This window comes from Dipodomys spectabilis, unplaced genomic scaffold (genome assembly GCF_019054845.1).
Source record: "Dipodomys spectabilis isolate Male_0828 unplaced genomic scaffold, ASM1905484v1 ptg000002l, whole genome shotgun sequence".
NCBI classification, from domain to species: domain Eukaryota; kingdom Metazoa; phylum Chordata; class Mammalia; order Rodentia; family Heteromyidae; genus Dipodomys; species Dipodomys spectabilis.
Window position 1 is genome coordinate 1,380,936 of NW_024870679.1, and position 239,965 is coordinate 1,620,900.

The 239,965-nt window shown below is 45.6% G+C and overlaps 1 protein-coding gene across 3 annotated transcripts; it reads left to right on the forward strand.

Moving 5' to 3' along the window:
* The first annotated feature begins 9,444 nt into the window (after positions 1-9,444).
* Kcnd3 (potassium voltage-gated channel subfamily D member 3) lies at positions 9,445-230,856 on the forward strand. 3 transcript variants are annotated; one of them, XM_042681438.1, is made up of 7 exons: positions 9,445-10,550; positions 219,451-219,613; positions 226,048-226,149; positions 226,459-226,548; positions 228,000-228,056; positions 229,502-229,749; positions 230,509-230,856. In XM_042681438.1, the coding sequence occupies exons 1-7, from the start codon at positions 9,445-9,447 to the stop codon at positions 230,708-230,710; spliced, it is 1,968 nt and encodes a 655-aa protein (XP_042537372.1). In that variant the 3' UTR covers positions 230,711-230,856. The 3 variants fall into 3 exon arrangements, with proteins under 3 accessions (XP_042537372.1, XP_042537387.1, XP_042537380.1); XM_042681453.1 differs by lacking the exon at positions 228,000-228,056 and having other exon boundaries at positions 226,048-226,156; positions 226,469-226,548; XM_042681446.1 differs by lacking the exon at positions 228,000-228,056.
* Positions 230,857-239,965: the final 9,109 nt, after the last annotated feature.

The following is a 239,965-nucleotide window of genomic DNA, read 5'->3' on the forward strand; positions in this document are numbered from 1 at the left end:
ATCTTTTCCTCTAGACTTTGTAGATTAAAAACAAAACAAAACAAAAAACTATTTCACTTAGACCCTGAGATGTGAGTCTGGAAAGAATGGAAGTGAGAAGGAGCAGGAATACCTGAATATCTGAATAAGTGTCCCCCCCCTCCACTTGAAAATAGAGATGACAAGGTCTACGATGTAACCACTGCCCCACTAGTTGACCACTCCACGGCGAATGGATATCCTCAGCTAACTGTCCCCTGAAACATCTGAGCTTTGGGGCAGACCCAGTCCCTGAGGTACTTCCAAACTCTCAAAGCAGTGGTAGGGATGTACAGGCGTTCAAACTTGGTAAGAAATAAAATACTGAGTTTCAACTGTTCCAAGATAGAGTGGAAGAGCAAAGAGGAGTATTCCTCCTGGGACCTGTCCACCCACAGAGAGAGAGGTACCTTCTGCAAAAGGTCAGATAAGCTAAGTAGCCCTTCCCCAGAAGGAAGGAGAAAGGGAGGATCAGTGCCTAGGCCTTCCCAGAATTCTTCCTTGGTCTGCCAGGGAGTGGCAGTGTTGTTGATCATTATTACTATATGCAAATCAGTATGCAAATGCTATATCGCTTTGGGACGCTTGGCAAATGCTAATAGGACCCACACCCACCTCCTGAAGGGCCAATTGTGCACCTTGCAGGCTGGTACTAACACTGAAGGGGGCTTTAAGCAGTGTGGGAGAGTGGGCTCCAAGCTACAGTCACCGAAGGCCCACAAGGAATCAGCAACCCTTACTCCTTAATCTGGACCGGGACTAGGGGCTGTCCGAAGCCAAGTGCCCCATTCTAGATTCAGAAAAGCCTTTTTCCAGAGGCGGGTCTAGACCTCCCTTTGGCTAGCCCACCCTCAGCCTTGTTGCACACTTTGCGTTTCTCTTCCTCAAAGTCTCTCACACCGCAGAACTGGGATCGTCCAAGCCAAGCATTCCTGTCCCTGCCAAGGCATGGAGCCGTCCGCCTTCTGAGCTCCAGGCCGAGGTCCAGGGGTTCCCAGCGCCGAGGCCAGAGACACTGGGAGAGCCGGCTGTGGTCAGCTCCTCAGCCAGGGCTGCGTCCTCTGCGTGCCATCGCCCTGAGGGTGGGCACCTGGGCTGGACACTCCTCCCGGGGAGGCATGCCAGCCTCTCGCACTCCCCATCCTGGGCTGTGGCACTAAGAGGCGGGGATCTGAGATCTTTGGGGATGGGGAGCCACGATGTAGGCTGGCTGGGGTGGACGGGGACCGGCTCTGCTGTGAGACTTCAGGTTCCCAAGTCCAGCTTCTTGATTCTGGGTACTGGGTAGTAGTGGTGCAGGGGAGAAGAGCTCACCCTGACCTTCCGATCGTGCCCTTCGGGCTCCAGTAGCGGAGCGTCTCTGTGAGTCGGGGTAAGGACAATCCGTCCCTTCGGGGACCTCTCCAGCCTCCCCAACGCAGGTGACAGTCCGGGGTCAGCCAACAAGCTTGCGCGGTGATCGGCTCCACCTCGCCAGGTGGTCGCTTAGCCTCAAGCAGGTGCTGCTGCCCGCGTGGACCGCGAGTGAGAAAAAAAAAGACTCTGAGCTCGGTGGCAGACGCCCCACGCGTGCACACGCCGGCGCTCCCGGCCACCTCTCCCGGGTCTCCCGTCACATGCGCCCCCGAACTCACGCTCACGCCGTACTCTCGGCTCCTCCCCCACCCCACGCCAAGCTCACCTTGCCACGCTCACCACCGTGCCCACCCTCGCCGGCACACGCGCTCACACCCGCGTCGGCACACTCCTCCACCCCCAGGCACACCCTAGGATTCCTCCACTCGTCCAGGAGACGCACCAGGCTGCCTCCCCGCCCCCCCCCAGCACCCCTCCCGTTCACGCGCGCGCCCCTCACACACACACACAGTCACACTCACACACACACACACACCCTCGCGCGCGGAGTCACTCCCCCTCGCACGCCCTCGCCCCGGGCACCCTCCCGCGGCGAGGCTCTGGGTCCTCCTCCTCTCTCCCTCCTCTGCCAGGAAGCTCGGCGCGCTCCGGCCCGACCTGGGGCCGCTTGGCCGGCGGGGATCGGCAGGGAGCCGAGGGCGCAGCCTCGCCGCCTCCCTCGGACTCCCCTCTCCGCCCCGCCCGCGCCGCGCCCCCGCCGCCTCCCCGGGAGAGGGACCTCGGAGAGGCAACCCGCGGCCGGCCCGGCTCCGCCAACAGCGGGGGCAGCGATCGAGCCGGCGAGGGAGCCCGCGAGCGGAGCGGCGAGGCGGGGAAGGGACGCGCAGCCGAGCCGGGGCTGGAGCCACGGCGGCAGCGGCAGTGGCGGCGGGGGAGGGTGGGCCCCGAGGACCGACGGACGCACGAACCGACCGAGCGAGGGAGGGAGCGAGCGAGACTTCGCCGGCGAGAAGGAGCCGCCCGAGCGGCGGCGGCTAGGCGCTTCCCCGCGCCGCTGGGCGCTCGGTGCCTCGGCGGGCCCCCCGGCTCCCCGCCGGCCGCAGCCTCCTCGCGCGCGCGCGGGGCGCGGGGCGCGGGGCCTGGGGCTTGCTTCGCCGCAGGTAAGAGGGACGCGACCGAAGCCTTCTGGAGCTAGCAAGTGCGAGGAGCGCGGCTCCCACGCCTGTTGCTCCAGCTGCCCACGCGGCACCCTCCCACTCCCGCACCCGGGTGGGTGGGCGCTGGGGCGCCGGAAGGATTGGGGGTGGGGCCGGTGCCTTGGGGGAGCAGGCAGCCTGCCTGGGGGCGTTGGTTCCCTGGGCTGTTAGAGCCACCTTCGGGCAGTGTGGAGCTGTGAGGTTTGGGGGTGGGGGTGTGAACCTCTGCCCTCTTTCCATTGGCCTATCTTCCATCAGGGGTGCTAGAAGCGGCGCCCCGGAATCTGGCTGCAGGTGGCGAAGGCTTGCTGGGTCTGTGCTCTTTGTGAGTGGAGAAGGAGAGAAATGGCTGAGAGTGAAAGCTGAAAGCGGTTTGGGGCGCTTCTCAAAGTTCTCCGGCCCGCGAGCCTGCGGTGTGCCTCCCAGGGGTTGGGGGGCCCGTCTATTCTGTCTGCCAGCTCTGGGCAAGGTCTCTCAGTGACCGAGGGGTGGCAGCCCTGGGGAAAAGGTTCCAAAGACCCGCTTTAGGAGGTGCTTACACTGGGGATGGGGAACTGATGGGTCTGGGCAATAAAGTTACCTGGAATCAACTCTATTCCTGTACTTGTTTAATACAGGCATTTGAGTCAGGACCAGAATGTTCTGCTTTTATCCCCAGCAGCCCGATAAGTCAGCAACAGGCTGAGGTTCCAGACCTCGAATCTTAAACCAAAGAGAAGGCTTGGTGTGTTTCTTAGGAGACAGCGCCTGAACTTTCTTGGGGTCTTAGGTTTGTAAGATCTGTTTGTAGCACTGGATATGTGTGGCTGTAGTTTGCATGGGTGTAGGTGATGCTTACATTCCTAACTCGTTTACTGTTACTCCAAGAGAGCCTGGATGTTTAATCGCTGTAGATGGGACACGCACGGATTCAAATCAATTCAATGTGTACATTCCCCATACGGACACATGTGGGCAAATGGAAAGGAATTGATGTGTTTACTTTTCCTTGTCTCTACTTGAATGCAACAAGATGCAAATATACAAAGGACCCCCAAAGGAAGAAAGATCAGTGGCGTGTGTGTGTGGGAGTGTGTGCATGCGTGCATGTGTAGAGGAGGCTGGAGGGAAAAAAAGGAGCAAGAGAAAGAGAGAGTTCAGGAAAGTGCTCTGTTCCAACCTAAGAGTGGCACTGTAGAGAGGATGTCTGTCCCAAGCATGTGCCCCCAAAATCACCAGCTTGCTTCACCCTGTCATACCTTCTTATCCAAGTCCTCTGGACATGGGGAAAACATCCTCCACACACATCTTGCACACTTTCCCTTGTCCCCTCACTCTGAGCCAAGGTATTGATTTAAGATTATGAAAAATAAGTTTCTAGGAACTCTCCACTGAGGTCATTGAAGGGCAGACCTTGATGATGTGACAGTTTTGTAGCTTTGAAGATTAGGTGTCAAATCCCAGGACAGACTGTCTGTCTGTTCACTCTGCCCAATCCATTCTTTCCATTTTTTGGTCTTCTACTTCCAAAACAGAAGCTATTCAATGGGGCAGCTGAGGTGTTTGTTGTTGTTGTTGTTGTTGTTAAGCAAGATGAACATGGTCCCCTTCCCAAGATTTTTCACTTTTGTCATTTTCTGAATTTACCTGTTTTAAACATCTCTTCCCCAGCCCTCCCCCAACCCCCAAATCTTTCTTACTATCATACACTTCTGCCAAAAAACAAAAATAGCTTCAGATTTTTCATTTGTAAAGCGTCCACGTCCTAATAAAACCTTGGCATTTGAGGCATGTGCAGTGCCATTGGCTGGAAATGGGGCCGCCAGGAAGTGTTGGTGCTATCAGAGTGAGCACTGCAGTGTGAGCCATGGAGAAGCCCTGCTTAAGCAAGGACATGCCTGGGAGTTGTGTAGTGGGTATAGCTGGCTTAGCCTTGGGTATGGTATGGTGTGGGGTACTTGTCAACCTTTTCTAACATATGTGTACACATTCACACATTTATGCACGTGTATGTACACATGCATAAACATGTACCCAGAAAGTCATTGCTGTAAATGTACAAAGAAGTAATTGCTTCCCTATTGGTAACTGTTACCAGGAGGATAGATTCGGAGCATGTCCGAGCTGTAGCAAGAGCCTTGTACTTGCTTGTCCTTCTTTAGGAAGGTTATCCTGAATTAATTAATGGAGTAAATGTTTGGCCTTAGGACCACAGACTTAAGATAGAGTCGTGATTATGCCTTCTCCTGAACTCTCAACTATTCATCTGAAAGTAGTTTGTAAGATACCTGTGGCCCTTGGAAAAGAGGACATGGTAAGGGGTGGGGCTCAGCCTGGCCAGTGCCTCACATTGAGGCTGTGCAATCAGGTGGACCCACACTATGAAAATGGCAAGGGAATGAGATTGTCCTAACAGGGTGCAGAGCCATGGGTCTGGCCAGGCAGAGTTCCACAGGATGCCTCTTGTATATTCCTGACTCTTTGCCACTTGACCACCTCCCCCCTACACACACACACACACACACACACACACACACACACACACACACACACACACACACACTTCTATGTCTCTGAGCTCTATGATAGGATAAAGCCAGGAAAGGTCAAAAGCCCGGGGCCCAGGGTGTGTGTCCTGTCTCCCTTTACTGTCTTGGAGGCCAACCAGGGGTTTGGTGAGTAGACCAAGCCTCAGATTGCTTTGGGTTCCAAGTGACGCAGGTTGTGTGCCCTGTTCTGGGCACCCGCCTCATCAGGAATTCCCAGAACTCCCTCTGCTGAGATGAGGCTCAGGCTAATTGCATCCCCACAGCAACAAGCCCAGATGCTCTACTTCCCGCTTTACATGGGCAGCTGTCATGCAGCAGTATCTGTGAGTCCTGAGCTATTGCTTCAATGTCTTGGAGCCAGTGGAATTGGGGATTATTTGAACTAAAGGGGCCTCTCGTCCCATTCTTTCATTTTGCAGATGAGAATACTGTCGCCTAGACAGCCAATCGCTTCTTTTCCAAGTTCAGGATACAACTGAAACTGAAAGGGAAGGCTTGTCAAACCCTTGCTCTCTGCTGCTTGGGGAAGTTGGAGACAGAGTCTCTGTACCCCACCTCTTGTGTGGGGAATGTCAGCATTTGGCTGCACCTAGGTCAAGAAAGCCATTTGGCCATGAGCTGATCAATGACTCTTTGAAAATTGTCAACATGTATATCCATGGGACTTAGCCAGTTGGAGAAAACTTTCTGATTTTCAGTCTGTAACCTATAACCTATAAGAAGAAAAGTCATAGGATTTTTTGTGGAAATGAATTAAACATTATATGTAAAAGTGCCTAAGAGAGTGCCCAGAACATTATCAGGCTCATTAACTGAGTCAGAGTTAGAGTCACGTGTGACCAGTGTGTAGCTCATGAGCTTGGTCACAATCCTCTTCACCCTTTGGCAAGCTAGCCACATATTGTTGCGACTGGAAAGAAAGCCTCCTGGTCCAAAGAGAGCCTGATTTGTGAGAGTGAATTTCTTGCAGGATGACACAATATGCAAGAGAGGCTTCTGCTTCTTCCTGTCAGTGATGTGTGGGTTACCCATTGTCATGGATGAGCGACCCCACTCTTTTTCTAGTTCTCTCAGTTCCTGTAATCAAGAGCTCATCAGGCCCGTGCTGTTTTTCTATTCTCTGAGTGGGGACACTGATAGGAAATCCCATTGTCATTCCTAGTGTCATCTGTATATCTGAATCAGCCTTCCTTTACTAGAGAGTAGAGGAACTTGTAAAAATTCCCTTTAGTGTGCAGGTTGAGAAACTAAGGCAGAAAGCTCCTTGAAGACACTTGACTGAAGCTTTGGATTCATCTCTGTCTTAAGAGTTCACTGTCTGTTTGTAGAGAGAATGCTCAATGACATCCCCTGAGATGTATTAGCAGAGGATAGAGTAGAATCAATGGAACACACATAACATCAGTAAAATAGGGTTTCTAGCTTGAATACCTACTCATACACTGCACTATGCTACCCATTTGAGGACCATGGCCATTTTACTTAAAGAGCTTAGTGAGGAATGGGCAGCGGCGGAGAGTAACCTGGCTGTACTCGACTCCACGTTAAGACTGCCTGGGTTTAAATCTCCCTGCCTACTTATTAATTCTTTCTACAATCATTAAAACACTTTATCTTTCATCTTCCTCATCTGCAAAATGAGGACCCATAATGGCATCTACCTTGTAAGGATTTGGGTGAGGCAAGTTGGATGGAAATGGTCATGGAAGCATGTCATGTCATGACCAATATCATCACTCTGTAAACCACTTGGAGTGGAATCCCTGCTGTACAATTTAAAGCTTAGAGATTCATAGGCCGCAATGCCGCCTTAAACCTAGAGTTTTCTTTCTTTTCCTTTTCTTTTCTCTTCTTTTCTTCTTTTTTCTTTCTTTCTTTCTTCTTTCGTTCTTTTTTTTTTTTTTGCCAGTCCTGGGGCTTGGACTCAGAGCCTGGGCACTGTCCCTGAGCCTTCTGTGCTCAAGGCTAGTACTCTACCACTTGAGCCACAGTGCCACTTTTGGGCTTTTTCTGAGTGCTTTATTGGAGATTCAAGTCTCATGGACTTTTCTGCCCGGGCTGGCTTCAAACTGTGATCCTTAGATCTCAGCCTCCTGAGTAGCTAGGATTCGAGACATGAGTCAGTGGTTCCCAGCTTAGCCTAGGGTTTTCTTATCCATGAAATTGGAGACATAATAAATTATTCTTCCTATAATTGCTATGAGGATCGAGTAGTATAGATTGTAGAGATCTTGAGTGAATAGAGTTAATTATTGTCAGCCATGATTGTTACAGAGACAAGTATAAAGTGTCTGGAATCTTGTCTAGAGTGTAGTGGTTGCTAGAGCAGAGAGATAAACAAGATGCTGAGAGCCCAAAGGAAGAAGAGAGGGGACTGGGAAGGTGGCTCAGTGGTAGAGCGCTTGCCTTGCATGCCTGAGGCCCTGGGTTCGATTCCTCAGCACCACATAAGCAAAAAGAAAAAAAGCCAGAAGTGGCGTTGTGGCTCAAGTGGTAGAGCACTAGCCTTGAGCTGAAGAGCTGAGGGACAGCGCCCAGGCCCAGAGTTCAGGCCCCATGACCAGACCCCCCCACAAAAAAGGAAGAAGCGAGTCTCACAGTGGGAGAGGAGATATCTCACAGAGGGGATGAACAGGTAAGATTCAATAGGCAGAGTAAGAGGGTCAACAGAGGGGAATGACCCAAAGACAGACAAGCAGGGTCTGTTCATGAGCCAGTCTATGCTCTTGTTGCTGGAGGTTAGGTTGGGCCCATGGACTCTCAATCTAGAATGTTAAGCCAGGATCTATTTTTGGAGATGCTGTGATTTGGGGCCAAGAAATTTGGATTTTATTTTATAGGCTATGGGGTAAAACACAAGTCCAGTGGCAGCTGAGAAGCAAGAGAAACCAGAGGCGCTGGAAACAGGAACAGGTGAAGCAGTGTTCCAAGACTTTGTATAACAGGCAGAGGAAAAAAAAGGAAAACAACTCCAAGACTCTCCTCTGCCTCATTTATTTAAACACAGAGTCAAACCAAGTGAATGCCAACAGGATCCAAATAATTCTGAGTTAGGAGTTGTTCTGCGTGATGAGTTTAGGATTATGGAGACGAGTGTGCCAACCCCAAACAATTTCCCATCGCTGTTACGCGTGTTTCTGTGTCACCACATGTCTTCCCACAGATGGTATACATTTGGGGATTGCAGAGTCATTTCACTATCGTCTTGAAAAAGCCAGATTTGGGGAGGTAAATCTGTTTCCCAAAGCCAAATATAGTTCTCCACACCACTGTCCTTTCCATCCAGGCAGGTGATGGAGAAATGTGGTTTTCAGAGCTGTGGATGAAGGGACAGGGTGACCCAGCTTGGGAGGGATTTCAAAGGGTACGGGAGGGGTCAGGTGAGAGAGGCTGGCATGGGAAGGAATACTGTTATATAACTAGAGGGAACTCTGGGTGCTGGGCAGATGGAGAAAAGAGGCGAGAATCAAGGGAAGGCAATGAATGTGGATCAAATTTCTCTGGGGAGAGGAAGGGACAATGTATGGAACGTATGTGGACCCAAGAATTCAAAAAGTCCTTGTGAGTAAGAGACCCAACCCAGCCTCCCATCCTTCCCCATGTATTTCCATCATGGCTGAGAAGGGCTGATTGGATATTGGGTTGTTAGGGCCAAGGATGAAGTATCCCAAAGAGTAGCATTCTGCCAAAGAAAGCCTTCTCCATGGGAATTGGGGTCAATGGTCACTCTAGCTGGAGGGGATTCCAGAAAAGGGGCAGCCCCACAATCCTTCTTTAGGGGAGGACTCCAGTGGATGTATTTACCCGATCTCCCTCATCTACACCCCCATCCCTGATTACCCTGGTGGATGAAGAGTGAAATAAAAATTAGCATGTTTATCCCACTTTTAAATTCATTTAATGAGAACTCATTTACCCTCTCCCAATTTAAATTCGTAATAAACGCCATAACCTTTCAGAGCTGATTATCACCCTCGTCTTCCCACATCTTCCTGTTCGAGAGACTTTCCCTCCAAATGCTCTGGAGCCCTCTTGGAACCTGACAGTTTGTCAGGCCGTCAGCAACAGCTGGTGATCCCGCCTTGCTGCTCCAGCCCCCTGCTAAGTGCTCTCCCTACGCAGAAGGAGAGGTATCCAGCTCTCAGCTGTGTGGCGGTTTGGGCTCTCTTACTTTCCCTGGGAGACTTGCTGGGCCACTCATCAGTGACCCCTTCCTGAGGTCCCTGCTGACTCCAAGCCAGAACTTAGCCCTTTTTCTGCTCTCTCCCGTCCAACAGGGGGCTGCCTAACAAACTCCAAGCTGGTGTCCCAAGTGAGCAGTCGCGCGCCCAAGAACTGGAGTCACCATGGCCGCAGGAGTTGCAGCCTGGCTGCCCTTTGCCAGGGCTGCAGCCATCGGATGGATGCCCGTAGCCAACTGCCCCATGCCCTTAGCCCCGGCAGATAAGAACAAGCGGCAGGATGAGCTGATCGTGCTCAACGTGAGCGGACGACGGTTCCAGACGTGGAGGACCACGCTGGAGCGCTATCCGGACACGCTGCTGGGCAGCACGGAGAAGGAGTTCTTCTTCAACGAGGACACCAAAGAATACTTCTTTGACCGGGACCCAGAAGTGTTCCGCTGCGTACTCAACTTCTACCGCACCGGGAAGCTGCATTACCCGCGCTACGAGTGCATCTCGGCCTACGACGACGAGCTGGCCTTCTACGGCATCCTCCCCGAGATCATCGGAGACTGCTGCTACGAGGAGTACAAAGACCGCAAGCGGGAGAACGCTGAGCGCCTCATGGACGACAACGACTCTGAGAACAACCAGGAGTCCATGCCCTCGCTCAGCTTCCGCCAGACCATGTGGCGGGCCTTCGAGAACCCGCACACCAGCACCCTGGCGCTGGTCTTCTATTACGTGACCGGCTTCTTCATCGCCGTCTCGGTCATCACCAACGTGGTGGAGACGGTGCCCTGTGGCACGGTCCCGGGGAGCAAGGAGCTGCCCTGCGGAGAGCGCTACTCCGTGGCGTTCTTCTGCCTGGACACGGCCTGCGTCATGATCTTCACCGTGGAGTACCTGCTCCGGCTCTTCGCGGCGCCCAGCCGCTACCGCTTCATCCGCAGCGTCATGAGCATCATCGACGTGGTGGCCATCATGCCCTATTACATCGGCCTGGTCATGGCCAACAACGAGGATGTGTCCGGGGCCTTCGTCACGCTCCGGGTCTTCCGCGTCTTCAGGATCTTCAAGTTCTCGCGCCACTCCCAGGGCCTGCGCATCCTGGGCTACACCTTGAAGAGCTGCGCCTCGGAACTTGGCTTCCTCCTCTTCTCCCTCACCATGGCCATCATCATCTTCGCCACTGTGATGTTTTATGCCGAGAAGGGTTCCTCTGCCAGCAAGTTCACGAGCATCCCAGCTTCTTTTTGGTACACCATTGTCACCATGACCACCCTGGGGTAAGTGAGTACCGGTGCGCACTGGACAGGGTGGAGGTGGGTGGAGGAACCATGAAACACTGGATGGCGACATGAATGAGGATCACTTTGGCAAGAAGAGTTCCTCCTCCAAGAGTGACAGCATCAGGAGCAGAAAGCACTTGCATGATTTGTTTGGTGGGGGGCAGGGGGGTGGTTTGCTCTGAGTTGATTCTAGGATGGGCATATATTTTATAAAGAGTAGGAAATGAAGCCACCATTTCTTTTCCCAGCCATGCACTCTGTGTGTTTGTGTGTGTGTGTGCATGTGTGTGTGTGTGTGTGTGATGGTGACTGCATTCTTTTGTGCATCTGTCAAGGAGATAATGGTGCAGTGGGTGTGGAGGAAGAGGTCTGTGAGAAGCTTGGTGAATGGTGTAAGGAAACATCGAGATCACTCTTCCTGTAGCATATGTGTATATATGTAGGCTGTTTCCTCTTTTGCCTAACTTTTCTCCTCTGCTGCCGTAGATGCTCATGGTTCAGTGGTTCTGATTAGACTTTCTCTAAGTGACACTGGCTGAACTCAGATTTTCTTCAAATTGAGGCATCTCTTTTCTTCTTTTTTCCCCCTCAGTTAAAAAAAAAAAGCAGCAGTTTTGATTTCTCAGATTGAGTCGGTGATGGAATGACCCGACCCACCTGCATGTCTATGAGATGGTCTGAATGAATGGATTGTGTGGTCAAACAGAAGCAGCAATATCATCCGGAGAGGGACAGGTGCTGAGGAGGTCTTGGGGACTCTGCCTCCTCCAGCTCTCTGAGTTATCTTCTTCATTGAGGTCACAAAATGTATTCATGGTGACGGGCTGTGCAGCTTTCCATCAGGGGAAGGGGCTCAGAAAGGAGATTGTGGTCTTCACCCTAACAGGATTAGAGCCAATAAAAAAAGCAAGTTTATAGAGACATAGATTTCATAGGGGTTTCTGCTTTAGCCGTTGGAAGCCACTGAGGCTAATGCAAAATCCCTCCACAATTCATATGCCGACTCTATATTTGCTTAGGCCAGGAAGCATTATATTGCTGATGGAGAATTCATGAAGCTTTTTATTTGGTCTTTGACAATTCAGGTGGTGGTATCCTGGTGATTTGATTTTTCCTGGCTGAAACCCTGTGGTGATGGTGGTGTCCGTTTTTCCATAGCTCTATGTGTGTGCTTATTGGAAATGACTGAGCAGGTGAGGGGGGCCTTTCAAGCTGATTACATTTGTCATTCTACCATGGGAGGGAAAGGGAACAGCAAGAGAAAGAGCAGGAAGGGTGTCACTGTCCATTTGAGAAGACCACATTTGATCGATTTGAGCATTTCTTTTATCTCTGACTGGGTGATGGAAGCTGTCTTTCCTTTTCCTCCTACACACATGCACACACACACACATACATGCACACAAACATCTGTGCACACACGTATACTTCTTCAAATAGCTGCTCTCCCAGAGAAGATAAGAATAGCTATTTGACTTTGTTCTCAAGTGATAGGTGTGAGCTTTATCCATAGTGGGATATTTAGAAATAAAATGGGTTAAGGAGTTGACTGGACCTTTGTCCCTTTGACCCTTCTGAAGGGGACTTCATTCATGACCAGAAACCCCATCCCAGTAACCAGCACACTTCTGAGGTGGGTGACTATCCAGGTGCCTCTTAGGGCATTCAGGATAGCAGAGGGAGAGACATGGATGGGAATAAACACAGGGCAGATTGATGGGTGTCAGAGTTAAAACGAGATTGTTCCAGCGGAGATCAATGGAAACTTCATTGGCCCGCTGCCTATTACTTTTTATTATTAGTATAACAGCATATGGGTGTCTACTATGTGTCAGCAGTGTCTAAGTACTTTGCATATATTATCTCTAGGTCTTCACAGCAACCTAGTAGGTAGGAAAAGTTTTATAGCCTTAGATAGATACGGAAGGTGAGGCTAGAGAGGTTAAGTAAGTTTCCCATTGACTTAGAGCTGAGTTTGAAACACCACACTGGCTGTTCTCAGGGCCTTTCCTCCTTTCATTCCATTGCTCCCTACTCCATCAGGGCGCCTAGGTAGAAATCAGAACTTCAGCGTTATTACTTTTTTAGACATCCTCAGAATGTTACATTCTATTCTAGTCATATTACTCATCTAGAATATAACTACCCAGTGACTTCTGTATGCCAGGCACTGTACTAGGCACACAGAGACTCTGTAAATCAAGCTTTCTTCTAGGCGGTTTATTGGGCTGCCTTAGAAATTAATGGTTGCTTCAGTAGAAACATCCAGAATTTTACTGCTTCAAAGGAGACTGATCTCCTTTGGCATGCATCCTGTAGACCAAGGAATAAATGAAATATCGGGGAGGGGGAGAATAGGTTTGGCCTCACATCTCCTTTTGGCAAGGGGGTGAGGAAACAGGAAGACTGCCAAGGTGTGAAGGCAAAGAGGAAGAGGAGGATGCTTGTGTTGGGGAGAATGTGGTTCCTCTGACTTTAGGCCCTGTGGACTTCTCAGCCCACACCTGATGATGGAATTTGTTTCTTCTTTCCCATGCATGATGAAAAATGTCTGACTTCTGGGAGGAGAACCAAATGCACAAGAACGGACCTTGAGTCATATCATCCTTAAACTCAGATAAATTATGAGAAAGAAGGCTCCAACCTGGCTGCTATAGCTCAGGGCTGGTTCAGGCTGCTTTGACTGGAGTCAAAAGTTGGCACCATTTCCAGGCTCACTTACTTGACTATACATAGCAGGTGCTTGGCAAAATTCTTTTTAATGGATGGGTCAGTGAAGATAGGGCACCATCTCCATTTGCCTGACCTGATACTCTTCCCAGTCCCTTCTAGACCTACCTGTGATCTCTTGGGGGAAGAGGGGGTAGAGTCAAAGTTTGGGCCTATAGGGCCTGCATCACCACCCTAACCCTGTTGCTCTGTCCCAGCCCTGGTCCTTCTTTACTGGCATCTTCTTACCCCTTCTGGAGACCCTCACTGGCTCCGCTCTGGAAAACCTCTCCTCTTTCCAGCCTGGTTCTGTCCTAACCACCACAAGCCGATCTTTTCCTTATTCTACACCAACATCTGAGTCCCAAATGTCCGTGGAATACCAAGAACCAACACCCACCCATAGTCCGATTGCTTCCTAACAGACACCTCCTTCTTCCATCTCTGACCCTTCCTGCCTCACTCCTTATCCAAGCTCTCATTCTTCAATCTGGAGAAACCCAGTCTTCAGCTCCTTTGCAGAAGCTGACAGTCTGAGAAGAGGCCCCGTGTGAGAAAAGGCATTTGCTCCTCCTGACTCTAGTTGCCATCTCTGTCCGTTTTCCCAGTACCTCACTCATGAGTTACTAGGTGACCTCTAGGGAAGGATCTGTTGAAGCCAAATATCACCATTTATTTCATTTATCAAAATACCTTAACAACGACCACTCAAACTTCCACCAAGGCTTGAAGACAGGGTTTCTTCCAGCCTCTTATGCTTGTGGGGAAGACCCCCTAAGCTGTACCCAGGCTTCCCTTGTGCTCCCTGGACAGTTGAGTTCCCAAATGCACCATTCCGGGATTAATTTCGGTGCTCATAATTGATGCTATAAATAAAATAAATCCCCAATTATCTCAGTTAATGGAAGGAAAGGATAACATAGAACAATATTAAATAAGACCAACATAACTGGTTTGGGAATGTATTATATGATATAAACTTTTTTTGAAGCAGATTCCAGTTCTTAAATTTTCTTGGCTTTGCTTGACATCACAAAGGATCTGATGCAGACCTTGGGGTAGCTCAGTGAGGACTAAGGATAGGGGGAGTATGGGAAAGGAAAGCCTTGTGAGCAAGCATCCATGAGGGCTGCAGGCCTGCATGGGATGAGATGCTCTTGGATGCCTCAGGGACAAGGAATTGGGCTTGGGAGAGAAGCCGATCTGCTTTTGTCCTGATCAGGTGGCCTGCTGCCACTGGTTGGCTCAGTTATGTAATTGAGATCGGCAGCCTATCTGTCACCCCATGCTCAGAGATGAGAGAGCTTTTGACAGTGTCCAAAAATCACTTTAACGAAAACAGAATCGATTTTTACTTCTTCCAAGCACGAAGCAGCCTCCAGGTGATTTGCATTTCCCTTTAAAACACAGTCCTGGAAGGGGGCCTGCCTGGGGCTCCAGGAGACTGAGAGAGTCAGCTTGGGAGGTGGGGATAGGAAGATTATGGATTGGGGATCCTTGATCAGCCCTGGAGAGGAGCCTCTCTCAGATCTGTTTTTGTTAACCCTTGAAGTTCCAGAGTTTGGTGTGCACCCTCATCTACTGCTACCAGGGCCCACCAGCCCTCCTCCCATTGCTCAGTGACTCAGCCTGGACATTAGCTAATCATACCAGTTAAGTGAGGGTAGGACCCTGCACAGGGGACTGATTGCAAGATGCTCCCTAAAAACAGATTTCAAAGTCTTTTCTTTGTTAACATTTCTTAACTGACCATTCTCCGGTGCTGAAATTCCCAAGAGAAAGTGCAGGTTTGCATCCTCAGCATTTATTGAGTGCTTACTGTGTGCCAGGCATGAAACATAAACACAATGGATGTCTAGCAGTCCAGTATATGATGAATCAAATGGGACTCATTTCCCTTCCTGTGAACTTGAATACTTCTTGTTAGAGATGACCCCTCTTTTCTGCTGGGTCTTACTGACTCGAATCATTGTCCCAGCTTAACCCACATCATCTGTTCCCAGAGACTTCCCTGACCTTCCAGGAGCTGGGGGCCCTCTTCTTGCTTCCCATAAGAGTTGTGTATTCTTTCATCTTGTCTTTGCCACATTTTATTCATTCCAGCTGCTTGTATATCTTTCCTGCTGGGATGTGAGGTCATCAAGGGCAGGCCCTTTGTAAGATATGTGTCTAGCACAGAGCCCAATACATAGTGGGCCTCAGGACCTATTTGTTCAACCAAATTGTTTTGTGTCACGGTTTGTCTTGCTCCAACTTTCCCACTTGACAGTTATCTTCTGACCATGTGACAGTGCTATCCAGATGTTAGCTCTGCTGGTGAGCAGGGCGGAGGTGGGAAGGACAAGCCAAATAATATGTGATGACTCAGATTTACAAAGGGCTTTTTGCCAGAGATATTTGCATCAGACTTTTGCACTGTTTGAGGCTGCATGACCATACTCTCCTCCAGACTCCAGGATGGAGCAAAAAAAGGGAGCCATGGGTAAACTTCATACTCAATGATCTATTTCATAAATGTTTATTGAGTGTCCATTATGCACTGGGGATATAGCAGTGAGAGAATGGTCTGTGTATGGTCTTGCCATTTTTAGCAAGCAGGAATAGTAAATAGATAAACAAATAGATAATATCAGGTATCAAACAAAATATGATGTGACAGGGAATAGGGAGTTTGGGGGGGGGGGACAGGTATGGCAAGGGGGAATTTGTTTTATGTTAGGAGATCAAGAAGGGCCTCCCAAATAAGTTGATACTGAGCAGAGACCTGGAGGGAGATGAATAGCATGGAGAACAAGCATTTTAGTCAGAGGGAACAGCAAATGCAAAGGTCATCCATCAGGCAGGAAGGGCCTTTGTGCTGTTCTTGGACAAGAGAGAAGGTCCTAATGGTTGAGCTATACAAGAAAGTGAAATAAAGTACCAGGAACAAGGCCAGCAGGGTAGGTAATGGGAAAACAGTTTATGCAGGTGCTTCATGACCATGATATGGACTTTGCCTTTTACTTTACCTGGTGTGAGAAGCCACTGGAGGGTTTTGAGCTGCTACCTTATTTTTCAAAGCATCCCGAGTAGTAGAGGAATGGGTGCAGGTTAGTGCTACATTGCTGGGGAGAAGCCATCATGAGAATCTGGAGGAAATGATGGTGGCTAGGATGGAAGGTAGGGGCAGTAGAGATTGGAGAAATCAGGAGTTCTACATATATTTTGAGGTAGAGGCTATATTTGGAAGTAGGAAGCTTTCTCAGCAAGCATCTCAGAGTAAGCATGCTGCTGGCTGTGAGCAGGAAGCAACCACACCTGTATAGAACTTTCCTCTCAACCCAGGCTATAGTTTCAGAGCACATGGCAAGATGCTGGGGCTATGCCCACAGCCTTGAGAACCATCTTGGCTCAAACAGAGGTTATGAGAGCCACTTCAACAAGGGTGGGACATCGGGCTTCAGAGGTGCACAAAAGGGAAAAGTTAGTTCATACCAATGGGTGTTTCAGGCTGGAGACGTCACATTGGATTAGTCTTCTCAACAGGAGATTCAAATCACTGAAATATTTGGAAAGGAATTTCCAGGGTAGTGGCTCCTTCCACAGCTGTCTTCTAGAATGTCTCCAAATCAATCTCCACCTCTCCGCTCGAGGTTTTGTTTGTGTTTCCCTCTTTAAACACACCACAAATACAAACATGACTCTTCCTGAGGAGCAGCAATTATTCTGCCTCAAAATAGTGTAAATAAAAAACAGCAGGCCCTCCCTCTCCCTAGCAGGGGGAAGAGCCCCTCAGTCACTGTGCAAGTGTTTTTATTTCCCTCATCCAAGAAGAAGTGGCTTTCTGGGGGCATGCAGGAATCTGGTCTAATCTCTGTCAGAGCTGGTAGTCAGGAAGGGCACAGTACCCCTCGTGGCTCTGGCCTTGGTAAGGCAGAGTAACTCTCCTGCCTTGTCCTTGGGCAGGTGACCCTGCACGTAGCCAACCATTACCAGAAAGCTATCACTCTCCTGAAGACTCATCTTACATGAACATATACATGTCCATCTCCAGGTAATGTCCAAGTCTTGGCATTTCTTTTCTGGAAAGTAGAGACTTTCCCCTAGCAATCCATTTTGGAAGATATGCAGAGTACTAACTTCAGACAAACTTCTAAGGAGGACTTCATTGGGGCAAGAAGGAAGGGGGTATCACTTACTTTTAGGCGTCTCAAGTTTATGCCAAAAGGCACAACTTTCCTGGCTCCAACTCCAGGAACTCAGCCCCCTGCTCATCCAGCCAGCTTTTCTCAAGCTAGACATTGGCTTCTCTCTCCCCTCAGCCTAGATCCATGCAGAATGGATGGGTGTGTGGGAAGATAGCACTGAGAAGGCAAAAAAGATCAGCCTTTGCTGACCATGACTGGATAGGGGAAGATTACATTTAGCTTGTGTAATCATATTCTGGGTGTCAGGACTCGAATGAGTGTCATTAAACTGAATCAGAAAAAATCGTTTTAATATAAGTGCCACCTCGCACACAAGCTAGTTGATGGAGAGATGGATGAGGTTGGGTACGCCTCCTTTGTAATGCGACACTGTAAAATCCCGTCACCTTCATTATTTCCCACCAAGCCAACGCATCATAATACCCGTGAGCGGCAGAACAGCTTGAATTTAATATACAGAAAGTCCAATCAAACAATAAATGGATAGAACTATATAAAGAAACCATTTTCTGGGAGGCTGGCTCTATTCTCTGGGATTCAGCTCCCTGACACATGAAATGCGCATCAATTTTCCCCAACTAATGCAGCTGCCGAATCACCACATGTGATATTTGTTTGCCTCAGAAGTGGCAAAGGGGAACTCTTTCCCCCTCCCCCCGCTACATTATCTGGCTACCATTGCAAAATTACAAATCTCATTTTCCTTGATTTGCATGCAGGAGTTCCCAGGGCCACAGCAAGACATCTTCCGATGCCAACAAGCCTAGAAGCACAGCCCTGCCTCCATCCCAGAACTCATCACTCCCAGTGCTAATTCTGTCATCTTCCTTAAACAAAAACTCATACTGAAGCCAGGTGCTAGAGGCTCATGCTCATAATCCTAGCAACTCAGGAGATTGACATCAGAGGATCATGGTTCAAAGCCAGCCCAGGCAGGAGAGTTTATGAGAGTCTTATCTCCAATTAACCATCAAAAAGCTGTAAGTGAAAGTGTGGCTCCAGTGGTAGAGTAAGCAGCCTTGGGCAGAAAAAGCTAAGGGACAGTGCCCAGGCCCTGAGTTCAAGTACTGGCACAAAACCAAAAACACATTCTGCACCCTGTAGTGGGATGTTCAGGGGGCTGGGAATCTCTACTGTTGGCAGTTATCCTAGAGAAGACATCGTACCTTGGAGCACCATGCCACACTCTGAATGTCTGTGCCATGTGCTCACCCAGAGTCCTGCCTTTGAAGTTGTATGGCACAAGAGTTTAATTTCTTAATGGATTCTTCCTAAGAGCATAGTTCACCTCACCTGTGTCCCTAGCAGTTCTTCATAGTCTGACTGTAAACACAAAATACTAACAGATCAGCCAAACAGAGGCAAAAACAAACAACAAAAACAAAAACCCATTCACTTAAAAGTCACACAATACTGTCAAAGATGGGTGAAAATGATGTGCTATTTGTTTGTTTTGCTTTGCTTCCCCCCCTCCCCCCCCTGCTGTAAATTTCTTTCTGGTGCTGGTTTTTCCAATGACATGGATAACCGAGAGTTAACTATAATTATAGGCTTATAGCTGCTGAAAAGTATCATTAGTTTATTTTTACTTCTTTCTGGACATGCATACTTAAGCAGAAAACAACCCTAGGAGAATTAAACTAACCAAAATCAAAACAGTGGACAGCATACATCTTTATTCGATTCAACAAACATTATTGAACTCCCAATATTTACAAGAGACATTATTAGGCAGTGTTGATGATATAAAAATAAATAAGATATCGGTCCTAAGAAGTTTACAATATAGCAGGGGATTCTGAGTATGTTCACAAGAATGTTCAAGAGAGGAGGAGGAGGATATGTGGAAATAATCAGGATGTTTCTTACCGAATAAGTGCTAAATAAATATTTGCTGATGAATGAATGATTAGCTTTATGGAAAAGGTGACATTTTATCTAGGCCAATGACTGCAAGCAGGATTTTAATGCATGGAAATAGGAAATCCGAGTAAATTGCAAAAGGACAGGATGTTTGGGAAGCTTAACTAATCTTTAGCTAGTTTGCTACTGTTAGGGTATATGGAGAGGGAAATGGATTAAGGCAAGCTGGAACAAAAGAATTGCTAAAGATGAAGAGGACCTAAAATATCAAGTGAAGGAATTCATTACAAACTGCTAAAGGTGTTGCATGGCACATTGATTGGGGAGATTAATTGGACAGCTATCTTCATATTAGTAAGAATCCTTTGAACAGAAGACAGTCAACTAGAAGATGGATCCAGGTAAGAGGTAAAAAAGACCTGGCCTGGGACAGTTGCTGTGGGATAGGAAAGAAAAGAATAAAATAAAGTGGAAAGATGTCCAGGAGAAATGAAAGGGAATTCTGGCATCACAAGGTTGGCTGATGACAGATATAGAGGAGGAATGTGTTGGAGGAGGTCAGTGAGCTTGGCTTTGGACTTACATTGTTTGTAGTTAACCCCGGGTGTCCTCCAAATAGCCAGTAGACAGATGGAAGGATGGCTCTGTGGCTCAGCAGGGAAAACAGGGCTTAAGAGGCAGTTTCCAAAATCAGTTGAAGGGGGAAATGGATGAGATGGTTCAAGGGAAAAATGAAGGTAGGGCAGAGACCCTTGGGTAATGTCTCCTGCCCCTTGTGAGTTGGTTCTACCTACTAATAGCTTTGCTGATGCTTCCATTTCCTCTCACCTCCATTTATGAAAGTTCTCTTCCTTCCTTCCTTCCTTCCTTCCTTCCTTCCTTCCTTCCTTCTCTTCCTCTTCCTCTCAGTCTCCTTTCCTTCTTTTAATGGGTGCTAGTACTGAGTCTTGAACTCAGGACCTGAGTTTTTTCACTTGGGGCTGGCACTTTACCACTTGAACCACAGCTCCACTTTCATTTTTTGGTGGTGCATTGGCAATAACCACCAAAGGACTTTTTTTTGGCCTGGGCTTGCTTCAAACAAAGATCCTCAGATCTCAGTCTTCTGAGTAGCTAGGATTACGAGCATAAGCCACTGACACCAGGCTGGAAGTTGCCTTTCACATGGTGTTTCTGCTGGGAAGATTGTTTTTGTGAATAAAACAAGGTTTTGTTTTTAGTCTCTTGATAATTAAACAGCATCCACTCAAGAAAACAGAGTTTTCTTGTGGGTTTTGTAGAAAAATCAATAATAAAAGGACCCTTAGATCTGTAAGTAGATAGGAGATAGGGTATAACCAGTCATAGATCAAGTACTGTGATACTGATTCTTTGTGGCCCAGATTCTGTGGGTGGCTCTGTCTCTGTCTTTGCAGTACCTGATTCTCGGGCAGAACTTCCAGGGACTTAAGACACTGCTGATCCTACTTGCTCCCTTCTCCTATGAGACAAAGGCCATTTGCATTCCCTGTTATTGCTGGTGCATCGTCTAACCTACTCTCTCCAGGGTACTCCTGTCTTAGCCCTTGGCAAAGAGCTAGGGAAAGTAGTAGCTCAGTAATTCAGCAAACATGCATCGCGGGGAACAACACACAGTCCTAGGTGACATGAAGAGCTGCAGAGAAAGAACAGAGATGTGGACCAGGGCTTAGCTCTGGTAGGTTGGTATTAGTTTCCCATTCTGCATATAAGAATCTGAGACCTTGTGCTCAAGCTCCCGCACTGTGGTAGCATTGCTAGATTGGTGCTGTTAGAGTTTACTGGAACTTAAGTCCAGTAACAGAGATGACTGGGTTCATAAGGGAAGAGGCATGTGTGAGGGTAGGAGAATAAGAAGAGAAGGTGGAGGTAGTTATGATTAGGAAAGGCTCCATGGAAGAGGTAGCATTTCAACTGACCCTTGAAAGACATGGTGAAAAATTGAAGTGCATTTCACTCATTCTATCATTTACTCAACAAGTATTGGAGGACTGCTGTACACTACACATCGTGCTGGGGTCTAAGGACGAATCTGTGGCCAGAATGAATTCTTTGGAGCTACATACAATAAGTACTTGTATAAAAGGGGACTGCATATTTGAAGAAAAAGCTATGAAAAAAGGATTGAAGCCAACAAGGAGGAAGCGAGTGGAGGCCCTTAGCCTGATGATGCCTGGGGAAGGAGCTATCATATAGCACCAAGGAACAAAGGGACCACAGCCGCTCTAGCTCTCCCAAGGGAGAACACCCTCTTCAGTTGGTTAGGAGTCAGCCAGTGGCTGTCTCTGGGACAGAGGTGATAACTTAATAACTGTTTAAGTCCCTTTAGGCTTGTCATCTATCTGTGGATAAGCAGGCTCTGCCATTTCTGATGAAGACTGAATGAGTAGAAGCAGGTTCACCCTGACCCTGAGAAATTTCTCATTATCCTAACCAATAACAATAGTTGCTAAGGTTTATAAGCCTCAACAAATAGACCAGGTAGACACTTAGTATTGAAAGTGTATAAGGATTTACTCCCCCCAGTAACTATATGAGGGTACTATTGCCATGATTTTAGCTCAGAAAAGGAAGCCTGCTCAACACTGACCCTTGATCCATGGAGAGGCTGACATTCCCACTGGCACAGATCTGAGCAGTGTCCATTTTTGTCCTGTCACTCACCACCCAATTTCTATACAAGGGAATTTGGGAGGCTGGCTGACAATCTCAGTTGTGGGCAGAAGATGCAATCACTCTTGCCCCCTAATGTGGCTGATTATGAAGAGAAAAGGTAGATCACAAATGTGATGAAGCAAAAGTCCGAATCTGGGAGTCAGGACTAATGGATTCATAATGTGGGAACAGAGGCTTGTCTGGACCCATAGAGACCAGGATGCAGGAGATGGGCAAGAGAGGGGCTCACCAATGGGCAAAGAACACACTGGTGAGAAGGAAGGAGGTGGGAACTTTAATGCAGTATGAGTTAGTAGAGTTTGTGTCCCTACCCCCAAAAAATGTATAGGAGAAAGGAAATGCATACTATGTAAATACCTTTTAAAATAACTTTTTCAAATTTTGAGTGTCTAATTGCAGATAGGGAGTTAGAGGTATTCCTACCACACTCCCATCCATGTGGTCCTTGGAAATCATTTTGCCTTTTAGCCACCTCCTCCCTCAACCAGCCCATAAAAGAGACCAAAGCTCAGCCAGCAGAGAACTGGCAGGCCAGTCCTTATGGCTTGAGAGTTACAGAGGAGCAGCCCTGGTTGTGAGGGGGACGGGGGGAATGGTAGGTTGTGTTCTCTCTTATGGGATTCTGACCAACTTCTGTCCTTCACACCACTTAGCAACAGGCCCTTTGCAATGAGCTGTGACCACTTTTGTTTCTGGAAAACAGTGGGAGAGCCTTGGGGTGGGGGGGAATGCCACCCATGGTAGGTGGAGGGGGTCACAGCCCTACCATGCACCCTGCTTAAATCCCAGTAGCCAAGAGCGATCCCTCTTCCCCAAGCCCCTCCACTGGCTTTTCTAAAGCTGTGACTGTAAGAGACACTCCACTGTATGTGCCACTTCTGGTCAGAAGGGCACACACCAAGTGTGACCCTGGAGGGTTTCTCTTTCCCTTTTCCTCATCCCATTTCTCTTTTGCCATCAGAGGCTACTAGGGGTTCTTCCATGATGTCCCTGTCTTCCTACACCAGCAGAAACATGTCTGATGAGAGCAAAGGGTGTTGTGTTGATTAATGAAACATTATTTGCAGCCAGGCTGGCATGCTTAGTTTGGACAGGGCTTAGAGGGAGATTAGGAAGTTCCATGCCCACTCCCCTCCTCCCCACCACAACACTGTGTTAGACTTTGCGAATATTTCCATGTAAGGTCAGCTTTGCAACTGAGGAGCAGAGCAGTGAGTCCACACTCAGAGTTCAGTGCTTTATGCCAAGCTGGCTCCTGTAGACTGGCCACTCCTGCAGCTGTAGTGAGGTTTTGTGTGAAACTGGAGAGGCTGTAGGATAGACCAGGATGAGGGTATGGGGCCAGCTTTGGTAGACTGTGTGACCTTGAGGGGGGTGAGTTTCCACCTTCCAGCCAGATACATATGAGTGTAGAGTTGAGACTCAGTTGAAAGAGACATGGATGCAGGAGGCAGGCAATGCGAAGTCTTTCCCTCATCAAGGAAAGCAGGTCATCAGCCTAGTAGCCTGGATAAGCCACAGCCTAGAGGACTAGCCCGTAAATGAGTAGGACACTGGCAACCTTCCCATTTCCATTTCTTCTGCAAAGTGGCAGAAGAGTCCTTGACCAGAGTGTCCATCAGAAATGTGGGTATGCAGAAACACCTAGAGTTTCTGGAGTATTTAGAGATCTCCAGAAGCCTCCAGGTATTCAATGGCACATCACCAGGATACAATCAAGGGCTATGACTCAGGGCATAAGGTGTTGCTTGGAGAAAGCAAGGAAATGTGATTCCAGCTACCTGGGCGTTTCTGTTAGCCTGGTGAGGAAAAAGTATCAGACTTTAACCCTGGGACCAAGAGGCTCCTAAAAGATGAGATCGGACAGACACTTAAGCCCCACAAGCTTCCCTATTGGATGCAGTCCATTGTACTGTTAAAAAGAATCAGCAGTGATCACAGACCCCTGCCCCCCCCTCCCCGCCTCTTACCTGTCTTTTTGTTCCAGTCTTAGGGCTTAAACTCAGGGCTTGGGTGTTGTCCCTGAACTTCATTTTGCTCAAAGCTAGCACTCTGATATTTGAGCCACAGCTCAACTTCTGGCTCTTTTGGTGGTCAATTAGAAATAAGAGTCTCACAGACTTTCCTACCTGGGCTGGCGTCGAACCATGATCCTCAGATCTTAGCTTCCTGAGTAGCCACCGGTGCCTGACTCTGGACTTTCTCTTTGTATAGAATTGAAATCTACTTCTTCTACACTCCCTGACAAGGGCTTTCAGGACCCCAACTGCTCTCTTAAGAAAGAGTCCTGGAAGGCAGGGATAAGTATGACCAGGATTTGGGACCAGGAGCACCTGAGGATATCTGTCCTGTCTCAGATTTACAGCAACTGGGTCTATAGGTGAGCAGACGTCTTCCAGGTGAGCTGTCTTTCCATGTTCTCACCAGGCCCTTTGAGATAATCAGACACTGACTTGTGCAACACAAAGAGTTAGGTACTGGGGTGAGGGGAGAGTCTTCCTTCCAACGTCCCCAACCAACCCACTTCTGTGGGCATGTCCACCTCCTACATGCCTCACCATTACCCCAACTTATTTTTCTTCCACTATTGTCCTGATGGTCTGCAAATGGCCCTTCCCTTCTCTGCCTGCATTATTTTATTACATGAGTTCCCCACAGGAGTGCAGGGAATCTATAGGTTGCTATTAGCATCCATGTGGGCAGCATGGCTTTCATTACCTTGAGTTATTTGAATGAAACCAAGCATTAAATGATCAGAGAGTACTGGGGAGAGGGAGAGCGTGTGGGCTCCCTCTGGGCTGTGAGCATCTCACTGGCTTTCTTCCCGATGAACGGAGGAGATGAGAACTAAAGACCAGGTGGCAGGGTGGGTGACAGGGAAAAAAGGGAGCTGTGGTAAAAAAAATAAAACAATCAGGTTAGTGACTCCTGGGGGGCTGGCTTCTCTCCATGCTGACCTCTGTTCAAAAGCTCCATCCTGCACAGGAAGCCCTTGCTCCTCAACATTAGAGGCTCTGATCCTGAACCCCAGCTCCCTGAAGAGTGTCTGGCCTATGGAAGGGGCTAAGAGTCAGAGGACATGTCTTGTCCTGGCCACTCCCTCCCTCCGTCATCATGGTAAGAATGAGAAGCACCCACAAGTGTGACCAAACACATTGAAAGGTAAAACTTCACACAGCAGGATGGGGCAGTGTGGCAAGTTCAAGGTGGTGCATTTTGTGGCACAAAGTAAGGGAAGACCTGCTCAGATTTGAACAGTTCTCATCTAGATAAGTGCATGCATGTGTGCACCTGCACCTGTGAAAATCTGCTGGCCCGAAGGTGGTGGATGGGGTAGAAGCTGAGAGGTGACCCTTCTTCTCACACTGGAGGCATCGTCCTAATTCTGGTCTGAGCCTTCTTTTTCTTAGCTAAACCTTCACTCACCCCTGCTGTTTTCTCTGCCAGTGACTCTACCAAGAAAACACAAACAGAATTGCCAAAGACCTCTCCTAACTGGAGAGAACCATCACACTCCTTGGACTTACCATCTTGTTAACAAAAAAAAATTAGTAATGGGGTTAGGGGGAGCAGCAGGACCTCCAGCTTGAGGTACCAGTTTTAGTCTTCTGCTGCCCATTTTCTTTATTCATGTAACAAACATTCTTGTCACGCTAACCATGTGTTCATCCCCTATAGAATGATGAACAGGCAGCCAAGTAGGTTGCCATCTATAGAAAATGACACAGGTGTATTAGGCTTCTTGGGAGGGAAAGGAAGTTGGAGGAGCAAGGGATGCAACCCAACCTGGTGTCACAGTACCACAGGACTTGTGATGGTTAGCTCACCTCAGTGGACAATATCAATTTTTTTTCTGACTTTGTGAGAGACAATCCTATCTTCATGCTATCCCAGTGTCTACCTCCTAGTAACAGCAGGAACTTCAGAAGGATTACTGTCAATTCTGTTCCAAGGAGAACCCCCTCTTCATTTGGGCCACCTTTCCTGCTCAGTTTTGATGACCTTCCCCTTTAGAACTGTGTTCCCCAGAGCACTCACCTGATTCTGCCTTTGACTTTGCTTTTTGACCTGGGACTGACCAGGTAGCTTGAGGCAAGAGATGACTTACCTAGTCACCTGAGGAACTGGGGGCATCTGTGTCTGTCTCCGTGCCCATAACCCATCCTTGCTTACTTATATACCACAGCCCTCTGATTTCCTACCCTAGGTTTCAGCTGTCCTGGGTATCACCCCACACACCTGCAGCTCAGGGTCCCAGCTGGGCCATCTGCTGTGAAAATCTGTTTTGGCCCAGCACTGTGTGCCAAGCTAGGAAGATAGTCAGGGCCTAGAACCTAGTCCTGTAGCCCAGGAGGAGTTTGGCCCTTCTCCCCTCCCTGCTGGGTCCTGGCAGTGAGCCCAGGCAGCCATATTGGTCTATAAGTGCCTGTTTCCGTCCTTCTGCTGAACGGCAATAGAGTTATAACCAGAGGACAACTAAGATTCCGTGACTAGTGGGCAGGGTTAGAGATAAGGGATGAATCCTATGTCCTATTTCTTTTTGAAACAAGGTCTCAGTATTTAGCCCAGACTGGCCTCTGAACTCGCAGGTCTTCTGCCTCAGCCTCCTGAGTACTGGGGTAATAGGAATATGCTACCACACCCAGATTATCCTCTTCCTTCTGTGGATGATAAATTCCCTCTGAACACCTTTACCTTGAGGAAAATAACAAGATGGTTTTAGGAGGAGCTGAGGCTCTGCTTTGGTGGAAAATCATTCAAAAAATAAGAAGCCTTTGCGTAGGCATTGTTGCAGTGATAGAAGAGTGGTAGTTACCTGCCTGGGCTCCCATCAGCCCCAGGAGGCTATCCAAAAGCACCATAGGACCTTCTTTGTATCCAACAAAGCTGCCTGCAGGACAGCTCTTCTGAGCTCCATATCTCTGAGGTCATATCTTTGCCTCAGGCCAGAGCTGAAGATCTGATGGACCTCACCTGTCCTCCATAAAAGAATTCTTGGACATTTAGGGCTTTGCTAGGGCTGCTTGCTTAAAGAGCAGGGATAGGAAAACAGTCATATGGGAGACAAGGCAATGTTCTCAGTGCTCTGTATTTATGAACTCATTTCACAACAGCCCTATCCTGTAGGCATCATTAATCATCTCTGCAGATGAGAAAATTGAAACACAGAGATATTCAGGAACTTGTCAAAAGTCACACAGCTACTTGTGGTAGAGAAGGATTTCCTACTCAAGCATTCTGCTTCCACTGCCCCTACATTAGGCTGCACTCTTATAGCCACAAGATTCTCCATTAGGACCTACTTTCTAGTACCTTCCTCAGTTGCTTCGTGTGGTCTGGATCAGTTAGCTTTCATTGTGCAACAAACCACACCCAGTATCTAATGGCTTAGGCATACACATTTATTCTCATGATTCTGTGGGTTGAGTGGACTGGGCAGCTGTATCAGTCCAGTGGCTCAGCTGTTCTCCTGGGTCATCTGTGGCTTAGCTGGGGCTCGATGGTTTGGGATGGCCTTACTCGTATATCTGGCAGCTGTCTCAAGACCACCCAGGGCAACCTAGATAGATAGATGACTTGGCTCTGGACTCATTATCTGGCAGGAGAGCCCAGGTCCTTCAAACAATGGTGGTCACAGGGCTTTTACTGGTCACTCAAAGCCCCATTAGTAATACATAAACTCTTTTCAAGTCTCTGCTTGCAAATATTCAAGTGTTCAAAGGGAGTCAAACAGCCCAGTCCAGATCCAAAGGGCAGAAAAAGAAATTCCACCTTGTGTAAGCCCCACATTACACAGTGTGTGAATGCAAAAGCATGGGTAGAAGTGCCAGTTTACCACGAGGTCTTTACCATGAGTTGTGTGGACTGAAGTACACAGTGGGAAATACCAGGGAGTCATGGGCAGGGTCCGGATTCACATGGAATTCAGCCTTGTCAAAAGTCCAGGTTGTTTGTACTCAGGGACAAGAGCCAACACAAAGTCTTCTGAGCGTGGCCATTTTAGGATTAGAAACAGTGAATAAGCAGAGAAAGCAGTCTCTCTGATACAACAATTTCAACTTGTCCCAAGCTAAAGAGAAGGTACCGTGTGATTTTCTTTTTCACTTCTGAGATTGTGATTCTGAGATTGCCCTGCATCACAGCCCACATCCCTAGCTGGGCTGGGCCTCTGACTGCTCTCATAAGGTCACCCTGGTGAGGATGGGTTGGTAAGAGGAAAGACATGCCTGGGTGCTGCCCACAGCTCCGCCACTTTCTTACCATGTGGCCAAGCAGAAGTCCACCTGGGCACTTCTGTTTCTTCTTTGGGCAAATGAGGATTCAAAATAATGACATTTATTAAGTGCCTAGGCCAGGGTCTGGCATCACTGGGTTTGGCTGCCCCTACACATGGGTAGCGGTGGCCAGATGAACAGAGCTGTTACTGGTAAATAACTCTTGGCTCACCCAGGAATACCAGATGGTGTGCCAGCAACATGGGCCAGGGAAACGTAGGGCAGAAGCTGTGGGGAGAACAGAAGTGGGACCGGAGCCACTCAAGGGCTGGGTTCTGTGAGTATTACTCACAGTCTGGTGGGATCTTGTTGTGCCCCTTGTGTATATAACAAAGCTGAGATGACAACTCCAGAACCCGCCAGGTAGCAATCTCAGTGGGACTGGGTCCCACACTACTGAAAAGTAAGGTATTAAATCTTCAGATGCTTTCTTCTGGCTTTTCTTAAAATACTCATTTCCTAGCTGGGCACCAGTGGCTCACACTTAAAACCCTACCTACTCAGGAGGCTGAGATCTGATGATTGCAGTTTGAAGTCAGCCCAGGGAAGGAACATCCATGAGATCATCTTCAATAAACCACCAAAAAGCCAGAAGTGAAGCTGTGGCCTCAAGGCTGGTCCAGCTTGGAGCAAAAAAGCTAAGGGACAGCACCCAGGCCCTGAGTGCAAGCCCTAATACTGGACACACATACACACAATACCAGTTTCCTTCCAACATTACTGGATCCTCATCCCATTCTCATCCCACAATGCACATGGTCAGCACAGGGGAGAGAAGTCATTTAGAAAGTAGATGGGGAAGAGAGACAGAAAAGGAAGGACCTTGGTAAACATTAGCAGCTGCCAGGGATAGGTGGACCTTTGCAGAGCAGCCTGTACCCTTACATGAAGCAGAGGTCAACCCTGGCCTTCAAAGGCCAGGGAACAATGAAAAGGACTGTCCCTATCACACCAGCCTCCACCTTTCCCTTAGCTTGGAGCTTCCTGGACTAAATGAGGAAATAATTATTTATTGGGAATGAGTTGGTTAGGAAACTGGACAGAGTCAAAAAAAAGACCAGGAAACATTTTGCCAACCAGGTCTGATGGAAGGGGATGGGGCTGCTTCAAGCGCAATGGCCTCGTTGGTACCCATGTTTGCTTTCAGAGGGAAAGCTGAGCACTCCCACTGCATTTCTGATGAGCACAGGTGGACAGGCCCTCTGTGTCCAGCCAGAATCCTGGCCTCCGGCCCCTCATGGCTGAGCCAGGGAAAACCAAAGTAGGCCGATCTGCAGCTCAGGTCGCTGGGCAGAGAGCTTTGCACCTCCTCCCAGGGCATGAATGTAGTCAACACTGCCCCTGAGGAGCTGGCAGGGAGAGGGCAAGGTACTGCTTTCCTAAAATGGTAGACTGGTATTTGGGTGGGCTTCCTTCATCACTCTCTAACCTCATCCCCCACACACAAGGCCCCCAGGCTCCCTTTGAGCTTCTCATTAAGAACGAGAAAGATGAGAGATGTGGAAAGCTCTCAGGAAACAGTCTGTTCTGTTCTTTCTCTCCATCCCAAGGGACTTATACTCATTCCCATCTTAATAGGAGAGGAGATTTAAGAGAATGTGTCTCCCAGAGTTGAAGCACTTTCTAACGTCAACCAAGTCTTTCTTCCCATGCAGCTTGGGTGGTCCTTTGGGGGCCCCACCCCCACCCCATGGCTTCACCTGTGTCTTGAGTTTAGGGCTCAGGAGGGCTGCACAGGCCAGGCTCTTAGGAACCTTTTGGTCTGAACTCTGATGTGGGGAAGAGAGCACAAGGGGTGCCCAACCTCTGCTGGTCTTTGGTTGATATAGTGACCCCTACCCCAGCGTGAACCCATCTGTCTATTTTGAAAGGGCCGCAGGCTGTCCTCACAACTGCTAAGAGGGGCTTTATCAAGCACTCCGATGTTCAGTCTTAATAGGAAAGGATCTTTGTCTCTGAAATACTTTCTCAGTGCACGGATTTCATGCTGTAACACCTGACAGGGCCCTTGTTTAGGATCGGCTGTGAAGCCAGCTCACTTAGGGAGACAGGCACCAATACTGGGCCGTGATAGAGAAAGCCAGTCCACATTGGGAAAGGGAGACACTGATGGGGCTTCCTAACCATTTGTGAAGCATTCCTTGTATGCGCCTGCAGACCCAGCATTCACCATGGTACCTGCTCGGAATCAACATTGACTCAGATGAAACATCTGATGTGAGGGTACAGTTATCAGACCCTAGCAAAGGCATGATACTAGCTCAGGCATCCCCTGCCTCTGGAGATTCCAACCCATGTGACCCCTGAGAGAAACCCATTGAAGTGGTGCCTGAGGCAAGAGAAACATCTGGAAGACCAGGTGGTGGGATTAGGGGGTAACGGTTGCTTCTGCTTTACGGTGCTTGAAGAAGAGCATTTAAACACTAGGGAATAACTCTAAGTTCTGCTTCTGTGTTTATGGTTGCTTTTTCATTCCTGGAAGGAAATCTTCATCCTTGAGTAATTACAGCAGAGAAGGCTGAGGGGTTTGTGGAGAGTTTAGCAGGAGCCCGTGAGCGTGGGAAAGTGCTTTTTGGAAGCATGGGCCATCCACTTTGATAGGCAGAGGCAATAATCGCGGATGTAACACATCCTCTATTCAAGCAAGTGGACAGAGTCCAGCTCTTAGAATTTCAAAACAATTACTCTGCTTAACCATTCTGCAGTCTGGCTTGCCCTATGAGTGTGCGTGTGATGTGTTTCCCTTCTCTTGTATGGATCTGTCATTGGGTGATAAAATAGAACATGATAAGTGTCATTCTAAAGCAATTACAAGCAAGATGCATAATGGCAGAGCTGGAGAATATGGCATATGGCCTCCAGCACTCTCAACGTAATAACTAATCTAAGGTTTTATTTTCCCATTGCCACCCTCCCTTCCTGTCCCCCCCTCCCCCAAAAAAACAGATCAGCTTCAGGAAACTGAGAAAGAACCAAAGCGCCCCCCGACCACATATCTGCCAGGTGGATGCTAGGGGCTCCTGGCTGAAGATGGAGGGGTGTTGTGCTATGCTGTCTGCCAGGGCAGATGCCAAATGGAAAGACATACCAGTTCTAGAGGGGAGAATAATGGAAAGCAACAGGAGCACTCAGGGAGAGCCAAAGCTGAGAAGCCCAAGTCTGAGGAGGTTGGTGGAGCTTTGGGAACCACAGAGAGCCACGGCTAAACACTTTTGGTTTCATTCCATCAATTCTGATTCTTCTTAATGTCTGTTCCTCCCTGGGGCTCCAGTGGCTTCCTGCTCCCCAGTCCTCTGGCAGCTCCTCTGCTCAGTTCATGCATCAGACCGCTAAGTGAAGCTCACAGGGCCTCGATCTGCTTTGTCTGTCAGTGACAAACTTTCCCTACTCTTCCTGGGGCCTAGATGTTTTTGAGCACTGTGGGTTGGACCCAAGTGCTCTGGGGTGGCGGACAGATTAACTATGAGATCAAGCAAGGATGAGTCAGTCGATGAAGACCTTCACTCTGGCACAGTTCTTCTTGTCCGAAAAATGCCTTCTTTTCCTGCCCCACCTCGTGTGTGTGTGTGTGTGTGTGTGTGTGTGTGTGTGTGTGTGTGTGTGTGTGTGTGTGTGTGTGTGTGTTTGAGGATACTTCATAGTTTGAGGATGGCTTATTTCTAAACTGCCAAGTCACTGGGTAGAGGCCTTAGAGGCTAAAGGGACTTTACCCATGTCTCCCAGAAATACCATTAACTGGGTGGAGATCAGCAGTCTGCTCTGTGTAGGAGCTCCCTAAGATCCTAAGATCTGACCTCAACTGGGAAGTTCTTTCCCACTCTTCCCATCTATAGACATACCCTAGAAGGAATTAGCAAAAGTATTTTGTGACGTGCAAGAGAGAAAATCATTTATTAGACTATACGGTAGAAAATTCTGTTACAAATACTCCATTCTGCCATTGTAGTACAAAAAGAGCCAGACACTGGGTGGATAAGAGCCTGGGTCTCTTCCAATTTTATTTACAAAAGCAGAAGATAGACCAGATTTGGCACAAGGGCCATGATTTGCCATGTAGAGTGGAGGACAAGAGCCTGGCTCCAGAACCTGTCCCTGTTAACACTCTCCTTTGGGACCCCAAACAATATCTTCCCTTAAACTAAGAATATTAGCATAGTTCTTCCATGGCATGTATATATTCTTATGGTCTTCTACTGCAGACCCATCTTTTTAGTTTAGATTTGTTTTATTAGCAGGATATTGTTAAAGAATCTTAAAGGTTATTTCATTTTGACTCTGTGTGTGTGTGTGTGTGTGTGTGAGAGAGAGAGAGAGAGAGAGAGAGAGAGTGTGTGTGTGTGTGTGTGTGTGTGTGTGTGTGTGTGTGCTGGTACTAGGGCTTGAACTCAGGGCCTAGGCACTATCCCTTAGCTTTTTCATTCAAGACTGTCACTCTCTACTTCAGCCACACTTTCATTTCTGCTTTTTGCTGGTTAAAATGTCTCACAGACTTATCTGCCTGGGCTGGTTTCAAACTGTGATTCTCAGAACACAGCCTCCTGAGTAGCTAGAATAGGCATTAGCACCTGTGCCCAGCTCTCCCATTTATTTTATTTTTATTTATTTATTTATTTTTACCGGTCGTGGGGCCTGAACTCTGGGCCTGGGCGCTGTCCCTCAGCTCTTCAGCTCAAGGCTAGCGCTCTACCACTTGAGCCACAGCACCACTTCCGGTTTTTTTCTTTTTGCTTATGTGGTGCTGAGGAATCGAACCCAGAGCCTCAGGCATGCAAGGCAAGCGCTCTACCACTGAGTCACCTTCCCAGCCCCTCCCATTTATTTTATAGATGGGATAAATTAATATTAAGCTACCTGTGCCCAAGACTGTACCCATGCATTTTCTGGTACTAGGGCTTGAACTGAGAGCTAGGCACTGAGCAGGATTGGTATAAAGCCTGATAGCTTCAGAGCAGGCTCTTCCTCTCAACCATTCCACATACTTTGCTCCTACCACCTCCATAGGGGACACCAGGAGAAATAGAACCAAGCATCAAGAAATCACAGTATGGGTTGAGTTGTGTATGTTTAATAGTTATTGGGGGGGTCTTGAGAATTGAAGAGTAGTTTTAGAAAAAGAACCATGTTGCTTTTTATAGTATACAAATGTTAGTGACAGGCACGGGTGATTCACACTGGTGATTCCTTGCTATTCAAGAGGGTGAGATCTGAGAATTGGAGTTTAAAGCCAATGCGGAGACTCTTTTCTTCAATTAATCAACAAAAAAGCTGGAAGAGGAGGTGTGGCTCAAGTGATAGAACACCAGACTTGAGCAAAAACACTAAAGGACAATGTGAGTTTCTGAGTTCAAGCAATGCACACACACACACACACACACACACACACACACACACACACACTGCCTTGGGTAAAGTAGATGGTTCTCCCACTCTTTGTGGTGACCCTACGACTTACAGGTACTTGACTTTCCTCTCTTCCTCTAGTAGAAATAACACTGAGTACAACAAAACATTATTGGCAATATTTTATTTCAAGAAGAGGAAAAAATAAAAGAAGGAACAACCATAATTGTGAGTTAGTTTCTTCTCCAGAGACTTTTAAACAAGATCTCAACTTGTTTGGGCCTCAGATTCCCTTATTGATAAAACAGTAGACACCATTAGGAGGGAAAGGATGTTTGAGGAGAAGGAGAAAGGCCAGTGTGCTAGTTTTCCCTGGGGAAGCCATGTACCCTAATAAGAGAACCCTAGAATGGGTGGGTATGGGAAAAGGAGCTGACCCTCAGCCTGGAGTTCAGCGGCACCTGCCCTTGAAATCAGGGATGCTGCTAGTCAGGAAGAGAAAAGTGGAACTCAAGAGCCTGGGCCAGGCCTGGAAAGGCTCCCGGAGGGTGCTGAGCTCACAGCCCAGACCCTCCAATCAATAGGGCATGGCTATTTATAGCATCAGCCTGAGAGAAACTTAATTATGATCAAAAGGAGCTATTTAATACCGTGCTTGCCGAAGACGCAACCTCTTGTCAGTGGAAATTAATCAGCAGCTGCCGTGGGCTCCTACCCCCTCGGGCTCCGGAACTGGGGAGGCGCCTGGCGGGAGCATTTATGACGTCTGGGCCCTGGCAAAGTCATCTACCATGCAGTGGTCTCTCCAGGGCTCCAGACGCCCAGGGGGTGAGGGAGAAGAAGTGAGGGCTGGAAATCATGGCTCATTTCCCATCTTACCTCTCCCTGAAGGCCATCTGACCAGTCCAGCCCACATCTCTTTCCTGTCTCCACTCCTGCAACATTTTGCAAATTGTCCTGCATGTTTGATGCTCTGGCAGGGACTTGATGAGCCATTTCCCAGGTAGATTCTTGTAAGCTGAGTTTCCTTAGGTGCACATTAGAGACAACTTCTTCTTCATAGGGTGGTGGGAAGTTACCCCATGCTCACTCACTTAGAATGGTTTCTGACACAAAATAAACAAGATATCAATAAATGCAGGTTGTTGCAACTACCAGTTACCTTTGTCTTCCCAGCTTGACATCATGGGGGCAGGAGTGGTCCCCTTATATTTGGGGGTCTGGAACTGGCCCAGTGCTGGCCCTGCAGAGTGTGCTGGCTGTTGGGGTCATTTGATTACAAAGTTAAAGGAATTGGTTATCTCCTTGACTCATTTATTAATTTATTCTAAAAATCCTTATTGAGCCCTCAAGGTTCAGACTAGACCCTGACGATATGAAAATCATTAAATACAGGTGATTCCAGTGCTGTGCAGTCTGCTGCCTTGTGAACGAGATGTGTGTACGCCGATTGTTAGGATGCAGTGTGAAAGCAGTAATGGAAGTGTAGTCAAGAGGAGCAGAAACACGGAGGAAGGGGTAATTCACTGGAGGATACAACAGGAGGCCATGGAGACGATGGTCCTTACGGTAGACCTGAAAAAGAGGATGAGAGTGTAGAGACAGAAGGACAAGGGTGTACTGATAAAGGTCTGGCGTTGTGAAAGCTAGTGTTTAGATCACTTGTGACATCTTGGCCAGAACCTAAGGACAACAGGGGACTTGCACCAGACCCTTGCATCTAAGTTCTCATTAAAGGCAAAAGTGGCGCCATTAAGTAGTGAGAGAAGAGGAGAGATCATGGTACAAATATTCTACACACGTGCACTGACTCTAAGCACATGGACTAATGTCTTCCCTAGGGAAGCTAAGGCATTGTCCCCAGATGATAGACTTCAATAAGAAACCTAGAGAAGAAGGCTGGACTTCTGAATGAAGTCTGCTGAAGAAGTTTGGAGTCACTTGGGCATGGACACTGGTAGTGAAAAAGACCTATTCTATAATGGCCAGCCCCACAGGAAACAGAACACTCACTTGGAGGCAGATGCCTAAGCCAGGATCCTGATGCTGTCCCCAGAAAATGAGCAAGTAGGACTCCATGGCATCATCACAGTGCAGCTTCAGAAGAACCAATTCTGCCGTGGACAAAATCTGGGCCAAGTCTCAGGGCTCTGCAGGCCACTTCAAGGGAACATGCTCAGTCTTAGTTCTGCATGTCCAATTCAGTCCCCCAAGGTTGAACCCACTTCCGTGCAAGCTACCTCCCGTCCCCCCACCAATGGGAATGGGGTAGAGGGACCTGGTGCCTCGTCTTCTCCTTCCCTTTACATCAGCTGCAGTCCCAACAGTAAGCCGGTAGCTCACAAAGGCTGGACTCTAAAAGGAGATTCATAAAAGGTCCATTTGCAAATGTGAGACCCCAGGATCTAGATATAAGGAAAGAAGAAAGTAATAGAACCAAGAGAAGGGAGCTTGATGGATGGCTACCCGAAGGGGATACTATCTTTTCGGGGAGAGACACAACCACCATGGTGAGCCAGCAGGGAGAGAGCAGAGGAATTCTCGCTCCCTGGCTGCTTAGTCCACTATGCCTATGGCAGGAGAGGAAGTCTGCGGGTGAGGTGCACCAAGCAAGTGGTCCCTATTGGTAGGGTGGGAAGGATAGAGAGCTAGAGAACAGATCCTCCTCTTCTCCCAAGTTGCTAGCCATGGTCTCCTGGGGAGGAGAGGAGAGCAAGACACAGGATATGGACATTCTCACTTTGTATAACAATGTTGTGAGTACTGTCAAGCTTTCTTGACTTGGTAGGTATGTGATGCTGGCTCCTTCTCCCCTATGGAGCCCTTTGAGGAGTTCTTTGGTAAGCTCCTTCCCCTACACTCCCTAAGAAACAACTTAAAGCATGAGCACTTGACTCCTTTCTTAATCCTAAGCATTGGATAAGGCACTCTACCTATGGAGCTGGCTACCCTCCAGGCAGCCTTGTAGACCGACTGTCTCCCAGGACCTGTCTCCCAGGTCCCACTCTGCTTCACAAGAATTTCTCTTTGCCGGAAACCTGGAAATCCACATTCCTTTGCTGACTGAACTGCCTGCGTGCACATCGCTTGTCTTTTATATTGCTGGAGTGCAAATCAGATACCCATTTTCTGGGTCCCCCATGTAAAGCTCTGCAAAGACTTTTCACTCCTGACTTGACTCCCAGTACCCCACTAATCCTCTTTCATAGTACTCTTCCAATCTCTGACCGCCTTTTTTCTGTTCTTCTTTCCCTCATTTGATGGACTGGGCAGGAGCAAAAAACCTGCCATCTGTATGACGCCTTTCCCCTTCCAGGAGTAGTTATTGATGTACAACCAGCTTTATGACATTAAATAAGTTACTAAACCTCTCTGTATATAATGATACCACATTAGATTTTATAAAGATTTAGTGAGTTGGTTCATAAGAAGATAGCAAATGCTCAATAAAATGTTCTTGGTAGTAATATTTTCCTTTGCTTCTGCCTGCTAAGCAGTTTGGTGGGAGGATCTTCTGTAAGAGTAATAGCTGTGAGAGAAAGCAGAGACTCTCAGTCTTTCTGGCTTTTCAAATCTGGTGAGAGTGGCTAGGGAGCATTGGGTTCCTGTGTCAGGACTGAAAGCAAATGTGGAAGTTGCCCGATTCTTTCATATTTAACACTTGGTTTCTTTGTGTTTGGTCATGTGACTAGGAGAAGCCAAGGGTAAAGGTCCTGCTTCTGCCTGCTGCCTAGAAATGAGCGGAGAAGAGAGGCAGGAAAATGGCAGCTGAGCCCCAGAAGCTATCTCCCTTGGAGATGCCAGAAATTACCAACTCTGGCTCAAGATGGAAATCTGAACAGTGCAAGATAGACCATTATTAGAGCTCCCAGCCCGCAGCCCTGTGCCAGCCTTTGGGTTCTTGCAGGGAAGGCCCAAATGTACTCCAGTGGAAGAGGCCTCCAGGTCAGCCCCGTCCTGTTGCTTCAGGGCTGGGCAGTGAGGCCTCTTAAGATCAGAGACTCCAGCACATGGCCAGAGCTGTTTCTAAGAACTGCAGAGCGGTGTTTCTCTAGTCAAAGCAAAGAAAAGCTCTTCCTCCACCCCAAACCTGACTCTAGAGGCTTTCTAAAGTGGTCGTGTCCTATGAATGGGCCAAACTATACCCCCAGGTATACCTCACTGACTGCAGCCTCTGCCCTACTTGTATTTTGTCAGTGATTTCAGCAAGACCTTTCCTACCTGGCTTTCATGCTGTTCATGGGCCCTGATCTATGGTCTCTCTGATAGGCTCTGCTCCCTAACTATATTTCTTTGACACTTAGGCTGTAGCTCCTTCATCCTCCCAGCCTGTAAAGTTAGTGGCCTTTTGAAGCTTTCCTCTAGCCTCTGTTCAGATGTCACCTTCCAGAGAAATCTCCCCTGTGATTACAGGAGCCCAAGCCCAGCCTGCTCGGGTTTCCTTGTCAAAACTTGCTGTTTCCTGGAAGGTTGTATATTTGACATTGTCTGTTCCCTCCTTCCCCCTGCAGGTGAACCTCTTGTGCACTCTATTTAATGTCTTCAGCACCTTGGCCAGTACCTGGCAAGAGAAGATGCTTCACATACGCCTGTTGAATGAATGAATAAATGAATGAATGAAAAGTGCCCTCACCCTTAGGGGTGGTGGAAGTTCAATATAGGAGCAGATCTTCCCAATGCAGCACGCGCGCGCGCGCACACACACACACACACAGTGCTAGGAGTTATTCTAAAGAAATCAGGGGCTTATGGACTGCTGTATCCACAAACAGATGCCAGGAGGAGACAGTGAGAGCTAACAAGCTGGCAAGGTGGCACAGGGGCTGCCTGTGGAGTGTAGACTCAGACCGTCTGACTCTGGTGCTGGCTGGGCCGCTCACCAGCTGTGACCGCAAGCCTGTGGCGGCAAACAACGCATGTATGCATTATGCCTGTGCACAGTAGGTGTTCACTGAATGCAAGCTGTTCTTGTTGCTGGTCTTTAAGCTGGGACTAAACTGGGACAATCAGCAGAGCAAATGTCACTGGACATCCTGGTGACTTAAGGTGACTCTCCCCCGCCACACACACACACACACACACACACACACACACATACACACACACATCTAAGCTCTGCATAAAGCATCCACCCTCCTACCTTCTTGGTGGCCTCTGTAATCAGCTCCCAGGGCCAGGTCTCCACCCCCCACAAAGGATGTCTGTCCTTCTGCCCTCACATCACCTGCGTAAGGCCTTCCAATCTTGTCCCATTCTTATTTTGTACCCCTCTGCCCCAGCCAGATGGCCCCGACTCAATAATGTTAACCCATTCAATGCTTTTTAATTTATTGATTTTATCTCAGTACTAGGACCCAAACTCAGGGCTTCCTGTTCTCCCTTAACTTTCTTTTGTTCCAGTTTGGTACTCTACTGCTTGAGCCCCATGTCAGCTTCAGCCTTTTTGCTAGTTAATTGGAAATAAGAGTCTCTTGGATTTTTCTGCTCGGGCTGGCTTGGAATCTTGATCGTTGGATCTCAGCCTCTTGAGTAGCTACCAGCACTCCAGTCTATGCACCACGTTCATAGAACCTGCTGAACAACAGTGGGGGTGGGGGTGGGGATGGGTCAGGAAGGAACCAGGTGAGACCATGAACTCAGAAGAGTTCGCCATCCAGTGGGGACACAGAAAGACGCCTGTGCTTGCCCGGCTGTCCAAGGCAGGGAGTAAATGTGACAGCAGGGTGGGCAGAGGCATTGGTGTCAAGCAATGGGTCACCAGCACATTAGTGGGTCATGAAATTAACTTAGTGGGTCACAACCAGCATTTACAAAACAAAATTAAGTAGAGCAGAATAGAAGGCTCGCAGGAGGTATCCTCTCCATAAGAAGAGAAAAATGTGGTTTCCAACAAATTGTTGTTTCCATTTTATAAATTGATTGATTGGTACAAAAAAGAGAGACATGTAAAATGTGAAATGTGTTTCCTATTTTTGGTCACAGTAAAACTATTTGGAAAACACTGACATGAGGTTTCTGGGAACATCCGTTCCTGGGAATGAGGCAAAGCTTCTCAGAAGGGGGGAATGTGAAAAGCAGACATGGTACATTAGTAAAACAGAAGGGTAGGGGACACAGGAGCCTAGCCTAAGGAAGGGAGACTTACCTAGATATGCCAGGAGTGGGGAGAGAAGGAAATGAGGATAGCAAAAAATAAAAAAGGGAATTGTATGTTTAATTGTCCCACAAATAGAAAAGAGTTTTCATTGCTACCTCCATCCTCCTGGGTGTGTGTGTGTGTGTGTGTGTGTGTGTGTTAGTTATTGTATTATCTGCCTTCCTTAGAAGGGAAACTGAGGCTTCAAGAGGCCCAGACTTAACCCTGATGTGAATGAAAGCAATCACCTTTTCCACTCCCACTAAGTGTTAGATTTACATCCCTTTGAAACCTGCCAGATAAAGGCAGGACTCTTCACAAGGCTATATATCCAAAGGAAACCCAAATGCTTGTTGTGATGTTCTGTTCACACGGAAGATGACATTAGACCCTGTAGACAGGATCTTGTAATAGCAAGCCTTTTTACTTTTTTGCATTCTTCTCCGTTTATATGTTCTCTTTTCTCTGTTCCTTTCTTTTCTTCCTCTTCTCTTTTCCTTTCCCTTCCATTTCTCTACCATTCCCTTGTCTCTCTGTGTGCTGTTGTGCCCAGTCAGCTGTGAGGAGACCTCAGCCCAGCCTACCAGCCACCCACCAGAGGATGGGGACAGGCACAGCTCCCCCAGGGTTGTAGAGACTATGCTGCTAAGGAGAGAATGCAGGAAGGGACACACACCTTCAGTTAGCAAAGATATTTAAGCCTCTCTGGGGAAATGTCCTACACAGCTAGGATAAAAATCTCTCTAGCCTGAGTAGGGGGCATGGAAGAATGAAACAAATTACCTGGACCAGCTGTGAGAAAGGGAAGAAATAAATCCTGCCTTTAAGTGTGGTCCAGCATCCAGGGCACCTCCTCAGCACAGCACCTCCTGGGGCTGCTGCCTCCCTGCGCCTGCCACCTCCCCTCGGGAGGCTGGCTTTCTACCCTGTGAATCACAGGCTCTGTGGGGAGTGATCTATTTGCTGCTAAGCACTCGTCTGTGGCTGCTTTTCCAGGAGCTGGAGCCATTTACAGATGGGAACAACACTCATCTCTGCCAGGGGAGCCCCATGCCCAGCACTTCGAAATAGAGCTTCCTGTAGAGACTGAACAAACAAGGAGCTCAGACAAGGCCATTCATGGGACAGAGGCATGGCCAGTCCTGTCTTCATTCCAGAGCAGACAGGGCTTCCTTGGTTACCCTTGTAACCCAAGGCACAGTGAAAATGCACCGGGCAACTACTGAAGGAATGAGAGGTGGCTGAACAAGGATTCCTTGGAGATCAAGCCTCCTGTCATCTCCACTTTTTGGCCCCTCATACACATATGATTCCCACCAGAGATGTGTCATTGTACCCAAGATAAAGGTTACAAAACAAAACAATATAAGCAAATAAACAACCAAAAAACAGAATCAAATAATAGTTATTATCCCTATGCAAGATTTTATAGTCCCTTTAATTCTTAGACATCTGTTCTACCATATGGTCTAGTCATTATGAGAATAACCAGAGTTCCTCCAACCTCAGCATCCTCTTGGCGGCCCCATAGAAGATGGAAATACCCCACAATGAGGGCTCCCCTATTGGCTCTTCTGATTGGCCACAGTCCTGGCAGGGCCTTATCTCAAGAACATATGAGATCAGGTGTCAGCAAACTGGGGATTTGAGTCCTGGTCTCTCTGAGTACTAGTTGTATGACTTAGGGCAAGTCACTTAACAAATCTGTGTCTGAATTTCTTCATCTATGACATGGAAATAACAAATATATAGTTGTCACAGGATTAAAGTGAAAATTGACATAATGTGTGAACAAGTAGGTTTTGAACTTTTACAGTGTTGTATAAATGCCTGATTTATATGTTACTTGTCTCTCTGCTGGCAGATAAGCTCCAGGAGGGCAGAATCCATAGTTTTATTCACTGCTATGCTCCTAACACTTAGAATTGTGCTTGACACTTAGTAATCACTTTGAGTGGTTATCCAGAAAACAGAAATTGAACAACTAACCTTACTTTCCTACAACATAGACTAATCATCCTCCAGAGAGAAAGGAATCTATCTGTCCTCAACCAGAAAACAGGAAATGGCAGCAGAAAGCCCTTACCTACCAGAAAGCATCGTAAATAGCTGGAGAAAAGCCTGGTGAGGTGGCTCATACCTGTGACCCCTCCCGCCACCAGCTGCTTGGGAGGCAGAGATTGGAAAGATTGAAGTTTGAGGCTAATCCCAGGTAAAATGTTATTAGCAAGACTCCACCTCAATCAATAAATTGGGTGTGGCGGTGCTCATCTATCATTTCAGCTATCATAAAGGCACAGATAGAAAGATTGTGGTCCAGGTTTGCCTAGGCAAGAAAATCATGACCCTATCTCCAAAATAACTAAAGCAAAAAGGGCTAGGGGTGTGGCCCAAGTAGTAGAGTGCCTGTCTAGTAAGCTTGGGGCCTTAAGTTTAAACCTTAAGATCTTTAAAAAAAAAACAAAAGCTGTAGAGTAGATAAATGGATTTATTTTGCCCGTCCTGCGGCTTGAACTCCGTCCCTAAGCTGCTCCTGAGCTCCTTTTGCTTGGAGCTAGTGCTCTACCACTTGAGCCATAGCTCCACTTCCAGCTTTTTCTGAGTTGTATATTGGAGATAAGAGACTCACAGACTTTTCTGCCTGAGCTGACTTGGAACCATGATCCTCAGATCTCAACCTCCTGAGTAGCTAGGATTACAGGCATGAGCCACCAGCACCCAGCTTTAGATAAATGGATTTTTAAAAAGTATGTATAGAGTATATGCTGCCTAAAAGACTCAATTCCTCTTAAAGGACACTCATAAAGAGAAGGGTTGAAAAAGAACATTCAATGCAACTGGAAACAAAAAGACAGAGCTCTTGACCGTCCTCTTTCTTCTACCCATTTGTTAGGACTGGTGAGTTGGGTGAGGGTATGCATGAATCCACAGAAAGCAAATAGTTGTCTCCTTGGCACGCTCATCCAGCAGGGCCTGTGCAGGGTGGGGGGCAAGAACAAGGCAAAGCTCCAGCAGGATGTGAACAAGCCCTCTGCAAACACAAGGAGCAACATAACCTTCAGAGTTCTCACTTCTTGGTATTTATTAATAATCCGACTGTCTCTTGAGGAGTACTGCAAGGAAGACATGTGGGCTTATTCCACTGAGGTTAAAAAGAAAACAGTCATAGAGAGGTCTGGAAGTTTGGCAGGGATATGGAAGGCTCAGGGGCTGGCGCCCTAGAGTTTTGTCCCCAAAAGCTTGGCTACTTGTTCCTAGTGAAAACATAGAGGGCTCATACCACATCTCTCCCATCATCAAGTACTCCTCTGAGGCCCAGCTCTGCTCCTGGCCTTTCCCTCAGTACAGGCTCTCTGCTATATTCAGTTTCTAACTTGAATCCTTTCTCCCTTCTTCCCACCTGAGCACCATCCATGGACTTTTTCTGACAACCTGAAGCTCCCCTCACACATATATATAAACATATCTGAGCACATTTGATCCTTATAAACCCCAGTGAGCGAGTAGCATGTTCCCTTCTTTCCTGAGAAAGCCAAAGCTATCCAAGGTCACAGAACTAGCAAGCAATATGGTGCAGCCAGGGCCAACCAGAGCTCAGTTCATCTGGAGCCAAAGCCCATGCTCCTTGTGTCACTTGTACAGTGTAGAAAGAGGCTGGCTGCAGGTGATGCACCAGCACCTGGGAGGATCCACCTTGGTGCAGCTATCAGAGTGGACCAAGGTGATTTCTTAGCAGGCATAGTTGCCCCACACTGGTCATGGCTCAGGACTTCATTCAAGGTTCTTCCCTGGCAGATATGGCTGACTCAAGTTCAGAAACTAATACATGGCCCATAGAAGCTCAGATCTCTGCAAAGTGGGAAGGACTAAGACTGAGACCTGGCCAAGATGTGAGTGAATCATTCCTATTCAAATGGTCACCATGAGTCAGAGTAGCTGCCAAGCTAGTCTTTGAGCCTCAATGAGCTCATCTGTGAAATAGGTACTGAGAATTCAGACCTTCTGAGACTGTTTTGAGGAGTGATAGGTAGATCATACATGCACATTTGTGTGATGTGTAGAACTGGCAGTGTTCTATCCGTGGGAAAAAATCGTAGAAGGGTGCGTGCACGATGCCCTTGAAAGTTGATCCATACAAATTTGCTGCAATCATCCAGTATTAGTCCGCCTTCTATCCTTCTGTGGACTCCCCTAGAATCACCTCTTGGGCCAGGTGGACTGCACTAAGCTGCCACATGTACACAGGGCATTGAGAAATGGGTGAAGCTTATAATGCTACCTAGCTGTTTAGGAAGCTGAGATCTGAGGATTACAGTCTAGAGCCAGTCCCAGCAGGAAAGTTCACAAGACTCTTTTCTCCAATTAATCACCCCCAAAAAGCTGAAAGTGGGGCTGTGGCTCAAGTGGTAGAGTACTAGCCTTGAGGGAAAAGCCAAGAGACAGCACCCAGACCCTAAGTTAAAGCTCCAGTACCAGCACACACACACACACACACACACACACACACACACACACACACACACACAAAACACCTGCCAACTCATCTTCCCAAGGGGTAGAAGATGCCCTGTAGGTAGGTATTGCCATGTTACTCCTCCTGAGCTAGATGAGTGGGTGGGCAGGTGTGGATCAGTACTTAGCCACCCACCTGACTTTCTTCCATCAGTACCTATGGAGGACCTACTTTATGTGGGGCAAAACTCTGGCACCAGGAACTCAGGCTGGCATCTTGGACCCATGGTGGGTTAAGTGGCAGAGGCAGGCACACAGATCAGTGACAGCAAGGCATGCTGGGTGCTGATGGAGGGTCATGTTGGCTGCTAACTGCACTGCCAGAGTCTGGCTCACCCGGGTTCCCTGGAAGGGTAATGGCTGAAATACCCATATTTGTTTTCTTTTCCCTCTCCCCTGGGTATAATCACCTCCAGGAAATGAGTTTACATGTTCAAGAAGGAACATTTACTGAGTTCCTGGTATGTGCTGGGCACCGCAGGGTATGCACAAAGACCAAGGCACTCACGTTGTGGCATCAGAGAGCTGGAGGGACACGTGAGCAGGTCCATGATTAGGCAGCCATGTGCATGCCCTCAGAGGCCACCCAAGTGGCAGGGTGGGGTGCCTGGAAGGGGATGCTGGAGGATCCTGTGCCTAGAGCAGAACTATCTCTATCCCCAACAGGATCTACTGCCAGAACAGAAGGAGTCTCAGCTTTTAGGAGGGGACTCCTCAGGGGCCCTACTAACCTCCTCCCCAGCATTACAATCAAGAGCACCATATGCTTTTTGAATTGCATCCTAACCTTTCATTAACTTGGAGTGGAATGACAATGGCAGATTTGTAGGTTGAACGTCCCTAGCTGGCTTAGTAGGCTCTGGTGGTCTTTTGTCTTCTGCTCCTCTCCAGGCTCCCACTCATTCCAGCCTTCCTTCCCCAGGTAGGTCTCAAAAGACAGAGAGACCCAGCTTCCCTCCACCTCCCACCTCCCCTTTGGAGCTACTACCCCCACCTCCAGCCTGCTTGATTGGATTTTTTAATGTAGCTTTCCCCTCCTCTTTTGTATTTACATAATAATAAGTCTAATAAATAGTTGTCGAGAAGATGGATGAGGGCCCTGTCTCTGTTTTCCTGACAGATTTAGCCCTTTATGAAACTCGCCAAAGCAGAGGCTTTTCAACAGCTAATGAAAGGTAATCACTGTGAGGCTGGGTTTAGCTTGGAGTAATTGCAAAAAAGTACAAAACATGGAATCAGAGCTTCTAGATTTGGGTCCTAGACATGCCATTCCTGACTGAGTGACCTTCCTGAGCCTTCAGTTTCTTCCCCTGTAAATTGAGGTGAAAAAGGCCTGCCATGCCCACTTCACTGGGTACAGGAGATAGAGAGAAAACGGAATGCATCTCCGCATCTTCCATCCAGTTCCTGAACTACTCTGGAGGCACATGAAGAGTACAGACTATAAAATGAATGACCTCCTTGTTTTGATTTGCATTTCCTTTATGACCAGAGATGTTGAGCATTTCTCCATGTGTCTCTTGGCCATTTTTACTTCTTCTGAGAAAACTCTCTTTAGCTCATTAGCCCATTTATTAATTGGGTTATTGGTTCTTTGGGAGTTTAATTTTTTAGGCTCTCTGTATATTCTGAATATGAGGCCATTGTCTGATATATAGCTGGCAGAAATCTCCCGTTCTGTAGGCTCTTTTTAGCCTGCATGGCCTGTTGCCATGCAGAAACTTTTTAGTTTGATACAATCCCATTTAATATATCTGGCCATAAAGGAACTGTAAATCAAAACCACTTTGAAATTTCACCTAACTCTAGTTAGAATGGCCATTATCAAGAAAACAAACAATAACAGATGCTGGTGAGAATGTGACCAGATGAGAAACCTAACACTTTGCTGATTATACCACTCTGGAAAGTGGTATAAAGCTTCCTCAGAAAACTAAACATAGAACTTCCCTGTGATCCAGAAGTTCCACTCCTGGGTATATTTATCCAATAGATCACAAATCAGTAAAGCCACCAGCACAACTGTGTTCATTGCAGCACTATTTACCATGCCCAAGATATAGAATCAGCACAGATGCCCCTCAGTGGATCAAGGAAATGTAGTGTACATATACAATGCAATTTTACTCATCTGTTAGAAAAATAATATTGTATCATTTGTAAAGAAATGGAAAGACCTGGAAAAAATTATGTTAAATGAAGTAAGTCAGGTTAAGAGAGACAAAGGTTGAATGTTTTCTCTCATATGTGGAAGCTTATAAACTAAGTAAATATTAGATGGTATGCAAGTATATAGAAATGTATTAACTGAAATATGGTAGATTCAAGGGAGAACTCAAATAGTGTAATTTTTTAGAAAGGCAAAATCAAGCTTCAACAAATGAACACCAGAAAATGGGTACTTGGAAGGAGTGATGGGGTCATGAGGAGAGGGGCAGATGAATGAAGAAGGGGGAGAATGCAGTAAAAAAAAATTCAATGCATATCATACAAAACTAAGAAAAGTGAGGGAAGGGTGGATTGAGAGGGATGGGTGAGAATATTGAAGAGGTGTCATTGATCAAGATACATTGTATTCATAAACTGCTTTGTTAAATGGCAACTGCTAAAAATAATAATATATTTTAAAGGAGAGGTAGACGTTAAACAACCACCCCAACTCCTGAGGAAACATTACAAGATCTGGGTTCTGCCGTCATTAGTTCTGTACCTCTTGTACAGTGTGACTTAGATTAAACCACTTGTCTTTTCTGGGCCAAAGTATCCTCCCCTGCAAAATGAGGATATTTCATGAGCCACTGTCTAGGAACCATCCCCAGCCTGATGGAGAGAGAACCAGTGCTCCATAATGGAGAAGGTTTGGGGGATGTACCTGTAGGTCAGGTGAGGCTGGGCAGCACAACTGTACCCTGTTTGCGGTCTATTCTTATTGGCCAGAACTCAGCCAGCATTCCCTGGTTGCTTTTGAGCTCAAGTCAGGCTGTCAGTTTTCCCCTCATTCCACTCTCCATCTAGCCTGAATGAAGTGCACCCTTGCTTAACACTCATTTGCATTCCTGAGCATTCCAGTATCCATCCTTCCCAGCAGCACACACCTGCCCCTCCCACCACCATGATCTTAGCATGGGTTCTTCAGCTGGGTCCCAGGCAAAAAGATCATGGCTTAAGAGCCTTTACCACTGGAGTGTTATAAACAGGCAAGCCCAAGTTCTGTAACTCACTAGAGGACTCTAACGAAAGTCTTAAACAAGGCAGCCCTTCAGTTCCCTGCCTAGAGAATGGAAACACTATGGTTCAAAATGGAACCCTACTTTCTTGCTTCCTTTCCCCCTAACACATCTTACCCTGTGTTTTAGTTTGAAATCTCCTAAAACTAGAGTGAAGGCCAGGGCTTGGATGATTCTAAGCCTCAAATGTAGGAAGGAGTGGTGGTGGAGGCATGGAGGGCTCAGCCTGTGGGTACTTCTAAGAAACTGTGTTGCATACCCCAGAATCATACCCCCAAAGGACACCAAGCCCAAAACCCCTGAACTCCTGCCGCCCACTGGCTGTGCTGCCAGCTTTGAAGGTAAACTGGAGAGAGCAAAGTCCTTCCTATGTGGACGCAGAGTAGGCACGATGTGCCATGGTGGGAGCTCTGGAATGGTCCCCACAGTCAGACACAGCATTTCATTCTCTGCTAGATATGCTTTGGATTTGTTGGGAAGGGGAGTGTGGATGGATGCTAGGGCTTGAACTCAGGAACTGGGCACCGTCCGTAAGGCTTTTCACTCAAGAATGAAGATATACCACTTGAGCCACCATTCTACTTATGACTTTTTCCTGGTTAATTAGAGATAAGAGTTTCATGGACTTTGCTGTCCAGGCTGGCTTGTATCTATGAACCTCAGATCTCAGCCTCCTGAGTAGCTATCATTACAAGCATGCACCACAAGTGACCAGCTTTGTGTTTCGTACTTACTCATTTCCTCATGGTCTGCTTCTTTCACCACATACAAACATCAGCCCCTCTGAGGCAGGAATTTATATCTAGAAGCATGCTTGGTGTCTAATAGACAATACATGAGTGAATGACTACATGATTCAAAGGGGAAAAAATGTTGTTAGTACAGGACGTGGCATAGTGCACACGCTGTTATCATGGGCTCCTGCCCATGGGGATAGGAGGTAAGGGGGCAGAGATCTTTCCTTATCATACCTCAAGCCTCCATGCCAGGATAAACTGGCAGATTGCAAGGACTGTTAAAGGCATCAACTATACTGCCAAAGGTGATCTGATCTGATGGTTTTGGCAGCTAGTCAAGACTGTGTTTGGCATGCTCCTGATAGGCTGGCTGATGGATAGTGCCTCTTGGGTCCCGCCCTGAGGAACACTTGTCCTTGCTAATTGTATAGCAGAGGAAAGCTGTTTCTTATGTCAAAGGCAGTTTCTACCCTTCTGTCAGAACTTCAAAGACTGTATTCCAGCCACAGGCAGGGAGACAGGGAGCTTTGAGATCCCCTTTCTGGAGCCTGGTCCCAGGGCTCTGGGCTGTTTGGAGCAGGCCTGCCCCCTGGCTGCCTATCATCCATTGGGGATTACGGTGCCATTTGTTCTAATTCTTGTTGACATTTCATTTCACACGCTATTAAATGAACCTCTCCAGAAGGGATGGGAGAGAAGTTTGCTTTGGTGAGCAAGGAAAAGTAATGTGTACTCTGGGGTAAAACAAGGCCCTGATTTATTGCTGTGATAAAAACCAGAGTATATGTGGAGCCGGCCCCACACCCCCACACCCCGAATTCCCTGGGGAGCCGGTTGGGGGCTTTGAGGCTGGACTCTCCCAGGTTATATTTCCCAGAGGACCCACTCAACCCCCACTGCTAGGAGGCAAAGAGCAAGGCAAGCACTGGAATCTGGAAGTGGGTGGGGGTCCCAGACCCTCCTGCACTGCACTAGAAGTTAACCACTCGCTCTGGGGAGCCTGAGCCCCAAACCCCTGCTGGGCCAGGCCATTGGCTTTCCTGGGCGGAGTCAGTGAGAAAAAGCAAAAACACTTGTCAGGTTTTATGTGTGAAGTTGGGCAGCAGTTGTACTCCACAGAGCCCTGCTCTGCTTTTTAACCCCCGAAGGAGCAGGGACTAGGGCTGGAGACAGATAGACCATTGCTGGGCAGAGCAGGACTTCCTGCCTCCTCCTTCCCTTCCTGCCTTCCTGCTTGCTTTGGGGGAGTCTACTGAGCACTGGCCTGTGGTGCACGGTGCCAGGAACAGCAGCAGCAAGCAAGGCAAACACAGCCCCTTCTCTTGGGGGAATTTATATGCAGAGGGGAGGTGGGGTGCATTAGTCAAGAGTTGGAACATCTGGGTGCATAGGTAGAGTGGGCCACTGACAAAATACGATGCAAATACCTGAGCCTCAACCCCAGCAGTCCTGATGTCACTCTGCTGGGGTGCATTGGCATGTCAGTACCTCCTCAGATGATTTTCATGGATGACAGGCTAGAAAACCACAGTAATTCACTGCTATGAAGTAGGGTTCAAAACCACTCAGAAAGAAATAATCATGGTTGTGACTTTATGGCAGGTAGAGGGTCAGAGAAGGACCTTGAGGATGCTTTGCCTGAGATCAAGAATAAGAATTTGAACAGGTACTACGTGGCTCACACCTGTAACCCTAGCCACTCAGGAAGCTGAGCTCTGAAGATCATGGTTCAAAGATAACCCAGGGGAAAAAGTCTGTGAGACTTTTATCTCCAACTAACCACCCAAAAGCCAGAAGTGGAGCTATGGCTCAAGTGGCAGAGCACCAGTCTTGAGCAAAAAAAGCCAAGGGACAAAGCCCATACTCTGAGTTCAAGCCTCAGTACTGGCAAAGAAGAAGAAGATGAATAAGAAGTAGAAGCCGGGCACTGGTGGCTCACACCTGAAATCCTAGCTACTCAAGAGACTCAGATCATGGTCCGAAGCCAGCCTGAGCAGAAAGTCCATGAAACTCTTATTGCCACTTACAGAAAAAGCTGGAAGTGGTGCAGTGGCTCAAGTGGTAGAGTGCTAGTCTTGAGCAAAAAGAGCTTAGGGACAGCATCCAGGCCCAGAGTTCAAGGCCCAGGACCAGAATTAAAAATAAATAAAAGGAAGAAGAAGAGGAGAAGGGGAAGGAGAAGAAAAAGAAGAGGAAGAAGTGTCCATGTGGTCTATAGTGTATCTCCTCAGGGCCTGGACAAAGGCAGATTCTGATTCATTTAGTAGGTCTGAGTCCACCCGTCCAGCTCCCTGGACACACACTTGAGTCCACACACCTACAGGACATCAATATAATGACTAAGGCAATCTGAGTGGGAGAAGCATTGCAGCTTACAGGGGGCTGGCAGCCTGCTCTCAGGCTCTGGGCCCTTCCTTTTCCTTCTCACCCAGTGCTTCTGACCTCCTCCAGCTATGCATTCTTAACACAGCAACACGCTTCAGAAAGGGGAAATGCCAGCCCCTCTGTGCAACCTTAGGTACAGGGAGTCACATAATCCCTCTGGGCCTCAACCTCTTCCTTTTATAAAGTGGGAGAATGGCATATTAAATGACTTACTACCTACAGAGTAAATAGCACCGTTCCTGGAATGTACCACGTTTTCAGTAAAGGTTACGTGGTACTCTTAAACTACTGTTCTCTTCCTTCTTTCTTCCTATTAAATAAATACAACACACATAGCTGGATGCCAGTGGCTTATGCCTGTAATTCTCGCTACTCAGGAGGCTGAGATTTGAGCATTGTGGTTTAAAGCCAGCCTGGGCAAGAAAGTCTGTGAGACTCTTATCTCCAGTTAACCACCAGAAAAGCCAAAAGTGGAGCTGTGGCTCAAGTGCTAGATTGACAGCCTTGAGTGAAAAAGCCAAAGGACAGTGTCAAGGCCTGAGTTCAGAATGAGCCCCAGTATCAGCATCCACACGCGCACGCGCACACACACACACACACACACACACACACACACATTCATGCACACACATCCATGCACACACACATCCATGCACACACACACATTCATGCACATACACACACACACACACACACACACACACACACGCACGCACACATTCATGCACACACACTTCTCTACCTGGACACATGCCCATCCTGCTGTGGGAACTTAATTAGAGAAACTTCCCTGATCTCACTCATTGTACATGTTACCGTGTCCGGTATCCTGCCTTATCCTATCCTTATCCTCTGTCTTGTCTTCCTTACACCTGCTATGGATGTCAGCTTGGATCCCTTTTTTGATCAGGACACAATTGTGCTTCATCTTCCTTAGAGCTAAAGCCGAAAGTCCCTTTGAAGCTGGAGACACTCCGTCTCCAGTCCCAGTGGCTTTCTCTTATTCCTCTAACCTACTAAGCATGCTCCTGACACAAGACCTCTGCAACGGCTGCTTCTTATAATTTCCACTTAGAAACATACTAAAGAGGTCTTAGCAGCCTAGACAAAACTTGCCTCTTCACCATTACTCACTCTCTCTCTCTCTGTGTACCCTTCTTGCATTATCCTCCACAGTACTGATCTCTATATGACTTTTCTGGCTTTGTTTCTTTGTGCATTGTGTGGTGCTAGAATTTGAACTCGGGGAATTGTGCTTGCTACACAGGTGCTCTACTATTTGAGCCAGACCCTTAACCTTTTTTGCTTATTTGTTAGATAGTGTCTCAAATGTTTTGCCCAGGATTGACCTCTGATGGAGATCTGTATACCTATGCCTCCTGCGTAGTTGGGATTATAAACCAAAGCAACTTCTTTATTCTTCAGTACTGGGCTTTTAATGCTGTGGCCCATGCATGCTAAACTGTTTCTCTACCACTTGAGCCACACTGCTAGCTCTGTTTTTTGTTCGTTTGTTGGTGTATTGTTTGGGGGTAGGAGGAGAGTTGCTGGTTATTTTTTACATAGAGTCTTTAGAATTTTTCTGCCCAGGCTGACCTTGAACTCATCTTTCCATTCTCAGACTGTCTAGTAGCTAGGATTATAGGCATGAGGCACTGGCACCCAGATCAGCTTGGGTTTTGAGATAGAGTCTTGTTAAGTTTTGTTTTGTTTTGTTGGCCTAAGATGGCCTTGAACTGCTATCCTCCCATCTCTGCCTCTCACACGTCTGGGATTATAGGCATGAGCCATAAGGCTTAGACTTGGCATATATAGATTTCCTAATGGTAATCTAGCTTCTCACCTCTCCAAGAATGCAAGGACTTGTTTTGTTCCTATTGAATCCTGACTTCCAATCATGTACATCAGAAGTATGTAATATATATTTGTTAAATACATGACTGACAGCAGGACCCATGTTCTCCTATGAACTGGGATTGTGACTGGCAGGAAGTAAGTACTTAATACAAGTTGAATGAATGAATGGATGGAGAAATAGATGGAGGAACTTGTTCCACATTCAGCTCAAACACTGACCTCAGGCAAGTCTCTTACCTTCCCCAGTCTTCATGTCCTTATACATAAAGTGAAGGACGGGCTTGATGATTGGCCAGATGCCTTCTGTCATCAACAATCAGTAATTTTGTGTTTTTATGAGGACTTGGGACAGGGAGGAAACCTGTTTGGCTGAATGGGAGCTTGAAATCTTGAGAGGCTAAGCTGGGTCAGACTGGTGGGGGCTCTGAATGTTGTGCTTTGAACTCCAGCTTCATTCCAAAAGCAACCAGAAGCCACTTCAGGCCTGATCAGTGTGTACTTTAGGAAGACTGTCTCAGCCAAGCAGGCTGGGAGGAGGGGAAGGTGCTAAGCCCCTGTCCAGCCATCCTCTTAGCAACTTTGCCAGAGTGCATGCAGGCCCACTCATGGTACAGAGGAAAGGCTGGTGAGTCATTTCTCAGCTGGAGCTGACCCGGGTAGAAGCCTGGTTCCTTCTCCTTAAACATTCCCAGAAATGGAGACCCAGGGGCCAAGAAGCCTGGCCCTGGTGGTATCTCTTGATAGCCACACTGCCAGGTCTGGCTATAGCCTCAAGGCACAGGCTGCTAGTTGAGTGAGTCAGGAGGGCTCTGAGAACACAAATACCCAAGACTGTATGGTAGTTTGGATTCTTTTATTTTTTGTGGTGGGGGCGGGTCCGGTCGTGGGGCCTGACCTCTGGGCCTGGGCGCTGTCCCTCAGCTCTTCAGCTCAAGGCTAGCGCTCTACCACTTGAGCCACAGCGCCACTTCTGGCTTTTTTTTCCTGCTTATCTGGTGCTGAGGAATCAAACCCAGGGCCTCAAGCATGCAAGACAAGTGCTCTACCACTGAGCCACCTTCCCAGCTTGTAGTTTGGATTCTATTTGCATGACAGGCAGCCTTTCTCCTAGTAGAAGCAGCAATCTCTGTGGCCAGGCCTCCACTTCCCATCTCCCAGGCAGTCTGATGACCCAGCATGGCCAGCAAATGGAAAAGCACTGGGGCTGGTCACTGCAGGAGAGACATTGTGAATGCTGATCAGTGCAAGGAGGGGATGCCTGGATGGCTAGAGCCATTGTGTCTGCTTCCAGGAAGGGAATGTCCTGAGCCTCTGGGAACTCAGACTCAAGCTCATCATGTTTATGATGTCCTCATTCTACCCTACCCTTTCTGTCCCCTCCCTTCCTTGCCCTCCTCACCCTGAAATCTGTTTCTTCCCCCTTTTTCCTCATCTCAGCAAATGACTGATCTAGACGATGTCACCATCTCCCCACGCAAGATCCATTGCCATCTGCCTGCTGACTGTACCTTCTAAATATGCTTGCATTCACTCTTGCCTTCTAATTCAGACCCTTTTCTTCTTTCTGGCATAGTCGTTCACTAGCCTTCTAGCTGGTCTTCCAGTCTCTGGTCTCACCCATCCAACCATCTCACAATGAATGATTGCAAAAATCATTCATCAGCCATTTATTCGTTTAAGGTGTGCTGAGTGACTCGTATGTGCCAGGAGCTATTGTAGGCTCTGGAGAGGTAGTGATAGGTAGGGACAACAGTGCCACAAAGCTCTTAAAGAGCTTTTGTGGTTCCTCTGGATTTGCTGATTACACATGTGCACGTGTGCGTGTACACACACACAGGGAAAAGGAAAGGCAGGAGGTTGGCAAGTGCTTGGCAGAGCCATGTCTACTTCAATAAGTGATGGTCCTCAAGGTTAATAGGACTTCTGGGGACCCCTCTCTCACCCAGAGAAGTCAAGATCCTGAATGGGAAGGCAAAGGCCTTCCTTTCTTTTTTTGGCCTCAACTTTCCCTGCCCCATTGTGTGCCTTGATGATACCCAAAGACGCTGTCCATTTTCCATTATCTTGCAGACAATACCTCTTGCTGCTCCCTGTATCTAGAATACTATTCTTCCCTTTCTTCCTTGGGCACTAACCTTATACTTTAAGACAGCCTCCTCCTCCAGGAAGCCCACCTGGCCCTCTGTTTAGCATCATGATCACCCTTGTATGCTCAGAGTCCACTTGTTTACTGAACCTTGTTTTCATCTGGGAACCTTCTGCTCCCCTGTGCTGGCACATCTTTGGGACTTAGTAAATATTAATAAGCTGGGTAAGGCCTCCCCACCCCATCTCAGCCATGAGGCAAATGCTCCCTAAGGACCTACTATTTGTCAGCTAGGGCTCTCCCATTCCCATTTTCTTGCCAAAATATAAGCAGTGTTACTGAAACATATACAGGGCAATCTGTGAGTGTGAGTGTAAATGTGTGTGTGTGTGTGTGTGTGTGTGTAATCAGCAAATCCACAAAAAGCACAATTTATCAGGATAAGATATTTCCATGTTTTCTGCATGAATTATACTGAGTAGGCCTGTGCTGTGCATCTTGCTATTTTTATAAGTCAGTCTTGCGGAGTTTATTTTCCTCTAACACATTTATTGAGATGATGACACGGGGGTATGTGGATGTGGATAATTGAAAAGTAGATTGGGAATTTTGTATCCTCCATGTAGATGTGAGGAGGGTGCTGACACACCTTGGGTCCGCAGTGAGGGTTATGGGCCTTCCATTTCTTGCCCACAAACCCCAACAAGGAAGGGCTTGTCTATCAATTTACCACAAAGAAAAGACTGTTCCAGGTTCATACCAAAACTGAGTTAGCTGGTGCCCATAAGGACTTAGCACAGCTCATGGCACACATACATGTTCTAACAAAGATAGAGTCTGCCACCATCTTCATCATTATTCTCATTGCCATGTCATTTTGATTATTTAATATCTCACTATTATTATGATCACTAACTATATCACCAAAATACTGAAGATTTGCATCTCCCAAGGGAAAGGGACATGTTTTTTTCCCTCTCTTGGAGCAATTACAACCAAATAAGAATAAGATATTTAAATAATTTCATTTATGTAGCTATCTCTCTACATTAATGAGTACAAACAAGCAATTCAATTATCTGGGAGTGAGGAAAGGAAGTGACTGCACAAATAATCCAAAAGCTACAAGAGCAGGCTCCAACGTGAATTCCGCAAGCTTCCTGCAATCATGTTGGAGAATATGAGGTGGTCTGGCTAGGCCAGTTTAAGAAGTTTGGTCGGTTGAAGTGTTTGAAGAACCTTGTGGTAAAAACAGCTCAATGAATAAAAGGGCGCCTCAATGGCAGGAGCTCTGTTGATGGCATTTCTATAAGTCATTCTCATGAATTTGAGCAGCTAAAGTCAGGAGATTTTTTTTTGTCAGTTATTATAAGGTTTGAATTGAGGACCTGGGAGCTGTCCCTCAGCTTCTTTTGCTCAAGGCTAGCAGTTTACCACTTTGATCCAGAGTTTCACTTCCAGTTTTCTGGTGGTTAATTGGTTAGTTGGTCATGAAGTTTCCTATCCAAGCTGGCTTTGAACCAAGATCCTTAGATCTCAGCGTCCTGAGAAGCTAGGATTACAGCTGTGAGCCACGAGTGCCCAGCCATGAGATCTTTGCGGGGGTTGAAAGTATAGGTTTGAGGTGTCCATGCATACTTTTGTGATCATGAATGGACAGATGAACAGACAGATAGATGGAGAGACGGTTAAATTAGGCTGTAATCTGACAACCTCCATTGGACCCTTCATGCCTCCTTTTAGAGTCAAGAAGAGAAGTCATTCATCTGCCAATTGACCTGCATAAACAAACAAGTAGCTAAGTATAGATAGCCGTGCTTGAGCACAAGTGCCCTGTAGTGTCACTTGGAATGGGGATACTTTTTAAGAACTAGAGTGCATGCATATATATATATACACATATATATATATATATTATCTTCTCCTATATATAAATATGTATGATAAAGCTTAATTTATAGGTTAGCCATAGAAAGAGACAGACAACTATAACTAATAATAAAGTAGAATAACTACAATAATATACCATGGTAAAACTTATATGAATGTGGTCTTTCTCTCTTTCTCTTTCTCTCTCTCAAAATATTTTACATGTTCTCCCCTTCTTCCTGTGATAATGTGAAATCATTCCATTGCCTATTTAATGGCATGAAGGTAAGCAAATAATTCAGGTGTTACCATGCAGTGTTAGGCTACTGCTTGAGCACTGCAGAAACACAGCCCGGCTGTACTTCAACAGCAGCTCTGATCACTGAGATGCCTTCTGAGTAACTATAGGGCTGGTAGCATCTAGTTTAGACACCCTGGACAAAGGGATGATTCCCATCCAAGGATGGCACAGATATTTTATCATGATACTCCAGAATGGCAAGCAATTTAAAACTTATGAATTAGAGCTGGAATTCCCCATTTAATATTTTTGCATCATGGCTGACCACAGGTAACTGGAACCTCGGAAAGCAAAATCTGAGGAAAGGCAAGACCACTGTGTGTGTATTGACTTGTTTCATAATCACTGCAGTCACATGAATGTAGATACTATTAGCTTCTCCATTTTAGGCATGAAGAAACTGAAGCCTAGAGGGTTGAAACACTTGCCTAAATTCACCCAAGCTGGTAGATGCCTGAGACAGGACGAAGACTCCAACTCCAGAGGCTATGCACATCATCAGTTCCATACCTGCATCATCTCCATCTTTATTATACACACATACAATAGATTTACATCTTCCTTTTCCTTTCTAAGAATAACACCGGCCTTTCTACAACATATAGAAGTCAGGATGGTAGTCTGGGGTTCATTTATAAACACCAGTGGTGACTTTTGATAGTCATGTTAACCTGGGCTGCCCAAGCCTTCTTGACTGAGGCTGAAGCACCTCGTGGTGGCCAGAATGCCCTTACTGTGGTTTTCCTCATCTTCCTTCCCTGATAGCTTGGAAGGGCTTTGTATGACTTGACACCTGAACTTGGGCTAAGCCCCCTGATCAGCCCATGCTCTTGATTTTTGCCTCTTCAAACCAGAGAAAGAACTAGTTGGGGAAGTGGAAATGGGTGGAGTGGAGGTCATCTTCCCTTGGTGGGCCCTGCTATTGGAGCCTGTACTCCATGCTGAGAGAGCTAAGCCACGAAAACAGCCTCCTAGGCCCCAGCCTTGCTTCCAAACTGTCCTTCTCTTCAGCAGGGGCCAATTATACGCTAAGAAACTCTAGTTCCTGGGGATGGCAGCTGTTTATAGCTCTCACCAAGACAAAGACAATGTCCACCTGGAGAGAGAAGAGTCTACTTGGGCCAGAAACACTAGCCTGATGTCATCACAGCTGTACAACCCTCCCTGCCTCTTTGGGACGCCTGGAGTGGATGTGGGGTCATGCAGAGGTTCTCATCCTGATCTCCATCCCCGTCCACACAGGCCAACTCTGAGAACTCACTTCCTTACTCACCCCCATCCCCGGCCCCCCAGGGCAGCCTTGACCTCTCTTCCCAGCCTGGTCTCCCTCCCACTCAGCCTTTTGACATTGACATTGCTGGCTCTCTATTGCCCTGATAGGCTGTTTCTTGACTTACTGAATCCTTGCCAGCTCCCCCACAAACCCAGAGGCATGTGGGCATAGAGAATTAGAATCCATCTTAGTAGCTGCCTTCAGAAATATATAATCAAGGGGTAAATCTGCCTCTAAAAACCATAAAATGCATCATAAACATCAGAGAAAAACAGAAAGGAATTTGGATGAATTTCATCACTCCAGTGACAAAGATAAATGAGAATCGACTATGTTTCCAGGGTTGAACTCCTTAGCCTTGGGGGGCCAAGGCAGCTGCCTCTTGTCATAGGAGGGAAAAATAATGTAAAACCCCCCAAGCCCTATTACTTGCCCTCGTTCTACTGACCAACACCAAGCACGTAGTGTATTCTTCTATGACTTAGTTTCCTCACCTGTGTTGTAGGAACAGCCTGATCGCATTGTGGTGGTAAACGGAATAAAAAGGAGTGGTGGCTGCAAAATGTCTAATACGCAGTCAGCACTTACCAAATCTTCCTCCTATCCCTTCTCTAAGAATAGTACCATGCACAAATGTGTGTGCCTGTGCTTAAACACAGGCGAGCCACTGCGAGTAGGGAAAGAAGGGAAAGAAAGAGGCCTCTCAGTTAGGTAGATAGGAATAACAATTGGCGGACATAGCACATGACAGCACATGGCCCATCAAGACACTTCCCATAATGCCCTGGATTCCCACTCAACCAATGAAAAAAGCACACACACACAAGCTGTCAAGCAATCCCCACAAAACCCCAGGGAGCAGATATGGGAGGACCCCTTCCCCTACAACTATTCTTCTATCTATAGAGAGACAGACAGACAGGTAGGTAGGTACATAGATAGATAGATATGAGGAAACTGAAGTCCAGAGACGTTAAGCCACTTGTTCACAGTCACACAGCCTGTGAATGGTATAGCTAGCATTTGAAGCCAGGCTCCTGAATCTGCACTTTCAGCCCACATGAGGAAAACAATGGGCTTTCCTTTCTCTTCCCTAAGGACAAGAACATCTGCTCTCAGGAGGAGTTGAAGGGCTTTCTTTTCTTGAAGCAGAGGTAGAGGCTTCCTCCATATCCCTGGGTTTGTGCTTTTTACTCTGGGTGATATTAAGGCTATGTAAAACATGATGAAGGCTCTGAGAGTCAAAGCCAAACCAAAAGGGATTCTCAGAGAAGCCCCTAGCTTCTCTGTGTCCCTCCTCTGTTTCCAATCTTCCTTACTTCCCATCTCTTTCCCATTCACCCCTGCAGACAGCCAGTTTCCAATCTATCCTTGCTGTAACCCTTCTCTGCACATGAGCAAGGTTCTCTGCATATGAGCATGGTACCTGACTAATTTCTTAAATCCCTCTTTCTTACAGACAGGGTGGGGACTGGATAAAAGCCCCCACGAGCTCGCTCACACATTGGTTCAAAACAGCACACACGTGCAGTGTCAGACTCTTTCTCGGCCCCAGAGCTGAGCTGCCTGCTGTATGGACCCTGCCATAGCCTACTAGCCTCTTGCTGCTCCAGAAAGCCTACACTGAGTCTTGCCATGTTCTTCCTGTCCTTATCATGAAAGAAGGGACCAGCATCCCCAGGCTGTAGGGGTAGAAATTGAGGCTCAGAGAGGCTTTTAAGTCATGAGGTCAAGTACATGACAACGCAGCTGACTGAAAACCAGGGCTTCCATTTTCTGTACAGCTGGGGTACAGAAAGGAATTGGGGAAGTGCTCAGCCAGAGCTGAAAACTAGGGATAGGCAAGTGCTCAGGGACAAGAAAGGCAGCAGATGGAAACTCTTGCCCACAACCCAGGGAAGGGTTGTTCATTGCTTCACTGGGACAGCCATTAACCCTGTCACCCAGCCAGCCAGCATTCAGTGGACACTACTGTGCCTTTCTGCAGCGCACCTGTGGGAGTGCTCCAGCTTCAGGGAAAACCTGCTGCTCCAGACCCCCTGTGCTGTAGCGACTTAGGGCAATAAACTGTGAGGCCAGGTGTGCGGAGGGAGGTGGATGAGTCCATCTTTCTGGGTCCCAGAGTTCACTGACAACCAAATGGAGCTTTCCTGTGTATTAACACCTGTTTTCTTGTTCTTTCTCTCCTTTCCTTCCTTGTTTTTTTCTTTCTTTCTTCTTTCATTTCGTATGCGTGTTTGTGTATGTGTGTGCGTGCATGCACACACGTGAACATGTACATGCAGGTGTATGCCAGTACTGGGGCTTGAACTCAGGGCCTCATGCTTGGCTTTTTCTGTCAAGGCTGGCAGTTTACCACTGGAGCCATAACTCCACTTCCAGCTTTTTGTGGTTAACTGGAGATAAGTGTCTCAGAGACGTTTCTGTCCAGGCTAGCTTCAAACTGCGATCAGATCATCTATCTCAGCCACCTGAGTACCATCCTGGGGCTTCCATTTTCAAGTCACTTTGCTATAAGTCCAAAACTGAAGCCCAACATAACTTAACTGCTTTGGAGGAGAGAAAAAAAAAAAAAACCAAAACAGTGAATTACATCAAATCATCCTGCTTTGTCCCTCATCCCAGCAGCCTTTCTATCTCTGCCTACCTAATTAGCTTCTTCTCCAAACCCAAAATATGATTAAATCTGTATTAAAAATATCTGTGCTCAGACACACCTGAGCATTTTCTAAATTTAGCAGAAGGACAATAGGCCTTGGGTTACTTTAATTGGGTGCACGGTTTCTGCAGGACTACATTTTAATTTGGATTTCCAGAGCATTTCTGTCTCCTGGCATTTAAATCGTGTTGCAGAGCAAGGGGAAGCAAGCAGTCGTTCATAACTGCCCTCCCCACTTGCCTTGTAGCTGAATGAACAATGTAATTCCCTCTGGTGGGGGGAGGGGACAGGTAGCTAAGTGCTTCTCTCCCCTCTCCCCAACCCTCCCCACCTCCACCTTACCACCACTATTGGCTTCCAGAGCTCAGCTTTGGGAGGTTGGGAGGCCCAGGCAGGATGGGAGTCTTCGTTTTGGAGTCCCTGCGGGGGTCACCTGTCACCTGCTTTCCCTGCCAGTCCCCTAGCTCCTGCTGCCTGGGAGGAGCACCTTCTTGGTGAGGAACCACACCTCCAAGGCTCTGGCTGTTTCCTTGCAAAAAGATGAAGCAGCCCACTAACAATAATGATGCCCCCCTCCTCCTCCGTGGGCTTCTGACAAAGGGCTTGAATGGCTTCCTTGATTGTACCTGTCACCTCCATCCAGGAGGAAGGATGATGATGAGATTCACAAGTGGGAACCACTGGGGTGCAGACAGCCTGGCATTCTCCATGGAGAGCAGTTTATTGAGGGGGGAGGGACCCAAAGGTGGTAGTCAGGCCTCTCCCCTGGGAGTTACCTCCCAAAGGTAGGACAGGGTGGGCGAACTCAGTGGGGCAGGGGGCTGGTGTGAGAATCCTTGGTTTCCCCTAAGGGTTCTCAGCTCTCTGCTGGAATTATTGCACCAGGTGCTTGCAACTGATTTCCAATTTGCAAAGCAAAACAAATTTGCATTAATCAGAAAAATCCACAGGAAAAGGCTGTTTAGATTTTACTGCAGCTGCCAGAGCCATTCAGATTCCAAGTTTATGGGAGGCTCTGTTAACCCTGATGCCATCACAGGCTGCTTATCTCTTGCTTGAAGCAATCACATCTTTGGAACAGAGGTTTCCTCCCTGGCATCAGGCGGTGTGGCTTTTTCTTTTTCTTTACCTCACAGGGCAGGAGGTAGGTACCAGGGCTTGTCCTAGCCTTCTGCGACTCTGCTCCCAGGAAGGGCTGTGTATGGAGTGATGTGAGGTCTGTTCCAGGTTTTCCTGTGGTACAGGTCACCTTTGATTTATACTTCTGAGCATTCACTCTCCCAGGAAGTTTCTTCATTCAGGAGGGTCTCTCTGGCTCAAAGGGAGACTCAGAAGATGGAAACGCTTAGCCTTAGCTTATGCAAATACAGTCCAAGTGGGCCATTGTCTCCAAACCAATCAGAATGCATTTGAAGCCACACAGGAGTGTGGCTCAGGACCTGGCTCAGTGACGCAGGTCCTGCCTTAGCCAGGCTTCATTATTGCTTCTCTCTACGAGGCTGGACAGCATCCCGGACTGCACTCCGTGTTCCTGGAGCACAGGTGAGGCATGCTTTGGAGAGGGGTCTTCTTGGAGAGCTTTAACATTAGGGTATTCCCATCTACCTTAAGCTCTGAGAGACTGAGCTTCACAGGGAGTACATGAGCCTTGTCCTCTTTACTATATGATGGCCTCTTTCCTGCTATACCACTCGTTCATTTCACAGATACCTGTTGAGCTCCTCCATGGTAAGCATGACCTGATAATAATTTCGTGCAGAGAGAAATGAAGCCCTTACCCTCAGGGAGACTGCCTCTCAGTGGGGGTGATAACCAAGAGATATGCAAGCAGGAAAAATGCAATAGGGTAGTAGAGCTAGGTAAAGAAGACTAAAGGAAGCTTAGGAACATAGCTCAGGTGACAGAGCACTTGCCTGGCAAGCATGAGGCCCTGAGTTCAACCATGGCTCAGCTACTTCACAACACACACACACACACACACACACACACACACACACACACACACTAAAAGAGTGGGTGGAAGCGGTCAAGGCAGGTTGGGTTTGGGGGTAGTATGCAGGGAAGGCCCTAATAAAAGATGAACAGCAAGCTGGATGCTGGTGGCTCATACCTGCAATTCTAGCTACTCAGGAGGCTGAGATCTGAGAAGCATAGTTCAAAGCCAACCCACGGGGGAAAGTCTGTGAGACTCTTATCTCCAATTAACTACCCAATAGCAATGAGGCTAAAGTGGCCAAGTGCCACTTTGAGAGAAAAAGTTACCCAGGCCCCAGAATCAACACAGAGAGAGAGAGAGAAAGAGAGAGAGAGAGAGAGAGAGAGAGAGAGAGAGAGAGAGAGAGAGAGAGAACAACAATCTCAAAGCAGAGAGTGAGCTATTCATGTACTGGAAAGAAGAAACTTCCAGACAGAGGGAGCAGGCTCAGGACATCCTGGAGGTGAGGTCAGAAAAGAGAATAAGGCCCATACCCTGGGGCTTAAAGACCACCATATGCCAGAGCTAGTGTTTGGCTTCAACCTTCCTGTTCTAGTGTTTCCAACTCCATAATGATTTCTGGCTCACTTTCTTTCCCATGAGCTCATGACCCACAGACAGGGGTATCTGTTGTAGCATGAAAGGAGACAAGAAGGGAAGAGATAGATGCAGGGAGAAAAAGGAAATCTAGAAGCCAATGTAAGCTCTGCCATTCACCTTTCATCCTTGGGAGTCTACCCTAGAACTCTCTCTTCTGCCTCTAGGGACTTAAGGCCCTGCCCTTTCATCTGTGATGGTGTCAGAGACTAGGACGCTGGCTGCTAGTCATATTTCTGACCCTGCTCTTATGGACTGAATGGCTATAACTGAAAGAAGGGAGTATGTCCATTCAGGGAAGGATTGTCCAGTGTGGATGTCAAGCGATGGCCTCTTGGCTCAGGGTTGTGAGTGCCAGGGCCTTATGTGAGAATAGTCAGCAGTTTCAAGGGTTTGAATAGAGCCCTGTGCAGCTGCTCAGCCTGTGGGCCTCCATAGCCATGTGGAGGGCACCCCATTCTTTTAGTCCTTGGGAAGTGTTGGTAATTACTGATGGGAGGAAACAAGAAAAGCCCATTGGTAGGCCTGGTCTCACACCTAGAAGACAGAAGAGGAGGGGAAGAAAGGGGAGGAAAGGGAGTAGGAAAGGAAGGGGAAGAGAGAAGAGAAGAGAAATGGGCTGGCTCCCAGCTCTAAGTGAAGTAGCCTGGTCTGCTCATCTTCCCTGCCTGTTGCTAAGTCTAATAATAAACAAGCATAGGAGGACACTTGTGGCCGGCGAAGTCCATTATCAGGTTCACAGATGCGAAATCAGAGCCTACCGGCTCTGCCTAGACACTCCTTAGAATCTAGCCTAGTCCCTACAGTCTCCATATTGTTGGAAGCACCAAAACTTTAGTGAGCTCTGGAGCCACTTTGATTCTTTGGGGTTCAAAAGCCCTGGGTGCTTGTTTTTGGCTGCTTCTCAAAGAGGAAGACATTCAAGGTTGCACTGGCCAGTGGGTGACACAGAGATCTGTCAAGAAGATCATGCTGAGAGCTCTGAGATCAAGTGACCTGAGCCCTGGATCGCATTGTCACATCACTGGTTCTGTGACTTTGGGTACATCCTTTAGCCACACTGGGTCTGAGTCCTCAGCTACAAAATGGGTTTTAGCTGGGAAAGAAATGATCATTTCTGTCTCATAGAGCTATAATGAAAAATAAGTGGGAAAATACACAGCATAATAATCAGCAAGTACTCAACAAATGCTGAAGAAAAAAGTTGAAGAAGTATAGGGAAATGCAAGGTTTTTTGTTTAAAAAAAAAACAGGACAGTTGAATGCAGATGGTTCATGCCTATAACCCTAGCTACTCAGGAAGCTGAGAGTTGGAATTCCCAGTTCAAAGCCAGCCCCAGCAGAAAAGTCTATGACTCCAGTATCTCCAATTAATCACCAAAAAGCTGGAGGTGGAACTGTGGCTTAAGTGGTAGAGCTCCAGCCTTGAGTAAAAAGGCTAAAGAATAGTGCCTAACCCCGAGTTCAAGCCCCATCACACACACACACACACACACACACACACACACCAGAAGAGAAAGAGACCAGTCATCCTCCAGAAGGAGGCATCCCAAAGCAAGTCAGCATAAAGAAGTAGAACAAATCACTGTTCTTGGCCATCATGTGCTGACTGATGACCCAGCACAGGTGTGTGTTGCCTGCATCCCTCACAGGTGCTGAGCAGGAATCCAGAAGCCCTGCGCACATCCTGGAGCAACCTCAAATCTGGGCAGCAGATGAGGCTTTGCATAGGTCTGTTTAAGCCTGGCTAGGGGAATCACATCCTTCCAGAGTGATTTTCTTCTCTGCGGAATGAAAAGAGTGAACCAGATGGCCCTCCAGGTTTCTCCAGGCTCAAGTGCCCTCAATGGGACAGAACCCTGTGATATACTAGGAGGTTAGCACTCACCTACTTAGATTTGAACCCTTGACCTAGCAATCACCAGCTGGATAACCTTGAATATGTTACTTAACCATTGTGTTTCATATGCTTCATGTGTGTGCACCTATGCTATCAGGACTGGAGCTTTTACTCAGGACCTGGGCACTGTATCTTAGTTCCATTCAAGGCTGGTGCTCTACCACTTGACCCACGCCTCCACTTCCAACTGTTTGCTGGTTCATTGGAAGCAAGAGTCTCATGGATTTTCTTGCCCACGCTGCTTCAAACTGCATTTCTCAGATGTTAACCTCCTGAGAAGCTAGAATTACAGGCTCCCTACCTTATAAGCCTCATTTTTAATGATAGGACAGTCAGAAGGTTCAAATAATACAATGTACACAAATGCATAACAATGTGAAACATAATAATTGCTCGATAAATTGTAGTTATTACTACTACTGCTGCCTCTCTTCTTATTGTTCTTATGAAAAATTACAGAGCAGGAAAAGGGTGACGTGGCGAGGTCCCTTACAACTCGACTGAGTGAACTGTTATACCATGGGAGCCATGAAGTGTGTTGATGAATCATACTCGAATCATTTGGTCTAGAAGTTAAATAAAATTCACTGCATAGTTACCCCGATACATTCTTAATGCTATGCATAATTGTTTCAGAGCTGCACAACAATTAGGAATAAATGGTAAGCTAGGCATGTAAATGAAAATAATTAGTATATATAATAATTAGGCAAAGAAGGCATTTTGTGATCAGTGGGAAGGAAGGAGGAAAGGAGGAAGGAGAACTGGGAAAGAAGATGGCATAGGGGGAAGGATGCCTAATAAAATATCTCTGGAAGTTGGATGCTGGTGGCTCATATCTGTAATCTTTTTTTTTTTTAATTTAATTTTATTTGTGAACATACTGTACAGAGGAGTTACAGTTACATGGGCAGGATAATGTGTACATTTCTTACCAAGCATTGCAGCCTCCTCCTTTGTTTACCCTTCACATCCCTTCCCAGCCTCCCCCCTCCCCCCCTAATCCCAATCCTTCTCCTTCCTCCCCCCCCCCCAGCCACCCCCCCCCCCCCCGCACCAACGTTGTAAAGTTCGTTTTGGACATGACAACTTGTACTTCTCATTGTTGCAACAGGTCCACCTGTATCCTTAAACAACTGGTTTTTCCCCATCTCCTCCACAAGTTATACTGACATCAAATATAGTGAAAGCAAGGGTTATACTGTGGGGGAGGGACATACAAAGCAACAAAGAGATAATCTTATAAATGTGTTAGAAACACATGCATGAAAGAAAAAAACATTAAAATACACATCTAAGGGTTCATTTTCCTGACATCACATTATCTGACCTTTTCCGCTTGACTCATACATATACTAGATATTACAAATAAGTGAAACCATGGGACCTACTTTTCTTTGGGCCTGGCTTACTTCACTTAATATAATTTTTTCCAAATCTTTCCATTTCCTAACAAATGGGGCAATGTCATTCTTTCTGATGGAGGCATAGAATTCCATTGTGTATATATACCACATTTTCTTGATCCATTCATCTACTGAGGGGCATCTGGGTTGGTTCCATATCTTAGCTATGGTAAATAATGCTGCAATAAACATAGTTGTGCTGGTAGCTTTAGTGTGGTCTTGTTTGTAAACATTAGGGTAAATGCCCAAAAGTGGGATTGCTGGGTCATAGGGGAGCTCTATGTGGAGTCTTTTGAGGAACTTCCATACTGCTTTCCAAAGTGGTTGAACAAGTTTACATTCCCACCAACAATGAAGTAAGGTTCCTTTCTGTCCACATCCCCTCCAGCATCTGTTGTTGTTAGAGTTCTTGATTTTTGCCGTTCTAACTGGAGTGAGGTGATATCTCAATGTTGTTTTGATTTGCATTTCTTTTATGGCTAGGGATGTTGAACATTTCTTCATGTGTCTATTGGCCATCCTTCTTTCTTCTTCAGAGAAGTTTCTCTTTAAGTCTTTCGCCCACTTATTTATTGGGCAGTTGTTTCTTTGAGGATTTGTTGTTGGGGGGTTTAATTTTTTGAGTTCCAAGTATATTTTAGATATGAGACCCTTGTCCGTTGTATGGCTAGTAAAGATCTTCTCCCAATCCGTGGGCTTTCTATTGATCTTGCTAGCTATGTCATTTGCCCTGCAGAAGCTCTGCAACTTTATGCAATCCCATCTGTCCAACCTTTCTTTGATTTGTTGTGTTTCCGGGCATATCTGTAATCTTAGCTACTCAGGAAGCTCTGAGAGCTGAGGACCATGGTTCAAAGCCAGCCTGGGCAGAAAAGTCCATGAGACTCTTGTCTTTAATTAAGCAGCAGCAAACCAGAGCTTGGAGCTGTGGCTCAAAGTGGTAGAGCACTAGTTTTGAGTGAGTGAGTTCAGAGACAGCACCCAGGCCCTGAGTTCAAGCCCTACAATGGATAGAAAAAAAAATTCTGGAAGCCTCACCTTTATCCCACATGGAGATATGATCTATGGTCCCCTTTCCAAGTGATCCTGAGGCCAGACCCTACTCCAGCTCCAGTACTAGGGCCTAAAGCTATATAAGCAGAATGCTTCATATTGTGACCCCTTGCCCCAAAGAAGGAAGGATTAGAACAAACTCCCTATGGGAGTATCCATGTGCCAGTCACCATCCTACAGTGCCTGGCCCATTTGAAGCCCTCCATACATATCTGTTGAATTGATACATAGGATAAGTAAGGGTGCCTTTGGGCTAGGAGCTGGTGGCTCATGCCTGTAATCCTAGCTACTCAGAAGGCTCAGTTCCGAGGACCACAATTCAAAGTGAACCCTGGGCAGGAAAGTCCATGAGACTTGTACCTCCAACTAACCACCAAGAAGCCAGATGTGGAGCTATATTTCAAGTGGTAGAGTGCCAGCTTTGAAAAAAAATAAGCTGAGCAACAGTACCTAGGTCCTGAGTTCAAGCCCAAGTACTAGCATGTGAGAGACAGACAGACAGACAGAATGTCTTTGCTGAGGTGCCTATAACCAAGAAGCAATGGGAAGATAGAAGAGTTGGAGAAAGAAAAGAAGCTTCTGGAGAGTAAAGCCAACATCTGAACATCTGGGAGGCTATAGAGCAAAGTGGTTAGAGGTGTGGGTTCTGAAACCTGGCTGCCAGGCTGCTTGGACTTGAACCCTGTGAGATTAGCTGCTCTGAGCCTCAGTTTTCTGCCTGGCAAATTGTCAATAATTACATTATGTTGGGAACCAAGTGAATATGATTAAGTCACATGCTTAGTCCAGTACACAGGTGATGCTAAATAAAGCCATTTCCTAGCCTCATTTGTAGTCGATACTTTTTCTCCTTCTCCTTCTCCTTTTCCTCCTTTGTACCAGTACAGGATTTGAACTCAGAGCCAGGGAACTCTCCCGTAGCTTTTTCACTCAAAGCTGGTGCTCTACTACTTGAGCTTCAGTTCCACTTCCAGTTTATTGCTGGTTAATTGGCTATAAGAACCTCACACCCCTTTCTGCCTGGGCTGGCTTCAAACCGTGATCCCCAGTTTTCATCATCCTTAGTAGCTAGGATTAAAGGCATGAACTACAGGTACCAGGCTTGTGTCTTTTTCTGTAAACATTTGGAACTTTATGCTGCCTGATTATACTGTTTTTCTGTGACTTATCATCAGAGAAGTGGGAAGATGGGAGAGGGCAGAAAGCAGATGTGGAAATCCTGGGTATAGAAGTAGGATAGGAGGTTTGATGCCTCTCACTCATTTCTTCACTCATCTGTTCATTCACTCAGCAAACACTTATATTTACTTTCTCCTATTCTAGGAAGGAAGACTTAGGTCCTGCCTTCTTGAAACTTATAATATAGTGGGGGAGATGGTTTATAAGCATAAATAAAATGTGTAGGTGGTGAGGGCTAGAGAGAAAAACTAACTAGGAAGAGGAAATAAAGAGAGATGAGGGTGAGTGGAGAGAAGCAAATGTCTCACCCAAAAGGAGCTAACAGGGTGCCGTCTTTACTTCTGCATGTGTGTGCATGCTTGCTTAATGTTTCTGTGATGAAGTTTTAAATCCCAGACCAGACAGCATCCAACTTCTCCTCAATATCCACCTGAGTTTGCTACGGAAATATGTTAGATCATGTTCCCACTGTTAACAGAGATGACTATGGCCAAGGCCAAGTAAATAGGACCCAGGTATTGTCCCTCCCACCTGATAAATGGCCATTGCTAATTGGTTTTGGGGAGGAGGGGGTGTTTGTCAATGAAAGACACCATGCTAAATATATTACTATATCTTTTTTTACTTCTTTTCAGGCAGATGTTCTGTGTGTGTGTTTGTGTGTGTGTGTGTCTGTCTGTCTGTCTGTCTGTCTGTCTGTCTGTCTGTCTATACTGGGGCTTGAACTCAGAGCTCTCACTCAGCTAATGATGCTCTTGGCTAGCTATTACTTGAACCACACCTCCAATTCTACCAACAGTGGCTCATGCCTGTAATCCTTGCTACATAGAAGGTTGGAATCCAGATAAAATTTTTCAAGAATCCATCTCCACAATAACCAACAACATTTGGGCTGGAGACGTGCCTCAGGAGGTAGAGTACTAGCCATGAGCAAGCAAGCCAAGCAAATTCAAGGTCATGAGTTCCAAGCTCAGTACCAGAACACACACACAACACACACACACACACACAGAGACAAAGATAGAGAGACAGAGACAGAGAGAAGGAAAGAGGGAGGGAGGGAAAGAGAAGACAGAGGAAAGAAGGGAAAGAAAGAGGGGGAGGGTGAAGAAGGAAGAAGGCAAATCAGGCATGCTCCCACCTATAGTCCCAGCTTCTTGGAGAGTTTGAAATCAATCAGAACAAAGTTAGCAAGGCCATATCTGTAAAACAAAATAAAAACAAAAGTGCTGTGAGAATAGTTCCAGTGGTAGAGCACGTGCTAGGTGAGGCTCTAGATTCAAACTCTGGTACCATAAGAAGGAAGGAAGAAAAGAGAGAAGGAAGGAAGGAAGGAGAAAATAAGGGAGGAGGAAGGAAGGAAGGAAGGAAGGAAGGAAGGAAGGAAGGAAGGAAGGAAGGAAGGAAGGAAGGAAGGAAGGAAGGAAGGAAGGAAGGAAGGAAGGAAGAGAGGGAGGGAGGGAAGGAGGGAGGGAGGGAGGGAGGAAGAAAGGAAGGCATTGTCCCCAGCACCTAGGACCTCCCTCTGGAACTCTAGCCTGCTGAACACTTAGAGAGCAGTGCCGGCAGGGAACTGCCCTGCCTGGGATTTCTGGACTCTGCCCTCCCCTAAGTAGCCATCTCCTCTCTGAGTCAAGTGGGGCTCTCCTGCCTCCCTCCTCTCAGCAACCAGAACATGACTCAGCTGCCTGGTCCAAAGGTGACCTCATCCTCCAGAGAACCTTGTCAGTGATGCCAGCAAATGACCTTGTTTGCCACTGCTCTTGATCAGCACATTTCACAGTACCTGACATGTGGGTACCCACTCCTGGGATGGGGGGAGGGTTCTGAATGCTGAGGCAGCCTGTGCCATAAACAAAGGCATGGTCAATAGCCCTGGGGGAAGAGAGGAGCCTGGCCAGCTCTGTCCTTGCTACACCTGAACACCTGCAGGTCACCTGACCACAGAGGTCAAGGGGGCATTTGAGGAGGGGCTGAAGCATCACCTGACCTCTAACACTGGGCCCTGAAATGTGAAGCTGACAAAGATATGGAGCCACTGGCCGAGCTCAGCAGATTAGTTTCAGAAGTGTCCTCTGCAGACGCACAGGGAGCACATAACAAGAGTCACAAAGAAAATGCTCTTGTCCCCCGCACCCCTCCCCCCATCCTACAGTCATGGCTACAGGCAGAACATTTTCTCTTCCAGGGACATTAAAGAATCAAAGAGCCCAGGTTTAAAGGGAAGACAAGTTAGGTCCGGTCAGGCTGTCATATTTTTTTCTTGCTTTTCTTCTTCTTCTTCTTCTTCTTCTTCTTCTTCTTCTTCTTCCTCTTCCTCTTCTTCTTCTTCTTCTTCTTCTTCTTCTTCTTCTTCTTCTTCTTCTTCTTCTTCTTCTTCTTCTTCTTCTTCTTCTTCTTCTTCTTCTTCTTCTTCTTCTTCTTCTTCTTCTTCTTCTTCTTCTTCTCTCTCTCTCTCTCTCTCTCTCTCTCTCTCTCTCTCTCTCTCTCTCTCTCTCTCTCTCTCTCTCTCTCCTCCCCCCCCTCTCTCTTGTGCTGGTACTGGGGCTAAAACTCAGGGCCTGCACACTGTCCCTTAGCAATTTTGCTCAAAGATAGCCCTCTGCCACTTGACCCATACTTCCTCTTCCCGCCTTTTGGTAGTTCACTGGAGATAAAAATCTCATGGACTGGCTTCAAACCTGGATCCTCACATCTCAGCCTCCTGAATAGTTAGAATTAAAGGTGTGATCCAGCAAAACTCATGCTCAGGTTGTCATTTCTTAAGTGCATTGTGTCCTTAGTAGCTTAAAGCAGAAGACATCCAGCCTCTGCCACTCCCAGACCAAGCCATCTAAGCCTGTGGGCTAACAAAGTCCTTCTGAAATGGAGGAATTTTCCAAGCACAAAGGGCTTTTCTCCACTCAATTTGGTGGCTTTTCCCCACTGTGTCCCTAGATAGTCTCTGAGCTAAAGCTTCCAGCCTGTAGCTTGACCTTTTGTGTACATATTAACATCCACAAAAGAAAACTCCATTGCTCATGAGAAGTGCTCTTGGACAATCTATCCAGTCCCAGCCTCTGCTGGGCACATTTGACATCTGCCAGTGCTCAGAACCCATGCACTCTGCCCAGGGTCCTCAAAGCAGTGTTTATTGCCAGGCACCAGTGGCTCATATCTGTAATCCTAGCTACTCAGGTTGCTGAGATCTGAGGACTGCAAGTTGAAGAGAGCCCAGGCAGGAAAGTCTGTGGGATTCTTATCTCCAATTAAGCACCCAAAAAGCCAGAAGTGGAACTATGACTCAAGTGGTAGAGTGTTGGCCCTGAGTACAAATGCTCAGGGACAGTGCCTAGGCTCTGAGTTCAAGCCCCATGATTGGCGCATGCATGTGTGCATGCACGCACATGTGCACATAGCACACACACACACATACCTCCTAGTATGGGGGTCCCCACATGCCTGTGTCCCAACCCTTCTCTTCTCTCCATTGAAAGATCTCCTGAGGCTAACTGAGATCCCTGCTGACTTTATCATTGGCACAGAACACACAGGGCAGCCTCTGGAGTACAGAAGTGAACTGCCAAAATTTTAAGGGATGGGTGAGGTTGGGAGAGGGAGGGGGGGAAGGATAGAAGATAATCAAGATGCATTGTATTCACAACCTGTTAGACTGAAACCAACTGCTTAAAGATAGTTTTTTAAAAAATTAAGAATTCTCAAGAAGTTTCTCATGAGTTCTAGGGCCAGAGCTCACAGTCCTAGAGACAGACATGCAAGGTCGCAGACCACTCTTCCTGGTATCCTGGGACAGATTCCTGTCTAAACTCCTGGATAGGTACCTCTGAGGAACAAGCAAGATCTAAAGTCCAGGGTCAGAGAGGGACAATGCTCGAAGCCAGCCAGAGAAGCAGAGGACATCACTGTGGGCAGATGGGGTACAGAGCAAACTAAGAATGTGACTGTAGGCAGTGTCTCAGCCCTCTGGCTGCAGCTCCACCAGCGATGGTGTCAATACCAGTGGGGCAAAAGGGGCCACATGCCTGGGACTCACCTGAGTCTCCCCTGCTCTGGTGAACTGTGACTGCTCTACTGCATGCCAGAGGTCCAGAGAGGCTTGAGTTGAGATGGCTCAACCGCATGGGATCTCAGGGGATGTGTTGAGAGGTGGTCACACACTAAGAAGGACAGAGCTAGGACAGGATCAGGCCTCTTCCGGAGCCTGGCTCATCCCCAGACATTAGCCTGAAGGACAAAGCCGTTTCAGAAAAACAAAGAAGCATCTATTGGATATCTTATGTTGCTATCTCATTGAATCCTGACAACTACCATATAAAACAGGGGATGCTTTTCTTCTGAAGGCAAAGACACCATGATTCAGAGAAGTCAAACAGCTTACCTAGAGCTACCCAGCTACTAATCAGTAGATATAGAAATCAAATTCAGATCTCTGATTTTAAAGCCAAACCAAATCTAGCAAGGTCTCAGTATGCTTTCTCTGGTCAAGGTATTTTTCCCAAGACCTTACATATATTTATTTAATTCTAACTGCCTATAAGATAAATGTGATTAATACACTTAAAGGGAGATATTGGGCACAGAGAAGTTAAGTGTCTCTTCCAAAGTTCCACAGCCAGTAAAAGGCAGCAGTGAAATTTGAACATAAAGTCTCTGATACAGAAGTACTCAATCTTTTTTTTCCTCAAGGCTGGTACTCCAGCACTTAAGTCACACTTCCACTTCTGGGCTTTTTGCTAGTTAATGGAGATACGAATGTCAGGAACTTCTCTGTCTGGGCTGCATTCAAACTGTAATCCTCAGATCTCAGCCTCCTGAGTAGTTACAATTACAGACATGAGCCACTAACATCTGGCTAACTGGCTAGAAGCACTCAATCAATCAATAATGGAGTACACTTAGCATTTACTGGATGGATGAATGATTGAATGAATGAATGAACAGGAATGACCACTGGTATGCCTTCAACAATGCTCTCAGCAAACAATGGTCTCGTGGGAAGGACAAATCCTTCTGCTTCTCACTACACTGTATCTACTCTCTTAACACACTAATCTGCCCAGGATCTGGCTTGAATCTCAATTTTACTTTAAGTTTAAGGCAAAGATTCCAGACAGCTACTCTTAATGCCTCCTGCCACCGCTGCCCTACTCATGAATTAGAGATGGTTCTGTGGTGTAGGTTCATCAAGGCAGCACTTTCCAAGTTATCGTCTTAGACAAATTAGGACAGCCTGGATGAACCCTTGGGCTTCCAGGCAGCAAATAGGTGGAGACAGGAAAGTCTCCGAGTGAGTTTTTCAGCTACCTGCAGAAGAGAACAGTTCCTGCTGTGACAGGAACTACATTTTTCTTCAAATCATTGCTTGGCCAGAGGCTTTTCCCTGCTATCACCACTACCACCAAGCCTCCTGTAAGACATTCAGATGCTCTCCCTAAGAGCTAGGAGCCCCATCTATCCTCCTGATCTCCCTAACCACTCTGGAAAGGAAAGGAAAGGCCAGGATGCTTCTTTCTGCTCCAAGACAAAAGGGGAAAGTTAGTGGTGAAAATTAGAAGGGATTTCTACCAAAAGCCAGGGAGAGGGGACTGGGCACGTAGCTTGATGGTAGAGTGCTTGCCTAGCATATTCAGGGCCCTGGGTTCCAAATCCAGTATACATACACACACACACACACACGCACACACACGCACACACGCACGCACATACACACCAGGGAGCAATCAGCAAAATGCTTGTACAAAAAGGAAAAGTATCACTACAACAGTTGGACAGTTGGGCTTATACAATGAGCCATTTACTGAATAGCCTTCAGTGCATCATTTATCCTCTCAAGACTTTGGTAAAATGAGAAGTTGGGACCTTGGTAATATCTAACTTGAGATGCAGCAGATAAAAGTGGTTAAGAGTACTTACTTAGCTCTGACTCTGTCATGTACTACCAGTAGAGGCCTGGACAATGATCTGTATACGGCTGTATTGAAATCCAAGTCTGAGGAAAATAGTGGTCTCTTTTGTGTTTCTGTTTTTATTGTTGTTGTTTTGGTTTGGTTTGGATATTTATTTTTGTTTTTGATTTCTTTTTTTGTCAGTCATGGGGCTTGAATTCAGCACCTGGGAGCTGTCCCTGAGCTCTTTTGCTCAAGGCTAGCACTCTACCACTTTGAGCCACAGCACCACTTCTGATTTTGTGGTGGTTAATTGGAGATAAGAGTCTCATGGACTTTCCTGCCTGGGCTGGCTTCAAATTGCAAGCCTCAGATCTCAGCCTCCTGAGTAGCTAAGATGAAAGGTATGAGCTACCAGCGCCCTGCTCAGTAGTGCCGTGAATTGGTGACCAGGTGATGGAAGGGTGAGAAGCCAGATTGGAGGTGGGTTGAGCTCCTGGAGATTAGCAAGAAGTGGGAAGGCTGAGTTAACAGGATCAGCATCCCCCAGAGAAACCTGAAGTATAGGAGCCTGTCTGGAGGCAGGAGGAGGAGAGAAATATCGTGGTCTCTCCTCTCCTCCTGCCTTCTAGTCTTCTGCTTATGCCTCCCAAGCTGGATTTAATTGGAAATCGGATGAGGCAGGATGAGAGGCAGGCCCAGCACTCTCTGCCTGCCTCCATTTCCCCATGTGTAGGATGAGAATGGTTGCATGGTCTGTCCCATTGTGCCGATCTGGGCACTAACAGAGCACCTGTGAGGTTCTGGCATGGTGTATGTGTCTCATGGATTGCAGATCACTCCTCATTGGTAAGTTCCTGGGGTTCCTGCCTCTGCAGTAGATTTGTTTTGCAGTAGATTTGTGTTTGGATCACTGCTTCTGCTGTGAACAGAGGTTGATATTCTCAGAACCAACTGGAAGGAAAAGGGTAGAAAAGATATTTCTCTCAACTACAGCTGATGCATGTCACCAAAGAACAGGTTCTGTGCTCAGCCCAGGGGGCACAGACATATAAAGATACGATCAGACATAGACAGCAGATGGAACAGGGCTTCAAGCTTTCACTTGGCTTTTTCACTCAAGGCTGGTGCTGTACCACTTGAGCCATGGTGCCATTTCCACTTTGGGGTGGTTAATTGGAGAAAGGCTCACAAACTCTTCTGCCCTGGCTGACTTCAAACTGAGATCCTCAAATCTCAACCTCCTGAGTAGCTAGGATTACAAGTGTGAGCCACCAACAGCTGGCTAGTTTAGCACTAAGTAGTTTGATGACTTAGAAATTAATTTTGAAACAATATGCAAGACTAAAGGATTCCTTCAGCGAGATCCAGACTAAGCTCCCGGTCCCTCTCCTCATTCTCTTCCTTGCCATCTCTAACTGCCCTCACTTACTCAATTAATAAGCTCTGAGTATCAAGGATTAGTTTGTTCTGATCAGTCTGCCTATCTTCCTTGGCCATTCTGTTGTTCCTTGGTCATTCTGTTTGTTCCTCTGGTCTCTTCTCTCCCAAACCCACTCCATGTCCTTGGCAGCTTCTTCCGTGCTCCTTTGCCACTTGGCACTGGCAAGAGAAAGAGGCCGGGCCTACTTGCCCCACTGACTCTTGGTTCTAGACATGGCTGTCTGATTGGCTCTCCTTCCTGTGCCTGCACAGGCAGGGGCAGGCCCAGCTTCCTGCTACTGTTTTCACCTCTGTAAATGGTCATCCCCAACATATTCCCTAACTCCATGGCATGGGAGTCAGTAACTGCCTGACCTGGAACTCCAGCTATATTAAAGAGGAAGCAGTTGGAAGGGTACTGTGGTTTAGTGGAAGGGTTCAGGGTCTTCATGCTCCACGCTGTGAAAACAGAGTTCACCTCTTCCCCCACACACACACCTTTTTTTTGCTGGTATTAGAGCTTGACTCTAGGCATCTTGCTTTTACATGGATTTTCACTCAAGGATAGCACTCTCTCACTTTAGCCACACAGTTAGATCCACTTCCATCCTTTCCCAGGTTAACTGGAGATGAGTCTCACAGATTTTTCTGCCCGGGTTGGCTTTGCACCACACATCTCAGATCTCAGCCTCCTGAGTAACTAGACTTATAGGCGTGAGCCACCAGTGCCAGGCCAACCCTATATTTCTCAGTTGCAACCATGTGTAACTTACTCAGCACCTCTGAGCTGCTTGCCTCAATTGGTTTGCAGAACTAACAGATAGTAAGAGTAACAGAACAAGATGTTAAGAGATAAGAATCTCTACTTTGTGGGGCCATGATAGAGGTTGACTGAGAAATAAATGAGACAGCTTGCGAGTATCACTTAGCAGAGTGCCTGGCATGCAGCAGGAGCTTTAAGCATGTCAATCATCCCTCCACCCCTTTTTCAGGCCAAGGGCCTGTGAGCACATGGAAGTATGCAGGGTGTAGAGAATGGAAGAAGTAAGACAGGCCATGTCTCAAAGTCTCCCTTCTGGAGTGAGCTTGGGTCAAAATTAGGGTATCGTTGAAAGCATCCATGGAGAGGAGTCAGAGAATGGCAAAGTCAAGGCAGTCCCACTGTGGTGAGAAATGGGAAAGGAGTTCAATGCTTGGGCCTATTGGGTTGCAGAGCCTTTGGGTGGCTTGACTTGGTGTTGATATTCACATGAGCTTGGGATGGCAGAGGATGTGGTGGGTAGGTAAGGGCTTTGGCCCAGTAGATTGCCCCAGCTCTAGACAGCCCACCTTGGGTTCTGGCTGCCCCTGCAGCTCACTCCTGGCCTGGAGTGTTTAGTAATAAGAGATGGTTTGAGAAACAAGGAGGGAAGAGGAGGCAGAGCCCAGCACTAGGAGGCTCGAGCCTGCCAAGCAAGCTGGTACTGGAATTATTTGCAGTCCATATGCCAATTTGCTTTGTCATTGCCTGGCTATTTTTAGAAACCTCTGGCGTATCTAGGAAACCAGACTCTGTTGACTGTGTTTCTTCCGTGCGGGGAGTGTGATTATTTCCCAGAGATGCTTTAGGAATGTGTGAGGTCCGGCTGTATGAAGACAACCTCTTCTCCCTGGGTCAGGATTTGAATGCACATCGTGTCCACGGGGCTGCTGTCCTGCCCTCCGAGAGGGTCCCCTTTCTTCCCTGTCAGCTGTGAATCCAGGGCCTGAGTGACATTTCCAGCCTGAACATAAGCAGAAAGTGAAGGCTCTATTCTGGCAACCAGCTGATGGTTCAGGTAGAATAAACCACCACACTCCCTCCCCCTCCCTCCAGCTTCCTGTTCCCAAGGCATCAAATGGGTGTTGGTCCTGTGGCCTTGGAAGCTGAGCTGTCCTTCCCCCTCTGCTAATCAGGAAAAGTTGGTAGCAGACAAGGGAGATCATAGTGGGAACCTAGCATAGCCCTCATTATTCTCTATCCACCAGCTCCTTCAAGACTGGCACTCATGCCCACATTGAGCCCAGATACCTGTAGGGCCTGTTTCAAATCCATTCAGGCCCTACCAGCCTGATACCACCTCAGCAGGGAAATGGTGTTGGGCTCTGTTGGGTTAATCCTTGGGTAAGACTGTTGGTGAAGGGACTCCAGCACAGGTTTGACTAAAACTCTAACTTGGTGGGTTTATATTTGATAATGTGTAAATTTGCCCAGATTGCTTAGTGACACCATCTAATCTAGACGAGAGACAAAAATGAAGCACTTACAATAAAATCCCAACTCTTCACAACAAATTTCCAGGCCCTGCCTTCTAACCTATCTCTCACCATAGACCTGAGATCGCAGCGCAGGAGTCTTTTGTTTCTTGCCAGTCCTTTGAGAGGTCATTCTACCTGTGATGTCCTTTCCCAAGGTCATTGAAAGGATTCCAGGTTTTGTGTTACAAAGAGCTCTTACTTATTTTTGTTTTGTTTTTGGTAGTGGTTCTGAGAGCATTTGAACTCAGAGCCTTCTACTTGCTAGACAATTGTTCTACCACTTGAACCACACATCCAGCTCTGCCAAATTTCCAACCTACGTGCTTTTCATTTTCTTGCCTTATTGTACTGGCTAAGATTTTAGGTACATGTTTAAATGAATTGGTGGATAGAAATGGTGAAAGGAGATATTACTGGTTAGTTTTTAAGTATGATGCCTTTTGTTGCCAGTTGAGAACATGTCCTAACAGTTATTTGTGGAGGACTTTTTTAGTTATAAATGGATATTATATTTTGTTAAAACTTTGATATACATCTATTGATCTTCTTTTTTAGTACATTAATATGGTGAATCACTTTGAAGAATTTGTATGGAATTTATATTATTTCCTGCCTAAATTTCTGGTACAGTTTATTAGTGAAGTCATTTATACCTGATATTTCATTGGTGAATATGTTTTTTTTTGGGGGGGGGTGTCCAGCCGTGGGGCCTGAACTCTGGCCGTGGGCGCTGTCCCTCAGCTCTTCAGCTCAAGGCTAGTGCTCTACCACTTGAGCCACAGTGCCACTTCCAGCTTTTTTCTTTTTACTTACGTGGTGCTGAGGAATCGAACCTAGGGCCTCAGGCATGCAAGGCAAGTGTTCTACCATTGAGCCACCTTCCCAGCCCCCGCTGGTGAATATGTTTTTAAGTAGCAATATGATTTATTGTTTGACTATAAAGCTGTTCTGTTTATCTGAGTTGTGGTAGTTTGGAATTTGATATCTTTCCAGAAATCTCTCCATTTCATCTGAATTTTCCAATTTGTTGGCATGAAGTTGTGTTTAATATATGCTTATCTTTTTGAAGTGTGTAGAAACTATAGTGAAGTTCAGTCTTCCATGTCTAATATGAATGATTTTGTCTTCATCAGTCTAGCAGCTTTTTAATTTATTCACCTTTTCTAAGAAAAGCTTTTGAGTTTATTGAATTTTTCTGATTTCTGGGTTTTTTATCTTTCTTATTTGTCTCCTGTTTACTTTGGTTTTAATTCTTTTAATCTAATATAACTTCTTTTTAATAGAATTTTAAAACTATATTGATATAGTTATTGATATACTGTATCTTAGGTTGCTCTCATTTGTTTATCTTCTAATGATCCCATGTATATTTTATTTCTATCTTCCTCTTTGCTTTATTTTGTATTAAGTATTCCACTTAACCTTTTTGCCAGTATAATAGCCATATCTCTTTGTTTTATATTTTAGTGGTTGCTCCGTGGTTTAACATGTATGTAAACAATACATCAAAGTCTACCTTCAAGTAATATTACATTACTTCTTGTATATCTTAAACTATGTATTCTGTTTTCTATCTCCTTTACTTTGTGATAATTAATATATTTTTAGAATAAAATCTAATCCTTTTTCTTTGGACTCCCAGGACCTATTCAATGAAATCTTTTCCATCTCTGAACATGTCCTGATGACTTCAAGACTTTAGTACTGCTGGCCTTCTTTCCATTCTTTTCAGAGATAATTCTACCTTCCCTGTCCTTCCCTATGCTTAAAAAGTTTCTATAAGATTTTAGGTCCTGAAGGCCCTATAAGGAGAAATAGAAATGTGAAGGCTTATTTTTCCTCACAGAATATAGTGATTTTTTTTTTGCTCTAAGAAGTAACTTTTAAAAAGAAATTTCAGGCTGGGCACTGGTGGCTCATGCCTGTAATCCTAGCTACTCAGGAGGCTGAGATCTGAGAATTGTGGTTTGAAGCCAGCCCAGGCAGGAAAGTCCGTAAGACTCTTATTGCAAATAAGCTACTCAGAAAGGGCTGGAAGTGAAGCTGTGGCTCAAATGGTAGAATGCTAGCCTTAAGCCAAAGACAGTACCCAGGTCAGGGACAGTACCCAGGCCCTGAATTCAAGCCCAGGACCAGCACACATACACATACACACACACACACACACACACACACACACACACACACACACTAATGTGTTTTGGTTTATCCATGTATCTACTGTTCACACTGCTTTTCTGTCCATTTTCTGTTCATTGTGCAGATCCAAATTTCCATCCTAGTAGCATTTCTTTTATCATGGAAGAACTTCTTTAAACATTTCTCTTAGGCTGGTTTGGTGATGACAAATTATCTCAACTTTAATCTTAGAAAGTATTTATTCTACTTTCATTTTTGAATGGTTTTTTTTCTGGATATAGAACTCTAAGTTGACAGTATTTCCTTTGGTGCTTGCAAGCTTCATTGTCTTCTGGTTTGCATAATTTATGACATGAAGTCTGCCACCTTGCCTTTGTTCCTTTCTATATAATGTCCTTTTTCCACTGGCTGCTCTCAAGATTTTCTCTTTTATTACTGGTTTCCAGTAATTGGTTACCCTACTGAGAATTCAATTAGTTTCTTGAATCTGTAGGCTTCTAGCTTTCTTATCATTTTAAACCACTTTTTCAAATATTTATTTTCTGTCCCTGTCTCTTAAGAGGGGATTGCAATGACATTTATTTTAGATTACTTGTATTGTCTACAAGGCTCTGATACAATACTGGCAATACTGAGGATTGAATTTAGGGCCTTGTGCTTGCAAGGTAGGAGCTCTACCACTTTAGCCATACCTCCAGCCCCTTTTTGCCTTGATGATTTTTAAGGCGGGGTCTTGTTTTATGTCTGGGCACACTTAGGCTGTGATTCTGCTATGTGTGCTAAGCCATACTTTGCTGAAGAATTCAGGAAAATGCCACTGGGCATAACCATTATACTTCCCATGTAGCCAGAACAACAGATGAGGGCTACCTTATCCAGTCATTGGTTGAGAAGGAGTCTCATGAATGTTTGTGCTCAGGCTAGCTTCCAACTTTGACTCCTCCAATCTCTGCCTTCAAAATGGCTAGGATTAAATGCTTAAGACACCACACCAGCTTATTTGGGGTATTCCTTATTACTATTTTTTATTTTCTTTTCCAATTTACGGATCCTTTCTTCAAATATGTCCTATCTGCTATTAATCTCATTGATTGTATTTTTCCATTTCAGTTACCATATTGTTTTTCATTTCTGGATGCTTTATTTGAGCTCATTTCTCAACATTCCATGTCTACCTCTTCATATTTTCTTCTACATCATTAAGCATTATATTATGTTTGTTATAGTAGTTTTAACATTCTTGTATGATAATCCTATCATTTCCATCCTTCCTGGGTCATTTCCTATGAATTAATTTTTCTCCTAGTAATTGGTCATGTTATTTTTCTTTTTTGCATAAGTTGTTATTTTTTTCTATTAGATGTACTGGGCAGTGGATTTTTCTTTATTGAATATTAGTTTATTATGTTTTTAAAGGATACTGGACTTTGTTCTGGCATACGTAAGTGGGTTCAGTTTAGTAATCAGTTTTGTTTAGTGCTGACTTAGTCCTATTACTAAGCTGGCAAAGTTAAGAACCCTACCTGATACTTTGAATACTTATTGTATACAGAAACATGAACTTTCCAGCCCTAGTTAAGCTCTGGAAATTGGCCCGCTCCCTTGTAGCGTTTTTTTACCCTCCAGATTCATGGATGTTCATTCCTCATATATACAAGTCAGTAGTTAGCCCAAGATGTAAGGAGACCTTTTAAGAACTCCGGAATACTTTCTGGTATTCTTCCCAGATAATTCTAGCTACCTCAGTCTTCTTGAACTCAAAAAATTCTGGGCTTTGTTTGGGTTTCCTTTCCCAGTGCTGAGTGAGCCTGGAAATTGGGTCAAAGCAGTAAGATTGGAAAATTATAAGGCCTATTCCTTGTTTGATTCTCTACACCCAGGGATCACAATACTACATTGCCTGTTATCCAATGCTTGAAAATATTTCTTTCATGAAATATTTTTATGCCATAAATGTCAGAGTCCGTATTTGAGCCCCACTAAACTATCCGCATCTTGAGATCAAGGATCTTGCCTGTCTTGTTTTCCCATATTTGGAACATAAATGGAATTTGGTGCTTAACAAATGTTGAATGAATGAATGAATGAATGACCAATCTGGGCCTTAAAGGATTTACCTTAGAAGGAAAGGGGGAATACTCAGCCTTTCTTATCCAGCACACAGATTGTGTTTAGGTTTATATAATCCCACCTAAATGGTCTATGCTGACTAGAAAAATCCTGGGTCTCTGGGCCCCAGCAAAGACTCCATTACCTACTCCTCCAAGCACCTTGCAGACACTTCTGTGCGTAAGCAGCAGCTGCTGCTTTCTAATACCAAATCTGCTGTCTGGCTCCCACATTGAAACATATCATTTTAATCATGTACTTTCAAGCCAGGAAGCCAATTTGCATTACAAAAGTCAAATTTCTTTCCCTGGCGGCAGCCATGCAAAAGACTTGGCTTCCTCTTCACTTTTGTCCAGGGTGGAAATTCTGGACAAGTGGGAGTCTATCCTGGTCTGAGCCAGGGCTACATAGAAAGAGGGAAAAAAAGGTCATCTGGCACACCTTACCTCCCTCCCAGCCTTCCTGCTCCCTATCCTACAATCTTTGGAATGGAAAGACAGCCAGAATTCTCTCCCAGTGGTCCCTTTATCCAGAACCATAGGTCTGTTTCACATGATGCAGGAGCAATTGATTGAAAATTATATGCCCATTTCCATATCTGCATAACTTTGCATATTTATTTAATGACCAAATAAACTCATTTGGAGTCTCCCATTGCTTTCCTTTTCCTCCTGCTTTTGCTATATCATCCAGGTCTGGCTCAGCCAGGAAAAAATGACCAGTTCTTCTGGTCTCTGTTCCTACAGGGGAAGCAGACTTTTCTCTGGAGGCCTCAAAAGCCATCATGGCCCAGCCTTCCCAAGTTCATTCCTTTGTCCTGTGAGCTGAGTAATGGTCTGGTGGGCTGCGGTCTGAGCTTGGCCAGGGCACTGGGAGAGGTTGACAGTGGGGGTTACTTGTCAGTAAGGTTTTGAGTGGACAGGTTATCAGGCCACGCTGCAGATGAGTGTCTCCTGGGAACTAAGATGCTGTCACTGTGGGTAATTGGATTCCTACTCCCCAGCAGGAGAGACACTGGTAACCTTTAGGATTAATTACTCTCGTCGACCTCAGCCGCCTCTTGGTTGGCTAACTTCCCCACTCCTGATCAGAAAGCTCCAGGGGCTCAGCGTCAGGCACTAGGTGTGTTGAGACAGGAACAGGCTGGAAACTTCAGAATCTGAGCCTGAGATATGTCTACTTTTGCTTGGAAGACATCTAAGGATGAGGCTATGTTGTAGTTCGAAGCCAACCCAGGCAAAATGTCCGTAAGACTGATCTCCAACTAACCAGCGAAACGAATGGAGCTGTGATTCAAGTGGTAGAGCACTATTCTGGAGTGAAAAAAGCTAAGGAACAGCACTTAGGCCCTAAGTTCAAGCCACAGTATCAGCCAATAAATTAAATCAATAAATAATACATAAAGATGTGCCAACCTGTCAACTTCCTCTTTTCCAGAGAAGGCTACAGTGGTGACTGGCTAGGGAGATAAACCTAACACTGGAATTGTCAGACCCTAGGTCTACATGTCGGGTAGAGCCACTCACTCATATATGCCAAATAGACATATTGAAGGGAGAAAAGAAGATGTATCATGGGGCAGCCATGGGAAGGTGGCACCTTAGCCATTTTTAGCTGCCATAGGGTGGGGGGAGGGGCAGCAGGAGGTTAAATAGGGAGAATTTAAGACATGGGTGAGGAACACATGGTTTAAATAGTCCCAAGTCACAGGCAGATTCAAAGGTGGTCAGAGGTGGCATCAAAGGTGGTCTAACAGTCCACTGTCTCCAATGGGGCCTTGTTACGGTAGGTCGTATGTGCTTGTCTATGGTCTGGTCCTTCTGAGCTTCTAAGATGCCCACAGAGTGACTACTACAGAAGAGAATGGCTCAGGACAAAGGACATAGGTACAAAATGGAGGAGTCTGTGATGCCTAACTCTTATCCTGTTCTCAGTTCTTTTGTGGGCCACACTAAGGAGTCAGTGGTTCTCAGCAAAAAGCAGCTTTTCTGTAACTTTTAGAAACAAGAGTTGGGAAATGTCTTACAACAAAGAGCTGCTACATCTGACTCCCAGGCTGCTGAACATTTACTCCTGCCATTTCTTCCCCAGAGCATAGACTTGGAGATAAGAAGATGGGGACCTGTACAATGGTACCACCTGGCAGTAAGGAGGATCGATGGCTAGGTGTCACAAGCCTGTGAGGGATATGCCGTAATGAACCCCCATATACTAAAGGAGTGAGCAGACAGAGAGTTGTTTCTAGCCAAGGGTCCACACAGCTGTTCATGACAAAACCTAGTATGCCTAAGGTGTCTCTCACAAGAGCCAAACCTTCCTGATTGTTGTCCTTAGAGATCTTGACAATAAAACCTTTCCATTTCAAGCCTGGGGGCGTGAGAGGGACCTGATGCCGTTCTAGGTTCTCTAATCCTTGGCTTATCTTGACATAGAAAAGAATTAGCCCCATGTATCATTCATATGAATCATGTGACTGTCAGTGAGTGGCCGTGGACTATGTTTATCTTCCTTCTCACAGTGACCAACTATCTATCAGTCAGCAAGTTCATGTTAACACTGGCAAAATGTCTTGGTCAGTTGGAGATGGGGGCTATCACTGTGCCTCCATAAACAGAGTCCTCCTACAACTAATCTTTGTACATAGTGCTGGCAGTTGACAGTGAGCAGTGTGTCACGATTGAGACTTTCCTGGAAAGCCTGATTGGCCACTCATTTGTTTCCGCTGCCACCTCCCCACCCTCCAGACTGCAATGGGTGTTGCCATGACAACGTAATGGGAAGCAATCACACCTATTGTGGGGCAGGAATGTTGACTTGCATCAAAGAGCATGTGTGGGGCTGGGGAGGAGAGGAGAGAAACATAGACCTTCTTGTGCCCACAGAAGAAAGGAAGTTAATTCAGGATTGAGGAGCTTGCCTTCTGAATCTTAAATTCCCACCTGATGCCTCATTTCTTGCCAGCTCACATTACCCAGCTGTCAAAAAAAGGCATAGGCTGGGGTTTTAGACTCATTTTAACCCCAAACTTAAGCCTGTGATGAGAAACTCCTTGTTGCTATTTTTATCATCATTATTTTAATCTTTGCTCCTTTTCTTTATACATATCTCCCTATTAAAAGGACCTGCAAACGATGAAGAAAGGCAATGAGTGTACTTCTGTGAGATCCTAGGAGAGCGCTGATGTCTTCACTTTTGAGGCCAAAAAAAGGGAGGAAGTTGAATTAAGTTAAAAAAAAAAAAAGACTGGAGAAATTGGAGTCATATAGGAAGGCACTTGCACATGGAGAAGAACTGAATTGAGTGGGTAAGGATAGCAGGAGGTGGAAAAGATCAGCCTGAGATTGTCACATTGTTACAAACCATGGTGTCTGTTAGATTCCCAGGTTTGTTTCTGGCTCTGCCACTTCCTGGCTTGTAATGGTATACTTGGATGGGTTATCTAATATTTATTTGTCTTAGCTCCTGGAAGAGAAGGATTTGGTGAGCTGATTCATAATATTCTACCAGTGTTAGCTGTTATTTTGATTCTGCAACTCAAACAAGTTCTCTCTCTGAGCCTTGATTTGCTAACTAGTAAAATGGGAACTTTATTTGCCTCCCAAACAAATATTTGTGAAGATGAAATTAGCTGTGTGGAGAAATTGCCTACCTTCTCTCCAGACAAATACTAGGTAATAAATAAGTGTCATTTAAAAAAATGTCAGCCACTCATTCTTCAGTCACTTTCCATATTAGTAAACTGCCTCTGATAAGCAATTGTCCATTTTCTCTTCCGACATTCTCAAGTCTTTGCAGAATCTGACTTGGGCTGGGTGTTGTGGGGAGCCCTACAGTGCAGAAATGGTAAATCAGAGTAGCTGAGGGGATAAATATCTTTCTACATATGTAATGAAGAACTCTCTGTCCTACGAGCAGTCCTAGGTCTATATGAGGAGCTCTCTGATGCAATCTACAGATATGGATTTGTTTTCTCTGCCCATTAACAAAGTAAAAGGCAAAAAAGTGTTTAAAGCAGACAGTAAGTTTATTTGAAAGAGAAGGAGAGTTGTGAAAGTAGAGGGACTCAGAAGAATAAGGCTCCAAGGCATCCAATAAAGTCATTTTGAGTGAAGTTATTACAGTACAAGGCTCCTCCTACATCTCATCCCCTGGGCTTTGCACTTGATGGTTTGTGTATGTGCCTCCCTGGCTCTTATTGGTTGAGCAGGAACCCAGGGCATTATGGGAAGAAGAATGTGTGAACAAGAGCCTGAGGTACTGTGAGAACAAGAATCACCATGATAGGTAACGTTATCTGATACATGTTATGTCCGACACCACATTTGTGTGTGTGTGTGTGTGTGTGTGTGTGTGTGTGTAAGAGAGAGACAGAGAGTGTGTGCCTGTCCGGGGGCTTGAACTCAGGACCTAGACCCTGTCCCTAAGCTTTTGTACTCAAGACTAGTGTTCTGCCACTTGAGCCATATTTCCACTTCCAACATTTGGGGGACAGGAGAGGTTCTTGATTGGAGATCAGAGTTTTATGGACTTTTTCTGCCTGGGCTGGTTTCAAATCAAAATCCCCCAATTCAATCCTCCTGGGTAGTGAGGATTATAAACATGAATTACTGGCACCCAGCTTGTCCACCACTTTTTATTCCTGTCTACCTAACAGTTCCCCTTTTGTTCCTCATCTCCAAGTATTAGTGGAAGAAATAAATGAATTTCAAGATACTAAGACAAGTGATATATTTGGGAGAATTATAGAGATGGGATCCACAAAAGGTGAGTAGAGAAGCTGGGATTGGAGTAGGCTTTAATGGGGACAGACCACCTATGAGCTTCTTGTTTTCACCAGGACTCTGCTTCTTAGCAAGTCTTTAAAGGGCAGCACTTCCACTTAATCTACAGACCTGTCCTAAGGCCCCCTGGGTAGCACCTACCCTTGGTTCTGCCCATAGCACATGTGAACCAATCAGCACTGTATACCAATCAGCCATCTATTGTTGCACAACAAGGTACCTCCAAAACTTGGCTGAAAACGTTAAACACCCTGCAGTTTCTGTGGGTCAAGGATGCATTCAGATAGGGCTTATTTGGATGCCTCTGGCTCAAGAACTCTCATGTGGCAGCAGTCAAAATGTCAGCCAGGGCTATCGTCATCTGAAGGTTTGACTCACATGATTGTTGGCTAGTCTCAGTCCCTCCCCATGTGGCCTGCCTCTAGCAGCTGATCCCAGGGCAATGGATCCAAGAGAGAAGGGCAGGGGGAGGGGGGGTTAGGGGAGGGAGGGGGGGAAGGAGAGAGAACTCCAACCCAAGATGGATGACACAGCCTTTTTTTTTAACCTTAGAAGTGAGATCCCAACATTTCTGCCTATATTCAGCTTATTAGAAGCAAGTCAACAAGTCTAGTGCCAACACCTCTGGTGACACACGGATGTAAAGACCAGGGCACCAGAGTGCCCCGGCTGGGAGTCCTTTCCCCATTGTCATTCGGCATGCATGGAGAGAAGACACAGTGTTTTCCATCTTCTGAATACAGTATCTAGGACTCCCTGAGCACCTCCCACCATGCTGTCTCAGGGAGATGGCTTCATCAGTCTTTATTGAGCACTTGTGTTCCATGAAGTGTGGCACTGCCCCGATAGATGACTACATCCCATAGATGACAAGAGCCCAGTGTGGAGTATGGGAGAGGGCAGAGGGCAGGAGGCTAGAGATGTCAACTACAATGCTGAGAGCCAGCAGTGGGAGGGAGTGTTTCCATCAATGAGGACAGCAAAGGCAGGACTTTAGGAGAAGAAAGGTATTACGGAGAGGAGACATAAGTGCTCTGACTGATTGGAAGCAGGAGCGAGAAGCCCAGCTACCTGATGGTTAACTGGGTAAGCTGATTCTCTCATTCCCTTTGTGTCTTTACAAATAGCCTCAGTCACTCTGGATCCAGGAAGATTCCCTATGCATGGATGAATTCTTTCTATCTCTATGCAGAGAACCTAGAATCAAGAAGGAATGAATGATGAGCACAATCTGATCCCCAGCCCCCAAGTACTGGAGTGGTAGGACATCTTTGAATCCAAGTTAGAAAGGAAAAGGAAAGTATAAATTAACAAATCTTCAGTGCCTTGAGGAAGGTCAAAACCAGGTCAAAAGCTAATGAACTGGTATGGGTTGATGTGTGTGTGTGTGTGTGTGTGTGTGTGTGTGTGTGTGTGTGTGGTGTGTGTGTGTTTAAATAATACAGTGATAGGCTAGGTGTCACCTGCCACAAGTGAATGTCCAAGCGCCAACAATTGATGCTGACGCAAAATGGCAGGAGAGCTGACAGGATGAAAGTCTTCCGTCTGACATGGTCTAGACGTTGTGCTAGTTTAAATGGCATCCAATATAGATCTGTGTTGCAGAATGTGCTGCTTCCCAGCAAGAAGAGCAGCACAAATCTTCAGGCGTGTTCATGGCCAGGGGTATTGATCCCAGAAACTCAGGACCGAGGAGACTGATAGGAGTCTTTATGGACTCCACATGCACTCCAGAACAAGGATCCCTTGTGTCTGCCTGCACCTCCTAGAGTGCATAACCTAGGGACTAGGAAAGGAAAATGACTACACTCCCTTAAAACCCTGGGATACTAGTTGAGTATAGGACCCTGTAGCTCCTCCTGGAATCACAGCCCCAAGAACACAGTGGAAAGAGCTTTGAGTGAAAGGTGAAACAATGGATTCTCCTCCTGTTTTTCCCATAAGTAGTGACTGCTGACAGCCATCCTGCTGCTCAAACTGTGGGTCCTCTCCTGTAAAATATAGAGCCAGGCACCAGTGGCGAATGCCTGTAATCCCAGCTACCCAGGAAGCTGAGATCTGAGGATCTCAGTTTGAAGCCAGTCCACAAGACTCTTATCTCCGATAAAAATTACCTCCCCTTTTTTTTTTTTCTTTTGTAGGTCATGGGGATTGAACTCTGGGCCTGGGCGCTGTCCCTCAGCTCTTCAGCTCAAGGCGAGCGCTCTACCATTTGAGCTACAGCGCCACTTCCGGTTTTCTAGTGGTTTATTGGAGATAGGAGTCTCACGGTCTTTCCTGCCCGGGCTGGCTTTGAACCGCGATTCTCAGATCTCAGCCTCCTGAGTAGCTAGGATTACAGGCATGAGCCACTGGTGCCTGGCAAAATTACCTCCCTTAATTGCCCACCTCCCCATTCCTCTTCCCTCCCTCCCCCCCAGCTTCTCAAGGACAGTGCCCAGGCACGCACACACACTCTCTCTCTCTCTCTCTCTCTCTCTCTCTCTCTCTCTCTCTCTCTCTCTCTCTCTCACACACACACACACACACACACACACACACACACACACACACAAACCCACAGGGCCTAAAAGGTGCCCTCCCTCACTCTAGCAACACATTATAGTTACAGAAGAAATTTTCTTTCTCTTCACATAGGTATAGCCCTATAGTCCAGGGCTAGGTAGTCTCCTACAGCTCTCTAACTCAGCCTCTTGAGTGCTAGGATTACAGATGTGCTCTACCATACTTGGCTATATAAGGAACTTACCAGAGTCCAGCATGAGGGCTACTGTTTTACAGGGCCTACTGGAGGGAGCATTAGTGTTCCTTAGAACTGACCAGGTGGCTCAGGCCTGCTAGGTTTGCAAACCACTAGACCACCAGCTTGCCAAGACTGCTAGAGTATTGACAATTTCATGAATGACTCTTACGATCTGCCCAGTATAGTCACCTAAGGACTGATATAGATCAAAGAGACGCTCAGGAATCAGCATTGAAGAATGTCCACCACACTCCAGTAGCTCACACCTGTAATCCTAGCTACTTCAGAGGCTGAGATCCAGAGGACCATGGTTGGAAAGCAGCCCATATGGAAAAAAAAAAGTCTGTGATACTCCATCTCCAAAAATAACCAGAAAAGGCAAGTCTGGAAATTTGGCGCAAGTGGTAGTAGAGCATCAGCTGAATAAACAAGGCACCCTTAGTTCAAACTCTGGTATTGGCAGAAGAATAAAACATGTCCCCCACTGATTCTGATGCCACAGGTGTATGGCCAAGTGTTTAGGAAATACTAGCTAGAAAGCTTGTGTGTGTCCAGCCATCATGGAGATCCTTGGGAAAGGCATTGCACCCCTCTGCTCTCAGATTTCAGTTTGAGAATCATAGCACTTACTTACAGGATTGTGCTGATCTTCTACAATGTTGGTACAAATGGTTTCACTGTTTTGATTCTTTCCCCACTGTCTGACTGTTGTGGGGCTGCATCTCGTTCCCAGCGCATCCTGCTCTGTTCCTCTTGGGGTAGAGCACCCCACACACACAGCTCTGTGTGGTCACAGAGGCTTAATCAAAGGGTGTGTGTGTGTGTGTGTGTGTGTGTGTGTGTGTGTGTAGATAATGAAGACCTGGGTCTGCTCTGGAGTGTGTCTCAGAAATCCACTCAAAGAACAAGACCACGCAGTTTCTAAATCAGTCATTTGGGCTGGTTTAGCATGAAAGGCTCTGATGAGCCGGGACTGATTCATCCATTCTTGGTGTTCTGGGGAGGCACACAGAAGAGCTCCCTGAGAATGCCATGGGCTTCCGGCATGAATAACACAGCCTTCCTCCCCCACCATCATCATCCCTCCCCCCCCCCCCACCTCCCACATGTGGCCTGGAATGACCAAGGCCAAGGGACAAGACCTCCAGGGGGCCCTATGAGAGAGATGGCTCATGCAGGTCCTGAGATCCCCTCACACAGCCATCCTTCTGTCCCCTCCTGCTCTCTCCCCTGCTCAAGGTCGCCATGGTGACTTCCTGTCCTCGGTGTGTCAGGGCTCTATCAGAGCCAATCGTGGCAGGTGCAGATAAGGGTCTCTAAGCAGGGTGTCATGCAGCCTGCTGCCGCCAAGCACTGCATTGATTCTTGCCGGTGCCTATGCCCACAGAGGACAAGGGAGGCTGGGGGAGGAGGGAGCCCTTTCTATATTTAGCTTCCACACCGGGCTCATCCTGGCGGATGGCTTTGCTTAGAAAAAAGCTGACTTCCAGCCTGGTGTGGAGAAGTTTAACATTCCTCAATTAGACACACCCTCCATGGAGCTATGTTTTTTTGCCCATTAAGGGGGTTAAAAGAAAATAGGTACAAAGAAAGCAAGAGGGAAGAGAACAGCAAAGCTGATTTATAGCAACTAGAGAAATTGCCCCTAGACAGCTCCTCCACCCACCCATAAGTCTGCACTTTCCGGTCTGTGGAAGTGGGTGGCAGACAGACATTGGAAAGGGCACAGAGCATCAGTGTGGATACCCAGTGGATTGCGGGAGAGTTAATCTGGTCCCTGAAGCATTGCTCCAGCAGTGCAGAGCTAGTGGCAATTGAGCATTTGGCCCAGAGACCTAGAGCAATGGCTCTGTGGAGAGCTTCCACATTTGGGAGAACACAACCCAACAGGAGCTGGGTACCTGGGAAATTAAGGTTAATGGCCAGACGGTCTGAGGATTTGCTCAGAGTGCTCCCACTCCCCCTCAGCCTTCCAAAGACACACAAAACCATCCAGCACATCAAGCCAATAAATTGTGTGTTTGCCTGAATTCACCAGAAGATTGCCTGTCCTGCTGCTGATTTCTGTTGCCCAGGCTGACACTTGCATTGAGTTCCCTCCATCTGGAGCACTATAGAGAGATAAGCAAAGGAGAAATGGAGGTTCTAGCTGACTGATGTTCCTAAGCTCCCCACAATACAGCATGAAAAGGGGATCAAAGGACCAAGACAGAGGCTCATGCAAATAAGCAGGATGTGTGAGCCAGAGGAGCTGTGGCAAGAGCATCATCATCTGGTGAGTCTGGGGACCTCATGGTCCTTCTTTCTTATCAGTGGGGAGTAGGCCCAGCTGGCCTGGCAGTGATATTGGCAAACCAAGTGAACAGTTCAGCCCAAGATAATTCTTAACATTCATTCAAATTTGAACCAAATATGACAGTAGTTGGAAGTGGCCTGTTGCTTCTTTCCTTCCTCCCTTCCTCCCTTCCATCCTTTTTATCTTTCTTCCTTCTTGCCTTCTTCTTCCTTCCTACCTTTTCTTTCTTCCTTTCTTATGTGTGTGTTAGTATTGGGGCTTGAACTCAAGGCTTCATGATCTCCCTTTAGTTTTTTCACTCAAGGCTGACATTCTACCACTTGACCCACACCAGCCTTTTGCTGGTTAATTGGTGATAAAAGTTTCACAGACTTTTCCGTCTGGGCTGGCTTTTAACTGGGATCCTCAGTCTCCTATGTAGCTAAGATTATAAACATAAGGCAACCACCCAGTTTGGGTCTGATTTTTGAGTTCCTACAGTTTGTATTTATGTGTAGGAAGTTACATGTATACATATATATGTATGTTACATATGTATGTTGATTGTTTAGCCATGTGTTTGCATATCAATAAATAGGTGATATATAGGTAATACTTCCTGAGCACCTATATGGGCAAAGCACCATGATTCTCTCCAGTATGCTGAGAATGGGCAGAAGAGTATATGAAGATAATGATCCTATTGTGTCCTGAACACCTAGTATATCCCAGCTCTGTATTAGTTGCTGGACACCCATTCATACTTCACAAGGAGCTACTGGCACCTGTTGTTTTCATCCTTTTAATCCCCAAGCACTAGATGATAATCTGACTTTCAGTATTCCAAGACCTGGGCCTACTTCTGGATTGGCTACTCCCACTATTAATGTGAGCCCTGTTTTGGGCTCACTGAGTAGGTACTGAGAGCAGTAACCACTTCTCCTCACTCACCTGCTATACCCTCATGATACCTGGGAGGCTCTGGAGGAATCTGAATCCTCTTGCATTTCTGTGCTTTAGTAACTACAGCGCTTGGCAGGCAGGGAGCCTATGGGTCATACTTGGTTTGGCCACTGCCCGATGGATTCATTCAGGGTTCTTAATTTCTCTTTACCTCCATCTTTCCTGTAAAATGAGGCTCTGGTCCTTGAAGTTTCCTTTCTGATCAGTCTTGATGCTCTGGGATTGTTTAAAGGCCCACAATGCTCAGGGACCATCGTGAGAACTGTTGCCTTCCAGACTAGTCACAGTGGTTGATCTGATAGACTGCTGGTCCCCAGCTTTTGGAAAGAGGGGGTGGGCACGGCTTGGGAGGTCTCACATCCCCTGAAAGAGGAAGATCTTCCTCAGTCCTTTCCTTGGAGGTACTGGGAATGAACCTCCCAGGCCCTTGGAGAGACAGTGCTCTGAGCTCAGTGCTCTGTTTTCCTGTTTCTTGTCCTGACCCATTTTCGTAAGATTTCAGTCATGACATTCATTGCAGCTATCTCAGAGTCCCCAGTGCCTAGCTAGGGACCTGCTATGCATGGCAAGTGCACCAGGAATATTCGTTGAAGAAATAAATGGAAGTTTTACCCTGGCCTTAGAATGCAGGTCAGCCAGAAGGCACTTATGCTAATAAGAGTTGATGTTGCCTCTCTAACTAGAAAGTAACTCCTCTAGGAGGGTAGCCAGCGAAAACCTCTGAACCTTGCATAGAATCTCACACATAAGTCGTGCTCAATAGAAGCTTGTTAGAATAAATGAGAACAGAATGAAACATATCATCCTTTGGACTCCATAGGCAACTGACTGGATTCTTTGGGGTCTGTCACTATTTAGCCTTAATTACTGGATGTTATACTAGCTCAAGGAGTCGGTCTGACGGCATGATAAAATTTTTACTCCTGGATAATATTGAACAATAATAACTACCTTACATTGTAAGTTTAATATGTGACATCGCTGTAATAAATACTTCTGCCATCTCATTTAATCTCAGTAACAATCCTACATTCACTTATTCATCCATTCAGCCAGTATCATTGGAACACTCACTGTTTTCACAGGAAAATAGAAACATAGTTTTATTTCTCCCATTTATCAGATGATGAGGAAATTAGCCCAGGCAAGTAACTGAGATTTCCTGAGTTGATAACTTTCCTACACTCACTAAGATCATAAGTAGCAAAATTACATCTATGGTGAGGTGCAGTGACACATGCCTATAGTCCCAGCTACTTAGGAAGATGAGGCTGGAGGATTGCTTGAACTTAGGAGTTTGATCATGGTCAGCCTGGACAGCATAAGAAGACCCATTTAAAAAGAAAATCTAGAAACAAATCAAACTGCGTCTATATGAACTTTCACTTGTTATGGTGCCAAGTTGGTGGCTCATTAGGCCCCATTGGTTCTTTCAGACTCAACAGTGCCAGGTGTGGTGGACATTTAGCAAGGAAACACATTTGTCAGAGTCCTTAAAGTGCTCCCTCTGTGGGGAAGGAAGTGCTGCTGCACCCTAGTGTCAGATACAGCTTCATGGGGCCTCCAAGGAGAACAGAGAGGCTCCTTTCTACCAGAGGAAACACAGGGGTATGGGATATGAGAGGGACAAAAGTCATGGGCATAGATCTTGGGAGAGACAAAGAGGTGACCAGTAGCATGGCAATGGCCTGATCTTTTCCTATTCTGGGCCACAGAGGTAGAGTCTCCTTGAGGCACAGTGTCCTCAGGGACTCAGGTGGAGCCTGGGGGGGAACCACAGCCCAGAGCCACACGTACACATGTAGCCAGGGAGTCAGGCAGCTCTCCTGGGTTCTTACCACAGCCTAGACCTTGGGCACTGCAGAGAGAGTCCTCACAGAAATTACCCGAGAGAATGGCATTCCTGTGCCACTCTACAATGGAGGTGCTCGGGGCTCCACAGAGTCTCTTGCTGAAACAGACATAAGTAAACAATTAGACTAAATAAAAAGTGCAGGAGCCGAGTGCCAGTAACTCACACTTATAATCCTAGCTACTCTGAGAGCTAGAGGAACCTGGTTTGAGGTCAACTGGGACAGAAAAGTCCCTGAGACTCCATCTCCAGAATAACCAACAGCAACAACAAAACAACACAGGCTTAAAGCATGGCTTTTCCAGTTGCACAATGTTTGCAGAGCAAACATTCAGGGCTCAGGGATCCCAGGGCCCTAGGTTCAAACTCTAAACTACTGTGACTAAAGCCTTTCCCAATGAGCAATTGGCTAGAAGTCCTTTGGGTTAAGAATGGAGTTCTGGACCCTAATCCTGGGAGGTCTGTGGAACACTCCTGCCACAGCTACTAGAGGACAGGATAGGATTGTGCCATCTTGTCCCTGGCACAAGTATGACCCAGGAAAAGAATCATTGAACTAGGGCTGAACCTAAGCACAGATTGGTCCCTAAAGAGTGGAGTAAAGGGGCACCATACAAGGCTGGGCTGCAGTCCTGTTGTTGAGGGCTAGGGGCAGCTGTAATGGTAGGAGGGTGTCTCTGCCCCTACCTGTGTGTGCTCCCTGCCTTCTGCTGACAGTGGCCTGAGCTTCTTCTTCAAAGCTGCCCACACCCTGTGGTCTCTGCTGTTTCCCCTTTGCCCATGCCATCACCGGTCCCTAGGACTCAGCCTCTTTAGGGCAAAGCCTGTATTTTGTCTTTAGTGAAGGCTCCATACAGTGAGAAACACTGTCCACAGAGGTTGGGTTTTTTTCCTTTGGGGACAGGGGTGCAGTACTAGGGTTTAAACTCAGAACCTCTTGCTGCCTAAGCAGGCACTCTACTGCTGAGCCACATCTCCAACCCTTTTTGGCACTTGTTATTTTGAGATAGGGTCTCACTTTTTTGCCAGGACCTGTGTCTGGACCATACATTTCGTGACATAACTGGGATGTTGCCATACTGTTTTGTTTTTTTTCCTGAAGAGATGGAGTCTTATGAACTTTTTTGCCCAGACTGGCCTACAACTACATTCCTCCCAAATTCAGTCTCCCTCATAACTAAGATAACAGTTGAGCGCCACCGTGACCAGCTACTGGTTGAGAAGGGGTCTTGCAAACTTTTGCCTGAGCTGGCCTCAAACTGTGATCCTCCTGGTCTCAGCTTCACAATTAGTTATGGTTATAGGTGTGAGCCAGCATGTTTAGCTGGGGGTTGGGCTTTTCAAAATTCCTACCCATGGATGTAATGAAGGTAAGCAAGGATTAAGGTGACAAGAAATAGAAAGAATAGAGCTCATGCCTGTAATCCTAGCTATTCATGGGGCTGAGATTTGGGATCAAGTCTGAAGCCAGCCAGGGAAGGAGAGTCTTATCTCCAATTAACCACCAAAAAGCTAGAAGTGTAGCTGTGGCTCAGGTGGTAGAGTGCTAGCCTTGAGCAAAATAGCTCAGAGACAGTACCCAGGCCCTGAGTTCAAGCCCCAGAACTGGCACCAAAAAAAAAGAAAAGAAAAGAAAAAGAAGGGAGGGGGGAATGACGGAAGGAAGGAAGGAAAGAGAGAAAGAAAAGAAAGAAGAGAAAGAATAGAGCCCTTCATTTCCAATCAAGGGGATAGCATAGATAACTTGGGTTAATCTCACATATATTAATTTATCCTCTCCCCATCCCTAAGGAATATCATCATGGTCCCTTTTGGGCAGGTGATGAAGCTGAGGGTTATGGTAAAAAGAAGCTAGGTTACAAACCCAGGCCTTCCAGTGTCACTAGCTGCTCTGGTGAGAATACCCATAGACCAGTGAGGAATTATCAAGAGATTGGATGTCAAGGAAGGAGGGTTATATCTGAAAATGGAGGATCACTGATGTCCTGAAGTACTTGGTAACCTAAGGCATATTTGAAAATACAAAATATTTTCTCCTTCATGGCTGATCTGTTCAGATTCTTTATGGAAATCAGAACATTGATACATTTCTATGTCTTGTGACCCCACACATAATCTAGCCTTTTCCTCCACTTTGACCACTGCTACCTGTGGGTCTGTCTACCTTTGATTTGTCTCAGTCCTCCTCCCGGTCCCATATGCATAGCTCTGTCTGGTTCCACATAGGCAACACTCATGTACCAAGCCACACACATTCCCTCCATTCTCCCATAAGCACCCCACACCCTCTCACCCCATCTACACAAACAGCACCTGAGTGAGTGCCTGACTATCTCATAGTGAAGCATCAGCACCCAGGACGGCAGAAGGAAACTTCCAAACCACGTAGAAAATATGAGGGAACATTTGGGACCACGGTCCAAGAGTCCTGCCAAGTCAGCAGTCTCTAGGGTGAGGAAACAGACAGAGCAAAACACGAAGGGTAAAGAGAAAATCCTCCTCACCTCTCTGGGCCAAGAGGACCACCAGGGCTCAGGCAGGACCAGGCCGGGTGAGTGGGGGGGCTACAATGTGGCAGAGCTGTTGAAATGTCATGCAACTTCAAGAAATACCAGCCTGGTCAGGAAAGTCCTTGAGACTCTTATCTCCAATGAATCATCAAAAACTGGAAGTGGAGGTATGGCTCAAAGGGTAGAGCACCAGCCTTGATCAAAAAAAGCTAAGGGAGAACACAAGTCCCTGAGTTCAAGCCCCAAGGAGGGAAAAGAGGAAGGTAGTGAAGGGAGAGAAGGGAGGGAAGGGAGGGAGGGAAGAGAGAAATGGAGGGAGGGAAGGAGAGAGAAAGGCAGGCAGGCAGGCAAGCAGGAAGGAAGGAAGGAAGGAAGGAAGGAAGGAAGGAAGGAAGGAAGGAAGGAAGGAAGGAAGGAAGGAAGGAGACTCTGTCTTCTGAGTGAAGGACTGGAGTAGAATAGGTTACCCCCTAGTTTTCCCCACCTCCAGATCAGTACACAGCTACTCTCCACCACCACCACCACCACCACCACCACCACACACACACACACACACACACACACACCAGAATTGCAGGTGACTGAAAGCTGGCGGGCCTGGGTTCCAATTCCTGTTGTGTACCCATCACATTTTTTGGAGGAGATTCCCATACTTCTGAGCCACTTTGTCCCTTACTACCTCAGGGCTGGCTACATTTGTTTCCCAGAGTTGTTGTGAAAAGAAATGGACTACCCTGTGTGCATGGAGTGTGTCCCACGATGAGCACTGTCATTTAAAATCATCCTCATGGTTTTGCTTTATTTTTATTTTATTTTACTTTGTGGCAGTACTGAGGCTTGAACTCAAGGATGGCCTGGATGTCATCCCTTTCCTCAAGATGGGTGCTCTACCACTTGAGCCACACCTCCACTTGCAGCTTTTGACTCGCTAATTGGAGATAAGAGACTCACAAACCTTTCTGCCCTAAGTGGCTTCCAACTGTGATCCTCAGATCTGTCTCCTGAGTAGTTTGGTGAGCCACTGGCAACCGACTTCATCCTCATTATTTTTAGCCCTAGTCCTGGAAGTGCTTTCCCTTGAGGGCGGGGCAGAAGAGCTGCTTCCTGTGCTGCTGCTTCCTTGGCATTTGGCCACGCTTTCTTCGAAGAAATCTTTTTTCTCCATTCAATGTGGCCCCAGATCTGGACTTGTCATCTCCTCATCCCTAGGAGTTTGCAGGAGGTGTGGACACATCAGCCCTGCAGGGAGCCTGGGGAGGCACTGGCACAGTTCTACTGAGCTTCCTGTCCCCCCCCCCCCCCCCCGCACTCCCCAAGGGTCTGTCCCATGGGAACGAGGACATCCTGAGCATAAGGAAGAGGGTTACTCCACAGCCCCTTGACTCATCAGGCTGAATAACCCAAGAAGGCCATGCTTTAGGGAACATGCCAGTTTGATATCAAGGCCTGATCACTGGAACGCAGCTCCCCGGGGAAGAGAAAATGAAAAATATGACTAAACTCTCCTCCCACACGGCTGTCATTAAAACACTGCTCGGTATGTCACAGATATTTTTGCTTCGTCTCCAAATAATTTGTTCTTCCAACTTAAAAATTCTTTTTAATTTAATTTTTATTACTCCTTCCTCCACCTCCTATTTGGTTGCTTTTTGGTTCCATAAGGCCAAGGGCACTGTCCCCCGAGAGCTGTGGCTTAGGGGCCTTTTGAGTCAAAGTAGATAAGCCCCCAGGGAAGTCTGGTCTACAGCCCGGCCCCTAGAGCACAATCTTCCCTCCTCCTTCTCCCTGCCCCTCCTCTCCTCCTCACCTTTTCTCTTTCTCTTCCTTCCACACACGTTTTCTCCCTTCCCCTTTCTTCTTCTTTCTCCCTGCTTTTCTCCTTGCTCCTGATTTTCCTCTTTCCCTGCCTTTTCTTTTATCCTGTCCCCCTCCATCCTCACCCCTTTTCCTTCTTTCCCTTCCTCTTCTTCCTTCTCTTTGTTCTCATCCTCCTTTTCCTCCTCCTTCCTCTTCTTCCTCTTCCTCTTTCTTTTTCCCTTTCGCTGCTCTAACTTGAGCTAAGGAAGAGTCTCTTTGGGAAAAGAAAACCTTCAGAAAGGTCAGACAGGACCAAGGCTGGAGCCCTGTCCAACAACATCCTCATAGCCAGCGTTGCTTCTCCGACTCCACCCTCAAGGCTGGGTGTCCTTGTGTCTGCCCTTTTCCCCGGGCCGCTTCAGGGATCCCAGTGTGAAGTTGCCCTAGGCCCTACTCACAGCTAGTCTAGCAATTGCCCTTTAGTCTATTATCAAGATCTATAAAGAGTCCATCCATGTTTAATTACTAAGTGCCAGGTGCTGTTTCTGTCATAAATCAGAGTTCCTAATTTGGGGGTGGAGGAGGCACATAAACACACACACACACACACACACACACACACACACACACAATCAAATGACTGAGACAACTTTGAGTAAAGTGATACAAAAGAGATGGTCCAGGGTAGGATGCAGCCAGACGTTAGGGTGGGGCCATGAGGACGGAGGACAGGATATATAGAAGGTAGCTATGCAGAGATCCAGAAAGAGAACATTCCAGGTAGAAATGGAAGCACAGAGCCCAGCAAGATCCCCAAGATGGAATGAGATGAGCTAATATGCTCAAGACAGGAGTGAGGACTTAGGCTATGGCAGAATGAGCAAGTAGGATAGAAAGATAGGCCCTGGAGTTGAGAGGAACCAATGACCAGACCACAGACAAGCCACAGAAAGATCTGGAATGTATGCGAGGTATCACAAAAAGCCACTGGAGGGCTCAAACAGTGGGGTTATTGACTTGGTTTATGTTTGAAAAGCTCCAGCTAGAGTGTAAAGGATGGCTTGTGGGGATGGAGCCTAGCAAGAAGACTGCTTGCCTTCCACTATGGCTTCTTCCCGAGCTACACGATCCTCAACCCAGTATGTCCAAAGTAGAACTGCTCATTCTCATCCAGCGCATACAGCACACTCTCTACACCTACCTAGTCATACCATTGACCCAGTGGTGTCCTCTCCCCTACAGACTGGAATTCAGAGAAACTGGGCCTGGCCCACCTCATTCTCAGCTACTTCCCTTGTGCCCAGAATAGAGCCCTGGTCTATGGAGACCTTCAGGATTGTGAGCAGATAAATCCTGAGCTCTTTGTTGGTGTTGGTGGTAGTCATGCGGCTGGAACTCAGGACCTGGGTGCTGTCCCTGAACTCTTTCCTTCCAGGCTAACACTGTACCACTTTGAGCCACAGCACCATTCCCACTTTTCTGGCAGTTAATTGGAGATAGGACTCTCGCAGACTTTCCTGCCTGAGCTGGCTTGGAACCACGATCCTCAGATCTCAGCCTTCTAAGTAGCTAGGATTACAGGTGTGGGCCACTAGCACCTGCCTCTGCACTCTCCTAAGTATGAATTGCTGCCAGAGGCATCCACTAGCTGTCTCAGGACTGACTTCTTGGATAGAGGCACACAGTCCAGGAAAAAGCCTGCTAGGTAGTACAATAGGAGCTGCTGGGATCTGAAATCCTGCCATCCCTTTCTTCGGTGCACATACACATTCCCACTCCTGCCATGCTGGTGTGAGCCGCTGTGACCTCTGCATTACTAGAAGTCTTAACTAGTTTCCCTCCTGCATCCGTAACCCCCTCCCTGCTACCCTCTGCTGCCCACATGGTCCCCGGCAACTTAAATTAGAGCCCCATAATTGCTGATTTCATCCAGAGACAATGCCTTTAAGTCCTCACCCATCAGTGTGTCCTAATGATATGATTTCCATTGCCTATAACTCTTCCTCATGATGCCAGCCACTCCCAGGACAGCAGGTGTGTCCTCAGACACCCCACCTCAGCCTTATTCTTGGTGATCTTCCCATTGTCTGAAATGCTCACCCCCAAATATCATCATTACCAGTTCCCTTAGCTGTCCCTGCCTCCATGAAGCTCACCCTGATCTAAGCCTTTTCTCTCCCCTCTTTTCTCTTTGTCTCCCCCTTATCCCCTTCAACTTTAGGTAGGGGTGCCTGGCCCAAGTGATAGAGCACCAGCCTACTATTACCTATGACAGACCTGGCACAGAGCCTGTGGCTCATGAACACCTGTGGATAGCTCCCTAGGCATGGTAGGCCAGCAGTGGGTCAGTGGGTGCCTGAGACTGTCCTGTCTACCTCCTTACTTGAGCAGGGGCTAGGACCCATCCATCCATTCAGCTATAGGGCTGACCTGCTAGCAAGTCTAGGAAGTCTGCCCAGCCTTTCCAAGCAGGCCCTTCCCCCCACCCCCCACCCCCACCCCTGATTCATCCATTCATGGAGGTGATCAGTATGCTTTTGTGTTTGGTCCAGGGAAGGGCAGAAGTGTACCGAGTGTGGTATTTAAAGCCCCTCCCAGCAACCATTTTGCCTCCTTTCCCCCAGGTAGACTCATCATTTCCAAATCAACACATGGCCCTGGCCTGAAGGGGGTCTCAGTGAAAAGCTGACCTCCATCTGCCCCCGACTCTCCTCACAGATACCACCAGAGTCCTGTATCAGCCACACGAGTGACAGCACAGCACCTGCCTTCAGATGACTGAGGGGATCCTGCCCACTCCTGCAGCTCCTCCCTCCCCAGACCCAGGTCTCTTCTTTAGTCTGCCTGTGTTCCTGCCCTTCTTTCCTTTGCTCCTCCTCCATCCTCCTTGCACTGTAGCCCTTCTAGAGGTTCCTATCTCCCCATCTTTGGTTTCTCTTGGATCCAGTCCTCCTTCTTGATGTCTGTATTTTTCCCCAGCTGCCTCCCTATGTCCATGTGCCCGTCATCTCTGCCCTTCCACACCTTTTTCTTTCACAGCCTCTCTCTATCCACTTTCTTTTCCCTCTTACTTCTCTCCTCCTTTTCTTTACTTACCAGGTCCATTCAGGTTTCTCCTCTCGGCTTCTGGTTTTGGGAAGCAATTCTCTAGCAATTTCCTTTGCTAAGTTGTCACTCTGGCACTTACCCTCTTCGCTCCGACCCCACAGATGAGTCTCCATTCATGACCCTTGCCTCTGCTCTGAGTACCACCTGCTGTTATTCCTTGCCCTGATGTTCCTCTGCCTCCCTTCAAAGAGTTCTGGAAATAATTCTGGCCCATCAGCTGGGGTGTTCTTCCCTTCAGCTCACTGTGTCACTGTGTTGGCTTTTCTGGTGAGCCACAGCCTTGATCATATCAAGGACTTTTCCTCCTTCCTCCAAGGCTGATCTTAGAGCTGAGGTTACTCTTGAAAACTTAGTGTCAGGCTGGGTACTGGTGGGTGACTCATGCCTATAACCCTAGCTACTCAGGAGGCTGATATCTGAGAATTGTGGTTCAAAGCCATCTCAGGCAGGAAAGTCTGTGAGACTCTTATCTACAGTTATTTCACCAGAAAACCGGAAGTGGCACTGTGGCTCAAAGAGGTAGAGTGCTAGCCTTAAGCAAAAGAGCTCAGAAACAGTGCCCAGGCCCCAAATTCAAGTCCCATGACCCAAAGGAAAAAAAAAAGAATTCATGCCAACTTTCCAGTCTCCTGTGTAAGAGGTCCCCTGGGTGTGCATCCAAATTATAGTGCTTCTCCCCGGCTCCTTCCACTGAGCGTGAGTTTTCCTGGATGATCCAGAACAATTCCTTCTCGTACTTATATCCTGCTCATCTTTCTCTTTTACAGCCAGCCTGTCAGACAACTTTATAAAACTTACTTTATCTGCTTCCATTCAGCCAGCTGTAAATCTTCCCTGCTAGCTCTTCTTTTTACCAACCACCAAATGTTGATTCTAACTAAACTAAAATAGAAAAATCAAGGGCTACTCCACTGAAACTCTGGCTTTTGGAAGTTATCATTATTGTGTTGATGAAACTCCATTTCCCTAGTTTAGAAATATCCCATTAGCCCTGAGCAGGGGCAGGGGAGAACAATCAAAACAAAAACTACAGGAACAGCTCCCAGGCCCCCAAGACCAGCACTCATGCACGCACGCATGTGCGTGCATGCACACACACACACACACACACACACACAGATTCTAATTACTTGAATGACACTATGTCATGAAGAGGATTTGTGAACTAGAAAGCATAATACAACAGGGAATATCTTCCAAAGTCCCCCAGAGATTTTTGGATGCTAACCATGGATATATGCACCAAATCCTATAGATCTTGTTTTTTGTTTCTTTCCTATATGTAACATATACAAATGCAATACGTTTCCATCATCATGAAGCACAATGGCTGTAATTCTTGCAGTTTTTTAGATGAGACAGCAAAACTAACATAAATATATTTTTTCCATTTTTATAATTTCACAGAAATTTTGTTCTCATCATTGATCTTAGCAACCTCAGCAGACAGATTTTTATTCCTTTCTTTATTAGAGAACTTCTACCTTTTTTACTCTTCAATGATGCACTTTAAAGCTATTCTTTGACATGTCTGAATTACCAGTATTACTACTTTTGCACTCTAAGGTAAGTGTCAAGTTCCTGTAATACAAACACTGTGATACCAAATGAATCTGCTAACAGAAATGGCTGTGAGTGACTAATGGGTTAGTAGTCTATACAAAATGGATACTGGAGTCTAGAATGGTTCACATTGTAGATAGGATGAAATACAATAACGTGTGATTTCATCACCTGATTCAGAAAGATGTTCAGTTGTTATTTGTGGAATTTTTCATTTAATGTTTTCAGACTGTGATCTGACTCTGGGTAACTGAAACTATAGAAAGCAAAATTACTATACCCAAAGCTAGGAATATGGCTTAGTGGTAGAGTGATCACCTGGCCTGCATGAAGCCCTGATTTCGATTCCTCAGTACCACATAAACAGAGAGGCTGGAAGTGGCGCTGTGGCTCAAGTGGTAGAGTGCTAGCCTTGAGCAAAAGAAGCTCAGGGACAGTGCCCAGGCCCTGAGTTCAAGCCCCAGGACTGGCAAAAAAAAATTACTATACCCAATTGTTCCTTGAATATGCTGTCACAAGCCAATTTGAACAGAAGAGCCATCTTTCTAGAGCTGGATAATGTTTTCATTAGCTCTCTCCTCTTTGAGTGTTTACCGATTCCCCTGTCCGCCCCCCAAACCCCCAAACCTACCTATTTTATTCCCAAATAATTATGATCAGGAGACTTTTTGCTTCCCTATCCCTGACACTCTCTCACACACAAAGCTTATCTTCAGGAGTCTTGTGTGTACATGAAGCAAGCACCTTCTCCTTGCTATAGGAATTTTCTCATAGCACTGTGACCAGGCAATGTTTCCATTGCTCTTAAATGCTGTTCATGGTAGAGAACTCACTACCATGATGAAGCAGGCTTAGTGAAAGAGAACATGATGTGTGTTGGGGTCACAGCAGTCCCCCATCTTCTGGTTGTGTTTACTTGCCTCTCTAAGGCTCAGTTTTCCCTTTTGTTAAAATGACAGTGAAGAAAGTACTGTTATCAGGGTGTTGTGAAAAGTCAGGGGGATAATAGGAGGAGAGCACTTATCACCTGGCCTGATGCTTTGGAAATGCTTAGTAAGTGTGACCATTTTATGATTATCTCACAAGGAAGCCTTTGCATGGTTCTGAACTGAAATTGGCCTCCCAATAAAGTGAAGAGAGCCTGTGCCTGAAGCCACACAAAAGCCCCTAATCCTTCTTTCATAGCACATCACTGCTTCAACTGTTTAAAAAACAGCCTTCATGCTTCTTCTAAGTCTTCTCCTCTCCAATTTAAGTATCCCCAGCTTCATCACCTATTTCTCCTATTTGTTCATTGTTTCCAATCCCTGTACCATCACTATTCCTTACACACATTTTTAATGGCTTTCCAAAAATATAACAGACAGAAGTAAGTCAACACTGCAAATTTGGTCTGACCTGCCTACAGGAAAGGCAGTGGGACATTACCTTGATCTGGACCCCATGAATAGTCTAAGCATTCACATGTATACATTGCTCTGTCTCTTTTCTAAGTGGTTGCTTAGTGGATAGCCTGTGGTTGTGAACAACTAAAAACTCCTACCTGATTTTTCACATGAACCACTTAAGCCTAACCTTAACTTCCTGGCCAATTTAATTTTTAATGCAGATTTGGCATGCATCTGTTCAATTTCACTGTATTTATTTTGGTTTCAGGTTGAGACTTGTTTTTCTGTGTGTTGATTGGTTTCCGGTGCTGGCGATGGAACACAGGGCCTTACACAGGCAAAGCCAGTGTTCTACCTAGATACATCTTCATCTCTGAGATGTTTGGTGCTGTTGTTTGAACTTAGAGTCTTAGGCACTCTACCACTTAAGCCACTCCCTGTGAGGTCTGTTTTTTATTTCATTATTGTAATGAAGCACTTGTAGATTTTTTAAGCTTCAGCATAAACTGTAAGAACTTTACACATCCACCCTTCTTTCTTTTCTATTCAGCCTTCTCCTCCTGCCACTCCCATACCATATATGCATACGTGCTGATAGGGCCTCATTTGTTCTGGAATCGATGAAGCAAGGATCCAGAAGTAGTCTGGGTAGTGGGAAAAGCATGAATTTGAAAGAGGTTGACATCAGAATCCCACAGAGATATTAAGGCTACATTTACCAGATCGAATTTCTTAATGTCTTGTAAAATTAGCTTCTCATATATAAGGATGGACAGAGCAATGCCTATCTTATGGTTGTAAAATCCAAGAGGGTGTCTGCAATGTCTTATGTTTATAGTAAGAGGTCCTCTTACAGATATTAGACATGCAGAGTCTGATAAACCTAAGAAGGCTCTGACAGAAGACTATGTGTACATAAAGGAAGGAAGCGTTTATGTGTGTGTATATATATATATATATATATATATGCATATACATATATATGTGTATATATATATGTATATATATACACATATACATGTACATACACACACACATACACACACACACACACACACACACACACACACACACACACACATATATGGCTGTGTTTTGAAGAACACTGGATTTGGGGGCATTAGAGTATCCAGCTTTGGGACTCTTCTCTCGCTTAGTAGCTGTGTGACTATAGATACTTTGTTTCATTTCTCTAAGGCTCTGTTTTCTTGTTTAGCAGATGGAAATAATAAGACTCATTGAAACAGTAGTAAAGATTTAAAACACATGTTTGCTGAAACTATAGTTGAATTCTAAATTGGGAAACTTCCTAATAAATGGTATCTGATCTGAGCCCTGGAAAAGAATAGGTTGTCTGTAAGGACAAAAAGGAAAGAGAGAGGACTTGTGTGGTGAAAAAGCAGGGAATTGTGAAAACATGGGAATTCTCCAGGAGGTTCAGAGAATACTCTAGGTATCAAGACAGAGCTTGAGAAAGTTGTCTAACATCTCTGGGTTTCAGTTTCTTTATCTGCAAAATGGTTGTAAATAATCAGTGAAATCTGTATGAAAACATTAGCTTAGTGCCTGGCAGAGTTAAGGGTTGGCGATGTTGCTCAGTGGAAAAATATTTACCTAGCATATATAACATCAAGGGTTCAAACTCTAGCATCTACCAAAAAAAGAATCACAATCACTGTTAGACAACAGTTTGGTGTTACAGTGTGGTGAACTGTAAAGTTCACATGAACCAGCTCTACATGAGGCTAGGGAAAAGCCCAGGGTTTTTTTTGTTTTGGGGTTTTTTTTGGTGGTGGGGAGAGGCAGTGGGAATCCATTATTAGCCCTTGAGAAAAGACACATGATCCAAACTATTTTTCAATTTATTCTTGGCACTGGTGAAAGGTAAGCTATCCAGGAAGAGTGCTGGATGGCATAAAGACCAGTTGGCCCAAAAAACTGGGACCATAGTTTGGATTTTCTTCGCTCTCAGTTCTGAGCCAACCACAGAGACTCAGCAACAGCCCCAGGCTCACAGCTGGGCTGTGCTAATGCCCGGAGGGGAAGTGCAGCGTTCCAGGGCCCTCCCTGCTGGACTCTCTTTCACCACCCTCACCCAGCCTCCCTGTGACAGCTGCAGCGCCCACCCCCAGTCCCTGTTTGGAGCAGTGATTAATACAGGTTTAAAATAATCTTTGTCTTCTCCCTTTGTCCGCCCCCACCACAGCCGCTGCTCTCCTCCCATCCCCCATCCCCTGGCCCTCTGCCGAGCTGGCCACACCTTAGGAACCCTACTTACTTCCCTCCCAGTGCACTCAGGTCAGGAGCAGACCACAGAGAGCCTTTCTGGCCTTCTTGGCCCTCAGCTCTCTGCAAGGGCTCTCTTCCTCAGGGGTTCTGGGCAAGAAGAAACAGCAGTATATCATCTCCCTCTCTGCTGACACTGACTTTGAGATATGCTAGGACTTGGGTGGACATCCTAAGTGGACACAGGAACCCTTCCACCAGGGTAGAGTGGTAATCAATATTCCTTGACTTATTCAGAGCAGCACCTCCATTGGTGCTGCCCTTTTTCTGCCAGAGATCATTGTTGGCACTTCCTCACTGGTCCTCCGAAGCCAAGGGCATGGAAAGTATTATTTCATGAAGGAGGTTAGGAAAGCCAGAGCTGAGAGGGGTTAAGGGACTTCCTCAAAGAACAGAGCCAGAAACTAAGTGCAGGGGGCCAGGCGGTCTGGAGAGACACATTCCAACCTTCTTCCACAGCTTCTTCAATATGCTAAAGCACCCTAGCATTCCTCATTCTTCCTCTTCCAGTAATAAACTTGATCAGTCAGCCAGGTGCTGGTGGCTCAAGCTGTAATCTTAGCTTCTCAGGAGGCTGAAAAATGAGGATTATAGTTCAAAGTCAGCCTGGGAAGTCTGTCAGCTATCCACCTCCAATTAACCAGCAAAAAACAAAAACAAAAAACAAAGGTAGAGGTGTGCCTCAATCAGATGAGTGTTAGCCTTGAGGGGAAAAGTTAAGGGACAGCACCTAGGCCCTGAGTTCAAGACCTAGTACTGACACCATCAGTCAATAAACAGGATGAAATAAGATGCACCTGATAACTCAGAGCCTCCCTTCAGAGCAGGTGACTGAGCCAAGCACAGAACTTTTGCCTGGGTCCCACCGTCTGTGTTTATACCCAGAGAAGGACATGTGGGTATGGGCAAGACAAAAGATAATAGATTGAAGTGGGTATTACTGAAATTTCAAGCTAGGAAGGGGATGATATTATGACAGTGAGGTAAGCTCTCTAGCCCACTTGCCTTTTTAGAAGAGAGGGAAACAGGCACAAAGGGAAGAAAGCATCCAGAGTTGCAGAAGGATCCACTGATCAGCAAGGCACTGCTTTTTTCTCTGCCCCAAATGGTCTGTGTGACATGTGACATAGACTGTGGTCATGGCTTCTCCCTCCCTCTGGTGACATCAGAGATGGCATCACAGGAAGACAATTGGTCTCCTTATACAAGGTAGCCAGAGGCAGCAGGGCTTAGAGAAAAAAAAGAAATATGTCAGGTGACAGGAGACTTGAGAAATCAGATGTGAGAGCAAAGCAAGCTAGAGGCAGCTGGTGAGGACCCATGCCCACCTGGCACAGGACTTGTGCCCACTTGACTCTGCGCAGGTGCTCACTTGGCTGCCAGACTGCACTGTGGACTCAAGAACAAAAACCATACTTCTCTGCTAGTAGGAGAGACTCGTGTTTGTGGCTCAGACAGAGCTGATAAACACTGACTTAATCCTGAATGGCTTGCTAGGGTTTATAAAAAAAAAAAAAAATGGAGGTGGGGAAAGGTGTCATTTTGGGATGGAAAGGGAGACTGAGTGTGTTTGATGGCCTGGTTGGAGTCAGGCTAAATATTTAATGTTCTTGACACAAACCTGAAGGAGGCTGTCCCTTTCTCTAAACAGTGAACACAAGGCTCCCGGACTGGGAGACAGTGAAGCTAGCAGCTGAGCCCTGAGAGCTGCTTCCAGCTGCTTTTTGGAGGAAAGGCAGGAACAGGAGGTCGTGTTAGGGAATGTGACAGGGGATGTGGGAACAAAAGGCTAACCCAGATTGAGGCTGGGGTGAAGAGGACTGAGACCCACCAAGAACTTCCTTTATTAAAAAAAAAAATCCAGTTCATTCTTTACATTTGGAATAAAAAAAAAAAAACCTGTTGTAATTACCTAGCAGTGGGAAAGCAATTTCCAAGCCCCTTTATTGTTCTGCTCCTCCACTAAATGTGCAAGAAAGTATCCACCAGGGAATAGCAGGAGTGAAGGCACTCCGCAGTAACTATGATATTTAAATGTTTCCACAGTAGAAATTTCAATAAGGTTTAAATGAACCATAAGTTGATTTCTCTCCGGATTATTTTTTTTCCTCTTTCTCCTTTATTACTGAAGACATTGTGCTCCTAAACCATACTTCTATGGCCCTAGCAAAGGAGTCCCAGCAGGAAACTTCAAAATGTTCTTTGTTGTCATTCAGAATTCCTCCCTTTTAGTCCATGCCCCAGAGGAGACCAACACCTCCCATCCACCTCAGATACCAGCTGAGTGTGTGAGAGGAAACAGCTCTGATCCCACCCAAAGACATCGTGATAGGTCTGCCCCGGCTGGCGACAGTTCCCTTTAGACTCTATGTTCTCAGTTGTACTTGCCTTAGTTGTTGCTGGCTTCCACCACTGTGAGAGTCAGTGGGCCTCCATAATTTAATTTCTGAGTTCTCAGCCACCAAGACCAGGTCTCAAAGATCTCCAGCTGGTTCTAGGTTATACTTGGGATCCTGCCAGGGAGATAAGTCTGAAATCAGAATGCTTAGCATCCCCCTAAATTATATTTATTTCTGTATTATTATCATATGCATAATGGCTAGAATAGCAGGTACGTTCTAGCCTTTGTTGGCAGCATAAACCAGATAAAGATGGGTAGACTATTCCATTGACCTATAAACAGCAAATAACAGCTAAATGTATAGTGCTACTATGGACTGACCACTTTCTCTCTACAGATAGATGATAGATGATAGAAACACAGACAAACAAGACGGTATTGCTAGGGATTGAACCAAACACTTTGTACATGCTAAGCAAGTACTGTACCACCAAGCTGCATTCTCAATCCATGAAATTTCATTTAACACTTCAACAACCCCACAGGGAGATTGCCATCACAATCTTTCCATTTCTCAGAGAAAGAAACTGAGATTCAAGCAGCTGAATCACTTGCTCAAACTTTCAAAGGCAGTGTTAAAGCTGGGAATGATGCTAGATCCCATTGCCAGCCTTCCCCAACACCTTCCTCACTACCCTTCCCCAGATTCACTTGGCCTTGTCTGCATCACAGAAACACTGGCTCCTTAGAATTCAAGGTTGTGATATTTTGGGATGAGCCAACACTGCAACAGGTTCATTTAGAGGCTTGTAGAGGTGTCTTCCTTGGAGACCCTGAAAAACTATAGAAACTCCATGCTAGGATGAGAGCAGGAAATTGGTCAAGAGGGTCCTGCTAAATTCAGCCATTGTCTTCCCATAAACCCTTGCCTGTGGACACTGAAGTGAGTGCTTGTCTGCATGGACAAAATCAGACATGTTCAACTTTTCACACCATGTAGCTCTCCCTCAACCCTGTAGTCCAGGCAGGGCTGGAAAAGAATGAAGAGCTCTGAGCACGGATTTTTCATTTCAAGCTTTGAAAAACAGGCCATATCTAGAAATATTATCCCTAAGAAATGCCTTTGTGCTGAGTTTCCTGCTCAAGGCTGTATTTCAAGGGTCATTTTAAAAGTAATCCCTGAGAGCTGGGAGGCAAGCATGTAAATGCATTGACTTGGAACCTTCATCTACATGCAGAAGTCCAGCTCACCAAGCTCCAGGCGAGTCCCCATCAGTGAACATTTGTGGTACTTGTTCAGAGCACTCCAGAGAAACCAAATCAATAAGAGAAGAGGAGAGAACGGGGAGAGGGGAGAGGGGAGAAGGGAATGGGGAGGGGAAAGAATTTTATTCTTAGAAATCTCACTCTTACTTGCAGGGGTGGGGAATAAGCTCACGTGAGTATGGAGGCTGGGAAATCCCATTTGCAAACAGCAAGCTGAGACTTGGATGAGCTATTGTGCAGTTCCAGTCCTGAAGCAGCCAACAGGCTCAAGACCCAAGAAGAGCTAAGGTTTCAGGTAGAGTCCAAAGGCTGGAAAAGACCAATGACCCAGCACAAAGCATTCAAGCAGGCCTATTTGGACCATTAACTGAACAGATGAGGACCACATGCATTAGAGAAGGCTATCTGCTTTACTCAATCTGCTGATTCAAATACTAACCCTATCCAGAAATGTCCTCAAAGATATATCCAGAGTAATATTTGACCAGATATCTGGATACCCCATAGTCCGGTCAAGTTGACACAGAAAAATGAACCACCACATTGCCCTTACATGGTAAAGCTGGCTCTGTACTCTCTCCCCCTTACCTCAACTTCTGCTCTAGGAGGCAGGAATGTAGGGAGAGTGTTTACAGTATCCCATTAGTTGTACTAATGAGGTTGCCCTTTCCCTTGGCCTCCCACATCTGTCAGCTTCAGCAGTGGGCTGTGCAGGGTAGAATATAGAACACAACAGTGGGAGTGCTTCACTGTATCATTTACCTTCTTCTTTTCCTCCCCAGACCACCACCCTACCAGAGCAAAGACAGCAGAGAAGCCAGGGATGGGGGAACAGTGTCCACATGTGAGCCTGCTCTAGCCTGTGTGCTGAGACCTAGCCCCAGGAGCTCGCCCAAATGGAAAGAGGCTGGGGTGGGAGCGGAGTCCCCATGTCTCCCCTTTGCTCAGCAGTAGCTGTGTTTGTGCTGACTAGAAACCCGTGTCTTATTAGGCATAATAAGGCCATATTGTGGCTGGCAGGAGGGAAGTGCATGTCACACTCTGGGAAATGGGATTCAGCAATGAGACAGGAAGAGGTTCACATCCATGCTTCTCTGCCTGCTCGTCTGAAAGTTGGCAGTGGCAACGAGCCAATGGAAATCAGTACCTACTTCCCTTTCCAGTAAGCCAGAGGCAAGACAACAGTGAGACTCAGACAATGGCTGGGATCCCAGGTGCCCCTCAGCCTCCTTCTCCCAGCCATGTATGTGTGTGACCTGTGGCAGGTCGCCAAACCTTTCTATACTTCAGTTTCCTGATTTAGAAACATGAAAATAATAGCACACTAGCCAGGCGCCAGTGGCTCACACCTGTCATCCTAGCTACTCAAGAGGCTGAGATCTGAGGATCATGGTTCAAAGCCAGCCCAGGCAGGAAAGTCCGTGAGACTCTTATCTCCAATAAACCACTAGAAAACCAGAAGTGGCACTGTGGCTCAAGTGGTAAAGCGTTAGCCTTGAGCTAAAGAGCTGAGGGACAGCACCCAAGCCCAGAGTTCAAGCCCCACAACGGAAAAAAGAAAGAAAGAAAGAAGGAAAGGAAGAAAAAGGAAAGAATGAAAGAAAGGGAGGAAGGAAAGAAGGAAGGAAGGAAGAAAGGAAGGAAAGAAGGAAAGAAAGGGAGGAAGGAAAGAAGGAAGGAAGGAAGGAAGGAAGGAAGGAAGGAAGGGGAAAGAAAGAAAGAAGGAAAGAAAGGAAGGAAGGAAGGAAAGAAAGAAAAGAAAATAATAGCATACTGCCTCCACAGGATGTTTTGTGCAAAGATTAGATGAATTCATACATATGAAGTGTATACGTGTGTAAGGAATGTGTGGTGCTACATAGGGCCCTTGATATACACCAGTGGCTATTTTGCTTATCAATGGTCCTTTCTTTTGCTTCCTGAGGCTTGTTAATGGAATCCCACAGCAAATATAAAGTCTGATGCTGGCTTCACCAGCTGCCAGGCAATGTGTGCTCTGAGATGAACTTCCTTCAACAGAAAGGACTCTCTCTGTCTCTCTCTCCCTCTGCTTCCACTACATGTGAGAGGCTGGTGAGCAACCACCGTGGGCTTATCAGTTTGGGGAATAAAATATAAGATTCTCCATTATCACACCAATCTCCTGGCACACAGCAATGGCTGTGGATTATTGACACACAAGATAGTGTTGTACAGTAACTCAGTGGCAAGAAACAGAGAAGCCACATTTTGAGAGGTGGAATCTTTATTGGAAAGCTGGTGACTGTAGGTGGACTCGTCACAAAGACCTGTAGCCCCTTGAGTACACTTAACACTATCAGAAAACTGAGCCATGAAAGCAGGAGAGGAAGGAAAGAGCAGACAAACAATACTAACCAACCAGATCAACCCCAATGGTAAGCTGAAGTGGGACACCATGGTGATTGGAGGAGAGCCCGGAGATGGGAGAGGTGGGAACATGAAGCATGGCATAATGGCCTGAGCTGGTCTGTGCCTAAATAGGGTCAGGTCAAGGAGCAAGGTCACAGAGAGCTTGAGAGTTCATGACCCAAGATTGGCAGGTCCAGTAACCTATTGTCCAAGCCCCCGCCCCTGCCTCTAGGAATTCAAGCACACCCATCCCCTGGGAGATGATGGCTTCACCATGAAGACAAGATGGCGCTAGTTAAATCCAATGCCCTATCATCCACCATGTATTCAAGCTGGCACCAGCTAGATTCACTGTTCCTATTTCAATAGAAACCAGATCTGTCCCTGCCTCATGCACCTCACTCCCTACGTGCCCCTTCTGCCCAGTAAGCCCTGTACAGTCCCCTTGGGCTTAGGATAATATCAGAAGCAAATAGTCCTTCTGTGCCTACCTCCAAGCAACTCAATCCATCCCTTCCTTGCTTTCCTATCCCTAGACCCCACACTCTTTCTTAAGAACTGAGAGTGTTGTAGAAAGGAGCTTGATGGAGTATCAATCATTTTGGGGATTTTAGAATTAAAAAGTTAAGCCAGGCACCGGTGGCCCACACCTATAATCCTCGCTACTCAGAAAGCTGAGATCTGAGGATTCAAAGCAAACTGAGGCAGTCTATGAGACCCTTCTCTCCAATTAACTACCAGAAAATCAGAAGTAGAGCTGTGGCTCAAAGCAGTAGAATGCTAGCCTTGAGCAAAAAAGCACTGGGATGGCACCCAGGCCCAGAGTTCAAGCCCCATGACTGACAAAAGGAAAAAAAAAAAAAGAATTGAAGACGTAGAGGGGGGTTTTTTTTTGGCAGTGTGTGGAGGGGTGGCCTTTTTTTTTTTCTTTTTTGTGCTGGTCCAGGGGCTTGAACTAAAAGTCCTGGGCACTGTCCTTGAACTTCTTCTGCTCAGGGCTCAAAGTTGTGGGTAGCTAGGATTACAGGTGTGAACCATGGGTAACTGGCTAAATGAGTCTGGTTTTTTTTAATTGTCAAAGATACCTCTTTCTGTGGAATAGACAGTGTCTCTAAGACATGAGTTGCTTGAGGACAGACTTTATCTTACATGCCTTTGCATCCCCTCCACCAGAGGACTTAACACAGCAGCTCGTACATAATAAGTTCTTTTCTGATTTATGAATGAATGTATGAACTAATATTGATGGAGTTCTGAGACAGAATCACAGTCAGTCCTACTGGTGGGACTACATAGGCATGCTGCCTGTTTAGAGACAGAAAGATGGTTCCAGGGAATTGATTTTGATATCTTTATGGAACTCCCAGTCTACTCCTCACTTCTGGGTAGGGGCTCCAGCACTAGTGTCAGCAGCTCCAGCTCAGCCTTCCCTCTTCTTCCTGGAAGTTTCCTTTTGGTCTTCTCTCTCCCCTCCTGTCTTCTTTGCCTTGGGCAGAAAGGAAAGAACAGAACCAGTCTCTTCTACCTTCTAGGTGGTCCGAAGAGAATCATTTAAAAGCTACTTTTCTTTGGCCTCAGCATAGGTTTAGTGAGTGTTCTAAAGGAGATTGAGCCTGCTTCATCTTACGTTGCTTGGGCTGGAATTAAAATCCACTCACAATTGCTGGGTTCCCACCCACCAATGTCAAGACAGGCAGCTTGGGAGCAGAGGTGTTTGTGAGGGCTGCTTCACAAGAATGAAAATTTGTTTAAAGAAGACCTAGGAAGTGAACCAGCCTCATAAGAGCCAGGTCCAGAACAGCTACCTAGCAGTATTGAATATTTTATAAGCACTCAGGAAATCTGTGCCATTTGGTTGCTTTGGGCCTCTGCCCACCAAAACTCATGGGCTTATCTTGTTGCAATTCCAGGCAGTATTTGAAATTATAGGATGTGCTGTGTTGAAAAAGATCATTTTACAGGTGAGGCAGACAGGTGAAGGGACTTTCCCAGGGGCACATACATTAGAGGAAGAGATCCAACCACCTACTTCATTCTGAAATTCCAGCTCAGTGGATTTTGCCCACGAATTTATAAACTTACTCTAAGGAGGAAAATGGACATTTGGTTGCTAGCTTCCTGATCAGTATAATCATGGATTTCCTAAGTCTGTGTTTTAAGTCTCACCACCATCTCTGGCTCCCACTTCCTAAGCAGAGAAGGCCAATAGCAGACAATCTCATTGGCCCTGGTTTTTCTGCTGCCTCCAAGTACATCCATCAGCCACAATTTCATGTTGAATGGGGCTGTGAGGAACTTCAAGGCCGAGATTATTACATTTTGTACATTACACTTCTGCCAGAGAGCTAAAAATACCCTCCTGGTGGTTGCTAAGTGCAGGTCTAATGGCTTTCCTTAGAGGAAAGAATGGAATTCTAGTTTCTCTGAATCTAGAGACCCTGTGTCCAGGGAAATGAACACAATGAAATTGTCAGAGCTGGTTAGAGAGCATCCCTGGGGGAGAAAAAGCTAAGAGACAATCCCAGAATTCTCTTCTCCCTGGTGTCAGAGAAAATCTCTAGAGACCACAGTCCTGCAAGGTTTTGGCTCTCTGGAAGGAAGATGGAAGGGGCTGTGGTTGCTAGGGAGAATTTCCCCTGATCTTCAGCCCCATCCACCAGGGATCTGGCTGACTGAACTTCCTTAGAAATCTTATTCTTCCATTTGCATAGAAGGACCAACCCCAGAGTAGCACTACAAGTCAGATATTTTAAGAGAAAGAGGATGATTTATGGAAATGTTGGAGGGTCTTGAGGAGATCTCACCTGCATTCTTCAAGATCTGAAATGCATAGAGGCTGTTTCTTACTTGGTACGTTCACAGACTTACTAAGCATGTAGCTCTTAGGACTCTGTCTGCTTCCTTTTACCTGACAGCCCTCCCTCTGACTACAAATAAAAGCATTTGATTTATTATTTATCTGACACATTGACCTTTCAGATCCAAGTAGAAGGCTGATCTCCTCTAGAAGGTGCTCTTGGACATGCACTCATTCTAGCCATCTTCAGCTCCATGAACAGCATCCTACCCTTCCATGGAAAAATGTCCAGCACCAGATCACTGCAGCCCACATTGCCCCTCTGGAACCAGAATGTCTCACTGGGATATTTAATTCATTTGCTAAAGGCTGTTGCTATGGTTTCAAACTCCCAATTACCTTGGACATTGACATTCATGTGAATGTGCCTTTCCTGGCATGAGCCAATCCATGGCTCTGGGAGCAGGTGAGGATTGGTTTGGTGGCAGGTAATGCTAGCCCGGGTTGAGGTCTGTGATGCTATATTTTAGCTTCTCCACAAAGAAAAGGTCCTGGGAGATTGGGGGTCGAGTTGTACCCTCGAAACTGTCGGTGAAAACCAGGCTGACAGCTGTGTATTTAGTGAAAGACTATTGGGGTAGGGCTGTCTTGTTCATTTTGTTCAGAGGCTGATTAATTCACCCACTTCCTAGGCAATACTCACAGATACAAAGTTCATCCCGAACTACTTCTTAGGGGAAAAATACAAGATGGTGGGAAAACAAAAGTAAGAACAAAAACATCACACTTGGCTCCAAAATGCTTTGTGCTGTCATGAAATCAACCCTTGGCCCAGATGGAGATGTACCCCCTCTGTAAGACCACAGACACTTCAAAAAAATGAACAGAAAGATCCGAATACCCAGAGAACTTCCAGAAATGTCTCCACCAAGGCAGCAGCACAGTCCCAAGGTGGCTATTTTGGTTTTTGTTTTGTACTGGGGCTTGAACTCAGGGCCTGGGAACTGTCCCTTATCTTGTTCATTTAAGTTAGCACTCTACCACTTGAGCTACAGATCCAGTTCCAGCTTTCTGCGGGTTAGTTGGAAGTAAGAGTGTCACAGTCTTCCTTACCTGGGTTGGCTTGGAACCAAGATCATCAGATTCCAAGCCTCTCAAGTACTTTGGTTGCAAGCGTGAGCCACCACCGGTGCCAAGCTTGTCCAAGGTGGCTATTTTAAAAGATGGACAATTTGAATGTACACATTCACCTGTTTATTAGAACAGTCTCCTAAGCGAGGGTTACTTCTCATTGGCTTCTGCTAACAAGGGACAGCAGTGGGGTGATAAATTCAAAATGGTAGATAATCAGAAAGCCAGTGTTGTTTGACTTCAAATGTGTGATAGGAAATACAGATATTGTACATATCTCATGGCATGTGTGCCTTCTTAATTATGTTTTGCTTCAACCAGTATGCAAACGAGCTGCCCATCTGTGAATGCACACCAATTAATGGCTGGGTCAAGTACTTGGAAGCTTTTCTAGTGTGTGAAGCAGTAGGAGAAATCTCCCAGGATTTAACATTTTCTACAGGCAGCTCACCCAGTATGTAATCCACCTGGGTATAATCGAACGTTGGCTACAATCAGATTCATTAGCAGCCCCAAATTAAACCTACCTTCCCTCCCTACCCCTGCCTGGTCATTCTGTATTCCCCTCTGCTTGTACCACATATTTCTTGAGTCTTGAGTACCAGAGGCTGCCAAGCAGGCAGCTCTGCTCTGGTGGCAAGGGGGACTGGCTAATCTATATTCCCATATTAACCATGCTTCCCAGTGAATTTCAATAACTTGGAAATGGGCATTTAGCAGCTGGGAAAGGGAAGGCATGGTAAGTGCTCTGAACAAATCTATAATAAGCATCTGCTTGAAAGAGACCCTCTCCAGCCAGATGCCCAGAGCCTGAGCAAGGGCCCTGGGCTGGGGCTGCAGCTGTCCATTCAAATACACTTAGCCAGTCTTCCCACATGGCTTGAGCGCTCTTCTAACCTCATGCAATATCTATGGCAAAAGCAAGCACCGTCTTAGTCATAAAGCAGAATTTCTAAGTCAGACTTCCTTCTGTCCATAATCCCCTGACCCCAGGTGGAACTATTTGGTTTAAGATTCTCTCCTTCAGAAGTCCTCAGCCAGGATTCCTGTCATCTGTCATTCTGCATGTACACCATGCCACCTGTCACACTACGTGCCTTGTATATTTGCTGCCAGACAGGCAGTCTTAAAGACAGCATTGCTGCTACTGTCCTGCCCAGCACTATGCCTTCAGGGCAGGCAAGATCACCTCTTGTCTGAGCACCTTTAGCTTTTGAGTGAGTGTGTGTGTGCACTCACACATACACACACACACACTTTACACATTTTTTTGATGGTGGTGACACTGGTTTGAACTCAGGGTATTGCACTTCATTAGCACTTGAACCACATCTCTAGGTCTTTCCTGTTTTAGTTATCTTTCAGTAGGGTCTCATGATTTTTGATCAGGATTGACTTCGGACAGTGATCCTCATAACTATGCTAGGATCATAGGCACATATCATCACACTCAGCTTTTGTGGTGTTGTTGCTGAACTGTAGTCTCACTAACTTTCTTCCCCTAGTTTACCCTCAAAACATAATCTTCCCTATCACTGTATTCCAAGTCACTGGGATTAAAGGCATGACCCTCTGCACTTGGCCCTGCTTCAAAGTTCTAACCTGAGGCTTCACAGGGGCATGAGACAAAAGTAGACATCAGCCAGAGGCTAGTGAGATAGCTGATCCTGAGACTCTAGGAAACACAAGCAACCACATGACATCCAGGAGACCAGAAGCAAAAAACAAACTCCAGGCTACAGAACCAAAAGTGGCAATGCCAGACACTATACTTGGCTCAGAGTGAGTGTCCAATTAGAATATATTGAATGAATAAATTTGTGACTGGAAAGGAAACTTCAAGCTAACCAAGATTTCTCCCAGGGCTTCTGCCCTGGTAAGTCTTCTTTCTGGGTACCTAGGAGTGGACAGGCTGGCATAAAGAGCCTGGAGAAAGCTGCTAGTCATTTTCTGTCTTGTGATCTTTTCTTCCCCTAAGAACCCTAGCATAAAACTCTTAGAATATGTTGCTAATTTATTATCTGGAACTCAGATCCCTTATTTCTCATAAAGACTCACTATCGCTTTCGTTAGTGTACCCTGCTATTTCCTCCACTACCATAAAATCAATCTCTCTTTCTCCCCCTAAAAGAAGCAGCAGTGTCCCATGATCTCCCATGTTTCTGTCCCAGGTTCCTGTCCTGTGGAAACTTTTCATACCACCACTTCCCAGGCTGCCGTGGAGAAACCGTCCCATAAAAGAAGAATGATAAGGTTCACAGGTCACAGAAATTTAGAAAACATTGCATTTAGCAAAAGTAAACAAATTTCTTCTGTGTAGGGCTTTTCCTTCTTTAATAAGCTAATTTGCATTCCTAGAAGAGGAAATGACAAATTGACTTAACCTCACAGCCTTTTTCTTGGCTCTTGCACCTCTCACAGGACTTCTGCTGGGCACACTTTGGAGATCTATAGCCTTTTTCTTTCTTCTTGTCTTTTTGTTTGTTCTGCTTTTTGTTTTCTTTCTTTCTTTTTTTTTTTTTTTACTTTTGTACTGGTACCAGAGCTTAAACTCAAGACCAGAGCATTCGTCCTTAGCTTTTGCATTCAAGGCTGGCACTCTACCACTTAAGCCACAGCTCCATTTCTGGCTCTCTTTTTTAGTTAATTGGAGATAAGAGTCTCACAGACCCTTCTTGAACCACAATCCTCATAGCTCAGCGTCCTCAGTAGCTAGATTACAGGCATGAACCACCAGCACATGGCCCAATTGGCTTGTATTTGACTCTAAAATCCTCATCCTTGTCTTCATTTCTCTGTATCTTCTATCACTCTCTCCTTTACTATTCTTCCATGGCCTTGACCATCATCACGTGTTAATGCCATCCCTGTGACAGTATGTTTGACACTATGCTTCTAGAACACTCTTCTAACAGATAATTCTCATAATTTCATATCCTGCATGAAAACATTCAGTTACTTCCAACTACCTACAGAGCAAAATTGCAACTCAAGGCTGTTCTCAATATAGGCTCAGCTCTCTTTCCTATCACACCTCCCATTACTTCTCTTCACAAACCCTTCACTTCAGCCCACTGAATTTCTCAATGTGCCCCACATACGCCTTACAAGTCCCTCACCATTTCAATTTCTGCTTCAATCATAAAGTCACAAAATTGTTCCAGCTAAAGGTTGCCTTTACCTCTTCTTATCTCCCACTGCGCTTGCAGATATGTATCCCTGTGGGACACTCCCCTGTGGCAGGTTAGATTCCTCTGGGACAGGACCATGTCTGACTAATCATTGCCTCCCATCCCACAAGGATTTTTCCCAGGAGAATAGCTTGATAGAGTCTCCCTAAATGAATGAATAATTTTACAATGATTGGATGGAGAAATGAGTGGTTGGATGAAAGCCACTTTTCTCATCTTTGTATGTCTTTCTTTCACTAACTACAATTCCATTTCCTCTCCTAGATAAGAGGCACAACTAGCACATCATATTCATAAGTGTTTACCTCTGCCACTCTGAATCTTGTACCTGCTGCTCACCCAGGTACACTTTGATTAGTACTCTAGCAATTGCTTTCTAAGCAGTGTCCCTTTTGAATTGTCATGGTCATGTCTTCAAAAGGTAGGGACATGCCAGGCCCCAGGGGTTCATGCCTGTAAGACTAACTACTTAAGTTGTCATCTGAGGATCACAGTTTGAAGCCAGCTGAGACAGGAAAGTCCAGGAGACTCTTATCTACTATTAACCATCAAAAATCCAGAAGTGAAGCTGTGGCTTAAGTGGTAAAGTGCCAGACTTGAGTTTAAAAGCTAAAGGACAGTGCCTAGGCCTTAAGTTCAAGCCCCATACATCCTTAAAAATGGTATAGGTATCAGCAGACCCTCTCATTAAAGCCATAAGCCTTGATCTTCCCCTATAATATCCTTCAATGTCAGAGTGATTCTCTGACCTCCTGATTTAGCTCAGTTGTTTCTGAGGGTTAAGTCTGGAGCTGAGCATCATGGGAGTTGAAGTCGGACTGGGAGCTCAGTGTTCAACAAGCCCAGGGCCCCTCAGTCAGGATTTCAGATCTGGGCATCTTCACAGCAAAACCCAAAATCTACTAGGAAATTGCAAGTGTCTGTTTATGAAAAGCTCATTTACTAATTAAAATTGACTTCTGTGATCTCTCCTGCTGGGGTTGAAAATTCCTACAGCTACTGAAAACTGAAATACTAGTAGTTAGAGAACATGCTCTGCAAAGAAGCTAAATACTCTAATAGGGTGGAAGAAGTCAGAGCAAACAAAACCACCCTAGGTAATTCAAATAGAGGAGATTTAATACAGGGAGTTGGTTCTACAACTGTGGAAAGACTGGAAGAGCAAAACAGGAGCACTGAAGTCACCCAGAGAGAATAAATGCAGGAGCAAACTATCATTTCTATGACTGGGAGAAGGGAAAAAAAAGAGAAGAAGGAAGAAAGAAGAATGAGGAGGAGGAGGAGGAAGAGGAGGAGGAGGAAGAGGAGGAGGAGGAAGAGGAGGAGGAGGAGAAAGGGGAGGAGGAGGAGGGGGAGGAAGAGGAGAAGGGGGAGGAGGAGGAGGAAGAGGAGGAGGAGGAGAAGGGGGAGGAGGAGGAGAAGGAGCAGGGAGGGGGAGAAGGAAAAGAAAACTCAGAGGGGCTGATGCTCAGACCCCAGGGGGGGAGGGCGTGGGTACCTGGCTGCTGCTGGCACCTCAAGGGAACACAGAGACTTATTCTGGAATGTCCTACTTCTGTGGCTAGAGCCAAGAGTTAATGTGAGAGCCACCCAGACACGAACAGGAAACAATAGGGGAAAGTCCTCTCCCTTCCTTCTGGTTTGCAATCTCCTGATGCCTGCTGTTAGCCAGGCTGATAAAAGCCACTCATCAAGAGAATCCAGAGTGCTGGCTTAGGAAAGAAAAGTGGCTGGAGCTGCAGCTGTAGGTAAATAACTAGCACAATCATTTACTAGGTGAGTTGTTTATCTTCTCTGTGCATTAATTTTCTCGTCTTTAAAATAGGAAAGACAGATATACTTGCTTTATGGGACCACTGCGAGTTATAGATGAGCTAATGGATGGAAAATACTTAAGAAGAATGCTTGCTACAAAGAAAGCACTCCGTACATTTTACCGATTGTTGTTCTGCCAGTATGTATCCCAATTAGTCCCTTTGCTTCCCATCCCACTCCCTCAAAATGCACAAGAAGCAGTTATCTTTGACATTCATTTGATGCAAATACTTCATTTAAGTCACTGGCTCTGTGTGTGTGTGTGTGTGTGTGTTCATTCTTTTGGAAGAAACACACATATACATATTACAGACTATGTTTGTGAATCCCAATGTAGACCCATCACTAGTTGGCTGAATGTTAACCTTTATAGGTTCCATTGTTCTCATCTATAAAATCAGACCAATGGCGATTTGATTATTAACTGTGGTATTATTAGCTGAGGAGACAATGTACATGAGCTTGCCTGGCTCAGGGTTTGGGACATGGTGGCTTCACTCTTCTCTTTCTTCTTGACTAAGTACATAGAAAAACTGGCTGTTTGGAGCCTTAATCTCTGAGTCTTCCAGGATTCTCTATCTATCATCCAGCTAGGCCGATGTTATCTGAAAACAGACTTTCACAAGGGCCATCACTTTCACTATGGACAGGAACAAGAGAGATCTGGGAGTCCAAGACAAGATGTGATTTGCACAATTGCAGCTCTACTCCCAGATCTACTGCTCACTACTCACTGGTCCTTGTCACCTGTTGGTGTTGGCTCTTATTTCTGTTTCCAATCTATAATCAGGGACCATAAGATCTCTGGAAGAACATATGAGTTAGAATATGTAATGGTGTCACCCCCATTTCCAGTACCATTGTGGGTATGGAAGTGGGTGGGGTGACACTGTGACAAAGGAGAGAGTTCAAGCTAGTGAACAAATGTGGACGCCCATCAGGAAGCCTATAGGTAGGATTCCTGGGGATCTCAGAGGCTGAGGGATAGAGCTCAGAAGTTCTTTTACTATGTGTGTGTGTGTGTGTGTGTGTGTGTGTGTGTGTGCCAGAACTAGAATTTGAACTCAGGGCTGGGGTGCTGTCTATTAGGATATTTGTTCAAAGATGGTGCTCTAGTTCTTGAGCCACAGCTTCACGTCCCACTATTTGGTGGGAATTGAAGATAAAGAATCTCATGGGCTTTCCTACCTAGACTGTCTCTGAACGGAGATCCTCATATTTCAGTCTAAATAGCTAGGATTACAGGCATGAGGCCACCAGTGCCTGACTTCTCCCATACAAGTATTAACCAGGCCCTACACTGCTTAGCTTCCGAGATCAGACAAGATCAGGCACGTTCAAGGTGGTATGGCCATAGACTGCCTGACTTCTATCTGGTGATTTTAAGAGCTGGTAGATTTCTATTTCTCATGGGCATACTTTCTAAGACTTGAAATCTATAAAGGAAACTTGTTGAGAGAAAAATGATAAGGAGGAGGAGAGATGCTGTGACTTCAGCCAGGTGGTACTGGTATGCTCTCAGAGAGCAGGTGTTGTGTGGGGTTGGGTAGCATAGGCAGGAGGTACAACACAAAGCCTGAGAGCACAGGATTTGATAACAAGGCTTCCCTGGTTCAAATCCCAACTTGCCACTTTCTATTTGTATGACTCAGAAAAAAATTGAACTTGTCAAATTGAAATCCCTCTGTATAATTACTCAAAATAAAAAATTTTTAAAGGAAAGAGTTTGCTTTTGCTGGCCTCAATCTCTTCGACTATAAAATGGGGATGATGCTTCAAAGGGCTTTTGTGGAGTTCAAATAAAATCTATGCATAAATATACTTAAGCAGTGTTTGGCAAATAGTAAGTGCTTAATAAATGGTAGCTATTGTAGACAGCTGCTTAAAATAATAATAACAACCACTCATAGAGTGTTTCATGTGCCAGGCACTCTGCTAAGTGCTTCATGGGCTTTATTTCATTGAAATCAGAGAACAGCTCAATGAAGTAGCATCACCTCTGCTTCCTAGAGACTGTGGCTTTCAATACCTTCCTCAAGGTCACACAGTTGGTGTGGCTGGAGTTAGACTGAGATCTGTCAGACACCATAGGTTATGTTCTTGCCTAAGCAAACACCCTGTGCTATACAGTACTAGGGTTCCGACTGTGTTCAGAGGAGTTTCTCAAAGGACTCAAAAGTCTTCTAATCAAGGTGTCTGCCATGGTTTCTCTGGAAAAACTGTTCTTCAGGTTTTTAAAGACTTTCAATCACAGAAGGGCAAATCATCCTAGGAGAGGAGGAATACATCTCATAGAGAAACAGTTAAGCTGCCCAGCACTAGTGGCTCACACCTGTAATCTTAGCTCACTGGAAGGGTGAGTTCCTACAGAAAGTCTACCAAATCTCTTCTCAACCCATAGTTGGGCATGGTGGTGCATGCTTGTTATCCCAAGCTACATGGGAGGCTGAGATTGGGAAGGTCAAGGTTCCAAGCCACCCGTGACAAAAAAAAAATCTATGAAACTCCATCTCATAGAGGGAAGTTTGACATGGTGCTATGCAGCTATGATCCCAGAAAGAAACAAAACGTAGGGGACAGATCGTAGCTAAGATACACATCCAGGCAGGAAGCAAAATCATATTTCAAAATAACAACTGAAAACTGGTTTGGAGGTATAATGTAAGTGGTAGAGTGCCAGCTTGGCAAACATGAGACCCTGAGCTCTAACCCCAGTAACACCAACAAGAAAAAAAAAATCTCCTTTTTATTTAGAGCGGAGAAGCTCCTGTTGAGGTGACTTATGCCATTCCCAGTCCTCAGCCACCCTTACTGCATGAGAACATCAGTGAGAAGTGTTCTCCTGGGGGAAAGGGATGCTCCAAAAAGATCCTGGCCCACTTTCCCATCCAACTTCATTGTCTCACCCTAGTTATGATCCAGGATTAGGGTACTCCACACATTCACAAAATATCAAAACATCTTGATCTTAGAATCTTATCCAGGATTGTTGTATGTTTTCAGTAAATCCTAGTGGAAGCCATTCAGCTCCTAAATTGGTCTATTAAGATACTTATTAAAGCCAGATACCAATGGCTCATACCTGTAATCCTAGCTTACTCAGGAGGCTGCAGTTCAAAGCCAGCCTAGGCAGAAAAGTCTGTGAGACTCTGATCTCCAATTAACCACCAGAAAGCTGGAAGCGATGTTGTGGCTCAAAGTAGTATAGCACTAACCTTGAGCAAAAAAGCTCAGGGACAGCACCTAGGCCCTGAGTTAAAGCCCCACAATCAACAACAACAACAACAACAAGTTGCATATTAAGCCAATTATTGGTAGTTCATTCCTGTACTTCTAGCTTCTTGGGGTGCTGAGATCTGAGGAACATTGTTTGAAGCCAGCCTAGGCAAGAAAGTCTATGAGACTCTTATCTCCAATTAACCATCAAAAAGCTGTAAGTAGAGCTGCGGCTCAAGTGATACAGTGCTAGCCTTGATGGGAAAAGCTAAGGGGGCTTTACTTGATGGCAGAAATGGGACCAAGTCACTACCATACCTTAAATCACTGGATTTTCCACCCAGGAAATGGTTTCCATGTTAGAGCGATTAAAAATGACCTATGATCAACCAAGGGCTTTCTGTGGAACAGCCATTGTTCTGAGTATGTTTTACCTGCAGCAACTCACTAAGCAAGTCTTGTTATCTATAGATGAAAGAGCAAAAGCACAGAGAAGCTGGATAACTTAGTCAAGGTTGCGCTTGTGACTAAGTGGCTTAAAGGCAGTCTTTTAAATTAGCACACATAGGATTCCTTCCTACGTGTGTGTGTGTGTGTGTGTGTGTGTGTGTGTGGTTAAAAAGTTGCAGTGCCTTTCAAAGGCCCTTCGTGGCAGGCTGCATTTGTTTTCCATGGCTGGGCCATGCTGTTTGCATGTGCAATACCTCTCCAGAAACAGCCAGCAGATCTGAATTAAAAATCAGCGAGGAAAGTCAGCCTTCCCACACCTTGTTTTTTGTTTCACTGTGGTGCCGGTTACTGGCTCTCGCTTGACTTCTTTGTTCAAGGCTGGCACTCTACCACGTAAAGCCAGCTTTTTGCTGGTTAATTGGAGATAAGAGTCTCACAGTTTTCTGCCCAGCTAGCATCAAATCCCAACCCTCAGATCACAACCTCCTGAATAGTTAGGAGTACAGGCAGGAGCCACCAACACCTGGCTTCATTCCTTGTTTTTGACCACAAATAACACTGTTCATCTTCTTAGCCATAATGTGTGTGTGTGTGTGTGTGTGTGTGTGTGTTTAAACAAATAAAATCAGAGAGAAAAAAAACAAATAAAATAAAATCTTAATTTTACTGTGAATCTCAAACCTAAAAAATAAGCTCTACTAAGAAATTTAAAGCTAAAAACATGGTCAAAAAGATTTTGTTTAAAACATAAGTTGCACCCAAAAAGTGAAGAATTTTCACAACTGAATACATATAAGTAAACGTATTTAAGGAAACACCAAAAAAGGACTCTGGAACTGTTTTTAACAAGAGCAACATAATTGGATGGATTAAACTTGCTGGAATCTCTACTATGAAGGGTTCTCTTTGCTCATACATCATTTTTATGTTGTTTTATTAAAGACGCCAATTTATAACAGCACGTAAAACTACTCAGAATATTGTCTCCTGTTAGCATAGACTTGCAGTTTTCCAGTGCGACAAGCCACTGATAAGATTCACTTCAGCAGTACTACCTGTAATCCCAGCACTCAGGAGCCTGAAAGATGGGGATCCTGAGTTCATATCAGCCTTGGATACATACAAGACCCTGTCTTAAAAATAAGTGAATAAAAATAGAGTGGGAACTATTTGGGAAGAAGAAATGGACAGGTGGAGGACAGGAACATAGCGAGAGCAATGGGAGTGTGAATATCACATGTATGGAAATGTCATCATGAAATCCAGGCATTTGTATAATTAACATACACTACTTGCAAAAAAGAATGATTTTGTTGGGCACCAGTGGTTTAGGCTTATAATCCTATTTAGGAGGCTGAGATCTATGGATCATGAATCAAAACAATCCCAGGCACAAGAGTCCGAAAACCTTTATCTCTAAAATAACTAGCAAAAAGCCAGGATGAAAGAATGGCTTAAGTGCTAGAGCACTAGCCAAGCAAACAAAGCCCTACTGAGTACAAGACAAAAACCAAAGTGTAAAAGAACATTTAAATTTAAAACTCCATATTGTCTCTCTCCCTCCCTTTGGCCGTTGAAAGTCATGCTGAGATCAGCTCTCTCCCCTCTTCCCTTGCCTTTTTTTAAGTTTCTCATAAAGTTAAAATACTTTCAGGCAGTACCTGTCCATTTGTATCGTTCAGTTTGAATGAACGCAAGACCTGTGACCGCTCTTTGAATTATTGTATTGTGTAGTTAAATAAGCTTTTATGTGGTTAAATAAGATGTGTGAAAGCAAGCAGCAGAGTAGCCAAGCACAATGGCTCTCCATAATGCTAATAAGGAACCTGGCGAAGCCACAGCTCGAGTCATAGAAGGTTTCTCCCACCTCTACCTGATAGCAGAGAAGCAGGCCTTGGCCAAAAACACTTCCTGCCCAAGAGCATTGAGCTGTTCCTATTTTGTCTGTTCCTGTTCTGGCTCCCCAGCACCATCACCTGATACTTGTCTTCCATTTTTTTGCCTTTTACTTGTGCCTCTCTTGTGTGTGAACATTCCATGTTGCTCTCTGACCATATTTATCTCTATGTCTTTCTCTCTTCCCACATATACACACATGCAAATAGACAGACACATACAGAGAGAGAGAGAGAGAGAGAGAGAGAGAGAGTTCTAATGCCCCTTGGAGAATCTTGTCCTTTCCTTATGATGTGCCTTTCTGTAAGGTCAAGGCTGGGGACTGAAGTGAGCCAATCAGAAAGCCAATCAGAGACTTTAACCTCATTGAATCAGGATTTCCTCCTGAGATACTTTTTCTGCAATCCCAGGAAGTATGTGTTGGAGGCAAAGATGCATTAGCTACAGCAGCAGCAAGGGAAGGGCCAGGGCTGTAGGGGAGAGGCAGAGTCTGGCAGATATTTTCACTACATTTGAAAGGAAAGCTGGCCATTGGCTTGTCTTTGTTAAGGGTGCATCCTTTAGCCCTTAAAAAGCCAGACAACTGGGGCTGGGAAGGTGACTCAGTGGTAGAGCGCTTGCCTTGCATGCATGAGGCCCTGGGTTCGATTCCTCAGCACCACATAAGCAGGAAAAAAAGCCAGAAGTGGCGCTGTGGCTCAAGTGGTAGAGTGCTAGCCTTGAGCTGAAGAGCTGAGGGACAGCGCCCAGACCCAGAGTTCAGGCCCATGACTGGACCCCCTCCAAAAAAAAAAGCCAGACAACTGGATCACATGTAATTATTAGAGTTTACATTTTATTGGAAAGAAAAGAGGAGGGGAGGAGGGAAAAGGAGAGAAGGGGAGGAGAGGAGAAAGAAGAGAGGAGAGAGAAGAGAGAGGAGGGGAGGGGAAGAGAATGGAGTAGAGGAGAGGACTAGAGAGGAGAGAACAAGAGATGACAGAAGACAGGAGAGGAGAGAGCAAGGGAAAGGAGGGAGAGTTGGGAGGGGAAAGGAAGAAAGGAGAAGACAGGCAGGATAAATGGGAAGGGAGGGAAGGGGAGAAGAGAAAGGGGAGAGGAGGAAGGAAAGGAAGGAAAGAGGAAAGAAGGAAGGGAGAGAAGGAGAAAGGAAGGGAGGGAGGGAGGAAGGAAGGAAGGAAGGAAGGAAGGAAGGAAGGAAGGAAGGAAGGAAGGAAGGAAGGAAGGAAGGAAGGAAGGAAGGAGAGATTTGAATGTTTTTACACTAATTTAGGTTTTTTTTGAAATTTTATTTTATTGTAAACATGCTGTACAAAGGGGTTACAGTTACATGAGAGTAAGGTAATGAGTACATTTCTTGTTGAACATTGTTACCCCCTCCTTTGTTTTTCTCCTAATATCCCTTTCTTCTCCCATCCCCTCCACTCCTCCCACCTCCCTGAAGTTGTGTAGATCATTTCCAACATAGTGTCTTGTGGATATCATTGTTGCAATGGGTCATCCTGTGTCCTTGTTTCAGCATTTTGTTATTCCCCTTCCCCTCCCCAAATTAGATAAATGTATATACACGATGCAGGGTACCAAAATCAAATACAGTGACAACAGGGAATATACCATAGGGGGAAGAACATATAAAAGAAACAGGAGGGGCTGGGAAGGTGGCTCAGTGGTAGAGCGCTTGCCTTGCAAGCCTGAGGCCCTGGGTTCGATTCCTCAGCACCACATAAGCAAAAAGAAAAAAGCCAGAAGTGGCACTGTGGCTCAAGTGGTAGAGCGCTAGCCTTGAGCTGAAGAGCTGAGGGACAGCGCCCAGACCCAGAGTTCAGGCCCCACTACCGGACCCAAAAATAAAAAATAAAATAAAATAAAGAAAGAAACAGGAAAAAAATCACATAGTACATTAAAAAAAAAAACAGCAACAAAGAAAAACCTCTTGTGTCCATATCTTGGGGTTCATTTCATTACCGTCTTAGGTTCTTAAGGAAAGGAGCCATTCATCTGTGGTCTCCCATCCAAATCTCTCCCTCAGAGCCATGTAGAGGCTAGTCCACAGAAGGCAACCTCAGAAGCTTCCTTTCCAATACAAAAGATGGTTCTTTGGGTCTGAGTGATGTGCCATTTCCAGCTCTTCTCAGTGAGGACTGTGTGAGACATCTGCTCTTCATCACATCTACTCTTCCATACATACACACTAGCCATCCTCAGTGTGACCAATTGGAACTCACCCTCATTGCGTTATAAACGCATTCCTCTCTCATCTCCATCAGAGCTTCCCTGGACATCTCATTGCCTCTTGTCAACAAGTCCTAAACTCCATGCTTTCCTCCTCATCTCACCCCTCATTTCTGTCTTCACCAAGTCTAGCTAACTCCCTCAGTCTCTCTTGAATTCATCTCCCCTTTCTATGTTCACTGCCACTTTTTTTTTTCCAGTTCTGGGGCTTGAACACAGGGCCTGGATACTATCCTTGAGCTTCTTTGTGCTCAAGGCCAATGCTCTACTATTTGAGCCACAGTGCCACTTCTGGCTTTTTCTGAGTTATTGGAGATAAGAGTCTTACAGTAGACTTTCCTGCCCAGCTGGCTTTGAACCAAGATCCCTAGATCTCAGTCTCCTGAGTAGCTAGGATGACAGAGGCGTGAGCCACCGGTGCCCGGCTCACTGCCAGTTTTTAAGGGGACCTCCTTGTCCTTTCTCCTTTCAACCACTTTTCATATGCTCTTCTTGCATCTGGCCTCATTCACCTTCTCGTTCAATCCCCATTGTTTATTGCTGAAACACAGTTCTTGCACTGCATGCAGGTTCAAGTCCAAACTCTCTCTCCATCCTGACCTCCCTGAGAGTCTCAAGCAACCTGCCTCTCCAATCTCATGGCTCTCCACTTGTCTTTGCCGCCCTGACAAAGTCAATGAACACCTACTTAGGAAAGGACAATGCAAACTTAATGCCTCTGTATGCCTGCGTGTGATAGTACCTCTCCTTGGAATTAGCCTCCCCCACCTGTCCCCTCATGAGACCCATTCATCCTTCAAGACTCAGAATAAAAGTCTCCCACTTGGTGGAGCCTTCCTGATTCTCCCAAACTTCCCTCTTTAATTCTATTTTAATTATTAATGCGAATTCACATCTCTCCTTATCTAGACCATGAGCTCAAGCAAATGAGCTTCCAAACAAATAGAGTACTCAGCGTCTGACAGAAATTGGTGAAAAAGAAATATTTAATGGAAGAATGAACTTGTAATTAGGCAAGCTTAGTGACCTTGAACACCTCATGTATTCTCTCTGAAATGTAATGTCTTTAACTATAAAGTGAGGATAATAATGCCTGCATTGCATGGTGGGTTTGTAGGATTTATGAAATAGAATATGCAGACCATAGAAAGCATCTAGCTCAGCCCAGCTCATTGCAACAACACAACTTGTGTATTTTCCTTGTCTTCTCTCTTGCTTCTCGCTGCTGTAACTAGTATAGTTCCTATTCTAAACAAAATGAGCAAAGGGAAAAGAGAAATCCAAAATGCCAAAGAGATGTAGATGGAAACAATCATCTGTTGCCCATCTGGTAGGCACAAATGCCCTTTCATCATCCCTCAAGGTCAACCACACCCTGGCCAGAGTTTACTGAAGTCTATTTAGCCATAGTCGGGTGAAAGGACTGACCATGTACCAAGCACTTTTCCAAATGCTGTCCCTTGGAACTGGAGGTAGGGCTCAAGTAGTAGACTGACAAGCCTTGAGTGAAAAAAAGCCAAGTGAGAGCATGAAACCCTCAGTTCAAGCCCCCAAGTGAGATTCTGAGTTTAAGTCCCAGTGCGCACACACACACACACACACACACACACACACACACACACACACACGATTTGGTAACCTCATTCATCCAAATACTGTCCCTATAATATAGTTCATCAGGTTCACAGAAGCCTGGTACTTTTCCCATTTGACAGAGGAAGAAACTGAGGCAAACATAGTGAAGACCACACAGCTAGAAGTTAGTAGATCAAAGGCCTGAACTTAAGTAATAAAACTTCAGAGCCTATGTTTGACTCCTGCACAGTTCTGTCCAATGGTGATTAGGGACCTTTCCAGGTCTAGTCACCTCAGGTCCCTAGATGAGCCTGTCTCTTCGTTCCTAAGACTTGGAAGCATAATGTACATGTTCACCATGTTAGAATTTAAGGTAAATTCCAATGGCTGTGTTGCTTAGAGTTTTTCCATTGCAAAATTTACCGTTAATTCACTGAGAGATCTTGTGGAGAGGGTAAGAACTCCAAGTTCCCAAGAGATTTGGGCCTTGGCAGTCAGCCCAGGGGCCCCCCGTTTATATAACATTTTGTTGGAACATGGCTATGCTCACACCTATGTAGACTGTGGATGGTGCCTTTGCCTCTCCAGTGACACAGCTGAGTTAGTGTGACAATGGCCTTACAGTCTGGAAGCCCTGACTATACTGCTAACCCTTCCACTGATAGTTGACATTTTACTTTCAGTCAATGCATTGTTGTCAGAGCAGGCTGGGAGAATCCCTTTGGTCTCTGGTGTCTGGGCATCCTAGCTACTGCCCACAAGCCATGGCAGAGCTCAGGTTAAAGCCCTCACTCTGTCCTGAAGCCATACGAAAGGGAAGGCTTGGTCTCCTCCAAGGAGTCCTATAGTCCCCGGCTGCTGAAGTGGCTCCATCTCATGAGGTACCAACCCTCTGGATGATCTCTGGCTTGTTTCTTCTCCTGGTTTGGGGGGTCCTTTGGCAGACTCATGTCACAGGGGCTCAAATAAAGTGGCAGAGTAGTGCCGTCAAGACAAATTTCCTAAGCCCACAGAGGCTGCTGGAGGCAGCCCACTGATGGATAGTAGGAGGAAGAAATTCTCAGTTGCCGTCTAATCTGCACTTGGGAAATAAATTGCTCTTGTCACTGGTGTCTGCCCTGGCCCTGCAGGCCCCTCTTCCCTGCAGAGCCTGCCCTACACCCCAGCCAGTTCTGCCAGCCTGGAAATGCTGCCTTAAGACAGGAGGAAGGAGAGACTAAGGGAGAGAGAGAAGACACTGTGTTCTGTTTTGCTCTCCACCCCACTGTGGTACTGGCTCCCCTCCACGAGCACTAAGGAGGTCCTGCCGTGCACCTAAGACTAGTCTTAGGACTCCACTTTCTTTTTTTTTTGGGGGGGGGGTCTAGTCGTGGGGCCTGAACTGTGGGCCTGGGCGCTGTCCCTCAGCTCTTCAGCTCAAGCCCAGTGCTCTACCACTTGAGCCATAGCACCACTTCCGGCTTTTTCCTTTTTGCTTATGTGGTGCTGAGGAATCGAACCCAGGGCCTCATGCATGCAAGGCAAGCGCTCTACCACTGAGCCACCTTTCCAGCCCCAGGACTCCATTTTCTATCTACAAAATGCTTTAAAATGTGCACTAGTGGCTCATACCTGTAATCCTAGAAACTTAGGAGGCTGAGATCTGAGGATCACAGTTCAATGCCATCCAAGGGAATGAAAGTTCATGACTCTTATCTCCAAATCAAAAAGCAGAAGTACAGATGTGGCTCAAGCAGGACAGCACCAACCTGGGGCAAAAAAAGGCTAAGAGACAGTACTCAGGCCTTGAGTTCAAGCCCAGGACCAGCACAAAACATCCACACTTACATACATACATACATTCATACATACATATATACATACATACATATATACATACATACATATATACGTGTCTTTTAAAGAGATCTCAGAAACCATATTGCTCCAAGTTTTTGAGACAAAACTGAGGGAGTAAAAGGCAAAAGATCACTGGATACTGGTGGTACACACCTATAATCTGAGTTACTCAGGAAGCTGAGATCTAAGGATTGAATTTCAAGGCCATCCAGGGCAGGAAAGTCTGTGAGACTTTTATTTCCAATAAAACACTCAGAAAAGGCCAAAAGTGACACTGTGGCTCAAGTGTAGAGCACTAGCCTTGAGCAAACGAAGACTAAGGACAGGACCCAGGCAGAGGTTCAAGCCTCAGGACCAGCAAAAAGAAAAACAACCCCCCACCCCCACCCCCAATACAAACACAAAAGGCAAAGGGTCTTATGACTAAAATCAGAGAGAACTCGAAGTCTGTAGGTGAAGTATCTCCATATGCCCTCATCTCTGACCTGAAGCTGGAGCACAGCTGCACTGAAAATCGGGTATAGACTCTGTCAGTAAGTCTGCCACCTCCCCCCCCCCCCCCACATTAGCTCTGTCATTCATTGTACTTTTCAAAAGCCACCTCAACTAGCCACCATCAAAGAACTGGTGAGTCTGTTCCATGACACTCTAAGGCAGGGAGATGGGGTCCAGCAAGTAGTGGGGCTCACAGATGAACTTCTTCCCAGACACTAAACTTCACAGAGATGCCCCTTTCAAACCCAGTAGGCTGTGTTTTAGTGGCTCATGCTGTAATCCTAGCTATTTAGGAGGTTGAGATCTGAAGATCACAGTTCAAAGCCAGCCCGGGCAGGAAAGTCTATGAGATTCTTACCTCCAATTAATCATCAAGAAGCTAGAAGTGCAGGTGTGGCTCAAGTGGTAAAGCACCAGCCTTAGATGAAAAAGCTAAAGGACAGCACCTAGGCTTTGAGTTCAAGACACAGTACTGGCATCAAAATAAAATAAAATAATCCAGTAGAACAGGAAAGAGATACTGGCTAACGTGTAGGTTTAATGCTTTCTTTCTCTGGACTGAAGGACCTGTTATCAAATGACAGCTGACACACTTCATGCAGGAAGGCTCAATGGATGAGGTGGCTTTTCAGCAACTACCCAAATGAGAGAGGAGAGCTCTCTTGTCATGGGACAAGGACAGAATAAGAGTCACCCCTGCTGAGCCAGACATACTCACAAGCTCATCCTGAGAACTAAACTGGATCTGTCATTACAATTTCACAGCTGCAGCTCAGAGGCACATAGGACTGCAGAGAGAGCTCCGGAGCGTGGGCCATGCATTAACAGCATGCATAGGGCCAAATCCCAAGCGAGGAATGTGAGAGGGAAGATGGGAAGCTATAGATGTGCTCTAAATTTCTCTCCTGCTCTCAGGACACCCCCTCCCCAAGGGACTTGGGTACACAATTTGGGTAATTCTATTTCCAGGGAGAGCTATCCTCAGTCCAACTTCCATTCACAAGCAGACAACTATTAGCCACACACCTACGCCTTGAGAAGCAAGTCAGACAAACCGGGGGACAAATCTCAGCTTTTATTGGTTGTGTGGAATTGGTCGCAGTGATTTGTTGTGTGGCCTTGGTTTAAACCACTTACTCTCCTAGTCTCTGTTTCTTTATCTGTGGAAAAGAAATTGACAATCATTATTTCTTAGGACTTCTTTGTGGCTTAAATGAAACAGCGAGTGAAAATTATCTTTTAGAGCAGTGGCTAAATAAATTTATTTTTGCACAAATACTTGGAAGTGCTACCCTATGCCAGTTACTGTTCTGATAACCACTGTGGGTGGTGCCTGAGACAGTGGGACATGTGGCCCTTCCAGCTTTAGCCACACCAAAGTAGCGCAGGTGAAGTCATCTCCTTGAAGTTGCTCTCATCTGGCAAGTGCAAAGCATACCCCCCCGCCAGGCATTGGGATGGGGACAACAGTTCCCTCATGTTGCCAACCCCAACTTCATCAACAGGCAATGGTCTGTATTACCACAGTTCTTATGTGATTTGAGTTCACACAAAGGGCTCAGGGCAGTCAGAGAAAGAGGATAAGTTCAACAGTAGCTGTAGAAGTCATTCTAAAGAAGGAGAGCATGCCTTGGAGTGTTCTGGGCACCCCAACAAGAACAACATCAAGAGGCTTGTAATCCTAGCTACTTAAGAGGTAGAGATCTAAGATCATGGCTCAAAGACAGCCAGGCAAGAAAGTAAGTTCATGAGACTCGTATCTCCAATTAAGTACCAAAAGGCCAGAAACAGAATTATGACTCAAGTGATAGGGCACCAGTCTTGAATAGAAAAACTAAAGAACAGTGTCCAGACCTTGCATTTAAGCCCAGTTAGGGGCACAAAAAGAACAAGAAGAGCAAAAAGAAGGCAATTTGCAGACCCTGGGGCCATGGGCCAAACAGATGCCATAGGCATTAAGATGTGCTGAGGGAAAAAAAATTAAAAATATATGAAAGGGGAGAAAGAAAAGGATCAGAAAGACCAAGGGTTGTAGCAGCCTACTCCACCCAACAATGATGGGTGTTCACTTCTCTCTGTTCTACTTGCAAAAAAGGCCCCAGAGCTCAGCCAGAAGAGGAAGAAGATGACAGCTCCCCCCAGAGAAACCCCTCCATCAGCCCACAAGAACACTTTCCCTGCTGTTCCCACCATAGTGGTCAGAAAAACCCAAACCTTGTACACAGGCCCAGTGAAGAGAATACTGAAAAGTACACCCTGCCCTCAGCCAGGGCCACTCACCCTCTGGGACTCCACCCAGGGCTGAGTGTGTGCACTTACCCCCTTCTCCCAAGGGGCATGGTGCCCAGAACATCTGTAAAACAGGATGATGATTGCAGACATCATACACGGCTGCTGGGAGGCTTCCCCACAGTAACAGATAGGGAAAGTGCTTTGTAAACTGTAAGCCATTATACAGATGTTCATTTACCATTTGAAGATGAGTCGATGCCAGCAGGCGCCAAAGCTCAAGCTCGACCAAAACCTGGGTGGAAACAGGGAACGTTAAAGGAGGAGAGACAGGCACAAAGTATGCCCCCAGGGAGTGTGGCCAGCAGAGAAAGCCAGTGTATCACCATAGAATGAATAAACATGAGATGTCCTGACTCACAACTGCCTTGCTTATACTCTGATTAACAAGGTGGACAGGCAGCTGTTGCTTTCCTCGGGCTCCATGGGCCTCCTCTCTCTTTCTGCCCTGCCCTGCTGCCTTCTTGGGGTGTAGGCAACAGAATTCTGCAGGGCAGGGCTCCTCTTCCCCCAACCCCTTCCATATTATCTTGGCACCCAGCAGCACTGTCTCTTGAGGCACAGAGCCAGCTACTCAGAGCAAACTTGCAAGAAGCTGAGATGAGACTGGCTGAGTGCTAGAGGTGCTGCCATTGCAAGTGGGGCTGGCAGCCTGCTTCCTGGAATCAACCTCGGGGGTGGCATCCATCGTGTGTGAGGGGCTGAGAGGCTGAGGAAGACAGAATCAGCAAGGCCAGGTCACCAGGTACCATCCAGCTGCCATGTGAGCGTTTTCTTATTGCACACTTCTGTGTGCCCTGTACTGTGTGTTATTCTCACCAGAGCCCTGTGCAGTCAGCATCAACCATGCTACTTTAGAGATGTGAACACCCACCCAAGAAGAAGGATGTGTGACTTGACCCCTGCTCACCCAGGGTGAGGTCCCAACGAGTCTCTGGAACCTCTGAAAACATCTGTGCATGCAACATCAGTGCCCTTGCAGTGGCTGACATTTGGAATGGAAGCACCTGCGCCATCGTCCCTCTCACTTGTCACTGCAGGCAGATACACAGTGCGAACCCATCCTTTAGCTATTCGTGAAGAAAGACTTCCAGAAAGGTGGCAGAGGGGCCCCCTCCAACCCACCACTACCACACTCTCCACCTTGCTCTTAGCTGGGGTTAGCCAATGGGGATACCTGACCAGAGCTTAGAGGGCCTAGGACAGGGTGGTGGGGTAGGGGTATTCCCTCTGCTGCCCCCCTGCAGGTCACCCCAGGCTAGCTCTGTTCACAGCCAAAGGCCCAGTTCCCTTCAAAGTCCTTTTTCACTGATTTAGGTATTGTTACCATTCCCTGTCCTGGCCCTGAGCTCCTCTAGCTGTCATTGTCCACATTCCTACAAACAGCCCCTCTCAAAGCCTCTCCTTAACCCTGAGGTGCCATCTTCTGAGAAAAGGGGGGCAGCAAGGAATTATAGGAAGGTAGCTGGGTGCTGGTGGCTCACTCCTGTGATCCTAGCTACCTAGGAAGCTGATATCTGAGAAGCCAACCCAGGCAAGAAAGTCCATGAGGCTCTTTACCTTCAATTAACCACAAGAAGTGGAACTCCACCAGAAGTGGAATTGTGGCTCAAAGCAGTAGAAAGCTAGCCTTGAGCAAAAAAGCTCAGGGACAGTGCCCAGACCCTGAGTTCAAGCCCCACAACCAGCAAAAGAAAAAGAAAGGAAAAGGGTTAAGGCAAAGAAAATAGGTTAAGCCCTATATGGACAGAAAGATACCAACTCTTTGGAGGAAGGTCCCAGAAGCTCCTTGCTAAGGAAGACCCTATCTTAGCCTCTCCCTCCCCAGCCCAGGACTAGATCATTAGCATAAGATACACACTCAGTTCTAAAAGGACCATCAAGTTATAACCAAGGTGTGAAAAGTAATTACAAGCTGGTGATTAACAGCACCCCTGGGTCTCACTTGCTGGAACAGCCTGCCCGGCCCCTCCTACAGGGATGAGATTAGTCAGCATTTGGTTAATAGGCACCAAGATCTCAAATTTGCAGGAAGGAGACAGGAGGGCTTGGGCCAATATGGAGAATGGGGAGAAGGACTGGGGGCTACCCAGTGAACTGCTATAAACTTGAGAAGCCCGAGCCTTGGCACTCTGGGAGGAAGGGTTGCATTCTGAGATTTCAGTCCAGCTTTGGGCTGGCCTAACATCGCCCATTAATTAAGGGTATCACCAGTGAACCCCAGGCTGATGAAAACAGCCAACCCTGAATGGAGACTGGGCACAAATGGATACGCAAACAGTCTGTAGGACTCACCAGGGCACAGAGCCACAAGAACCTAAATGTGCCCACAACACAATGCTAGGGGGGAAAAAACGCCCCCTAGAAAGGTTTGTGTACCCTCCAGGTGTTTCACTAACAGTTCAGGTTAGGCAGAACAGCTGTATTCCAGCATATTTGAACAAGAGGCTCACAAGGGGTTGGTTGAGCCCCAGTTCTGCAGCAAACCAGCTGGGTAACACAGGAAGTACTCCTGGTAAATCCACGACTTAGACCCTTCACCTATCAAGGAATGGGGATACCACTCAGAGCAATAATGGTATATGCAAATGTGGGAGAGTTTGGGAGATTTTGTTTGTTTCATGAGATAGAGCTTTGTTATGTAGCCCTGGCTGGCCTGGACTCTATGTGGGAGATTTTTTTTAATAATAACTAAGAACAAGGCTATCTCTGTCAGAGCCCCATCTTATTATCCATCTTTGGCACCCCTTCCCCAAACCTCCAGCTCTTGCCCATTACAGCCAGTGCCTGCCTTTCCACACCGCACAGGCCCCCCTCTGGACCACCAACACATCCCATTTTACTTCTCCTGGTTCTTACACTGCCTTGGAACTCACCAACATCTAAGCACACCTGGCCACCACAGGTAGCTGAGCCCAAGAGCTCTTCTCAATCCCTCTGGCTTCTTAGGGTATCCTAAGATATATACCACCACCACCACCCAACCACAATGTTAGATTTAGTAGCTAAAAATACAGAACATTAAGTATTTTTAGTGTTTAAATATGTCCCAAATCTTGTGGAGAACATACTTAAACTAAAAAAAAAAAAAATTGAACCTGGCACTGATGGCTCCTGCCTGTAATCTCAGCTACTTAGGAAAACGAGATCTAAGGATCATCTTTCCAAGCCACCCTGAGCAGGAAAGCCCTTGAGACTTATCTCCAATTAACAGCTAATAGGCTGGAAGTAGAGCTGTGGCTCAAGTGGTAGATTATCAGCTTGGAAGAGAAAAGCTAAAGGACAGGGCCCCAGCTCTGAGTTCAAGCTCCAGTACAGGCAATACACACACACAAATAAATAACTAGATAAAACTAATAATAATAAAATATAAAATAAGAAATTTTTTAAATTGTGTTTATGTGAAATTCCAATTTAATAGGGCACTGCATGTCTCTAGGTTCCCACAGCCTGGTGCTCCTGCCTGGCTGATTGACAAAGCTATCAGCATCAATACACTATGCTATATGTCCCTTTGTGAGAGCCATAAACCAATCTTTGGTGGAGGAATCTCAGGGCCTCGGGGTTGAACAGATTTGTACTTTTTGACATTCAAAGAACCTTTGAACAAAACTCTACTTAACAGATAATTAGCAAGTTTCCACAACCATGATTGTCCTGACCCTTGACATTACAATGGTGAAAGAAAAATGAAGTTTTGTCTCCTAATCATCATGTACGGAGCAAATACCAAGTATCACAGACTGTGTTAAGCACTTTAGAAGTCATCTTTGTAATTCCCCCCAAAAAAGGAAGGAAGAGAGGGAGGGAGGGAGGGAAGGAGGGAGGGAGGGAGGAAGGGAGGGAGGGAGGGAAGGGAGGGAGGGAGGAAGGGAAGGAGGGAAACACTCTACCACTTGAACAACAGCTCCACTTCTGGATTTTTTCTGATTAATTGGAGATAAGAATCTCACAGACTGTCCTGCACAGACTGGCTTTAAATGATGATCCTCAGATCTCAACTTCCTGAGTAGGATTACAGGTGTGAGCCAGAGGTGCCTGGCTAGGAAATGGTATCTTACAGAAGAAGAAACAGACTTGGTGAGATTAATTATTCACTCATTCCCTCATAAGTATTTATTGGGTACCTACTAAATGCTAGTCACTGTCTTTGGTGAGAAGAATACAGTGGTAAGGCAGATAACCATCTTTTTTGGCATGCAGCCTCCCTCTGGTGGGGAGCATCAGGGAATAAACAAAAGAACTGCAATGCATACTAATGTGAACAGGTGAGGTTTTAGAAAGAAATTATTTCAAGGCTAAAAAGTTTATTTGGCGCCTGGTTTCAGAGGTTTGAGTTCATGGTCACTGAATCGATTGTTTCTGAGCCTGTGGTGAGGTAGAACATCGAGGTAGGACAGGGCTGTTCATCTCATGACAGCCAGGAAGCAAAGAAAGTAACAGGAAGGGGCTGGATTCAAAGTACATCTCCCAGAAACCCAGTTCCTCCAACCAGGCTCCACCTTCCACAGTGCTACCACCTCCCAAGAGTCTATTCATATTCTTAACTCATTAATGGATTAAGCCATTGCAAGGTCCAAGCCCTCATAATCTAATCATTTCAGACACACTACAGGTGTGCTCTACAAATGTCTTAGGCATCTCTCAATCCAATCAAATTGATCAAAGTTAATCATCTTTACCACAAAATAAATTTAAATTTAAAAAATTAATCCTCATCGTAAGTGGCAAGTATTCAGAGAAATAGAAAGCAAAAATGAGCTGAGTGCCAGGGCGAGGTGTTATAATTCAAATGAGGTTGTCAGGGCATGCCCTTCACAGGTGTTGACTGGAGAAGAGAGGGAAGGTTTGATCAGAAAGCAAGAAGGGTTTCATCCCCAAATGGTTCTGGTTCCAGGGTTGGATTTCTGCTTGCTATGCATTTCTGCTATTAGACCTTGCCAGAGGGTCTGCTCCCTGCCTGTCCCTTTCACATACAAGATTTTACTTAATCCTTATGTCAGAACAACCCTGAAGGGAAGTTTTGTTATCACACTTTTCCAGAGAGGGAAGATGAAATGACTTGCCCAAAGTGCTAATTGTACACATTTGAGCCTCAAGTTCCATTTCCATCTCTGCAAAGCATGATGGGAACCATGTTGATCTTACTGTCTGGAAAGCCTTGTATAACTTGCTAAATTCCCTAAGCCTTATTTTCCCCACCTAAAGAGTGGGATTCATGTTATTACCTACCTCATATCATTACTATGACACTTCCAACGTAATGCAAGTAATGCGCCAAGGCCCACCATCGTGTTATTCTAAGAACAATGCTCTGCTCATCAGAGGACCCTGGAGGACCTAGTTAAGCAACATACAACTCAACACTTGGGTTAGGGAGAGGATAACATAGGAGAGCATGGAGGAAACTACCAGCAGTGTGAAGCTGAAAATTAAGGCACTAAGCGATAAGCCCACCTGTAGGACAGGGGATGAGTAAATGTTGCTTAAACCAAGCAGCAAGACTCAGTGATTGTAATTACTCTGGGCTGAGGTTATAACTTCAGCAATTTTATTTTTCTTTTGGAGGCACTGGCTCATTTTTTATGCATGCAGAGGGACTAATTGCATCCAGACAACACACCCTGCCTGTTGGTCTGGGGGTGCACCACCATATGCTTGGTGTGTGCATGATTAACCCAGTACAGCTGCGCTCCCCTCTGTCTGAATTGTGGATTTGATTTCAGTTTTCCTTTCAGGCAAGAGTCCTACAGTCTCTATACTATTAAAATGATTGCCCCTAACTGAGGTGTTGGAGACAGAGTCTAACAGCAGACTGGAAGCTTTCTGATACAGGCACATGCAGATAACACCCATTCTTGAGCATGTACAGCTTGGACTTGGGCTCTCCGGATTTCCAGAAAGGACACCCAGACACCCCACCTACAGGCAGGATCCTGAACAGGCCTCTGCAGGGGTTGAGGCTGTTTCCCTGGCATCCGCAATTTACTGTTCCTGGACTTTCCCTTCCCGGATTGTCCAGCCCCTGTCTTCTCCCTACCAGCCTTCTTCCAAATCATGACAATCACTAATCACTCAGGCTCTTCTGCCAGAAAATTGTTTTGTACCTGGAATAGGGTCTCCGACATCATAAGCACCTGATTGGCATGGAGCAAGGGGTGGTTAGAATGAGGAGACAAAGGAACACTTCATTGGACTTTCTAATAGACACCTGAGTTTGGAGCCCACCTATTCTGTGACCTCCACAAATGTTCACTCGTCCAGAGAGGGGCATCTGTGGAGACTGATTGAACCCTTAAGCTTAAGGGAAGAGACAGAAAGTGGTCATAGGAAGCCAACCAGAAAGGTGGTGCTCTGTTAGCTTTCTACTCACTTTGCTTCCCTCTACAAGAGGGAAGCTGTGGTCCATAACCACAGCTCCTGGGATGTTGGTGATTCGCTGGGCATATAGGCCTTGAGCACCCACACTGTGCCAGATACCCTGCTAGGTGCTGGTGTAAAGAGTACACGGAAGAAGGAAGAGCAGGCTTGGTCCCCAGGGCGGGCACGTTTAGTGTTGGAGACAGATATGTAAACAAATGGCTGCAATAACAATAGGCTAAGTGCCATCATGTGGGCGTGTTTACAGAGGCTTCCATGCAGAGGCGGGAATGACTAAATCTACCAGGAGGAGTCGCTGATGAGACAGCTGGGGTTGTCATTGAACTCAGATGAGTTTAGAGGCAGAATGGGAATGATGACAGCTTGTATTCTACGGGGGGGGGGGGGGGGGGGGGGGGGGAGTGAGTACTTCTGAGCTGAGCATTAGATGGTACTGGATTTCAGAAGATAACATGGTCCTTAAACTTAAAAATCCTTCATTCTAGCCAGAAAGAATGCTATTGTGCTCATTTACTCAATAAGCACTTAGTGAACACCTACTTAATGCCAGGTGCTGTAAAAAATAAGAAGATACAAATATGGCTAGCAGCCTGGGGAACATTTCTGCAAAATGTGTTTTTTGTTTGTTTGTGTATTTGTTATTTTTTGGGGGGTATGCATTACTGAGACTTTGAACCCAAAGTCCTGGTTTATGCTAAGCAAGCACTCTACCACTTGAGCTCTGTTCCTGACCCTCTGAGATAAGTTTTGAAGGATGATTATGGATGGTAGGATGGGGGCTACAAGGTCAGTGGGAATGATTATAAATACATAAACAATTAGACAGTACAGAGACTTAACAGTAATGTAAATAAGAGATCTATAAGTCATCCCAGGTTGAAGCTGAACCTCCTACATGCCAAATCACCATCATGGAGAATCCATTCTGCCCAGTGTTTCTCTGCCTGTGAGAAGCTACCCAGATCCATCTTAGCAATTGTGGCTGCACCTTAGCTGACTGGCTTTGGGACATTGGATGTGATCTGCCTCCTTCTGTCCCCAATAATGTCACCAGTCACTGTCCCAACCCCTGGATCGCTCCCTGGGATTCCTGTTAATAGAGGACGAATATAAGACTTGGTGGCAGCAATGACTGAACCAGTCACATGAGCATCACTTGAGGATCCTCTTAGCTCTGGTATCTCCCAGAGTCTCATTGTGCCCAGGCTGTGACTTGGGGTCTGTAGTTTGAGGCTTCCAGGAGTAACTGTGATAACAGCACCTTGATCAACGGCAAACCTCCATTGGTTATCTTTTCTTTCATAAAGAAAAGAGGGTCGACTGCAGCCGTGGTCCAATGGAAGATGCCCATGTGATGACTGTGCTATAGACTCCAATGATTCCAGAGGGAACAGAGGCGTAAGAGATGTGTCTCAGGCAGGCTGAGGCCAGGAGTGAGGGCTTGGGTGCTGCCTGTCAAGTTGTTTAGTCATTGATGCTGCTGCTATTCTTAGCACTTAGGCAATTTGGGATTCTCTAATCAGGGAGCAGGGAACAGGTGAACCACGAGTACCAGGAGATTTGAAATCTATATAGGTACAGCTAGTTTGGACTAGGTCTGGAATGATGAAATTCTTGGACAGAGTTTGTTCGAGGAGAGTCAGGTATCTCCCAGCTCTGCAGAGCAGAGGACAAGAGTTAAAGGTGACCCACGAAACAGGAAAGAGCGACAATGAGATGACTGAAGGATTCCTAGGCAAGAAGGTAGATTCTCCTTTGCCATGATAAAATCAAGAACTGACCTGGCAAGAAGGTAGGGCGGTTCCTGCAAGGTATGAGAGGTTCATGATGAGGATCAGGGATCCCACCATAAACAAGAGACTGGAACATAAGGGAAGAAATTGGATCCCTACAAGAATGGATAGGAAAGGTCATAGTCACAGAAGAAACTGTACAAACAGGGAACCAGGCCACCAAGCTTTAGAGACAATCAACAAGCAGAAGAACTCTAGGCCTTGTCAGGCTAAAAGCATCTTCTTGTGAATTAGAAAAGGTACTTCCCCAACTTCCCCAGTGAAGCCATGAAGATTTCAGAGCCTTCTTATCCAGGAAGTGCATGGTGGGACACAGTGGGCTTGAGGCTGAACTTCTAAGAAGTGGACCTTGAACTCCTCTCCCTCTCTTCCTAGAAGTAGGACTGTTCCCTGAGCTTGGCTTGGATTCACACAGATGGCCACCCACATAGTGGAGACACTTGACTGAGCCTGGAGACACAGGCGGTCCTATCAAAGAGATGAAGTTCCATGAGACTCACACCAGCCTGGTGGGCCCTGAGCCTGGCTCTGGGAGGCTAGGCACTGATGCTCTGGCTACAGCAGAGATGTGGCTTGGCAGGTTGTAGCTTCTGTCCTCTGCTTCCCAGCAGAATGGGAGGCAAGGACCAAGAGACATTGGGGACATTTTGATGATATTGTGACAAGCACCTACTTCAGAAGGATTGCCATATCCGGACAGTGTGCAGCCTAATCAATACCCTCCAGTCTCCAGGGTGTCTCATCCCAACCTGGGCAGAGAAAACAAGCAGCAGAAGCAGATGCTGGCTGGCCCTTCCTGTGATCCCTGGAGGAGGAGGAGGGAGCTGCAGAGAGTGCTTCATGTCAGAGGCAGAGGTGGAGAAGGGGCAGAGCAGGAAGAATTGGAGGATGGGAGGTGGAGGCCTGCCTGGAGATGGGAAAAGGGGAAAGGAGATGAAGAGGAACTCCAGCAGCAACTTTGGAGAGAGCAGCTAGCACTCCCTATAGACTGGGGGTCCCGTGTTTCTGATATCCTTCTATGACTGACCTCTGCCTGCCTTGCTCACTCCTCACACTCACCCTGCAGGGTTGGAACTCTAACCATCCATGTTCTACAGACAGAGATAGACATATAGACAAGTGACATCATTTACCAAGGCCTTGATGCTAAGAAGGGGCAGAGTCAGGATTTCTGGAGGACAGAGGCCCTGCAGTGCCTGAGGAGTATAACCCAGAGTTGCTAGGCTTTGGGCTTTAGTTTCAGCATACACACACACACACACACACACACACACACACACACACACACACACACGTCAGCCAATTTTTTTGTTGGTCTTGGGGCTTGAACTAAGAGCCTAGGAGCTGTCCCCGAGCCTCTTGTGCTCAAGGCTAGTGTGAGCTGATTTTTTTTGCAACTCAGTAAATACCTAAGAGCCATCTCAGGGCAGAAATCAGCACCCAATGAGAAGAGAGCAGGATTAGCCCACCTAGCCCCACTATGTACATGGAACTTTTGAGAATATACTCGAGGGTTTATCACTAGATTCTCACCCATAGCCACACTCCTCAAAAGATACTTGGAGCCTGGCGCTGATGGCTCACTCCTGTAATCTTAGCTATTCAAGAGGCTGAAATTTGAGGATTGCTCTCAGGAAAGTCTGTGAGACATTGATCTGCAATTAACCACCAACAAACCAGAAGTAGAGCTGTGGCTCGAGTGGTAGAGCACCATGCTTGAGCAAAAACAACTAAGGAAGAGTGCCTGGGCCCAGAGTTTAAGCCCCAGCACTGACACAATTTTTTAAAAAGATATTTAGGGGCCTGGGACAAAAGCTGGGCACCTCAGAGCAGACTGAACAACCTAAGATGTGATCTCATATGTAGAATCTCAGAAAGTAGTTCTTCAGCAGCTGCTGAAGACCCACACAATGCTGCCTTCCCCTGTCCTCTCCCTACCTTCTCCCTGCCTTCCCCTTGCCCTCTCCATGCCCTTCCCTTGCCCTCTTTCTACCCTCTCCTCCCCTCCCTTGGCCTTGCCCATACCCTTCCCATATATCAGAGAAATCTCTCCGCAAGGCTGTGGGGCACTATGGAAGAGCAAGGCTCCAGCTTCAATCTGTCTCCTGCTCCCCTCCTGCCTCTCGGGCACAGCAGGGACTCATGACCATTAGGCAGGAACCATAAGAGGGTGCAGAGAAGCTACAAGACCCCTGTGTTTCTCTCACCTGTGGCCTACAGAGGGACCTGTGACACTCAAAAGGCCTGGGCTGGACCTTGTCAGCCATGTGATTCCAGCAACGTATCCATCAATCTGGGGCAAGTTTCATGAGTTTCTCCTTGCTTCCATCTTTCCCTTTCACTAACCCTGGGATCCTACCAGCTGTGGACTCCCTGCCCTGCAAGAAAGAAGCTGGAGTGTTCTGTTCCTGCACCCTCCCTCCCTAACTGCTGCCAACAATTAAGAGTCCAGGACAGCCATTAGCTAGTGCTGAAGGGCCTGTATTGATTAAGGATAATTATATTTACTCTTCAGCACTGTGAGGCCTGGTTGGAATATTTTTTGTTAATTTGCCGCTATTTAGCCTTAGGAATGGGGGTTGATAAGCCAACCCCACCTGGATCATCACGCACATGAGCAGACATACGAGCACACATGCATTATCGCTCGTTACTGAGAATACTTAGCTAAGACCCTGGGCATCCAGGGCTGCCCTTCCTGCTCTTCCAGAAAATAACATGGAACCGGTTGGAGGGAGTTTCTTTTCCTTTCACCATCTTTATCTTGAAAACGAGGCACAGAAAAGCCCAAATTGCTACAAAACACAAGTGTACATGTACCCAGGTCCACTTTCTTTTCTTCTATCCACTAGGGTTTGGGGTTTTTTTTGGTCTGGTTGGTTTTGGTTGTTTGATAGTAGTGAGGTTTGAACTTAAGACCTTGTGCTAGCAAGGCAAGTACCCTACTGCTTAAGCCATACCTCCACTTCTGGCTTTTGGCGGTTCATGGGTGATAAGAATCTCTCCACTTTGGCTCCCTAGGCTGGCTTCAAACTGCAGTCCTCAGATCTTAGCTCCCTGAGTAGCTATGATTATAGGCACGAGCCACAAGCATCTGGCTGCCAATGGACTAAATTGTAGGAGGAAGGGTGACATGGAAGTGTCACTTCTCTCTATCCCTGTGGCATAAAACCCTCAGTTCTGTGGGAGAGGCCCTGAGGCCCTCCCTCACCTGTTGTAGTGTACCATCCCCACTTCAGATCTCAGCCCCAGAACTTGCCTCTCAATAACACCTCTTCCCATGGCATTTTGTTTGAGTCAGGTATGAATGAGCACACTTTCTCCAGTTACCAATTCGTGAGCATCTTCCTTCATTCTACACGCAGGTACCAGAACTAGGCCAGATATAGCACTTGAACTGAAGATGGCAAAAGATGCCCTATTGGCTTGCACTCAAGCCATCACAATCTAAGGAGAAAAACCAATGTTGCAGCTCCAACACGTGCTCTGCCTTAGCTCCCTGTCATTCTTTACAGTCCAGACCCAAGCCTGAAGCCAGCACCAACTCCTTAAGACATGCAGCTTCTCTGAGACTCAATTTCCCCAATGGTAAAATGTAAATTACAGTAATGCCTCAGGACTGCTATGACACAGCACATGGGTTTTGTGTAGGAGGTGCTCAACAGGCCTGGTATGGAGCAAATAAATGTTCAAAAAAAACACCACTAATGAGTACTAATAGATAATGATTCCATGCCTGAATGGGTTCTCTGTTCTCCATGAGAAACAAAGGGAGATATAAACAGGCTTAGTAACTTGATACGGATGGAAAGTAAGCTGAGATTCCCCTCATGGAGGAATGCATTATGGCTCCAGTGCATTACACTTACCCTTTGTTGTTCTGTCCCCATGGCACTCGACCACAAAGTGAGGTGGACTGCTGTTCCTCTATCAGCAGTGACATCAGAGAGGTTCTTGGGTGTAAAAAGAAAAGGCATCTTCTGTAATGTGAGGGACCTGACCAAGAAAGAACCCTTGAAGAGGATGCGGTGGCTTTTTCTAGCAGACAACACTGTGTTCAGAGGCCCAAGGGTAAAAGACCATAATGTGTTTGGAGGACAGTGAATATTTGAATGTGAAGGTGGCAGTTAGACTAACTATGTCTCCTAGCTTACCTAAAACTGTCCTTGTTTATATTCATTGGCTCAGCTCGATTATAAATTGACCCTTGTTTGTGCTTAGACAATCTCAGTTAGAATGACAAATTATGTGGTCACCATAACTCTAGTGTCCTTATAGGTAAGAAGCAAGAGTGAGGCAAGAGACCTAAAGTAGTGGTCCTCGCTCACCCACTGAAGTTTGATATTTCCTGAAGGAATTCGGGACTCATGGAGGAATGAGTTATAGGGAGGCAAGGCATCCCATCACGGGGATGGTGATGCTGGAGGTGGTATTAAGGAGATGGAATCCATAGGCTTTGTTACTTCTAAGCATTGGGGTCAGGACAAGCACAAACTCTAGTGCTAGACTCTCTAGGTTCAAGTCCCAGGTCAACATTCTGTCACTGTAATAAGAATGACTGAGATGGTTATGCACTGCCGGAGTCACTCATGAGACTGAGATCTGGGAAGTGTGGTTCAAAGCCAGGCCAGACAAAAAAAAACTCCACGAGACTCTTATTTCCAATTAACTAGCAAAATGCTAGAAGTAGATCTATGGCTCAAGAGGTAAAGCACCATCCTTGAGTAAAGAAGCCAAGCAAGAGTTCCCTGAGCTCATTACTAGCACAAAAAAGGAAAGAAGGAAGGAAGGAAGGAAGAGAGGGAGGGAGGGAGGGAGGGAGGGAAGGAGAGAGAGAGGGAAAGAATACCTGAGATAAACAACACAGAGAAAAAGTTTTTTTTTTGCCTTGTGGCTTTGGAGGCCTCAGTCCATGCATGGTTGGTTGGCCCGTTGTTTTGGGACCTATGGCAAAATAGAACATCATAGTGGGGTATGCATGGCAAAATAAAGCTTTTTACACCCAGGATACAAAGAGAAAAGGAAGGGCCAAGGTTCCGATATCCCTTTCAAGGATGTGTCCCCAGTGATCTAACTTCCTTCCACTAGTCTCTGTACACACAACACACACACACACACACACACACACACACACAGGGCCAGGGGAGTTCTCAAAAGTATCAGGCACTGCTGAGAGCCCAGGCAAACACTTTGCTCCTCAAAGGCTGTGAAGCACCTGCTGAGTTCAGCAGCAGAGGCCATTGGCGACCCTGCTGGATAGATGGTGGGGATACCACTGTGATTGGAAAGTGGTGAATGCACGTGGACTGTGTTTAAGAAGCCTGACTCCAAAGGAAAGGGAGACCACAGCAATGGCAGCAGAAGGCACAGACAAAAGAAGAGTATTTGTCTTCAAGGCCTGGGAGAGAGCCATAGAGATGGAGAGTGTTCAGAAGAAGTCAGATAACCACATTATTGATGAGCAGTCCTTGAGGAGATCGGAGGTAGTGTGGGGCTTGGCATTTGAGCAGCATTAGCTCCGGCAACAGGAAGGCCAGCTTCTACAGGGAGATGGAGAGGCCTGTGGGATGAGCACAAGAGATGGATGGCCACTACTTTCTCTGGAACATCAGAGGCAAAGCTTTCACTTGGAGTGAAGGCTGACAGAGAGAAGGCCTGAGAGGTAGAGCTCACACTTCAAAAAGCTGGATGGAGAATAGTGTTTCTTTCCTTCTTTCCCCAGGACAGGTAAAAGATAATGAAGGACTTGGGCGAAGCTGCTGTTAAGCTGGTCCACTTGGGTGCTGTGATTACCCGGGGTGATGGCAAGGCTTGCAACAGAATGAGATTAAATGCCATTGCTTTCAGTGACCAGAAACTTGATAAACGATGGAGGCTGAGAAAAAGATAGGAGAACTGTGTATCTGGCCTCAGAGAAGCAAGACACTTCCTTAAAATTTGATGACAGAGGGATGATTTTGAGGCAGCATTAGTTATGGAGAAAAAGGAAGCCAGACACCAGTGGCTCACTCCTATAATCCTAGCTACACAGTAAGCTGAGATCTAAGGATTCAGGTTCAAAGCCAGCCCAGGCAGGAAAGCTCATGAGACTCTATTTCTAATTAACTACCAAAAGATCCAGAAGTGGAGCTGTGGCTCAAGTGGTCGAGGGCTAAATAGCTCAGGGATAGTGCCCAGGCCCTTAGTACAAGCCCCAGGACTGGCACAAAGAAGGAGGAGGGGCAGGAGCAGGAGGAGGAACAGGAGGAGGAAGAGGAAAGTGAGGCAGAAGAGACCTCCACCTGCTAAAAAAGTGAGCACCCCTCCTGGAAAGGTCTTCAGGAAAATGGGAAAGCCAAGGGCAGGGTCTGTGTCCTGCTTGCCATTGCCTGTCTTTCTTACCAACCTTTGACGTGCCTGACATATGTATTAGGTTATTTTAACACATTGAGTGGTTACGTGAGTCGATAGTGAGTGAATACATGAATAAACAAAGCCCTTGCTGCCCTTAGGGAGGCCCATCCATCCCGGACCTGTGCTCCTGCTCTTCACCCTGCCCCTGCCTATCCCTACAACATACTCACCGAGCCTCTCAGGTGGGATAGGTGAACTGCAAAGGGAAAGAAGTGAAGAAGCCATATTCTCTGTCATAGTCCCAGATAGAACGCAGAACACATATCCCCAACACTCAGCTCCATCCCTAGACACTTTTTATGCCAATATAAATGCTGCATTGTCTGAAAGACCTTGGGTCTCCCTTACCCGAGGTTTTACTTCCTGTGATTTTAATTATAGTCACCCTTGGTCTAAATCTATTAAGTGAAAACTTCCAGAAATAAATGACTGTAGGCCATCTGAGTAGCATGGTGACATCTCATGCTATCCTACTTGCTATCATTCGAGTCAGAATCGTTCTTGATGTCATTCAGACCGTACATCATCCAACATGTACCACTCAGGGGCTCAAAGCTGTCCCTTAACTATGGTGAATGAAATAGATCCCTTCCGGATTTTTGGTGGTTAATTAGAGGTAAGAGGCTCACGGACCTTCTGCTGGCTTCAAACTGTGATCTCCCCATCTCAGCCTTCTGAGTAGCTAGGAATATAGGTGTGAGTTACCAGCACTGAGCTTGAATTCAACTAATCTGTACTTTACTTAATAATTGCCCCTCCAAAACTCAGGAGCAATGCTGCAAAAGAACCACTGGGCATATAACACGGAAGGACAGATTAATTCTAGTGCATTGCTGAGAGACCATTGGGACCATAGTAGCTATAAGGTCTCTACTGCCTGCAGTTCCAGGCCTCTGGTCTTAAATAAGGAGGACTAGCTTATCTCTGAACAATAACATAATATGTAGCTAGAGGGGTGGTGGTGACCTAATGAACACAAGATTCAAGTTTAAGAGGCCTGGGCTTTGGCACACTGTTCTAGTTTCTTCAGCAGCTTCGTTTGGGCCCTTCCACTGTCTTTGTCCTTGATCAGAGAACCCTGAAATGCAGGGCAGAGGTGTCTTATTGGCTCCCAGGCCACAACAAGGCAAGATGTCCACCCAGGCACGGAAGACCACGGCTCCTCTGTTCCCAGCGGCCACCCAAGCTCCCAAAGGGGAGCAGAAACAGATGGGCTTTATTTTTAGTTTCCCCTGTGGGCCCCTGTGTCTGCCCCACTTTCTTTCTACACACAGTCATTGGGGCCCAAACCATCTGGCCCTAGTGGAAGGCTTCTCTCCCTACTCATGAAGAAAAGCCCTTTTCACATCCACATTTTCCAGGCCAGGCAATCCATGTGGTGGGATCTCCGGTGGGACTGCAGTTTATTGGAATCATTCTGGCCATCTATGCGGTGCCCAGATTCCCTGGCAGGAGCTGTGGGACCCCAGACTCCAGGGGCTGTTCTGACTCCACAGCGCCCTCTGCAGCCCTCAGCTAGTATTTTTTTTTAATTTACATATGTTTTTTGTGGTTATCTTTAAGTAGTTGTACAAAGGGATTTCAATTCCACATGTCAATTTAGGAGCCCAATGCATGTTCTTTAAAAGTATTTATTTTTAATTGTCTTTCAGTGATTTTACCAAGAGCTTTCATTTCTGAGGAGAATGAATCTTGATCCATGTCACCATTTCCATGGTGTCCCTCCATCTTTCCCAATCCCCTCAAGTAACTTGGTTCCATTTTCACATATGTACATTGAGTATTATGACTATATTTACTCACTCTCTCTTTCCTCTCCCTCCTCTTTACTTCCCCCATTCCAGACATTTCAGCTTCCTGGCAAGTTTCTGTTAAGTTGAAAGGGGCTAAAATTTAAATTTGCAATTAAAGTTGAACTGTAAGTGTAAAGGGGTTACACCATTGCAATCCTCTCCTGCAATACACCATCTTTTTAGTCAATATGTCTGTGTCCACTAGCATTTTTCTGGGCTTAGCTCAAGCTTCTCCATAGAACTGTGAACAAATCCATAACTCAGAAGTTAAGGGACAATGAAAGAAATGAAGAGGCTCATAAAAGAAATGCAAATCAAAACAACATTGAGATACCACCTCACCCCAGTTAGTATGGCTATAATCAAGAACTCTAACAACAACAGATGCTGGAGGGGATGTGGAAAGAAGGGAACCTTACTGCATTGTTGGTGGGAGTGTAAACTTGTTCAACCACTTTGGAAAGCAGTATGGAGGTTCCTCAAAAGACTCCACATAGAGCTCCCCTATGACCCAGCAATCCCACTTTTGGGCATTTACCCAAATGATCACAAACAAGACCATACTAAAGCTACCAGCACAACTATGTTTCTCAAAGCATTATTTACCATAGCTAAGATATGGAACCAACCCAGATGCCCCTCAGTAGGTGAATGGATCAAGAAAATGTGGTATATATACACAATGGATTTCTATGCCTCCATCAGAAAGAATGACATTGCCCCATTTGTTAGGAAATGGAAAGACTTGGAAAAAATTATATTAAGTGAAGTAAGCCAGGCCCAAAGAAACATAGGTCCCATGGTTTCCCTTATTTACAATTACTAGTATATGTCTGAGTCAAGCATAAACGGTCAGATAAGTTGATGTTAGGCGAAATGAACCCCAAGATAAGGACTCAAATTTTTTTTTCTTTCTTGTGATTGTTTCTAACATATTTATAAGATGATTTCTTGTTGCTTTGTATGTCCCTCCCCCACAGTATAACCCCTGTTTTTTGATGTTGGTATAATTTGTAGAGGGGAATTGTTTAAAGAGGGATACAGGTGGACCCATTGCAACAATGAGATGTACAAGACGTTATGTCGAAAAATGAACTTTACAACTTTATGTACAAGACGTTATGTAGAAAAATGAACTTTACAACTTTGGCCAGGGGGTGGGAGGAAAGGGGAAGGGAGATGGGAAGGGAGGGGAAGAGGAAACAAAGGAGGAGGCAACAATGCTTGATAAGAAATGTACTCATTACCTTGCCCATGTAATCGTAACCCCTCTGTGTGGCATTTTCACAATAAAAAAAAAAAGAAATGAAGAGGCTCCCAGTTGAGTTTAACCTAGCCAATTCACTCCACAAAGGATGGACCTCATGCCTTGGAAGATGCTAAGGATGCCCCAGAGGAACATAACCACATCTCTGCTGCCAAGATACTGTGCATACTACTGTTCTCTGCTTTATGACTGAGCCCAGGGACCATCACAAACCAAGAACCAAAAGCAGACGAGGTGGAGAGTGGGCTGGGAGAACTGGGCTTTCTTCACGTTGATCAGAATCTCTGGGCTTGTCATTTCTGTCACATTTTCTCCTCTCCGTCAGGGCCCTTGGCTCCTCCTGTTCTTACTGCACATATGCAGCGGAGGTGCGCCTGCTACAAGATATCATCCTGCAGATGGGGGGTGGGAGCAACTCACCTTGGTAGAGGGCTGTGTTGTTGACTGATTGCTCCTTGGAGCCCCAGTGAAGTCCATTGGCTGCTGTGCAGAGTGAAAAACCTCCTGGTATTTATTTTCTGCTCTCACTCATTAGTAGCCTGGGTTTACACTGAAATCCTTTTCCAGTCCTTCCAGACTGTTAGATCTTTTGCAGTACAGAAGCCGCTAATGACATTGACTCCCTGGTCAGGATCCACCTAGACCCTCCCAAGGCAGTGGCACCATTTTCCATTCTTGGGCTCCAGCATCTATCAAGAGACCCTCTTGCATCCGTGAGTCTTCACCGTGACACTAAAATGGAGCAGCTGGAGGCAAGGGCAGACCTTCATTTAGACAGCAAGGATCCCCAAGACTAGACAGAAACTTGGACAGCTGAGGCCGATTTGGAACCCAGAACTGATTCACCCTCTCCACTTGCACTAATGCCAGGTACTCTGGGAGCACCGTGTGCCATGGGAATGCCAGTTTCTCAAGAACAATCCTGAATCCAGAACACCTGGATGCCTTCCTGGCTGGCATTTGGGACCCAGTCTGATGCCATGTGGCCTCTTGGGTGCTTTGCTTCCCAGCTGCAGGGTATAACTCCATTTGGCAAAACCCCAGCTTTCCCTGGCCCAGAGGCAGGGACTGAGAATCAGCAAATATGGGAAGGGCATATCTGGGTGAAGATTTCCCTTCTGGCCACGAGTCTAAACTTTCAGAGCAACTGAGCAAAGCCTCCTGCCATCTTGATCATTTTAGGATATGTTCCTAAATTCTATCTTTTCTCCTAAGGATACCTAAACAAGCAGATTGTAAATAAGATTTCAGTGGGAATGTAAGCAGAGTGGGTAAAAATGCTCAGAAAAGGCTGGAGGGCCATGGAGGAAAACAGGTATAAGAGCAGAATGAGCGGAGATGCTTTATAAGGGGGGGCTCACTTTAGCTTCTTATCATGGATCAACCAACACCACTCAATAAGTATTATTATCCCTGCTATCTAAAGGAAAACACCCGTAATCACTAACTTGCCCAGAGCTGCATGGAAATGAAGTTGAAGAAACTTCCAGGAAGGCTCAGGAAGCTGCAGGCCAAAAGTCAGGAACAGATACAGTCTTGATATTAGCCTAGTAACAAAAAGAGGGGAAAACAAGTGAACTGGCAATGTTGTGCTACCATTTGCCTGCTGGCATGAAGAATAAGAAAGTGCCACCTGCCAGAAAGAGAAACCTATATTCTAGAAAGCTACACACACATGTGTGAACCTGTGAACCAAAGAGGTAGCCCAGTAAGGGGGTTTGAGGGAGAATATGCTACAAATTATCATCAGAAGGGACTTGGAGGGCTGGGAAGGTGGCTTAGTGGTAGAGCGCTGGCCTTGCATGCATGAGGCCCTGGGTTTGATTCCTCAGCACCACATAAGCAGGAAAAAAAAAAAGCCAGAAATGGCGCTGTGGCTCAAGTGGTAGAGCACTCGCCTTGAGCTGAAGAGCTGAGGGACAGCACCCAGGCCCAGAGTTCAGGCCCCAGGATCGGACCCCCCTTCCCCCCCCCAAAAAAATATACTTCTCCAGAAGGGACTTGGAAATTATGGCCTGATAGCACAGGACAGAAAGGAGTGGGAATGAGGCCTCTGCCTAATTAGAAGGCTGCAGATATTATTCTGCTAAAAGCAGAAGAGCTGATAAATTTTTTACTTCCCCCACGAATAATTTTCTCCTTTCTGAGGCAGCATGGACAAATAAGGGAACTGAGTCTAGACTTCAGTATGATCCACCAAAAAAGAAAGAAAGCACGACTTGTTGATACAAAGAATACTGGGTCCCTCGGGGCAAGGATGTTGTCATTGTGTTCCCTGCGCTGTCACCTCTGCCTGGAACAGCGCTTGGCTGTTTTCACTGATGGATTCTTTGTGCCATGAGCAAAAAGCACACAACAGAGAACCTGGAGGAGCAGGGGCCATGCCATCTTGGCATTCCTGACAGCCAGAGCAGGAGCCAGCTGGCATCTTCAGACATAAGCCTGAGGCCTTATGAAGGGAAAATCTAGAGGATACAGCAGAGTATGCGACCCAGGTCATATGAAGAGCTCAAGAGAACATGGCTAAGGTGGGCAGAATGGTAAAGAAATGAAATGCCTGCGTCCCGGTCGCAAGCCATCCTTATTGGCGAAAGAAAGAGAGAAAATGAAAGAAGTGACATAAATTATTATCTGGAGGGGGGCCATGAATAATAAACCTCTGTGAGATGCTAACGAGCACATAGACCTGTCTCCCAGAAGTGCGGCTGCTATAGCACTTGCCTAGCATACATGAGTCCCTAGGTTTGGTGTCTAACACTAAAAGCATTTCTAAAAGAAAAAGTGTCTCATACAAAAGAATCCATGAAAGGTGTAAAGCATGTTTCCGGGAGTTCCTGCTTGGAAAGAGCACAGAGCATGTCAGGTGTCAGGTGTCAGGAGGCGTGCACAGCACGTCCAGAAGAGGAGAGCCAGGCCAGAGAACAGACATCACATTCTGCAAGAATTCTCCGGAGACCTAAGCCCAGTATTGGTGCTCTTCTGAAATGTATATGCTAAAACATCATCTCTAAAGCTATAATATTAAGAAGCAGGAGTTTGGCACAGCGCTGAGGAGGCTGAAACCTGAAGATGAGAAAAATCAGAACCTGCCTGGGCTACCTAGCAAGACTCTGTCTCCAAAAGAAAAACCAAAGGGGAAGCCCTACCAGGTACTTAGGTGATGAGGGAGGCCCTCTTCTAAAAGAGGTCTTGTGGCTCTCCCACTGCATCAAGACACTACAGCAAGACATCAGCAAGAGCCATGACGTATGCGGAGTGGGTGCTCACCAAGGACTCAATCTTCCAGCACCTCTATCTTGGATTTCCCAGCCTCCCTGACTGAAAAAAGTAAATATTCATCATTTATATGGCATTTTGTTTTAGCGGCCCAAGTAGACTTTAGGCATCTAAAATAAGCCATTAAAAAATAACTTTCCTAAATAACAACCACAAAGTCACTTTTAGTATGTTTGTAGTTGTTATTGCTAAGTGATCCACTTGATCTGAATCTCAGCTTTGTAACTTGGGCTAGCTCTGTGATGTCACCAAGCCTCAGTTGCTTGCCATCTGTAAAGTAAGGATCATGCATATTAGGTAGTGCATGTTAAGTGTTTGGCCCCTAGTGCCTAGCACATTTATTTTAATCTGTATTCGCCAGCATTATTTTCTTTATTGTTTGCTTGTATATTGCCCTGCTCTCTTCTTTTGACTGCCAAACCCTTTAAAAAAAAAATTGGTTAGCTTTAGGTGTTCTGTTACTTTTAAGTAATGCCTGAAGCAGGGAAATATAAAAGGTAAAAGATTGCCTCTTGGGGAAGATGATGTAATGTTAGCTTTCTTCAAAAACATGCTGAACAAAAGGGGAGTCAGGATAGTGCTGGAGGTTAGCGGGGGGAACACCACACACACCTGCAAGAAGAATTCGGCCTCCAGAGAGGAGGGGAAAAACAGAAGCACCTGTTGTAGCTTTGTCTTTGCCTTCTTCACCAAAGGAAACACATTTTGAACTGCCATCACAGGAACTGCAGACCTCTCGTTCAGAAATGAGGTCAAGACTCCAGACCCAGACACTCTGATGTCTCGGGACTGAATTTATAGGAACAGTCAATCCTTTCTAACCGGGATATTCTGAGATCTGAAGATTGCAGTTCGAAGCCAGCCAAGGCAGAAAAGTCTATGAGACTCTTCCCTCCAATTAACCAGCAAAAAGCTGAAAGTGAAGATGTGACTCAAATGGTAAGAGTACCAGCCTTTAGTTTAAAAATAAAAAACAGCAAATCCTTGCCCCGAGTGACCCAGTAGTCTTTGTATCAACAAGTCATGCGATCCTCTTTTTTTGTGGATCATACTGAAGTCTAGACTCAGTACCCTTATTTGTCTATTCTGCCTTAGAAGGGAGAAAATTATTCATGGGGAAGTAAAAAATTTATCAGCTCTTCTGCGTTTGACACAAAGGGTGAGGTCTTGGGTTCAAGCCCTACTGCCCTCTCTCTCTCTCTCTCTCTTTCTCACACACACACACATACACACACACACACACACACACACACACACACATTTGCACTACCAATGGCTGAAATATTACTGGTCATTGTTAGAAGCCACAAGAACAGAGGAGATGCCCAAATCCAGGAAATGTCTTTCTTTTTCAAAAATGTAAATTTCTAGAAGTTCTGGACTAGTGAGACAGATATCAAACTGATAAGATTCCTAAAAAAATAGAATAGTAAATAGATTGTGACTCCACAAAGAAGGAAAATAGATGCCCGGGAGCTGGCGGGAATACTAAAAATAAATGCTGCAAAGTTGAAATGATTCCTCTGTGTTTTTTAAAGAAGGATGTATTTTCTAGAATGTCCAGGAAATGTGGTTGGCACAGAGTTTAAATTTTTTTAAGTTAATAAAGTCATTCCATATCACATGGTAGGAAAAATGGAGAAATGCAATCTGGACCAAAATTGTGACTTCAGTCCTGCTTTCCAAAAGAGCCAGGTGCCAAGCATCTTGGAACAGTGGTCTGTGCTCTACCCTCATTGGTTGACTTTGTCTAGCACGTTTGTGTGTGACATAAAGACAGAAGCCATGATTATACCTCATACTTTGAATTGGTGAGTTACCAGGCTGGTACAGCACCGGATGCAGACAAGCCCCCACTGGCAAAATGGTAGAAATGTAATGAAAATGGTGAAATGTAATGGAAACATAGAAATGTCCAGGTAAATTATGTCAATATTCCCTTAAGGAACAGAGACAATTCCTCCACCTTAGATGTGAGCTGAACCTAGAAAGTGGAAGAAGAAGAACAAGTCTAACTTTATAGTGGGGAGCCTATAAACATTGCCTTAGCCATATTAGGTCATGTCCACAGTGACAGGCGTGGTGATAGTGCGTAACTTTGAAATGACATGCTGAGGATGGCCCCTCCACGGTCTTCCTTCCCTGAACCCAGTCTCATTATGAGAAAAATATCCCACAAGCCCCCATCAAGGGACATTCTACAAACTATTTGGCCAATGCTTGTCAAAACTATCCAGGTGCTAAAAAACAAGGAAAAATCTAAGAAACTCTCCCAAGACAGAGAAGCAGACACATGACAACTAATACAACAGGCTCCTAGATAACATTCTAGATTAAAACCTAAGGAGCCAGGCATCAGTGACTCTTGCCTATAATCCTAGCTACTTGGGAAACTAAGGTCTGAGGATTATGTTGGGGTTTTGTTTTGTTTTGTTTTGAGGGGTGTTTTTGTCTTTGTTTTGGTCAGTTGTGGGGCTTGAACTCTGGGCCTAGGTTCTGTCCCTGAGCTCTTCAGCTCAAGGTGAACACTACCACTTCTGCCACAGTGCCGCTTCCAGTTTTCTGGTAGTTAACTGGAGATAAGAGTCTCACGGACTTTCGTTGCCCAGGCTGGCTTTGAACTGCAATCCTCAGATTTCAGCCTCCTGAGTATCTAGGATTACAGGTGTGAGCCACTGGCTCCCAGCCTAAGGATTATGTTTTGAAGCCAGCCCAGGCAGACAAACCTGAGATATTCTTATCTCTAATTACCCACCAAAAAAAAAACTGGAAGTGGAGGTATGACTCAAGGGATAGAGCATCAGCCTTTTCAGCAAAAAGCTAAGTGGAAGTGAGAGGCCCTGAGTTCAAGCCCTGGTACCTAAGCAATAAATTAATTATTTAAAATTTTTCAATCTAAGGAAATCTGAATACAACCTGCACTTAGATAATTAAATGTCAATATTAACCATTAACAATGAAAATGCACTACTCTATAAATATAAGATGTTATGATAGGGAAAATGTGCGCTCTCTTCACAGTTCTATAAACACAAAACTATTCAAAAGTAGTTTTCTTTTGAATACATTTTTATTGTAAAAATTCTGTACAGAGGGGTTACAGTTACATGAGCAAGGTAATGAGTACATTTCCTATCAAGCATTGTTACCTCCTCCTTTGTTTTTCCCCTACCTTCCCTTCCCTCCCACCTCCACAACTATACTCTCCCCCCACCTCCCCACTCCCCCCTAAATTGTAAAGGTCATTTTTCAACATAGTGTCTTGTGCATCTCATTGTTACAGTGGGTCAACCTGTATCCCTATTTAAGCATTTTGTTTTTTACTTTCCCCTCCCCAAGCTAGAGAAGTGTATATACAAGATGTAGGGCATCAACATCAAATACAGTGAAAGCAGGGGTTATACCGTGGGGGAAGAACATACAAAGAAACAAAAAAATCACATGGTATATTATAAATACATTAGGAACAATAGCAAGAAAGAAAAAAACCACTTGTGTCCCTATCTTGGGGTTCCTTTCGCTTAACATCATCTTATCTGGTCATATGTGCATAACTTTTCACTTTTTCTGCTTGTCCCAGACACATACTAGTTGTTGCAAATAAGGGGAAACATAGGACCTATGTTTCTTTAGGCCTTGCTTACTTCACTTAATATAATTTTTCCAAGTCTTTCCATTTCCTAACAAATGGGGCAATGCCATTCTTTCTGATGGAGGCATAGAATTCCATTGTGTGCATATATATATATATATATATATATATATATATATATATATATCACATTTTCTTGATCCATTCATCTACTGAGGGGCTTCTGGGTTGGTTCCATACCTTAGCTATGGTAAATAGTGCTAGACTCAGACGGCTCAGGCCTGTAATCCTCGCTACTGAAGAAGCTAATAGCTGAGATCACAATTTGAAGCCAGCCTGTGCAGGCAAGAATGTGAGTCTCTTATCTCCAATTAACCAGGATTTTTTTAAAAAGCCAGAAATGGAGCAGTGGCTCAAGTGGTAGAATGCTAGCCTTGAGCTAAAAGCTACAGGCAACACTCAGGCCTGAGCTCAAACCCCAGTACCAGCACCAAAAAAAACCCGGTAAGTTTGTTTGTTTGTTTTATAAAACACACTGGATCTAAATATAGAACTTTACACTTAAGTGTAAGAATGACTTATTTTGTATTTCTTGGGAGACATCTAAATTGAGTGTAATTGCTAAGGGCATCTAGGGTTTTTCCTTGGCATTCTCAACACATGGTACTAGAGACACAGTTGTAACAGATCCACAGGGTCCTATGATGCATCAGCATACCTCAAAGTCCTAACCAGGCCTGTGGCTTAGACCATTGGAGCCTCAACTGGGAGTCAAACTCCCAGATCCAAACGCAGCTCTGTTGTATCAACCTTGTCAAGCCACTGAACTTCTCTGGTGCTCAGTCCCCTCACCTGCAAACGAGGCTGCTACTAAGTACTTCATACAACCTTCATCCAGTTCTTCATATAGTATGAAGTACTTATCAGTGGATCTCTCAGTAACTGGCAGCAGAGATTTAACAGGGGTAAAGCAGTCCCTGCACCTTACTTTTATTCAAGCATTAGTTTCCTTTTATGCCAGAGCAAAGGGTGCAGGAACAAGACAAGGAACTGTCATTTAAAGTGTGTGTGTGTGTGTGTGTGTGTGTGTGTGTGTGTGTGTACATGAGTGCTGAGTACATGTGCATGCAATCCAGTACTGGAACTTGAACATAGGGCCTGGGCACTATCTCTTAGCTTTACTCACTCAAAGCTGGTGTGTCATCTTTAACTGCAAAGTCATCAAGGGCAAGTCAAGGGCACAAGCTACTCTGTGGGAATAAAGTCTAATGTCATAAGCTCAAAGAGAAGTAAGGGCCCGACTGCAGCGAATGTACAGGTCTTAGAATCAGGGTTCGGAAGGCAAGGTACAGTGCTCACACCTGTAACCCCAGCTCCTTGGAAGATAGAGATGAGGAGAATAGACTTTGGAGGCTAGTCTGGGCAAAAAGTGGTAAAGAACCCATTTCAACAAATTTGTTGGGAGCAATGGTGTATGTCTGTGGTCCCAGCTATGCAGGAAGACTTAAGGAGGAGGATCTCTGTCTGAGGGTAGCTTGTGCAAAAATTCACCTAAAATTTCACCTAAAAAATAACTAAAGGCGAAAGAGAGCTGGAGGCATGACTCATGTAGTAAGGTATTTGTCTAGCAAGTGCAAAGCCCTGAGTTCAAACACCAGTACTGACAGATAGATAGATAGATAGATAGATAGATAGATAGATAGATAGATAGATAGATAGATAGACCAATCACAGGTGATTTCTTGGGAAATTTACCCAATCTCTATGAGCCTCAGTTTTCCCATGTGTTAGCACAACCCCTCAAAGCTGCTGGGGATCTTGTGCATGAACAATCCTATACACAGAAGGCATTTCATTTTGGTCACTGCTGTGTCAAAAGGAAAATGATGGAGCACTGAGTGTGCCTATCCATGGGGCCTGTCACATGACATGATCTGTGCCCTTGAAGTATTTTAAGGGTCAGAGGAGAAAAATCCCATCCTTCACAGGTGACAAACCCAGAAGGCTTGGGGAAACAGCACAAAGCTGGAGACTTGAGTCCACAGAATACAGACTGGAAATGGCAATCCACGCAGGACACTTCCAAAGATAATTTTTGTTGAGCTCTTACCTGTTGAAAAAAAGCTCTGAGTTAGAATCAAAGCCCAGTGAGCAACCAATTAGCAATAAGGAAGAACACTGGACTAGTAAGAGATGAGGAATCATTACAAAAACCATCCAGCAGTCACTAGGGTAGAGGAAGAAATGGAGTGAGCTCCAAGAAGGCTGGGACACAAGTTAGCAGTGCCAGCCCAGAGGCAGCACAGCGACTGGGAGATAGCAGAGGCTGTGGGGGGGAGCTGGTCCCTCAGGACTTGTAATGACTTGTCATATCTCTCAGATGACCCAGTCTCTTGTCCAACACCCAGCCACCTAAACCTCAACAGCATTCAGAGCCTAAAGCCACACAATTTTGCCAACATTTCCATAGCCCAGACATCTCTAAAGATGATACAGCATGCTTTTGGAGAAAAAAAGAAACCGCAACAGCAATGTATTCAAAGAAGATTTTGCAGAGTCTGGAGGTGCAATAGACAGTGACAGATGGATCTGGATTTACATAAAATGACACAGACACTGATTTTCTGAATATTTGTTGGTAAGATCAACAACAACTGAAATGGCTCCCTCTCTGGCCCACACAACCAATGCCAAGCAGCAGAGGTTCCCAGCAGGAGTCAGCACAAAGACGTGATGCCCTTTCTAAAGGTCAGGAGTCAAACCCTCATTAGGTATGGCCAACTCCTTCCCAGATCTCCTCTCAACACAGCTTCCATCCCTCAGGTCACTCTGAAGATGATCAACTGGAGTTTCTCAGAGAATCGGCTCTTAGCTTAACTTGTATTCGAAGGATCCTGGGGTTAGAACTCTGGGCCTGATAAGTGCCTATGTTCTATCACTGAATCATGCCTTCATCCCTGAACTTAAAATTTTTATGGACTGAACACCCTTCAAGCCAAAGTAAAATGGGGTGTCACTGGCCCCTCCATGTTGGTCTCAGTGCAGTGGCTGCAGTTGAGTAGGAACTCAATTGTCCTCAGGGTGGGGCCCTATGTTATTTTAAGAAGGATGTTTATGTGTGCGTGTGTGTGTGTGTGTGTGTGTGTGTGTGTGTGTGTGTGTGTGTGCGCACGCGCGTGGGCACATGTGCACGCACATGCTCGTGCCAGTACTAAGGCTTGAATTCAGGGCCTGAGTCCTGTCCCTTTCCACTCAAGGCTACCAATTCTACCACTGGACCTATAGCTTCCTTTCTGGCTTTATTACTGGTAAATTGAAGATAAGTGTCCCATGGACTTTCCTGCCTGGGCTGACTTTGAATCAAGAGCCTCAACTCTCAGCCTCCTATGTAGCTATGATTACAGGCATGAGCTACTAATGCCTAGCTTAAGAATGATATTTACAGACTGAAGAATGGCCACAGTGACCATGTCTTGCCGGAGAATTTGAGGAATGACCTCTATTGTCTTCTGCTATCTGTAGAATTGTCATATAAAACACACAATAAACCTCTGTATTCTCAGAGGACCCAGGTGTATAAGCTAGAGGAAGGCCAATTTGGGTTCCATTCTGACTTTCCCACATTGGTGTCTTTGACAGTCTGATCACATAGAAAAGTAATTGCAATAGTTTTTATTATTGCAAGGTTCAAAGATCAGGTGAGCTGCTGGTATTGATGTAGAGGAGTTCCACTTGGGATGAAAGGTTGATCTCTGACTTTCTTTCCAAGTCTGATATTATATGTTTCTGGGTTCCGGTAAATAGAGAGAGCAGAGTCAGAGGATTATAATTTAGGCAGAAAGGACTTAAATGAGTATGCATAACTGGAGAGGATCCATAAGTCTAGAATGTCTTGGGTTTTAATTTTTTTTCAAGCTCTTTTTTTTCACAAGAAGTGCCAATAAATATGTTTGAGCCCCAACTAGACTTGGCTTTGTTCTGTTATTTAAAGACACCCTCGTTTTGCAAGAAAATTCTTCTCAAAGTCCAGTGGGCACTAGAAGCTACTTTCATTCCCTGGACCTTGTCCTCTTTCCCAACTTGAAGGTGATCACAGGCACAGGGTAAAAAAAAAAAGATGGATGAGATAAGTCTCTTCGAGTCAAGCCCTTGACTTGATCCCATCTGAAATGGCACCATAGATAAATGGAATTGAACTCGGCTGAATGATCCTCTCATCTGACTCGGAGCCCTTCATCCCAGCCCATCCCCACCTATGCACTTTGCACACTCTCTCCAGACCCTGGACTTCCCTCCTCAAATTAGTCTTACGTGGTACTACTTCTTTTTTTCATTTATTTGTTTGTACCAGAACTGGTTCTTGAACTCAGGGTGTGGGGGCTGTCTCTTCACTTTTTCCCTCAAGGCTTGCACTCTACCCTGTGAGCCATAGCTCCACCTTCTGGCTTTGTGCTAGTTAATTGGAGATCCCTTCTGCCTGGGCTAGCTTCTAACTGCAGTCCTCAATCTCAGCCTCCTGAGTAACTAGGATTACAGGCATGAGCCACTTGTACCCAGCAATGCTCCCATGTCTTATTGGGCTCTCTCTAGTCCTTTTTTTCAGCTTCTTCTGTTAGATTAGTTTATTCTTTTTAAGGGTTTTCAGCCACCACCAACTTCCATCTTCCCTGTGTACCAACCTAAACTTAACAACCTCATATTTTCAAAGATACTCCCAGAAAAAGAAATTGGTAAAAGAAATTATATTGGTCTGGGAATGTGGCTCAGTGGTAGAGTGCTTGCCTAGCATGCATGAAGCCCTGGGTTTGATTCCTCAGTACCACATAAACAGAAAAAGCTAGAAGTGGCACTGTGGCTCAAGTAGTAGAGTGCTACCTTGAGCAAAAGAACTCAGGGACAGTGCCCAGGTCCTGAGTTCAAGCCCCAGGACTGACAAAAAAAGAGGAAATGATATTAATGGCCAAAAAAAATACATATCTTTAAAAATTAAGGAAAGTAAGGGAAGGGATGGGTTGGGAGGCGTGAGTGAGAATATTGAAAGTGGTGACATTGATCAAGATGCACTATATTCATAAACTGGTGAATGGCAAGTCCTTTGAACAATTACCTAAAAGTAATAAAAATATTTAGGAGAGAGAAGGAGAGGGAGAGAGAAAGAGAGTGAGAGAGAGAGAGAGAGAGAGAGAGAGAGAGAGAGAATGATGAGAGGAGAGAGAGAGAGAGAGAGAGAGAGACCCTATTTTAGACTTCCTGGCCTTTCATGTACCAGAATTCAGCACTACCATGATTTGGACAGCATTTCCTTTAATTTGTTCTCCTCATCCAACAAAATCAGACTAGTTCACTGCTCTTGCACTGACTTGCCTGTATTTCCTTTTTAAATCCTGATTACTAAGTAACCAAAGCCTTGCTAACAGCTTGAAGTATGATTTCAAGCAAGTCACTTTACCTTCCTGGGCCTCAGGCTCCTTGTCATTGAGCTTTTGACTGCCCCTGTGGGCCATGTTGAGAAAGGTCATTCATTAAGGATACATTGGATGCTGACAAAACAAGCACAAGAGTTCCAGGCTGCTTGCAAGCAAAGGAAAGGTCTGCACTAATCATCCCAGAGTCTTAAAGGTTTCCAGCATCTGTCAAGATCCAAGTGTAAACTGGGCACTATAATTGGGCCCTTAGTATCTCCTGCAAGTTTTCTTGACACCTCTGCAGAGCAGTGGATGGATTAGACATGGTGTCAAGCCATGAGTTTGTTAACGTGCAAAGCAGAGAGTCAAAACTGGCAAAAAGTAAAGCCTCCAGCTCTTCTCGACCTCCATAAAAACAAGTGGATACAGATGCTCAGCCATCACCAGGAACTGGGGACCAAGGCCAGTTTGGCATTCCTGCTTAACGTATGGCTCTACTATCTCTTTCCTAGCTGTCTTCCCCTCTTGCCTCTCACCTGTCCCCTGAAACATTCCTGCTGGACCCAGTAGGATGTTAGTGGTGAGCTGGATGCAGGAAGAGATAGCTCCATTGAAATATGAAAGCCCATCAGCCTACAAAGCGACCATGGAGAACTGAGTGTCTTGTTTCTAGTTATAAGGATCTTGGTGAGGAAGATTTACCAAAGATATATTTATTGCATTAGAACTATGCCTCTCTTTAGCTTCATTATCTCCAGTGCCATCTTTGTCACTCTGCCACTGCATTGGGGCGGGGGGGGGGGGGGGCAATCGATGGGACTTAGACACTCCATCCAAAATGAAACTCTGCAGTGTCAGGTGAAACAGTGGTGAGTCTTGCACAAGAACAGGATCTGCCTGCAGTCCCCTCCGCGGTCATCTTTGTCCTGCCCTGGTCTTGGAAACAGTGCCAGCTGCTATACACTTTAGGGAAGGGCAGTGGAATGGAAGGATTCCAGGGAGAGAAGGGACAGAATGGAGACATACATGGGTAAAAGGCATAGAAGCGATGAGTGAAGAATTTCATTCATGTGTGTTAAAGAGATTTTCGTTGACAAATTCCTCCTTGCACACTTTTCTAAGTCTTAGAAAAATCTCCAGGAAAATGTTTTTTTTAAAAAAAGAACAGATGAAAAATTGTAGTCTTTAACTCCTATTTCCTGCATAAGGAGCAGGAAATGTTTCTATCTCTTTTTCTATTTCTTCCTACTTAAACCCTCTTATACTAAAATAATTCTTGCTAAAACTTTTTTTAAAAAAAGAAAGGAAAGAAAAAGAAAGGGCAGGTAGGGAGCAGAAGGAAAAGGAGGGGGAGGGGAGAAGGAAAGGTAAGGGAGAGGAAGAGAGGAAGGAGGAGGGGAGAGGGAGATGGAGAGGAAAAGGGAGATGATAGGAAAAGGGAGAGGAGAGGAGTGGAGAGGAAAGGGAAAAGGAGAGGAAAGGAGAGATTGTCAGATAGAGGCCACTCACTAGGGGCCATCCCAGACTTTTCTCAGAGTTCAAAGCAATGGGCTCTGCCTCTTCACATCGCATGCTTGCGCAGGTACAAGCCTGAGACTGTATACACGTGTCTGTGAAAAAGGTCTTGTCATAGCTTCTTAACCCAGCATGGTGAATATGTAACTTGCAGAGAGTATGCCTTTAGTTCTCTGGATGCTTCTTGGAAAGAGGAAGCCTGAGATGGGGGATCAGGATGAGAGGTGAGTGGAGAGACCAGGCCGGTTAGAATTGTGGTTAGAAAACCAGAGTGTGTGGCAGTCTGGTGCTTCCCTGGCATGACTAAGACACCAGTTCTGACTCCTAGCACTTCTGAATACACATGTGTTAGAGGAATACGTTTCCAGTTCTGCAGCACTCCATCCCTGGAGCCCTATGCACAGCCCCATGCCCATTGTTCCAGGTCTATAAAGGGAGAAGACTTTCTAACTGCTGTGCTCTACCACATTACAGCTTGTTGGAGGAAAAAGTCTACCTGATGCTTTCCCCTGGCTTCAGATGTTTCCCAGAGGAAGTTTTAAAGACACAATCTGTGGATTCTGTAAATCAACATATTTGGTGAGGGGGTTAGTTTGCAAAACCTATCCATTTTGTAATCCGAGTTTGAACTCAGGGCTTTGTGCTTACTAGACAGGTGCTTTACCACTTGAGCCGTGCCTCCCCCAGCCCTCCTTTGCTCTCTTTTAAAGGGCTCACACCCATGAATGGAAAACTCCATTTAAAATCCAAGAACAGCCCTCATTTCTGGGGTGGTTCCTGAATAAATGCTAAGACCTCAACCAAATGATTTAATGATGAAAAAGAGAGAGATCCAGGATCAGGACTAAGAAAGTGGTTGTGCCTATTTAGTCTATGTAGCATCAGGATCAAAAAGGATCTAAGTTAGAGGTGATCAAGACACAGAAGGCTGCTTACATCTTGAAATGCAAAGACAAGAGGAAGGAATGCCTGGGTTCTAAGCCTACATAGAACAGGAGCCCAGTGGTGGCTAGTATGACAAATGTGTCTCACTCTGCAGTAAATGCACAGAGCAAAGGCACACGTCTAAACTGCTTAAGAGGGTCTAGTGGTTTCTCTCCATACCCCATGTTCCAGATGCACAGAAGCTTATATGTTAGAAACTTAACCCCAAAATTCTTATGCTGCTGGTATTGAAGGTAGAACTTTCGGCAGATAAATTGGGTTAGAAAAAGTCATGAGGTTGAGACCCCCTGATGGTATTTGTGGTTTTATAAAAAGAGGAAGAAAAAGCTGATTTTTAATTTCTGGGGAAAAAAAAATAAGAAGCCAGGCACCAGTGGCTCACACCTGTAATCCTAGCTATTCAAGAGGCTAAGATCTGAGGATCATTGTTCAAATCCAGCCCGGGCAGAAAGGTCTGTGAGAATCTTATCACCAATAAATGACCAAAAAAGCTGAAAGCAAAACTGTGACTCAAGTGGAAGAGTGCTAGCCTTGAACAAAAGAAGCTCAGGGGCAGCATCTGGGCCCTGAGTTCAAGCCCCAGGATCAGCAAAGGAGGAAGAGAAGGAGGAGGAGAAGGAGGAGGAGGAGGAGGAGGAGGAGGAGGAAGAAAGAATCTCTAGAATTCTGTTGCCGTAATGCTAGATAGATTAAGATACTAGCTTGTACTCAAAGCAGATCCCCGAGCTTTGCCATGGTATAAGAAGGCAGGTCTGCTCAATGTGACCTCACTGGCTCTGGGGCCTCCTGGACCTTCTCAAGAGAAATACCCCCAGAGCCAGAGAGGCCTGTGACACAGCAGTCAATAGCACTCAAGGTTCACTGATGGCATGTGTAGTTGAGAGGGGCTGCTCAGGGGACTAGGCTATCTGTGGCAGAAGTTTCATACCAATGACTCTTAGAGACAGAGTTGAGTAGTATGAGTGCACACTTTGTCTGTTCAAACAATAGAATTGGCAAGCCAAAAATGGAGGCAGAAACCCATCAAATGAAACAATTATGAGAGACGGCCACGGGCAGGCAGAAGTAAAGACTGGTCCTGTCTTTGTTCACAAAGCCATGTGGGAAATTGTGTGGATGCCAAGCACTGGGAGAGAAGGACAAAGGCTTTGTCAGATCTCACCAGCTTGTAAGGCCAGCAAATGTAGATGGAACCATGGTCTCTGAGGGAGATGCTTCTGTTCCCAGACACTGGAGGTGGGAGGCAGCTACAGGTGCTGAGATGCTGTTCCCAGGAGCCCCTGAGCTGGAGGCAACTGCTCACCCCCTCCTCTAGAAATCCACAAGCGTCAGGTTTCATCAGTGGGGAAAAGATTCAAACAAATTTGAACCTGCAGTCTCTTTTATTATCCTCTATTTCAGGATGGCAAGGTCCCCTGTTAGACCCCATTTCTTCTTTTCCACCATTCTGGCCAAACTTCAGGATTTTCCAGAGTAGAAAGACAGACAGACAGAAAGCGACAGAGAAAGAGAGGAATTGGAGAGAACCAAACTTCCTCACCTAGGAACAGCAGAGGGAAGTGAAGACAATGTACAGACTGCCCTCACCAGACTCAGGATTGCTTAACTTGCAATGTTGGACAGACATGGTGTGCGCAGTATCCTGGGATCCCTGACAACAGCTCCAATTGCTGTGCAAGATGAGTTCGGCTAAATGAACTCACCACAGTCAAGGGATCAAGTAGGGGGCTCACTTGCGCTCAGCACCTAGGCCAGCACCTGCTGCCTTCCCACTCCTGTTGGGCACATCCCATTCTCTGCCTCAGTTTAACTCCAAATTGCAGTTATCATCTACCTATGTATCTGTTCTCTTAGTAACATACCCATCTATGGATGCCTCCGAGCTCTGCTCTGAACCACTCTACACTTTAGTTTCCCCATCTGAAAACCCATTCTAGGACCAGCCTGATAGGATTGTTAAAAATGAAGCCAGGTATGTAAGGAAATAGCATCTTTTAAGGGGATCATTGAGTGTTCATTATTATTAGTTCGCCATTATGGTCTTTCTAAAAAGTCCAATCTGTTTCCCATCCGTAGGGAGATGCCCACTATTCTAAACCCTAAATGAATTCTTCAGCCTTGGGAACCTTCCAGAAACTACAAACTCTCTGAAATAATAAACCACATGTGAGTGACCTTCTGACTCAAGAAATAGCAATAGAAAAAGGGAAGCCCTGGGCCTAACCTGAAGGCCAGGTGCTGTATGTTCCTGTGAGCCAGGCAGGCGATGATAGCAGGTGGGAGAAGGAAAGGCCCTTCAGCAAGTGGATCAGAGCAGATGTGCACCTGGACCTGAAGTCTGGAAGAAGCGTTAAGATGGTCTCATGGCTGCACACTCACAAAGAAAACAAGGCTCATGAGGAATGAGAGCCTCTAAAAATGAAATTATAGCAATAAAAAAATCACCTCTAATTTCAACACGAAAGAAAATGGAGCATGTAAAAAAATCAATGTGGCTACCTAGGAAACCTCTAATGAACCTAGATTCTAAAAACCAACTGGGGAAAATATTTTTTTTCAGCAAATATTGAGAAAATGGTTAATATCTTTAACATACAAAGAGCTGGTACAAATCAATAATAAAACCTCTAAGGCACAATAGAAGTGTGAACTCAGGATATAATAGACAATTCACTGAAGAAAAAAAAAATAAAGCTGGCATCCCAGAGGATAGACAATCATCAGTCTTCTGAGCAAGCCAAATGAAAATCCAAACAACTACAACGCTGTTTATTCTGTGAATTAGCCAAGATTTCAGTTTTGATTTTGATGAATATCTGATGTTGCCATTGCATAGATATGACACCAAGGAGAATCATTTATTGGGTCTCTTCTGAGAAAACAGTGCTGGTGCACCAATAGTATTAGTAATTCTATTATTGGTAAAAGCAAAAATTTAGAAGGAATAAAACTACAAACAAGTAGAATAAGGTTTATGGTGATTTCACTTTGCTGTGTGGAAGAGCAGAAAACAAAAGCTTACAGATAATCTGTGCTCTGAGTTTAATAAAGCAAGAAGAGGCTGGACAGCAGTGGCTCACACCTGTAGTCCTAGCTACTCAGAGACTGAGGTTTGAAGATCAAGGCAGGTAGGAAAGTTCATGAGACTTTTCTATCCAATTAACTGCCACAAAAAGAGCTAGAAGTGAAGCTAGGGTTCAAGTAGCAGAGTACCAGCCCGGAGCAAGGCAGTGCTGTCTGCAAAGCATGTCAAAGTTGAACATGACTGGACAATGTGCTGGAAATTGAGAAAAATCATGGACTCCAGCCCTAGGAGGGCAAACCTTAGGTCTAGACCTAAGGATCCAAAAATACCACAGTATTTGAGACTCTAGTAGCCACTAGCATGGTCCACTGCTTCCCAAAGTGCGGGCCCTGGACCACCAATAGGCCTCAAAATGATTCAAATGGTACTAAAAGCAATTTGAGTGGTATGGCAATGTAACTAGGCATGAAATTATCTTAAGTTTTATTTCCTTGAATGTCCTTCTAACTTTTTGATGATACCAAAGATGGAGTCTTAATTTGATGCTAGAATATCATTTTTGTTTTTGTTCTTTTTTGACAGTACTGGGGCTTCAACACCATATCTCAAGTCTGCCAATGTGGATTATAAGTGTGTGCTACTATGCCTGGCCCCGATGCTAGAATGTCTTTAATACCTTTGTGACCCTTACAAATCTCTCTTTCCCATCAAACAGGAGCCAGCCCCAAACTCAGTGCCTCAGGCATACAACAGCATCTGGCAAGAATCTTATAATGCAGATGCTATGAGGATCTCATAAAACCATCAGAGGAAGAAAAGAATGGAGCAAGTTAATAAACACTAAGTTAATCCAAAACCTTAGGCACCTAGAACACGAAGGGAAGGGAGGCAGGTTCCTGTCTCGGGAACCTGACTAACACATGACTCCAAGTTTGCTACCATGCTTCAGACAAGGGCTTCTTTCCCCAGCTAGCCTGCCTCCTGAACCTCTCCTCCAGTCAGGAGGCTGTACCTTCCTCCTAGCTGCAGACTTAGCCTGTCTTGTTCTTGCACTTTTTGTTGTTGGGCTTGAACTCCAAGCCTGGGCACTTTCCCTAAGCTTTTTTGCTCAAGGCTAGTGCTCGACCACTTTGAGCCACAGCTCCACTTCTAGTTTCTGGTGGTTAATTGGAGATAAGAGTCTCCTGCCCAGCCTGGCTTTGGACCTTGATCTTTGGATCCCAGCCTCCTGAGGATTACAGGTGTGAATCACCAGCACCAGGTCTTGCTGTCTATTAATTCTCCTTGAGTGTGTTATTTATTATTGTCTCGACTTCTTTACCTCCTCCCTCTCCCCTTCCCTTCATCCCTTCTTCCCTTCATCCCTGTTTCCCTCCATCCCTTTACTCCCTTTCTCTCTTCTTCCTTCCTCTTTCCCTTCTTCCCTTCTTCCCTTTTTTCCCTGGCCTTAGAAAGGGCATAGGAGCACACGATCAACATAACTAAAAAATGCTTTTAGTTTCCCTCTGCATTTGTCCCAAGCCTTTTCTTTTCCTAAAAAGCCAACATCTTTCACATTCTTCCCTGGGGACCTTTCCAGTCTGGGCTTTGTCTATTTACAAGAGCAGCCTTTTTTTTAAGAGTTTGCTTTTCAGATATGAACTTGTTGGGGGTCCCTGGAGCAACCCTATTCCTGTCTGTAGGTGCCTCCCGATTGCGGTTGCTTGTGCTGGTATAGTCAGAATTTCCCCCTTAGGATCTCCATCCTGGACTCCTCTCTCAACTTTGCCTGAGCCACTAACTAGCCAGGGGAGCATGTATAAATCACTTGACCTTGCTGGGCTGCACCAGCACTGCCCTACTTAGCTCTCAGGGCTGCAGGGAGGACCATGCTAGCAGGTCATCACAAAAATGCTTTGCAGACACAGTGCACCCCACAATAAAATGTGTGGTTCAGCCCTTGTTTTTCCTTTGCTCTTCGCATCAAGGAGAATGCTCTTCAGATTGGGAGAGGTAAAGCCAGCAGCATATTAAAGAGAAGCAGGACTTAAAATAGGAGAAAAGAGACAGACACAGTCATCTGCTCTTTAAAAACAGCTCAACCCCTAGGTGCTTTAGAACCACGGACAGATCTGCAAAGCTGTGATGCATTCAGGCTACATTCTGTTAAGGACCAGAGTGGTTCAGTGGAGGGAGAAGAGGAGGGACAAGAAGGACTTTAACTAGTGCCACACATTTTTAAAAACTGAGAAATCTTTTGTTGTTGTTTTACTATGTTTCTTGTCAGTACTGGTTTTGAACTCAGGGCTTCTTGCTCATTAGGTTTTCTTGTTGGTTCATCTGGTACAATGTCACTTGAACCATACCTCCAGTCCAGCTTTTTGCTCATTAATTGGAGAATCTCATGGTCTTTCATGTCCAGGCTGGCTTCAAATCAGGATCTTAGCCTCCTAGTAGCTAGTATAACAGGTATGAGCCACTGCACCCAGAAAGAAAATGAGTTTAGATAAGACTCAAAAGGTGACAGAATTCTAGATTCTTCCAAGACCCTCACAAGTGAGAACCCCTCAGACACTCCACAGGAGCTTTTTTTTGCCAGTTCTGGGACTTGAACTCAGAGCCTGTACACTGTCCTTGAGCTTTTTACTCAAGGCTAGCACTCTACCACTTGAGCCACAGGCACCACTTCCAGCTTTTCCGTTTGAGTAGTACTGAGGTATCGAACCCAGGGCTTCGTGCATGCCACGCAAGCACTCTACCACCAAGTCTCATTCCCAGCCCCCACAGGAGCTTTTAAGGAAGGTGACCATTGTTCTAGCAACCCCCTTGGGCAGTAATGGGAAAGAAGCAGAGAGATCACCTAGCAGCAAAGCCCCCCTCCCCCACTCCTGTGATTTCACCCATAGTTCGGGCACCTATTCCATCGATGCCTGGACCTCATCACCACCTGGCTTGCCTGGTTCAGAATTTGCCTTCACATAGACCACATGGCCTTGGGCCAGGGACTGTGTCTCAGTCCTTTCATCCATAACAAAATAATGATGTCTTGCTCATGGGCTTGTTGTGATGCGTAGTTATGTGACATAAATTCTTAGCCACAGAGATGTGTTCAAAGGATGTTAATTTTCTTTTCCTTTGTCTTACTTACTACATCCCTATTTCTAATTATAAAAACAAGGCTAATCCACAAAATATTAAACAGAGATTTCCCACAGGATACAGCAGTTCTACTTCAGGTCTATACCTATTAGGGGAATGAACAGCTGTTTATTCACCTGTGTTCATGGTGGCATTACTCACAACAGTCGAAACGTAGGAGCAGCCCGAGTGCCCTGGATGATGAGTGGATGAGCGAAATGTAGTATATTCTTAGGATGGAATATGACTCAGCCTTAAAGGAGAAAGAGCTTCTGACGCATGCTAGCACATAGATGAACCTTGAAGACATTATACTACATGAAAAAAAACTAGTCACAAAGGGCAAAACGTGATGTGATTCCCCTGATATGAGGTACCTAGAGTGATCAAATTCTTTAAAAAAAAAAAAAAAAAAGGTAGAATGGTGAGTGTGAATACCAGAGGCTAGAATAAAAGAGGGAAAAAAGGGCAGGTAGGTATAATTAAGTGACTACAGAGATTCAGTTGGAGAAAAAGAAAAAAAAAGTCAAGAGATGGTGGTGTGATGGCTATATCACCGTGTAAATAATGCCACAGACCAGTGATCATACATTTCAGAAATGATAAATTTCCTCTCATATGTACTTTATATAATTTTTAATTGCTTACATGACAAAAAGTACACTTTAATTTTAGGTTATGATAGGTTTTCAGAAATATCAAAATGTGAAAATCTTTAGAATAAAGAGGATGTAGTGTTCAGCACACCACACACACACACACACACACACACACACACACACACATGCACGCGCACATATACGCACACATTACTTGAGTCTCCACAGCAAGAGGAGAGTAGGAAATAATCCACAGCTCCTTGTCAAAAGCCAGAGAGACGAGGCCTTAATTAGGGTGAGGTCTCAGAGCTCCATCACAGCTGGGAGAGTGGGGTTAAGAGTGCAGGAGTTTAAAAAAAAAAAAAAAAAAAAGGAGCCGGGCGCTGGTGGCTCACGCCTGTAATCCTAGCTACGCAGGAGGCTGAGATCTGAGGATGGCGGTTCAAAGCCAGCCCGGGCAGGAGAGACCGTGAGACTCCTATCTCCAGTAAACCACCAGAAAACCGGAAGTGGCGCTGTAGCTCAAGTGGTAGAGCGCTCGCCTTGAGCTGAAGAGCTGAGGGACAGCGCCCAGGCCCAGAGTTCAAGCCCCACAACCGACAAAAAAAAAAAAAAGAGTGCAGGAGTTGAACCCCACTTGCTGAATTCTCCTGACACACACTCCTTCCTGGTACTACCCATCCATACCAGCAGGGGGCGACAGGAGAGCCTCTATCCCTGGACTGCAAGCAGGCCTCACTCAGGAGTCCTGTGTGCCACCGCCTTCAGCCCACCTCCTAGAAAATGCAAATCCCACGGGAAAAGCAAATCCACAGATTCACTGTGGTCCAAGACTAGAGTCTACTCTGACCTTGGGCACAAGATCAGCATTGGGTTTTCCTGAGCACACAGTTAAGCGCGCATTCCTGAGGTCTCTCTACAGCACCATCATAGACCCAGAGCAGTTGATGATGCCAGAAAGCCTCCCTGGTACCATCAAGGCCTCTGGACTGTACTCACTTCACTCCTGCAAACAACACATCAGCTACCTTTTGCAGGTACCTAGCTATCAAGACCCAGGCCTCCTGTCCAGGGGCTCCACTCTCCTGCCGGCTATCTGTAGAGAACCTCTCTGGGCTATTTGCTGTCCCTGAGACCTCTTCAGGCAGAAAATGAATGTTCCATCCTGTAGGCATTGACTGAGCACCTACTATGCATAAACAATTTGTCAATCTCTGAAAAAAGTGACTAGACAGGTAAAACCAGGTTCTAGATTTGCAAGTGTATTCATTTCCTAGGGTCCTGTTACAAAGTACTGCAAATCTGAGGGACCTAGAACACCAGCGATGAATCTTCTCACAGTCAGGGAAAGGGGACTGAAACTCCAAGGTGTTGTCAGAATTTTGTCTTTGTTTTTGTTTTGCCCATCCTAAGGTTTGAACTCAGAGCCTGGGAGCTGTCCCTGGGCTTTTCTGCTCAAGGCTAGAGCTCTGCCACTTTGAGCCACAGCTCTACTTTTGGTTTTCTGGTTGTTAAGTGGAGATAAGAATCTCACACACGGGGCTGGGAAGGTGGCTCAGTGGTAGAGCGCTTGCCTTGCATGCCTGATGCCCTGGGTTCGATTCCTCAGCACCACATAAAGAAAAAAGCCGGAAGTGGCACTGGGGCTCAAGTGGTAGAGTGTTGGCCTTGAGCTGAAGAGCTGAGGGACAGCACCCAGGCCCAGAGTTCAGGCCCCACGACCGGACCAAAAAAAAAAAAAAAAAAAAGAATCTCACACACTTTCTTGCCCCAACTGGCTTCAAACCATGATCCTCAAGTCTCAGCCTCCTGAATAGTTAGAATTACAGGCATGAGTCATAGTGCCCAGCCAGAGTTGTTCTCTTTTAGGAGACTCAAGGAGATTCTGCCTCTCGTACCTACATTACTCACATCTCTGCCCATGTCTTCACCTGGCCATTCCTCTCTCTGTGTGTCTGTGTCCACCTTTTTCTTTTCTTTCTTACTTTTAGCGCTTTTAGTAGCTTATGTTAACTATTTCATTAGCTATACAGGGAGAGGGAATTTCCACTTTCAGGATGCCAGTCATTGGGTTCATGTCCACTGTCTTGTGATATGTCCTTTTCCTCACTTAATTCTATCCACAAGACTCTCCTCCAAATAAAATCACATCTATGAGAAGTAAAGACTTTTTATATACCTTTGAGAGACCATAGTTCAACCCAGGAAACTGGGTTTTAAAATGAAGAATAAAAACAATCTTCCAAAGTAGAAAAAAAAAACAACTTTAGAATCAGCTGGGTGTTTAACCTTTCAGAACATCAATGTACAAACTGTGAAATGGGATAATAGTATCTACCTTTCAAGATATAACATACCCAATGGCAACAGGCACTTAAGCCAGTTATTAAGCCAGGTGCCAGAGGCTCACACCTTGTAATCCCAGCTACTTAGGAGACTAAGATCTGAGGATTGTAATTCAGAGCCAGCTCAAGCAGGAAAACCTGAGACTCTTATCACAAAGTAACCAGCAAACAAGACAAAAGTGAAGCTGTGGCTCAAGTGATAGAGCAACAGTCTTGAGCACAAAAGTTAAGGGACAGGGCCAAGGCCCTGAGTTCAAGCCTCAGTACCAGCATGCACATACACACAAAACTTGGTCATTAAATGGTAACTGCTACCATAATGAATACTGTTATTAGCTGAATACCAAGGCATAAGAAAACTGTAGCATCGGAAACATTTGAACTAAATACTCAAGCAGGAGATTGTATCAGGTTGTGGGAAATGGGATTAGCTTAGTGGAAGACAGGATATTTGGAACAGGCCTGGAAAAGACGGACAGAATTTTGACAGGTAGAGCGGGCAGAGAAAGGAATTCCAGGAAGTAAGAGTTGTAAGAACAAACCTTGCTTGGCGGCAAGTAAAGTATAGCACATGCTTGAAAGAGCTGTGCATTCCATTTGGCTGGAACTTTGGGAAATGAATAAAGAGTAATGGTAATTGAGGTTGTAAAGGAGGATTTGGGCCACAGAGCATGAGGACTGTGCATCTAATTCACAGGCAATGGGGAGCCAATGGATGTTTTTTTGGAGGGAGTGACACAATTAAACCTGCATTTACGGAAATGGATCTGGCTGCAGTAAGCAGGATCAGAGAGCTCTGCAGCCTTCAGCACAGAACTAGATAGGAGCCAAAGCCCGAGGAAGAACTATGGGAGACAAGAGTTCTCCTGGAGCTGGCCAAAGATGCTTGAAAGTGGGTGGCAGAAAGCACCCAGACGGAGGCATAGCTGGGCTGGTCACCTTGGACAAATGATGCACCCCCTCTGGTGATGATCCCCTCGTGATCATATAAGATGATGGACAGTGCTGGGCAATAAGATGGGATAAGATTGTTGGAGATCTTCAGTACCAGCCCAGCCTAAGGAGTTAAACCTGGGCCCATCGGCTGCTCTCACTGGACATTTCAGCGCAAAGTGGGGCAAAGTCTTTTGCCCCCTGCAACACTCTTTTGGGAGAACAGCAGCATTCCAGATCTCTGGGCTTTGGGGAGATGAGAGCCCAGTCAGGCTGCTGAGCAGTCTTAATTGTTCCACATTAACTTAACTTTCACCTCGATCTTACTTTAGAATTCCGTGAATATTTATGAGTGAGCTCTTCCTTAATGAGGAGGGGAGCAGAGTCATTAATGAGCTTTCTTTCCCTGTTGGGTTTTTTTTTTCCTTTTCTGTCTTCCTTTTTTTTTCTTTCTCATGTACCTAATCTGAATTCCAGCTACACTATACCTTTATTCCTCACTCTTCCTCTGAGGTGACAACTGGCATTGTAAATTCTTCCTGCTATGGCCAGACAGAAATCTGAGCAAATAATACATGACCTGAAGCAGTTCACAGTCATGGCTTGGGAGGGATGCACGCATCCCTCTTGGAGGGTGTGTATGTGTGTGCACACACACGCATGCACAAGTGTGGGAGAGGCTGTATGGGCATACATATGACCACATATAGGGAATCTGTGAGCATTCCTCAAAGCAAGAAGGCCTGGCCATGCTCAAATGCAAAAGGAGAACTCTTGTTCTCTTAGAAGCATCAGAGAAGCTATGGTCAGGTCCCCTTCCTTGCGTGGACAAGTGTGCAATGTGAATTGGGCCTCCTCTAGGCCTTGTGCCTCAGGTTACCCCCCAGAACAGGACAGAGCCTAAAGCTTATGCTCCTGTTGGTGTGAGCCAAGGTGAGTTTTGGGGAATGAGGCCCAGCTTGACTCTCTGGCCTTGGAGAGAAGGTGAGGAGGCTCCTGGAGGCTGCTTTTGGGCTGGCACATAGCAACAGCTAGGAGAACGGTAGCCAGCAGTCCCCTCATTCACCTCTGGATTGCCCTGCAACCCATAAGGACTACTGACAAATCCGGCAATTGCATAAGTGATCAACTGATAAAGGAAAAAAAGCCAGGGAGAGACTCGGGGAAATCTTCCTCCTTGGCAAAACTCTAGGCTGCTTTTCAACAGCCTCCGCCCAGCCTTCAATCATGGGGCCTCTCCAGCCCTCTCCATCTGGTGTCCAACTGCTTCTTAGCCTCTGATCTGGTGTTGGCCACATTTCACTTCAGTGGACATTTGGCTAAAGCCAGTGGGAATTTGTTCTCAAGGACACCTGCTCCCTCAAGGAGGGGGAGAGAGAAGCCGAGGCCTGTCCTCCCAGCCATGGTCTGCTTCCTCTTCCACACAGAGTCTAACCTCCCCCAACTCTTCTCCTATCACAGCAGCTTCTCAATCCAGAACCCACCAGCTCAAAAGAGAGGTTGGAGAAGCCCAGCCCCAAACACAGGCTGGCAAGACAGTGTCTCATAATTATGTGTGCGGTGTGTGTGTCTTGTGTGTCTTGTGTGTGTGTAAGTGTATGCACAAGAGCAACGTGGCTGTAGGAACAGCTCACACCTGGCAATAGGCAAAACAGGCTCAACAGGCATAGCAGATGCCGAAGGACTATCAACAGAGAAAAGCTTAAAAAAAAACAGGTTTGTGGTATAAAAGTCAGACTAATTACAGCTCTTTATGAGCATTCTTCACTATTTATGTCCAATCGCATATGTGAAGTAGGTTTTTGCATATCGTTGATGAGGTAGATACTAGCTGTTGTAGATTTTGCTCCCTCGTGGCACAAAATTCTGTGTCTAAGTTCATGGCTTCTTGTCACTTGTGCCATGCTGTGAACTGCTCCATACTCTTGTTATAAAGGTGAGTTTCATTACACTTGAAGGCATGCTGTTCTTGTATGCATATCTACAGAAGATGCAGAGTGCTGGTGGCTCATGCCTATAATCCTAGCTACTCAAGACGTTGAGATCTGAGAATTACAGCCTGAGCAGGAAAGGTCCACGAGACTCATCTCCAATTAACCAGAAAAAAGCTAGAAGTAGAGCTGTGGTTTAAGTGGTAGAGTGCCAGCCTTGAGCAAGCAAGCTAAGTGGTAGTGCCTAGGCTCTGAATTCAAGTTCCAGTATAAAGAAGAGGAAGAGGAGGAGGAGGAGGGGAGGGAGATAGGAAGAAAGTCATTAACCATAGTCCACTCCAGATCCAGTCAGTTAACATGATTTTTGTTTGTCATGGTTTTACCTTTACATCATTTGTCTGTGTGTATATATGTGAGAGAGAGTGAGTTCTGGGGTTTAAACTCAAGGCCTGAGTGCTGTCTCAGAGCTTTCATACTCAAGGCTAGAGCTTGAGCCACAGTTCCACTTGCAGCTTTTTTGGTAGTTAATTGGAGATGAGTCTCATATACTTTCCTTTCCAGACTGGCTTTGAACCATGATTCTCAGATCTCAACCTCCTGAGTAGATAGGATTACAAGTGTGATCCACCAGCACCGGCCTCCTTTGCATAATTTAATTAGCCACCTCCCTAGTGAAAGTCATTTGGGTTGGGATCAAGTTTGAGTTACAATAAACAAAGCTGAGATGAACACTTTTATTCATTTTCTTCTGAACGACACTTGGGTGAAATTATTAGGCCATTTGGTTTTTGGGTACTTTCAACCTCTTAATAAATATTGCCAAGTTGCCTTTCTAAAAAAAGCTGTGCCAATTGGCAGTATGTGAAGAGGCCTATTTCAATGCTTTCTTACCAACACTATGTTCTCATTTTCCCCTAATTTTTGTTAACTTGATTAACTAAAATGATAGCGTGAACTTGCTTCATTCATTCACATTTTTTCAACACATAGTAAGGCTGGATATCTTCCCATGTGTTTATTGACTATTTCTAATGTTCACAGCCTTCAAAAGTTAGAAAAGGGCTTCTCTGTGCATGTCTGTAGGTGTAAGTGCTTGTTGATGTGATGTGTGGATCTTTTCACTTTCTTGTAGAAGATAGATAGGTGAGGAGGGAGGAAGCCAAGCTCTGCAATCATTCACTTGGATTCCATGTTTCCACACCAGCAGTCCTATGAATTGGAGCAAGTAACTTGCCTTTCACTTCTAGTCTCTGTTTCTGCAGCTGTGCAATGGCTGATGGTAATATTTAGAACATTACATCGGAAAGACTAGCACATGGATGGTCAGGGAGAATTTCCCTGTTGTTGCCCAGCTTGAGGCAGGAAAGGAGGTGGGTCTTAATGCTGGTGAAGTCCCACTCACCAACATCCCTAAGAGCAACACCAGTCCACACACACACACACACACACACACACACACACACACACACACCCATCCTCTAGCCACTACTAATGAAGGCAAGTGAGCTTCACGTTATCATCTGTTTCACCCCAGGTAGCTCAGACTATTCCAGGCCTGCAATTCCCCTTTGCAACTGGACACTTCTGCTCCTTTAATGAATGAGACAGGGACTCTGAGAGAGAAGGAGGCCAGGAGTGTGGAGGGTGTCTGGAGATCTCAGGGGGAAAGGGACTCTGCACCCTTCCCAGGGAAGCTGGTGGTGGTCAGGCTGTGCAGACAGCGGTGTCACTTCACCTCCTAATCCCACCTTGAGATTACATGGTGAGCATTTAACTTAAACTCTTGGGGCCTCGGCTACCTTGTCTATGAAACAGGAGTGTGGGTCACACCTGCCTCCTGATGCTGTGAGGTCAGTCCTCACAGAAAAGAGAGAAAAGCTTGCAATCGCTGGCACAAGGCTCAACCCTACTACTCCCATGATGGCCCCAGACATCTCAAATCATCCCCATACTCCTCCACCAGAGTCCTGGGGGTAGCTTCTGTGGGAGAGATTGGATTGGGCAGCTTCCTAAGGAGGAAGTTTTTTATGGGGGAATGTCCAGGAAAACCCAAAGATTTGTTCCTCTCTTCTATTCTTGTCTCCTCTAAAGAATGGCATTTATGAATGATAGGAAGAGAAAGCAGAGCTGGACCACAGTTGAGCCCAGATTTTATTCTCCATTGGGGTAAGAGGAGGACTTTGGTATAGAACTTGGCTCAACTAGAATGTAAGAGGACAGAAATGATGACCCAAGAGCAAGGTAGACACAGATGAAAAAATCTGAAGAAGAAACCAGAGTGACAGGAACATTCTGGATAAACCAACCTAACAAGATTCTTACTAAAGAAGGCCAAGCTGGTCTACCAGCATCTGGAGGGGAGGAGGAGGATGGGGTGTGGGACCCATCTGACACTGAGGGTGATCTGAGTAAAATCGGGCCATGTAGAGGCGGACTTGGAAGTTCAAAGTGGACCTAGATGGGAAGAGGATTTGAAGTTGCCATTCTGAAGTTTGGTTAAGAAGAGATTGTCCCGGGGCTGGGAAGGTGGCTCAGTGGCAGAGCGCTTGCTTTGCATCCATAAGGCCCTGGGTTCGATTCCTCAGCACCACATAAGCAAAAAGAAAAAAAAGCCAGAAGTGGCACTGTGGCTCAAGTGGTAGAGCGCTAGCCTTGAGCTGAAGAGCTGAGGGACAGCGCCCAGGCCCAGAGTTCAGGACCTTCGACCGGACCCCCTCCCCAAAAAAAAAGAAGAGGTTGTTCCATGGAGGGAAATGGCTGGACACAAACAGGAAGTAGAAGGAACAGGAAGGTGGGAAGAGAGGAAAGGAGAGGAAAGAGAGGGAAGAGGGGAATGTTGCGATGCTGTTTGAAATTAAACTTACAAAGAGTCAGAGATGGCAAGAGGCAATGGTGTGGCCTGCCCTGTTCCTCACAGGTTGACATCTAGACTCCATCACCAAGGACTTGGAAATTTAGACACACCCTCTGCTTCCTCAAGTCTCACTGCCCCTTGTACCAAAGAATGAAAGCTAATTGTTCCTCTCTGGGGAAGGAAGAGGTTGAACCGACCATGTCTGTCCATCACTTTGTGTTCTGGTCACAAAGTGAGCTCACAGTAGTTATGGTACAAACTTAAGTAGGTACAGAGATATAGCTTGGACCTAATGATACTGGGGCACTGAGCCTCCCTTGTATACCTGAGCAGACACACCCTAGCAGCTCAGGCAGAGAAGATGAATAAGAATATACCCTACACACGAAAAGCCAAAGGTTATGGGGATAGGGGAATGTCGGTCGCCAGCTTGGTAGCAGGACATCAAAAGAGACAGGGGATGTGATGTTAGCATTAGTTCTTTGGCAATAACTTGCAGGCTCATAAAGCAGATCTTTACCTCAGCAATTGGAGTTTCTGCAGTAATAAGGTCTCTACTTTGAACATTTGTTAAAACCAGATTAATCTGAAGGATAAGAAAATAAGACGATAACAGAGGCACCTCAATTACTCATTGCTCAACTAATCCCTCAGACAACATATGTCTAGCAAGCACCTGCTGTATGCAGAGCTTCTACCGGGTCAGGTCAGACAGCTCAGATCCTCAAGACTACCTGGGCCTTATTCCCCTCACTTTCATAGAAGATGCTGCTTTCTCCTCTCTCTCTTTCTCTCTCTCTCTCTCTCACTCTCTCTCTCTCTAATCTCTCTCTCCTCCCTCTCTCCCCCCTCCCTCTCCCTTCTCTCTCTCCCCTCTCTCCCTCTCCCTCTCCCTCCCTCTCTCTCTCTCTAATCTCTCTCCTCCCTCTCTCCCCCCTCCCCTCTCCCCCCTCCCTCTCCCTTCTCTCTCTCCCCCCTCTCTCTCCCCTCTCCCCCCCCCCTCTCTCTCTGTGCAGATCACACCAGTACTGTGGTACTGTGGCTTGAAGGCCTGGACCCTATCCCTTTGCTTTTTTGCTCAAGACTGACATACTACTACTTGAGCCACACCTCCACCTCTGGCTTGTTTTGGTGATTAATTAGATTCATTAGAGACTCACAGACTTTCTGCCCAGGCGAGTTTTGAACTTTAATTCTCGGCCTTCAGAATAGCTGGAGTTACAAGCATGAACCACAGGTGCTCAGCTCATGCTTTTCCCTGTTCTTAACATAGAGTGAAGTCTTCGGGGCTTTCCTAAGCAGCCTCAGCAAAGTTAAAGAGCAATTCCTTTAGGCCCCAGTCTGTTGCTACCTCTATTATAAGCACAGTCCTGGGATAAACACTAGTTCTTATCCATCCATCCCTTGGTACCCCTGACCCAGTGTCTAACACAATGCCTGGCATGTGGCCCTGTGCATAGGTATCTACTCATGTCAGAAAGCTACATGTCTGTTGGGGAGTAGAGGCTAAGAGCAGGACCATTTCCATTCCTTGCCTGGGTACCTGGAGACCTGTACTCACTGCATCATAACTGCTCTTCATGTGAATAGGGGCAGGTGCCTTCAGCATACGGTGTAAAAACTCTGAAAGCTCATGTTATATGTTGGTGGGAAAGGGCCTCCCAACAGCCAGAGATGCAGAGATGCATGTATAAAGCACTGGGCACAGCACCTGACAAAGAGTGAACACTCACTGAATACGACAGTTACTTCAGGCAAGTGTCTGAATGCCACTGAGCTTCTGTTGCCTAGTCTAGATATGGGAGAGGAATTAGGGCAGTCCAGGATGGGTCCTGATTGGCAGCTTGAAGGTTCCAATCAGGGTCCTCTGAGCTTGTTTAGCACTCCTGACCCAACTGGAGAACCAACACACAATGTCCTGGCAGAGCATCCTGATACAAGCAACATGGATCCCTTGGTCCTGTTAAAGCTGAGCCTAAGACAGTCTAATGCTTGAGCCTATGGACAGCTGCCTCTGCTGAGCCCAATAGTCTAGACACTGTTGCCATGAGTTGTGGTGAAACAGGGTTAGGAGGCTGTGACCTGGAAGACCAGACAGGCCCAGCTGAGGGAGGAAAGGATCTGCACAGGCTCTGATGTACTGACTGCTCGTTGCCATGGCTCTTTTCTTGACTCTTCATGTATTTTTCAGGAATGCGTAATTTCCTAAAGGGAAATTAAATTGGATTGTGCATTAATTTGAGTCACTGGAGTCTGATAGGGACAGCCTCAGATCTGCTAGCTTTGGATCCCTGCTGGGGTTCCCAGGGTAACCCTGGGACCCCTGTGAACTGCTGTAAGCCCCCTCCCCACTCCTCTACCCTGCTGGTCTCCACTGAGCACTTCTGCTAGGCAGAGAGAGCTGAAGTTTCTATATAGCATGGGGCACCCCATTCCTATCTGCCCCTTTATCTTGAATCTGAACCAGCTGCCCTGTCTCTTACAGCTACAGACAGCTGGCCCCCACCTTGATGGAGTACAAGAGGTTGACAGTACATCTTCCTGGATTCCTCCCAAAGCCACGCAAGAGAAACCCAGACTTTAGCTGTGTTCAACAGGGACTGGGGTGGAGCGGATCTTCCTTCCTATGAGATCAAGGGTGTTGGCTCAGATGCCTGTATGTAGAAGGGCCCTTGTGTAGACTCAAATGGAAAAAGGTCCAAATGAAAAAGGTGCTTAAATAGTGCGTGACATGCAGTAAGCTCTCACAAAACTCACAGCTTTTATTTTCATTGTTGTCTATTTTGTGTTGGGAATTCTACCCCTGCTACCCCCGCGCAGAGAAAAGCCACATTGTGGATCTGATGATCACACTGTGACTCCCAGTGGGTGCCAGGGACCTGGCTCCCATCATTTCTGCATGTTACCTAATGCAGGGTGTGGCACACAGAAGCCACTCAATAAAGGGCACCATAGGAATAAGAAAAGTATGTCCACAGTGCTCTCAGAAGAGCCTGGGAACTAGTCAGGACTCAGCTCCCTCTGTATGATCACATTGGTGAAGAGCAGCTCTCAGGCCTTTCCTTTGCTTCTGAGTCACAGCGACTATCTTGACTATCTTTACTTCCGTCCTGTGATGCAGGATTCACTTCCAGTGTGGCCTGGATTTCCGGGTGAGACAGTTGCCCTGCGTACTGCTGCAAATAAGAACCAGGAATGTTCTCACCTGTTCTTAGTCACCACTTTGCAAAGCCTCTGAGGCCTGAAATCACTTCTTTGCCGGGTAGAAAAGAAGGAAAAGATACATCTGAGCTTAAATTCTCTGGGTCTCAAACTTTCAAAGAAAAATGCTAACGTTACTCACCTATTCCCAGTGAGTAACGTTTCTCCAGGGGAAATTAAAATAGAACATTAGTCAGACCTTAATAGAGCCAATAGAGTTTTGAAAATAATTAAACCTTAGTCTTACGCAGCCCAGTCTGCCTGTGGGTGCCAATGGGAGAGAACAGAGGCACAAACAATACCCTAAGAGTCAGGGACCCTGAGAACACACTCAACTCTGGAGGTCAGTGAGTAACATCTACCCAGGGGTCCAGAAATTCATGCTCAAACCTGGTGCATGGACTTACTCTCCTCTCACCACCCATCCATCTCCTGCCCCTTAGCCAATCCCAATCTCAAAGCCTAATATTCAGGTGAGAGAGGAGGACACTCCTCAGATAATCAATGGTTCATGTATCCACCATCTTTCTTGAGTCAAACTCTGTTAAGGTTTCCTAGGTATAGATAGCAAGCAGTAAAAATATGTCATCTTGCCAGGCACCGGCTCACGCCTATAATCCTAGCTATTCCGGAGGCTGAGATCTGAGGATCACGGTTCATAGTGTGAGACTCTTTTATCTCCAGTAAACTACTCAGAAAAAGATGGAAGTGGAACTATGGCTCAAGTGGTAGAGCACTAGCCAGGACCAGCAGAAAGAAAGAAAGGAAGGAAGGAAGGAAGGAAGGAAGGAAGAAAGAAAGAAAGAAAGAAAGAAAGAAAGAAAGAAAGAAAGAAAGAAAGAAAGAAAGAAAGAAAGAAAGAAAGAAAGAAAGAAAGAAAGAAAGGAAAGAAGGAAAGAAAGAAAGAAAGGAAAGAAGGAAAGAAAGAAAGAAAGAGGGCTGGGAAGGTAGCTCAGTGGTAGAGTTCTTGCCTTGCATGCCTGAGGCCCTGGGTTTGATTCCTCAGCACCACATAAACAAAAAGAAAAAAGCTGGAAGTGGTGCTGTGGCTCAAGTGGTAGAGTGCTAGCCTTGAGCTGAAGAGCTGAGGGACAGCGCCCAGGCCCAGAGTTCAGTCCCCATGACCAAACCCAAAAAAATATATAAAAAACAAAAAAGAAAGAAAGGAAGGAAGGAAGGAAGGAGAAAGAAAGAGAGAAAAGAAGATGTCATCTTCGTGTTGGTACAGTATTTTCTGTTTTGTCTAAATTTCTCCACCTCTGCTATGTCATTTGACTTGTTCCATACCGCTGTCAGCTGAGACACTGTGTATAGGACCTGCCATGTATACCCTCCCAATAAACACAGCCCTCTTTTCTTCCTATGGAGAAGTAATACAGGGTACACCCAACCTGCTGAGCAGATAAAGACAGTGAAATGCTGAAAGGCACATGACCTGACACACGCATGTCAGAAGAATTACACTGCCCAGGCCTCCTCTCCCCTTACCTGATGGTCTTACACAGAAAAAAAAAATTCAAAGGAATGGAATATTGACCATAATGACAGAAAGATGCCAAAGGAGCCACTGTGTATCGGCCTAGATGACACCCCACAGCTGGAAGGGGATGACAGGAAGAGACTAGAAGCAACACACTTCCTGAGACCAATTATTTGAGCCCTCCATTACTGGCTTGTTTCCTCTTACAGCTGCCACAGCCCTTCACAGAAAAGACCCCAATTTGTTGAACCCCAGGGACAGCCCTTGCTTTTTGCAAACACACACACACACACACACACACACACACACAGGAGGAAGAGACACAGTCTCTAGAAAAAGATATGGCCAAGTTTTACACTTATTTTAAGCTACTAACTGGGCTGCTTCCTTGCCTTTTCTGTTATTAAAGCCTTGGGCTGACAGGCATGAACCAGCTCCTCGGTTCCGGGGGCTTATTCCTCATCTGCAGCCTTCACAGAGATGTCTACAAGAAACACTGGATTTGCTTTGGCTCCAGGGCTGGAGAAGAGGCATTTTCATCCTCCCTAGGCTATAGCTAATTGGCTGTAGATTCTCACTGAAAAGAGAAGAAATCATTCTCAGCAACCTGCTGCCTCTGAGCTAGGATGGGAGATTGGAGAGGTCAAGGGTGTTGGCCTGTGCTCAGCATGGGCCTTTGGGTGCAGCCTTTGGAAAAACAGCTGAATGGAGCAAGAAAACCCCTGTATCCCAGGGCAACCAGCAGCCTCTCCCCTCAGGGTGGACCACCCTGGAGTGAAGTACTTGCCATTGAAAGATATAAAACAGTACTGGACACCAACACCCTATATGATTCCAAATCAGTAGAAATAAAGACCAGAGGGTACAGGAGACATGGCCTCGCTCCACATTGATTCAAGGTGAAATCACAGATAGATTCAAGAGTCTCTTCACATTCTCCCCTTCTTGGTCATCTTCTGCTCCGTGGCTATGGGGGGAAAGGGCAGATGAAAGTCAGAACAGGTGGCCTCTCTTTCACCTCAGTCATAGCCTGTCTAGCCTGAACCGGGAAGTGGCTTCATGCTTGAAATTTCTGATTGTGTCTTTGGAGCCCAAGAGAGAGCTGTGAAAAGTCACTGGGCTGGTTCTAAATGCCAGTCCATAAAAAGAAACAGTTGTAGAGCAGGCTGGGCACAGCAAAGATCCATTGGAAATGTCTAGGTCCCCCTGGAGCCAGTGCACATATCCCCAAGATCATTTTAAGTCCCTAGCATTCAACCCCGTGTCTGGCTCACAAAGCCATTACTTTTGTTTCAATCCTTGATCAAATGAAGTGAGTATATGTGCATGTGTGCAAGTGCATACACACACATACACATACAATAAAGTAGATGACAAAATTTCCAAATCTAGCCAGATGCCAGTGATTCACATCTGTAATCCTAGCTAGTCAAGAAGGCTGAGATCTGAAGACAGGTGTAAAGCTAGTTCAGGCAAGAAAGTCTGTAAGACTCTTCTCTGGAGCCAGAAGTGGAACTGTGGCTCAATTTGTAGAGTTCTAGCCTCAAACAAAAGAGCTCGGGGACAGTGCATGCGCGCGCGCACACACACACACACATACACACACATACACACACAATCCAAGTCTACAAAAAAAATTTAAGGCTATGGAAATGGAACTGGCCAAAATGTTAGATTCTGTAGTCCCCTTGGGCTCAACTACCACCTACTCTTCACCACCTGCACAGATTTTTGGTCTCCCTACCCTCCCTTCTAGAACACCCCAGCTCTTACCCTTATCCCCTGCACAGCTCCTCCACCAGTCTTACTCAAACTCAACAAATGCTCCAAGGCTTCCAAAGCTCTTCCTTCTGTGTCTTTCCTAGAGACAATTCTCACCCTTCCTTACACTTCAGGCCTATGAAGGGAAACAGAACATTGGTCCTGGGTCTGACAAGGGGTCTCATATGACTCAGATTAGGGCTGGGGGTGGAATTTTTCAGAGCATCCCTGTCTCTCTTGCTCCAGTGCATTTTCAGTAGCATTTTTAGCGAAGCCCACCTGTAATTCTTCAAGTTGTTGGGCAGCCAAGGGCTACAGAACACAAGTGCTACTTCTTTTTTCTTTTTTTTTCTTTTGATGCCAGTCCTAGGACTTGAACTCAGGGCCTAGGAACTGTCCCTGAGCTTCTTTTGCTAGCACTCTACCACTTGAGCCACAGAGCCACTTCCAGCTTTTTCTGAGTAGTGTATTAGAGAAAAGAGTCTCACAGACTTTTCTACCTGGTCTGGCTTTGAAGCCCAATCCTCAGATCTCAGCCTCCTGAGCATCTAAGATTATAGGTATGAGCCACTAGCACTCAGCTACAAGTGCTTCTTACACAGTAGATACTCTTCTATTGAGCTGGTGATCTTATTGACCCAATTAATGTTAATCTACAGGCACTCTTATTCACCAAATCTGCTTGTCAGAATTTCCAGAATGAGCTGAGATGCTAAACTCTGACAGAAGATGAAAGCAAGGCCTTTGGGAGTTTACATATAAAAGTTTACATGTTGACCCTGAACTTTGGGGCATTCAGATCATAGTTTGGAATTCAACTGACCCCTTTTTTGGAGAAATAGCTCATGCCCTTCCATTTATAGATTATCATGGAACAGAGATAGAATGGGTTTGTGGTCCAGTAGACACTGGACCAAGAGATGTAAGTTCAGGGAAGGGATCTCAAGAAATAAATGAGTTCCTGTCAATAAGAACAAACCAGGTCCAAATTTGCTGAGAAAATCAAGAGTAATGGCATGATAGATACCATGTCTAATGAAATTTTTAAAAATTTTCTGAAAAAATATGTATTTATCTGAATTTTTTAAAGTAGCATTTCGTGAGTTCTTCTATATGCTAGCCATTGTAGAAGGCACATGTACTTTCTGGTTTGTTCCTTCTTCTAAACTATAGTGGACTAATTTTCTCTACATCCAAACTCATCCATTAAGCAATAACTTTGGTTGTGCTTTCTAGTTCTAGAATTTCTACTTGAATTCATTTCAAAAATTGTCAAATTACTTCCTAGCTTCCATTCCCTAACAAAAATTTCAAGCCTGACTTTTTATTCCATTGAATTGTAAGCATCATTGTCAGTGTTTAACAATGACAATATTGCAACTCTTTGTGGGTCTTTTTTTTTTTTTTTGCTGGTCCTGGGACTTGAATTCAGGGCCTAGGCACTGTCTCTGGGATTCTTTGTGCTCAAGGCTAGTGCTTTACCACGTGAGCCACAGTGCCACTTCAGGCTTTTTCTGAGTAGTTTATTAGAGAAAAGAGTTTCAGAGACTTTCCTGCCTGTGGCTGGCTTTGAACATCCTCCTCAGTAGCTAGGATTACAGGCCATTGGCACCTGACTTGTAGGTCTCTTCTTACTATAACTTCTTCTGGTTCTCATAGTGCCTTCTTTCCTTATGTGTTTGGTTACCTTTGATTCTGTGCTGGCCAATGTATTTGAAAATTATTTGAATAAGTGATCTATAGCTTCCAAAATGTATTCTTCCTCTACAGAGGATTTTGGTGTTCTTTTGTCAGACACCAAGGAGTTGCTGCCAGTCCAGAACCATCTTAATCCACATTCAATCTACAAATCCAGTGCGGGGAATGATTGCTTCCAGTTCAGTTCAAAGGATTATTAAGTCCTATGGACTTCCTACCTTGGGTGGGCATGGGGAAATCTGTAGGAAACCACAGCTCATGTTTGTCACTGTTAATTCTGGACCAATTCTTTTTCAAAAGGGAAGAGAGGTGTTCTGTAATGGGTTTATCTCTGTGAGTTCTCACTTCCTCAGAGATTCTGGTGCCATGACTCTTCATTAACATTATTACTGTATTTTGATGATTTTAAGAAAGTATATATTTCAGCCAGGCGCCAGTGGCTCATGCCTGTAATCCTAGCTACTGAGGAGGCTGAGATCTGAGGATCATGGTTCAAAGCCAGCCCAGGCAGAAAAGTCTGTGAGACTCTTATCTCCAATTAACCACCAGAAAACTGGAAGTGGTGCTGTGGCTCAAGCGGTAGAGCCTTGAGCTGAAGAGCACAGAGACAGTGCCCAAGCCCAGAGCTCAAGCCCCACGACCGACAATTTTTCATCCAGCTGTTTCAATTGTTCTCAGCAGAAGAGACTTTTCAAATTGCTTAGTTCTATAGTATTGAAAGTGGGTGTTCCCTTCTCCAGTTTTTTCTTCACAATGATGGTGATGGATGAGTAGATGGAAAGACTCCATTATACAGCAGAGACAATGAAGGTCAGAAATTTTACCCAAGTTAAGTGCTCACCAAGGTGAAGACAGAGAGTCAAATCAAGATTGCTCTAAGTCTGAATCCCATAGTGTTTCTACCACATTGTGCCTAGAAATGGGAAAGAAGATCAGAAAAGCTACCCATGAAGAACATATGCTTATGTTCAAAGGCAGATGGAGAGTTGAACTATGAGGCCTGCACACATACAGCAGAGCTTCCCTGTCTGGAGGAATATCCTGAAATGGAACTGACAGGTCAGATAAAGCAGGTTCCATTCAGTGGAGGGTCACTATTGAAGGAGATGACCCTTGCGTGATCCTGCTTTTGGCATCCCTCCCAGAACTGGAGTTCTCAAGGGGCAGGTGAGCTCCCCAGAAGCTGTAAGCCCACATCAGAGCATGAGGCTCCAGAGAAGAAGATGTCTACAAGGAGACAGTAGAAGATTCTAGTGGAAGCACTTCAGAGGGAGGCCAGACTGAAGACTTAGCCTAATGAAAGCTACTCCTATTCCTCTTCTCTCCCTTCCTTCTTTTCCTTCCTTCCTTCTTTCCTTCCTTTCTTCCTTCCTTTCTTCCTTCCTTTCTTCTTTCCTTTCTTCCTTCCTTTCTTCCTTCCTTCCTTCCTTCCTTTCTTTCTGCCTTCCTTTCTTCCTTCCTTCCTTCTCTCCTTCCTTCCTTCCTTCTTTGCTTGCTTTCTTCCATCTTTCCTCATCCTCTTGCTGCCACCAAGAAATGACCCAACAACCTCCCCAGAACACTGTGGTCTCAGACCTCTGACTTTATGAAAACATGAGCACAATCTGTAATTACTTTTCCTTTCACAAGTCAGTCACTGCCCTTTTTTTGCTGAGTATCAGGGAATGCTCACTTCGCACACTTTCCCAAGCCAACAAAGGTTAGAGTCCAGCTGTCCAACCAATGCTCTTATTTACATACCCCATAGCTCCTTCCACACCCCATCTTCCTCTTTATACCTCTACCTTCTCTCTATATCCAGCCTTCCTCTCCACACCACATACCTCTTCATGTCCCATCTCCTCTCCACATCTTCCATCCTCCTTTCCACATCCCTACTCTCTTCCCCACACTCCTACCCTTCTCTCCATATCCAGCCCTCATATCCACGCTTCTGCTCTCTTAGCTCTCATCTATGTTCTTCTAAAGGAGAGTCTGGTTGTCCTTAAAGCTTAAAGTCTCTGTGAAGCCAAACTCCTTAAAAGGAGCTGATTTAGGGCTGGGAAGGTGGCTTAGTGGTAGAGCACTTGCCTTGCATGCATGAGGCCCTGGGTTCGATTCCTCAGCACCACATAAGCAAAAAGAAAAAAGCCGGAAGTGGCACTGTGGCTCAAGTGGTAGAGTGCTAGCCTTGAGCTGAAGAGCTCAGGGACAGCGCTCAGGCCCAGAGTTCAGGCCCCACGACCGGACCCCCAAAAAAAAAAAAAAAGAGCTGATTTAGCCTCTTCGGAATTTCCATTTGGACTTCATCATGATCTTTATCATTCATTTTCATACTATCTTTTCAGAGGTACATTAAAGCACATAGGATATCTGCTGGTCTGGCTGTGATGATCAATAAGGACCCCTGGGGAGCAGAGAGGGCAGCCTGAGAGTGCAATTAGGGCAGGAGTAAGGACAAGGGACAGGCTGGACCCACCGGCCCAAGATGCACTACAGATCCTTGGCCAGCTCTGGAGGAGCTGTTCGCTACAGTGTCCCCCCGTGCCCCTTTCTAGTGGACTGGGCTGAGATGGATGCATTCTCTTCATGCAGATTTTCTTACTCTCCTCTCCTCGCCCAGCAGACCTTCATTGGGGTTGATGTTCCATTGAGATTAATAGTTTGTTGAGTCATTTGAAAGGAGCCCTTTGACAAAAAGAAAGCACATAAATAAGTCCTGCCTGTCAGTCCCAGCCACCTCCATTCTCACCAGTTCTGTAGCCAACAAAGCTTGGGCTCTTTATCTGATCCACCGTCACCCTGCAGCAAACCAGTGGGTCGGCAGGCCTCACTGCCTGTCAGACATACATACAAGGCCACAGAGGGGCCTGAGCAGACATAGAACAAGGTGTTAAGAGGGAATATTGGAGCTTGGCTCAACTACACTGCTTGCTCTGGGTATAGCTTCCTCCCTCAGCTTTGGCCCTGGGGCAGGTAAGCTGGCCTCCAGTTCCAGCTGTTCAATTTAGTGATTACTACTTAATATCGCTGAGCCTTATTTCCTTAATCTTCAAAATCAGGATAATCATTGAACCCATCTTCTGGATAGTTGAGAGATTTAAATGATAGAATACAAAATCTTGTGATCAGTGGCTCTCTCCTAATAAGAGTTTGTGGGGGTTGGGAAATCTTTTTGCAATACAGAGGATTGAAATCAGGGCCTCAGGGCTGTGGAAGGTGGCTCAGTGCTAGAGCACTTGCCTTGCATGCATGAGGCCCTCGGTTCGATTCCCCAGCACCACATAAGCAGAAAGCAAAAAGCCGGAAGTGGCACTGTGGCTCAAGTGGTAGAATGCTAGCCTTGAGCTGAAGAGATGAGGCCCAGGCCCAGAGTTCAGGCCCCACGACCAGACCCCCCCCCCCCCCCAAAAAATAAAAATAGTCAAAAATGAAATCAGGGCCTCACAAGAGATCTACCATTTCAGCTACGCTCCCCAAGCCTTTTTGTTTATGTTTTGTTTTGTTGTTGTTGTTGTTTATTTTATGTCATTATTGGGGCTGGAAATCAGGATCTTGGACTTTTACTTGGCTTTTTTGGCTCAATGCTGGTATTCTTCCACTGGATCTACTTTGCTCCTTCTGGTTTTCCCCTGGCTTTTTTGGCTCAATGCTGGTATTCTTCCACTGGATCTACTTTGCTCCTTCTGGTTTTCTCCTGGTTAATTACTACTGGTCTCAGACTTTTCTGCCCGGGATGGCTCAGATCTCAGCTTCCTGAGTAGCTAGGATTACAAGCATGAGCCACGAATGCCAGACATGTTTTTGAGATAGGGTTTCACTAACTTTGCGTAGCTTGGCCTCCAACCTCAATCTTCCTACCTCTACTTCTTGAGTAGCTGGATTGTAGGTTTAGGCTAACTTGGATTCTACCCAGTGGCAAAGCAAAACCACCACCCAATCACCTGCCTTTGTGGCAGGGGGCGGGGGAACAATGTTATGTTTCCCAAGGCCATGTCTAGGGCTATGGAGGGAGCCATGAAGATCCCTAAGTTGACCCTGTTCCCTGCCTCCCTCTACCCTGCAAGCAGGTCAGATCCAGACAAAGAAGATAATAGAAAGTAGGGAGGCATAGAAGCTATAAAAGCAGGGTTCTGAGCAAAGAGGCTCTATCCCAATGTAGTATGTGTGTGGGTTGAGGGACAGTGAAAGATTACCCCCCCACACACACAGCAGGAATACCCAAGCCCACCTACCTCCTTCTCACTTGCATTAGAACCTAAATTAAATTCAATATTAACCAACAAGGAGAGCATGCTGCCTGGGATAGGAGAGGCTCTGATTGCCATGCAAACAAGGTTGTCACTGCCAATCATGGAATTACTGGGGGGCGCCAGGGAGAGGCTGAGGTGGGGCAAGAATTTAAATGTCAAGAAATGGGTAATGTGAAAGACAGCCAAGCTCCTTCCCAGGGAAAGGCCTGAGCAGCTCCCACCAAGTGTTCATTGAAGTCAGCCCTATTTTATCTCTATTGTAAAGAGGCTAAAAGGAATGTAAGACTGAGTTCTACCCTCCAGGAGCAAGAATCTAACCAGCAAGATGAGCCCCACATGTATGAAAAGCTAAATATACAGGCAGGGTCTTTGCTAAACTGGTTTTCCTATGTGCAGAGGAGGCACAGGCCTCAGAGCCTCTAAAAACATGGAACAGAGAGTAGATGGGTCTTTTCGTTCTCTTGGGAGGAGGGGGTGCATGCGCAAACATACACACCAGTACTGGAGCTTGGACTACAGGCCTGAGCACTCACTGTCCCTAAGCTTTTCCCCTCAAGGCTGGTACTCTTCCTCTTGAGCCACACCACTACTTCCAGCTTTTTTTCTGGTTATTCAGAGATAAAAGTCTCACAGACCTTTCTTCCTGAGATGGCTTGGAACCTATATCCTCAGATCTCAGACTCCTGAGTAACTACAGTTGTAGACCCGAGCCACCAGTATCGGGCTGTTTTCTATTTTCATTATGGAAAATTTTAAGCACATAAAATTTAAAGCACAATAAGCGATGGTAAGTGAGCCCCCTGAAACTCACTTACCTGACTCCTACAGGTTCTTTTGTTTTTGTCCTGGAGTATATTAAGGCGAATTCCTGGTTCTGTGCAGTCTCTGTCATGAATACTTCAGCACACACAGAACAGAGAAGAGCAGCAAAGGCCTAGAGAACCAGAGATGCAAGTCAAAGGCCAGGGAGGCCAGGCCCTTATCTCTAGCAGCCAGGAGTTGGGGCTGTTTCCCTCAAGACTGCAGGAATGTCTCCTCACCCACACAGCCTCAGGTGGCCTAGGCTGAGTTGACGCCCAGCACATGACCTCATTTCTACCTTAGGAAGCAAAAGAAATACTTTGGGGGAAAGGATGAAGATTCAATTGAATTTGCCAAGCTGAATCAAACGAAGCCCAGAAGCTTGAGCCTGGGGCTGCAAGCTTGTAAGATGTGATGGGATTCTTCTGAGTTTTTCACAGCTCAGTGGAAACATTAAATTGGCCCCAGGCCTTGGAGCAGGATTTTAAGTGCCTGAGATGAGGTTACAGGTAATAGTTAACTGTCCAGAATAGATCTCTCCCTCTTTAGGAATATGACATTAGACTTGGGACGTGCCTCCTCTGAGCCTAACTCGGCAATGTTGGGCTTTCTCTCCTGAGCTTACAACCGGTGGCTAGAAAGACAGAGAAAACTCAGAAAGCTAAGATCTAGTGATCACAGTTCAAAGTCAGCCTGGGCAGAAAAGTCTGGGTAACTCTTATCTCAAATTAACTACCAAAAAAAACGCAAGTGGAGCTGTGACTCAAGTGGTAAATTATCAGCCTTGAGGGAAAAAGCTAAGGGACAGGTGCTCAGGCCTTGAATTCCAGCCCTAGTAACCAGCACACAAAAGAAGGAAGGAAGGAAGGAAGGAAGGGAGGGAGGGAAGGAGGGAGGAAGGAAGGAAGGAAGGAAGGACACGCTGTGCTGTGGGGTCTGTGAATGTGCATTGCCATTAATTAGGAGATGTCATGACTCTTGAGTTGCAGGGTGAAGGATGGAGGTGTTGAAAGCTATCTCAGTGCCCTAGAGGCATACATCGAGAGACAGAAGCAGGGCTGCAACCCAGTGCCTTCTGACCCCAGAGCCTACAGTCTTCCCATAACACTACATTGTACCCAGCTAAGACAAGAAACTGACTGGAACACTAATGAGGAGCTGAGTGTGCTTGTGGAAGCTGGCAAAGGCACACCTAGACCCAGGAGTCCCCAAGGGCAGAGTGGGAACTTGCAGGTACAAGTCACAGACATGCTGACAGTGGCCCACCATGACCCAGGTTATTTCATGCAAAAGGTACTGTAATTGATTTTCAGACTTGATTTTCATAGCAGTCCCCAAGACAGTTTATTGCTGTTTATTTTTCACATTGGTAAACTGAGACCTAGGAAGCTTGTGCTTGACTGAGGTCTGTTAGCTGAGTATAGGAAACACATAGGCTTCAGCACAGCCCTTTCTAACTGCAAATCCGTGTCTGTGAGTCTGCCAGGAGGGAAGGGCAGAGGCCAAGACCACCATGTTGAGGACTCCTTTGGGGGATGGTTTTGCCATAAGATCCTACAAGGTCCTGTGAGAGTCTGAGACAGAGAAAAGGATGGCTGAGTGGACAAAGAACGGATCCTCAGAAGACTGGAATGGCAAAGAGAGAGAGAGAAAACCCACAAGATGGCAGAGGGCAGTTCTAGAGCAACACAGGGCAGGAAAGATGCAGAAGAGGCAGTTGGAGAGCTGGTGTAAGATTGGTGAAGTAGAGCTGGGGATATGGCTGAGTGGTAGAGTGCTTGCTAGCATGCATGAAGCCCTGGGTTCAACTCCTCAGTACCACACACACAGAAAAGGCTGGAAGTGGCACTGTGGCTCAAGTGGTAGAGTGCTAGCCTTGAGCAAAAGGAAGCTCAGGGACAGTGCCCAGGTCCTGAGTTCAAGCCCCAGGATTGGCAAAAAAAAAAAAAAAATAGAGAGTGAAATAGCCAGTCACTTACTGCCTTACCTAGCCGGGCCTCTCTCATCCTGACAAGCATGCTGTCTTGTACACTTCTGCCCCCTGCCTGTCTACCTTTGAATGGGGACACAGAAGAATCACAGGGGTGCTACTTCTGGCAGAAGCAGGATGGGACTTCTAAGCAAAATGGGAACAACAAATGCTTGGTTACTAAGTATTCAGACCAGCTTCTGAGCCCTAGCTCCCTGTCACCTCCATGGACAGTCTTTCCTTCCTTCTTTCTTTCTTTCCTTCCTTCCTTCCTTCCTTCCTTCCTTCCTTCCTTCCTTCCTTCCTTCCTTCCTTCCTTCCTTCCTTCTTTCTTTCTTTCTTTCTTTCTTTCTTTCTTTCTTTCTTTCTTTCTTTCTTCCTTCCTTCCTTCCTTCCTTCTTTTCTTTCTTTCCTTCTTCCCTTCTTTCTTTCTTTCCTCCTCCTCTTCCTCCTCCATGTCCTCCTCCTCCTCCTCCTCCTCCTCCTCCTTCCTCCTCTTCCTCCTCCTCCTCCTCCTCCTCCTTCTTCCTCCTCCTCCTCTTCCTCCTCCTCCTCCTCCTCCTTCTTCCTCCTCCTCCTCTTCCTCCTCCTCCTCCCCCTTCTTTATACATTTTTCTCCATGGACTTTCTTTTCTTTGTTTTTTTTTTCTTCGTCAAGACTCAGATTCCAACTTGGTACATGACATTTTCACTTATCGGCTATACCTCTACCAACTGAGCCACGCCTCCATCCCCAACCTCTATGCACTTTACCCTCCGTGCTTCACCCCTGGAGTATGACTGGAGTCTGACCTTGGCCATCTTGTGCCTTCTTCCAGCATCCAGCCCTCCCTTGTGCAGTCAGTGCCCACCATGGCATTCCTCCAGCTTGTCAGGCCTCTTGCTCCACTGGAGAGTTGAGAGAGCAAATCTTTCCCTGGGAAATGCTTGCCAGCCCAGGGTGGCAGAAGGCTGGGTAGTACCCCTAGGGAGGAGAGCTGCTGTGATGCACATATGGAGAAAGAGGAGCAGATGGTACTAGCCTGTGGGACAGGGTCTCAGAGGGAGCTCTGTGGTTTGGCCAGACGTGTGCTGTTTCTCATGGCTTCATGTCAACCTAGACTCCCAGGAGTACGGAAAGCTAATGAGGAGAAACCTAATGAGGTGTGAGAGTGGGGGGAGAGTGGACTGAGCAAGACATAGGTTCCAGAAGAGATTGGACTGGGGCTATGGAACATGCCAATGCGGCTCAGTCCACCTCTTCTGGGATGCCACCCAGGTCAGGGCATCTGCCCTCTCCATCTCAGATGAGGTTTGTCCCCAGGAGAGGGCTGGATGGCTTCACAGTGCTGGGCCCTGAGCCCATCTGCCTTCTACTTCTTCCCTCCAATGCACAAATGTCCCTGAAGACTACACTCTAAGCGAGTACATCCAGGGGGCCAGGAACAACTGACTGGGTATTTAGGGAGCATCACCATAAATAATCAAATCCTAATTTTCATTTGAATGTCTTTCTATGGATGGGAGACCAGTAGCAAACTTGATTGCCTGATTACATCTCTTTCCTGGTTTCTATCTGCAGGTGGCTGGCTGCTACTTACTATTCTATCTCTGTCAAGTTTTCCATTGGTCTGCAGTCTGCTCACTCTCTCTCTGCTGGTCCATGTCAATGTGCTTTTCCTGGGAGTCTTGTAAGCTAAAGGAACTGTCTCCATAGGAGCCTGGCTTTCTAATATGGTTGCAGTGATCACCTCTTTTGGTGGCAAGGTTGATGCAAGTAGCCCACTGGTCTTTAACCACCCTTTCAATTATGATAGGAATAGACTCAAGTTCAAGGACCTTGAGCACTAACAACTGAAGGGTCCTCAAAGACTAGGTTGGGAAAAGAAGGTCTCCTTCAGAAGATGGAACTTTCAAGAATAAGCAATTGGTAGGACACATTAATGTTCAGTCCTAATGAATTTCGGCATTTAACTTTGTTTTCTTTTTGCAGTACTGGGGTCTTAAAGCATCTGGCTTTTTTTAGTTCTAAAATCTCTGAATGATTCTTGTGGCTCCTGATTGTGTTCTGCTCCTGCACACTTTTGCTTTCTTTTATTTTCAGATAATACTTAGTAAGTAACTGTGCCATATCTCTAATATCTGAAGTTCTTGAGGGGTTAGTTTTCTGTTGATTCTCACATGCATGCTTGCTTCCTTATAACTTTGGGGGTCTTTTCAGTCTGTTGAAACTCAAGCCTGGTACAGCTGGTTAATATCTGTAATCCTACCAGTCAGGAGGCTGAGCTCTGAGATTTGAGGTTTGAAGCTAGGTGGAAAAAGTCTGTGAGATTCTTGTCTAATTAAACAGCAAACAGCTAGATGCTGGTAGAGTACCAGCATCAAGAGAAAGGGCCAAGAAAGAGTACCCTGGCCCTGAGTTTAAGCCCTAGTACCAGGGCACATACATGCACGCATGCACACATGCACTCATGCATGTGCACACACACACACACACACACACACACACACACACACACACACACACACACACACACACACACCACAATCTATGGAAATTCTGGAGGTCAAAATAAAGGAATTTACCTCTAAGCAGAATTTAAATACTGTTTGTCTATAGCTCAAGCTGTACTGCCGTCTGGGACCACTTCAACCCACTTCCAGGGCCTAACTTAATCTGAGGTTCTCTCTTGTAGTTATCAGCCCAAAGACAATTCCCAGGCTTGTGTTGGTATGTGCCTCAAAGCAATAGCCTTCCTCCCTGTGCTCCCTCCTACTCATCCTTCTCAGCTGTAATTTTACATCATACTTTGATCCTTTTTATTGGGACTGAAATAGATTTCCCCACTTCACGTGATCCTTGCAACGCCTTGGAAAATATATTCAGGACTTAGATATTTGGCATTAGTATAACTTTCTGGTGATCTAGTTTGTCCACAGGAGCCATCATGCTAATAATCTATTCACCTCTGGGAACAGAAATGAACATAGTACGACAAAAGACTGGACAGGGAGAAAGGAAAGGGCTACCCCATCTCTTCTGCCTGAGCATCATCCCAGAATTCTTTATTATTATTATTTTGCCAGTCCTGGGGCTTGAACTCATTGTCCTTAAGCTTCTTTTGCTCAAGGCTATCATTCTACCACTTGGGCCACAGCACCAGTTCCAGCTTTTTCTTTGTATGTGGTACTGAGGAATCAAATTCAGAGCTTCATGCATGCTAGGCAAGCACTCTACCATTGAGCCACCTTCCCAGTCCCAGAATTCTTTTTGGCTGAAACGTGGACCCAAACTCAGTACTTAATGCCTTTGCTCATTGGCTGACACTTTACCAACTAAGCCACGCCCCCAACCCCACCAGGATTTTTCTTTCCTCTTCCCCCACAGTGAGTCACTTCTCAAGCACAGCAGTTGTTGCTCCTTAATTAGTACGTATTACCTACTGGTGCTTCATCCCATCCTTACTTCCATTGTCTTAGATCATTCCTCATCATTTTCTGCTTGAACTGATGCAGTAGCCTGCTAACCAATTCCTCTTCATTCCCATCCTGCCAGTTTTCAGGGTGCTTTTTGAAAGATGAATATTTAATCATACCACTCCCCTGCTTTAAACCCTTCTTTGATTCTCATTGTTTAAAATCCAATTCCTTGGATTCACCCAGAAGGAGTTTCATGTGACCACCTCTCCAGCCTCATCTCCCACCTACCCTTTCACTAACCCTGTCCTCATAGTTCCTTCACAGCTCAGAATCAGCTGGTGTTATTGCCTCCCACAGACTCTCTGTCCTCCCTCCAGCTAGTAGAGCCCCTGCCTTGTGCACACATAAGACCTTGTGCACACATTGGGACCCTGAACTGCCATCACGATTAATTTGTCTGTCTTCCATGTGACATCATCAAATCGTTGATAGCAGAGACATGTCTGTTTGTCTCTGTGTCCCTAGCAACTCACAAGGGACAAGAAAAAAAATAATCAGTCCAGAATGACAGGGTAGGCCAGTGCAGGTGTGTGCAGTGTGTGAGTACATATATGTGTATGTGCGTGTGTGCACACACACGTGCATCTGAACAACAAACATGATGCACAGGCATCTCTCTGCACCACTGGGAAAATCCAGTGTTGGACATTGTCTTAGTTTTCTCATTCTGCAGAAATCTCCTACAGACTTTCCTCTAACATTCTGAGTCTACAGATCCGAGACCCAAAGGGAGGGCAGGATTTAGCACTACGTGGCCATCAGCAGCATTACTGTCACCTGGGAACTTAGATAGCAGATTTTCAAGCACCATTTCAGATTGACAGAATCAGAAGTCTGAAGTTGGAGCCCAGTAATCAGTTTTACTAATAAGCCTTCCAGGCAATTGTAATGCACACTAACATTTGAGAGTCACCGGTTCAGAATATTGGCTTTGTCACTCAGCACAAGTGCCCTTGAGGGTGGCCAGATAAGGAACAGACCAAGACTGACACTGAGCTCTTGCCAGGAACCTGCAGTAGTGACTGGCTGTGACCTGCAGGGCAGGGCCGACAGAGTAATGGCAGCCCCTGGTCTAGCAGCATCTGTGGGCAGAGACCCAACCATCTGCCTTAGCACCTGAGACCCTCCCTGCAGGGCTTGGGTTCCCCCACTTTTGATAGCCACTCTGCAGTCAGGAGATTGTTTTATCTCCTATGGATTAGCCAAACCTTTGGCTCATCTCTCCCTTCCCTTCCCGCAGTGGGGTATATAATGAGACATACTTGAAATGTCAGCTTTAGTGAGCTGATAGTCCTGGGGCTGTTACTGAACCTCTCTGAGCTACTTTCTTTAAGTGCCACTACAGAATTGCCTTAAATTGCTGTGCTCTGCTGAGCATTTCTCTCTTCCTTTGAGTCCACCTCGGGGGGCGGGGCAGTTATGATCCTTTCCCACCCTGGAGCCAACAGTGGTACAAAGTTGCCTGTAGAAATATGGTGAGGCTGGTGCTTAGATCTGATCTCCTCTAAGGTTTCTCTAACTTATCTGCCACCCATCACATTGACTCTTGAGGGACCACAGATTTGGACCAACGTAACTGATAGTTGTAGCTTGGGACTTTGGAATCAAACAGGCCTGGATCTTGTCCCAATTCTGCAGCTGGCTAGCCAAGTAACCACTAGTACAGTATAGAACCACTCTGTGCCCCAATTTCCTCAGTTGTAAAATGAGGACAATAAAATATCCACTACTTAGAGGTTCTCGGGGGACAAATGAAATGATTATGCTCAGTACCTACCAGGATGAGATCCCAACCATGCACAAATACTTGCACACACACATGCACATGCACACACACACGTGACATGTGTGCATGCACGAACATTTGTCTGTGTCTGTGTACTCGCATGTGCACATCTGTGTGCACTCATGCACATGTAAGCTCATTTACACCAGCATACCTATATGCATGTACACATGCATACACATGTGTGCACAGTGCACACATGCATGCACATGCATGTGTTCTCACTTGTATGTGCATTGCACACACTTGCACACTTTAGCAGTGCTTCTCCATGGGAGGTGATGTGGACATAGAAAGAGGCTACCCAGACATTTGTCAAGAGATTACTCATCAGCCCAGGTGGGTGTTTTTAGTAAGGAGGAGGTAGGGGGACCGACCATTGTCCTTTGGCCCTGGACAAGGCAGGAGGTGCAGCAGCCTGAGTCCCTGGAATGCAACAGGGTGGCCCAGCTGCTGTCAGAGCTCTCCTCATCCTGACCTCACCCAAGAGGACAGCTTCTCTCCCAGCTCCCAGCCCCCAGCCCCAATACCAGGGACGGAGGAAGTCATATTCAAGGGTACCCCAAGGGTGAAGGATTGGGTGTGGTGGTCAGGCTGAGGCAGTTTTTGTGCAAAAAATTGTTTGGGGTGTGATTTCTGACTGAACTCCCAGTAGTGGGGCTCTAAATGGACAGTGCTCTGACCCCCCGGTAACCAGAGGACTCCCCCAGCCCAAGGCACTGGCTCTACCTGAGAGGCAGTCAGAAGCAGATAGGAGCTTGGCGTGCACTTATCTCCTGGCACCTGGAGAAGGAAATGAAGGCAGCAATTAACTGTACAAGGCGGGTGGTTTGTGCGGCTTAAGTTCAGATAAAAAGTTTAATTATCCCTAAGCCCTAATACAAATTAATTAGCCTTCAGTATTAGGGGGTAAGCTTCCCTGCTCTTACCTCAGCCAAGACATCACTGTGGATTACCGAAGATACACTGGGAGAGAAAGAGAGAGGAAAGCAGAGTACCAAGTCCTCCATCCACATCTGCATGGTGCACACTGCTCTACAGTGGCCCAGGAGGGTCTGGTTGGAGTCTTAGTTCTGTGGCAAGCACCACCGTTCTACTGCCCCTAGGTTGACACCTCCAAAAAGGCCCCTGTCTCCCCTTATTATCCTCACCCACAAGGCCAGAATGGAGTCAGGAAGAAAATCCCTATTTGTATGAGTAGAGGAACACTAAAAGAAAATCAAGTTCTCGGTTTAGTTAGATTCTAAACTGTTACTTTTACTCTGTGTGTGTGTATTCACATATGAGCATGCGTACCAGTTCTAGAGCTTGAACTAAGGGCCTGAGTACTGGTGCTCTATAAGGCAGGTTTAACCACTAACTCAAATACTTCACACACATTTGTTGAAGAGCTTTGTGCCAAAGAGTATCATGCATTTTCATTTGCATTCTAAGAATATGTTTCTTAGCTAGGAGACTGTAATCCTAACTACTCACAAGGTTAAGATGGAAGGATTGAGGTTCAAAGCCAGCCGGGACAGGAAAGTCCATGAGAACTCTATCTCCAATTAACCACACAAAATGCTAAAAGTAGAGCTGTAGCTCAAGTGGTAGAGCACCAACTTTGAATGAAAAGAGACTAAAGGGAAGTACCCAGGAGTTCAAGCCCCACTACTGGCACTGAGTGAATGAATAAATAAATGAACACACTTCTTTGTGAATTAAAAGGAAAAAAAGTAGGAGTGAGAAATCTGTTTAAGAGGCCCTTGAAGAAGTCTAGTCTAGAAATAACAGTGGCCTGGGTCTACAGCTTATTTAATAAATACTTAAAAAGCTCCTGCTGTGTGCCAGGCCAACCACTTTTACAATCCTGTGAAATGGATACTTTTTAAAAAATCAATTCCAGCCGGGCGCTGGTGGCTCACGCCTGTAATCCTAGCTACTCAGGAGGCTGAGATCTGAGGATCGCAGTTCAAAGCCAGCCCGGGCAGGAGAGACCGTGAGACTCCTATCTCCAATAAACCACCAGAAAACCGGAAGTGGCGCTGTAGCTCAAGTGGTAGAGTGCTCGCCTTGAGCTGAAGAGCTGAGGGACAGTGCCCAGGCCCAGAGTTCAAGCCCCACGACCGACCAAAAAAAAAGAAAAAAAATCAATTCCAGGAAAACAAGAACAGAGATGGTTCATACCATCCCCATAATCATACAACTAGCAAGTGACACAGCCAGGAATCTGTCACCCAAGGCCACTTGTATGTGTGTGTGTATGTGTGAGAGAAAGAGAGACAGAGAGAGAGAGACAGAGACAGAGACAGACAGAGACAGAGACAGAGAGACAGAAACAGAGACAGAGACAGCGCACGCACACTGGTGCCTGAACTCAAGGCCTGGGCACTGTCTCTTAGGTATCTTTTTTCTCACTCTATGACTTGAGCTACAGCTTCACTTTTGTGCTTCTTGGTGATTAACTGGAGATCAAAGTCCCCTGCACTTCCTTGCCCAGGCTATCTTTGAACTGTGATCCTCAGATCTCAGCCTCCTGAGTAGCTAGGATTATAGGCATGAGCCACCGGTACCTGGCGATCCACTTTTAACTGCTACAGTATAGCTGTCACTGAGGCTATGGAGTTGGGGGCAAGGAGAGAAGAGGAGGGAGTTCCATCTACTGCCTCGGTTCTCTCTCCCAGCACCATCCACTCCCTGGCTCCACTCACACACTTTTCTTCTCTTTCTCCACCTCATATGCAAGTTGCCTCTTCCTACTTGGGTGGCCTTGAACAAGTCCCTGTCCTCTCTGGACTTGTGTCCCTCAGCCCTCAAGTGGGAAAGCCCTTCTAGATGGAAGGGCTAGTGTGAACCCCACTGATGCAGATAGCATTCCTAGCATGGCCTCTGGTGCACTGCTCCCTTCATCCTTCCATCCCTATCCCCATCCTCTCTTCCACAGGTCAAATGTTTCTGATCCTTCTGTTGTCTCTCTTGAAAGGATTTTTAGATCATTCATCATCCTGGATGTTTTTTTCTGGGTAGGATTTAGTTAGCCAGTCTCCTATAGAGCATAGAGCACCTGGACCTCCACTCAGCAGCCTGGATGTAGCACAGTCTCAGCCAGGAGCAGAGGATGACCGCCCATCCCCTTTTCTGAACACTGTCTTCCTGTCAATCCAACCCAAGATGGTATCAGGTTTTGAGCAGTGAACACTGAGTAGCCGATATTGCAGTTAAACTTCCCAGTGATTTTTAATCTACAATCCTTCTAAGCCAGGTCTCTCCCATCAGCAAGTCATTGATTATTTGAATCAAAATGCTGGTGGGATCATTTATCTTTGTTAAAATTAATCTGGTTGGTTTCACTCATGATTGCAACCTGTTTAAAAATAAAATCCTTTTGACTCCACTTCAGAGTAGCCCTCGATCATCTAGAAACCTACTTTAAAACAATCAGCAGCAGCAGCAGCCGCCTCCCTGTCATCACCATCATCAGGATCATTATCATCAGATCCTTGATCATTATTATCATGTTAGTAAGCAGAGTTGAAGGATGGAACAACTAAGCCCCAGGAAAGTCAAGAGGAAAGCTGGCCCTCAGCAAGACATCGGACAGGAGCTCATCACTCACTTCCCCATCTCTCATCTCTCTCTACATGTCAGCCTTCTAATTGCAATCTGGTGTTTCCCACTGCTGAAAGCATAGATTGTTCCCAAGCTTTATGTATTACAGCATGCACTTCTTTAAAAGAGATTGATACGGTTCCCAAAGTCCAAGCCAGAGAAGGGAAATAGGTGCTCAACATCATTGGACATTAGGAAAATGAAAGTGAAAACTACACTGATTCCCAGGCATTGGTGGATCATGCCTGTAATCCTAGCTACTCGGGTGGCTAGGACTTTAATGATCATAGTTAGAAGCCATTGGAAAGTCCAGGAGACACTTATCTCCAACTAACCAAGAAGAAAAAAAGCCAAAAGTAGAGCTATGGCCCAAGTGATAGAGTGCCAGCCTTCAGCAAAAAGCTAAGAGACAGCATCTAAGCTTTGAGTTTAAACCCCATGCCAGGGCTGGAAAGGTGGCTCAGTGGTAGAGAGCTTGCATTGCATGCATGAGACCCTGGGTTTGATTCCTCAGCACCACATAAGCAGAAAAAGCCAGAAGTGGTACTGTGGCTCAAGTGGTAGAGCGCTAGCCTTGAGCTGAAGAGCTGAGGGACAGCACTCAGGCCCAGAGTTCAGGCCCTACGACTACAAAATAAAATTAAATAAATAAACCTCATGCCAGTACACACACAAACACACAAACACTGAGATGCCATTTCACAACCAACACCATAGCTGTAATCACAAAGATAGGCAGCAATATGTATTGTCTTAGATAAGGAGAAAATAGACCCCTTCGTTCATTCCTCATGAGTCTATATAATGTACCCTGTGGAAAACAGTCTAGCAGTGCCTGGAACCATTAAATATTGTTACCATATAACTCCCAGAGGAATAAAACATTATGTCCACATAAAAATTGTACACACAAAAAAAATGTATACAAAAACCTATACCTATGTTCAGAGTATCATTCATAATAGGTAAAAAGTAGAAATGATTCAAATGTCTATCAACTGAAAAATGAACAAATTCACAAAATGTTGTATATCCACACTTACCCACATTTTGAATATTATTGAGGCATTAAAAATAATAAAGTAGTTATATACCTTACAATATGAATGGCCCTTAAAACACTATGCTGAAATAATAAGTCAAACTCATAAGGCCACGTATGATATGACTCACTTTTGAGATTTCCAAAACAGAGAATTCTTTTTTTTTGGGGGGGGGGAGGTCCAGTAGTGGGGCCTGAACTATGGGCCTGGGCGCTGTCTCTCAGCTCTTCAGCTCAAGGCTAGCGCTCTACCACCTGAGCCACAGCGCCACTTCCAGCTTTTTGTTTTTTCTTTTTGCTTATGTGGTGCTAAGGAATCGAGCCCAGGGCCTCAGGCATGCAAGGCAAGCGCTCTACCACTGAGCCACCTTCCCAGCCCGAGAATTCTTTTTTATTTATTTTTATTGTAAAGGTGATGCACAGAGGGGTTACAGTTACATAAGTCAAGTATGGAGTATATTTCTTCTCGTGCAGTGTCACCTCTTCCCTCCTTTTCTCCTTTTTTTTTCCCTCTTGGCCCACCTCCATCACAAGATGTATAGTTGATTTCCAACATGATGTCTAGTGGGTATCACTGTTGCATTTGAAAACAGAGAAATCTATAAAGACAGAATTGTGGTTGCCAGGATTGATGGATGGGTGTAGAATATTCACTAACTGCCTATAAATGTAGAGTTCCTTTGCAGGGTTTTTAAAATGTTTTAGGGCAGATGTAACTCTATCAAGCTCTGGGTTGAGTTCTCAGCATAAGTAAAGAAAAGGAGGGGAAAGGATGGGAGGAAAAGGGAGAGGAAGTCCTAAAATTAGGAACTAAAGATATAGATCAGTGGTAAAGTACTTGCGTAGCTTGTGCAAGGCCCTAGCTTCAAGTCTGAACACTGAAAAAAATATTTACTTGAAAGTAGACTCTAGTGACAGAAGCACAACCATGTAAATACACTAAAAATCATGGATATGAACAAGTTAAGTTGGGGGAGGGGGTTGGTATATAAATGGCATCTCAAAGCTAATGTGTAAGGGATGTGGCCCAAGTGGTAGAGCACTTGCCTAGCAAGTCAATGCTAGGCACTGGTTGCTCATACCTTTTGTCCCAGCTACTCAGGAGGCTGATACCTGAGGATCACAGTTCAAAGCCAGTCAGGGTGGGAAGTCCATAAGATATTTATCTCCAATTAACCAGCAAAAAGCCAGAAGTGGAGCTTTTGCTCAAGTAGTAGAATGCCAGCCTTGAGGGAAAAAATCAAGCAAGGAGTATGAGGCCCTGAGTTCAAGTCCCAGTCCCAGCATAACAACAACAACAAACCCTGCAAGGACAAGTTTAAACTCCAGTAATGAAAAAAAGTATCAATAAAACTATTGAAAAATTAAATAAACCTGGGCTGGGAAGGTGGCTCAGTGGTAGAGCGCTTGCCTTGCATGCCTGAGGTCCTGGGTTCGATTCCTCAGCACCACATAAGCAAAAAGAAAAAAGCCGGAAGTGGCACTGTGGCTGAAGTGGTAGAGCACTAGCCTTGAGCTGAAGAGCTGAGGGACAGCGCCCAGGCCCAGAGTTCAGGCCCCATAACTGGACCCAAAAACAAAACAAACAAACAAACAAAAATTAAATAAACCCAAGGAAACAACTCATTGACCCAGCTTGGGTCAGATACTCTAGGAATTGCTGTGATTGTGCCATTAGATACAGAAGGCTAGGTTTGTAAGACTATGCTGTCTCAGAGTTTATGTCATAATAGTGGGGGAGGGGCACAGCTCCTAAATAGGAAAGAGTATTAACACACAAGTAACAAGTGTCAACTATATCAACTGTTTATAGAGAATTTACAGTTATCTAAACATTGAATTATAATGTTTCTTCTGAATTATTATCACAACACTGGGGCTATAAAACCCATTTTACATGTGTTAAAGATTCAGGTTAAATCACTAAGGGTCATCTAATTAGTTAATAAGTAATATGGGGCTAGAGTTCAAAACCAGGTCTGACTCTAGTCTCTTCTCTCAATTATTAGGTCATGCTGCCTCCTTCTGGCTTCATACAAGTGGCTGAGAAATTCCAAAATGTACCAGTGGAGGCCTAACTTTAGATCCATTCTTTATTTCATTGACATATTACTCCTTCACTAAAGGAGATTGTCTATTAGGAGATCTGTCCCTTAACTGTCAGCTAGTTTCCTTTGCTGTCACAGCCACTGTTGGTAATCTTGGGGAAGTTCCAAAAGATGAGAAACAGTTCCTTCACTCCCATTAACCACACCACTGTCCACACCACCAACCGCAGTCTGTTAAAGACACAAAGAACAAGGACAAGAACACGACTTGCTGAGTTATGATTCGATAGATCTGTAGCAGCCTCCTGATTCACCTCACTGTCAAAACAAGAAATAAGGTTAAGTTCGCAAGACATATGCATAGCAAACCAACATGGCTTTTTTTCCAAGTGTTCATAAGCTGCCCACTTAATAATCTGCTCTTAAATTCTGCCAACAATGTGAGGACAGATATGTCAAGCCTATTGGCCTGTGATAACTCAGTTATTTTTCCCCCTTTACATATATAAGTAACCATACATACACACACACACACACAATCACATATACATATCAGCTGGGCATTGGTGGCTCATGCCTATAATCCTAACTATTCAGGAGGTTGAGATCTGAGGATTGCAGTTTGAAACCATCCCAGACAGGAAAGTCCATGAGACTCTTATCTCTAATTAACCACTGGAAAACCAGAAGTAGAGCTGTGGCTCAAATGGTAGAGCACTAACTTTGAGCTAGACAGCTAGGGACAGTGCCCAATATTGCTATGGTTTATCATTTATCAGAGATACTGGACAGTGTTTCTGCAGCCCCATCTGCACATATTCCTGCAGGGTCCATGGAAATACACCAAGTCATTTGACCCCTCTCCCTCCTTGACTTCGACCTTTCCATTCACATTGGTCCCAGCTTTTCCCAGATGAAGCACCTTCTTCTCCATGAAGAAAGCAGAAGTGCCTAGGAATGGAGTTGTTCTGTTTGCTCTCTGTCATCTGGCCACAGGTGAAAACGAAACATGGAAGGGGTACAGAAAACCAGGGTCATGAAAGCTACATTTGAGAATGGTAAGATGCTAAAGGCAATAGAAAGATTGTTTTAAACATCTGAATTTTTAAAATGAGAAGGGACTGGGTGCTGGTGGCTTATGCCTATAATTCTAGCTACTCAGGAAGCTGGGATCTAAGGATCACAGTTCTAAGCCAGCCCAGGTAGGAAAGTCCATGAGACTCTTATCTACAGTTAACAACCAATAAGCCAGAAGTAGAGCTGTGAACTCAAGTGGTAGAGTGATAGCCTTAAGTCAAAAAGCTAAGGGATGGCACCCGAGCCCTGAATTCAAGCCCCAGTATGGGCACAAAAGAAAGAGAGACAGACAGAGAGAGGAGAGGGGAAGAGAGAGAGAGAGAATTGGAGTGATACCCACTGCTGGGGAAGATGGCCTACTCTACATAAAAGAAAATGTGTTCATTGCTTATGGACTGCATATTTCACAATAAGATTATAATACACATTATTTTTATTACGCTTTGTGTGTGTGTGTGTGTGTATGTGTGTGTGTCCCAGTCCTGAGGCTTGAACTCAGGGCCTGAGCACTATCTCTGAGATTTTTTGTTGTTGTTATTCAAGGCTAATGCTCTACCACTAGAGTGGTCTCCACTTCTGGCTTTTGGGTAGTTTATTAGAGATCTGAATCTCACGGACTCTCCCAACCAGGCTGGCTTCAAACTGAGATCCTCAAATCTCAGCTTCTTGAATAGCTAAGATTACATAAATGAGCCACCAGGGCCCAACTACCTTTATTTTATACTCAGGAAAACTGAAACTCAAGGAAACTGGGCCCAAGGTAACAATCCCCCATGATGATATAGTTAGTTACTTAATGGTAGATTTGAGTAGGTCTTGAACCTGGGACATCTCAGAGAAGAAGTTCTCAAACTTCTTCCCTGAAAGCCCTTCCTGAGTGTCATAGTTTCAAAAATCCAGAAGGAGCCTAGCAGACCTTGTGGTAATGTGTGTGTGTGAAATAGCTTGAGCAAGCAGTCAGGCCACAGTCACTGAGGTGGAAGAAGATAACATGGAAGTGTTAGGCAGAAACCCACTTCCTGAGGGACTTATAGGAGATTGCTCATTCATTCATCCAACATCTGTCAACCCCTGCCAGATCCTCCACAAAGCCATCAGTCATTCAAGGGAGGACTTCAGATTTGGAGTATAGTTTATGTTTCCTCCCCCATCCTTTCTGGAGACCAAAGACACCCAGGTCCCCACAGGACAAGTGTCTTTGAGCCTTACCACCCCAACCACAACCATTGTTGCTGATTCTAAGTGTGTTTCTGCTCAGAACACACCGAGGACACAGGGGCAGGGAGATGGAGTTCCTGGCTTTGGCCAGAAGAGTTATCACAGCTCTTTGCTTAATAAGGCCTTTAAATTATCTCAACAAAGAGGAGGCTAAACACTTAACTGCTGTGGAGAACATCGTATTGATTGGAGGAGAGAGTCTCTGGCCAGCGTGGCCAGGCTGAGCCAGAGCCAGGCCACGCTGATCCCAGGGGGTAGCTGCCAGAGTGTGAAGTACTTAAAAGAGTTTTCTAAGCAGTAAGGGGCTGGCAGCATCTCCAAGCCACTTCTTGGCTGAAGAGGCTGGTTTTCAGAGCACAGAGTCTCTCTCTGAGACAACATGGGTAGTAGAAACTAGGTAAAAGCAAGCTCCTCACTGAGCAAAGTCCCTCCGTGTAAATCTTGGTACCTCACTACCTTTGTCTGTAGATGAATACAAAGTGCTCAAGCCTCGTGGGGCTTGTGTGAGGCAAAAATCTGTAAAAGAAAAAGAAAAGCTTCACAAACTGTAAATCTCCATATGACTAGAAAGTGAGTTCATTGTTTATTATTTTCATTATCATAAATGAGATCCTCTTGCTGTTCTGCTTACAACTCACCCATATCTTGCAAGACATGAGAGGCTCGTTCATGTAATCCTAGGTACTTAGGAGGCTTAGGAAATCTGAGGATCGAAGTTCAAAACCAGCCTTGGCAGGAAAGTCCATGTGAGTCTTATCTACAAATAACCAATAAAAAACCACAAGCGGAGATGTGGCTCAAGAGGTAGAATGCCAGCTTTTAGCAAAAAAAAAAAAAAAAAGCCAAGGAAGAGCCCTCTGGCTCTGAGTTCAAGCCCTAGTACTGGAACCAAAATCAATTTTTTTAATTAAAAACTCATCCATGCTTTGTTGTAATTCTGGATCTTTAACAAACTGAAGAGTTTTTGCATGGCAAAGAACATAGCTAGCAAGATAAATAGAAAGCCCAGAGATTGGGAGATCTTCACCAGCAATGCATCAGACAAGAGCCTCATATCTAAAATATACTTAGAGCTCAAAAAATTTGCCCAAGCCGGGCGCTGGTGGCTCACGCCTGTAATCCTAGCTACTCAGGAGGCTGAGATCTGAGGATCGCGGTTCAAAGCCAGCCCGGGCAGGAGAGACCGTGAAACTCCTATCTCCAATAAACCACCAGAAAACCGGAAGTGGCGCTGTAGCTCAAGTGGTAGAGCGCTCGCCTTGAGCTGAAGAGCTGAGGGACAACGCCCAGGCCCAGAGTTCAAGCCCCACGACCACAAAAAAAAAAAAAAAAAATTTGCCCAGCGCTGGTGGCTCATGCCTGCAATCCTAGCTACTCAGGAGGCTGAGATCTGAGGAGGCAGAGATCTGAGGATTGCGGTTCAAAGCCAGCCGGGGCAGGAAAGTCCATGAGACTCTTATCTCCAATAAACCACTAGAAAACCAGTGGCGCTGTGGCTCAAGTGGTAGAGCCCTCGCCTTGAGCTGAAGAGCACAAGGACAGCGCCCAAACCCAGAGTTCAAGCCACACAACCGACTGAAAAAAAAATTAAATGCCCTGAAAACAAACTCTCAAAGAGTAACATTCCAGGGGCTAGGAAGATGGCTCAGTGGTAGAGCACTTGCCTTGCATGCATGAGGCCCTGGGTTCGATTCCTCAGCACCACATAAGCAAAAAAGAAAAAAGCCAAAAGTGGCGCTGTGGCTCAAGTGGTAGAGTGCTAGCCTTGAGCTGAATTGCTGAGGGACAGCGCCCAGGCCCAGAGTTCAGACCCCATGACCAGACCCAAAAAAAAAAAAAAAAAGAAAGAAAGAAAGAAAGAAATAACATTCTAATTAGCAAATAGGCTAAGGACTTAAAGAAAGACTTCTCAGAAGTAAGAATGGCCAATAGACACATGAAGAAATGTTCAACATCTCTGGCCATAAAAGAAAAGCAAACCAAAACAACATTGAGATTCCACTTCACTATTGAGATTCCACTTCACTCCAGTTAGAATGGCCATTAGCAAGAAAACTAAGTGTAACAGATGCTGGCAGAGATGTGACCAAAAGGAAATATTGATATACTGTTAGTGGGAATGTAAGTTTGTTCAACTACTCTGAAAAGTGCTACAGAGGCTGCTCAAAAAAAAAAAATGTAGAACTATCCTATGACCAAACAATTCCACTCCTGCACATTTATCTACTAGATCACAAACAAGGTTACCATAAAGCCACCAACACAACCATGTTCACCACAGGCACAGAAGCATGAAGCATTCAGTGGGCCACTGTGAGTAGCATAGATTTCATCCCAATGATGAACATGTTTGTTTGTTTGTTTGTTTGTTTATTTATATTGTAAAGGTGATGCACAGTTACATAGGTCAGGTAATGAGTACATTTCTTTTTGGACAGTGTCACCTCTTCCCTCATTTCCTCCCAGTTTTTCCCTCCCAATCATCTTCCCCCGTAAGTTGTATATTCATGTCAACATAGTGTCTAGCCAATTCACCCTTTGCCCCACCATTTCTGTGCTTCTCCTTCCCCTTCCTCAAACAGATAAATTTACAAATAAGAAAAAATGTACAGAAGTCAAAGCAGTAACAAAGGGGGGAAAACACCCCCCCCCCCAAAAAAATACCAAACCAAAAGAAAAATTACAAAAACCACTTGTTTCCATTTCTTGGAGTTCATTTTGATAAACAGTTGGTGGGAATGTGGCCAAAAGGGAAAACTAATACACTGTTGGTGGGAATGTAAACTTGTTCAACCACTCTACAAAGCATTATGAGGTTCCTCAAAAGACTAAACATACTGCTTTCCAGAGTGGTTGAATAGGTTTACACTCCCACCAACAGTGCAGTAGGGTTCCCTTTTGGCCACATCCCCTCTGGCATCTGTTGTCATTAGATTTCTTGATTACAGTCATTCTAACTGGAGTGAGGTGGAATCTCAATGTTGTTTTGGTTTGCATTTCTTTTATGGCCAGAGAAGTTGAGCATTTCTTCATGTGTCTATTGACCATTCTTATTTCCTCTTCAGGGAAGTCTCTTTAAGTTTTTAGCCCACTTAATATACAATGGAATTCTATGCCTCCATCAGAAAGAATAACACCACCCTTTTGTTAGGAAATGGAAAGAGTGACAAAAATCATATTAAGTGAAGAAAGCCAGACCCAAAGAAATATAGGTCCCATGGTTTCCCTTATTTGCAATAATAAGTATATGTCTAGGATAATCTTATCAGATGAGCAGAAAAGTTCAAAAGCTATGTACATATGACCATATGATGCTAGAGCTGGGAAGGTGGCTCAGTGGTAGGGTGCTTGCTTCGCATGTATGAGGCCCTTGGTTCAATTCCTCAGCATCACATAAGCAGAAAAAGCCAGAAGTGGTGCAAAAAGCCAGAAGCGGTGCTGTGGCTCAAGTGGTAGAATGCTAGCCTTGAAGAGCTGAGGGACAATGCCCAGGCCCAGAGTTCAGGCCCCATGACCGACCAAAAAAAAAAAAACATGATGCTAAGCAAAATGAGCCCAAGATATGGACACAAGAGGTTTTTCTTTGTCATTGTTTATAATGTACTATGTGGGGTGTTTTTTTGTTGTTGTTGTTGTTTCTTTGTATGGACTTTCCCCTATGGTATATTCCCTGTTGCCACTATATTTGTTTTTCGTACCCTGCATCTTGTATATACATTTATCTAATTTGGGGAGGAAAGGGGAATAACAAAATGCTGAAACAATGACACAGGATGACCCATTGCAACAAAAATATTCACAAGACACTTTGTTGGAAACAAACTTTACAACCTCTGGTGGCGGGGGAGAATGGGGTAGGTTGGGGAGGGAAAGGATAGGAGAAAAGCAAAGGAGTAGGTAACAGCATTCAATAAGAAATGTACTCATGGGCTAGGAAGGTAGCTCAGTGGTAGAGCGCTTGCCTTGCATGCTTAAGGCCCTGGGTTCAATTCCTCAGCACCACATAAGCAGGAAAAAAAAAGCTGGAAGTGGTTCTGTGGCTCAAGTGGTAGAGTGCTAGCCTTGAGCTGAAATGCTGAGGGACAGTGCCAGGCCCAGAGTTCAGGCCCCATGACCGGACCCAAAAAATAAAGAAAGAAAGAAATGTACTCATTACCTTATTCATGTAACTGTAACACTCCTGTACAGTATCTTTACAATAAGATTTAAAAAAAAAAAATTTAAAAAGACTAAATATAGAACTTCCTTTTGACCCAGAAATTCCACTCCTGGAATTCCAGTAAAACTACCAGCACAACCATGTCCATTGCAGTATTGTTTACCATAGCTAGGATATGGAATCAAACCAGATGCCCCTCAGTGGACAAATGAATCAAGAAAATATGGTATCTTTACACAATGGAACTCTATGCTTCCTTCCATCAGAAACAACGATATTGTACCATTTGTAAGGAAATGGAGACTTGGGGAAAAAATACATTAAGTGAAGTAAGCCAGACCCAAAGAAACAGGTTTCATGGTTTCCCTCATTTGTACTAATTAGAATGTGCCTATAAATCTACAAGAAAACACAATGACAAAAAAATTATATTTGGACAGGATAAACTAAGCAGGACTCTAAATATTCACATGGTAAAACCAAAGGAGGATATTCTTAGGAAAGGTCACTAGAGCATATGATCATATGAAATGGTTTATTGAAATGAACTCCAAGAAATGGAAACAAGTGGTTTTTTTAATTACTTTTCTTTTTCTTTTGGTTTTAGTTTTTTGGGTTATTTTTTCCCCTTTGTCACTGCTTTTGATTTCTGTACCTTTTATCTTGTTTGTAAGCTCATATGTTTGGGGGAGGGGAAGGGAAAGCACAGAAATAGTTGGACGAAGGGAGAACTAATACAGCAGTGATACTCTCTAGACACTCTGTTGACAATGAACTAGATAACTTGTCAGGGGAGGGGTTGGAAGGGAAAAACTGGAAGAAAATGAAGGAAGAGGTGACACTGTTCAACAAGAAACATACTTATTACCTGACCTATACAACTGTACATTGTAAGGTATATTAAATAGATAGGCTTCATTAGGTAGCCGTTGAAGAGAACACCCCCACGCTATTCAGGCAGGAAAAAGAGTTTATTTACCAAACTGCTGCCCCCACCATATGTGGTGGAGAGGCATGGCTGAAAAGGAAGGGGCGACCCACCCCTGGGCCAGGTCTTATCTAGGCCAGGAACAGGAAGAGGTGTGGCCAGGTGGGGGAAAGGTGTGGCCACACTGGATCTAGATGTGACCTCAGGGTCTGGGACCCTCCTCAGGTCAGATGGGAGGCATGTGACCAGAGGTGGCCCAGGATGTGACCTAGCAGGAGGGGAAGGTGACTGCTTCCAGGTCTACCAGTTACCTAGGTAACAGATACTGGGTGGAAACAGCCAAGAGTAGGGAGGTGTCACTGTGCAGACCTTACATACATCACCTTTGCAATATAAATAAATAAATAAGCAAACAAACTCATCCACGTTCGTCTTTGTACTTGGGATGAAACCTATGCTGCTCACAGTGGCCCACTGCACGCTGCATGCTTGCCATGCCTACCTCTCAATCTTCTTTGCCTCCCTCAATATCCAGTTCTGCTGGCCCTTTGACAATCCCTAGAACAACCCAAGCTCCTTACCACTGTCTCAGGGCCTCCAAACCTCTGTTCCATCTGCCTAGCACACATATACACAGAGATTTTGTGTCTTTGTCCTTCACCTTCAGATATTGGTTTAAATGTCAGCATATGGGCCAGGCCTTTCCTGACCACATTCCCACTTCCTGGCACAGCTGCTTCCTTCCTTCTCTTTATAGCTACAACCCCAAGGCACAAACAAACCTTGTGTTTCATATTGTCACTTCCTTGGGTATATAGTCTTCTTCTCATAGGAAGTCGGTTCCATAAGGACTCCATAAGGATCTTTTGTCTTGGCTCATTCTCAGATTATATTCCTGCAACCTGGCACATAGTAGGTACTCTAAGCAATCCTTGAATGAATGGATGAATGAATGAATGAATGGCACATCATTGGCTGGGATCCTTAATTAGTTCCCCAATGGCTCCTCTCTTCCTTACTTCCTGTTACTGTCTCTTTCTCTCTGTGTGTCTCTCTCCCCTTTAGCTATGGTGACATGGTGCCTAAGACAATCGCAGGAAAGATCTTCGGCTCCATCTGCTCCCTCAGTGGCGTCCTGGTCATCGCCCTGCCAGTCCCTGTGATTGTTTCCAACTTTAGCAGGATTTATCACCAGAATCAGAGAGCCGATAAACGCAGGGCACAGAAGGTAAGCCACACATGAGACGGTGGGGACAGGGAGGAGTGGAAGGAGCAGGGGACACAAGTTGGTTGCCAGGCCTGGAGTCATCTGGAAAATCCCTAAACAAATATCCTCCAGCTTGGGAAGGGAAGGCAGCTGCTGACTCAGAGTCTCACCAGCATCGTAGATTCTAGCCCAGGCAGCGTGCCCTCGATTACCTACATGCTGGTTATCATCCTCCTTCGCATATTCCCAGGCCATGGTTTGGTCTGTAGTCCAGCTCCACACTCCAACCGGGGCCACTGGGCAGTCTCTTGGACCCTCCTTCTCCCAGCCAAAAGCTGACTGGGAAACAGTCTCATTTTAATATCTTATAATAGCCTATACAAAACCTAGTGACAAAAATAAATGTGCTGAAGAGAAAAATGAATAGTTTGAAAGGAGAACATCGCGAGGCCAGTGAGTTCCAGAACAAATGGCATATCGAGCTTTATAGTTCATTCCAGTGCCAGAGGGAGAAACTGTAGAACCCAATGGATGACCACCAGGAGAGTCATCAGCAGCCCTGAGGAAGGTTCTAAAGCTATGCTCAGTGTATCCTTAAAGCGGCAGGGAGGCGGGAAACGCAGTCCTGGGCCCCCAGACACAGAGAGATCTCTGCAAGGTTGGAGGCTCAGAAGAGCCTCCTTCATGAGAAATCCTCAACCACCAATTAAGCCAGTGCTCACTTAGTTCAATTGTGAAGCCAGCTGGCTAAAGAAGGTCCCTGGAAATGGCTCCTCCATTGTTCCTATCAAGGAAGGGGTATTTGAGGGGAGTGCCCCATTTCCCTTCTGGTCTGAGCTGATATGTAGAGCCCTCCCCAGTATCTCTATCACCAGAAGGTATGGTCAGAGCTTAGGATTTGAGTCTTCATATATTATCCTTCCATTCACTTATTGTACAGATTGACTGAGCACCTACTATGTGGCAGGCCTTACAGCTGATAATTTGCTTCCACCTGCCTTGATAACAGGGCTTCATACTAGATTCCGGCAATCCAGAATTTCAGAACAAGTCCCTGTGTATGAACTATAATAAGGCCATAAACCCATGAAAGAAAATGCATAATAATTACTGTATGATCATTTACATAAAACAATGTAGAATGAAATATTCATGGTGTCAAATATAATCATACACCAAACTCACTTGGTTCCTTAGTCTCTTATATCACCTGTCAGGTATGTTAGGTTACTTCCTTCCTCACCCTCCTCCTGCCCCTCTCTGCCTGTACTGAACTTACCTTGGCCTGGTCTATCATGTTGCCAGCCTTAAGATTTCTCCTCTGGCTTTCTCTGTTCCCCTTCCAGCATCTGTTTCCTATCTCTTTACCCGAGATTTGGGTTTCTCCAACTCCTACCACTGCAAGCCACCCCAGAAATGGAAGTTTGGTCTCTTCATGTTCAATCCAGCTGGGAAATGTGAACAATGTCTAAATTCATTACACAGTTCTAAAGAATAGGGTAGGAAGAAGCTGGGATCTCATATACCAATCCAGGAGCCTGGGGCCCTACCGAGCCAGGGTCTCACATACACTCTGCACCCCATCTCCTAAACCTGGACTAGGACTTGAAAGCAGGAAGCACAAGTTGGTTTCCAGGAAATCCTCTGCTCATGGGGTGAAAGCCCTCCACAGTCGTGCTTTAGGTAGCTCCCTTGGCCACCTTCCCCTCCCTCCCTACACTTGTGCCTTCTTCTTAGAGCATCTCACCTGTAAACAACATGGTGGTAGGCTTTCCCTCTGGACTGGATAAAGCTCGTTGTGTGCAATTAAAATCCAGAGGGAGTAACTCGGCGTACTTTTTTCTCTAAACTGCTGAATCTCCTTGCTCAGCTTCCTTTGTCTCTCTTCTGCCTCCCTTTGAAATCAGAGTAAATATTTACAGTGTTTTCATCTAGCCTGGAGACGGTGCTCAGCCCGATCTCTTTCACCTTCTTATGATAGGAAGACAAAACAAAAACAGTAATTCCTGCTTCTAGCAGAGTCTGTAAAAGTGAGTCTAGGCAGACAAGCCCTAGGGACTTCCTGGGAGAAGAGAGATGAGACAGGGAGGAGGCCAGGGAAGCTGGGCTATTCTTCAGCCCAGATTCCATACCTGGAGCTGATGATGCTCAAGAAATAAGCTCAATCCACAGGCCTTGGGGGCAGAGGTTCATCATCCCTACCTGGTTTGCTCTGATCCAGATGGGAGCATGACATCTGGAATGGGGTATCTGTACCCCACCACCATTTCTAGGAGATGCCCATGTTCTTCTGACTTTGGGAAGGATTATTCAGGGCAGGGGGTGGGGGAAAGGAGGCCCAGGGGGTTGGGTTTTTTTTAGCTTGTTTTGTTGTCTGTACTTGTGAATGCAAGGCAAATATTCTACCACTAAGCAACACCCTAACACTACAAGGCATATTAATTAGGTAGCCGATGAAGAGAACACTACAGTGGTATTCAGGTAGGAAAAGAAGTTTATTTACCCAACTGCTGCCCCACCACACAGGGTGGAGAACACATGATCAAAGGGGAGACCCACCCCAGGCCAGGACTTATCTAGGCCAGAGATGAGAAGAGGTGTGGCCAGGTAGAGGAAAGGTGTGGCCACGTTACTCCAGGGTCTAGGACCCTCCCCCTACCTCTGATGGGAGGCGTGGCTGTGGGAGGTAATGGCTTCCAAGTGAATGAGTTTCCTAGGTAAGGAAGGTACTGGGTAGAGACATATACAGGAGGTGAGGAGGCCAAAGCCTGCATGGCCTGGGAAGACCTTACAAGTACCATATTCTTTTTTTATTATTATTATTTGTACAGTGTTAACTTTCTCCACTTTGGTATTTTTTTTGAGATTAAGTGATTACATACATTTCACAAAATTCACAGTATTGTGGGATAGAGGTACTTACAGTCACAAACACTTTATTTTTTGTCAGTCGTGGGGCCTGAACTCTAGGCCTGGACGCTGTCCCTCAGCTCTTCAGTTCAAGGCTAGCATCCTACCACTTGACCCACAGCACCACTTCTGGCTTTTTTCTGCTTATGTGGTGCTGAGGAATAGAACCCAGGGCCTCATGTATTCTACAAACACTCTATCTCTGAGCCAACTTCCCAGCCCTTACAAACACTTTTTAACCTTCACAAGGTGCATTGCATTATCATGGTCTATAGGCTATGGTCTCTACAAACTTTGACATTACAACTGTTTTTTCCAAATCAAGTGATATGTACATTTATTTCCTTTTGCTTATTCTTTGTTTTAATTAAATATTTTATGGAGTCAGCCACTGGTAGCTCACACCTTTTTTTAATTTTTTTTAAATTTTTTATTGTGAAAATAGCGTACAGAGGGGTTACAATTACACAGGCAAGGTAATGACTACATTTCTTATCAAGCATTGTTGCCTCCTCCTTTATTATCCCTTCCCATCTTCTCCCTCCCCACACACACACACACCCCTTGCCCGGCCCAAGTTGTAAAGTTCATTTTTCAACATTACAACTTGTACATCTCATTGTTGCAATGGGTCCACCTGTATCCCTATTTAAGTGGTTTTCACACTTATAATCTTAGCTACTCAGGAGGATTTCAGTTCAAAGCCAGCCCAGGCAGGAAAGTCTGTGAGACTCTTATCTCCAATTAAATGCCAGAAAACTGGAAGTAGATCTGTGGCTCAAAGTGGTAGAGCATCAACCTTGAGCAAAAAGAGCTCAAGGACAGCACCCAGGCCTTGAGTTCAAGCCCCACAACTGACCAATGTATATGTGTGTGTGTGTGTGTGTGTGTGTGTGTGTGTGTGTGTGTGTGTGTAGAGAGAGAGAGAGAGAAGAGAGAGAGATAATTTGCATATACAGATACTGGAGTATACTAGGCCCTCCATAATCTAGCTGGGCTTTTTCACTCAAAGTCAATGCTCTTCAACTTGAACTACAACTCTACTTCCAGTTTTGTTGTTGTTGTTGTTGTTGTTTTGCTGACTAGTTGGAAATAAGAACCTCATGGACTTTTCTGCCCAGGCTGACTTCAAATGGCAATCCTTAGATCTCAGCCTTCTGAGTAACTAGGATTATAACACCTGGCTTTGAGATCATTTTAAATTCACATGTACTTGCAGAAAAAAATAATACAGAGTGGTCCCTTGTCTAGTTTTTCCTGTTTTTTCCAATGGTAAGACTTTACAAAACTATACAGTAAAGGCATAACTAGGGTATGAATCCTGGTACAACTCAACCATCTGATTCAAATTGCCCATTTTAGTTGTATGGTATAAGGATGGGGGTGATAAGCTCATGAAGACCACCACAGTCTGATGACTGAGACCAACCAGTGTCAACACCACAAGAATACCTGGTTGCCCTTTTATAACCCACACCCCTGCTGTGACCCATGGCAACTATTTATCTGTTCTCCATTTATAAAATATTTACATTTCAAACATGTTATAAATGAACAGTCCAAAATCAATCTTTGGAATTATTTTTTTATTCCATATAATTACTAGATAGTCATCCCAACTGTGTGTCTCAACAGTCCCTTTGTTTTCATTTCTGAGAAGTAGTCCATAGGATGGAATTCCCAGTTTGTTTAACTGAGAAAAGTACCTATTTCAGTTATTACAAATAAAGCTGCTGTGAACATTGATGTACAAGTTTTTACATAAATGTGTTTTCATTTCTCTTGGAAAAGGCCTAAAATGCAATTTTGCCTGTCTTGTCTTTTGGCCACTCCGTTTCTCCCTTATTTTCCTTCTTCTGAGTCTTTAAGAGACAGAGATCCAAGTACTCTCGTGTCCAAATGGCACTTGCTCAATTGTGGAAGGATTTCAGAGGTTGATAAAATTAGCCCCTTGCTCATAAATGGTGTCCTGCCCTGTAGAGGGTGGAAACATTCTCCTTACTAATTTCTCCTCAAATCCTGGAATCTCCATCCTAGTTGAAAATGCAGCCCCCTGGGATTTTACCTTTTAAGTTTTGAGACTCGCATGATAGAAATGGAAGTCAGGGAAGGAACAGGAGAATGCTATGGAAGCTTTGGCTTCAAAGCCAAAGGCCAAAGCTGAAGCATCTAGTCCCCTGCTTTGCCCCAGCTAAATCACTTCTCATACACTTCCTTTTTGTCTTTGAAATGGCCTGGATGGGCCTTTAAGCTCTGAATTTCCACAGTGCCCAAGGTCATGGAAGGGAATGAAGCTGGCTGATTCACACAAAGATAAAGTCCATTACATTGACTTTATAAACCACAAGCATCTAACCAACTGATTAGCTTCCTTTCTTGGCTGCCAGGAGCTTTGCTTGAGTACTTACTCAGTACAAGAGTCCTGTGCTGGATGCTAGAGATTAAAAAAAAAAAAAGTGGGCTGGGAACGTGGTAGAGTGCTTGCCTCACATGCATGAAGCCCTGGGTTCAAATCTTCAATACCATATATACAAAAAAAGTTGGAAGTGGTGCTGTGGCTCAAGTGATAGAGTGCTAGTCTTGAGCAAAAGAAGCTTAAGGACAGTGCCGAGGCCCAGAGTTCAAGCCCCAGGACTGGCAAAAAAAGAAAAAATGTTCATAAGCCACAGGCCACTAGCCCTCAGGAACTTAAATCCAAGCTAGAGAAGCCCTCCAAATTTCATATGCTAGGTATGATTCTGTCAATAGATCTCAAACCTCTTTATCCTTTGTGGGAAATGATTAAGCGATATGGTATATTTGATATGACAATCTGCTGCTTTAATAGAGCCCAAGGTACCATAAGATTAAAAGAAGTGCCACAAAGGAGAACAGGAGAATCTTTCATCTCTGGAAAGTAATGAAGACAGACCCCAGATATGAGAAAGGTCTGGCTGTAAGTGGTACAATCAGATTATATAAGGCTATAATGAGCTTGACACAATTGGATTTCCATATGCAGCTCTCAACACCTAGCACTTACCAAGAGCAATAACAGCCACATCCACAAGCTATGAGGAACTTGCTTGAATATAAACATCTAGCCAAGGGAAAAGCTGAAGCAGGATTCCCAGAGAGAATTGCCTTAGACCTTCAGGAATGTTCTTTACTCAGAGAGGCAAAGTAGCGGGGCTCACTTGATGGCCTTTCTCTGGTTCATTCAGGTTCTCTGGTTCATTCTCTCCTTCATCTACAGGAGTAGCCATCACTGGATTTATAAAGATCACACACACACACACACACACACACACACACACACACACACACAGAGGAATAAAAAAGTGTACTTGATGAGCAGTGGTGGCTCATGCTTATAATCCTCTGACTATGGTCAAGTGGTGCAATGAGAGTATAGTGTCTCAGGTCCCAGGCCTCCTCCCCTTACATCAGGCATCACCTGGGAGGCCAGCATCTCAGGGCAGCCTGCTATCATTGACCTTGCCCAAGCTTCTTGTCTTCCTGTATGTTGGTCTCCCTCACTCTTCTATTATCTCTGCCAATCACAGAAAGCCCGCCTTGCCAGGATCCGAGTGGCCAAGACAGGAAGTTCCAATGCCTACCTGCACAGCAAGCGCAATGGGCTCCTCAACGAGGCACTGGAGCTGACGGTAGGTGGCTGGGGGAGATAAAGGAGAATGGGCTGATTTTCTGCCCATGGACATCAGCACTGCTGCCCCAAAGCTCTAGTTGGAACCCCAAAGAGGACATGCTCCTCACCTTTCCCCATTTACATACCTCTCCAGAAAGTTTCTCACCACTACCCCTAAACCAGCTGGTGTCAAAGGTCCTATCCTAAGACTAAACTATGTTTAATGCTGACTCTAGAATGTGGCTCTGGTCTTGTTCTATGGAGAAACAAGGACACCAGAAAGAGATATATCAGCTTTATGTTCAGCCTCTCTAATTTCTCTCTCCAGGGTACTCCAGAAGAGGAGCATATGGGCAAAAGCACCTCTCTTATTGAGAGCCAGCACCATCACCTGCTGCACTGCCTAGAAAAGACCACTGTGAGTCTCAGCCCATTGCCACCTCCTGTCTCTTCCCTGACCATAACTTTTTCCTAAGTCAGCCTCAGATTTTCACCCTAGTCCACAAGTCAGTCTGTCCCCTTCAGACCCAAAAGGCATTGCTGAAGACATGGTAGAAAGCCTATTCTGTCCTGTGGGAGCATAGAGAAAGCCATTCCTCTACCTCCCTACCCACCACTACACCAGCCTCCACAGCCTATTTGATTATTGACGGCTACAGGCATCTCCATTTGTCAGTTCTGATGGGTATCATCCTTCAACACGCAGTCTGAATTCATACCAAACAGTAGCAAAGTGTCAACTTCTGTCCCACTTCTGGGACTAGGTTGATGGGATCTATGAGTCCCTTTGTGTTACCTGTCTCTTGGAACAGGAGGCAGCTAATGAAGGAACAGTGCATATATTTCTCTAGCCAAGATTTATGGACCCCCTCTCAGTCACTCTGCAATTTCCAGGAAATTCAGATATGAAAAGGCTGGTTGCTAAAGGAGTCGTCATGGTTTAGGGTGCCCCAGCTGGAATGGGAATGATGCTTGTGTCTCCCCCAACAGCCTGAATGGAAGGGCAGTAGGGCTAGCCCTGAACTCTTGGCAAAAGAAAATTCTGAGGATATTAGGAAGGAGAAGTCGGAGTAGACAAACCAAAGTGAAATCCTTCTTGTCCCTTTCTAGACACTCCCTACCCATAGAGCTTAGAGTCAGGACTGAGCATGCTAAGGAATTCTGTAATTCCCAGTGTTCCATATCCTGGCTTCCCTGATGCTAAAATGACTGTTAATCTGAACCAAACACGGATACTATGAATGGCAGTTGAGTCTAGTGAGGACCTCCAAAAGGGAAAGGTACTCTGCAAATCATAGTTTCCAAGACCTATCATCAAGAACCGTATATTCCCATCTAGAACTTTCCTCAAAGATGCTGAGCTTGCCAAAGGACTAGGCCCAGACCCAACTGCCCTTTCTAATTGCATGTGCTGGGTAGAATGTATAAATTGAAATCATTATGGGTAAAAATATTGAGGTTTGAAGGGCTGGAATGTTGGCCTTGGAGAAATGGGATTTGGGCATTGAGACGGAATGCTGGCATTCAAGGAGTAGAATGCTGAATTTGAGAAGAATGTTGTATTGTGGGGATGGGATGTTAGGATCCAAGCTCTGGAATGCTGGGGAGGAATGTGGTACTGGGGAGTGGAATGATGGGGTAGATGGAGAATGTTGGGATGGAAGGAGCGAATGTTGGTTTTGAGTGATGTCCTGTTGGAACCAAAGGGTGGAATGTTGGGGGGGGGGGGCAGAATGCTGGGAATGAGGGATGGAATGTTGAACTCAAAGGATGGAATGCTGGGATTGATTGACTGCCAAAACTGGCTTGGGAATGCTGGAATGTACAATCAATGGTGTTTTTATCTTCTGTTGGCATGTTGTCCTGTAGGGATTGTCCTATCTTGTGGATGATCCCCTGTTATCTGTACGAACCTCCACCATCAAGGTATAACTTTTTAAAAATTCAATTGATGTTTTTCCTCTCTGAGTCTTCTGAGTCTGTGGATCTCCCCCTTTCAACCCTTGGTCTGGTTCTCTGCATGTGCTGTTGATTCTTTGGGGCCTATTCTACCTCTGCTGTCATACCCAGTGCCAGCTCAGGCTTCAATGATTGTGCTGAACTACCCAACTGCCTTTATAATCCCCTCTTTTGACCTCCTCAAGGGCTCTGAGGGTATGGTGGGACATGGCATCAATGTCACTTTCCTATTGAGTGTCCATGTGCCACTTCTCTGGCCCAACTCTTCAGGGACTCCTGACATTGGCTTTCAGCTGGGGATGGGGGTGGGAGGAGGTCTGTCTTGAACTCTATTCCTATGATACTTCTCCTTTGACTTTCTCCCTGCTCTGACTGCCTTCGCTAGGACATCAACACCATAGGTTTTTAGCCACCTGACCAAGCAGCCACTTTTTAGTTAGCCTGGGTTGTTCTACATGCCACCATCAGGACCTATAGTCAGGAGATGGTTAGCATTCCCTCACATTGACATAAGAAGTCCTGTGCCTCCAAGTATTTTAAGGATAAATATCCCATCATTAGACACAATATTAAAGAAAAAAACACTAAAAGAAAACAGCCAGAAAGCCAGGTACCAGTGGTTCATGCCTATAAGCCAAGCTACTCAGGAGGCTGAAATCTGAGGATGGCAGTTCAAAGTCAGCCTGGGCAGGAAAGTTCATGAGACTCTTAGCTCCAATTAGCACCAGAATACTAGAAGTAGCACTGTGGCTCAAAGTGGTAGAACACTTTGAGCATAAACAGCTCAGGGATAGCAACTGGGCCTTGAGTTCAAGCCTCATAACTGACAAAAAAAAAACATAAAACAGCCAGATAAAGTGGCTCAAGCCTGTAATTCGAGCTATTGGGAAGGTAAAGATCAGAAGATTACAGTGTAAAGAAAATGGAGTCAAAAAGAAACAAGTTGGTGAGGCTCTACCTCAACCAGTGGCTGGAGACAGTGGCTGGTGCCTGTTATCCCAACTATGGGTGCAGCACAACAGCTGGACTCCATGGTGTGCCCTTGATGTCCCCAGCAACATGAGGAAACACAAACAGAAGACTCACTGTCCAAGCCAGTTCAGGCATAAAGCAAGAACTTATCTCTAAAATAACCAAAGGAAAAAGGGCTGGCAGAGTGGTTTACGTGGTAGGGTACCTGCCTAGCAAGCAAGGATAGGCCCAGCAATCTGATGGCTAGAGAGGCCAGATTGATTCTTTCTATATTTGGTGCCTGGGGGACACCATTGTCACTCCTCCCAAATGCTTATTTATGATCCAGGCAGCTGCAAGCCCTTTTCTTCAAGGCCCAGAGCAGAGACAGGCAGCCATCCAGTGTCTGGGGCTCATGCCCTTCCACCTTTTCCTACATCTTTTGCTTCTGCCTCCTGCAGAACCATGAGTTCATTGATGAGCAGATGTTTGAGCAGAACTGCATGGAGAGCTCAATGCAGAACTACCCATCCACAAGAAGCCCTTCACTGTCCAGCCATCCTGGCCTCACGACCACCTGCTGTTCGCGTCGCAGTAAGAAAACCACACATCTACCCAATTCCAACCTGCCAGCCACCCGCCTGCGCAGCATGCAAGAGCTCAGCACCATCCACATCCAGGGCAGCGAGCAGCCGTCCCTCACTACCAGGTGGGTGGCTTCCAGCTCATCACCCCCAAAGGACTGAGTCATTTCATTCCCAGAATTAAACAATCTTAGCATTTGAGACAACCTGGAGAACCATCTAGCCATTCTCCTCCCCCAGACTGATCTAATGCATGAGATCCCTCACCTTCCTCCTCCCATTCCTCTCGTATGTTTTGGTCCTAAATCCTTCCTAGGATGTGGGATGATACTTGTAGCAGCCTAAGGCCCAAAAGTGGGGTTATGTATTATGAGGAAACAGACCAAGATAATCCAAAAATGACCTGACCCACCTCCATGCAAAAAAAAAAAAGAAAAGAAAAAGAAAAATGGTCTGATCATTTTATTAAGGAAATAATTTTTACAATCATGCTTAGCTTAGGTAGGGGTGACTTTGAATCACAAACTGACTTTTCCTTCTCAGATTCTTTGTTTATATTTAAGTCGCTTCCCTTCATTGCCAAATCAGTTACAGAGAATTCAGGAAAAGCCAATGTTAAATGTCACAAATAATAAGTCTAGAATGACGGAAGGGAAACTTTAGACTGTAAATTCCAAAACCCCAGTCTATTTATGAACTTGTAATGCCAGGAGTTCAATAATAATAACTAGAATGGATCATTACAACCTGGTTAACAAGGCAGAAGTAGAGGGTCACCAAAGACTCCCACTAGTTCCTATGAGCCAAACAAAGGAAAGGGATAAAAGATGCTTTGGGATGCTAGTAAACAGAAACCATCATCAACTCACTCTTTTCTATCTTAGTCGCTCCAGCCTTAATTTGAAAGCAGACGACGGACTGAGACCAAACTGCAAAACATCCCAGATCACCACAGCCATCATCAGCATCCCCACTCCCCCAGCGCTAACCCCAGAAGGGGAAAGTCGGCCACCCCCTGCCAGCCCAGGCCCCAACACGAACATTCCTTCCATAGCCAGCAACGTTGTCAAGGTCTCTGCCTTGTAAAAAAAAAACAAAACAAAACAAAAAACAAAAAATAAAACCATTGGACGGAAGGCCAGAGGAGGTAGTGGGGAGTGAAGGGGGCTGGCATGTTGGTGGTGGCCACTGGGACCACTCCCTCCCCCTCTCCTCATTATTTCTGCCTGCCCCATTGCACCCCTAGCACTGAGACTTGTGCCTGGAAGGAAAAAAGAGGCAGCAAAAGGGTACCGGAGGGGCCTGCTGCTGGTGTGGACATCGCCCTGTGATCGTGCATCTTGCTGGGTGGGGCTAGAGGAAGGGATGGGAGGGTAGGGTATGGGTTAGTAGGGGGAGGTTAGGCTGCCTGCCGGGACAGGGCCTAGAGGGAAAGCCTCCAACCAAATGGCAATTGTTTCTGGAGGCCCCAGAGAAGAAAATACAGGACAAGACCAAGAACAGCACAGAGGTGAAGTCATCACACGCAAACCAGGAAGAAAATATAACACTGTGTATTTAAGCACCTTTTTCAAGGATCTTAATGGATAATATTTATTCATGAGAAAAGGTGGGGAAAAAAAAACACCAATGGATTTTTGTGAAATGTTTTTCTCCATGGACCCAACACCTTTAAACCAAAACAATGCATTTTGTGAGGTTTTGTTTTATTATTTTTTTCCTCCTTTTATAGCAAAAGCTTTTAGGCTCCAAGTCCGTTTATTGCTGAGTTAGCTCTTCATTCCCCCCACAGGTGAGTGAGGTCAACTGAACCTGAGCCTTTGCTGGCCAGCTGACCTGCACAGAACTGCCAAGAGATCACACAGCAACCCTTAATCTCTTGTCTGTCCTTGTCTCCTTTGTCATAGTACCTCTCTGCTTCCCCCTGGCTGTTTCTCTGTGTCCAACCATCTGTGTCTACATGGATCTAGTGATCGGGAGAGGTGCTCTAAGGCCTTTTCTGTCACTGCCAAGTACTACAGACTTGTGCCTGGGAGTTTACATCTATGTGGATGTAAATGCAGAGAAAGAAGAAATGTAAACATGGGAGTTTTAGGGGTAAAAGAAATCCACCTTATGAGCAAAGATGCTTTCCTTGTGCCTGGTATTTGCTGTTTCCATTTCTTGGGAAGACAAGGAACAGACCGATGTGCAATGCTAGGATCTTGCAAAAGGAAACAGCAGCTGTACGCAGCAGTCATCTCTGGTGTGCACCATACAGAAAAGAATCCATGCTGCAGTCTTCATGGCACCTTACAAGATCTACTAGAAAGCCAATCAAGAGCTCGGCCAAAAGGCCCTAAGAGCAGTTTCTTCCAACTAGGACAGTAGTGTGAGGCTAGGAGCCCTCTGACTTATCGCCCACCTGAGGCTCCGACACATCAGAGGTTATGAAAAGTTTAAGTCTGTACCCCTCCTCACGGATATTTCAAAGCAGGGAACCAAGAGATTCTAGATGGTTCTCTCCTTGTCTGAAAAATGCACTCTGAGGCTTGATCTCTGAACAAGGTAAAATGAGTTGGAACCTGTTCACGTCCATGCAAGGGACAGAGTAAAGAGTACTGCTTGAAATTGTAGGCAGAATTTCTGGTTATGTATTTTCACCCACATGGATCCAGGGACAGTATTTCTGAGATCTTCCTAACCATTTTTTTTGCCACTTACAGCTGATAAGGTGGGCCTCAGGGTTCGTGTTAAGCCCTTCCCAAACCCTATTACAGTCTCAGTATCCTGAAACTCTGAGACACACGAGCTCCTTAGGAGCCTCTTACCCATTCTGAACCTTAATGGTTAAGCTTTTATTTATAGGCCAAGACTTTTTCTGCCCACCACAACCCATCTAGGTAAGTTTCACTCATCAGGAACCTAAATATACCATCAGCAGGCTTCTGAATGACCCCATCTCAAATGACCCTATAAGCAGAGGAAGTCTAAGGGTTTGGAGTTGGCACCTAATCAGAAGGTGGGCAGAAGGACAAGGAAGGGGGAGCTTGCTTTCTTTATCTCCTCATGATTTCCTCATTGGCCACTAGACAGTCTTTTCACTGGGTCTGGTCTCAAAGATTTTTTCTTATCATGGGAATGGACTAGTTTCCATACTCTGACTTTTGTCTAAGAAAGCAGAAAAGCATTAAACACAACTACAGAAGGATATGTGTGTACACACACACATACACAACCTAAACACTTTCAGCAATAACTGCTTAAATCCATTTACATAATACACACATTTCATTAAGAAAGGCAATGAGCCAAGCTGGACTCCAATTAGAGGGAGAAGATTAGAAAAGAATATTTCTCTTGAAAGAATGGGTAATGGGACAAAGTTAGGCATATTTCTCTGTAAGAACAACATCTTAAGAACTGAATGAGGTCAGGGATACTGAGGTAAGTAGGAATATTACTTCATACATGTACAAGCTAGCTGTGCTTCATTTAAGAACTGATCATTGGCTGGGTACTGGTGGCTCACACCTGTAATTTTAGCTACTCAGGAGGCTGAGATCTGAGGATCACAGTTCAAAGCCAGCATGAACAGGAAAGTCTGAGAGACTCATCTCTAATTAGGCAGCAAAAAATCCATAGGTGTAGTTGTGACTCAAGCGGTAGAGTGCCAGCTTTGAGCAAAAAAGCTAAGGAACAAAGCCCCTGCCCTGAGTTCAAGACCCAGTACAGGTACACACACACACACACACACACACACACACACACACACACACACACACACACACACACACACATCATTAGAGGGTTACAAGAATGACTGGTTTAACCAAGGATCTGAATATCATTTTGCAATGCATCATGGATTATATTAGTTCTCATGAAATTGTTTTAAAAATTATGTCCCCATTTCCCATTTTTAAGTTTTCCTTAGTAAACTCAATGTTTAGGGTTGTTTTAATTTAATTTCCAAATCCCACATCATGCCAGTTCCCAAAAGAACGTTAAGCCATTCTCTCCATCTCCATCCCTCACTGTAGCCTTATCCAGAAATAAGTGATTCAGTACTTCTGGCCCAAAAGATATCAGTCCACAAAAAATGGCTCAAGACAGACTATGTTGCTAAAAGGCATTTGTAAGTAATCACAAGGTCCAGTGTGCTGAGTCAGTTCAACAAGTGTAACTCACTGGCTAGTAACTATAAAATTAGGCTATCAGAATTATCTAGGGACCAATAGATTTCTCATATAATGACTTGAGGTTCATCATTCATGAAACCATTTATAGCTTAATAGAAGGTTCCCCAAACTACTGCTCCCACTCAGTCCCCTTCACCATTGGTCAGTGTAAAAACAAAAACTTAGGGACTACATTCAATGTCAAATGAATGTAAAGAGAAAATACAATATTGAGTATATTACACCTAGAACAGATTCAAGATCAAAGTTATTTTTATCTTCTAGGAAGCTGAGGGCCAGAGAAATTGACTAGCTCAAGGTCATACAGCCATTTAAAGACAGAGCTGGAACCAGAACACAAGTCCCTTGGCTATAGACTTAATGCTTTTCCACACCATTGCCTCCGAGTTAATGTGTGGGAGAAGACCCATCAATGATTCCATGCTATAATTACAGACACAGTCTTTTGTAAATGTCAATACTACTTGGACAGCCCTTGGAAAACACACATTATACTTTGGAAGTCACTATTCCCTGGATAGAACCAGCTATGGACTATTAATTCTGTCAGAAAAAAATGTAAACAAATGAAGGACCAAGTTTTTTTTCTTGTCTTCTCTTTGTAAAGAAGACTAGGGCAATATTTCAAAGGGCATCTTTCCTTTTGATTCTTACTACATTGTGATGGTGGTAGGTCACATCAGTGAATCCCTTGACTCAGAAGAAACAGGCACAAAGAAGCAGAATGACTCGTCCAAGTTCACACAGCAAGTCAGTGGCAGAAATATTCAATCCAGGATTTAGACATTGTGTCCTGGCAATGTTTTACTACATCATGCTCCATTGCACTGAGGCTCGCTTTTATTTTTAAAACCTGGATTTCAAGGGTGGTGATTAGCAGGAGGAAGCATTCCACTCAGAACCCACCCTGAAGAATCAGGCCTTCCAGAAGCAAACTGTACTATTTCTCCCTCATCCCCTATTTTCCTAATATCAAGCTCAGGACTAACTGTACAGAACCCCTTTTAAAAGATCAATAAGCACTCCCAAGGACAGTTGAACACATTACAACCACAGAAATGAAACTGAAACTAAAGCAGGCAGTTAATGATGATTCATGATTGACAAGAAGTCAGCATGTGGATACACTTGAAGACTTCAGTTTTTTGTTGTTTTTCCAGGTCAGAATCCTGTCATTTCCCTGTTAGAATACATGTAGGGACAGCATTATATACCCAGATAATTTGGGGCCTGTTTTTGTTTGAGTTTTCATGAGGGGGAATGAGTTGTAGATTGAAATTGAACTAACTGTAGATCTGAGGTTATTAATGGATTCTAGTTATCCAAGCTCTCTCGCTCCAATTACTAGGTAACTGTTAGGTAGAGAGGGATCCCAATGCTGCTTAAGGCAATATTGGCTTCCCTGATGTAGTAGTTGGTATGGTAACCATGATAACAGAAACCTGAGAAACCTTTACTTTCCCTCTGATTTCCTATGAATTCTTATTATTTGCAATTCTCATTATTTACGGTGGCTGAAGAAAAACACTGTCATGACCCCATGACACTTGGGAGCCCAAAATGCATCATGAAGAACACTGTAAGAGCTACGAAGATGTGGCTACCAGGAAAATGAAACAAGCTTTTTAAAGGGGTTCCTTACAAGTCTTGTTTTCTATTCAGGATGTTCTATTTTTTTCTCATCAAATGTGGAAACAACATTTATCTTAGCAGGTTACTTTACACTGGCTAATGTCACTCTAACCAGTGTAGGGCACTGACCCATGTCCTGGGGGACTCCTTGGACCAATGGACTATTTTACAAACCGGGAGGTGGGAGGGATGGTATATTTTTTATAATGAGACATTCCAATGTGTTTTCCTTAGAGGCCATACTCTCCCATTAATGTTATCGTGTAAAACATCATTGTGTTCTTTTCTATTTTTGTATAGTAAGTGGGCTTTGCTTACCAACATCACAATGGCAAAGAAGAAATACACTGTACAAAACTGCAGGAAGATAAAATATGTGAAGACTTTCTATGGGGGAAAAACTTAGTTTCTTGTCTTCTGTAGTGCATATGTTGACATGTATATCATTTACAGTACTGAGTCGTGTGCCACTGCTGTACCTGATGTATCCAATCTGGATTAAACAACGTGCCACAAACCCTAAAATGACTATGTTTTTTCTTAATGTCAATTCTCTACCACAAATACTGCCATATACCACCAAAACACTTTCTATCCAGCTAGTGAAAGGTATGTGACAACCTCGTCTAACCTCAAAGCAGCAACTCGATGAGTTCCTGAGGGTCCTTACCTGCCTGTACATAGATATAGTCACAAACCACAAACACTTGACATGTAAATCACTGGATTAAAATTGCCAACTCTTTTTTAAAGTTTAGCCTTGTTTTATTGTGTGTGTATTAGTGCTTGGGGCCTGGCACTGTTCATAAGCTTTTTCACTCAAGACTGGCACTCTACCACTTGTGCTAAACCTCTACTTTTACTCTTTTGGTACTTAATTGAAGATATGAATCTTGAACTTTTCTGCCAGGGCAGGACAGCCTCCTGAGTAGTTAGGATTGTAGACATAAGCCACCAGCAGCGGGCTCGACTTTGTATTATTGCAAGAAAAATCTGCTTTTATCAGTACTGTTCCATCTAAACCAAGGTCTCAAATTAAAAAGGATTCTCAAATGCTGTGTGGTAGAGTAGAAAGCTTGGTAACTGGGTTGAGAGGATCCAATTTAGGTTCTACCATTTATATGACTTCACATAAGTCACTTTCTCCTTCCTGGTTTTTCATCATACAAGTAGGGAGACTGGATTTAGATACTTTGAAGATCTACTCTAAGCATTAACAACTCTCATTTAGGTGGTGAGATAAGCATTTTCACATTTTCAGGTGAGCTGTTTTGATCTCTCCACCACCACCAATCAATGGAAATGATAACAGAAATAGAAGGCCTTAGAAGTTGGCTGAGGTTTATTTTAATCATTGATGTCCACATCCTTAGCAGCCACTAGGTGTCACCACAGATCCATAACTCAAATCAACTGGACCCAAGATGGGCATTGAGCAATTCCTTTTTCATTAAAAAGCACTAAATGAAAACTCAGGTGCTGGTGGTTCATACCTGTAGTCCTAGCTACTTGGGAGGCTGAAAATGGGAGGATCACAGTTTGAGGACAGCGTAAGCAGAAATTCACAAGACCCCTTTCAACCCTTGGCTGGACCAAGAGGTATGCCCTGTCAGCTTAACTACTTAGGAAGCTGAGATAGAGAAGATCACAATTCCAAGCCAGTCTAGATAGAAACGTTCACAAGACACCATCTCATTGGGAGAAACTGGGCATGGTGGTACATACCTGTCATCCAAGCTACAATGGGAGACCTAAAAAAATAAACAGGAGCATGGTCCAGGTGTGCTCCTAGGCAGAAAGTGAGACTCTATCTCAAGAGTAAGAAGCACAAAATAGAGGCTGGAGATACGACTCAGCTCTTACCTAGCAAGCTCTGGGCCCTAAGTTCAAACTGCAATATTGAGAAGAAAAAATGCACTAAATGTCCAGTAGCATATATGTGCTTGCTCAGAAACACAAAGTATTTTAAAGTACACCAAAACAAGCAAATAACCTTGTAATGATTTCACTAGCTATCAAAAATATAATTCTACATTTGAAGTTTAACATACTTTTAGGGAGAAAAAAACAGCTAAAGTACTCCCTTATCTCATACATACTTGCCCACAAGAACTATCACTTGTGTTCAATGAAATTACTTGTAAACCACGTTTTTTAAAAGCTTAGTACATTTAGGAAATATCTTTTAATTACTTAAAAGGATAATCTGTATTCTAAGAATTATCCAAAGATGTGGATTTCTCAAGAATCTAGGTTAATAATGAAAGTCTAATTGAAGTTAAATATGAATAAAGTATACTGATTGAACAGTACTTGAAAATTTAGATGTCTAATCAATTTATAATCAGCTCTCACCCAAATAACAGGTTTATAAAGGTTTTCTATATTCATAAATTTTATCCTCCTTTTTACTAATAACAAAGTATTTTCTCTTGCCAGGCACAGCAATGAATATCTGTAGTCCCAGCACTCAGGAAGCCAGTATGAGACTAGCCTAGGACAAAGAGTAAGTCCCTGTCTCAAAAACAAAAGCTGGTAACAGGGGCTCTGCCTATAATCCTAGCTAGTTGAGCAGCAGAGACCCAGATCTCACTTCTGAGGCCAGCTTGGGCAAAGAATTGATTGAGATCCCCCATCTCAATTCAATAGGCCAGGGTGGAAGACCACAGATAGGATGATTGTGGTCTGAGGCTAGCTCCAGACAAAAACACAGAACCTACCTGAAAAATAACTAAATCAAAAAGGGTTAAAGGTGGGTAGCTCAGGTGATAGAGCACCCGCCTAGCAAGCTTGAGGCCTTGAATTCAAACTCCAGTACCATACACAGGAAAATATTTTCTCTAAAAAAGAGTCCTATAACAGAACTAGAAAGAACCCTAAAAATCTTCTCCAGGGTATTTTTATTCACAGCAAAACTGGACCCTGAGAGTTCAAATGACTGGTTTAAGATTTAAAAGTACATAATAGAAGAACCTAACTACAAGTTTAGGTTTTCATGACGTAACAAAGATCTCCAATGAAACCACTCTACCTATGGTTCCTAACATGAACCGAGACTGACAATTCCAAACATAAAAGTCTTTTCCACTTCAACAGGTCATGTACAGGTGACATAGGTCTTCAATCCAGGTTGGGGGTAGGTGTTACTGGGAACTGATCTTGTACTCCAGCTTGTTAGACAAGGGCTCTACCACTTGAGCCATGCCCCAAGTTGTTCTGCTTTTAGTTTTTCAGATAAAATCTCACACTTTTGCCTGGGCCTGCTTTGAGCCACCTCCTGAGTAGGAGGAATAACAAGCATGCTACCTAGCCCTGGAGCTACCTCTTAGTTAAGGTTACAGCTAAAACTTTCCTGGTAAAGAGCAAAGCAATTGCATTTTTATACCATATGCTCACCTAACTTATTTTTCTACAGAAAGAAAAGAGCAAACACAAAATAAGACAAACCTAAAGAAAGAATCCAATTAATGACTAATGGGTAACCTCATCTTTAAGATGCTGCAGGATCCTAAATAAAATCACCTAGCGATGGCAAACTATAAACTTTGCAGTATTATGGGGAAAAGGGTAAAGAGGTTAAGTTCAATTATATAGCAATGACAGAATCTTTTTTTTTTGGGTCCTGTCGTGGGGCCTGAACTCTGGGCCTGGGCGCTGTCCCTCAGCTCTTCAGTTCAAGGCTAGTGCTCTACCACTTGAGCCACAGCGCCACTTCCGGGTTTTTTCTTTTTGCTTATGTGGTGCTGGGGAATCGAACCCAGGGCCTCAGGCCTGCAAGGCAAGCACTCTACCACTGAACCACCTTCCCAGCCCCGACAGAATCTTAAATATAATTAAAATCTCAACTTTAATAACCAGACCCAATTATGAATTTGCTATCATCTTACAGTTGTTACTTCAAACTTAGCAATTCATGCCCAGTACTGATACACATACACTGACAATTGCAAATGAGAGGAATCCAAGTTGAAAGACTGCATGCTAGTGGGGCACCAGTGGCTGTAATCTTAGTTATTCAGGAGGCTTGAGATCTGAGGATTGTGGTTCAAAGCCAGCCCAGGAAGGAAAGTCTGTGAGACTCTTATCTCCAATTAACCACCAGAAAACCAGAAATGGCACTGTGGCTCAGAGTTCAGGGACAGTGCCCAGGCCCTGAGTTCAAGCCCCACAACCAATAAATAAAAAAAAAAAAGATTGCTAGATATTCAGTAAAATGACAATGGTTGTGTTTGCTGACAAAGGAGTGTTGCCCAAGAAAGTGTTCACATTGAGTATGTTAAAGTTTTCCTTTTATAAATAAGGAGTTCTTACACAAAATCTAGTTCACAGAAAGATCTGAGAACTAAAGCTTAGTGATTAAAAAGGACTGGCAGAGGAAAAAAAAAAAAAGCTTCAAATACAACTTTCTAAACCACAATTTATAGGTGCACTATATCTCAGAAAAAGGAGTGCTCCTCTTGACCATAGCATTAGAGATTAAAAACTAAAGAAAACTTTCTAGAACACATATATTAAGACATAGTGTGTG

Excerpts from the sequence above, each read along its gene's own strand:
- Kcnd3 (XM_042681438.1), top strand. The coding sequence starts at position 9,445 with ATGGCCGCAGGAGTTGCAGCCTGGCTGCCCTTTGCCAGGGCTGCAGCC. Across the intron at positions 219,614-226,047 it reads ATAAACGCAGGGCACAGAAG|AAAGCCCGCCTTGCCAGGAT; the intron begins GTAAGCCACACA and ends TGCCAATCACAG. Across the intron at positions 228,057-229,501 it reads TACGAACCTCCACCATCAAG|AACCATGAGTTCATTGATGA; the intron begins GTATAACTTTTT and ends TGCCTCCTGCAG.